Source organism: Lathamus discolor, chromosome 3 (genome assembly GCF_037157495.1).
Source record: "Lathamus discolor isolate bLatDis1 chromosome 3, bLatDis1.hap1, whole genome shotgun sequence".
Classification (NCBI taxonomy): domain Eukaryota; kingdom Metazoa; phylum Chordata; class Aves; order Psittaciformes; family Psittacidae; genus Lathamus; species Lathamus discolor.
This window is the reverse complement of record NC_088886.1, coordinates 104,508,741-104,765,597: the sequence shown is the minus strand read 5'-3', so window position 1 is coordinate 104,765,597 and position 256,857 is coordinate 104,508,741. Positions and strand designations below refer to the sequence as shown.

Sequence of the window (256,857 nt, the reverse complement as noted above, 5' to 3'; positions counted from 1 at the left end):
TGTTTAAGGCCAGGTTGGACAGAGCCTTGGGTTACATGGTCTAGTGTGAGGCATCCTTGCCCATGGCAGGGGGATTGGAACTAGGTGACCTTAAGGTCCTTTCCAACCTTAACCATTCTATGATTCTATGTTCAGAACAAGCAAGCAATGTATGAAAATATGAATGACACATTTTACTTATTAAGTTAATCACCACTTCAATTTTCCATTTATACAGTGGAAGCACTTTAACCACGATCTATCCAGTATACAGCCTCATTTATTCCCCCCTCCTCATCCCTGCAGCATACTATTATTTCCTAGCTGACTTTTCCAGTGAACTGTCTACCATCCATTAAAGAATCACAATCTGTTCCTCCTGGAATTATACTTGAATCCAAATACCGTAACTTGTAGGAGTTGCACCTCTTTAAGGTATTGCTTGTATCTTGAGCGTGCAGCCATCTTACCACCATCTCTTTTGGGCTGGAATCAGTGCCTTCATTCCCATAAAATTTGAGAAAATTCCCCTAAATGATGTTAAATTATCCAGAATTTGCTTCCCTGAACTTCCACTCAGGGCCTCCTCCAATTACAAATCTTGTTTTCCCTGAGAGGCAAGACTCCCTGCTTTCAAAAACCCTTCTCCATTGCAGAGCTATAGCATATGGTCCATGAACCTTTACTTCCCCCACCAGAAGAAGTAGCTACAGCAGACAGAGGTGAGTCTGATCAGCCAATCAACTCCCTTAAAGCTTCCATGCAGCTGCACATAAAATTCTTTATTGTTAATTCTGCAGAGAATGCCTGTTCTACTTCAAAGCAAAATCTGAAAAGGCTAATGTTGGACCTGACGCTGACAGAAGCTACAGCTGAAGTACTGTATTTGAATCCCATATAAGGAGAGGATTCCTCATATGTACTTATCCATAAGTTAGGGAGGGAATCCTAGCAATGCGCTTCCACTGTCAGTTACACTGTCCAAGAACTAAAGTAATACATTGATCACAAAGCATTTTTTTTATGCCTGGATGTGACTTTAAAAAGATTTTATACTGTCATCAAAGAATAAAGCAATCTTCTGGCTCCACCATGCCCCAAGCTCTACTTTCAAAAGCAGTAACTTTTGGGAAAAGCAATCAAATAAATTTCTCTCATGCCGGAATAGCCTTGTATCTAGCCTAATTACCTACTCCAACAGCAATAGTTCTAAAACATACAGAGTTGTATGGTGTCACCCATGGCCCTAGCAAAAGTGATTTTGTATATGCAACACCAATGTAACACCTGAGAACCACAGCCCACCTCTCTTTTACTGACAGTTTTTTTGTAGTCCTTCCCCTGGCTGACAGAACACTACTTTAAAACATAATCCACAATAAGAAAAGTTATTGAAGAAGGTCAAGAAAGTTCTTCTGAAAGTTCCGCTGAAAGAAGTGATAGTAACAAGAGCAGCTATTTTGTATACATTTTCTTGATGTGACTGAATCTAACAATATTTCACTTCAAAGAGTTTGGGCTTTTTTTAAGGAAAGTAAGTCTAAAATCTTGCAAGCCTAAAGAGAAAGAAAAAATCCAACTGCATCTAGAATATGAAAAGTTTCTAAAATATTCCTGACTGACAGACCTATGAAAGAAAACAGTCAGAAACGCTTGTTGGTAACAAAGTATTTTTGCATATTCATTTGCACTCATTTAGGGTCAGCTTGACATATCCCTATGCAAAATTAAATTGGTGTTATTCTTAAAAGCAGTAGTGTGGGAGTCAAAGAATCACTTTTTATCAGCTTGGTAACTACCTTTAATTTTTAAAGCCCAAAATATCTTATGAACCTTTAATATTATAGGGGTAATGCCGAGTCCATTCACCAGCTTGGCATATTCCAGAGAAAGAATCTGGATAAAATCTTCAGCTGGCACATGTACAGTGAAACCCACAAAGCCTCATGGATTTGCAACAAAGGAGAGTTTGATTCAGAGACAGTTAAATGATTTGCCTACAGGTGTAAAGTGAGTCATCAGTGGAGATGGTACAGATCACAACAACTCCCTGGCTGAGCCCATTTTGTCTACAGTGAGGTTTTGGTGAGCACACTGGCAGAAGCTTAGGTTCAGCAGAGCAAAAATTTTCTTCTTTTTGTAGCCATTGTTTCATTCCTCATTGTCTTAAGTGAGAAAGTGGTGCGCAGCCCTTAATGGTAGAACATTACATCTCTGTTTAACAAAGTTGCTTTTGACTTCAGCCAAAAGTACCTGACATTTTGTAACATTTAAATTAACACAGAAAACACCTGAAATGCTGAAAAGCCAGAGTCTAAGGTTTAAGACAATTACAAAGAATAATATGAAAATGCAAGAAAAAGAGGGATTGAGCCAGCTACACTCCTGCTATGGCTGCCACAGATGTTAGCTGAACCTGCTATTAATAATAATTCTCCAAGACAATGTGTTTATCTGCAATCAGAGATAACCAGGGCATTATTTCATGGTTAACAGATTGTACTGACTAACCGACTGAGCTCTGGAATTTGTATCTTGCAGGCAGTGTAAAAAAAACCAAACATTGTCAGGATGAAACAAATCACTTTCAAAATACCCCATTAAAAGAGGAACTGGAGGGGTTAACGGATAGTTTTAGGATATTTATAATTAGGAAAGAGTTTGAAATTTCATTATTAGAGGAAAATTTTGTGGCAAATTTATATTTCAGGTTTGGCAGAGGTTTAATGATACATGACTACTAGTACTACAATTCTTTATTGATATAATAAAATGAAAAAAAAAATTCTATTTAATGTTTTGTTTTTAAAAGAATAGATAGCGTTAGCTACTTTCTGGTCCTGGCTGAACCTTTCTTCATCACAATACCTCCTGTTGTAACGAAACAGTCTGCCATTTTGAACAAGCAAAGACGGTAAGTACTCAGTGTGCTAGTTAGGGGAGCAGATGTTTTCAATAAATTTGTGTTGGCCTGGAATAATTTTTTTAGAGATATGAATGTGCACTTCACTATTTGGCCAATCCATAAAAGTTTGATTTCTATAGGCTTTTTTTCATGACTAATGACTTAGTGTCCTCAAGATTCACTTTGTGCTATTTTATTTTTTTCTTTTAAAGTGAAAGACTACTTCCTTCCCTGGATAAAATAAGTCTGGCGTAATGCTTCTTGTTATGAACTCATATCTAGCTATTTATTACCACAACTATATCCCTCACCTGAATTTCATGGGGGATTTAAAAAAAAGTTTTAGTCAGTTTCAAGTATAAAATCAAGAAAAAAAAAATTTTTAAAGAATGTAACTGCTGTAATTATTGATATCGTCATGTGACACTCAAATATCACTATAATCTAGAAAAAAAAAAAGCTTGAAACATGGCAAGCCACATACTTTTTTCTCTTTTTTTTTAAGGAATTTGTTATCCAAACTCCCTACAGATTCCATCTGCCATGAACATGCTTCAGCATCAAGTTACGAAACCTAATGTGGAATGTTTCCGCATATAGGGAGAGTACCACACACGGCTAGAGAGGCTGAATCTGAGCACTTAGGGCTGCTCCCGTATCGGCCCCAGCGCTGAGAGAGGACTGAGAGCCAGCAGGATGCCTCCCACTGGTGCAGAAAAAACCACATGCAGCTGCTCTGAAGGTAAGAGGCAAATCAGGGACCCGAGGGGAGCAGATGGAACAGAAGAGGAACTTAGCCCTGGAAAACATCCTGCTGCTGGCAATCGGATGAGGTGAGTTAAGTAGTGACTGCTCCAGTCCTTGTTCCCCTATCAGCTACAAAAGTTGTCACTCTGGCTTCAAAACTTTTTACAATGGCAAAACCATTACTTAAGGATTACTCAATTGCTGCTTCTTGGAGGCTACTGTCAGAGGGAGCTTGATTGTTTTCAGCTTGAGTCACCTCTAAGAGGAAGTGTGGCTCCAGCCTTGCTTGTATAGGCAAAAGTAGATATCAGTTATTTTTCACAACATGCCAGGGTTGAATGGCATAGGAAAGTAGAGAAATGCTAAAGGAGAGCATTTGCAAATTTATAGGAGAATCGTGCAGCCACAATACCGCCACAGAAAAGCCCTTTCTATCTTTAGTGGTACATGGAAGGCCTTACATTTGGGCTGCTTCAGTAACTATCCATTTTTCTGTATTGCACAGGAAGGTCTGCTTGAAGCTGTCTAAGCACTGCAAGTCTCCACTGAGGTGACAATGATAGGGGTAAGGAGTCTTCCTTGCTGTTAAACTGTGATCCTAGCTTGAAATTGGATGACCACATAAAAATGTGAGATTAGTGAGGTGAAAATAAAGATGAAATTCTGACTCGGCTAACACTATTGTCTGTTTTGGAATGAGTAATAGACAGAACTTAGCTGTAGCCCACTAAATTACACATACACCTAACCTTGTAACAAGCAAATTGCCAGAGAGAAAAGGCATGGATGCTTGCTCCACTGTCAGACACAAAAATCCAGTACAAATATTTTCCCACATAAAAGTTTTCTACCCCTGGTAAACTTAAGTAACATCTAACATCAACCTTTTACTTCCCAATTTCCCCTGGATTTTATACCCCAAATTTGGTGTACAACATTTGGCACAAAAACAACATTGAAAGAAAATTTATTTTGTTCTTACCTCAGAGGAAGCTCATGATTTAGTTTCATTTAAGTTTCTCTGAAGTGGGTCCAATATGAAAGCAGAAATTGGTGCACTTTAGAACAGCATCCCAGAACACCTTCTGCAGCTCTGAAGTAAAATCACTTCCACAGGAACTTATGAAATTTTAAAGGAGTAACTCAGACAGAAGAATAATATTTGCATGATTTAACACATCTGCTAGTGAAATAAAACATATTTAATTTGCCTCTCATTCAAGTCTATTTTCTATGTGGTGGATAGCACTGTATAAAGTAGAAACTTTCAGACCAAGACAGAAATGGACAATAGACCACTTGAGAGTTTCACTGCGCAACAGCAATGTGCAGATCTTTACATCTCAGCATTCTCTCCTCTTTAGTCTAGAGAAGACCTCAACTATCTTCTACTACTTAACACAGCAACTGCAGCAACTTCCATGCTCTACACTAAGCCAAGCTATGCTCTGCGCTCATCAACACCAATGAAACTGTCGTGGTTATTTCGGAAATGAGTCCCATTGTCTGACTCAATTCTCTCTGCAGTGCCGTGTCGCCACAAAATCTGTTTCTCAAGGCCCAGGGTAGTGTTCCGGGCAGCAGCGTGGGGCACAGTGTATGTTTCAAGCCATCCGGTGGTTGCTTCCACCATAGTAAACACATGGCACTTGCCTTGGTGGGTTGGTGGGCGTGTAATAGAGTCAATCTGCCAGGCCTCCCCATATTTGTACTTCAGCCATCATCCTCCATACCAGAGAGACTTTAACCGTTTGGCTTAATTGCAGCACATGTTTCACACTCATGAATAACCTGGGCAAGAGTGTCCATTGTTAAGTCCACCCCTCGGTCACAGGCCCATCTGTATGTTGCATCTCTGCCCTGATGGCCTGAAGTGTCATGGGCCCACCGGGCCAAAAATAATTCACCTTTATGTTGCCAGTCTAAGTCCATCTGAGCCACTTCAATCTTAGCAGCTTTATCCTTCTTGCCTCCAAAGACTGAGGGACTTTTTCTCTCTTGCAACTGCTTTGTCAATTCCCCCTTCTCTAGCAAGTGATCGCAGCTGCTCAATTTCCTCAGTCTCCAAAGCAGCAATACCAAAAGCCCATCGGTACCCTTTCGGGTCTTTGAAGTACCCTCTCCTGAGGTAGTCTATGCTGAGGATGCATGGAGCCTCTGGACCAGTCACAATGGGGTGTTTTTGCCATTTCCTCCCAGTTAGGCTGATTTCAGCCTCCAGTACAGTCAACTCTTGGGATCCTCCTGTCACTCCAGAAATATAGATGGGTTCTACCCCTTGACAGCTTGACGGCATCAGGGTACACTGTGCACCGGTATCCACTAAAGCCTTATACTTCTGTGGGACTGATGTGCCAGGCCATTTGACCCACACAGTCTAGTAAATCCGATTTCCACTCCCGGAGGGATAGGGAGGAGAATCAGGAGAATGTAACTCCCATGGGTTGAGATAAGAACAGCCCAGTAACTAAGGTATAACACAAATCACTGCTGCTACCACCAACGATAATATTGATAAGAGAAAATAACAAGAGAATACGATACCACTGCCGAACGAGTTTGACCCCCCCAAAGAGAGAGAGTGCCCTTCCGGGTAACTCCCAGTTACCTCCCTGGGCATGACGTGCTGTGGTATGGAATACCTCTTTGGCTAGCTTGGGTCAGGTGTCCTGTCTCTGCTTCCTCCCGGCCTCCCCTCGTCCCCAGCAGAGCATGAGACTCACAAAGTCCTTGGCCAGAATAAACATTACTTAACAACAACTAAAAACAATCGGTGTTATCAGCTCTCTGCCCAGGCTGGAAGTCAAAACACAGAGCTTGCACCAGTTACTATGGAGCAAAATGGCTCCTGGTAAACCCAGGACAGAAACACACACAAAATAAAGCAGAAAAGAAGAAAATAATAAAAAAAATAGGGGACCCCCCCCCCCCAGATGTCTTTCAAAATTGCTGAAACTTCTGATTAGGTTATGTTGCTTTTGTTTTTTTTTCATGTGTTGCCTTATTTTTAGAAAACACTTGCACATCTGCTACGCAAGAGAAATTAATACTGATGTGAAATTAGTAATTTTGCTGTTTGAGGTAATGAAAACTTGAAAAATAAAAACATGTTCTATGTTTAATTTATGTTGAATACTAGTTTGTTATAAGAATTTTGACTAAATACAGACCAGTTTTTCTTGAAAAGTTTACCCTTATTTTGACTAAAATATACATAGCAAAATAATACATTAATAGAATATAAACAAAATCAAGTCAATCTTGTATTAACTCAGGGGATGGAGGGTGTAGAAATGAAAACTAGCAGTTGAGAAGGCCCAAAATTGAGATTGCCAACTACGTTCTGTAAGAATATGCAGAGTTCTGGTCCTCACATTCAAGGTAAATAGATTTAAGCATTAGTGTGCAGTGGAAGACAGCTGGAGAAGAGGAAGACAGTGGTAACTGTGGAGTATAGCTACTGCGCATTGCCAGTTTTACAAGACTTACAAAGTTAGGAGAGGAAAATATTGCTGCCTGTAAATACACTGCGATAAGCATGAGGGAGGGAGAAGCACTGCTTTTTCAAGACCAGAGAACAAATAATTCCAAGGACAAACTTATGTGAACGGATCATGCATGTATTAAGGCTATATAAGGAAAAATGTGTTTAGCTATTCCACCATCACATTCCTGGGGCATGTTATCAAGTGAGAGGTGGAACGAGAAATTTAAAGTCATGTATAATAAGTTCCATAAAAGTGACTGCATGATGTTGTCATAATGAAGTGGGGGATCACAATTAATGACACCGTATCTTTCAGTCACATATTCTTACTTTCTCTTATGGCAGTGAAAGAATTTATTTATCCTGTATACATGGAGATTTGTGTGCCTGCAGACTACATAAGGGTCAGAGGGGTCATAAAAAAAGCAAAGAAGATACAGAGATCCTCATGTTCACCACCAAAGTCCAATTGTTGTTCAGAATATCATACAAACAAAATCTTCCATTCCATTCTAATCATATGCTGTATCAGCAACAATATAATACAGTTTCAAACCTTCCTAAAACTGCCTAGACAATAAAAGATTTTGAACTAGAGACTTAACACCAATAACCTTTCAGCTAATTTGAAACTGCCAAAGAATGAAACAAATCTATCAGTACAGCCTGAATCCTTTGTGTGCTCAGCATTTGTTACAAGGCAGCATATTAATTTCCAGTAAGTCTCAGCTTTTATACAGGCCTTAGTGTCCCTGTGTGAAACCAGAACACAACTGGAAAGGAGGCGGTGAGATGTGACACATTCTTTTTCACGATGCACATTTGATGCAGTAACCTGTATAACTTATTTGACGCTGCAGCTTAAAAATCTGCAACCATAGATACATTCCATGACATGTCTAATAAAAACTACTATAGTTTTAAAAGAAAAAGACATTTTGGAATTAATATTAATATATAAAGGTGAGCAGATATATAAATTTTATACTAAAACCTTTTTGAAAAGGAATACCTTAAATACATATGCCTTAAAAAGTAGCTGATTCTACAGCATCCAGCTAGCATTTATGAAAGATGAATGAAATTCTTCTATTTTTCAAACATTTGAAGATAGATGGCTAGCTAAAACAATATTTCAAAAGCAAAAACCTGATCAAAGATAACATCTTAAAACAATGTGGACTTTCAGGTGTTTATTCAATATGCACAGCCAGTCTTAACTAAAATTTCCTGCAGAAGTTCTCTGTCCCTTTGCAGTGGCATATTTTTCACATTTTCCAGAAGACAAAAATATTTTGCCAAGGAAATTTCAACACTTCCATTGTGAGTTATAGAGATTTAAAGTTTCTCTCGGTCTCAGAAGCAGCACTGACACAAGGGTATTTCTCTCGGAAACAACTGAGAAGCTGTAGCTTTTACACCATTTACAGTGACCATTGTTGTGGTTTTAGCCTCTGCTAAAAACATTGAATCTGCTATTGAAATTTTGTCTACATTAAGTAGCCCTTTGTTTGCAATAAGATAAGAATCCTATGTGTTGAATGGTAAATGGGTATATAAAAATGATCCAACAAAACTCTTCGCTTTGAAGGGTTTACTCCTACATACCTGGCTGTTTAGACAAAACCAGTCGATATTGCAATTTCCATGGAAGTCATTAGTAACACTCTTGTACTTCAAAACCTTTGGACTCTAAACAGCATTCCAAGAAACTTCTCTTAATCCAAAATCATGGAAACCCTGCTGCAGCTCTAGTTGATACTGAAGAAGTCTAAAGTTATGAGGGGCTTTCTAATTGCCAGGACTTCATCAGCTCTGCCCCTGGCAGTGCATGGGAGCTGGGTTCACTGCACCACTGATCTTTCCATGACATTAGAAAACCAAATCTCCCACATCCAAGGAGAGTTTGTTACCTGGCAAGTGCTGAGTTGCTCTGGAGATGAGTATGGCATAGCCATTCCAACTTTTTTTACTAAACCTGCGTCACTGTGAATTGAAGACAAGAGACAGGGGCCATAAATACATCATTTAAGGAGAGAAGGTCTGTAGCCTTTGCCTTTCTAGCCTTGTGTAGTTGTCAAGCTGCTGCAGGGCAAGATTTTGCATATAAATCAATGCCACAGGGTGATTTTCCCTGAATAATTATGGCTTGTATCCAAATCTCATTTACCTCCTCCCCTAAGAGACAAGAACTAATGACAGTCTGTGGATATAGGTGAAAATAAAGAGAATAAAGTTTGGGATTTAAATAAATTAAGATATTGCTGCTAATTGTAAGATTTCCAGAGTACATTAACCTGCATGCAACCACCATGTCACCAGGACTATACTGCTACCAATAGAATCTGGGGAATCCCCCTGGTAATGGAGTCTCTGCAGTTTGCTTCAGGTGATTTTTCACACAGACATAATTTGCTAGTTGCTCTGAGCAACTGGGCATAGAGTTCACTTCTTTGTCCTAATTTGATGATGTGGATTTCTTAAGGAGGACAAAGATTTTTTCACATTTTGTCACTATTTTTATTGCCCATTTTTCTAATAAATCACAAAGATCAAGAACTATGCTGAAAGCCAAAACTCAAGTAGAAAGGGTGAGAAAGAAAAGCTCAGTAAAATTTTATTTTCCTCATCATTGGCTCTTTCATAGTCCAATAATCCATTTCCGAGACAGATTCTAATCTCAGATGCAGTGTGGGCATCTCAGCATACCTAAGAAAAATCTGTTACTGTGCATCTTACGTGATATTAGAATCTGGCCCTTCCATTGTAGATGGAACATTTGCATAAAGCTCTTATGACTTTTTATAATGGTCGCATTTTCTAATATTTGCAACTGTGCACATTTTTGCCTGAATTGGCTGTCATTTCACAGATGTCAATTATGAAAAGCCCTCACATATGGCGACTACAAAAAAAAAAAAAATGTCTAAGGCTGTGAACAGACAAATTTACCCCTAAACTCCTTTTCTAAGAGCTTGGGTCATGCATGCTTAGTCCCTGTTCCTGTACTGATCAACAGGCAATGTCAGAAAGTAAGCTGCACCTAAGAGCTATTAGTTACTATGATTTTACCCTGATTTATTTCTCAAGTTTGAGAGTGAATGAACTTTCTGAATATATGCAGGAAACCCTCTAGACATACTTTTAACTTTATAGAAAGAATTAACCCTACAGAGATCAGTCACATCTCTAATTACCTGGACAGACCATCGCCATTTTTTCAGGTTTTTCTTCTTTTTTTCCCCACAATCAAGTCAGTATGTGAGCACATAAGGCATAATATGGTCTGCAGAAGGTGGCCTTTTTGATCCATGGCTTTCAGGTGCTCTTCCATAATTGCTGAGGATAAACCTAAGCTTTGACCCACCTCTGCCTACCGAGTGCCTGGCTGGCAAGCCTGCCCTGGGTCGCACAGCTCTCCTACCCTGTCACAGGGCAGGAGGGTGCTGGGGCTGTCATTGGGGTCTCTGGCAGGAAGGAGCTGGTATCCAATCACACACTGGGCATCCTAGAATGATGGCTGCTCTTTACCAGTGCATTTCCTTAAAACATTTTTTAATAGCACAGTTAAGTTTTTCCTTCAGAAAGACAGAACCTGTTGTTTGCCAATTTGTTCCTTAAACACTCCAGTTTATACCATTTCAGCCTCAAAGACCAATTACTTTGTTTTCCAAGGGCTGCTTAATCTAACCTCTATGTATACCTTTTATTAAATCCAGATAGAAAGCACTCATTCCCTCTTACTTAAGTTACCTATAATTCTTTAGTCACAGTGTCTCTCTAATGTAGGCCTCCAGCCTAATATCAGCTTGCTCATAGCTATTGAGTTTCAAGAAATACAGCATGTCCTCTATTTCTTTCCATGCATCGAAGATCAATGCAACTTTCCACATTATTTAATGGTCATACAATTGGGAAATGTTAAGTGCTAGATAAATGTATATTATAATTTTGCCTCACTGTGATGTTCACAGCACTTTCATTTTGATTTTTCACCTCCTATTGACTAAACTGTCATCCTATACTGGCCTTAAGATTTACACTTATGTTTACATAGCAGTTTGCACTGCTTCAGATACAGCTCCAAAACACCTTTGATTTTCAACAGGTATCTAACTCCAGGTTTTGGGGTGGTTGTTTTTTATTAATATAGTAATTACTTTACTTTTGTAATTTGCTACATTTTTCTCCAAAATTTCTCTGAGAGGCAAAATAGAAATCATCCTTACAAGGGCATTAATATTCTGGTCTGTTTTTCTGATTTACCTTTCATGTCTGTTTTCTAACTACATTCTGTTTATTTGAGAAAAACATACAGAGAAAAGGCCAAGTCCCAAACCTGCACTGGCATAAATCTGCACAACTAACCTGGAAGCAGTGACATTCTGTTGATCTCAATTAAATCTACAACAGGTGATGATTTGGCCTAAATGTGTTAACCCTTCTACTTGTCTTCAGCACACACCTATTAAAAAAATGCTAACATATTTTCTAGTTTATCAGTAGCTACTTTATTACTCAAAATAACTATCAGCAAATTGTAACCTCATGTTGCTGGCTACTATTCTAATGAGTCTTGACTTTAGGAATGCTTCATTTGCCTTCCTCCAGCCACTGGAAAAGGGTCTCAACACTGAGCTTTTTGTACTGTGGTATTTCGATCCTACTAACACAGCATCCCTTTGCACCTTCAAACCATCTCTATCTTCACTTGAGGCTATCAGCCCCCTTTTTCTTATTGCTGTTCTCACCAAGTACAGTAAAAGCCTTCAAGTCTCTAACCCAACTAACCTGTCTCAATAAGATGAGGAGGTGCTATTTGATCTAATTTACATCCCATGAAATCCTAGTGACTTCAGGAAGTTGCACAGCACATGAAAAAAAAACACAGTGTAGCTTACAAGCAAGATTCTCATTACATGCCAATATAGATGGCTTTTTCCCATTAACTAAATGCTGTAACTCTTTCTGATAATATCTGTCTTGAAGAATATTCCTCAGATGTTCAGTTCTCCTAGCTGCTTAGCATTTTTCCTCCGATAATACACCTTTCTATTCTTTACAGTGATGCTGCAATTCACTGTTTCCCAACACCCCTCTCCATTTCTTTCCCCTTATCTCCACAATAATTTTCATGCTGTTGAAAAGCTAACAGCTTTGTTCGCCATCCTGTCTTCTCATGCTATTACACATCAGAGCTTTCTCAACAGCTGCTTTGATATGCTGTATATCTAAACCACTTTGCTTGCATTACCCTCATTAAGAAAACAATAATTAAGAGCAGTTTGTTTGTTTTCAAGTAAACAGAAAAATTCAACACTATAAAATTCAACAGACTCTCATCTGACTATATCCATCCATCTCACTTAGCTTCCTTGAAACAAAATCATCCGTATAATGAAGATGTTCCCAAAAGATAGACCTATTTTATAAACCAGTCACAAAATACAATTTTGCAATGGTTGTGGTTCTGTTTTAAGTATTTGCATGAGTTATCATGAGAGAGTGATCAAAATCAGAGTGGCACTCACTGTATCAATGTGGTTTTCCATGCATCCAAGCCACAGTTCTCAGCTTGCAGGCACTGGGGAGAATTTAAATCAGGAGCCTTTGAAGACATGTCTATGCACAGTGGCAGCAGCCTAAGGCTGTAGAGGGAAAGATGCATTCTACAACATTACCTTGAACAACATTTTAAATCAGACTATTAGCACTCATGGGTAGGGACCATATTTCACTCTGGTTCTTACTGAAGGGTGAGGAACAAGAGTTTTGATTGTGCCTAGACAGGGTGTGTAGTGTGAACAACATTGATAAATGTTGTTCTAACACTGTGCTTTAAATAACTGTCTTCAGAAAGAGTAGAGATCTCCTGTCTAGACAAAAACTCTAATTTTTCTGTCCAGGCAGAAAAACAATTCAAATTGCAGTGAAGACTATGAAACAGAAAAGAGGAGAAAGGGAAATGAGCAAAGAGGGGTAGCATATTTGCTTTTCCTGATTTTGGAGAAAAATAAAAAATAAAAAGCTTCTTAGGCATATTTGGAGTGTTGGAAGCACAGAAAAATCTGATCCTGTTGTAGCCATGAGGCAATATCCCTGTTTGTGATCATCACTACTGCACATTTGAACCAAAATTGCATCGTCTGCTGGAGTATCCAGCCTTCCTCCCATGATCCAAAATAAAGCAGCTATATCAGGATAAATACAGTTCACTGCATTCCTGCAAAATATAAGTCCATTAATTTATTACTCTGAGAGCAACATTTTATTCAATATTCTATATTTCATTCATCTATTTGTAATGAGATGTAAGCTCATTTATATTAATGAAATATTAATGACTGATGAAAGATACACATGCTTTTCTGGTCAAAAGATCTCTTGCAATTGTTCCAGGACTGCTGGTAATGTTGTGTTTGCACAACTTCCTTTGGTGACAAATTACCAGGGGTCTGACGGGTAGGATGCTGTCTGAAGTTCTTCACATCACAGGCAGTTTGATTAGGATACCTCATCAGATTCTTATGGTTGCAATATCTTTTGGGAATATTTAAAATAAAGTTTCCTAAAAAGGTCCTGTCATTGCACATGGATCGGCAGAAGTTGCCAGGACTATGCATAGATATGGCACAATCCTAATTCTTCCATAAGGATATGGACTGTGTATGCGGCTTGCTGCTCATTTCCTCTAACGGCAAAATGACTACAGTATTACTGACCAACATAGTTTAAATAAGGTCAGGAGGTCAGCTTTCTCCAGGATGCTGTAGGGAAATGGAATGTAAAAAGCTCCTGCTGCCTGTGGGAGAAGAAAGGATATTATAATAGCCATACTCAATACAAGGTAGAACTAGAATTTTAAAAATAGGTTGATGATGCAATTTCTCCACTGGAATATAACTCCGATTTAACATGTGAGGCAGAACAATTGATAGAGCTTTTTTTCCTATCCTGTAAAGAGCAAGTAGGTTTTTAAGAAGTCTCACTCCAGAAGACGATACGATAAAGAAGTATAATAAGATAAGATAAAGATGTATAAACATAGCAGTCTCGTTCTCACAGTGAAGGTGGCGGCAGTCCAAGTCCTAGCATCACCATTTCTCTATTCTACATTTATGTGATGCCCTATTAGTGAAATAACTGTTCATCCCAGAGTAGGTATCAGACACCTTCCGCTAGTGCAGTCCTACATTTTATTACTAGCTAGGTATTAACAAGGGAAATCTCCCACTTTCCTGTGTCTCCACTAGCACACAACTATCTCATTTGCTTCCTCCATGAAGATTTCAGTGTTTGTGCAAAAGCGACAACAACAAAGAATAATATATAACACCTAGGGCAGTAGCTGGGATGTTGGAGACAAGGACCAAGGACATTCTTCTGACTAATTCAGATAACAGATTTCAATCCTCTGCTTCCTTGAAGGATGGTCTCACACCAACTAACTCCTCTGTTCTTAAGGAGCTCAGGGAAAGGTCATCTGCATCCAACTCTCATATAGCCCTTAAATTCCATGTCAGAAGCTTTGTCCCCTTCAAACTCTTAAAGAAATACTTGATCCTGAAAAAAAAAAATAAAAAATAGTTTCAACAGGTTGGATGATATTTTTTTGTGCTAAAAACAGATTTGGAAAAGTTCCCAAAGTACTTCAGACTATTTATGAATTTTAACAGACTGGTGGCATGGAAGTCATTACATACCAGAAGGCATTACAGATGATGTGTTTTAAAGCAGAGGTAGAAGAGCAGCCTCTTGCCTATTAGCTAAGCTCTTATTAGAGTTAAGATATTTCTGTATACAGTGTAACAGAATTCTTCACACCCCTTCCAAGATACATCAGTGTCTAACAGAGACGGTTTGATACACAGCAATACCTGGTCAATGGCTTAAACTTACTCATTTGTCTTGTAGTAATTTTTTCTACAAAACTGGAATATTTGTTTCCTTATTGGGTGGGAGGGGCATGATAGCAGACTTCCAGGCAAACATAAAGCATTTGCTCAAAACTTAGGTGTTTGTTCTCTCTCCACTACAGCCTATGCTCTCTCCTGGCTCTCCCTGAGACCTCTCTGGCTGGCTGTGCTGGCAGGAGCCCAGTTACTGTATCGTAACATTGAAAAGGTAGTAATGATGGTAGTTAGAAAAGAAGGAGTGCTTCAAAAGCACTTCCATGACATCTCCATCTGTCTAGGACACCTGCAAGATGATAAGGATGAGTTGTAGTTTTGCACTCCAGCTGGAGTCTTTGAGGCTACTGGACGTCAAAACAGGAAGATATGTACAAACAAAAAATCCACTCAACACCTCGATAGCCATGCTTGCCTAGACCACCTGGTCATGGTAAACTATCTCTTTCAAAGTTCCAGCCTCAAAGCTGGTGGATTAATACTTGGGAACAAAGCCGCAGTTGACTGAAATAGTTCAATTAGTATGAGAAGCAGCAGCCCATCTGCTCAGTAACAGGGGCCATGGAAACATATCACTTTTGCATACCTCACTGCCTTCCTGGGAAATCAATATCTCTGTCCTAATAGTCAGAGCACTGCAATCTGCTACAGTGTTTGTGAAAGAAAAGACCATAAGCAATGGCAGAAGCTCATTGCAGTATTTCCACAAAACTAAAATGTGCTCCATGGAGAAGTATAATCTTTCCATTTCCATTATAGACAGCAGCATCTCTGCTTGAGCACCACAGTTCCAAACAGAGATGGAGGAGCTTGAGTGAGGGCATCAGCTGTTTAACCATATTGTAGAGACTGCCAAATACAGGTCATTCAGATTTCCATAGCCAGAATACTCTCTAGATGAAAGACAGAAAGAGTATAGTTATTCTATAGAGAAGGCCTTCAAACTCCAGGTCTCCTGGGGAACGTACACTGTAACCAGGTTCACAGACCACTGGTCTTCACAGAAAGGGAATGCAATAATTTTATACCTTAAAATTAAAAAAGAAATATGGCCATAAAAAGAGTCAGGGTAACCCAGAACAGCACTGCTTCTCTTGTGGGCTACTTGGCCAAATTCTACAGTTATATCAATGGCTATAGCACACTTACAATTCCTATTTTAATCTGTATAGAGTAGTAGGGTTTGGAGGTTTTCAGCCACTGCTGTAACGTGTTGATGTTTTACTGATGACATGACCCTTCTGTCCTTGCTCAGACCAAAGGTCCATACAGCACTTTATCTCTGACAGTGACGGTTTAGGGGAAGAATATAAAACCACAGCAAGCTTATTTTATCTTTTATCTCACAAACCCTTCAAACTACCTGAGCAGAATGTTGTATCTTCGTATTTTACAGCATCTTCCAGTATTTTCTTTCATGAACGTGCCTTTATAATACTGTATTTAATCCAGCTAAAATTTCGGTATCCACAACATTTTTGAGCAGCAAGTCACACAGATTAATTATAGGACTGAAAAAAAAAAGACTATTTCCTTTTTGTTTTAAATCCACTTCCAAATACTGTCACCACTGGGAAAACATTTACTAATCCTTCCCTACTCACCGTCTGTTTTCTACTTACTGTTTTGCAGACTTCACTAGTTCAGTTATCTTTCCTTCCAGATGAAGACTTCTTGTTTACCTTGTCCTTTCTTGTATGGAACAGCTTCAAAAACACCATAAGCTTTCTTGGGCTCCTCCTTTATCTGTTTAAGAGGGGAGAGGTGGCAGAACTGTATTTAACAGTCAAGATGAAGACACTGAGCACCACACTGATAGAGTCATAGAATTATCCAAAGCAAGAAATACTAGCTCAGTGCTGAGCTATTTTGTACAGAATAAGACTGGTTTCTCCAAATGTCCAGTGCTTTGCAGTTATCAACCCTGGGCTTAATTTATCACTTGGTCCCTTAGTCACTTGTTATTTTGAAATCCCAGTACACCTCTTCATAGTTGGTTTAATTTTTACTATTGCAAATAATGTCATATTCAGCTTATGCTTCACTCTACTGCTACCCTTTTCTGAGTAGGTGATGAGATTTCTTTGGGACATGCTAGTAAGTGTCCCTGCTCAGTGCAAATTAACTCTTTACTCTTTTTTTGTCTTTTATCAATCTACAAGTCATGTTTTCTTTTTATCCTTTGGCTTTTTAGCTCTTCTAAAAGCTTTCAGTGAGAGACCTCATTTGAACTTTTTGGAAATCCAAATACAGTTCTATACCTCAAGGCATTTTCTATTTGTGCATTTAGCCACCACATTTTCTCTTAATAATCACACATAAGACATATAAGCTGAAGTCTGCAAACCCCAACTGGGGACACATTTTAAGGAAAGAAGAGGTACTGTACCTAATTTTCATCCACTACAACACTATAGTATCATGATACATCTACACAAGGCAGAGAGAAACATAAAAAGTTGCTCATTTGGTCACCTTAGAGAAAAAAAAAACAGCTATCTGTATTGAAAAATTATGTTGCACCTTAATAATGTTAGGGATTAGAAACACTTTTTCAAAGAAGAGCATGATTAAGCTTCCTCAGCATGAGATGTAATTACCTACAGCGTCAATTAGGACCTGGTGGGATGCTTGAACAGAAAACAATTTATTTCCTCATGGAGAAACCCTCCCCAAATACGATCAGATTTCCTTCATTCTTTTCCCTCCCTCCCAGTAAATACCCCTTGAAACCTCCCACAACAGGAAAGACAACAATAAAGAATTTTAATGGTAGCCATAACTTCTGGGAACTATCCGAGCAATACCTCTTTTCACAAAGAAGGAAAATTACACACTAATACAGAAAAATGTGAGAAAGAAATATCCTCAAGCTCTCTGGAAAAAAAAAAAAAAAAGCACAAACAAACCCAACCAACCAACCAACCAAAAAAACCCCCAAAACCCCCAACAAAGTATTTCCCACTTAAAAAGCAAAGAAGACAAACTGTGCACAGCCCAGGGAGACAGCAAAATCCTGCAGGAGCAAAATATATAAGATTTGGCAGTCTGCCAGGGAATCAGGACTGGGCAATAACATGATGGAAATACTATCTAAAACACTCCCATGGCCAATATGAACCAGATTCTAGACACAGATAAGAGAGTCAGAGTATCAACTCCAGCAACACTTCCCTGCTTTGTCATGCCAACAGTATAATGGAAAATGAAATGCTGATTGATTGAACTGCATGTGACTTTCCATAAGATACAAACTCTGTTACTTATAGAATCTTGAATGGATTCTCAGTAGCTCTTCTTTGTAACTAGTTAGTGTTTTATTTTTAACCAATTCAGAATTGTAATGTGCAAATGGAGTTGGATTTTATAGCCCTGCTTTGCTTTTTTGCAATTTTGTATTTCAGACACTGCTGTGCCATGGCACAATGTGTATCTAGGGGACTGCAAACGAATCAGTGAGATCCCCATGAAATAAAGTTTATCTTTGGCTTTTAACTGCGTAAATGCTGACAGCAGTCTGAATACACATCCTAGTCTACACAGCAATCCTACAGGGCAGGCAGATCTTATTAAGCTGGGCTGTAAATGGGTTCACACTCCAGGCCCAGTAAAACACTGGTTTCCCCATGTGTTCCTTGGAAATACAGGACAGGACTTTCCCTTGACAAAAATCACGGTTGCCCTGACACTTGTTGCTAAGGTTGTGAAAGGCAGCAAGTAATTGCTTCTAAAACACAAAAAAACCCTAAAAAGTACGCTGAGTAACAACGTGCAGCTTCTCTGGTATTATCCAAGATTACCAAGTAAGCTGGCAGATCGCAACACATTTTTGATATTAAAATGCTGGGAAACTACTCATATATCAATGCATTCACTGTGAAAACATCTTTTTGCCATTTGCTTCAATTAATGCTTGTGCTTTAGCACAATCAGTTTTCCACATTATATTCAAATATGATGGCTGTGTGAATGACCAAATATAATTATGGTAATGTTGGCTCATATTCCCTGATATGGGTATTTGTAAAGAGGCTGTCAATTGGAAATACTTGGAAATCTATCAGGAGTTCAAGCACATTCTAAAAGGACATCTGTGTACAAGAAGCAATCAAAATCAACAGTATCATCATACAGGCACATTGGATAATGCACAAGAGATGCGGCTGATGAGCATTATGTTGCATTAACAATATACAGTTCAGCTGTACAAATCCACTGCCAGTCCTAGCTGCATGGTTATGAAAGGAATAGCTATCAAATAACAAATACTAACTTCAAGCTAAACCATGAGGTTGCATCACAATCAGATGGATATCAAAAAGGGAATAATTTGTTTTCAAAAGCCAAAAGGCTAAACACAAGATCTGTTATTAAAGAGTGTTTGCAGTACAAAAACAAAGGCTTTCCTGGGACAGACACAACAGAAATCGCACCCATGTCTATCATCCAAGTGGTTTGGTTTAGAAATGAATTCCGTAAATTTTCAAACAGCTGCACAGGACTCAGCTTTGCAAATCTATTAAAGTAAACAAATCATGAACACTGCCCATCTTCTCATCTAGCTGGACTTTACTTTTTAACTTGTTTGCTGGATTTATTCATATCGCTGCATTTGACTCTGAGGTAATTGTTCTCATTAAATGGGTGGATTACAAGTATTTCATTCTGAAAGGACACAAGGCTCTGTTCAATCTTTCTAATACATTTTAGCCAGCATACCATAATTGGCAACATCCTTTAAATTGCAATCACAGCTAATTTACACATGCAGAGCTGCTCACTGTAACTAGAGATTCAGCAGAAGAGTATATTTTGCCTTAACTAGCTCCCTGATATACTCCAACACATGGGCAGAAACAGCCTACCTTAGCCCGTGTAACATGACAGGATATTTGTTCTTCTATTGCAACATGATCGGTTTCCCCAATATGCTGCTGTTGACCTCAGTGAAAATTCTTTGCTACTGAGGCTACAGTAAATTCATCTATGTAATTAAGTAACATGTTGGGACTCTTGAAGTAATCCCTCTTCCATGCTTAGTTCGCTGCTAGTAGGGTGACCCTCAATACAAATGTACTCAAATGCAAGCAACAACCATCATTCAACACATCCAGGAGCTGTCCCCTCTCATCAGGTAGTTACACCCAGAACCACACGGCTTACGCAATCAGAAGAGTTTCAGAAATAAGCTGATCAGCACCACAACATACTGAAGAGTCGACATAGGAGAGACACCGGCTGAGGTGCTCGTCTAGGTAAAAGGCAGATTACTGGACACACTTTCAATGCCAAGATGTATCAAACACATCAGGTTTTGTGGAGAGGTCTGCTTGAGATTCTTCAGCCCAGATTCTGCCACGAGAAGTCGCAATGTTTTGTGGAAACTGAATCTAGCAGATACAGATTTTTTTGCCTGCGAGAGAACTGCTAGGAAAGAAAAAAAAAGAAAAAAAAAAGTGCTGTCATGGTGTATCTGAGCTGCAAGGAAACAAGGGGCAGCCAATTAGCTAGGACTGACAGGGTGAACTGAGAAAGGCAGCCCATCCAACTAGAAAGCAAAAGACTCTGAAGGTCCAAAGAACATGCCACACTGCACAACAGACATAGCAATCAGGAGCTCCTCAGGAGGGTAGTGTTCCTAGCAGTGAATATTTGCAGGCTAGCAGCCCCCACTGTGTGGAAGGAGGGTCCTGAACCCCAGTTAGAAATCATGTTCATGACAAATCCTCCTTACAAGAGGTAAATACACTCTTGTCATAAACCTTAGTTAAAAGTTGCAGGCTACAGGGTTGGGTAATTCACCTCCCAGGGACAGAACTGGGTTTGTGTAAAGCTGCTGAAACCGAAAAGTGGATGAACGCTGATGGGTACAGAAAAACTGACCGTGAAAGTTAAAAGAATTTATATAAAGGATGTAAGCTAGAAATAATAAACTAGGAGATAGCAAAGAATAGCAACAGTTCTACATAAAAAAAAAAAAAAATAGTTCTATAGAGAAATGTAGTAAAAACAACTTATACATGTTTTTCTGCACCTGTCTAAACAATACAATGGGGAACTAGACTGCCTCCCAGACCACCTTGCCTACACACTTTTCACTGATGGTATCAATATCAAATATGGACATAATAAGCATACAGAACACCTAGTGAAAACAAAACAATCAGAGCCACTGAAAAAAACTCAGAGCGTATATAAAAGATGGAGTAAGCTGCAGTGAGCAGTAAGTAGCATCATACGTTAAAGAGTAATTTAAAAATCAGCTAAGCCCTCTAAGTCAGGTTAATATGATGTGAGCCTACGGAACTGGTATTCTGGGCAAAGAAGAGAAATATGCTATTAGCATTACATTATCAACTATGAAACAAGACAGTAAGCAGAAAACTTCACTTACACCCAGTAGACAGTGGTAAACGTACAGGGACACGTTGCCAGGAATCATTATTTCATGACCAGTCAGGAAACTCGGAGAAGAGGAAGCAGCTCTTGTTTTCGCTGGAAGCACTGCACTGGACCAGTCCTGCTTTTTCTTTAAAATGACAACAAGAATTCTTAAAGACAGTATAAAGAGTATTCAAAGACAAATAAAATGTGCCTACTAAAAACTTAAAAGAGAAACCAAAAGAACCTGGTGCTGCTAAACAGCAAAGTAAGAAGTTTCATGTCCAGATGAAGGAACCAGACAGGATCATAAACTCTGACAGGTGTAATATATATGACACACCCAAAAAGTGTTTGAGGAACAACTTTAAAAAGACATCAAAACCACAGAAGAACAAATCCTGTTGAGAATCTGTAGGGTCAAAAAATAATGAGGATATAGAGTAAGTGCTTACAGAAGATAAAGCCACTTCAGAATAAATAAATAAATAAATAAATAAATAAATAAATAAATAAATAAATGCATTTCTTGCATGTGTTTTTGGTGGAGGAGATTGGAAAGACTCCTATGTTGGAACATCTCTTTACAGTGGTATATTAGAGAGCCTATCTCAGATCAAATTTAATGACAGAAGACATTCAAAACAGTTTTATTAGCAGTAAGAAAACCCCAGAATCACATGATAACTGCCAATAGGATTAAGAAACTCAAGACTTAACCACCAAAATGCTAATCAACTTCTGGCCTAAATTTGCTTTGATACCAAAGGAGAACTAGGCAATCATAGACCAGTAAAACCAGGCAAATTAGTGGAAACTTTTATAAAAACAGAATGAGTGCCTTATAGACAAATACATTTATTGGCAATGATAGAAACAGATTTTGTGAAGGAAGTTAAGCCTCATTATTTATCAAAATACTTTCTAAAGGCATCAGTAGGCATATTGACAATAGAAATCCAGGCTATATACTCAGAGGCATTTGTCAAGTCCTTAGCCAAAAGATGCTTACAAAAATAGCTGGCATAGAGCAAGAAATTCTTCAAATGGATAAACAAATGGTTAAAACACAGTAAAGGGAAGTAAACTTTTAGAGCACGAGGAAGTGATGAGGTGACAAATGTGATTTAATAGGCAAAAAGGATTAGCAGGGAAACAGAGACAGAGGTAACATGGTTCATTTTTATCACCCTCAGGCTCCCAGATACACTGACCTCTGTACTTAGCTGTCCAGTGTCTTTGCACAGGGCATGCTCTCAGGAGGGAGTAGACACATCTGTAGAGATAGTTCCGTTTCATTTCCAAAGGCAGAATTTATGTATATGGAGTTGGCATTTAGCAAATTACTTTTTTGACTAAAGGTAAAGATTTAAATACCTTATGACTAATGACAAAACAAACTTTGGAAATATATATTCCTGCCATAAAAATAGGTCAGATATTTTCTGTTTAAAAGATTTGGTTTAAGAAACCTGAAATATTAAAGAAAGAGTGGGTTTATACTTCAGTTCAATTGTGATCTTATTTTACCCCATGCACTTTTATTAAAATCCGGATGAGAGAACAAGATTATGTTCTCCCTGCTTCACTCTCAAAATGGCAAAATTCAGTTTAACCCCTGTTGCTGAAAAGTCTCAAGCTGCCTTTTCTGAAAATTTTTTAGGTTGCCATAGGGTCAAATATAGTAGGAAGAATGGAGAAGAATGTAGTGGAAGAATGGTGCTTCCTAACTGTAAAAACAGTAACTGATTCCACCTTCTCCTGCAGATCAGTATTAACCTGGCTCAAGTCAGTATTTAACTGTTCCTACTATGTATAGTACCCGCAACAGAGAAGAGCATTAAGAACTGGGGCAGAGTACTGTTTTTTTCCACTGAAATTTCATGAGAAATTATCTGAAACAACAGGGTGGGTTCCTCACATAAAGTAACAGATATTCTGTTATGAAAGTAGCAGGAGAACCCCCTGAAATCTCTACATAAAAACCACTGGAAGATATGAAGTATTGAATATGGAATATTAAAATTGGGTTCTGTTCTTTTTCGGAAAAACTACTCATCCTGCTTCAAGAAGACATACCCCACCCTGCCCTGACTTTTCCTTGAAACACTCTCTATATGCAAGGACTTTAAAAAAAAAGCATATTTTCATACATACTGAGGAACAGTACAGTGGAATCTCTCCAATGACATTTCTAAAAGTATCCTAAGTAATCACATAATTTATTTTTACAATGTTTTTTGATCAACAAATACTATTCATTTTTGAGAAAATATGCTTTCTGAGAAATAAAACCGGATGTATTTTAGTCAATATTTCACATACCTTACAGAATTTGCTTGCCTGAAACTTTACTCATATGAGTCCATTGGTTGGCCCATTCCACTCATCAAACATGAAGCTGTAGAAAAACAAACAGAAGTGCTTGTGAACTGCTACCAAGGAATCTGCTTTCTAAGACTACACAGAAAATACTGATGAATAAATTAAATTACATCTATTCTAAAGAGATTTTCATGCAGTTATGCCAGTACAAACAGTTCTATATCTGCATGAAATGACAACAAAATTAAAAAAAGGAGAAAATTAAAAATAAAGAACTTCTGTATTAGTATAAGGAAAATAGGTAAGTGTCTAGCCTACACACTAAGACAAGAAACTGAATTTACAATATGCATTTTTCTCTATATATACTTCAGGCCTATCAATATTGTTTCACATTAACAAACTAGATGTAACACATTCACATTTAAAATAGCATAAAACCATGTGTCTGCTCCTTCTTGCTATTCATCTGTCATCTAAGTTTTTATTGATGTACAATAAAAATAAATATTCTAGTTTGGAAGTGGCTGAGAAGTTTACCGATCATATCAACAAGACCAATAAAATAAAAATCAGAAATAACTTGAAGAAATACAAAATATGCTCCTCAGATTAATATAGTGGTATGTTCTATCTCATTTCTTTAAGTTTTAAACACAGCAAAATTAATTATGAGAATTATTATAATGAAATAATTATATTATCATGTAATTATTTTTAGGGAAACAAATATTTACAAAAATCCTGGAGGCTATAGAAAGACTCCCAGAAGATGTGAGTGGAGCTGCTAGGAGGTATGGACTATGATGTCAATTTATTTGAGTCCAGCTGTGTTTTATTAACAATGACTAAAGAAAGAAAAATGCCTACAAGGTACTTACTTGGTATGTAAATCAATACTCTTCACTACTAGAAAGCTAGCAGTGTGTTGACCATACACCAGCAGATTCAAGGCATCCTGAACACAGCAGTGACAGGAAGAGAGGGTTGCTTTGTTTTAACAAGCTATACTTGCACCCTGAGAAGTACTTTTATAACAGTCATGGAAATTATTAATGGGCAGAGGGGAGATAAGCACTTCAGTGTACATCTGCTGGGAAGAAATGAATAATTCTCTAGTCTTGGCAATGAGAAAGTCTAAAGGCACTGCCATGGAAAGGGGATGAAGGAATGGTCCTACTAGGCTTTCACTTATTCAACTGACTGCAGCTGCTGTTTAGTGATAACATTAGAATCTAATTTCAGCCCTAAGGCAACTGGATCTGTGCCATTTAAAGAACCTGTACTTATATCATTGTCTTTGTAAAAGATTTAATTCAGTATCATTTGTGCTCAAGTGATCACCGATTTTTGAAATGTTTTGGTTTTCAAATAATCCTTATTTCAAATAATCCTTATTTCTGATATCCCATTTGGAACTGGAGTTCGGAGCAGAGTCTGCCCTGCTGTGGAATTTCTACAGTTTTGTAAAAGTCTGTATAAATTAAAGCTGGCCATAGGTTTAATTCACATGTGATTTATACAAATAGTAATTCTCCAACAGGACAAAACTATTCAAACCACTCCTGTGGTTACAGTAGCAAGGATGACAACACTACTCCTAGGCTACTTACTACAGCCGTGGAAACAGCTCCATCTGCTCTACTAGCTCACATAACAGCCTCACAATACATGGTCTTCAATGTGTTCTTGTAATAGGTACCTGGAGTAACACATCTCTAGCTGCATTATCAGCTGTTCAGGAGCCTGGCTGCTGTAATTCCTTCCAAGGTTGTTTTATCATGGGGAAAACAGTCTTTATTTGCAATATACTATTGTCATACAGCTATCTACAGCACTACTTAGAGTGACAGAATTGTAAGGACAATTGTTTCTCACTGAAATACTGTGTTCCATTTGGTTTAAAATATTTCATATGACAACCCAGTCTGACTGGAGAGGGTAATTAAAATTAAGCTACTGAATTTGAGCCCCCATTGCAGGACTTTAAATCTGTCTCTTATGTTTGTCCAGATCTGAAGCACCTTTTCAAGGCACCCATGTTTTTGAAGAGTTTATTTCACAGTTCTGCGTGATATGTGTGGACGGTTAATTCAGTGACAGCAATGAAGTTCTCTGTGAGAGTTCTTAAGCATTAGACTTAAAAAAAAAATATAAAATTATTCTCTTCTGTAGTATTTTGGAGGAAATCATCTGAAGATCCTCCCTAACTGCTACAGTAAAGCTTAATTCAATCCAATGCTGTTAACACTACTGGCATTAATGAAGAAAAACACATCACTGCAGCTAGATATGCCACTCGGGAGCTGTTTGCTGTAAAAGAAAAGTTTCTGTCTAGTAAAACAGAAAGGCTCATCTCAGAGGCCCTAAAAGAAATAGAGACACACTCCAGAGAGAGTTATGATTTAATGACAGTTCTGACATTTTCTGTGAGAATGCCTGAAATATCAGAATTTTCTCAAATAGTTCTCTGTGGCCAACCATATCCTACTGGATGAATTTACTAAAGCTTATGAATTTCTCTAAAGAATTACCAAGAAATAATGACAACTGGGATAGCACCTCAACCTGGGCTTTTCCAGAATGAAAGAAATGAGCATGAGGAAATATATTTGACAGGTGAGGCTATAAAAGGTAGTGGAAAATCCAAATCTAGAGGGATTTAAAAACTGGTAATGGATGGTAGTGATCATATCCACTTATGTGAAAAACAAGTCATGATATTAACAGATCGTTATTACACCATCTTAAACAACAAGAGGGACGTGTGCAAAGTAGGTATGCTTTTATTTGAAGAGTAAGGGAGGGAGTTTATAGCTATGGAAATCGAACTACAATACAGAAGTAACACGATTTATGCATTCTATAACAACATTATGTATTACCATTGCCATACAGCTGTATCAATGACTGATTTTTAGTTACTGCATCAAAACTACTTCCATCAGTCCTCAGGAAAATCCTGTAAACACCCGACCATTAATCCTGCTTCCACTGCTGTGTTATAGCATCAGAAATAACATCACTGAGCAGAACTTTTTCACCCAAAGTTTTTACTACTCCTGTGTATTTTCCATTTTACAGGGTTTATAACAAAGCATTATAAAGGATGAAGGTTAGCACATGGTAAAGCCTTAGAGAGCTAGTTCCTCTGAGAGAAGAAAGCAACCATCAGCTTAGTAGATTTCACTATGCTAATCTTGTGAGTACTTTTACTTGACAGGTCTGCTTATGGATTAAGAAGAAATGACCCTATACTGCTCTTTCTAATAATCATAATTCCACTGCTATTCTTAGATAACCTAGACAATCTTTAAAATCTCTATTAAAAAAAGACAAGTTCATTATTAATTCCTTCACATTTGAGCCTGGTAAATTATCTAGATGACATTCAAGCTTGGACTGTTTTTTTAACTGAGTCTGATGCTCTCACTCACCTGCATGTTCACATAAATTTAATTTTACTGGATAATTGAATGAGTAAGTTCTAATACATATGGGATGCACCACTGTCCTTATCATGCTGAGAGACAGACAAAGAACAATGTTGAGCATAATACATGCTACTTTGTAAAAGACAGAGTCATTTGCACACAAAGAATTAGATTTAGAAAAGATACATTAAAAGCGCTAGAGAAAGTAGGCAGTTTTCCCTGTACACTATTTTGATACCTCTAGGAGTGGCTAATACTAAGCAATATACTTGGCAGCTGTTATGTCTTGAGGTCATTATGTGATTTCTTGGCACAACTAGATTATTTATTTGATAAAATTTCACTAAGATATTTTTTTCTCCAGAATTCATCATCATGTCACTCAGGAAAATATGCTGACGTTAAGTGGTGTTTAGATAATGTTCAACAATTCAGCACTTCAGTGGCAAATGTATTCCTTGCAGAGACATGAAAAACAGAGAAACAACAATCTTGTTCAATCTCTGACTTCCTGACATGAATATTCTACACACAGGGAAGGCAAACTAAAAAAAAACCCAAGCAACCAGTGGATAAATTCTAATCATATAAATAAGGCTAATTATACAGATGGGAAATCTTTTCCGTTCAGTAAAATCAGATGCTAAACATTCCTCCCATTCATAGAAAAAGCCTTCATATCATGCAAACAAACAAGCACATGAAAACGAGTGAGCTAATCAGGCTGATTCATCGATAATGAACCTCCCTGCTCCGTAAAGGAAGAAAAAACCTGTTAATTATGTTTTTGTGTACTGGAGACCCACATGGATGCTACTATAGCTAGTGCCTGTGCTTTGTAATAAAGGACATGGGAGAAGCAGAAGAGAGAGTAATTGATGTTGCAGTCTAGATGCAGCAGGCAAAGGCAGCAAAAGCAACTGGCACGCTGTTTCAGAGCTGTGCTAGCTGCATAGAACAGGGTATTTCAGGAAGACTGGAAGCAAGTGTACTCTCCATTTACTTCTGCTTAAGGCATGAATATAGAACCATATGTTCCTTTATATACAGAATGTGGATTACAGGTAGGTTCAGCCCTGCACTCTCCACCGGCTGATTGCTCTCAAAAAACAATTCCTCACAGCATGCCACCACCATCAAGCAGCCAGCCTGCGTGTTGAGAACTGTACCTTCATCATACAGCTAAGAGAAAAAACGGGTATCATATAGCAATCATCTCCCTGCACCCATTGGTGCAATCCCAAGCACTCCCAGAAAGAGGCACCATACAAGTTTAGTATTTGCAATACTACCATTAACAGATGTAATACAAACTTCTGTGTAAGAGGCCAAAGGATTAATGGACTAAAATTAAACAGTATTTACTGTGGCAGCACATATATACATATGTATGACCACTTAATTGATAAACTGACCATTAAATTACAAGATTTGTTACAGTGCTTTTACATTGTCATATTTTTTTCATTTGTCAACTTACTCTCTGTGTGTGCATACATATATTTTAACATTACCTGTATTTCATTAATTTTTTTTTGACTGTGACACCATAGCTGCATGAGTACAGAACTATTGGGTAATTAGAGTGAAAGTGAAAATTGACTTTTAGAATATTATTCCAACAATTAAATTCTGATTCTACAAATTCTGCAAGACAGTATTTCATACTATTTAAAACCTCTTCCATATAAAACTTGCAGTCTAAGTGCAAATGCAGAGTACTGCCAGTATTTCTGTTATGTAGCTTCTATATAATAAAACAGAAATGTTTGTAACTTTCTCATTAAGGCAGTCAAAAAAATTTTGATGACTTGAATGCTTACTACATTTCTAGTATCTATATTTAATGAGAAAGAAGACCACTCCCACATAAAACCACCTTAATACTGAGGGAACCTCCTAGCTTTGAAAAGTCCCAATTTTTGCCTCCACCAGGTTTCTAGACTTCTTTGGTCTGGTATCTCCCAAATTTGGCAAAAGTTCTGTAAAGCAGTATAAATGGCATTGGATTTCTAGAGAGGAGTGCCAGCTGGTGGAGTTATCAAGAGCTATTACTGAGCTGTGAAAAGCAGTACCTGCCAGAGGAGGTTTTGCAGAGGCACACTGGAAGTTACACCACACAGCATGGAAAACAGTAAGAGCTCTCATAAAAAAAAGGACATGCACGGTCCAGGCGGTGGTAAAAACGTATTTTCATCAGGTTGTCAAATGAGAAGAGTACATACTTACTACCCAGATTCTCTAAATTTCACCAGCACATTGTCCCAACTAGTCTACCTGGATCAAGTGCTCCTATGCATTTGATGCTTCACCAGGTGGACTGACACAGGCAACAACCGATATGCTTATTTGCCATAATGCTTTCTCTTGCCTATAGCCTGACTGATGGACCAGACAGATTCCACAGGATGTAACAAGCCTTGAAAACTGCTCTCAAAATGGACAGCTATTCCTGGATTCTTGTCTGACAACTTAAATTCATGCCTGGGATGACATGTTACTGGCTATACAAGCATCTCTGAGAATTTGAAAACAACAACATCTGTTTTTTTTTTACATTGGTGAGTGCTACTGCTCTTAATATGCCATCTTTGGCAAATCATCCATTCCTACTATACCACATGCAGTGCATGATGAAGAAACCAGAACTAACATCATCCACTCTGGTCCCTTCTCATGACTAATTTCATATCGCCTTTTAATTCTTCAAGAAATTACAGTACATTCCTGGCAGTGTTCAAAGCCAGGTTGGATGGGGCTTTGAGCAACCTGGTCTAGTAGAAGATGTCCCTGCCTGTGGCAGCGGTTTGAAACTGGATGATCTTCCTTGATGCCTTCCAACCCAAACCAGTCTACGATAACATTAAAACTTGACTGTCGGGCTTCAGTCAGATCTTGGTAACTCACAACAAAGAACAAAATATTGCTTGCAGATGTAAAAAACGCCTTTTCCCTCCCAGCATGAAACATGCCAGTGAGATACACTGAGGCTGCCCTTCAGAGACTGTCACAGTTTAACCTCAGCTGGCATCATAGAATTATAGAATAGTTAGGGTTGGAAAGTACCTTTAGATCATGTAGTTCCAACACCCCTGCCATGGGCAGGGACATCTCCCACTAAACCATGTCACTCAAGGCTCTGTCCAACCTGGCCTTGAACACTGCCAGGGATAAAGCATTTACAACTTCCTTGAGGAACCCATTCCAGTGTCTCACCACCCTAACAGGAAAGAACTTCTTCCTTATATCTAACCTGAACTTCCCCTTTTTAAGTTTGAACTTGTTACCCCTTGTTCTGTCACTACAGTCCCTAATGAAAAGTCCCTCCCCAGCATCCCAATAGCTCCCCTTCAGATACTGGAAAGTTGCCATGAGGTCTCCACACAGCCTTCTCTTCTCCAGGCTGAACAGCCCCAACTTTCTCAGCCTATCTTCATATGGGAGGTGCTCCAGTCCCCTGATGATCCTCGTGGCCCTCCTCTGGACTTGTTCCAGCAGTTCCATGTCCTTTTTATGTTGAGGACACCAGAACTGCACACAATACTCCAGGTGAGGTCTCACAAGAGCAGAGTAGAGGGGCAGGATCACCAACTTCGACCTGCTGGTCATGCTCCTTTTGATGCAGCCCAGGATATGGTTGGCTTTCTGGGCTGTGAGTGCACACTGCTGGCCCACGTTAAGTTTTTCATCAACCAACACCCCCAAGTCCTTCTCCGCAGGGCTGCTCTGAATCTCTTCTCTGCCCAACCTGTAGCTGTGCCTGGGATTGCTCCAACCCAGGTGTAGGACCTTGCACTTGTCATGGTTGAACTTCATAAGGTTGGCATCAGCCCACCTCACAAGCGTGTCGAGGTCCCTCTGGATGGCATTCCTTTCCTCCAGCGTATCAACTGAACCACACAGTCTGGTGTCATCGGCAAACATGCTGAGGGCGCACTCAATCCCACTGTCCATGTCACTGACAAAGCTGTTGAACAAGACCGGTCCCAACACCGATCCCTGAGAGACACCACTCATTACTGGTCTCCAGCTGGACAACAACTCTGTGCAGCCACCCAGCCAGTTCTTTATCCACTGAGTGGTCCACCTATCAAATTGATGTCTCTCTAATTTAGAGACAAGGATGTCGTGTGGGGCAGTGTCAAACGCTTTGCACAAGTGCAGGTAGATGACATCAACTGCTCTACCCCTGTCCATCAGTTCCATAGGCCCATCATAGAAGGCCACCAAATTGGTCAGGCAGGATTTCCCCTTAGTGAAGCCATGCTGGCTGTCACCAAGCACCTTGTTGTTTTTCATGTGCCTTAGCATGCCTTCCAGGAGAATCTGCTCCAAGATTTTGCCAGGCACAGAGATGAGACTGACTGGTCTGTAATTCCCCGGGTCATCCATTTTCCCCTTCCTGAAAATAGGGTTATATTTCCCTTTTTCCAGTCATCGGGAGCTTCACCTGACTGCCATGATTTTTCAAATATGATGGCCAGTGGCTTAGCAACTTCATTTGCCAGCTCCTTCAGGACCCATGGAAGGTACCCCATAGCTGATTGCTCATTCCTCCCTGGTGGGATAGGCAGTTTAGTAGGTAAAGCAAAAGCCATGCATGCAAGCAAAGTAAAACAAGGAATTCATTCACTACTTCCCATCAACACGCAGGTGTTCAGCCATCTCCAGGAAAGTAGGGCTCCATCACATGTAATGGAAAGAAGCGTAATTTTGTCTTGGGAGAACAAAATGTCAGAACCCTGAACGACCCATCATTTTTTTCTTCTTTCCCCAGCTTTATATGCTGAGCATAATATCATATGATATGGGATATCTCTTTGGTCAGTTGGGGTCAGCTGTCTCAGCTGTCTCCCCTCCCATGTTCTTGTGTACCCCCACGCTCCTTGCTGTCGGGGTGAGGAGCAGAAAAGGCCTTGACTCTGTGTAAGGACCCCTCAGCAAGAAGGAAAACATTCCTGTTTTATCAGTGCTGTTTTCAGCACAGACAACATAGGCCCTGCTCTGCCCCAAGTAGCTAGTATGATGCAAATTAACTCTATCCCAGCCAAAACCAGCACAGAGACACAGCTTGAACATCAATAGCAGAACAGTGCAGATATTCATCTACTGCCTGTCTGAAGATAATCAGATTTCTTCACTGTGGATGAAGTCTGCTAGAAATTACTACCTTACCCTTCAGGGCAGATTCCAGTTTCCAGGGAAATCCATATGGTGTCAGGCACAGCTCAGTGTGAGCAAAGGTGACAAAAGTGTTATTTCTATCTCTGTAGGGATTCATTGACTGCTTATTGGGCTGAAAAGAGTAACAATAAAAGGTTTATCTAGCATACAATGGTCAAGACTAATTCATTCTTTCCACTTGACACAGCATCACTTTTTCAATCTACTTTACCCAAGTAATTACTCAAAGTATAAACGAACCCGCTTTAGATCATCCCACATTGTGAAAATATGCAATCCAATGCCTAAGTCAAAATACTGATGAAATGTAAATTCACATTGTGATTAGGTGGTGTGTTGACCCTGGCTGTACACCAGGTGCCCTCCAAAGCCACTCTATCACTCCCCCTCAGCTGGACAGGGAGAGAAAATGTAACAAATGGTTTGTGGGTTGAGATAGGGACAGGGATAGGGACATTCACCAATGACTGTCACAGGCAAAACAGACTTGACTTGGCCAAATTAGTGTAATTTACTACCAATCAAATCAGAGTAAAATAATGAGAAATAAAATCAAATCTTAGAAACAGCTCATCCATTCCTCCAACCCCTCCCTTCTTCCAGGACTCAGCTTTCCTCCTGAATTGTCTACCTCCTCCCGCACAGCAGTGCAGGGGAATGTGGAATGGGGGTTGTGCTCAGTTCATCATATGTTGTTTCTGATGCTACTTCCTCCTCAGAGGAGGACTCCTCTCCCTCCTGCCCTGCACCAGTGTCAGGTCTCTCTCATGGGAGATGGTCCTCCATGAACCTCCAACAGGAGTCTTTCCCACCAGCTGTATTTCTTAACAAACTGCTCCAGCATGGCTCCCTTCCACAGAGTTCCTTTGGGAACAGACTGCTCCAGCATGGGTCACAAGTCCTGCCAGCAAATCTGTACCCCTGCAGGCTTTCCATGCAGTCATAGGCTCCTTCAGGCATCCTCCTGCTCTGGGGTGGGGTCCACCCAGGCTGCAGGTGGATCTGTTCCTCCATGGACCGCAGGGGCACAGCCTGCCTCACCATGGTCTTCACCATGGGCTGCAAGGGAATCTCTGCTCCAGCCCCTGGAGCACCTCCTGCTCTCCTTCTTCACTGACCATGGTGTCTGCAGAGCTGTTTCTCTCACATATTTTCACTCCTTTCTCCAGCTGCAACTGTTCCTGCACAATAACTTTTTCCCCTTCTTAAACATGTTATCCCAGAGACACCACCACTGTCACCGACTGGCTTGGCTTGAGACAGTGGCAGGTCCAACTTGGAGCCAGCTGGCATTGGTTCTATCGCACACAGGGGAAGCTTCTCACAGAAGCCACCCCTGCTAATAAAACCTTGCCACACAAACCGAATACAGGTTCCTTTTCTTTTTCCTCCCCTGAAGAGTTAGCTTTGTACCATAGAATTTCTCCCAGATAGTGCCTCATCCAACCTTGCCATTATGCTTCACCTGCTATCATTTTCTGTTGATGTGAAAACTTAAAACCTATTTAGACTTCATACAGCAGATAGTGGGTGATTTGAAAGAGCTGGATTGTGTGCTGCACACCAGATCAGTTTGGTCTGTTATGCTGTGGGTGCCTAGTAAAATAACAGAAGCTGAGCCTGCTTCCAGGCACTCTTGCAACTCTTCTGCATTAACTTGGTTCTGGAAGAGATGGTTGCTTTCTAAGTACAGGCACACAGCTGCTGATTATGTACACAGCCTTGAACCTGTCTATAGACTACAAAACTGTACTGAAACAGCTTTGCTTAGATGTACTAATAATGTACCAGGTGTATTGCAGAGGTGACTAATGATTTCTTGCAGCCTGCTGATGCTTCTTTAGCTACACAATTAGCTCACCCAGATGCTTTTATAGAAAATGATGGGATCCTGCTGGGTACTAGCAAAGAGCTGGCAGAATGTCTGTTTTGCTACGCCCTGTTCTTGAGCAGCTTAATTTATGGGGCTGTTTAGGTCAGTGCTGCTTGGAGACACAAAGGAATGTCAACAGCTTTTACCTGGGATTTTGCAAGAACCTGCTTCCAGCCTTAGGAGATTTGTCATCTATTGGTTCTAATAACATCTTCCCCTACCCTCTCACTCAACCCAGCCTCTATCTGCTACTTGCTTATAATGATAAATATTCACAAACCTAGGAACATGAAGTGACTGATTTTTTATTAGATTGCAACCTCCATACATAAACTATATCCTTATGCATAAATTTCTGTTGGCACATCTGACTGCACTTAGTTTAACAGGAATGTAAATGCCTTTTTGATGACCACAGGGAGGTATACAACACATTATGCAAAATAAAGAAAACAAAACCAAAACCAAAACAAAGCCAAACCCATCAAACAAAAAACTCTGCACATTTTCAGAGTCTGGTGTAAGCAGACTGCTGTAGCTGGGTTTTAACTGAACGTTTTTAAAAGGTTAACTGTCAGTCCAGGTTGCAAATAACAGGAACAAAACAAGATGTTCATGTAGCCAACATCTGATTTATTTACAACAAATAAACTACTACAGCCAGCCAAAATCATCTTTCCTTTGCTCATCCTGGTAAACATGTTTTCAAGAATTTATTTTTTCTTGGAATGGAAGCATCTGAAAATTGCTTTGAAAAAGAGATACTAGCACCCAGCTGGTAGGGTGTTACAGCAAAGGTGGTAAGACTGCATCTGAGAGAACAGCCTAAGAGGAAATTGATTTTGCCCCTCTTTTTTTCCTGGAAGAATCCTGTAGCCTTTAAGCTTAACCAGCTGGTATAGGTTTTCAATTGCATAAACACAGACATTGTCCACTCTACTACCTAAGTAAATATTGTATGGTACACTAGAGCAAACTTCTAAATCCTAAATCTAATTATGCCACAGCACTTGTCCCAGAAAGGGAAGGACAAGAAGGGAAGAAATAAAGAAGTGTTTTCAATGCTCTTTAGTGAGGGGGAAGTAGGGGAAATCTTAGCAGTACACACAGGGTTGTAGTCACAATGAACTGCTGCGCTAAACACTTCCTTATAAATGTGTATCTGGGGTTAAGCCCTACATATCAATGCAAAACCATTTATATCCTCTTGCAAGGCAATTAGGAAGGCGAATTCTGTCCTGAGAACCTCAGGAATAAAAATGGAAATAACTATATCCTAATAGTCCATTTTCCCTCCTTTATTCCTCAGAAGTGCCCTCACAAGCTGAATCCCAACACAATAACATTGGTAGAACATGATTCTTAGGTCTTGTGCAGTCTAGCAAAGGAGAAGGAGAATAATTGATCTCTGCATCCAAAACAACAGGCCAGGTACTTCTGGCAGAGACAGACATGCAGTGCCCAGGCAGTCAGAGACTGCTATGAATATCCCCATCAGTAATCTGACTGAAATGAGAATGCTGTGAAAAGAAGAAGAGAGAAAACTGTTGTGTGCTATACAGCATAGAGCTGAATGAGAACTGGCCATCTGTTTGTACTGGATATTTCCCACTGGTTTAGAGACAAGCTACTCACTGGCAATATGTTCAACAATTCGAGAGGTCCCTAAGTGTTCTTCCTTTATTCTTTATGACTCCAATGAAGAAAGCAAGTAGCACCATTTTATACCCCTAGAACGGTGCTGGGATGCTGATGGCAATGGTCAAACATTTCAGGACTGAAGACTTCTACAGAAGCTTTGCCATTCCTCAGTGTAAGCAAGAAAACATGGGATGGTTCGCCTGGGAATTCCTAGGGTCCCTACAAGCTGCAACTCCAATACATAAACACAAAAATAAAGGTATTGCATCTAGCACAGCACTTGTGAAGAAGGAAAATTATGCTTAGTTGATCTAAAATTGTTTCAGCTGTTTATGAATCATCCAACCTCTTGTACCTCTTGTCCTACTGCTAAAAACCAGTGGTGGGACGAGAATAAATTGTGCTTTGCACAGTATCTATTCAACACAGCGACTTGGTGCCTCTATCTCTAGAATACATATTTATAAACTACAGGGATTATCTGGCAGCAGTCTGGCTTGAATTTTGCTTATTCTATTGGACATGTTGCACTTCTTTCTGTTTTAAAATACTGTTTTGTAATTTGCATAGAAATTTTATAGTCTTAAGGTCTGAAAATTAATTTTTCATCTGGACCTGGATGGCATCTACAACAGCAACCTGATCAGAAGCATAAATAGTAAGGTAACAATAACACTAGCCTCCATTTTCTGACAGCAAATATGCGAGCACTGCCTACAAGACAAGATTTCTCAGTGGGTTTTCATTTTGATTTGTACGTCAAAAGAGAGGAAAGCTGCCTGGATTTCAGGCCCATCCTGATGCTATGATCAAAAAGGGTGCAGAAGGGATAGCATATTTAAGGTTCTGCACATTTAGTGAAACTGAATGGAGCATACTGACTTAAGAATTGCAGTCACCCAACAGTTCCTTTTTCTTCTTATACATCAGTGTCTTCAGCAGAAATAAGATCTTAAAAGAGGTCAGTGAAAGCACCACTTGAAAGTTTTCACTGGAGAAAATAATAAAATAGAAAAGTCATAGCAAAGACTTGCGTTTTTTATTTCTGGTGTTGCTTTATAAAGATTGTTTTTTCTGTAGTCATGCAGTGCAAAAGTTTCCAAAAGAACTTCCATCCTCCTGCTCTTTTGAAGCAGCCTCTGATACAATAGTTGAGATGTGGATGAGGATGTAAAAAGTGCATTTGATCAGCACTGTAACTGCTGGTGTGACCTTATTTGATCAGAGTATCTTTAGGGGTTTAAAATTCCTCACAACCACCACAGAGATCTGTGTGACTCCTCTAGAACAGCAGTTATATACTGCATATCATAGCAAATGTATCAAAAGAATCTGAGAGAAAAGAAAATAATTAAAAATAGAGATGAAGTCACAGTATTGCTAAACCAGTTAAGCGTATTTCAAAGCAATTTGCTAAAGGCAGACAGAGACATGATATACTCTTTTTTGGGGGGTATAGTTTATCTGGGGAAATAAGGGCAACTTCAAATTTCTTTTGGGAGAACAGCTGATGTTGGCATTATAAATACCCCAAGTACTTGTTTTTACTGAAGATAAAGAGCTTTTTAGATGCTCTATCATTACTCTATCTAGAAAAGCTAACTACAAGTAGGAAGACAGACCTTCAACAGCATTACAGTATTTCTTTTTCTATAGTTTTGCTTAAAGAAGATCCATGAACCTCCTTTTTTAAACTAAATACCTGAAGACTTTATAGTCCTCATCAAGATGAGGCTTAAGAGTTTGCCTTGATTTCCCAAAATTTTAATTTCTCAAACTTCCTTTTACCTTTTTTTTTTTTCTTTCACAAACACACTGTACATGTGGAGATAGCTGGAAATATATGTAAACATTGGTTGTTCTGATTTTCAGGGATACAATTCCAGAAAAAAGGCTCAGTTGGAAGCTTTTTCCTGGGCTTCCCATATAGTACCTCAGGATTCATGCTCTCCAGGAACAGCATGATGAAGTGAAATAGCAGACTAAGTACTCTTCTATAAACCAGCTTCTTGGTCTCCATTAGAATCTCTATGTTGCTGAAGGAAACCATTTACACTCGTAAGAGTTATTTCGTACTGCCAGGAGACTGACTACCCACACAGCCCGTTTTGCATCTTATTATGGAAACACATATGTATGGGAGAGTTTGGTTCTGCCAGAGACCAGAGCTTTGCAACAACCAATTCAGAATCTGTCCATGAAAGTAAAACGACTTTCAAACCCCTGGCAAAAAGAGCTCAGAATATTATTGTTACAAGTATGACTATACATTGATGCCTCTCTGCAAATCCACATAAGGGACAGATCCACAATCAAAACCTGACAAAATAAGTAGGCTATTAAAGTAATTTCTATCTGAAGGCATTTTAACCTGAATCAAATGCTTTTGCACTTTGGAGTGCCAAATGACCATGAGAAGAGTGTCATTAGAAAGATGTTTTTTCTTTTCTTATCATTTGTACAATTCAGAAATGTACATGAGTTATTTCAGTAAACCTCTCTTCCAAATTGTGTATCAAGAATAAGTGCATGCTCATTTGTGAGCTCTGCACAGTTTGTCTGGAATACTAGAGATACTCAGGTCAATCTAACTGCCTTATATTTGATGGGCATATTTTCTCCAAAACTTTAGAACACTAATTTGCAGACAGGAATCTAAGATCCTCATAATTTCCTTTTTTTTTTTTTCCTGATAAGCTGGACAGAGTTGCAGGTTTTTCACTTATCTGTGATAATTTTAAGCTTACCAAACAGTTAATAGAACATTTTTACATCAGAAGTAGAGACTGTTTAAAAGCAATAATTCCCAGAAGTTTGAGAAGCTCTTTAATAGCATATTTATTTTTCAGATTTGTTTGGTTTTGTTGTTTGGGTTTTCTTTTTTTTCTTTTTTACTGAACCTATCCCCGACCAAAACAGCCTTCAGTGATTTTTATTTTTTTAATTCTCTTTTATTATTGTGCAAGGATTCCCTTTCAATGTATTTATTTAACATTCAAATGTATGCAGTAATGACCTATACTTGGTCACCTCTACGCCATCTCATGGTCCGCTTCTGACATTCTGTTCTTCCTCATGTATTTTTCACCCTGCATACCCAGTATGCTTCAAATTCAAACATTACAACTTTTTTCAGCTTCATCATGGGCTCAGAGTTTTATATACTTTATGATCTGTGCTTGTTATATTGTTGTCTCGTATTTTGATGTCTTGAAGCTTTATTTGGAAAAAAAACCTTTATCTCAATAGTTATTTGATGATTACTATGTATGTCTCTATGTCTTAAGTGATTCCATTATATCTGAAAACAATTTACAGTACTATAAAACTTTTGCATTTAACAATTCTTATATATTTCATTCTACCTCTGTATTTTTGTATTTTTTTAACATTTACCTATAATACAGACTTTTCATGCTGTAATAGCTGGTTCTTCTAACACCTTTATACCTATGTTTAGCCTTTGTGCTGTTGTTCCTTAGTAACACACTACTAAAACATAGACATAGGCTATTTACATACAGGAGAAGATGATATTGGTGCTACAACTCTGCATTTCTACTACTGTGCAGAGATTCCATAGTTTATTCTGCACATTTATCAACAGCTCTCTAACTGTCATTACTTGGAAGGTACGTATGGGGATGACTGGTTATATACAATATTTTATGATTACAAACTATTTTTCTAAGTTATGGTTTAAAAGTCATATTCCTTTAACAAGCAGTTAAATGATACATGAATTTGATACTGCACTTCTATAACTACACCATTGCTGTTGACTCCACTCAGTAAAATCTAAGACTCTAGGGAGAAGGATTTCTGCTTATGAGCACTTCAAAGCATAGGTATCACTCTTCAGTGTTTTTTCTTCAATACAGAAGCATAAAAGTGGATCATATTACATACAGGTGGTAACAATTACTGTCCCTAGTGTGTGTTTTTAAAAACATGTATAGAAGTCTCCTCAGCTCCCATTTTCAACAACATTTACAGGTTTACAGTTAAATGCTTTTTACTCCTACTTGAGCGTAAATTTTCATCAACAAAATTTGAAAAATGCTGGCTAGTTAAGTTAGCTCAATCACAACCGCAAATTTTGTCTTGGCTTTCTTTTTAGGTGTTTTTTTCTTTGCCAATCCTGCTCAGGAAACAAACACACACACACACACAAAAAAAAAAAAACACCCAAAACAAAAACACCCCCCCCCCCAAAAAAAAAAATCAAAAAAAAACCCAAACCCCCCCAAAACACCCCAAAACTATAACCACAGAAAAAACATTAAAAAACAGTGTTCAGCTGGGAGAACAGAAGGCTGAGTGAAGACCGCATAACAGCCTTCCAGTACCTGAAGGGGGCCTACAGGGATGCTGGAGAGGTTCTCTTCCTCAGGGACTGTAGCGATAGGACAAGGAGTAATGGGGTAATCTAAACTTAAAAAGGGGAAGTTCAGGTTAGATATAAGGAAGAACTTCTTTACTGTTAGGGTGGTGAGGCACTGGAATGGGTTCCTCAAGGAAGTTGTGAATGCTCCATCCCTGGCAGTGTTCAAGTCCAGGTTAGACAGAGCCTTGGGTGAGATGGTTTAGTGGGAGCTGTCCCTGCCCATGGTAGGGGGGTTGGAACTAGATGATCTTAAGGTCCTTTCCAACCCTAACTATTCCACGTTTCTATAATTCTATGATCTGCCAATCTAGCAATCAAGTCTCTCTCTTCATCCCTGGCAGTCCGTACACTGTATTCACAAAGATTCACAAAGATCTGCTCTGTATCAAAAAGCTGAAACTCTGGGAGCAAATGTAAAGATACTGAATGCAGTGAGAAAATAAACATTGGATGGAAGTAGCAAGGACATACTTCCATATCATAACCAACACATTAGAGACAGACATGCCTCTTAATTTCAGTTGAAAAGCTGCACAGTATTCATCTGTTGCAGATTTCAAGAACTTCATCTTATTACAGATTAGCTATGACACTACTGCCATTAATAACTCGCAACTGGCTATAGTCAGTAGAGGAGTACAGAGTCTAAACCTCCTTTGTTATTGTGAAAATATCAGAAATACTATTTCCAGCTCTAAATATCCCAGACACAATAAGAAGCAACTGAATGCAATTAGTATTTAATTATGAAATAAGCATACAAAAGCATAATTGTTCTCTACTGGATACTATCAGAAATACAAATCTGTAATACTGTGCAAAAATGATTGTCAGTAGTTCCTTGTTTTTAGAAAGCAGCAGGATAGCATGTATGTCTCTTCTCTACAGCACACAGCCTCTTTTGTATTCAGAACTGAAAACATGTCTTTGACTATGAGGTGCCAGTCTGCATCCACCAAGTTAAATCCACATATAAAGGGAAAGAATAAACAACAGCCTGAGCCATAACCTGATGGCTGCAATGAACATGGAAACCTAGCTGATCTTCACAATTCACATGTAGTCTCTCCTCTCCTAGAGACATATTTAAAACTATATGGGTAACATTCACACTTACTGTTTTTATTATTCCTGAAATCCAGAAGTGTGCATGATAAAGTATGAATAGACAGTTACAGCACTTTGGCTCGAAAATAAATTAATGGCTCTGTACCCTTGATTTTCTGTCTCCATGGTTACCACTTGTGTTTTTCATGAATGCGACTGTTTACTTCCTTCATTTCCTTCTTGTTTACTTGTTTTGCATATATAAAAATAGAGATATTAAAAAAAAATGCATTACAAATAGTTGCCATTTACAAATGAGGCCAGAAGGTTAGGTACCAGTGACAAATTTGCCAAGTATCTTTCTTCTCAGCACAATCCGTGAAAAGGACTCAGAAAGCTACATGCACATGGCAGCTGATGTTTATGGCTCTAATTAAAATCCTGGATCACAAAATTCTGCCAATGCTGTTTTTTCACACACAAACTGGAGCAACAAAAGTGGCAAGAAATGTTTGGGGAAAACAAGAAGGCAAAGAAGATTCCCATGATTAGAAACATAAAATCCACAAATAAAGCTGCCACAAATAACAACATTAAACATGAAATGACCTGTACGGTAGCCCCTAATTTTGGAAGCTCTGTGGGGCCAAGACTATCTTTCTGGTAGGCTTGCAGAGTGTCTTGCAGAAAGGATCTTAGTCTGAGGACTGAAGCTATTTTGGGCCATCAAAAAGAGGTATGAGTATCTATAAGAATTTGGAACATGATAAAAGAAAGTTTGTACTTACACTGATAGTATTAAATGAGGCTTCCAAAACTCTGTTATCTTCCTTCTAAATGGAGAAAATACCCACTTTGGTAATATAAATCCATTAAATCCCTAGAGATCTTTTGCAATAATGGCTTTCACATCTTTGAAGCAGACAGATGTGTGTTTACTCTGATTGTGTTTTGTGCCAAAGCTACAACTAATGATACCTGTAATCCCACCGATTTCAACTGAACTACAGTTTTTTCACCATACGTGCTGAGAATCTAGCCATCTGGCATGTGGAACAAAGACCACACAAAGGATACACATCTCCATGTTCAAGATACACACATGTATTCTAGAGTGCATCCTGCTGGACGGCATAAGCATTTGATATTGTAGATGATAGACTCAAAAGAGGATGCTTTGCAAAAACACTATAAATATCAAGTCTGCTGTCTACATTAATAGTTTCTTATCTATCAGAACTGTGGAGAAACTGAGCAGGTATTTCAATGGATAAGTACAAACATATTTTTATAACATATGACTCATAAAGTGGCATAAATACTCTTAAAAACATTGTGATTTGAAGGGAGAACACTTAAGAAAGAAGAAAGGTATTAGTTAAGGAACAAAATATGACTCAGAGGAGCCTGGTGTGAAGAGAGAGTGAAGGAAAAGGCAAGACTACTACCATCAGTTTCCCAAGTGCACTGAGAAACAGATGAGGTATCTAAAGAGAAATTTTGTGCTAAACAGAACTTGGTTTATTTTTTTTTTTCCAAATATAGAACCTAGCTCATTGCTTTGCTGGAATATTTGGTCTCATCTTTGGCAGTGCTCCCAGGTGATGTTAAGGAGTCATTAAAACACAGGAGTAAATAAACCAACAAAAGAAAAAAAGAGAGAATGTACACATACTCTTCAATTACATGATGCTTTGGCCATGCTAACTAGTCCTGGGAATTTGGATGTTTTCCACCAAACTGAAGTGCTATGAGGACTAGCACACCCTAGGTCACCAGATGAGCTGTTTCTCATCCTTCTGACAGGAAAAAGCCAGCAGTGGAACAGCTTGTCAGCACCAGTGACTGAATCATCATACCCTGTAGTTGCATGTCTCTGAAATCCCTAACTGATCTCCCATTTTTTCAAAGAAAGGAAGGGTGTTACCAGGCTGAAAGTTCACATTCATCATAATCCTCACTCTGAAGCTAACCAGGTAAATATTGTGGAAACTTCCCTTTACCTACTGGAGAATATTTTTCAGAATCCAACACCATAAATTCTATATATGTGATCAATTACATCAAACACCAGAAAAAAAAAAGTTTTGGACAAAGGTGTACTGTAGGTTACCCTGCTCTTGCAGGGGGGTTGGACTAGATGATCTTTTGAGGTCCCTTCCAACCCTTGGGATTCTGTGATTCTGTGCAGGAGAGAGGAAATCTGACATGGCTATTCTTTGGGAAAAAAAGAGAAATGGCACATGAAGATGAAGAATTCTGGAGAGACATGACCGAGGCATTCCATTTTTCTGAAAGTACAAGGAAAGTCTCTGGGTGTAGTATATTTCTCAGCACTAAAAAATAAGCCTGAAGACATATGTAGAAGACATTATATCCATAGTCTATATATAGAAAACAGATGAACAATGATAGTGGTAAGGCCTCATCTTAAAGTAGTCTATCCACAGTATTTAAGCTAAGCAGATTTTCTTCATAATTCTTCGATTCCTACCATGTACATTACTTATTATGAATATTTGTTACCAGAGTAATAAAACAAGCTGTAGAAGTACAAATAAAATGCTTTCAAACAGTACTCTAAATAAAAAAAACCCAGAAATTCTAGTAGTTATTTTTTGTTGAGCATTTACTAACTTTGATGATTTTTAAAGTATTTTATTCACAAGCATATTTGGGAAAACCAAAGGTTTTTCAACTCAACATGCATGAATACAAACCAAGTGTAATAGAAGGATCATTTTTAAAATGCTTGGGTCTGTCTCAGAAAGGCAATAAAATGTGCTCCTCTAAGCACCCCTAAGTGGTTTTAACTCAAACATGTGTAAGAAATATATATATATTCACATACTTCACTGACTGGGAATCAGGGGTAACACTGATTTCAAAGGGAAGGGAAAGAATTTATCTTCCCAGTCTGGAGGAAAGATTTAGTATTTTAAGTTTGGTAGAAAAGGCTTTTTTTTTTTTTTTTCTTTTTTAATAATAATTTGTGGTACCATCTTGAATATAAAAGTAATCTGGTTTTTATAGGCCTGGAATGCACCTTCATTTGTCTTCAACTTCTTTCACAACAATTGTGCTTTGTACTAAGCTTTATTTTTTTCCCTTCCTTTTCTGAAGTCTCATAGTGTATACATTGAGGGCTGCTAAAGTGCTCATCAATACCCAGAGGACATATGGGCAGGTATAACAGCAGCCTCTACTTCGTACAAAAATTTCAGTTCTGGAAAACTAAAGAAAACCAAGCAGATGACCAGTGTCCCTGAGAGGACAAGAGATGCACTGAATTTGTTCAACATTGCTTCTCACCAACATGATGGTATATATTTCACCTATAAGAAATTCTCCTAATTGTCTCCTCATGGACTTCTCCTCCTCCAAGGACAACCTCAATAATCCATGGCTGATTCGCCAAGATACACAAGCTCACCATAACTCTTGGTATTTCTATGCTTACCAGAGGCTAAAATAATAAGCTACAATGGAATGGCACTGTCAAGCAGAATCTATATTTTATGCTGTTGGCATGCTTAAAATTTAGCAGGACATATATAATTTTTTCTATTTATTCACTTATTCTGAGTTCATGTAGTATAGAATGTATTTTCTATTTCTCATCATTTGCATTCACTTAATATCGCACTGTCTTATTTGAAATTACATATAGATGAGTACGTAAGACAGGTTACACACAAACACACTCTTAAATTTCATAGTCATAGAATAGTTAGGGTTAGAAAGGACCTCAAGATCATCTAGTTCCAACCCCCCTGCCATGGGCAGGGACACCTCACTCTAAACCATGCCACCCAAGGCTTCGTCCAAACTGGCCTTGAACACTGCCAGGGATGGAGCATTCACAGCTTCCCTGGGCAACCCATTCCAGTGCCTCACCACCCTAACAGGAAAGAATTTCTTCCTAATGTCCTATCTAAACTTCCCCTGTTTAAGTTTTAACCCATTACCCCTTGTTCTGTTACTACAGTCCCTAATGAAGAGTCCCTCCCCAGCATCCCTACAGCTCCCCTTCACATACTGGAAAGTTGCCATGAGGTCTCCATGCAGCCTTCTCTTCTCCAGGCTGAACAGCCCCAACTTTCTCAACCTATCTTCATACAGGAGGTGTTTCAGTCCCCTGATCATCCTCGTGGCCCTCCTCTGGACTTGTTCCAACAGTTCCATGCCCTTTTTATGTTGAGGACACCAGAACTGCACACAATACTCCAGGTGAGGTCTCACAAGAGCAGAGGGGCAGGATCACCTCCTTCAACCTGCTGGTCATGCTCCTTTTGATGCAGCCCAGGATACAGTCAGTTTTCTGGGCTGCGAGTGCACACTGCTGGCTCATGTTAATTTTCTCACAGACCAGCACCCCCAAGTCATTCTCTGCAGGGCTGCTCTGAAACTCTTCTCGGCCCAACCTGTAGCTGTGCCTGGGATTGCTCCGACCCAGGTTCAGGACCTTGCACTTGGCATGGTTAAACTTCATAAGGTTGGCATCAGCCCACCTCACAAACGTGTCGAGGTCCCTCTGAATGGCATTCCTTCCCTCCAGTGTATCAACCAGACCACACAGCTTAGTGTCATCAGCAAACTTGCTGGGGGTGCACTCAATCCCACTGTCCATGTCACCAATTATCCAAATTAATACTTTACACAAAGTATACTCTCAAAACTATAGGGACAGATTTTTCACTCTTAGGAAAGCAAATTCCAAATGAAAAATCACAAATATAGGACGAAGAAGTTCAAATAGCAACATCTTTCTCTATACAAAGCAATGTTACTTCACAATGTTCTTATTCTGTTTAGATACCTAGAGATACTCATTTTGCTTTATGATTACTTCCTCAAAAATGTTCATTGTGCATGAGACTGACTTTAGCAAGATGGGTTCACATGTACAATAAGCAACTGCTTGTGTAACTGACTTATCTTTGTATAGCTATTTAACAACTTAAGTCTTTCACAGTCACACAGCTTATAATTCACTCAAAAGTTTTACGCAGCAAAAATTTCTTCTTGTCCCTTGCTTAGCTCAAGAATAATGTCCTTGCATGATAGGACAGAGTGCTTTCCTACATCGCTTTGGGGATACATGTATAACTGGGCAAAATCAGTCTTCCAATGCAGAGAATATATCACTGTCATCACTTCTACTAGAGATGATGAGCATAGATTTTAAAATGCAATGACTAAGACATTTTCCCAAACTCATTGTGCCAAGCTTTAGTCCCCCTCAAACACAAAAAACTATTGTTCTCTCCCTGTCGGGTTTTGGTTTTTTTTTTTTAATCCATGAAATTACAGCCATAGATATTAGTTTTTCCTTCAGGTATTTGTTACTTCCTACAGCATGTTAGGAAAGAATTGCACTGAACTATATAAAAAGTGAGTAAAAAAGGTGAAAAAGAAACTGGAACAACTATTTTCATTACATATAGAATTAATTTTAAAAACCATGGAAAGAACCTTATTAAAACTGTAACTAGCATAAGGAATATAATTTTTCTTCTGCTTTCATAATGCTTATCATAAATCTATCAAAACCCCCAAAATTATGCCAATGAACTGTTAATGCTATTGAACTAAATGTCAAGAAAGAAAGTAAAATTGCAAGCAAACATCAAACTAACTATGCAAATAATATATCCATGCAAATAATAGATGCTTTAGGGCTTTGCCCAAAATAAAAAGTTTACAATAATGTAAAAGCTTTTGTTATCTGTTCTACTGAGAAAAACAAAAACTATTATACTCCTCCTGACTATTTTACTCTTCCTGAGTCATATAAAACATCTTTAATGAAAGAGACTGGAATCAGAGGGCTAACCTTGGCTAAAGGCAACGACAGGGTTTCAAGGCATGCATCCAAGAAACAGTTTACAGAGCTTAGGTGTCCCTTTGCTGCCCAGAAGCCTTCAAATTCCTGGTTGCCCTGCCCTCGGGCATGGGCTGGTTGTATGATGTCAAGGAGATCTCAAGATAATTGCAGTCATAGAAACACACTGTCTCTCTTAACAGCATCCTCCCCATCCCCAGCCTTCAAAGCTGTTCTTTATCCATTTATTCATTAAATTATTGCTTCAGTAAATGCATGTATTGTTACAGAAAAATGCCTGTGGCTACAGCACCATTTCTGTTGCAGGGCCAAATAGTATGTTCTCTCGTGTTTTGCAAGAAGAATGTCATTCACTTATGCAAGACAAACACTATCCAGATCCATAGAGCATTCAGCCACACATTTATGAGGCCTTTGCTAGACACAGCTAGATGCTGAACTGGTCCCATATTTCATAGAAACTAACATGGTTACAGTACATTATTAACTAACACAATTCTAATTCATTACAAAGGCACATTATTTTTCATATTTGTAAAGCTCTCAAGTTTTCCAGTCTTTGTACTGATGGCTAAAATTCTAATATATGTAAAATGTAACTTTTTTTCTGAAGTCAGGAAACTGTTGACCTTTACAGTTAAAAGTTGACCTGATGCAGTTATCAAAACTGGATTCAGCCAAGTAAATGGGTTAATTCTACACAGATCTATTTCTAATTAGACGAGTGCCTCACCTCCACCCAGTACGTATACTTAAGATGGTCAGACTCCCAGTAAGTTCATCAGAAAGTGAGTGGCATCCCCCTGGCAGGCAGGCCAGAAATCAGGCTGCACTTTACCTTCACTATTCGTAACCTGAATAGTGAAGACAATAACCAAGTGATGAGAAATTTCTCAGGATACACTAAACCCTCTTCAGGCTAGAGAGGAAGGCAAAAGGCCAAAACCTATTTGGACATCACACAAAGCTACTTATTGGTCATCTAAGGAAGGAAAAAAGGCACTAAGTTTACAAGCTCCGTCCTTCAGTCTCACTGCTCTAATTACAACACAGTGCTTCTTGCACACCAATTTCTTTGTGCAAAAGCCAGCATCCTATCCAAATGTCTGGGCATTTACAGGAACCCATGACTGCTTGACATGAGCAGGCTAGATCAGATCAAAGGTCTGTACAGGCTTTACCAGCCTTTGATGTTGACTGCATGCTAGAAGATAAAAACAGAATTTTCATGCATAGGCTCAGCTGAGCCACACGTCCTACTGCTCCATTAACAACAAAAGGCTGAACAAAGCAAATGTGGGCCTGCTGATGAATGAGGATGGTGATTTAGCAGACACAGATGAAGCTGAGCTTTTGAACACCACCTTTGCTGTAGTCTTCTCCACAAATGGCCTCTGTATTTGGTCAAAGAGTTCAAAGAGAAGATGAACTATAAGTAGCATATGAGGATTGAAGCAGAAATTACTTGGAATAGATTGATCTGTACAAGGCATTGAGATCCAACAAATTGCATCTGAGGTTGTTGAGAAAATGGGGTGTGCCCTTGAAAGGCTGCTCTCTGTCATGATTAGAAAACTTCATGGAGACCAGAAGAGATACCCAACAACTGGAGAAAGCATCTTCAAAAAAAGTGAAAAGGTCAATGTGGGGAACTACAGGACAGACAACCTCCCTAAGTTACTCAGGAAATCATGGAGTAAGTCCTTTGAACACATTTTTGGGTACATAAAGGAGAATAAGGTGGAAGAGTCAGGAAAGATTTACTGAGGATAAATCATGCCTAACCAACCTGATTACCTTCTATGATAAAATCACTACATTTGTGGATGAGGGATCAGCAATAAATAAAATTTACCTTGACAAGGCTTTCAACACCATCACCCTTATTATTCTTGTTAGCTCATTACCGTCTAGAAAGATGGATTGAAAAAATGGCTGGGTGATCAGCTTCAAAGGGTAGTGGTAAATAGGTTGCACTCCATCTGGAAGCCTATGACAAGTAAAGCACTGCAGGGATCAAAATCCTGAGACATGTCCTGTTTCAAATCTTAATCAAAGCCATGAAAGAGATGACAGAATACACACATGTCAAATTTGCAAATAACACCAAAATGAGGGCAACACTTAAGGGCAAGGCTGCCATCAAAAAGAATCCATATAAGCTGGAGAAAGGGGTTGTCAAGACCTTTCTTCCACCATGAGGAAAGTCCAGCAGTACACCAGGTTGCCCAGAGAAGTAGTGCTATATCCATCCTTGAAGGTTTCTGTCACTGAATGAATAAACTGATGTCACTGAATAAAAAAAAGCTTTGAGCAACCTGGGCTGACCCCAGTGCTGGCTTCTTTAAGCAGGAGGTTAGGCCAGAGCCCTCCTGAGGCTCCTTCAAGCCTGAGCCATGCTGTGATCCTATCCTGTCTGCAACCTCTTGCAAACTGACACCGTAGAAGTATTTTATTAGGTGACTGAGGTCATGACAACAAAAGCATATTCAGCTGCCTTCACACACAGAGGACAAAAACATCAAGCTAGATTTTGAGCAAGCAGAGCTAACCTGTCTTCGCTTCTGATAATGGTTCTACATGTCAAAATTAAAGGTGTCCAAGACACTTCTACCTTCTTGTACTTCTGACAAATGTTTGAGATTTGGTAGACAACTGCATGAGGTACTTGTCTTTGGCCAATGTTCCCAGGTTTGTCTGCTACCTAGAAAAACTGTTCTGTAGAGAAATCTCAAACAGACACAATTTGCTTTAGAAAAAAAAAAACAACAACAAAAACTCAAATCAAAACCATGTGTTATCAAGAAACTTGGCGTTGACCACAATTCTAAATACAGTAACAATGAATATCTCAGTACACAGGTGTCAAAAAACATCACCTCTTTATACTGTCATTACAGTATAAAGCTTTAGTCTAGGAAAATAAACAAACAACCCCTAAACAAAACACTAAATGGGAGCTATATGGAATTGGGAAATGGCATCTTTTTAAATTTTCATAATAAATACCATTCCCTCCCTCCCTCCCTCCACCCCCACCCACCAAATGTTGTCTCCCAGTTAGCACCTCATTCATTAAATTTGCATCCATTAAAAAGAGTCTATAGAGTCACACGGTGGAAGTTCAACAAATAAAAAGCAAACACTTTTTTCTTCTCCTACTCCATGGCAGTATTCTCTGTTACTTAATCCTCCTTTACTCTAATAGTCTTCTTTCTTCACTCTTGATCTCCTGTTTCATTCCCCTTCCTCAAACCTTTTATTGTACATATGAGAAGAAACCTATTCCTGCCAAACTCACTTTTCTATTTTTTTAATAGTACAACGTGCCAAGAGAGTCTTAATGTCACGCAGCTTTCACATAACTATAATGTTTTACATCTTTCCCCCTCCTCATTAGCATTTCCTGTGTAGAAAAACATTAACTTAAAGTCTGGTCCAAGTCTTTTTGGATTTGTCAGAATTATATAAGATGGAAGGGAAAAAACCCAAATACCTTATATGGGGTGAGAAAAAAAAAAAAACTTTTTTTTTTTTTTTTCTGAAAAGAGTTGACTTTTGCCCTTTCATCTGACAAGTAAAAAGACCTTTCAATATATCTTTGTTATTACCTGTGGGAAAGAAGGCAGTAAATTGACAGTCACATCTAACAAGTGTCATTGAAAATGTAAGTATATGGCAATCAAACTGATCTTGAAATAACTGAGGGCTTTCAATAATTTTCTGGTAAATTATGAATATGTAATATAAACTTGCAAATGCCTTCTGACAATTAAATTTATTTTCTAGCACTTAGGACATGGAGGAAAATGTTACAAAGGGAAAATAAGCATTTTTAGTAAAAACAGGTCAGCCAAGAAAAAAAGAATCAATGTTGATTTTTGAGGGGATTTGCCTGAATTTAAATACTAGTTTGAATAAAACCAGAAAAACGCTGATAACTGCAGATTTATGGTCTGTAATATAACTACCTACAAATCAGTTAGTCTACTGAAACTGTCTACCTAAGAATCATGTTTATTTATGTTTGAAAAGAGAGTATCAAACTTGAAATCAAGCAATTTTAAAATTGAGAAAATTATAGCTACATGACAATTTTATGCAAACAAACAAGTAATTCCATATTTCTACCCCATTTCCAAATCCAGCCAGAAATAAAGCCAGCTGTCTGAACAGCAAATGTTCAGTTGCAAGCAATTTGAATGTTTAAAATATTTCACCATAATTGAGTCTTCTTAGTCCACTATTATAATTTACTCCTTTATCATCATCTAAATGGCTCCCTGCAAGGTTAGAAATGAAGGGTCCTTCTTGCTAACGGGTGACAGTGGCCTGAAGGATTCTGGCTCTTAGTACTAATGATGGCAACAGAGTCTCTGGCAGCAAGAGCTTTGTGTTCATGTGGATAGTTTTCAGTCCTAATTTGAATCTTTCTTCTGGCCTGGTGAAGATGAATCAGCTACTGTTGATTACCAGTCACTTGTTCTTTATGCAGGCCTACATACGTAGAGACTGAATAAAAGGACAAAAATTTACTATGCTCAACGTTTAACAATGCCTCAGCACTATTTTAGCCAATCCTTAAAATATCAGAAAGATTTCTGAATTAAAATTTTGAAGTATCATTCATTTTATTGATTTAATAAATTTTTTTGAACTAGTGTTAACAACACAGCCAGCGTTGTAACATCAGGAATGTAATTCCCTTATAGATCCCAAATCAGCAAAGTGTTTAAGAACGTACTTAACTTAGAGTCAAAAATAAATAACAAACCAAACAACCAAACAACAAACCAAAATTACTACTGAATCAGCTGTTGCCAGTTTAAATGAAAAACTGAAAGTTGGACTGTAATAATTATACACCATTTTTTGACTGATAGGTTTTCAGCTCCATCCCCAGATATTGAGCTTTATGTTAGAAACATCAGCAGCTCTGACTTTGTATTACAAACCAGCAAGTATCAAATTAGTCAGAAGAAAATTTAGCAATGGATTAGGTGGCTGTTTAGGTGTTTGTTCAACAGGTTTGGAAGCCAGTAATAAACAAACAAGCTCATACATTTTAAGAAGTAAAACTCACCTGGAAAGTACCAAGAGGGGGGCAGCCTATGCTCTTATACAGCTAAATTATTTGTTCTCTCACTGTAAATTCCTTTACAGGAATACTGCATTGAAAAATACAAACTAACTCAATGCCAGGGGGAGCTAAGGCTCTCTAGAAAAGGGCAAATGAAAAGAGATTAGAAGAAATGGAACCGTCTCTTTCCAAGAGGGATATAAAAAAAAAGTAACAATTTTTTTGAATTATGACATCTTTATAAAAAGCTCATTTTTGAGCCCTACTGCATTTTAAAGTCTTTTATACATACATAAGCATCCGAATAAAGAAAATACAAAGTACGTATTTTATAATTCCTAATTATATTTTAAATGCTTTTTTATAATTTAGGTTTAATCTGATATGGAATGTGCTCTAAATATTTTAATTCCAATTTAGTGCAATTTTTTCTGCACCTGGCATGATGGATTTTTATCAACGATATGAATCATCATTATTACTTTAAAATAATCCCAGAACAAAAACACCACCCCCCCAAAAAAAAAAAAACCCAAACAAAAAACCTATAACACCACAAGGCACGAATACAAAGAAGAAAAAAAACAACTCAACCCAACAAAGTGGAAAAACCAAAACATCCCCCCCCGCCAATAACCACAACAACAACAACAACAAAAAAAAAATGCCTACATGATGTTTGGAAGAATGAGAAAAGTATCTTTGTCTTGCACTATAAAACTCCAAATTTTGAAGAAGAAATTAATCTCATTCTCTCCCTTTTTGCTATGTAAAATTCCTATTTTGACACCTTATATATTTCTACTATATGGAACTGATTTAAATGAACACGAATTACATGAAGGAAAACTGAAACCTCTCTGAAGTTGAATGCAACTTACATGACAGACAGAAAATGAGCAGAGACAACTGAATCATGCAATTATTAAAGTCATCACCAGCAGTACTGGATTGTCCAATAAAAAGATCTGTAAAGATACTGATTACATCTGGGACTGGAATATCTCCTTGGTGCAGTTCACTGTAAAAATAACATACCACAATGAACGCCTGGGCCTGAGGATCTACTGAACTGTCGAAGACTATGAAATTCCCTACTTGCTTAGATCTGTGGAACTTTCAGATTTCTATTTTCATCAAAATATTAGCAGCGAATGAGCACATTTGCCTTTCCTCATTGATTCAGACATGCCTACTTCTTACAAGTGAGTTATTTCATCAGTCTGAAGGAAATACTCCAATTCAGAGCCTTTTATACACAACAACAACAAAAAGAAGATTTTAATGTCAGACCTTCAGGACAGATATTCAACTCTAAGGCAATTCATGAAAGCAAAAGTAACACTTGTCCCTCACTGAGAGCAAGATGCTTATCATCAAAAGAACTGCTCCTAACTACCTGCTGTAAAAACTGATATTATTCAAATCTCCATAAACACCAAGTGAAATGGAAAAAAAAAACAGTATTCAGCATTGAAAGATTCCACAGAAAAATATTATTTTAAATACAACTCAGAATTTGGTCTTCAAGTTATGAGTTTGCTAAAATATTGAAAACATTAAGATCTCACAGTTTCAGATTTTTGTGTGACAGCATTTTATGATTGGAAATAGACAACCTGATAAATTAACCTATTCTAAGTATCACTGAGATGTCAATTACTAAAAATATTATTACTGTTCACTAAAGCAGGAACTACCTACGCAAAGCAAGCTGAAGATTTTTAAGATTCTTCCTAAAAACAAGAAATGGATTGAATTCTGGAATTCTTACCTGGCAGATTAACTGTTGATTCAGTGCCGCCCGTGGCAGTCACAGCCTGGCTCTAGCTCATCATTCACAAGGTAGCAAAGTTTAATTGCATCTGCAGTACCTAGAAATTTACCCATGCCTTCCTGAATTGTCATCTAGTGAGACTATGCTCTTTTCTGAAGAGACCAACATCCCCAGGTGATACCAAGACACTCAGGTTAGTTTTGCAGCTATTCAGCTGATTTGGACATGAAGCAAGATGCCTATGATTAAATAGTAGAATACTTCACATTGCATTTAGTCTTCACATAAAATCAACAGAGATCATAATTGTCTTGCTGAGCATGGAGTATGAAGCTACAAATACATAGTGTATCAGCATATACTGTTGAATATTTGTGTACATCTAAGAAAAGGGAAAAGATAGTTTAAGATTTATAAAAATGTTTTCTACTCGTGAATGAGTATTAAAGTGGACAGTAATTCCCTGCCTTAGTTTGTTCTATACTATTCAACATGCTTCCTAAAAACTTCAGAATACTTTGCATCACCTATTTGGGGTGTGCTGCATATTTTTACTTACAGAAATATTCCATCTGTGAGTGAATGTCACATATATTCAAACACCATCATTAAAATTTTTATTTTGGAGTGGTAACTTAGCACTAGTCATACTAAAGCAATAAAACTGCAATTAGTCTTAACACTCTGCTGTGGGTATTGTATTTTCTAGCGTATTCTCCCTGCCTAATCGTATACTGGATTGTTATATATTACTTACCTTTGACAACCTTTCTGTGATCTATATCTATGGTAATAAAGAGAGCTAACTTAGAAATCATCCTCAAGTCCCAAAAGGCCAAACGTTCCCACTTCAAAGCCTTTTCGAGAGGATTCTAAGGTTATTCTAAGCCTCTGAACTTGCTGACCTTATAGATAGGAATTCAAAATTATTCTTTCCAACTTCCTTCCTCTCAACAATTTATTTTATTGAAGTTCTACCAAACCAGATCATCAAACGGTACTTAGAAAATCATAACATGATTATTGTACTCTTGACTTTTATACATATAGTTACTGTAACAACCCTCAGCTAAGCACATGTACATGGATGACCTTGGTCTGTAACTATCAGTCTTGAAATAGTCATTGAGACATATGCTTATAGATATGCAAGCCTTCCATGTTACTATAAGTATTATGAAGAGGAGCTTTAAAGGATTTGTTTTATTTTTTGTTTGATTGGGTTTTTTCTCTCTTTAACAGTGGTTAGCTAATTTCAAGTGTAGCATTTTGGGTTTTTACTTTTTATTCTGATTTTTTCTTTAGAATCTCTAGATTAAGTTGAATTCTGATATTAATAAGTATGCTTATTTTCACTGAATTTGCACTAATTTATACAATGCTATTTCCCTAAATGTGGTTACTAAATGTTGCCAGTGATCTTGATTATTAACCTCAGTTCAACACAACCACTCTTAGGACATTCTAGAATTTTAAATTGCTGCTCTCTTTCCATTCCTTGTGAAGAAACTTTCATGCTACATGCCCTTTCAAGGTACTTTATCTAACCATGTTATCATTTTATAAACCTTGGCACATCAGTGTGATGTTCTTCAAATATTAACGTATTTCATTACTTGTTTACTTGATTTCCTTTACAGAGGATACACTACTAATAAAACATTCTCTTTATTTCAAAATAAATTTCAATTGCAAGTTTTGCTAGTGAACCCTCCTACATATGCAGAACTTGCACTGAACAACATTGCCAGAATGTTGCTCTGAACTCCTTTCATAAATCATTACAGAGAATTATCATAACATCAAATTTCTAAATCTAAAGTGAATTTTTAATTTGTTTTAAAATCTAACAAAATTTGAGATTTGTATTTCCCTGAATTAGTCACTTGGTTAACCACTGAAAAATACTTTAATCTAGTTGCCTTTATCAGAACAATTTTAATAATTGGCTTGTGTTTCTTTAAAGAATTTTTGTTTTGTACCAAGAATAACAATTTTGAGAACAAACCTTTCTGTCTCACAGTTCTAAATGATCTGGTAGGGGGCAATAATAAAACTAGGAGGTTGGGAGGGAAGAGAAGTGACCAAACCAGCTATTAGGTGGATTAAATGCAACCTGTACACTCCACTGAAAGCAGAGACACTTCAGACTAAAGAATGACTTTGTTTGATGCACTGTTGAAATAGAAACTTGCAGTTGTGAATCATTTATAGTTCTTTCTTGAGAACATCTGAACTGAAGAAAGGCCTTTTTCTCTTTACCAGCAGGGACTCTGCTGCTTGGTAGTAAAGACTCCACAGCATATCTAGTTGTCTCTCAGAAAATTCAAAAGTCCAGCTCAAGCAGAGAAGCTCCCGATGCTCTCTGCACATCCATGAGGGTTATGACACTATTATAATAATAATAATGCTATATTTTTGTTCCTGTATTTCATTGTTAGTCCGGTCATGAGCTTCTTGGGATAGTCAATACAGTTCACAAGAAAGCCATTCCATTAAAGATCAGGAAAAATCCATATCAGAGATTTTAAAACCTTCTAACAACCAGCATTTGAAAAAGCACTCCCATTTTACACATGGTTATCTCCTGGACAATGAAGATGAAAAGTTATTCCCCTATCTCCAAGGTTGAACTGTTTCACTGGGTTACAAACCACAATGACACAGCAACTGCTATCTTAAATGATGACTCAACCATGCACTGGTTGGTACTAACAGTCTTCACACACACAAACACACACACACACACACACACTTTCTGTACTCCAAAGCTATTTAAGTTCAGCAAGAATTAATAATTTTATGCCATTCAACATTTCATCAGGTAGTTTACAAATAGCATCTAGTATAATGATCAGCCTTTACTGATCTCAGGAATCTCAGGAAACCATCTGATGTGGCAGAAGAGCAAACATGATGACATCTATGCACAGAATGACAGATGCTCTGCTTCCTACTGTCCTCCTCCAGACAACAGTATGCCCAGACTGACATGGGCATGAGTCTGTCAGAATATATCCTAGATCATTACATCTTGCCAGATTTTGAAGATAAACATCTTGGTAAATAGCGTAGATCATACCCAATCCTCCTGGCATTTTCTATACATTTTTTAACAAGATTCATGGGGGTAACAAGGCTAGCTCAATGTAAATAATACCAAAATGCAAAACCCAATGTCATTTTAATATAGTTTCCCTAATAATAGCTTGGCAAAAACATCTAATGTCATGCTTCCCAGATGGCATTTTCGTAGCATCTCACTAGCCAAAAAAACCCCACACTACACTTTACCCAGTGGCAGATGCCTGTTTCACACAGTGATAAAACATCGCAGCAGACAACAGTTTCTGATTCAGAAAACTAGTGACAGTATGTTTGAGTTACATGAGGTTTCACTACTTGCTATTACACAGTTCTGATGCATTTCTGTGTTTGCGTCTGTGCTGAGCCCATGTCAGACTGCCTGATGCAGTCTGCTTCCATGCAGGCTGGAGGGTCATTTTTCCCCAACCCTTTTTAAGTTTCTTTCTGGGGACAGTTTGTTACCCATTTCAATTCTATTTAAGCATTTACCTCATTACTTCTTTTAACAAGTTAAATGTAAGTAAGTACAATTAAAAACAAGAAAGCACTGTTAGTTACATGCCTAAATCTCCATGCAACATTCCCAGTGAGGTCCACGGGACTTGGGCTGTGCTATGACCATTACAATATGATTCTAATTAGCACCCTGCACTGTAGCATTATGTGCTATGCAAACAAAGACTAAAGCTCCCTTTGAAAATCCAATCTTTGCTCAAGAAAAGGCATAAAATATGAAACAACAGATAGAAACAGACCAACAGGCAAGTACTATGCAACATTCTACTGATGCTCAGTGCTGCAGCCAACAAACCCAGAGCCACAGCAACCTCATCATGGTCGAGTTGTTTTATAACATTATCAAGGAGGGAAGCATAAAGAACAGCTCCTCCTAAGAGTGAGGAGTTACAGGTCAAAAGGGACGAAATAAAACATGTAGGTGGGGACCTGCTATGAAAGGTTTAGCCCACTTAAGAATCACCATTTTATATGTCAAAGAATGGTATCATTTTAATTAGGCAAAAACTGTTAACTTAGGCTGACAAAATAAAAACACCAAGAAAAGTGGTGTGACCAAAGTACTGATAGAAAAAAAACCAAAGTAAGCAGCAGTACCCTACACGGGCCTTAGAAAAACAAACCCAAATTTGTTGAAAAATTACACACATAGTCTAAGAAATTCTTTCACTTACAGTAACAGGAATTCAGCTGTGAAAACTCTGTCTATATAAACTCCCAGCTACCATTTCTACATGCTGAGACTGTGCTTTGGTTCAAGGACATAAAAAGAATGACAAACAGATGATACCTTTGTTTCTTTCCCATGCTGGAATCATAAACTCGTAGGTTCAGTACATCTCAGCTGCAGCCATGTTCTTCACTATTCCTCTTCAAGGAGAAATCAAACAACACAAAATGCACCTGTGCACCCCAAAGCACAAAAAGGCCATTGCCTATTTTAAATCAGACAGAAAGTCAGGCTTGAACTACTATTATGAAAGGGGGAAAAAAATAAATCTTCATGCTGAGGAAGGAAAAGTAATACATCTTCTCCCTAAACACCATTTGCAACATTCATAGGCACAGGAAAGTACAGCACAAAACCATCTTACTTAGCAATGTTGTTACTCAGCTGAACCTTTCTTTCCACTAAGTAAAAAAGCAGCAGAATCAGAGATACACTGATGCTCATGCTCCGAAAAGGAAACCTACCTCTTCCCACTCTGAGGATTTCAAAACAAGACTGCATGTGATCAGGAATACTCCTGGGGAAGCAGATGTGGCTTTGCTTGTGCAAATCAAATTTATCATGTCTTCAGAGCCCTCTAATTGTAATTCCTAGAACAATTTGAGAAGAATATGCACGGCTCCCCCAGGCTGCCACTTCCTTAAACCCACATTGCTACCTAGCACCTTGCAGCACTCACCTGGGGCAGCATTAGGAAACAAAGAACTCGTCCCAAGAACCCGAAGCAGACTGAATTAATCTTATTTGCATTTCTAAAGATGAGCACATTTTGCAAGTGCCCCAGGCATACAGATGCAACACATTCATCCCTGCTGATCATTTCAAACAACGAAAGAACTTGGCCATGAAAGTCTGAGATATTTTTCATTCATTTAATCCTCTTACACTACTACTCCCATCTTCCCACTCCTAACAATTCTCTACATCCCCTCAGCCTATAACATCACTTTGCAAAGAGCTAACTCAGGGGTAATACTGATCAGCGTGTGCAGGTTTTCTACTATCCCCTTTTTCCTTCAGTCTGATTTTGTGGGTACACCATCATGAACAGGTTCAAGAATCACCTGAGGGTCAGGTTTTCTCTACCTTGTCTCAATCCACCTCTCAGCTACAGAATGTAAATCTATTTTCTAGGCTTAAGAGTCAATTTAGTAATTTTCCATATGGAGTATACTCAATCTGTGATCGTGTTTGCTACCTCCATCTCTACCACTTCTAGTTTTACTACATCTTTCTGATGTAGTTTCACCAGAACTGTGCATGTTAATCAATGGATGTGTATCATGGGTAAATGTAGCAACATGATGACATTTTTTCATTTCTTTTTCTATTTGCACCATAATAATCTCTCATATTCCTATTTACTGTGATTGTTACTGGGCACAATTCTAGCATTTTCTCTGAATTATCAATTATAAACTTACTTGTTAATGCTTATGTTCAAACTGGAAACAAGCACTACTAAGGTATTATCCTTTCTAATGTGTATTATTCTACATTTTATTTACATTCAATTTCCTTTGGCATTTTACCACCCAGTCACTCAGTATCATGAGATATTTCATCTCACATTCACATTCCAGTCCTCCTCATTATTATGTTGAATAACTTGATATCATAAGCAATCTTTGCCATCAGTCATCACACTGTTTTTTATTCCTTCAATGAATACACAATAGCTAGGTTTCTTAAAGCATAAAATACTGGTAAGGGACCTTCACAAATGCCTTTTTGAAAGTCCAAACTGATTATGTATCTGCAGTCTTTATCTTATCCACCTGCTTAGAGAACTGTAATAGACTTGTGGGGCTGTGCTGACTTCTTCCCAAAATATCTTATTCATCCATATGTCCATTCATTCTATTTCTTAGAATGGTTTCCTTCTCCACACCCCACCCCCACAGCCCCCAACAGACATTAGACCTCATGCCATTAGTACTCTGGCTTTGGCTTTCGTATGCAGTCCTTTCAAAAAGGAAACACAACCCTTATTGTCAGGTCCAGAGGCAGCAAGGTCACTGGAGAAATACATCAGAAGTTTCGGGTGATTACACCTGCTCCTAGCAATTTCTGATCATATAACTCCATCATTTGTTTGACAACCTCGTTGACAAGAATTTCTCTTCAAGGACTATCAACTCGCATGATGCCTTTAAACACACTTCCAGCACAGGTATCTCCCCCAGTCTTCCCCCAAAAGATAATGTATTAAAGAAGTTTCTCTCCCATGTCATTACATTACACTTCATAATCCTGTTGTGCTTAAAGAAAACAAAACAAAAAAAAAAATCACAGATTTTTTTTTCATGCCATTTCCAAGTTTTAGGGTGTTTTTTATTGTGGTGCTGGTGTTGGTTAGTTGGGTTTTTTGTCTGCTACATTGTACTTATGTGTCACAGAAGTGAATAAAACTTTGGATAAGAATTGAGTGAACAATGCAGATCAGCTAGTTCAACCTTCTCTCAAAGCATGAACTTAGGTTAATTTATCAGCCTTTCTGGTTTCTGGTACTTCAGTTTTTTAAAGGTACTGCCTTATTTCTAACATCCTCACTCACCCTGTCACTTGGCTAGGCTGATTTTCTTTGGATTTTCCTGAAGTCTTTTTTGATTGGTAGTAGACATTTGCTCTGAGCCACCAATATGATGACTACAAGAGACAACATACATGATACATCAGCTCATCCTGACAGCATGATGTCATGGAGACCATCTGTCTCAACCTGCTGCAGTCACTCCTGCGATTTTTCTTGGTGGAACTCCATGTACTACATGTCTCTGATCAGTCCTTTTTGGAAAATGATGGCATCATTAGTCTTTGTTACTGTGTGTTCATCTGGTTAAGTCAACTTTGTAAACCTGCAGGGCCATTTATGGGGACTTAATTATTGAGTTTTGCAGCAACAGACTATCATACAGGCAGACAATACAACTCCTGTGACCTCAAGTCTCATATGCAATATTTTATTTTGTACAACTTTTCTACTGTGGAACTCAAGCATAAATTTCTAGACCTATAGGTGTTCCAGTTCTCAGTTTTCTGCTAAATGAAATTTATCTGATGAAAGCCTGTATTTCCCTGCTGCTATCCTGTAATTTAAAAAGTTAAACATAGATCAGATACTGTTTGTCATGGTTTTTTGTTCATTAGATGTTTTATTATTCTGACCTCGTTTTCAATTAACATATTGAACAGAATAATGGATACGTATTGCCACCTATTTAAAGCCAAACTATATTGCAATCGGCTTTAACTCAAGTTAATAACTAAGTAATTTCTTCTGGATTTTTAATCAATTTTCAAGTCAATTTGTTACTGAAAAAGTAACTTTTCTTGAAGGATGGCTGTATTTCTAGTTAGCTTAGCATTTGTTCTGTATTTCAAGCAAGGGAATCCCCAGCAGACAGAGACATGGAATAAATCCTTGAAACTAGTAGGAAAAAAAACTTCTAGTAGTTCAGGATATTGGTGCTTAGCTTTTAAGAGAGGCTGTAACTTTTTAAGTCAGTTTATAACATACCTGTGAGCAGGCTGTGGCAATGCCATTATGATGGCCTGTCTAAACATTTCCATTTGATGATAATTACCTTGGTGTAAGGACTTAAACCATATATCATCCACTATCCTACATACAATGCACAACTTTTGTAAGTGGGCACCTGGCTTGTGATATACATTTCTTTATACTACACCATTATGAAGAATTTGTACCCTTCCTTCTCATATATACTTGTAATTAAAGCATTTTACAACACAATGATAACAATCTTTAAATGGTTTGACCTGCTGATTAAATAACAGCCACAAACAAAATTTTTCATTCCAGTACTGTGACCAAAGCTTATGCAAAAATTTCAGAGTATTACATAATTTCCCTTGTTCCTGCTCTCTTTAATATATTTCAATATGTTTCATACCACCGAGGAAGCCTTTCAATGTAACTGTTACTACAGCTGCTGAACAGTTTGCAGCTAACATCATGGATGATTTTCTGTTTGCACTTTGAAAACACATGATGGAAACCTTCATACAATCATCAAGCAATTATGCAGTTATGCAAATAATGGCTGCTCTGTGCCATCTCTGATACGAGCAATTATGAAAACTGCAACAAGTCAGGTGCAGTGCAGTGAGAGTACAGTAACTCCTCACCCATCCTGTCAAGCCTCAGGAGTGCTCTGCCCCATGCCTCTGTGCAAGGCACCCACACCACCCTGCCTGGGGGGATGATCAAGGCCAGGTTGGACAGAGCCTTGGGTGACATAGTTTAGTGCTCGGTGTCCCTGCCCATGGCAGGGGGGTTGGAACGAGGTGATCTTAAGGTCCTTTCCAACCCTAACTATTCTATGATTCTATGACACAAAGACTTTTCATAAACAGCCTGTGGTTTGATGCAACAGCACCAAAGTGTAGGATAAAACTCCACAAGAAGATTATGGAGACTTTTGTGAGCCTCCACATAGAGCTTGAAGCATTTTAAAGAGTACAATGAGCCTGGTGTGGGCACAAAGACTAGATCTGAATAATGGTTTGGAGCTTTCTAATTAGTCTCCAAATCCTACAGTGTATGTTAATTCTGGTGGACATTTCAGTACCCCAAAACAGAGGGGGAGAAAAATATGAAACGATGAAAATATTGTGATTATTCAAAACCCGAATATTTCTTTAGGAAAAACTAACTTATTTTCTTGAGGGAAAACAGAAACAGAGCTCAAAAAAAGCAAAATTATTACAAAGTTTACGTTATTCCTCTTTTCTCCTTTACATCATTCCTTTACAAACATTCCTTTACAAACATTCCTCTTTCCCCCTATTCCAGCACTGCAATTCTCATGTTATCTTGACTTCACCTCAATCACCCCCTTTCTTCTCAATCTCAACAGACCTTTCCCCCAGCCCAGCTTTTAGGTTTTCCAGTGAGGCAAAATACCCATTATTCAGGCAGCCTGAGAGAGAGAATCTTACCAAAGTCACTGCCTTTCCATTCAATGTTTTTTAATCAATTACATTTTTAAAGAAATTGACGAGTACAACCAGCAAGCCAAATGCAATTTAATTTCATTTGGGGATTTTACTCTATGAATCATCTCAAAGCTCACAAACTCTGTTTTGTTTCCTTCAACCAAACAGCAAACTTGTCTATTATGCATAATTTCCTATTGCAGACATGCTTTTTTTGCCTTTCAGAGATGTATTTCTATTGGCAATGTTTCTTGGTGAAGTGGTGAAGAAAGGAAGTTTCTAAATTGAAATGTACTCATGGGTGTTACAGCATGACACTGCCTTTCCAAAAGAAACCCAAAAATACACCCAAACCACCACCACAAAAACAACAACCAAAAAATAACAACAAAAACCCCAAAACCCAGGTAAACAACAACAACAAAAAAAAAAAACAACCCCAAGAAAACACAAACAAACAACATCACAAAAAAATCCCACCCTAGCCTCATGAAAAACTTTATTGTGATACTGCATTTCCCAATAAAAGTCATTGCACAGACTCTACGGCCTTTAGCGATGTGAGTAAATGGATGTAATTCCAAGGTTATGTCCTGCACCCTTGCAGTAACTGGAAGATATGTACCTGTCCTCCTTTGGCATCTTCCATGGTGTTGATTTTCACTGGTGGTTACAATACCCCTACTGTGTTAGTTCAGTATGCCTCACACGTCTCTATGGTTACAACTCCTTAGCTCAGCAGGCTACAATTCACAATATACTGTAATTTTATCTTACTGCAACACTAATTCCCATTTCAGACCTGATGGGACTCTCTCAGCCTTCCTTTCCACTCACGTACTCAGCAGGTCCCTGTTGAGCAGGCACTTTGAGCTTTTCTGTAAAGCCCTACCTGTGCAGCACAGCAGACATGTGGTAATGGGATAGGAAAGGAAATCCTCTGCCAGAGCTTCTTTTAGTAACAGAAAAACTCTAAAATCCCACATCCTCACAAGGAAGGTAACATGTAGGTCTGATGAGTCCAACCTCAAACTTGAGATCTGGCACTGGGTCATTCAGTATGTCAGGGAATACAGGAATTTCTCCCTGGCTGTGCCTGCTCTCTAGCACACAGCAGCACCAGTATGTTTCTTGTATGGCTTCCCCCTGTAGCAGCGACTGGACACTGTTTGAACAGAGATTTCCTCAAAGCAGCACCCACATCTCCCTGAGAACCAGGCCCTTCAGATGGACCAGAAACCACAAAATAACCAAGAAAGCATTTTGAGATACTCAGGCAAGTTCTTAAAGAGATGGCAAGCTAGCCACATGAAGACTGAACACAGCATGAGTGTCACACTCCAGAGAGATTACAAAGCACACGGGGCTCACACACAGAAATACACGCGCACACACACACACACAAATAAATGTGCGCATAAAAATTTTTTAAGAAGTGCTTGCAAACCAATATGGTAAAGACATTCTCCTCCATGCAAAAGCAGTGAAGAATGGGGTTGACTGAAGAATGGGGTTGAAAATAAGTAACTTCCAGGATGCCTGGTGGTTGCTGACATGACAACAATCCTAAAACAAAGTGATGAAGAGGAAGATGATGAAGAAATAACCACTGGGGGTCCCAAAGCCCACTACCACATTTTAGTGCACACGTGGGAGGGATTCTCTAGAAGTATGATGTAATGTATAAGTAACTCAATGATTGTGTATGTAATCTAATGAATATGTATGTTTAAGGACAATATAATCACAGCCTAGTTGATTCTCAGACGAGACATGCTTGGAGGAGTGATCCCCTGTGTCCCCCAGCACTGCAAAAAAGAATACCTGCTTGTCCACCTAAACTTTGTTCGCAAGTTCCTGGAGGTTTCTCCAAATCAGTCTTGGCACCCCAGATAGGACCTGCTCTGCACAGCTGCAGGAAACACTGACTACAGGGCTCCCTAGGGCCCTCAGGAACTTTTCTCAGAGGGACCTGAGACAAGCGGGCACAAATTTACAAAATGCGTAATCCATACACAACCTCATGAATATGTATGTGTGCCCAGGGACTATATAAGGATGGCTTGTGTAGCAATACGGGGACACACGTTAGGAGGAGCTATCCCCCGTGTCTCCCGGTGCTGCAATAAAGAATACCTGCTTGTCAGCTTGAAAACTTTGTTAGCAAGTTTGTTCCTGGAGTTTTCTCTGAATCAGACCCCTCGGCTCGTTCAGATCGCTGAGAGAGCGGACAAGGACCATCTTTACAAAAGGTGTTCTTTTCTTTCATATAGTCTGTAAGATTCAGGGGGCATCTTACATAAAGACTAAATCGGGTTGGTAAGCATAGGCAAAGTTTGGAAGCCTTCTGTAAATTGAGATAGGAAATCTCATAGGTAAAGGCGTATACCTGGCTGCTAGTGTCCATTTGGTATACACTTGCAAGACGCAGGGGGCGTCTTGTGGTTCAGGTCCTGCAAGATGCAGGGGACTTCTTGCGGAAATGGTTTTTGATTTTACTGGTATTTGACTTGTGTTGTGGCTCATTACAGTAACAACTTTTGTATTGACGACAGGATGTTGTAACCACGTTATTAACTGCTGCTTGTTTAATTGAATTTAGTCTCCGTCTCAAGTATTGTAACAATGGAGTGTGTCTGTGGGATCCCTAGTGTGTGTGAATGTGAAATTAATAATGGGAAATCAACAGAGTGGAGAAGTCTTGAAAAAGAGTCCTTTAGGATGTATTTTAACACATTGGAAAGAACTGGGAGTGTCTCCTGGGGGCTCGGCCAATAAGAAAACATTGATAAAATATCATAACCAATGGTGGCTTTTATATACTCTGGAAGATCAGGAAAAATGGCCTAAAAATTGAACTTTAAATTATAATACATTGCTGTAATTAATGTTATTTTTATGACGGCAAGGAAAGTGGGATGAAGTAATGCATGCAGATACTGTATTGCTAGACGGGGTGGATGAGGAAAAAAACCCACAAAACAAACCGAAAAAACCCAAAACATACTACTACCAGAACAAGGAAACCCCATTGAACAAGTGATTGAAAACCTAGGGCAGTTAAGGGATTTACCAGGACTGGGCTTGGACAAAGCAGCTCAGGACCGGGGGGAGCAGGAAAGGGGGAGATGCTAGAACGGCAAGCTGTCCTATTCCCGCAATGTGGGTAATTAAAGAAGAAGTGCTGATAAGGCACGTGGGTCTGGAGCAGGCCAGGGAATGTTTGTGCGCACGGGTACAAGGCCAGGCTGGGAAGCAGCCTGAGGAGTGATTGTTTATAGAATGGCAGCCATTGTGGTTGATGTGGTTTCTGTCTGGCTTCATAGCTCAGATCTAAACCCTCTGGCATTCCAGCAGGCCGCCCATGTAGCTCTTCAGGCCTGGAGGTGAGTGCCTGGATCGGTGGGGGAGACTACTTCCTTCACAGGTGTTTGGCCTTGGGGGGTGTGGGGTGTGTGTGTGCCTCAGGAACCCTATGTGTCTTTTATAGACAGATTGGACAATGCTATACAAAGGCAGATTAATGGTCACGGGGCTGCTCGTGCACTTTTATTTCAGCTAGCATACAACGGTGCAGGTGGGGACTGCAGGGCTCTGTTAGCCCCCGTCAGAGGAAAATTTACAGACATTGCCAAGTTGGCTGGGGCATGTCGGGATATCAGAGCAGAGGCTTGTAGGGCCCCTGTACTGGCTGCTGCATTAGTTTTATTCTCAAGCAAACCAAATTGTCAGGTCTTGCCTTGACTGTCAGTCAACAGCTCAACCCTCATTTGCAATGGGTGTAAATCCTTGAGGCTTAAAGGTGAATGTGGTACTGTGATCCTTTGGGCCCACAAAAAATGGGAAGGGCCACTGGAACTGATAACCTGGGGGAGGGGGTATGTTTGTGTTCTCCTACCTACAGGTCCGTGGTGGACTCCTGCAAAGTTTGCCAAGCCATACCATGAGCTGGACAGACAAGTTGAAGAACCCAATGACTCAGCTGCAGGAGCTGACCTTGAAGACCCCAAGGGCAATGAGACAGAGGAAGAGAAAAAAGAATGATTTGCAAAACATCACTAGGGGGCAACTGAAAAATAACAATTTGAATATGTGTACTTGCAACGTAGCTATTATTAGAGGCTGTGATTTTGTGTATAAACCACCTATATTTACTAGCCAGTTGCTAATAAGAAACTACACTTTATATCATATGGACTTGTCACTTACAAAAGAGATGTTAGAGCATGCAAATTTACAGCAGCTGCTAGAAAATGCTAAGGCAGAAGCCAGAAAGATTCTAACACAATGGTAGTGTTATAAAGCAGGTAATGGAACAACTTAAGAGGGTGGGAGAACCCCACTGGTGGGAAATTTTCTTTGGCTGGTCCCCCACTGCCACAAGCATCTTCAACATGCTGCTGCAACCTGTAGTAGTTATCCTGCTAACATAAATGTGTGTGTATTTTGCCATAGTAGTGACCTGTTACTGGATGAGGCAGGTGAAACTCTGCATTGTGATTCGAAGAAAACTCCAGGAACAAGCTTGCCAACAAAGTTTTCAAGCTGACAAGCAGCTATTCTTTATTGTGGCGCCAGGAGACACGGGGGATAGCTCCTCATAACGTGTGTCCCTGTATTGCTACACAAGCCGTCCTTATATAGCCACTGGGCATACTTACATATTCATGAGGCTAGGCATGGCTCACATCACTTTCCAGAAAGTTTCCCACATGCATACAAAAATGTGGTGGTGGTCTCTGAGGGTTGTTTACTTCTTCCAACAATCTTCATCACTTCTGGCAGCCTTTGAAGCACACACAGTAGATATTTATACCAGCTTAGTTGATTCATTAACACCACAGATAACAATCATCCTGTCCCTACTTATCAGTTAGTTTAACTGCAGCCCATCCTTGGACACCTGCCATTCCCAGATACTCCTTACCCTTATGTCCTGTTCTTCTAGACTGTTTTTCTTATACTCATTTTGTACTAAGGTCATAGGGCCTAAAACTATGTCAATTACAATGGTTTATCTTGTAGAAGAATTCTCAGTACGTTCTCTAGCTGTACTCTGTTTTTTTCTGTGTATCATGCACCTCAGTAATTTTCCTTTGCTGCTGTTACAAAGCCATCAAACTTAACATTACTTAAAACTGATTCTAAAGGTTTATATATTCCATTTTGTAAATTTGTGCCCCATTTGTATCATCACCAAATACGAAAATGGAAGAACTATTAGCTGTCTGGTGAGTGGGCATGTGCATATACATATATATATACATATACACACAGAGCAGAATAATTCTGTCATGAAGGGAAGACTGTATCTACATTATGAAATACAGGATCACACATGTCCTAGCATTAGACCTATAGAAAACATCCTTCACAAAAATAAGGAAATTAAGAACTTTCTTTCATTGCAGGCATTTTTTGCTGAGCAACTACTTGATGCGTTTTATTTGACTTCTATAAACATCAGGAATGGTAACTTTTTTCTTCCCCACTAGGTACCTTAATAAATTGCTCCAAGATTTACTGAAGCTCTGAACTGAATTAGCATGGCTAAACAGTTAACACTTACAGCATCTGTACCACAGAGTACAAATATAAATCTGCTGACGACTGCCTCACTCTATAAATTCTATAATCTATCTATATTCCATTTTTACTCAGCTTTTTATGAAGACAAAAGAAATTCCATCATTTAAAGTAAATCTGATTAAGACCTATGATTCTGACTTTCTATTAATACAGTAACTTTTCATATTCAGTGGCTTCATAATCATTCATTCAGTAAGATTGGAAGGTCAGTAGTGAGAAGATAGGCATTTCTTCCTAGGAACAGCAGTAAGGCCAGCAAGGAACAAAGGAAAGACAGAATTTTAGCATACCTAATGGGGGTAATACAAATTCCAGTTTCTTCTCAAGTACCCTGGGTCACGTACAGCCACTTTCAGTTATGTTGCTGAGTGCAGCAGCTTAGCTGTTTATCATAGCAACTTAATGTCATCTTTTAAAAAAGGCAGAACATATGTTATGCTTGAAAGCACCCATAAGGAAGCTTTGGTGGCTAATACTGTACTGCCAACCAATCTTGTGGAATCATTTCTGAACCTTAACTTCCCAGTGCTGTGGAGGATAAGGAGGTGATAAAAAAAGACTATAAACCAGAGCCCTTCTCCTATTGACTTCTGTTTGTTTTAAACATATATTTTATGTACACTGTCATTACACTCATTTTCTAAAGGGCAATTATAAAAATCCTTTTAAAGAAAGTCAGTTTCTTGGACTCTCATATGACTTCTCCTGACATCCGATGTGATTTAATATTTTCTGTGTCACAAGGTCTAATGTCTTACATTAGGCCCTTCAATAAATTTCTTGGGGATGCCTTCAAAGTCCAATTCATATATTTATACCTCGATCATGAGCTCCTATTTCTATAAAAAAGCCTAGTAGGAAGCATTATGAAATGTATTTGTAATCATTCAGTGCCCCATGCAGAAATTCAATTGAGTAATCTGAATAGACTGCTAGAGTGCATACCTCTAGCTTATGTTTTCATTATATAAAATCAGCTTTTAAACTAATTTAAAAATCTTCCATCCACACATCTCATGTGTGCTAAAGTGTGTATAAACCTACTACACTGCATTTTTGTCTGAAGTCACATGAGTTACCAACTGACTTGATGGGACATTCTAGACTAATGGACTATTACAGCAATCAATAACTTCATCAATTATTGAGCTGCTGTATCCATTCTATGCATACAAGGGACACAAACCCACAGGCACATGTTTTTGTCAAATAATCCTTAAATAATTGAACCTACTTCTATCTTGAGTTTATACAGAAACAGTAAGAACTGCTTTAACATGACACACCTGGTTGTACACATACAGCTGGTGGAAAAAAAAACAAACCCAAAACAACTATTTATCCCTGCAGAGTAACCAATATCTCAGGTTTTTGGCTATGTCCATTTCTGTGTAACTTGATCACAGGCCATGGCACACACAGACAATGCCCACCCGCCCATCCCCTCACCCCCAGCAAGGGAAACATTAGGGCAGCAGTTGCTGCCAGACCCTTCCTGCAAAATATAAGGCGACAAAACGATCCTTTCACTATTCAGAGACAGGCAAATAAGAATTAAGTCCTCCTTTATTTCTCACCCAGCAAACCGACTGCTAGAGTGTAACCTGCTTCAAAGGAAACGCCTAGGTATTGCACAGCAACATAAGCATTTATAGATAATTTCCATTCAGGCAAATTCTAGTTTCTAAATAATTTTTAACTTGAACATAGAATCACAGAATTGTTGGGGTTGGAAGGGACCTTGCAGATCATCTAGTTTTAACCCCCTGCCATGAGCAGGGACACCCTCCACTAGACCTGGGTTGCTCAAAGCCGCATATTGTTGGCACACAGAGAGCGAGCTTTTTCCTAGCACTTCTGACTAAGGTCCTCAAAACCAGAAAAATGATGGCCTCATATCACATCCAGATGGCAGTTATATGCCTGAGTATGACCTAAAGAAAGATGACCCTGAGAAACTAATTGCTTAAGATCCCCTGGAAACTGCTAGTGGGGGAGAGGAATATTACAGCACCTCTAACACAGTCTAGATTCAAGTAAAATTGCTTGATCCTTAGAGATGTAGTGGTTTTGTGTTAGCTCTTGATCTCAAAATGTTTTCCTTCCTTCCTCTGGTGATATGCAAATTACACGCAAGAATAACATTCTGCATTAGGCTCCTGTGACTGACTCTTACAAGGCTATTTTATTTATAAAAAAAGGGTGGTCCCCAAAGCCCAAACCTTTCTTTGTCAAGAATTTATGAACTACCTTTAAGCACCATTGACAGCCTGCTACACAGGTCACTTGCAAATCAGTTTTTCTTGCTGAATTATGACACACTTAGCTTTACAGCTTTCTCAGCTTTACAAAGTGCACCACTGCAGCATGTGTGAAGGATGAATAGCCTCAATAAATTCCATTATACAAAGGAACAATGAGGATAGCATATTGCTGACTTTAGGATAATGAAAGCAACCCTGGATTTCAGATTTTTTTAATATGATTAGCATTATGTTCTCATTTCTCTAGGTGAATGATTTTTAAGGCTTTCATTTTCTAGAAGGATGCATAAGAAGTGGATTCAGGAGATGAACATGGGTTTTTTTAAATTTTTATGGTATTGTTACAGTATTATTGGTCCATATGAACCATATGATAAAAGGTCTCATCATGCTTTACGTTTGATAAGCATATAACAACATGCAAGACACCCCCAGCCTCTGAAAGCTTACTTAAACCACACAAAGATCAGGCAGAAGAAAGCTACAGAGCCCCATTTAGTACACTGGAACTGAGTGACAGATCCTGTCTTTGCCAAACTTTAACCACTTTACTGCTCGCAAAGATAATTAAGCTACAGTCATGGAAATCTTTTAATAGACATAAGCTGCTCCTACTCTTTGATCAACTGAGATTCTTTATTTTAACAACTACTGTAATTGCCTCAGACATATATGCCCTCAGCAACATGCAGGAACAAAACTCTACATAGATAAGCAAGGTTGTTTTTTCCTACAGGCTGGAAATTAAGAAACTGAGAATGTGATACTTGGAAAACCTCAGGAACTATGTAACGAGGTTCACACAGTAAAGTTAAAAAGCTGGGAAAAGTGAAGTCCCCATGGGAAAAATCCTGAAACATAGAAGGCGCTTTCCTGTAAACCTCTTTTCTTAAGTTATGTTACATGACTAACTGGCTATAATTATCATATAGACATCTATATGCTGAATAAGAAAGCAAGTGCATAGCTGCTCATAATAAAACTTAAGTTTTCCCATAAGATACTTAGTATGCAAGTTTCTGACAGAAAAATGAAGAAAACCGGTATCTTTACACTTATCCCTGCTAATGGCCAAATCAGCTGCTCATGCAGAGAGGGTAATGCTGAAAGTCAGATTGTGGAGTTGCAGTTACACACTATTCGGTTTTCTCCTTAACTGCTGTATTCTCTGTCTAACATGCAGAGTAAAAGCTGTACACTGACAACTTTTAAGGAGAAACAAGTGATTTTAAAAGAAGAACAGGTGCAGATGTAATATTCAGGTACCATGAAGTATCAATTAATTTCAGATTTATTTTTTTTCCCCCTAGGAAAATAATTGATGCAAATATTCCATTTCTAACCATCTCATTTTGGATGAGAATAATTCATTTTATTACATCTGCCTGTAATTCACTCAGAATTACGTAAAGAAAGTTCTAAATCTGTATTTCCCAAGTATATTGCCCTATGGCAACTATATTTAAGACTTACACTTTCTCTTTCTGTTTTGGCTCCCTGTTGCAATGCCTCTCCCACAGGACTCTGTAACTCTTCAGCCCAACAAGTCCTTCCAGCTGGGAGGAGTTATCTCATGTTCATGTAATTCCTTGGCACAAAGTACGTACACAGAATGCGTGCTCAAAGATTAACATGTTTGGGAGGCATTTCTTTTGCTCAGTATTTTGCACAGTGTTTAGCACCAAAGGGAACTGATCTCAGCAGGGGTTTCTAGATGTTACTGTAGCATAGATGAAGAATAATAATGATGCTTATAAAAGCAATGAGGCTTTCAGATGAAATGCACTACATCAGTGTAATCTATTATAAAAAATTATTCTTTTCTATGGGAAAACTTCTAAGCCTCTACTCAAGAAGTCTGAAAAATGACGCATCTCCCTTTACCACAAAAGCCTCCTATTATTTGAGGATGCTAACAAACAAATTATAATTGGACTCTAACAACTATTTTTCATAACAAAGATTCTTAATCCATTTGTCATATGAATAGAAAATAAAATTAGTTTTGCAATACTTATGATAATCCTTAAAATGTGCACAAATAGCATAGAAATGTTTAATTTTTAAGACAACATAAAATCAGGAGAAAGCACCAAAATGCTTAGTAAAATATGCAGTCAAATATTTTATGCTAAATTAACACAGCTGCACATGGCATACAACTTCAATACAACTGAAAACATTATGATGACCTCTTGGTCATCATGTTGTGTGGAGATATTTGTATTTTTGCACTCAAAGCAAAGCAGGGTGGGTTTTTTTATTGTTTGATTTGTGTTTTGTTTATTTTGAGGGTTTTTTTGGTTTTGTTTCTTTTTTTTTTGGGGGGGGGGGCAGGGGAGCAGTTGGGTTTGGGGTTGTTTCGTTCCCTTCCACAACTTTCACCACAAAAGTAAAGAAAAAAAAAAAAAAAAACACTTTTATGGGGCTGATTACATAAATAATAGTAAAGTAACATCTCTAGTGCTTCCTGAACTTAAGCAAAAGCATCTTATGGAGAAATTCAATCCATCTTCCATTCCCAAAACATTTCAAGCTCATTTGCTGCAGAATGCTGATACCCACCATTACCTGACCTAATTGAGAATCATTATGTGCAGCTTTAACAAACCATCCCCTGTGATCTTTAAACTTCTTCTAAGGTGTTCATGAGGAGCAGCACCCAGAGAGAGCAATAGTTGTACAGACCTGACTACTAAAATGTAGGCCCAGGAGATATTTCAATTTATTGTTTTGAAACAATGTGAGTGGACATTTAATAGACTTTTCTTTAAAAGTATATAGGGACTACAGAAACAGAAGTGGTTAAGAATTTTTTTTTCCCTATGAATACTTACAGTTTACATTTGAATACCTGGAAATGCTTTGCCTTCAAAAAAGAGGAGAAAATGGCTCTAATTTAAAATAATAAACTCAACATACATTGTATATTGTAAGTAGTGTTTTCAAAATACTTAGATTAGGAAGGCATTTTTAATAACATTTTTAGAGACAGAAAAACTTTTTTCTTTTTGACAAATTGGCTTTTGACAGAATTAGATATTTGAGTTCAGATACTAATAAAAACAAAGATCAAGATATTGAACACAGACAGAGATAACGGAATTAAGGCCTTTAAAAGACAATAAAGATATTTAAATAATTCATCTGTTTAAAAGGCAGCCAACACTGGAATTTAGGTTCCCCATAATGCACCCGTTTCAAAACCCACTAATAGCAGATGAAAGACTCCCACTGACAAAAGAGCTGAAATCAGTCAGCAGCCATGCTGCTTCACCCAGAGTAAGCAGCAAATGATGAAGTAGCCCAACTGAGATAAAGACCTGACAACTAAAAATTCAATTTGCAACCAAGTCTAACACACTCAAAAAAAGCAAACAATCATATATTGCAAAGAGAAGCAATCCACATCAGTAATGATGTCACATTAACAGATGGTATTCCTTATATTCTTTGGGTTTTTTCACAGTACATTAGAGTCCTAGCCCTCCACCTCTGTTGTTAATACTGTAAAAAGACAGTAGAATCAGCACATAAATGGTAAGCCTCTGACAACACAGAAACACACAAGTATTGGAAATAAAATCTTTTCAAACCAAAAGAGCACAGAACACCTGCATAGAACATCACAGGTTTAGCACTGCCACTAGCTGCCTAAGTCATTCAGCATCTATACAAAGGTGTGACTGATATAAAAATAGAAAAAATTTACTCACTTTTGCCCTATTACTGAAAAAATGATAGAAGGACAAATGAGGCAGTAAATTCTGCATCCCAATGAAGACCACTGAATTCATTACACCAACCAAGTAAATTCCCTCAAGCTTTACATAAGCATTATGGTCGAGGAGCATCTTCACCAATGATAAGAAGAAGAACAGAGGGAAACTGTAGTAATGATTTTTGGAACCCTACCTGGTCATACTGGCATCAGCTACAGTGGAAGAAATACAAAGATATTATTGTGGACAAACAGTATCTTGAGCAGTTAGGCAGTAGGGATCACATTTATTCTGTATAACAGAAGATCGGTCTTAGGAACAGAAAAGGAATTTTTCTTGAGCAGAGCCCGTAAGCTTTGTTTAATGTCAGATGGGAGAGAACAGACTTGGAAAGAATAAACTTACAAAATTGCTCTGAATATAAAACTAGAAACTAGAGATGGCTTGTGACAAACAAGAGCTACAGAGTATCTTGTTACTAGTCACTGACAGGGCAAATGCAAAGCTGAAGACACAAATCTGATACTAAGTCTTTAATCATTCCACATTTACACTGAAATAGAAGTGATCACATGTGAAGTTCAAGTATTCAAACTCTCTGCAGGTATACTTGTGAAGAGTTAAAAAGTTAAATTTATTCACTGGCTGACAGCAGCAGGGCATGTTGCACTGCAATCACCAACCTTCTTCTGATGTTTGTGGACCTCAGAAGCAGAAACACAATTCCCTTTGTGGCGCAGTTTACTGAATGCTTCCTGAAAGGATGGTGTAGTGAGGTGAGTGTTGGCCTCTTTTCCCATGTCATCAGTAAAAGGATGAGAACAGCCTCAAATCGTGCCAGGGAGGTTTAGTAAAAACTTCTTTATAAAGGATTGTCAAGCACTGGGGCAGGCTGCCCAGGAAGCGGTGAGCCACCATTCCTGGAGGTATTTAAAAGATGTGTAGATTACTTAGGGACATGGTTTAGTGGTGAACTGGGCAGTGCTAGGTTAACGGTTGGACTTGATGATCTTAAAAGTCTTTTCCAACCTAAATGATTCTAAGTTCAAGCCTTAACAATTTTTTCCTGCATTAGATCTCAATACAGAGTTAAAAAGCAAAACACCTCTGTGCAGCACAAGAAAAATTATAATGCTCTTCCACCTGAGCCCAGAGAAGCATCTACAAAGGCAAAGAAAGTATCCAGCGTTTTCCCACAGGTATCATGCACCATGGGTAAAATCTACACTAAGTAACTCTACTTGTAAGTAGTGATTTGAATGCAGCAAGGCACAAGGTTAAAGTATATTACTTTTTCTTCTTTCTTAAAAGAGAAAAAAAAACCCACCCAAACAAAAACCCCTCCTGCCCCCCACCCCACGCCATAAAAATGATGCTTGGGAAAAAGATGTTTACTTTTCCTATAGGGTTTTGACCACCACTATTTTCAGCTTGGTTATAATCTGCTCTTACAAAGTTCTTCCTACTTTCATGAAAGCAAAGCCATGTGATTCAGCATGTTACATTTTTCTCTGACCTTTGGTTTACCTACTCTCCTGGGACACAATTTACAGTTCTGCTAGATGAAAGTGGAGTTCAGAAGAAAAATAATGGAGTTGTTAGCAAAAATTGCTAAGCTAATTTTTGCCTGCAGCAACATTCATAAATCTACTGCAGGCAGTCTTAACTCTTTCACCTGTAAAACTAAGAGAAGGAAACTGCTTTCCAATCGCCTTCAAAACAAATGAACCATTTTCCCTTTCAAGTTTCATAGAAACACCATTTATGAGAAATAAGTGCTGCAACAGCAAATGAAATTTACCAAAGGTCTTAGATAAATACACGTCTTTATACTTGCATGTAACATGAGTATGTTTCTGCAAAATGGAAGTAGCTGTTAAAATGTAAAGTAACTACCAATCTACTTCTTTCTTCACTACAGTGATAATACTATATTTAATAATTAGGAAAATGTTGAGTGAAAAATAATTTGTTAGAAATTTTGGTCTTTACTGATAGCCACGCAGCTTGTGGGTTGTTTGATTGAGTCCTTTTCATCCCCTACTGAATCATACCGAGGCATAGATGTTTTTCTAATGCTCATTCATCCCTAAAATCTGTTGTTTTGTTTTACTGTTCTTTTGACTAATACAGAGTATTAGTCACACATTCTAAAATAGTTTGTGAGGCTTTCAGCATTGATATATTGGTTTGCCTTTTAAGAGAGGCCCAGGTTTGGTTCTTAGCTCAAGTAGTAAGTAGTCATTACACACAAGAACCTGTTCAGTAGTACCATCAGGCAGGATAGCATTGCTCTCAGAGAAAACTGTTAACTGGGGCTTTGAACAACCTGGTCTAGTGGAAGGTGTCCCTACCCATAGCAGGTAGGTTGGAATGATGATCTCTATGATTATCTTTATGATTTAGATGATCTTTAAGGTCTCTTCCAACCCAAACCATTCTACAAGTCCAGGTATTGTATAGATTTGACTGTGGTCAAAGCCTGAACAAAGGATCTCATGGCTTTGGTAAAAAGTTGATATGCTGGGGATGTTCTAGTTTAATAGGGTAATATTTTAATAATGCATATCCTCTGTGAATGTGAAACCCTGACAAGGCAACCAGGCTGTTAGATAATAAAGACTTCACTGTGGAGGCACTCAGAGGAAATCACTGCATCCCTATTACATCTTTCTGACAGTACTGGAAACTCACAGGCTTCTATGCAATTGTTCCTAACACCATGAAAGAGTGAAAGCCAAAGAGGAAAAGAACTTTAGAAGAATAGGAATTTGACTACAGATTTTCAGCTTGGATCTATTTCTGAGTTACCTGCATTATCTGCAGGAAAAAAGAAAATAAGAGAAACAAAAGATTTTATCCAAACAGCAACTTCACAGCTGCTTCTGTTAACATGATCATATCATGGAGGGAAATAACCCACTTCCTCCTCTTTTCCGCCTTCAGCTGCTAAGCATTGGAAGAAACAACCCAAGGGTGGCTATGCTTTTACTGTTAATACTGACTCAATAAGCTACCTGAAAACAGCATTGTCTGATCAGGTTTCAGTGACAACCTATATGCATTTCTCTCTTTTGTTTCTTGGAATCTTTAATTTCCAGAGTAAAACTATCAAAATTCAGCAAGAGCAGATAAATATTTCCTTCTTGGGAAGAGCAGCACAGCTCAATAGGAGGCACTGGAAGCCAGCACACCCTACCGGACATGACAAAACTTGTGTTTCTGTTCCCTAGTTATAACAGCAGATGAATGTTTAAGTCTTATTGGCACTCACTACTAAGACTAAGCTCTTTGCTGATTCTCAGTGCTTGTAAAGTGATTCTGAGAATAGATGGCAGAACCATAACTAAGGCAGACTGCTAAAAATTACTACAACAGAAAGCGGCGGTAGAAATAGCACTAATTTTTCCATCTCTTCTGCTAGTTTTTACCATACTAAGCGACAGATGTCTCTGTAGAAGCAGCACTCAGCTGTCAACTGCCTGGCTGCAGGGCTGTCTCATCAAAATTACAGGACTCATCTTTTCTCCCTAATTTTAGGTACATTTTCCAAGAAACATGACCTATGTGCGTAGTCCCTTCAGGTTCCGGAAAAAGCAACTCAAACTGTAGGAATAGCAAATCTTCAATGCAAACAGGAAGAAAACTGAAGAGATGGAGAAAAAAAGTGTTTAAGATAGAAGCAGCATTAAAATATAACTTGAACTCTTTTGCTTCAAGTACATGGGAAATTATTCAGGTTACAGAAAACTGAAATTTCACTTTTTTTCCCCACTAACCTTTCTCTACCATCTGTTTCTTGATTCTTCCTGTGCTTTATAGGTCACCAGTATACCAGTTACTGCCTTCAGCGTCAGACTACTCTAAACTGATTGCCTGTCAGAATCACCTAGGTTATCCAAAACAAGGCCTTTTTTGAGGTATTTTTGAGTATTTTTTCCCTCTAATTCCTTCTCTCAATGGCACTTCTTTCTATACTCTCACCTGTATCACCCCAGTTGCTAACACAGATATATTTTAAACAGGCTACAAAGAGCCCACACAATAGCACAGGATTTAATATATACCAAAGCAAATTAAGAGCCAGTCAAAAGGAAGACTGACATTTTAAGGTTAACTTCACTAATTCTTTCTCAGTACACTTTATCCTTCTGTGACAAACTTTCTTCTTATACCCCCTCCTTGCCAAGTATGAAAATCTCTTTGGTCAGGCTGCCTTTTATCACTGAATTGTCCTTTATTATCATCTATTCAGAAACAAACTCAAGCTAAGATACAGTTTGGAGTCCTACATTTTCTTTTGATTCCTCTAGTAGGGCAGAATGATTCACGGAACCATTTTTATAGATTTATACAGAAAAACAAATGCTTTTTCTGTGACCTCCAAGGCAGCCTGGGACATGGAAACTGACCTTGATTCTCCTCCTATTTTCTTCAAAGTGAGAAGCACTTCTAAAAATTCTGGTAGTGTGGGTTTTTTGAAGGAGTGTGTTGTATAGTCAATGATAAACCAGATACTAATACTTACACTGAGCTTGAGGAAGTGGTGCAGGCAAAAGCACACTTGCCAGAAGCAAACTGTAGTGACATGACAGAGCAGTGCTACTTTTGTACAATGTTGTCATGCAGATATGTATGTAACAGAAAAAGCCAAATTTAGAAATCTACTATCACCCTCAGATAGACATTATCCACACCATTGAACGGCCTTTGATTTGTCCTTTCACTGAAAGGAAGAGAACTTTACTGCATTGGCTTTCCTGGCATTGAGCTACTTTGTCAGAGAAGGAAAACTTTACTGCTTGTTCTGGTTGGCAAACACAAAAATCCCTGAAAGACTTAAACCTATTGTTTGAAGAGCAGGAACAAAATACATGTTATCAGTGTTTGCAGACTAAGTGTTTTGTAAGATTTTGATCTGTAGGTTAATTTTAATTAATTTCTTTATCTACCTGAAAGCTATCCAGGTAGCACAATTTTGAGGTTGGTTGGCTGGTTAGCAGGGACTGTAACCACTAAAAATATAAAGATTTTGATCCATTCTATTTCCAGTTGAATTTTGATTCTCTAACTATAAATGAGGAGTGTGCAAACAAATTGTTTGAATCTACAGTTGGCTTTAATGCCTGCAGGCCAGAGGCACTGAAATAAGAAATGGAACTAATTCCACTAATCTCAAAGGAAAGACCCTTGTCAACCTTCACGTGCTTTCATCAGCCTTTGAAACAGCTGTATTTGGGTGAATTGGGCAATGGTTTCCTTTTTATTCTCATCTAAATCAAGTTTTTCAGAAGTTATATATATATATATGTATATATATATATATATATAGTGCTCAAAAATAAGACAAGGCTGAAGGATAGGACAGTTTTACTGGAATGTCTAAAACAGGCTTAGCCAGCTGTATCTTTGAAACTACTCTTGTGTGATTGCAGGTAACCAACTATTATTACCCAATGAAGATATATCATTCAAGTCAATTTCTATCTAGCTACCAAATTCAAGATTCTGCACAAATAGCTTGTAGGTATTTCTCCTTTTTTACTGAAATAAATTTGTACTGACACACAAGAAAAACTTTCCGTCTGTTGGGAGTCGGTGAACCCTTATTATTCCTTCCCTGAGAAGAGCAGGCATTTAAATTCCATTTTCCCCTGAATGTTTTTCAGGTTCCTTTGGTTAGATAGGTAAGCAAAGCCCATGTTAGTGAGAAGATCAAGAACAGTCAAGTGAATACTCTTAATATTAGCAGAATAACTTGGCCTACAATACAACAAAAAAGGCTGGTAAAAATAATAATAAAAAAGAAAAAGAGCCAAGAAAATGTCATTCTATTATCTTTTATTTTAGTAACATTCAGTTTTGATTGCACTGGTTTCAGCTGTGCTAGTTAAGAAACTGTCTATAGCTCCAGCCTTAGCAAACAATCAAGTAGATGTTCTGTATTATTCTACCCTTTTGTTTGCTTATTCTGAATATCCTCAGTTCCCATTAATAATGCAGTTCCATCTGTTTTCAATTGCTCTGCCTTTACTGAGGAGGGTGTCATTATTATTGTCTTACACAAATTTTATTCTAAGGGATTTCAGTTTGTCAACAATATAAATAAATAAATAAAAAAGTTGACCCTTTATCAGAAACATCTCTAAAACTACACTGAGCTGTGCAGCATGTGGGTAAGCGACTAGGAGATACAGAGCACCGTGTAAACATTCTCTTGCAATAGTACTGACACAAGGAGGCAAAGCACCCTTGGCAGTGAGCAATGAACTTAAAGGTGAAGCACCACCAAGAGGTAGCTGGGAGAGCCGCAGAACTGTCTTCTCACATTTAGGAAACAGTGGGACACGGAACCTTTCTTACAGGTTGCATGAAGGAGCTGTATCAGCATATTTCTGCGAAGGGTTTATTCCCTTCTGAAGTCAATATTGTAAGCTAAAGGGTAGAGTATGCATCAAGAAGTTTAATAACATTCTGTGTTGCCAAGACCTCTAAATCTTACCAGTTCCCTTAAAACTTAGGGACCCCGGCCAATCAAAAATAAATGGGCAACTCTTCCCATTTAGACAACCTGAATCAATCTTGCAGTTGTTAAGATCTGTCCCATGTTCTATTAATGCAGGTAATGTTTCTTAATTATTCTTGCTGATCTGAATAATTAGGACTTCATTCTTTTTATGAAAAGTTCCCTACTATGAGTGAGCAAAGGAAGTTTATGCCAATTAACCTACCCTTGAAGTGTCTTATTTTAAAAGCATGTTGTCAACGTACTTTGAGATGCAGCCTCTGACTTCATACATTTATTGACTTACATTCCATGGAAAGGCTACATTCCACAAGAAGGAGGCTCAGACAGTATTAGCTGGCAGCATTCAGTGAATGATGATGTTCTGAATTGTATTTGTTTTTACTTATCTGTTAGTGGTTTGTAATCCTCTCAACTACGTTCTGAGTTGATCTTTCTCCTTAATGTAAATGGTTCACTGAGTCTCAGGTCCCTACTACATTCCAGCAACGTGGGTTAGGTAACACTTCCTATTGCAGCAGAGCTGGGCAAGAGCAACAGTTATTAGGCACAGGGCAGCTCACCAGGGAGCACAGCTGAGCTTGATTATCAAATGGAAATTTGTCCCAGATGACCATGATTTAGCAATCCACACTGAAACAACATGGTAGCCTTTCATTTTTCGTGAATATATTTCTTCATTTTCATTTTAATTATACAAATTACATCTCAACCAAAGGTGAGAAAACATTTAACTCTCACAGCCCATACTGAACTTGCTTCAGTTAACAAACATGAGCCTGTTCTTCACACTAAGATACGAAGCACTCTACATGCAAATATGTTCCAGTCTCTGCCTTCCTCCCTGCCCAGGAACTGTCTGGGCAACAGCTGAAACAGGAGCTACCTGAGAACAAAGCCAGCTTGTGTTACGCAGGTGACACGCACACCACTTTACTCTCATCCCTCCAACAAACATTGTTGATGTCCCAAGGTGTGCTAAAAACACTGAAATTTAGTTGCTTGGTATGGAAAAGTTATACAAGTAGTTTTCAAGATAGAAACATCAGTCAGATTTTTACTATGTGGATTTTCTGATAAAGAAAATATTTGCAAAATAATGCAGAAAACTCTTTAAGGAAGACTTAAATTGTTCATTACACTGACAAGAGAATGATTACTCCCACCGCACAGTTTCACTGTTTTTTCTGGGTGAATGTTGCTGCTTTTGACAGTTGCGTAGTAACAACACTGTACGAGCAGGACCTGTTTAAGCTTTGGCATTATACAGTACCACTGTGTAGAAATTAAACGCAGTGAATTTCTACCATAACACGGTAGTAAAGATCAGCTGGATCAGAGAACACAGAGAGGGCCCAGAAAAGTACCACCAGTACCTAGGGTCTATAATAGAAAGCCAGATTCAGAGTTAGGCAGAAAAATAGTTAGAAGATTTTTGTATACACCTATTTGTTCCACTAACTTCATACACAAGATCTATTTAGTTGCAAGTATCAGGCTGTGATTATCGCTGAATCCACAAACTCATTTGGGCTCATAATTGCAGTGGTTTTACTATGCTGGCCGGTGACAACACGTAATACTTATTGAAAGTACTTAAAATTAAAATATTTAATTTTCAGATATTTCTTTCACTACACAGCAACTATTTTCCATAACACAGACTTACTGAAATGAAAGGGAATGTCTTTTCATACATTGAACTTAAACGAGCCAAACCCCTCACTTTTTCTTCCAGTTGGAATTTCCTTTTCCCCTCCCCTTCCCCCCCTTCCCCCTCCCCAAACTAATAAATAAATAAATAAGTCTCAGCAAGCTGGTGCTCTCAGAATGTTTCAAAAGAGACAAGATAAATGTTTGTGCCATTCTGAGTCCCCTGAGCAGGATGCTGGCTGCAGATGACACTACCAGGTGCTGACAATGCTCTGCCAGTTTCTAGAGTTGTTTCAAGACCTGCTCTGTATCATGTGCCATGTGTTGTGTTAAGAATGAATCCCCATTTTGATTTCCTGACTAACTGCTCAATTCAGCATTTATTTGCTAGTGGAGTCTGCTAGTGCCAGGCTACCATGTGTTTATTCATCATTCTGCTTCACCGTCAGGACCTGCTGAACAAACAAGATTTCCACATCTGAAAATGCCAAGTTAGGTCTGAGGTCATATATAAACATCCTAATAACACTAATTATTTATAAGTATTCGTATTACAGATCGGTAGAAATATACACCAACTAAAACCATACTGGTTGTTATCTGCTATTCAGTATCTTGCATCTTCCATTCTGTTAACCACAGAGTACAGACCTTTATGGGCAATTGTACAACAAACAATGCAGCTGACAGTCTACCCGCTGAAACAGTGTCCTTCAAAGAAATGATACATACTCTTAGAGTATCCCATCTTCTTCTGGGCACTTCTTTGAAAAGGTCCTTAATTACTTTAATGATCTCTGGTGTTCCTATCCACACCAAATATGCAATAATGTGCATTAGAAGTTATGTTTGAGGCTGCTGTGAACATGAAATTCCCATTCATTTCAAGTGGAAAGATGCACTTCTCTTGAGAAAGAATGATTAGCTCATCAAGTTGAAGCCCTGGTGCCTGAAATCAGATAACTTACAAAAAGCCTCAGGTAAATACAGAACAGGAGCTCCCATTTGTAATCTTCTCTAGCTAATACGTTAAGACACAGCAGTTTCAGAATGAGTTGCAGAGAAAGTAATCATTTATTTTTCTTAGACTGAACCACAGTGCCACAGACAGCAGCAATCTACAGTTCAGATCACAGAATTAAACTTCCTGCCCCAAAATTCTAGGTTCCTTCCAAAACAAAACCTGGTTTGTGCAAATGGTGAAAGTCACATCAGAAGTGCCTGCATATCAAGGACAATTGAGGCACCAGGACTGCAGGGTGCCACATTGAATGTTCCTTCCCAGTTAGGTTTCCATGAACCTATAAACAACTTGTTCTACAGTTTTATTCATTATCTCAACCTTGAACCAAACCTCCTAAATCTATCTTTCTCAGGATTTCTGACCTTAGAGACATTGCACTGAATAAAGGTGCATGCATTTGATCATCTTGTACTAGAAATCAGGCAGAAAATTGTTAGAAAGCTAGTGCAAACTGATATATCTCAATTAACCCTGAGAATAATCTGTCTCAATGAGTTTGCATATGTTCAGCCCTTCTCTTGGTAACTGAATTTATGTAATTAATGTAACTTTTTCCTACATACAGATTAAAGACAGGAAGAATTTTTACCCAGCCAGACAGATACCACATACTTCTCCGAACACCTTTGTGCATAAAATGCTATCTATTGTGCTTAAAAAAAAAAAAAAAAAACAAATTTACTTTTAGAACATTTATTTGCTATCTCACTATCAAAATCCCACCCCATTCACTTTACTGCTGTTTCCTCTATCCCCTTATTCAATAGTGTTGTGGGAACTAGCTAATGTAATTGTAAGGCATCTTCATCACCTTTAAGAAAGATCATGGTCACTGGGAAAAGCCTGGAAGAAAATAAATGTCACTCCTTTCTGCAAGAAGGGCAAGGAGAAAGATCTGGGAACTACAGGCTGGCCAGCCTGACCTCAATCCCAGAGATACTGGTGTAGCAAATAATCCTGGAAGCCATTGCCAAACATCAGGAGGACAAGGCAGGAGTTTTACAGTAGTTAGCATGGATTTACAAAGGTGAAATTATGCTTGAACAACATGATGGCCTTCTGTGATGGGAAGAGTGGCTCAGAGGAAGAGGGGAAAGCAGCAGATATTGTCTATTTTGATGCTGGTAAGGCTTTCAGCACTGTCCCCCAGGACATCCTCACTGACAAACTGATAACTACTGACAAGGTAAGTGGAGAGTGTGGCACACTGGCTGAAGTGTCAGGCTCAAAGGGCTGTGATTAGTGACAGAAAGTCTAGCTGGAGACAGTTCACTAGCAGACTACCGCAGGGGTTGATATTAGGACCAATTCAATTTAATGCCCTGGGACAGAGGGCAGCCAAAAGCAAGCCTGCAGATGATACAGAATGGGAAGGAATAGCTGATGCACCAGACGGCTGTGCTGTCTTTCAGACAGACTGACAGAATGGAGAAATGAGCTGATGGAAACACCATGAAGCTCAAGATTCCCTGTGCTGGAGGAGAAATAATCTCAAGCACTAGTACAAGCTGGGGTCCAACATCTGGAAAGCATCTTTGTAAAAATATGGGCATAGTGGGGACTATCCAGCAAACCACCATGAAGATAATTAAGGATTTGGAGCATCGACCGTATGAAGAGAGGCTATGAAAGCTGGGATTGTTCAATCCTGAGAAGAGGAGGCTGCAGGGGAATCTTATTAACACCTGAGGGGGGAAAGAAGATGAAGATAAATAGATAGATCAATCAACAGATCAATCAGAAGTCAATTTCCATTTGAGTTTTCATTTAAAACACAGGAAAGAGATGTTTTATTGTAAGGTTGATTGGACACTAGAACAGGCTGCCTAGAGACAGTTGTGGGGTCCCTATCCTTGGAGATAATAAAAATGTGAGTGCACATAGCCCTGAGTAACATGCTGTAATTGACCCTGCTAGATCTCCAAAGGTCCCTTCCAGCCCCACAGTGATTCTGTGAAAAACAAGGTAATGGGATAGCCCGTTCAGCTTTGTCCAGCCTGAGAATGTCTGGTAAAAGATAACAGACCTGAACACACTAACAGGAAAGTAATTTACAAAATAACACTTGTTCTGGCTAACACTTTAAGCCTGCCATAGCTGCACTGCAGCCTGACAGTATGTACACCAGCCGAACCTTCATCTGTTTCCGGCCACTCTCTCAAAAGCAGAAAAGCTTCCAACTGATTGAAAATCCAACAGTGAACTGAATTTCTTGCCTTCCAAACAAGGAAGGCTGCTGTACAGACAAGGAAGTGTATCAAGATCCTCCATCAGCTTTTAGTGAAATCCCCAAGAATTTTTAAAATATTTATATTTTAGCTGTCACCCTTTTTCCCACAGGCATCCTAAACCATCAAACAAACAAACAAACAAAACCCAGCCTCTGGCATGAAACTTCCATTGTGTCTTCGTGGTCAACTGGACAGTACTGGAAGTTTGATACCATACATAATCTCTAGCGCTATTTATTGAAAGGATCATATTGATTCTTCAACTGTTCCTTAAATGTTTGAATACACATATTCATGAGAAACAAACACAACTGCCCTACCACAAACTACAGCTAAAAAACTGCTCCAGAGGAGCAGGTGGTCTGATCCCTCTCAGAATGCACTATCAAGAGCACAATTTAAAGCTCTGAACAGGGGCTACAGAGAGGGAAAACTTCAAAGCAACATTTTAAATTTTCCTATCAAATGTTAAAACTGTCTAAAATCAGAAGTCTTATCACAGGATGTAACATCAAATACTCAACTGACTGCACTGTTACACAAAAAAGATGAGAGTGGTACAAAAAAAATTAATATTTTGTCATCTGAATCGAAATTTGAAGAGGTTGGGACTTTTCTTCTATTTTACAGATCAGCTAAAAGCCTGCCAGGAAGGCCAGGAGAAAAAGAACAACGTAAGGAGCAAAGAAATTGAAAAAACACTAGAAATACATCTGATTTTTTTTCTTATGATTTCTATTAAGTTAACTTATTCTGTTGTTTCATTGGTTGCTGGATTTTTTATTGTTGGGAGGGTATTTGTTTTTCTTTTTAATTCACTGCTTTTAAATAATAACCTGTTTCTTTAGATAAATTATTATGTAATAATAGATGTAGATACACATATGTATGTATATAATTGTGAAATCTCCAGATTTTACACACACACATATATATACATACATATATATATATATGCACACACACACACTTAGAATTTACTAAAACATTCATGGAGTAGTGGACAGACAAAATTACTGTGAATTACATACCATGCAATTTGGGAGATTATCCTTCAATGAGATTGTCCTCCTAAATTCCACAAGCAGATTTTAATATCCCTTGCTTTGTAGTATTTAGACCTTCCTGCATATTTTGCTTACAGGTATAGATCTAGATAAATCCATAAAATTAGCGATATGGAAAAAAATATTCTTAAACGTCTTCCATCACCAGAAATCAATTTACAACAGCTATATTAGATACAGATACCGTGTAAAATCTTAACTTTGAACTATGGAATAGGTTGAACTTCAGCTAGACTTAAAGAAAATAATACTCTCAACTGAGAATCTGAGAGGGCAGAGATTACTTTTCACCTGTGGTAGTTAATTCTGATATGCTGGGAGCAGAGAGGTAGCAATGACAGCTGCCAGGTAGGGCCAATCTTGTGTTGCAATTCTGTCCTTTCCCTTCCTGCCCACTGCTGCATTTCTCTACATCTCTCCATAGGCATATCTCACCTTAAGCACCAATTCTTTCTCTCTTTCAACACATCAGTTTTGAATTCCCTAAAAACCAAACAAAACCAAAACCCCAACACCAACAAAAACAACCTCCAAAACAAAACAAAAAAATACCACACAAATAAAAAAAAACACACTTGGAACTTTGAAACAAGTACCAGCATACTAGATCTAAAAATCTGAGCTTATGCTGTAGATTATTCGGATACTCTCCTTTCCCACAAAAATCAGTTTGGGTGGACAGCCTTTAGCAAAACAGGCATCTTTTCAGAAGTCATCATAGGAATCCATTAAATTTTCTGCTAGCCCTAACTTAATCTTGACCTGTGTTTGAATACATTGTTAGCATGTCAATAAAATGGGTAAACCTATCTACATATGGAGATTAATTCCTACAGGTAAGAGTAAATTACAAAATTGATTACAGAGATTGATTATGACAGCAACTGGCAGTATGTTGGCATAAAACTCATGATGTATTTGGAGACAAAAAGCTGGCATACCCATCTGCGATGGTTAACCGCGGCAGGGGGAACACATCCAATACACAAGCACAGAGAGGTTTCAAAAGCCTGATGGAGGTGTGCAGCATTGCATACCAAAAGCTTGCTGGATGAGACACAGCATGTTCTTAGACCTTAAGCCTCCTCCAGAGAGGACTCTGAAGTAACACTCATAAAACACTCTCTGTTTTGTCCTACTCTCTCCTACTTACTCCTGACTCTTTAGCTGAAAGAAGCACTGCTTGTTCACAGACACCAGATTCCCATATAATGTCAGCAGTCCATTTTTTGGTGGTATATACAGGCACAGCCTGAGAACCCAGAAGCTATAAGAAAGACAGGACATTTTGCAGAGCACAGTGCAGCCATATGTTGGGGTAGGCAGTACCCTTGTCAATAAGAACTTACATGACCTATGAACAAATATTTGGAAACCCTGTACTATTTTGGGCTTTTTCTGTTCAGGCTCACCATCAAAATTTCCACATCTCCCCACAGTCACACAACAGAGCACCTCTAAAACCCAGAGGACAAAGTGAATTTGTGCTAGGACATGCACAACTCCGCACAAGTGCCTAATTTCCCATGCAATCAATACCAAGCTAGACCTAAAAAATTCACCTGGACTTCAGCTACCATTGTAAATATGTTAAACTAACATGGTATAGTTCTTTCCGTTCCTGGAAAATAGTAATGGCACTGGAAAACTTTGCTAGAAATCTATTTCATTCTGGCAGACTTATTAGAGCAGTCTGTAACCCATGCTAAAATAAGTTAATTGCTTTCACACTGGCAGTCACTGTTCCTATGCTGCAGTGCATCTGAGTCACCAGTACCCACCCCACCGAACTTGGCATTGCAGGGAGCTACCCGAATCTTGCACCTACAACATGGAAAACTCACAGTCCAGATAGACTATTCATGAATAATTGAATGTTGATTACACTGTCCAGAAGTATGGGGTACATCATCAGGATGAATACATGGAGACTTTTGCGCTGCCCCAGCTGAATCCTGACAAGGGAAGTTTCCTGTTTTTCTGTAGCACAACCTAGAAACACCTGTGCAATTTTCACAGCTGTAAACCCCCTTCCACTCAGAATGCAACTTTACTGTCACTCCTGAATACTGTTAGAGTGTTCTTCTACATATGCAACGTATTACTGTGCTAAAGCTACAGAAGTGCGCATTTGCAAACAAAATGATACACAAACTTACATACATCATTATGCTATTTTGTCTTTGTCTGCCCACTCTTTTACTCTTTTTATTCCCTCCGGACCATACAATTACAGACAAAGTGACAAGCATAATAAGTTAATGTTCTGCACACACTACTGGCTCCTTCCATACCTACTGTTCATGAACTTCAGCATGCCTTAGTAGGGTTAGTGCTGTTATTCTAAGGGTGGTTGACTTCCATCGGAGTTAACTGAATTTAACGCAGGGAAACCACCTATATTTCTGTCAAACAGCTATATTTAGGATTTGCATTAATAAGTGTAATAAAACATTTGCTTGAGGCTATTTATTAGGTAAAAAAATATAAGAAACGTTTAAAAAAAAAGTTATAAACACCCCAGAAAAAAAAAAAAAAAAACAGATTTTGGTATTTTGGCAGTTGTTTAACCTACAAAAAATGCTTCAGTAGAGACAATTCTCATTGTCTACTCAGTGAAGCATACATGAATCCTTCTTTTCTGAACAGCTTGACAAAAATAGGATATGGAGTTCATTATTTACATCAGGAGGCCTGCTGCCTTACGCTTCATTAAATTTGAAGACTGAATTACCACTTTGATGATCTCTAGTAAAGAAAAATCACTAAAATCCTTTCCAGTAGATTAATAATTCTTAAAAACTTTGTTAATTTCACGGCAATATTAAAGAAAAAAGTATCTATCAGATGCAAACCAGAGACTGCAAAAGCCAATACTGACACGAGGGGGAAGGGGGGCAGAAAGGAGGAGAAGCACATCTGTAAAATTCAAACATGCAATCACAAGACTAATTTTGCTCCGCATAACATAGGTGATAGAGAAGTTTCAAAAGGTCCCCAGCTAAGACAGGTGCCTTACAAACCAAAAAGCTGTCAATCCTGGGATGTAATTTCTGTGAACTGCTGGAGAATACAATATAGTGAATACGCCTGGACACGTTCATGCTTCTGTAATCTCTCTAAAAAATAAATAAGAATCTACCATCTTTAACAAACCATACAATAAAATTGAGCTCAAGCTTAACACAGGACTTAAAATATTATGTTGATCTTGAGCCTACTCAAAAGCAGAAAGACATCACGCTCAGCCATCCTCAGTAGCTGTGCCATCCTATCAGTCATGAGTCCATTAAAACCACAATTCATGTGTGATATGCTGATCTTATAAGGAAACCAAAATATAGTATATATATTTTAAATTCAGTTAAATTTAAGTCAGGAAATTTAGATGTAAAATACAGATATGACAACAGGTCACATTCTAAAACATGCATTTTAATTATTTGGAGCTTACCTTACCGCCAGTGGCACACATACCATTCGTGTGCAACAAACTAGGATCCACATACTGCAAATCCTGCCCCTGCTTTGATCAAGCAGCTGATCTTTTTGCTCCTCTCCCCAACCCTCTTCATTTTCTGCATCCTAAAACAACTTTGATACATACCTCACCCTTATTTTCCTGGTTGAATGGTTTAAAAGTGGGTTATCTCCTCAAATAGCTGAGTTGCTATAATGAACAGCTGCTAATCTTACCACTTGCATGCAAACAGGAATGGGCTCAGACATCTGAGAATTGTCTCTCTTGGGAGAAGAAGGAAATTAGCTGAGATCTTGACTCATGCAGAACAGGGACTCAACTTACCCAGAAGAAAGGGTTTGTTTAGGTTCCACGCATTAGCCTCATGCTCATTAAAGGCAAATAACTATCATATTTTGATGCAGTGTATGTTGAATATGAGAACTTGGATATCCTGAATAAGAGATAATGGAGATAATTTGGGGCTGACTGAATCAGATGAAAGACTTCAGAGACCAGGGAGCATAAGTGACTCTGGAATGCAACAACCTCAGGAAATCCCATTTTGTTGTTTTTTTTGCCTTCAAGAGGGCGGGTACTGGCTTTATTCCAGAAATATCCATTTGGAATTATACGGGCAGAAGTGCCTTTAAGTCAGCAATAATCGCCTGATGGAGCAGGAAACATCTATCTTCTTTAACTGAGATGACATTTTGTTGAAAAGACTCTGCTGCATGTTTATAAACTCCCCATGTGTAGCCAATTTCCCTGCCCCCTGAAAGGTGTACTTTAAACAAAAAGAAAATTTTACTGTGATTTTTATTGTTTACATTCCCATTATCATCAACTTTATTAGATTTTCTAGACTAGCATTTATTGCCACGGGCAAGGAGGTAATCCAGTTCACATTACTGTGCATTTCAGTCTTCTGTTAGGAAAACACAAGGTTTCTGAGAAAAATATTGCAATTATTTATGCAGAAAATTGACATTCTGGGTGGGGCCTTCTTGGCATGGTAACAGTTACAGGCTTTGGAAAAATTCATTTCCATAGAAAGTTATTTCATACTTTAGAAAAAAAAAAAATCTTTTTGTTGCAATTGTACATTGCTGCTCATCACAAACATAGGAAAATCAGTAAATGCTCTGATTATAGCATTATTTCTATGAATAGCCCTATTTAGATGATGTATTGTGATTTCTCTTTAAAGCCATCTCCAAGTCATTACTATTTTTAAACACTGATATAACAAAAGTTACAATAAAAAGTTATGAGATTGGTATAAATGAGCCAGAGAAGATATGCGATAGAACACCTATAAAACCAACTTTTAGAGCTGAAACTCAAAAGAATGATATGATCTTCTTTGCCACATGAGATTTAAAATACATTGCATCGAGAAATGCCTTTTAAACCTTTGGTGATTTTCTCTTTTTCTTCCCCCCCCCCCCCCCCCCCTTTATTTTTTTTTAGTATTTCTAAAAATGGAATTGGGTCAAAATAATAGTTGTGATTAGTAGCTTCATTTTCTAAAAGGGCAACATTTGCAGATTAAGCGTCATTATAAATTCAATGCTAAAGTAAAATTCTGAATCTTTCGTTCAAATACTCTATAGCACTGTGAACCTACACAGCCAACAACGGTTACGTTGTTTTGAAACCTGTGACCTCCTTTCTCCCTCCAGCCTAAGTCAAGGAAGGATACTGTCCTAATTCAAAGGCAAGGCTAGCTGCAGAGCTAGAATTCTTGAAAGTAACGCTCCTGTTAGATTTTTACTTCCTTTGCTTCACTCCCAGTTCCCCTAGACTGCATGGTACTTTCCTTGATTGTCAGTGTGGGCAATTAGAACAATCTTAATTCATTGAGTGGTTTAGATTCCTATCCCAGTCCACTGTAGATAAAATACTTCCTGCCCTACCAGTTGCCCCTTTCAAGCACAAATGTTTAATATACTTTGGATATATGGAGCATAATTCCAAGTCAGTACTATGAACTCTACAGAGAATCTTCAGTGCCAAGTACCTCAGGCTCATAAAAGGGACTGGTAGATCTCTGGTCAAACTGGCTGGCCTCCAACCACTTCAATTAACTGTAAAAGTGAAACAGAGTAGGGCTATACTCTGGGAAATTACTGCAAGGAAATAGAGCCAAAAGAGTTCTTTCAGGAAACCTGAAAGAATCACAAAAGGCTGAGTACAGTTCACACCAGTAAAAAAGCCAATGTTGAACAACCTGATTTTTTGAGGTATGCTTTTTGGATACTGCCTGCAGTGCTAAAATCCTTTTTAAATGTCTATATGAAGACCAAACTAATCAGCAACCCACAGATAACTCCGATACAGTATCTTATTAACCAGCCTTACTGTAAATGCAAACACCAACACAAATTCTTGACATCCAGAAAGAACTCCAGCCACCATCTGGGAGGATTTCCATATTCTATGCAGCAGACACTGTCAGCTAGTAGGATAACATGCTTACTTTGCCTGTGTAGATCATTATCAGAGAGGCTGCAGTCCTTCACATTACATGCGACAATCCCAAAACATATGTGCGCCTGAATGATATGTTAGTTTGGATTTTTAAGTACATTAAAGGCTTAAAGAGCAAATGTAAACTGTGAGGACATTACAACTGATAATATGCTAATGGCAGACAGTCAATGCAAAGATTATCAAGGGTCAGATTATAACAGTAAATCACAAAAGAACATTCAGAAGAAAGAATCACTTCCCAAGAATTATTTAAGTGCTGGGAACTTCTCATACTACCGTGAGCACAGCTCCTGTAATATTCTTTGCAATGTGAGCCACAAGTCCATCTGTCTTATGCTAGCTATAGCATTTTTAAAGCCCACCCATGGGCAAGCTTTCAAATACATGATATCTAGGGTGCCTAAGGAGGCAAGCTGGGTGATTCTTAAAATATTTGGCAGAATAAATTCAAGTTTTCTTCAAAAAAGCCATGGGGAAACCTAGAGACAGCATATATACTACTTGACATATATACGTATATACTACATCTGAAGGCTTCACAAGGATAAGTCCATTATATCATAACAGGGACCATACCCTCAATTGGACCTAGCATGTGGGGTGTGAGGGTGGGGAAAGTCAGTAGCTAAATTTTGCTGGGTTTTAGATACACCTGAATGCCAGAAATTGACCTTCGATTGCCCTATGATCACATTTCCAGCATATGGACAAAAAGATACCATTATAGTGATGTGAAAGCCATGCTCTACTGCTAACATAGTGCACCTTTGTGAACTGAAGGCCCTATCCACTGACTCAATTAAGTTAGTTTTGAAGAGCTTTACAGAATCAAGCATGTAGTTTTTGAGTATTAGTAGTTCTCATATACTAGTTCACAAGCAATTCTCTTGCAGAAACCCCCTGGGCTATATATATAATTCCACGTGTCTCATGAAAATATATATATATGTATATATTTTCATGACTCAACATTTTCAGCACTTGGGTTGCCTCACTCTTTCTTGGGTTGTCTCACTCTTACATCAATAACTATGAAGTAAGAGCTTCAGATTATGGTAAATTACTAGGCTGCCCAGCTCAAGTTTGCCTTTTATTTAAAACTGACCTGAGTCAAAGAATATTCTGAGAAGTAAATAAAGCAGTGGCACTGCGCCTGTTGGGAGACTAAGGAAGGCAAATTGCAGAATCCATCTCTGTGGTCCACAAGGTACAAGCAAGGCTGATAGAGCTCTACAAATTCCACGTGGTACATGCGGCACTCAGATATTTGTGTGCAGTCTGTTGCACTGATGAATTAGACTTTCTTCAGCCCATAATACTTCAGATACATAGAATCATAGAGTCATAGAATAGTTAGGGTTGGAAAGGACTTCAAGATCATCTAGTTCCAAGCCCCTGTCACGGGCAGGGACACCTCCCACTAAACCATCCCACCCAAGGCTTCATCCAACCTGGCCTTGAACACTGCCAGGGATGGAGCACTCACAACCCCCCTGGGCAACCCATTCCAGTGCCTCACCACCCTAACAGGAAAGAATTTCCTCCTTATATCCAATCTAAACTTCCCCTGTTTAAGTTTTAACCCATTACCCTTTGTCCTGTCACTACAGTCCACATAATACCTATACATCTAATATATGTAACATATGAAAACTCTGTTGAGTCTCTCAATTTTAATTTTCACATACATTTAATTTTCCAGAAATGTAGGGAGTGATGAGATGCTACCAAATGTGAAGAGCAATTCAATTACTGCAGTATTCGCCAATGTTTCTCTTCAAAAAGAATAAACAGATGCTTAAATTCTCATCCTTAACCTCAATGTAAATAAATAACACAATATACAGTTTGAAACACAGTTTCAAAACGTATTTGGGGACACGCCCAATATATTTATAACACCAATTCAATCCACCACACCAAAAAGCTCTTTAATTTTGTCTGCTGAATGAGTTCTGTATCAGAAAAGCTCTCACATTTTGATTTGCTAACATGTATGGATTTTCACTATCAAGATTGCTCTTAGTCAACAAAGAAGTAATTACTTTAATGATTATTCTACTAATTGCTCAACTACTCAATAGTAAGGGAAGTAATTACTAAACTAATTCAACCATCACCAAAGAAATTATAGGCATAGGTTGGAAATATAAAATATAATTTGTAAAATTTACATGCTTATTTAAATAAATAATGAATATTTAAGAATGTGTTTCAAATTCCATGGTATTTAGTTCCATCTAGAAAGACTGCTCTTGAAAATGCAACAGTTCAGGCAAAAGAAAACACAATAAGCACAACTTAACAGTGGGCCCTGATATTTATTCTCGCTATAGAAAGTACTAACAATTGCACACCAAAATGAAATTTGAACAGAAAAGCACAATATCCTGCGGCATTCTGCACATCAGTGTATAGCATCCAATCCAGGAAAATATAAATGGCCAAGGAAAAAGAAAAAAAAAAAAATCCAAGATCACAAAAAGAAAAAACAAACAAAAAAACCCAACCCCATCAAAACAAAACAACCAACCAAACCCACAACAAAAAAGAAATCCACACTCCCAACTCCCCCAAAAACCCAAAATAAACAAAACCAAAAAAAAACCCACCCAAAAACCCACTCAAATAAACCCCTAGCTTTTTCTTGGGTGTCATCAGTAGAGGTTTTTTTTCTCTCATTGTATACAATGGAGCTTAAAAGAAAGAATTAAAAAAAAAAAATCATGGGGAACAATCGTAATCACTGATTTGCAGTAGTTTAAGTATTGATTTTGTTTAGGATTTTTTTGCCAAGTTGCTATAGCAGTACTCTCTCAACATTTCAATCATGTATTTTAAATGAGGTGGATAAATCTTAAGATACCAATAACCCTGACCATAATCACACCGGATTTCTGACCGCTAGAGAAACACTCACAAGGCAGATATACTTATTAACATGAAGTTTTCTTTAAACTTCCCTTAATCTGACAGAATACGTATATTACTGGCAAATAAACCCACAAACATTCAAAGAATGTGTAATAAAGCAGGTAAACAAACCTATCTGAAATGTCATGTATTACACCTCCCTGCAGAAACCATTTATGATAAAAAACAATCCAAGAATTTTAGATTAGAAAAATAGAAACACTTTCACTTTCAAGTTGAAATAGGACCTAAAAGGAACACCAATTTTTCTTTTTCTAAAAGCTTGTTAGAACTGATCAGGTATATGTCAGATAGAAAAAGCCCAGTGCCGGACCCTGTTTCACTTTGTGATCCCAAGGGTGAAATTAAGACACAAACATCTTAGGGGTCTAGGTGGATTTCCACCTCCGCTTCTCAGACCAACCTTTGAGACAATGGACACTGGGGTCTGATTTCAGATCAGTCTTTCACACCACCCAGTGTCTCAAAAATTGTTGTAGATCCAGGTGGTTTTAGGAAAGAGAGTAAAAGAGGCCAAGAAATTAAAAGAGCAGTGGTTTATTTCTACAACCAATGGTTTATGTGGAAATATTAATCTAATTTGCCTACTTCTGTCAGCAGATGCAGTAGTTAAAAACTGCACATTTGTTACAACACTCCAAATTAACTGAATGAGACAAGGAATAATACAAAATAAAAAACATTGAAAAAGTCAAATAACTAACAGAGTAAAATTTGTTTAACCCATAGGCCTCCAGAAAGGCAGGAAAAAGGGTTAAAATCCCATCCTTTCCAGGTTTGGACAGGAACATGAGCCAATTTTTTTAATTCCAGATGTGACTTGTTTTGCTACTTTACCATTATCAATTTTCAAACAACAGTTAGCATCATTTAATTTGTCACAAACCCCTCCTTCCACGGCTAGCAGGTAGTAGAGAACCATGCAATGCTGAAATATCGGTGTCTGCATTTTCTTGGCCTGATCTGCTAACAGATCAAGGGCACTGTTCATTCACAACCAAATAATGCAATTTAAGTTATAAATACATTCTCGAGCGCTGCTCACCAACTCATTAGGGTTGGTGAGCAGCATTAGTCGGTCTGCAATGCTTTATAATTTGTTACAATATTTTATTAAAGCCTCCCAAGTGACTGAGCCACCTGGGGGCCCAACAATTTGTTTACAAATATTCACTAGATTTGCTAGAATGACAATATTTGCATTTTAATCACACATGTGCTTCTTTGCTTGGGGGTGGTCTTAAGGGGTCTCTGGTGGTCATCTATAGTCTTCCTGTGGCCGCTGATTAACCTCTGTGCTTGATCACATACAAAAGACTTTTGTGAATTACTTAACTGTGTCCAAAGTTTAGGTCAGTTTGTTCTGATTTATTCATTACCTTGAAGAACCAGCCCCATCTTGCTCTCAAAAGAGGGATCCCAATTTACAGCTTACAATTAACAGTGTGGTTTTAATTTACAATTTAGCATTTCAGCTTACAATTCCTCACTTTGAGGCTTATAGGATGCACATATATCCTATAAAACTCATATTATTTTCCTATACTTAATTCTGAAACACCATAGTGAACAGCAACATTGAATCATGCCTGGTAGGGTACAAACACAAATAATTATTATTAAAATTATTACAAACAAATTTTTTAAGCATGTCCAATTTGGTAGCCAAGGGGTAAGTTTGTACCATAACTCTTCAAAATATCATGAGTTATCGTCAGACAGCAGAGTCTGATTTCAGATCAGTCTCTTGCAGTATAGAGACTGTGTAGTAAGTAAGAGACTGTGTCATAGATTAAGCTCAGCCACGCAGCTCTCTCTCTTACTCCCCACCTTCCTCAACTCCCACTCCCAGAGGGATGAGGAAGAGAATCAAAGGAATGTAACTCCCACGGGTTGAGATAAGAACAGTCCAGTAACTAAGGTATAACACAAACCACTGCTGCTACCACCAATAATAATAATGATAAGGGAAATAACAAGGGAAGAGAATACAACCACTCACCACCTGCTGACTGATACCCAGCCCAACCAAGCAAGGATCTAACCCTTCCGTGTAGCTGTCCCCAGTTCTACATCCTGAGCATGACGTGCTGTGGTATGGAATACTCCTTTGGCTAGTTTGGGTCAGGTGTCCTGTCTCTGCTTCCTCAGGGCTTCCCCTCCTCCCTGGCAGAGCATGTGACTCACAAAGTCCTTGGTCAGAGTAAACATTACTTACCAACAACTAAAAGCATCAGTGTTATCAGCGTTGTTCCCAGGCTGAAAGTCAAAACCACAGCACTGCACCAGCTACTAAGAAGGAGAAAAATGACTGCTACTGCTGAACCCAGGACAGACTGAGAAATTATGATTTCTGAAGAGCTCTGGGGGCTTCTTGGTTTTGTACAGGTTTCTAATATAAGGATTTGCAGACAATTCTAAGGAAAGGGGGTTTTACCAGTAGATACTTGTAATTCTTTGATCAATAAAAACTGCACAAATGTTGAAAAAAAAAAATAATTCCCAGATGAAAAAGAAAAAACAATTAAAGACTACATAGACAAAAATACAGCAGTACAGAAGATGGAATGTAAGCATACACAGAGAGTCTGGAAATCAATGTAGCTTTTTTTATTTTCAATAACTTTTCCAAGACTCATTTCTTCAAATTAAAAACAAATAAATAAATCAATAAAAATCCTCAAATAGCCCACATTGATTTAAGATGTGACTTTAACCTCTCTAGAGTCTTATATCCTTTCTGCTGTTCAAGATAGTCATGAAAAAAAAAAAAAGACAAAACAATTGTTTCTCCCAATTATACCCGTCAATAAAGCCAGTCTAATTGATTAGTTAATGCGTACACAACATCTGCATTTGACTAGGCTTTCTGAAATCACTGTAATACTAGAAACTTTCGCCTCTGAGAAATGCAATTCCATTTCCAGGGATGTCTCAACACTTAGTAGTTCATATGGTCCATGGTTTACTACCAAAAATTTGAGTTGTTAGTAAGAACAATATGGTATAAAATAGTCTCACACCAGACCATCAGTTATAGAGCTGCCAAGCTGTTTTATTCATTGGGCGGCAGGGGAGGATAACAGTGTTGGTAAAACCTTGGTAGAACACTCCTGTAGAATTGTGTGGCCTTCTCATTTAATACATGACATTGACTATCAAATTTTCAGATCCCAGGATTATCACAACCTCACCATCACAACCAAATCTCACCAAACAGGAGTTCTTTCAAAAGGCAGTTCTTTGCACTGTAGGGTCTCTGCTATAACACAACCTGAACACATGGGGAAAGGGAAACTTTATCTTGTCTATGCCTGTATATAGAACAGGTAAGAACAATTAAATAGTAATTGCTGTTTTGGTAAGCTGCAAAAGTCAAATAATTAAGCTTCTCTGTCTTTTGCCAATTCAAGCTGGCAGGAGACACAAACACACACTAATGAGGTATTAATACACTCCCTAATTTCTTTCTGGACCCTCTTATTCTCTCTTTCCCTTACACAATCATTTAATATCATTAAAACTGTGAATCTTTACATTTTATATCTTATCTAATGAGGTTTTTTGTCTCTTGCTATGTGCTAGGTTCCAGTTTGAGTGCAGGGGGTTTTTGAAGCAATTTTGGACTCTTACTCTATGACTTCTCCATATCCATTAGAAAAAGGAAAAGACGAGTAACTTTACCAAGGATCTCCTCATTTTCATTCAGTGCAAAGCTGAGCAAAATATCTTCCAGGAAAACAGAACATCACTATTTGGAGAGTTGCTCTGGGCTAATTATTTTGAAGAGCTCCCTTCCTCGTCTTGACTTTCCTTTCTCTTTTTAATATATTAGGTCAGATTTAGAGTCCTAACTAGAACAGCCTGCACTTGTACAGCTGCCCCTCTCACTGTTAGGCCTCCGATGCATTTGTCTGCTGTACAGAAGTGGCAACCTTGACATCTAGCTAAGATTTCCATGTAGGAATTCCTCAAAAATCAAAGCTTGATGGATTTTGTCCTATGAGATGCAATTGAGGGCATCAACATAGAAGTCTGAAATGCATTCACAGTATTAGTGTCTGTGAAGACAGCATGCTAACTAAAAGCCTAGTTCTATGAGCCAGCAATGTGCTCTTGTGGCCAAGAAGGCAAATGGCATCTTAGGGTGCATTAGAAAGGGAGTGGTTAGTAGGTCAAGAGAGGTTCTCCTCCCCCTCTACTCAGCCTTGGTGAGGCCGCATCTGGAATATTGTGTCCAGTTCTGGGCCCCTCAATTCAAGAAGGACAGGGAATTGCTTGAAGGAGTCCAGCGCAGAGCCACAAAGATGATTAAGGGAGTGGAACATCTCCCTTATGAGGAGAGGCTGAGGGAGCTGGGTCTCTTTAGCTTGCAAAAGAGGAGACTGAGGGGTGACCTCATCAATGTTTACAAATATGTAAAGGGTAGGTGTCGGGATGATGGAGCTAGGCTTTTTTCAGTGATATCCAGTGATAGGACAAGGGGCAATGGGTGTAAACTGGAGCATAGGAAGTTCCACGTTAACATCAGGAAGAACTTCTTTACTGTAAGAGTGACAGAGCACTGGAACAGGTTGCCCAGGGGGGTTGTGGAGTCTCCTACACTGGAGATATTCAAGGCCCGCCTGGACAAGTTCCTGTGTGATGTACTGTAGGTTACCCTGCTCTTGCAGGGGGGTTGGACTAGATGATCTTTTTAGGTCCCTTCCAACCCTTGGGATTCTGTGATTCTGTGATTCTGTGATTAGCTGCAAATCCTTGTCCCCTCCGTGACATTTTCCTGAAAAAAGAAAAGCCACTAAATCCAGAGTTCCACTAGCTGCAAGTTGGTGTGTTAGATTTCTGCTCACATGTGCAAGTCAAGGAATCAAAACAGGTTACAGAAAAGAAGATGAGTAACTAGAACCAGTTCTTTATAATTGGTAAGTTTTTAAGTTCTAACATTACAAAATAAATAAAAGCATATCTCTATATCTTACAGAGGCAAGCATACAACTATCAGGCAGGAGATTTTAATTTTCTGATCTGCACATTTAAAATTATTTATGTGAAAGTTAGATGAGACTCTCTCAGTTTCCCATATCTGGGAACAGGATACTGTAAAACTGGGATGCTCACAAGCTTCCAAATGTTTCCCTATTTAAATTATTCTTTGAAGATTTCTTTTTTCTCATTCCCCTTCCAGCCAGGTGCTGCCCCTTGCTCCTCCCTTTCTCCTCTCTTTATACCTGTATCTCTAAACACTTATAGAATCACAGAATCATAGAATAGTTAGGGTTGGAAAGGACCTCAAGATCATCTAGTTCCAAGCCCCCTGCCACGGGCAGGGACACCTCACACTAAACCATCTCACCCAAGGCTTCGTCCAACCTGGCCTTGAACACTGCCAGGGATGGAGCATTCACAACCTCCCTGGGCAACCGATTCCAGTGCCTCACCACCCTAACAGGAAAGAACTTCCTCCGTATATCCAGTCAGAGGTGCTGAGCTGGAATCTCTGTCCTTTGGCAATCTCCCATTCTTCTGTCTGAATTGAAGTTCCAGTGCATCTCCTTGGTATCTACGTGAGGACATCTGTATGCCCCCCTTTGTTTAATGTGGCAAACCCACAACTCAATCTCTCTCAGTGCAAGGCTGTCCCACTGCCTCTAACATGTCTGAAAACAAGACCAGCTTTCCTGCCGTTGCAGCCTATAAGTGGCAAAAGTGTTTCAGTACATAACCACACATGTAAACATAATAGTACAAGTGTCATTATTACCCTCCAACAGAGGTTTTAACAACACAAACAAGGAAGTTCTGTTTTATACATAGTCATTATTCTGAACACAGGAAACTTTTTTTTCATCTTTTGTTTTTCAAGATGGCAATTTCAGATTATATGACATTTCAGAAATCCTATCAGTTCACAGCAATGAATGATTCATTAATGGATTCATCTCTGTCTGTAAAATGTGATGGCAATTAAATAGGAATTTGTGTTTCTCCAGCGAGGCTTATCTAGCTACAAATAAAATAGAAGTTAGACAGTGATTGGCATTATTTATATCAACAATTCTATTGGAATGACAATTCAGCAGCTTTCACATGCAAATATATATATATTTAAATGATTTAGGATGGATGAAAGTAAGAAGCTTAATACATTTCTTTACTTGGGCTCAATCTTTTTATTTGCTTAATCTTATGAAAGATGCGTCTCAAGGCAATTCTTTTGGACTGTGAAGAAATGTCAGTACACTACACTGAAAATATTCCTTGCCACATCTGAAAGAAATAGCAAATGGTAATAAAGATATATAAATAGCTTGTTATAAAAAAGTGTAAAAATTAGCATTCACAAACAAACTAAATATGAAGAAGTAAGAAATATTTTTAAATGTGCAAATGTCACTAAGATACTAAAACCTTCAACAGGGGAAAGGCTCATTTCCACAAGATTTATCATTAAAAGATTAACCTCACACACAGATTTGAATCTGCAGCAACAATGCCTCTTAGCACACTTTAAATAACAAAGTGCCAGCATATTGGGCTGGGTCCCACTGTTGGTGCTCCCAGCAGATGCAATAATGGTTCCTTTCCAGGGTTAAACAAACAAAAATAAGGCAATATCTGTACCATTAAGATGTACCATTCACAAACAGTGAAACTGAGTTCAGATGCTAATATTTCATTATGTGAAAAACAATACCTTGCTTGCAAAGCACTACAATACAGAGAATAGCATACCATAATGTATCACTACGAGTGACACATAGATCTGAGGTTTCCTCTCCTTACTTACGCTATTACTTTCAGTTATCTCAGCACTGTCAATAACTGAAAAATTGCACAGTAGTTCAAATATTTCTTTTAGAATTTTTGATCCTCAGATTCCTATGGACCATGACAGGGGGGTTGGAACTAGATGATCTTAAGGCCCTTTCCAACACTAACTATTCTGTGATTCTATGATTCATGAGATTAATACTCAATTACCATAGGCACTATGAGGCTAGACAATAAAACTTGAGTGAACTCTAGAATGCCTACATACATACAGCAAACAAAACAGATGCTAGTTTAAAAATAGAAAAACCTTATCACTTTAAGCCAGTAATGATTTTTAACACTTCAGACTGGCAACAGTGTGATCCAAAGTGTGATTTTTAGTTGTATCTGCAATGTTAACATGTAATTAATTAGCATTCTTCTTGAGATCAAAATTTTGTCTGTCGTTCTGTGGTGTCCATATGTTTGGATAGGCTTTTTTCATAAAATTCTATGTTGTTCAGAATGTTTGGGAGGGCTGAGAGGGTAAGAGCATTTGTGCCATCAAATATATAAGAGTATTTTTCTTTAAAATCTCATATTTAATGACTTGTAAGTTTATAGACATAAAAATGTACCAAACAGTTATCCAACTGAATAGCATTTAAAAGCCCCATGAGATTTTTTAATTCTATTTCAAAAGGCTTACATGAAAACAGGCTTCTGTTCTGGAGCAAAACTACAAATCTTTAAAACTTTGACTTCTCCCTGACCTGCTTATCAGATTCTTCCTATGTTCTCATGAGTAATAACTCTCCTTCCTACATTTAAGCTCCACCTAGCATTACAAAACATGGTTATAAAGTCACTCCCACTGTTTCTTGGCCTTCCCAATGGACAAGGTCAGTGTTTCTAAACTGGAGCTGGCCTCAAAATTTCAATCTGCCAGAGCATGGAGGAGCTGAAGCTTTCCAGTGGAGCCAACAAGACAATGAAGGCTGGATCTGCAGGAAACTCCATTAGGTGAGGAGTGGTTCTTCAAAATAATATATTCTGCTGTTCAGTAGTCAGGGCTGCTTGCTGGCTGCCACAGCACACTTCAGAACTGTGAGGTTATATGCATATGCCGCCAATAGCAATAGACAATTTCCAGAGTAGCACAAAAGTGGCTTTTCTCATTCTTACAAAAGCTACAGAAGAGACAAAGGACAAGGGCTAGAGTAACTAATTAATTAGCAAAGATATCCTACTTGTAACTCCGATATATCATGGAACAGGAATCAGCAAACACCGCCAAGCTAGCCACTTCATCTCCCTGGTCTCTTTGAAAAAATGAGTATAATCTCTTGTCCCTTATACTTGAAGAACAATAAAATGTGGTGACGGGAGTCAGAATCCACATCTGTTCTTTAAAAGGAAATAGAAGTAGAAGGGAATTCAATCTGCACGTTACCTCTTCCATCCAAGATATTAGCATTATGCATTAAATATATTAACCTGACCCCTTTATTGTTTTTTTTTTTTTTTTTCTAGGTTCACTCCCACACACTCTCAGGATAGATTACAATGCCCTCTTTGTGTCTAAATGCACTTGATGCTCCCAAGCCAACAGCAAAATGCTGAAATACAGAGAGGGGTAAACTCTAAAAGTTTTCTTCCAAAAACTACTCCTGATAGTTTATGACATTATCTGTAAATTACAGAGATACTACGCATGCTTTTCAGTAAAACAGAGCATCATGATTTGGGGGCTTTACTAGCAATGAAGAAATACGATCTGGATTGATTTTTAAGTGTTTCCTGACATTTAACAAATGCAGTCAAACAGACCAGGATATTAACTGGCCTCTAAACCAGAAAACATAGGCAGTGGTTCTCCCTGATTATTCAAGGTGTTCTATTTGAGATCTTTATTAAAAATCTGCAGAGTCCAATCAGATCTATTTTATTATTGTCCAAAAATAGGTACCATATTATGTATATCAGTTATAAGAAAAACTGACAGACCTTTGCAAATCAGTATCTCAAGGCAGATGTACTAATTGATTTCATTTACATTAAGGGCACCTTATTCTGGGTGATGGGTACTTGAAAGAGAGAAATAAATTTGACTATGGTCATCAGGGTTTTTTTATACCATCTTAGACTACAGTTTTCAGTGGGTGTAACTGAATTCAGTTCTATTATATCAGTTATAGTCACATGGACTAAACATACATTTCATCACATTTCATAAGATTATACTTTTACAGAAATGTTGAATATGATTCTACCTTTACAACCAATACTTCCTGGAAGTTTTCCAGAATGAAAAGTTAATATTTGGTTAATTTTCAAAATATAAAATAAATATCTAAACATGATGAGTGTGTGTTATGAGCTTATTTGCTCATCCAGTTACATGCAGGATTTCCAGCATCAGTCCTGAAATCTAAATGTACCTGTAGGTGAAATTCAGAAAAATAACCTGGGCTTATTATTTTAGATTGGAAACCTCCCGCATATAGATATATTTCATTACTTTCATATGTCTGTGCTGAATGAGTACAGAACACATGACAGTAAGAGACAGAGCCACCTCCATATTATGCTGATAACATAACCTATTATGATGATACATCATGGCAGTCATGATGACATGATGATGCCAGAACAAGAAGACACAATAGTTTTGCACAGGGATGCAATGATTTGACACAGACAGAAATGCTTTCATGCATCACAACTTGCCTGCTTTGGCCTGAAGGATAAAGAGGAAACCCAGCATCACCTGTCATCAAGGTTTCTATTCAAAGTCTGAAGATTCTGCCATAGCTTTGAAGGTATTTCTGGAAGGTCACAATACATTGTAAGTTTTACAGGAAGAAAATAAAATTAAAAACTAAAATATAAATATTCAAATATAGGCACATTACAAATATTTCTACCACAACCAGTTTTGAAGCACCTAGTATCTTAGCCATATTTAGACACAATTCCTAATCTGAATACTCTATATAACTATAATAAGTTTCCGATCATTTAAATGAGGATACCATTTTGCTGAAGGGGGGGCAGGGAGAAGTCAGCTATTTCTAAAACACTCAGTCCACTTAAACCTTTGAGGCCTCACCCACCCGACTCAGGGCTGTGCAAGCGAGAAGCCTGAAGGCTGAGTGCTGCAGTGCCCACAGGCTAGGTCCAAAGGATGTCAACAAATGCATGTAAGTGAAAAATAAGACACTAACAAAATTCAGGTTTTATCAATTAAACTCAGGATTAATTTTTAAATTTTATTTGCTATGTTGTATTGTTGATTTCAAATTATCAATGCAAAATACAATAGTGCTTTGTCTAGGGAGTCTTTAAGTACAATATTAGAAAAATCCACTGTCAAGTGGGACCATACATACCATTCCCAATATTTATTTAAAAATCTTAAGTGGTATCAGCCTTCATCTCCTCCCTGACTAAAAGGACAAAATGTTTGCTCAGTCTACATTTACACACACAGAAATACTGAAATATTAGCATTTTCCTATGCAGCAAGTGTTTTATTTTCAGGGGGTTTAATTGTATTTTTAATTGGGACTACAGTGTAGTCAAATACCAATTTTAAGTTGCTGGGATTTCTTAAATTTGTTTGGTTTACTTTAAGTCATAAACACAATAATGTCAAGTGATAAATTAAAGTGTTCCTGGGAGACCAATATGAGTCCTGCTCATTTTTTTTTCACCTTTATTTAAATTGTGAATGTTGTGCTACCCACAATAAAGAGAGGGCCCTTGGCCAAAGGAGTTTATGATGCTTCTTGGATATTTTTTTCCCTTGTTAAAAGAAAAGACTAATGGTGCTGGTTCATGCTTGTATTTTATTTGTTTTACTCATCCACCTCAATTCTATCAATGTTTTAATCTTTCACAGTCTCTCCACAGCAAGTTTGAAGTACACCTTATCTCAGATATTTTTACTTACTGAACCATTTCCTGTTTCATTTCTAATTTCTAATAATTTCTAATAAAAGGTTATGCTTACCTTGAATCATAAAATGCAAAAAACCAATTACTTAAGGCACAAAAGATCTCAGTTTCAACATAAAAGAGAAGGTCAGTATACATCCCAGATGGAACCATACCTACAAAGCCATGCCCAAGCCATCAGTAGAGCACAGGCGGGCTGCTACCTAGTGTGAACATACAGTCTTTGCACCTACGCTGGCGGGTCTGCCAGTAGCCGAGTGTGTCATGGAGGTTGTAGCAACTTATGTCAGCAAAATTTCTATGTGCATCACCCTTCCCTGCTTGGTCTAGATACAGCTGACTCATAACTTCATTATTACTTATTATATTCAGCTTGTCCTGGTCACAACATTTCACATTAAATGTATTTTCTAATTAAGAGACCTAAAGTTACCTCTGCCAGCACTGTCTTCCTCTTGGGATTTGTGTATCTTTTTCCCCCCTGAAGTATTCTTCACTTACTATCTACTGAAATCTGCTCTAAGTGAATCCCTGAATACACTCCCCAAAAGGTGCTATTTTTAGAAGATTCCCTTTCATCACTAAAGTAAAGCCAGAACTTGAACAGACTTCTGTAGCCCACTTTTCATTTCACCTTCCAGGATTTCCAAAGGAAAAGGCATGAATCTGTGAAACAGATGGTGAGGACTGAGTCCCTAAACTAACACATATTTGTATTTGTTTTAAAAAGTAAACATGAAGAACAGACCAGAAAATAGCTTATTCCAGACTAAGTAACACCAGGTATGTGTATCTTTTTAGCCTCTTGGACAAGGTTAATGCTAGTACTTAATATCAGCAGTACTTAGCATGCTGGCGTTTCTTTCTCCCTCTGGCTACAATCTGTCCTGGACCTAGTAAACTATTGTTTCATTTGTGTTGAAACCACTAGATTTTGTACAAAATTTATCTCCTCCTTCTCCCCCAGCTCTGTTTAAAAAAAAAAAAAAATCCCCAAATTATATTAACAGAAAAGACACAATTAGCTGTCTAATGAAACAGTTCTTTTCACCAGAAGTGTAAAAGTGTTTCAAATTCTCAATTATTTCCCAGGTCATGTTTGAAAACACTTAGAAATATCATACACGTTTTCCCCAATTTCCATATGAGTATAAATATGACTTAAGAAAGCAACAAAGCATTTTATTTAGGGGGTAAGGTTTGTCTGGTTTTCTTTTTACTGGCCCTCAGAACCAGCAGTAAAGGTAAACTGCTTATATTTTAAAATCCCATGATAATTAAAAGGGAAAAAAAGCATCCTTGGTTGCTTTTGTTACTGGAGCAACTACCTCAGGAATCATTTGAGGTTGCAAATAAATGTTCTTGCTGCCAAATTGTTACATGGAAATTCCTGGTGGTGCTCCTTTAGACATACAGCCAAGCCTTTAAGCTGTCTGCAAGTAAAAAAAGATGCAGTATTGATATTTGAGTGTTCGCTGGTTATTTTCACAAAACAAGAACAAATCCCTCATCGGGGATTATCTGTGTGATTTTATATGATTATTAGTGAGCTTCTAATTGCATAATCAATCTGCAGGGGGAGGAGAAGCCAAAGGGAGACAATACATTTGTTATGTAAACCCAGCTCTTTGTTAAAAACACCAGCCATAGGAGTACATGCATCTTAACAGTAAGTTTCCAGGGTCAGTCTATTTGCAGATAATTGATCCAAGACCAAGCTAACCTCTGCAAATATCTATCCTTTCTTTGCATTACTGTATGTCAAAAAAGCCATAGTGCTAAGTCAAGACACTCCCCCATCCTAAACACTGTTCAAACCCAGTTTGTTTCCAAATAAAGAACAGAAGAGAACAAGTCTGAAAGGAAAGGAGACAGGCTGGGAGCCAGGAGACCAGTTGAGTTGTGTCACAGAGGAAGGAGATAGTAGCCAGAGACACAGAGAATAAGAAGGATGGTCTGGACATGAGAAGAATAAATTGACTCTACAAATTAGTAATAAAGGGGCAACATATGCAGGAGACTAATTTTCACTTGGGTCATTACAGCAACCTTTACAAGCATCTGAAATAAATAGTGTAAAACTTGGTACCTAATATAAATACTTACTAACAAGATTGTGTAAAGTCAACAGAGGTCTTTTCTGGGGTTTTATTGCTGTTAAAAATCCTGCCAAATTCTACTTAATTCATTTTTTACTCATGGGAAAAATGATCTGTTGAGCTTTCAAGGACGATGCGAGTGTTTGCTGTGTCTGCGTCTAGTTTTAACTTTTCTAGTCAATCCTACTCCTGAATTCACAAGGCTTCCAGCTGACAGTTCTATTAGACAAAGAAGAGAAACATCAGCTGTAGGTGACTTTGAATGACGCTGCTGTTCAGTGCCCTCAACAAATCACATGTGTAAGACTCAGGTGGCCAGATTTGTAATGTAAATGGAGTCAGGTGTCAAGCTGCTCTTTTCATTAATGAGACACTCATTTATTCTCAAAAAACCTGGAAAAACTCAATAGATACAAACCCAAATTCAGTGCCAAGATCACAGACTCCCAGTTATTTTGAGTTGACAGGAGAGCTAGTATCTTCAAAACCTCTAACAGTTGCATCTTGAATTTGCCAACAATTTTGAGACAGATAATTTAAATGGTGATAGGCTGACCTCAGCTTAATGAAACAGTGGATGAAATAATCCTTACATATAACCTTAGAAAGCTCTTGTAAAGCTTGTTACCTAACATGGATGACACTTCGCACAACTTAAACTACATAGGCTATAGAACGGCAACGTATAAAATGAGTGTAAATTCCGCAGAACTGTACATCAAGCACAATAATTGCAAGTAATTTTTTCTATGTATTAAAAAAAATTCAGATGCCTTTAACAAAAACATGGGGGGAAACAGTTACTCTAATTATTGCTCTCAAGAAAGGTAAAAACCTGTGGGTAATTTAGACACTTGGTACAATATGCTGAAGGCCAAGAATTAACCCAGCCTGGGCCTCCTTTCTTAGCAGAGGGAATGTGTCCACAAACCAACACAGACTTTATTTTGAAGTAGCCTTGTACTAAAAAAAAAGCACTTCAGAAGTCTCTGAAACCACTCATTAGTACAACACTTGAGTAAAAATGCAAGAGCAGCAAACTTGAACAAAGCTCTTAGGCACAGAGGGAAGGCAGAGTTGAACAAAAGACCACATTTAATGCAATGTGTGCTTCCAGTGTGGATCCTCCCATTTTTCTTCAAAAACTGCAACCTGCAGAGCCTGAGTTCAGGCAAACCCCCTGCACTGTCCCCTCTCTTGCTTCACCTTCCTGCCCCAGCAGAACCTCTTCCACTTTCCAAGCCTTGAATTTTGGTACTGTTTACAGCACAGTTACTGTTCTTGCCTTTTTCAGGCATTTGCCAGTAAAGCTGCAAGCTTCCTTTCAGCCTGCGCATTCCACCTCCTAGACACATGTAGATGCTCCAAAACCCAGAACACAAGAGCCAAGATCAGGCAAAAAGGAACCTTCCTTTCTGGTGCTCATCCACTCAATCTCTTACTTAGAGCATACAAAAAATAGCACTCAGATGTTAAACTTTCATATAAATTCAGTTAGCCTACCATCTGTTGCACATGTACTTCAGGTGCGATGCAGAGGACTGAAGACAGGAGCATAAGAATACATTTTTTCCATGATCACCTCATGCAACTACATCTGCCTGCGGAACAGGCCAGTTCTGCTCCCTTACACAACCTCACCCACCTGCAGCTGAGGGCTGCCCTGCTCCCTGCCATACATCCAATCTAAAGATCAGGTGGCTGCAAGGCAAGTTGAATTACTCAGGTGAGCTGCAAGAAAATGTTTGGGTTTTTTGAGGGGGTAAGGGATTGATCAGTGAAATGATCTGACTCAAACTGTCACTATGCATTGGTGAGAAGATAAAGCACAGGGTTAGGACTACATATTTCTGCAACAGCCCTAAGTCAGGCTATAGTTGATGTGAAAACAAGTGCAGAGATTCCTTATGTAGTAAAGAGAAATAAGCATTTTCCCACTCAGAGAATTTCAGAAGTAAGCTGACTACACCTATAGACCTTAGCTATTCAGAATAGTCTGCCAGAAGGAAACCCCCTGTCAGGATTGTGATTCATACCATTTTGATCAAATACACAGCCCTCAGGAAATGGCCATTTCTCTTCATTGACCAGAAACGAAGTATAAGATGATTAGCTCCTATCCTCACATACTTATATTCTGAATGTCTAAAGACAGGTAACACAGATCTCTCACCTACGGTGTTTAACTCAGTTCAGACAGGCTGACCAAGTGCAACTGTTTACAGTATAGAGACCTAGCTGAACAGGAAGATGGACAGAAGCAATAGAGTGCTCCCAGCTCCATCTTCACTAGGCTGAAAAATTAGTTACTTAGCTGTCAACTATCTCCTTCTACTTGTGTAATGCTTCATGTCTAAACAGTATCCTCTAACGCTACAGCAACAGGACTACTTCATAAAAATATACAGCATTAGTTCAGTATCTATTCTCAATTAAACAAACATTAAAACCAACTGTCCTAAAAAAAAAAAAAAAAAAAAAAAAGTTCTCTTATGTTCCCTAATTCTTAAAATGCTTTCTTGGGCCTGTGCTAAATGATATATACTAAATGATACATACTAATGATACATACTAAATGATATATACTAAATGATACACCCGCCAGAACTTCCAGGAAATGAAAAGAATGTTCACTACTGCACTACTGACAAAAAATATGCAAGAAATACCTGTATGTAATGAAGAGGTATTAACCATTTATTATATCAAAGTTTGGCTTATCTTTCTTTCTATTTCGCAGAAAGTCAACAACCATTATTACTGTGTGAAACACAGATACTGCTTAGGGAACTGTAAAGGACCTTTTTTTTTTATATATATATATATAATTAAGATTTTTATTAAAAGGACGTTTTTACTTGGGTAGTGCTGCCTATAAATATTGCTAAGCTGCCATGAGCCAGCTCTAAGTAAAAACCTGAAAACAGGCCTAATTTAGAGATAACTATCCATACTGTCTTTTTATTCAAACATTCCCTACTGCAACATTGCTGATCCCAATCAGGATGGGCATGGAACCAAATTACTAAGATTTTGATTTAGCAAGCTTCATCAGCCCAATTGGAGTGCTTGTTTTATTAGATGAGTGCCTAAGGATTATAGCTATGTGTAATAGGTGCTGCTAAAGTGCAATACATTGCGAAGTGAAGCCTAAGCCACTACTATAAGGCAGAGCGAGTGTTATGAGGAATCTACAGGTTGTATGACAGTCTGGCAAGCTTCAAATATTTAAAAACTAAAGTCAGTGAGTTAATTTTTAATATTTTACTGTATTGAACAAGCATTTAGATGCAATGTATTACACTAGTTTTATAATTCCTGAACTGCAATAAATAGACCCAACAGTATTGTTAAAAGTACTGAACTAGTATACTGACCACACCACTAGCTCTGTTAATGTATTAAGATAAACTTTTGGAGTTTTGTTAGGTTTTTGGTGGGCTGTCTGTTTTGGGGTTTGGGGGTGATGGTGTTTTTTGTTTGTTTGGTTGTTTGGTTTGGGGTTTGTTGTTGTTTTTTTGTTGATTTTGGTTGTTTTTTTTTTTAACAGCCTAACTAGTCTACATTAAACTTTCAATATACAAGGCAGATTCTCTGCAAGAGCGAGCTGACTCATTAGACAAGATAGAATGCTGAAATGTAGGCCATTAGGAACCTTCCCAACCACAAAATTGGGTTAATCATACGGGGTTTTCTAATTGGAAACAGAAAGCAGTAAACTTTCTACAGGGCTATAAATTCTGTCCATATACTTTCTTCAACCACTGAAGTTTCCAACAAAGTGCTATTTGAAAGCTAAAGTTCATTTTGATATTTGAAGTAATATAAATGAATACTCATCAGATAAATCAGCAAAGTAAAATAAAAACCACTTTGAAACAAGAGTTATTTAAAAAAAATAAATTATAAACTAAAACATACGTGGTTTCCATTACAAATGTCAAATACTGTTTCAGGAGGGCCTTAGACTGGAAGGAAAGTTGAACTGTTTGCACGGTAGGCCAAATGTGCCACTTATAGGCTGAGGGATAACAAAAGAAACTATGGTTACCAATAATTCAAGTGAGCAACAAATCTTTTGCTTGTGTCTGTTTACACCCAGAAGCTGCTAGTACCACCAGCTAAAACCTGATCTGCAGTGCTATTCAGCAGTTTGAAAACTTTTGCTTTATAACTTTAATTTAGCTGTGTTCAGGAACTCCAGCTGTCCACGTAAAAATATTTTCTACAATATATCATGTTAAACACTGTTTGAAATATAGAAAGGTAGTATGTAATTAAAGCATAACAGATACTGAAATGCTTCTTTGCAAAAGAGCTTGAATAATCAAGCATATATGGCAACAAATTGTATTCCTGTATTTGAAAATCACATAGAATTCATATGGGAGAGAAAGGTGGGATTGATTACTTTCCCTGCTGAATAATGAACTGTTATATCTTGGATACGCACAGCCTTAATAAGAAACGTGTAACTGATTAATTTTTTAACCAACCCAGCAGAAGTTTACAGTAGCTCTTTGATGGCTCTAAGACACGGATGTCATAAACCACAATACCACATACACAGCTACATGCTTTTCTTTCCCCACCCATGCTGCAATTCAGCACGGGACAATCAAATTGGCAGGATCCTGTGAACAAAGATTTCTGCAGTCCTCTAACAACATGATACCTCTCTCTCTGCCAGAGAAATAAGTTTCAGATAACATCTGAATAAGCAAAAAGCAGCTGCTAGAGAAAAATCCTTAACATTGGTCCTTTGCTGTGTGACCTGTAAAGTACACTCAGATTAAAACATGAATGCTGCTTACAGAAAATTCATCAGCAGTTTTTAGTTGTTACTTTTATTAATTAATAAGGCTCATTACTGTCTTAGGACAGACTGTTACATCTGCAGCTGCCCTCCACAACGAGAAGCTGTGATTCACAGAAGGGATGCAAAATCTGCACACAATCTGCATTAGCTCCTCTGGTCTGTCCAACTAGGGCTGGGCTGCAAAGAAAGTTCTCAGAATCAACACTAACCAAGATGCCTTAACTATCTGCTTCAGCCCTCAAACGCTTCATAGCTGCTAAAAATCTTGTTTGATTCTAGAACTACTTAAGAACTGTAAACTTCAGGATTTTATAGACATGAAAAATTATGTCTGATAAGGAAATCAGCTTAGTCATTAAAAGGTGCAAATGAGAAGTCAGTGACTGAGGCTTCTGTTGATATCCCATGCAAATGAATTTATTTTAGTTCATAAAAGACAACCGAGAGCCCGGAGCAGGGGTGAAAAATCTTTTTATGGCAAGAGATTAATATTGAACTATTTGACCATAAATCATACCATTAGAGGAAATAATAAGCCACTTGACATGGAAAAGACAAGCTACACATCAAATAGAAGCATATGAACTACTTTAAAACATTTTGTTTCAATGAATGGGATGTACCAGAATAAAGACAAGGATCATAGAATCATAGAACACCAGGTTGGAAGGGAACTCAAGGACCATCTGCTCCAACCTTTCTCAGCAAAAGCACAGTCTAGATGACATGGCCCAGCATCTTTCTGTTGATCTACAGACTGACACCCCACAACTACAGATACTAGAAAAAAAAACAACCCATGAAAATAGTAATTCTCTGTACAATACAGTGGATAGAGAATCATGCTGCAGTTGATTATGTTTCTGAAAGTCATGCAATGTGGTGAAACGGAAACCTCAATTTCTTATGGCCAAAACAAAGTGTAACTATAGTATAACGATTTTTTCATCATACTAAGGCAGGTATTTGTGGGGAAAAAACCCCAAACCAATCCAACAAAAACCCAAACCCAGAGCAAACCAAACCCCTCACATTTAGAGGTTTAAAAGATACATTCTCAGCCAATTAGAACCATGGTTTACTGCCCTCCCAGAGCTCCCTCCTCCATCAAGGAAAAAAACCCACTTTGTTCTCTATATGAAAACAAATCACATTTTATTTCCATGCTTAAGACAAGTTTAAAAGAACCATCAAATAAAGCTTCATTGGGGACCTACTTAGTTTTCAAGAGGTGATTTATCTTTGCTTAATTCAGTAAAAAGTCTATTCAGTGTCACTGATAAATGTGGTCTTCTGGAAAGGCTGGAGGGATCAACCAGTGGACACAATCTATTGTTTTGTATGTGGATTATTTTTCAGCTACACAAATTTAGTTCTAAATAGTCTACATAAACGAACATTCACACAGAGATACAATCATACAAAGCAAGTGGGGGGTGAGGGGGAGCAGAGATAATCACATGACAACACTTTGTGTAGAGAAAGGTAACATTTAAGCAGATGAGGGCAATATTCTGACATATGTGAGTAGAGCATGAGGTAGTGTATATTCTTGCTTGACATGTTGTTATACGAGGGAAAACAAAGTCTCCTTTCTCACACTACCAACTTTAAATGCATTTGTTACACGAGTCCTACATGTCACAATAGGGATCAAATGTCCATAGTGGTATACCATGTAAAGTCACAAAATATATTGTAGTACAACATAACAATGTCTTTTCACATATACACCAAAATAGCCAGACAATTCATACCTAGAAATAATGTCTAGGTTGTGACACATTTCAATATCCAACTCAGTAGAACCAATTCTTACTGTAAATCAACACAAAAGTAATACCTACCTTTAAGAACAGGGGAAACTCAATTTTAAAAAAAGAAACTGAGGCTTGAAATAGTAAAACATTTTTTCTCAGTATTTCTAAACAATACAGAAGGGCAATGCAACTTCCCTCTAAAATTTACTCACCTTCCCTCTAAAACTTACTTGCCTTAATTGCAATACCTTTCATTTATATTTTTAGTTAATTTTGTGCACTATAAAATCCTGTACCTTAGGTTCTCATAAAGTATTAGTCACAATTCTTTGTTGCCACACACCTAGAATCATCATGCCTACCATTTTGTTAAGCTCAAAAAACAGGCCAGCTTGTAGGAAGTCATTCATCTTTATCCCTAAAATTGTATTTGGCTGTCATCTCCAAAAATTTCTGTGCAACATTAAAGATAATGCAATAGCACAGTAACAGTGAAATTACTCTTCTTTTTAATACCTCATTACTGATATTGCTAGTATAGTATATCTGCATCTGATACAAAAGGTAACTCAAGGGCAGTTTTAGGAACACAAATGATAAATAATTTTGCCCTCCTCTGCCTAACAAGAAACGCATACAGATTTCCTTATTCATAAGCCATTAAATGTATTACCAAATGCCATATTCTTTGATTGCCTCATGATAACACAGAAGCCATCATTATAGCTGTCCAGAAACTTATCAACATTATCAACAGCAGTAAGAATTTGCTCCCCATCCCTCATCAACTACCTTAAGTGTTGCAAGAATTAGGTTGTTTATTGCGAGGCAAGGACTACAAAAGATGAAGAAAAAAGAAGAAAAAAAAAAAAAATCACTTGAGTGTCATTAAATGCTCCATTTAATAATACTTCCTAAAAAAATTAAAAGAAATAGTAGATCCTTTGAAACTAATTGTGTATTAGTAGAAACAATGCTCTCAATGACAAGATTTGAGATTTAATCTTGAATTTCATAACATACTTTCTTGGTTTCAGAATGAGAACCAAATCTGCCAATACGCTGCTTCTTAGCATGTAAAGTCGACAAGCAGAACAAAATCAGAATGCTTACTCTGTTCTACTACTTTTACATCCTATTTCATCAAATGCATATGTAAGAGAAACAGTCTTCAGTCTGCATCTAAGCAGTACAGCTTTGAGAGAGGAGTTACAGTGCATAGGGTGATACTAGAATTTTTCTTTTATGACTGCTATGCAATGCTCTGGCAATAAAAAGATGATGATACTAACATCTATCTTCTGTACTTCAACCTGTTGCTCTTTGTAGATTTTCCTGAACTCATGTCTTCACCAAGCGTTAGCAGCAGAACACAATACTGTTGAGAGAAAAATTTCAAGCAAGATTCCTCATCTTGTTGTTAAAAATAAGACATGTTTTAAGAAGAAGGGAAGTTAAGATTAAAATATTGATTAAAATAAAATCAGGTCCAAATGGTTTTGAAGTTGAACAGGACAATGTTCTGAACTAAAACATTTGCTTTTTTATTTCTCCTGGCACTAGCAGGAAACTGTCAATACCACTCCTAAATTAAACAACTCCACTAGCTGACTAAAATGATGTGGGTTCAGTCTGGAACTCCCCACTCGGTAATGAGTTATGGTTTGTGCTGTTAGTAGAAAGGAGACAGAAACATTTAAAAAATAATGTAAGCAAAAAAACTGCTTATACTATATACTAGACTTTGTGTAGTCGTTTAGGGTCTCTATGGAATTTCCTATATTGGAAACTGCAACAGAAAGTCCCAGCCTTATGTTTGCATTGGTTATAGAAGATACAAGAAGATATGCACTGCACAAAGTTGAAACTTTAGCTTCAGTTTAGGGATAGAAGAGTAACTGCTCTCTCTCCTCTCATTTAGCAAAAATGATTCATTTACTTAGGGATTTATTTATTGACAAAAATAGAGTAATTATTATGTACAGTTAGTATTCTCATCTGGATGCAGTATACCACTCTATTCACGTAAACACAAGCTGCAGTATTCCACAGTATATAGCAACGAGTGCATAGAAGCATTATCGCACTGTAATCTGTAGTGCTACAGAGATGCTAAAAGGTCTTATGTTCCAGCAGAACACAGAATACTCCCCAAAGCAAAGATACATATATTAACATAAACCACATTTTTGCCAAGTCAAAATTACAATAAATATTTAGGGAAAAACAGAAAAAATATACTACAGCTACTTATTTCTTGTACTCTGCCTGGTCTTTTGACATCTGTTGAGGTGTGAGGTAGCCAGTTGAAGCTCCAACCTATTTCATTTCTTTAAGATGAACAAAGCTGTGCAAACACCCAGACAAGCATATCTTAATGAGTTAGCTACTTCAAAAACTATACAGGAAAATATTACTGGAAAAGAACATTATGTAATTTGAGGTGCAAACTCTTTCCCTGCCTCAGGAAAAACATATTTTTGTGGAATGTCATATACCAAGACCTTTCTATCATTTGGAGATTATTTTTTTTCCCATTTTGTATTAATGCCAGAAGTGTACTCCAGCTTGTGAAGGACACAGAAATGTGCAGAATGCTAGAAAAGTTCCTATGAAGAACCTGCCAAAGATTAAAACCTTGGTTTAAATCCCACAAAGGGACCAGTATTCAGAGTCCTCATGTGGGGCAACTTCAGAGAGCAATCACCGAAGCTTTGAAGCAACAACAAAGGTGGAGCAAGGCTAAGGGAAAATAGAACAAAGCCCTAAAGCAACAGGCTTGTGAAAGTCTATTAGAAGCCCATGCTACACCTCTGTTTTGACAGTTTCGTTCACATCACTGCTATGTTTTTTTTACATTCTACACTAGAAACAAACTTTTTACTTGATAATTCATTTCATACCTCACAGGTTATGCTCTGTCAATAAATGGCCTTATAATTCTAAATTCATACAGTAAAATTCATAGTTCAATGTAAACTGTTAAAAAATAAGTTACAACTAAAATTAGGCTAGGAAATCCACAGACAGCTCTCAGTGGAGAACATACGCTGACTTCCTAATTTGGAAGGGGCTCTACTGGGTGCTGTCAGTGGCAACATTATTTCTCAAAACACCCATTCAGGGTATCTAAAGAAGCTCCTAGAGATAAGACCTTTCAGATGCATTCCAAATTGCATGCCTTTTCTCACTTCCACGTTAGCTACTTTACAATTTAACCACATAGTTCCATAAGTAGAGTGAGTTTCTAGAGGCACTTTCTTTTCTCACTCCATTCAAATAATAGGAGTCTGCCATCTCCCTGCCATAAGATGTTTGCCCTGTAAAAATTTTCATTTCTCCCTCCTAAGTCTTAAAGCACTAGCATACACTAAAGCAATTTGTGATGAGAATCCAAGCTATTGAAATTTCCAAGTTCAAATTACAATGGCCTAATTTCTTCTCCTTTATTCATTCAGACATATTCTGACATATCAGAAGTCATTAAGTGATGATCACACAAAAAAAAACACCACAGACCTAAACATTTTTCCAGGCCCAATTCTCAAGACAAAAACCAATAATATAAGGTCAGATTCAAAACATCCATGATGAGTAGGGTTTAACAATACGGGGGATTTTGACATTTAATTTGGTACCATTATTCTGTCTATGTACGTAAAAAATTTACAGTATATTTGGAACTGCCTAAGAAGTTATATTATCATGGAATCATAGTATCATAGAATAGTTAGGGTTGGAAAGGAGCTTCCAGTTCCAACCTTCTAAGCTTCTAAGATCCCCTAGTTCCAACCCCCTGCCATGGGCAGGGACACCTGGCACTAAACCATGTCACCCAAGACTCCATCCAATCTGGCCTTGAACACCACCAGGGATGGAGCATTCACAACTTCCTTGAGCAACTCATTGCAGTGCCTCACCACCCTCACAATAAAGAACTTCTTCCTTATATCCATTCTAAACTTCCCCTGTTTAAGTTTGAACCCGTTACCCCTTGTCCTACCACTCTCATTTAAAAAAGTATTTTATTATTACTGACTCACCCAGCTCACAGAAGCACTGCATTACTGGAGTGACAGTGCTTTTCAGACATTCACTGAATTAAAGGTAACTAAGCTTCCTGGAAATATTTTCATATTTCCTTCATGCCTAGGGGGACAAAAGAGCACATTGCTGGGCAGGCACAGTGATAATATGAGGAATACGAAAGACAAGGAGCTAGCCAACATACTTTCTCCATTTTAATCTGTTTACTTGCCTTTGTTACCAGATCAGCAAGGCCCCATCATAAGTTAGAGTTGTTTTCTGTTTTTTCTTCATTAAGCTCTACAGCTAAACATCACACAACAACAAGCCACCTTTCCATAGACTTAATAAAAAATACATGGGATAATTTTGCTATATCAGTTTTCTGACTTTTCTTGATGTATGTTACAAATGTCATCTTCACGATTTCTTAGACAGATGGACGTACAGGAACTTAGAGAAGCCAAGTTGCACACATATTCCTACTTTGACGGCTGTTACTCAACACATCTAACCCATATCCATTTTACTTCAAGATCATCTATTTTTAACTGCCTACAAAGGTATTCAATGCACTTCAAATTTCAACTTCTTTCAGTTTTTATGAAAGAGGGAGGAGAAGGAATATTTTCATTAGGAAAAATATTAACATTGTACCTCACAAACAATGCTGCAGTGTGTAATCTTTCCACTATGCTCTTGGAGCAGAGTTCTTTTCAAAAATCTTTGCTCCCACGATGAAAAACATTGTACATACTTGGTATGTAACAATCCAGCCACTGACTTGAATGACTCAATAATTATAACCACCCTTTTCTCATCTTCCTTACCCCAAGTATGTGGCTATACATCAACCCTGCAATAAGACCATTTATTTGGAACTTTTACATTGTGTTTACACTATCCATCCCTTCAAATATATATGTGCATGTGTGCATACTGCTACAATACATAGTTAAACCAGAGCACTATAACCATCACAGCTAAAGCTCTTAGAGAAATAGGGAACTTTTGGAGTGGGATTTTTGTTGAGAGAGCAAATTAACTGACCTCATTTCTCATACAAGAAGTAGAGGAAAAACAGCCTTAGAATTTTATGTATATCCATCAACAAAGCTATAACCACCTTCATGAAACACATTCTGTCAAACTGGCTTCCTTTGAAGTAATCACTATTCTGAAAACATTGCACTGGGATCCGCCAGTGTGAAACTATAGAGCGCTGTTGAAGTGAGTTTTATGCCTGAGTATTGACGTACATTAAGGAACCATCTGGCTGTTTTTGGAGTGTGTGGAAAGAAGCAGGTTAAGCTATTGGACAGAAACATCAATGCAGTATGCTGGAATGGTTTGCAGCTAAAAGCATTTGGTAATGGAACCACTTGATATTCAGGAGACTGAGCTCACATACAGGTGGAACAGAATAAAACAAATACGAATCAAGCTGTTAAGCTTTGAATTTGTTTCCCTTAAGGTAGAACAATATCAAAACTTTCTACTGGCAATTATAAATGTTTATCCTGAACCATATTATTTAATATTTCAAGCATATATTTTTAAAATATTTTAACAATTAAACTACACCAGATTCCTGCAATGCCAGTTCAGTTTTAGCAACAATTAGATCCCATAGACAGCACTGCCAGAGGCATGCACTCGGAAACCAGAGGTACAAGATCCTATGATGCCCAGTGCTGCTAGATTTTTCCAAAGATAACTTGGAAAGGTGCATATTGGTTTATACTGGATATTTAAACTAAGTATACTGTAATATTTTAAGAGGCAGAAGTTTGAAGATCAGCATCTCTAAACACACTAACACAGCAGGTTTTCATCAGCATGCAATTTCAGTTCAATAGCCTTCCTTTTCCAAGACAGACTGGTATATATCACTCTTATATGTTGAACCAAATTATTGCAATTAGACATTTCCATTGTCTCTGTGGTCTTCAGTGTACCTCTATATTCTCATACAAGACTCTTTATTACAAGATCCCATAAGGCAGTTCTTTTTTGCTACATATTCAATTTTTTCTAATACTTGTATTTTTATTTATTTTTGTTCTTCTATAACTTTTTGAAAGCATGTTCATGGTTCCTATTTGGAAAGTACCAGCATATAGCTGATGCAGCCAATTCTCTTCTTTGTTTCTCCACTCCTCCAGCCTATAACTACCCAAATGCCTTTCCTAGAAAAAGCAGTAAGTATACCTGACTACTGTGTGAGCTCACCTCGAATTTTTATGGAAATTGTACTTGCTGCCTTTTTGATTTATCAAGAAAAATCACTTAACATCTTCTCCTTCACCCTCAGCTACTGTGACAGAAGGCAGTGGTCATATTCTGTTGGTCATGTTCTATTCACTCACTTAAGGACATTGCTTGAGAGACACACATTGAGATGTCTACAGACACTCATTGAAATATGGCTTCTTTATATACAGGCAAAATCAGAAACTGCAGAGTTATCCTTCATCTTAAATAGGTTTAAAGATGAACAGATATGGAACTTTTACACATTCTCTCAGTATCCTCATCCACAATTTCCACAGCAGCTATTATTCCCTCACCCACCAGCTAAGATGGAGTGGGATAAAATATTACGTGTGTAGGTAGAGTAATGTAAAAGTATGCTTCTTTTCTAACCATTATGAAGCAAATACCTTAGGACTTACTCTTCTTGTCTTTGCTAGCACAATTTTCCAAAAATTAGGGCCAACAGATTCTATTTGTTTTTAATAAGCAGATTCAGTTAAATATTTTCCCCAGTCCTGTGCATTAGCGTGCTATGACAGGACAACATTCAAAACCAGCATAATATCAGTTTTGTAGTGGAAACAAAGCTTTATCATAGGACTATAGACTGTTTTCTTTCAGGGAAACGATTGGCTGAAGATGTCTTATTTCCTCAGGATACCACAGACATGTCAGAAAATGCCCGTAGTCTACTGTAATTTACACATCTGGGAGAAACTCCTCAAAGCTTTTTGGTTTGCCGTATCTTTGGGCATTTTCTTGAATTGGTACTGTCTATTAACAACACTCAAATACTTACTAGACAGCAGCTTACACTGATCATTATTTCCACCCACCTTATTTGGCACCTAATTGCCAACTAGTAAAACTAATACTCATTAAGTAAACTAGGACAGTACAGAATTTTCTTAAATTATAAAACAGCTCCCAATACTTCAGTATATTTTGGAGGTCTTCTACTGAGCAGGGTATTCAATAAAAAACAGATGCATACACAGATCTAGTGGTTTAAGCCCAGCCCGTAACTCACAACCATGAAGCTGCTCGCTGCATAAACCCCATGGATTGAGATAAGAACAGTCCAATAACTAAAGAATAATACAAAACTACTACTAGTAGTAATAATGATAAGAGAAATAACAAGGGGAAGGAATATAAAACTAAAAGGGGAAAGGGAAAAAAACCCAATAAACACAAGTGATGCACAATACAATTGCTCACCACCTGCTGACCGATACCCAGCCTGACCCAAGCAGTGATCTGGGCCTTCCAGGGGACTTCCCCCAGTTTATATACTGGGCATGACGTGCTGTGGTATGGAATACCCCTTTGGCTAGTTTGGGTCAGGTGTCCTGTCTCTGATTCTTCCATCAACTATTACAGCTGAACCCAGGACAGCAGATTAAGTTGGTGTACCACAGAAACATTTCAGTAACTGACAAATACCACAGTGAATAAACATGCATGTTTTAAAAAATGTTTCACACTGCATTATTTCCCTAAGATAACTATTGTGTTACAGAAATCAGAGTCTTCAGAGCATTCACATGACAAGTACACTGAGAGGCCTCTGATACCATAGGAAGTGATCAGGTTTTGTAATATTTAGCGTAGCAAGGACTACAAACTTCTGTACTTGTGCTCAAAGTTAATTCGCTGTGGAACTGGAGTTCGAGAGGAAAAGGAGAAGCTAATTAATATAAATTACAGAAGCAAGCGACAGGACTGTTGGATTCTTACCCCTGCAAGGTGAAACAGACATCCCGAACCAGAGAAAGTCAATTAAGAATGAAAGACAACTTGAATTAATAGATTCCCCTGATGCAAATGCTTACCAAGTTAAAAAAAAAAAAAAAAAAAGACAATCTGATAAACTTCATTATTGAGGGATGCTCTCAGTTTGTGCTTTGCAAGCAGATACAAGTAAACTTTGTCAACACTCCAGGACACGAAAAAGCCATACATGACCAAGCAACAGTAAGAGTCTAGCCCAATGGACCATGTCTCATAATCCTGCCTCCTGCCCTGTGCTGGGTATATTCATTCAGTTACAAACAACTCGTCTTCTGCTCAGACCAGGTGGAGAATGAGCTTTTATTTGTCCACAGTGTACTATCTACACATATGCACATGACAGAACTGCACAGGTAGTGGGTAATAGCCAGGAAGGATGAACTGCTTATTGACTCCATGTTGATTTTCTCTGTATTTCTTACTGCCCTAAATAAATACCACATCTTGTGAAAGGTGGCTGGTTAACTTTGTCATTATCACCAAATGACACCAGAACTTCAGATACTAACTAAAGCTATTACTTCACTGCAAAAGGACATAAACAGTCACAGTGGGAAAGCAGAGGGATATAGGCTATTGCCCCAGAAGAGGGAAGTCCCTTAAGCCTTTAGCCAGCTCCTAAGGGTGGCACCATTACAATGCTGTTCACAGTAAAAGAGCCCATTCACGCACTTCTGTAGTTCCACTGATAAACTTAACTTCCATGATTAATCGAAATTAATTTAAAATTAAAATGTTAACACTTGAGAAGTAAAGGAGCGATTTGCCTGCAGCAAGATCACTTCTCTCTAACAACCCAGGTCTCAACACAACCATTCTGACGTTTCTTTACTAGATGTTTGCATTATATGCAACTATAAAAATATTTTTTTCTCACAAGTTCAATTAGAAAATAAAAGATAACTCAAAAGGGTAGGAAAATTCTATAAATTAGTAATGCCAAAGGTAAACCTGAAGTTCTCAGTTATTTTTCTGTTCCTTTAAAATTTCGATAAAATGAAAGTAATCATTGCTTTTCTTTTAACTCATGCTATTGAATTAATACAATCTTAAAACAGTAGTACTTGAATTTGCATTAGCACTCAAATTATTCTTATTAAATACTTAAACCACACACTGATATTATTATCACTAAAGATATTTTTATATATCCACAAAAAAGTTCTGTTTGACAAGATACCGACAGTATGTAAGGATGCATCCAAATCCTACCAAGAAGCAGCTAATCCTGAAGATCTCAGAAAATGACCAGTCTGGAGGCAGCAGATACTGGTTCTGAACAACAAAATGCATGCTCTTTATTCTAATAGCTCCCTTCTACTGGAGACAGCCCTGCAAAAACACTATTCACATTCATGTTCATGTTTGGTTGTGCCTTTCTAAGCACAGACAGCACATGGAATTTGGACCCAGAAAGCCTTCAGAGCAGACTCAAGTGTTGGAAAGCTCAGAAATATTTTGCCAACTTCACTCCTTGAATCATTACAAGAGCTTTGGGCACAGCCTGTATTTACCCTAACTACCCTTCTACCCTTCCACACCTGTAGCCCAATTCCAGCTTGGCAGTAGCATGTGCTTGCCAGCTCCTCTTGTGGGCGCACATCCCTTCTTTGCCCAGTCATAAAGAAAAAGGAGTAGGGAAACCCTCAAAGGGCAAGCCAGGACATTCACTAGGTATGTACCTTCAGAGACAATCTGCTTTCTCAGCAAGAGTAGCAGACATATTTCTTCTTCCTGTTGTTGTGCTGACTAATAAAAGCACTCTGAACTCTTTATTTCAACTCATGCAGAGGTTGTCAGGCAAATTATATCAAGACAGCACAGGTGAGCTTCACTTGAAAAAAAGCAAAGCTGTTATGAGAACCCTAAGGACTGCAAGGACAGGAAATTAGAAAGAGAAAAGAAACCACCTACCACACACACACAGGAAAAAAAAAACAACACCCAAACCCACACCCAAACAAAATAAACAGATGAAGTAGTTAAAAATCAGGTGAACTAATCACTAGTTTTGTGTCAGTCACACCTCTAACAACCAGAAGTACAGGTAAATCCAAAGGTTGAACTAATAGGCTGTGTCAAATGTATTCAAGCCTAGTGTATTGATGGGATGCCTTATTAATCTAAAACTGTAACAGCACTAACTCAGAAAATCTCTATGCTTTCATTTGATAATGGTCAATACATTGCCAATTCACACTACCACACATTTTAATTAAATTATGGTAAATGTACTAAAACCTCCATTACTTGATGGCATTTTAATTTTAGCTTTTAAATTCTCAGACTTATGAAAAGTAAGCTTGGAAAACAGTGCCATCTAATGCTAAAGAGCACAAAAGTAGATTACTGTAATAACTTTAAAACACAAAGAACGAAATATTTTTACACTGATTTTCCGGACAATTTTGTAATATTCAACAGCAGTTTAAACAAAAGTTTAAAATGCATTTATCAAGTGACATAACTGATATGGAAAACAACATTGCTAGTTCAAAAATGTATTTTATTAGAATAATAAAATCTAATTCAGGTGATTGAGAAGTACTTGAATTGCAAATTCCTAAACTACTGCATTACCTTCATATTGTTTGAGAGCACTAGGGAACCTGAGGATCTGTTTCCAATTAGACCTATTCTTAATCAGTAAAGTAAGATGACAAATAACATTACCTACAACTCATGATATCAAACTCTAAAGATGCAGAATATTGCCGTCATTAGACAATTAATTAAAAAAAAAAGAAAGAAAGAAAAAAAATTTACAGTGTGAAGACTATTCCACAGTGTTCTGGTCAGCTTTGCACAGTATCTGCTTTTACATGCTCTTCTGCCAAACTTCCTGATGCAGGAAAAGCAAAATGAGCAAGATCCTCATCTACGGAGAAACAAACATAAGGAACACGCATTTTCTAGACATCTATCAGCTTCAAGTAGTCTGGAGTGAGAGCTTTCCTCTTAAGACATTTTGCCAAACAGCTTCATGAAGATGTTTCTTACAGAACAATGTAAAAGACTCTAAAGACTGAATGAAGCAAAGGTAGTACAGCAGTGACAAAACTGGAAAGTTCTTTGCAAATTTAATGAGTATGAGAAACCAAGTAAAGATTCCCCTTTCTAATTTCAAGTAGTCCACATACTAAAATCCAGCTGAGAACATTAGAGAAATTCAGTGAATTAATGTATTAATGTTGCAATGTATTTATTTAAATTACATGCACAGAGCATTTGCATGAATTTTCAGCCACTGAACTTTTAACTCATTGTCCCATTTCAGATACTGAGAAAAAAACACATTTCACTTAAAAAACAAGAACTTTTCAAAAATATGTTCAAATCATGAACTTCTGCTAGCTGACTTTCCTGCCCAGTCATGAAAACATCTAGGGTTCTCTCCATTGATACCACAACCTTTTGCTTTTAATCTTTTGATTTGTTATTGTATACGACAATATTCTTTTCCAAGCTGATCTGGTGAGATTTTTTTTCTTTTTTTTTTCAGACATCTTTCATTAAAATCCCCCAAATGTCACCTCTGCCTTTTTCAGTATTTACTACAGGACTAACCCAAACAATAAATAAATAAATAAATAAATAAATAAATAAGTAGGAGATATCCTCCTATGACTACAGCCATTGCTCCATAACCCTGTTATGCTCTGTGCTATTACATTAAAATGCTAATAGCTTCACACAACATTAATTTTATCTTACTTGAGAATTAGTCCTATAATTTTCAGCAGGCCTGCTAAGCAGAACAAGAATGCATGTGGATCAGGAAGTTTCATTCTTTGTTTCTTTCAACTGCCATGGAATGCAGTGTTACATTAATTAACTGTGTGGGGCTTGAATGATATACATTTTTTTATTGAAGTGAACACCATCCTGGATTTAATCCTTTTATTTCTTTTCTTTCTTCCCTTCTTTTTTTTTTTTTTTTTTTTTTTTTATATATGTACTCTAAATATCACACTGCATTAGAGTGTCATTATCACAACATCAAGGCCTTTGGGTTTGGTTCTAACTTAATTTTAGTTAAATTCTCTCACACACACAAACCCACAAAGCACTTTTCTCCACACAGATTATAAGGAAAGACAGTTTTGGAGGCTCAATGCAGGTGCTGGCCCTCGAAATCAAACAGCTGTTAGAAGCATCATGCAAAAGCAGACATGGCTTAACAGTGGCTCAAAAGCAAGAAGATATTCTTCAGAAAACTGAAGGTTTGTCCAGAGGAAACAGAAAGGATCATAAATTCTGGCAGACTAGATGGAAGAACACAAGCAAGGAAAAAGGACACAGGAATTGTTTTAGGATCAGCTTATAAGAGTCATAAACTCTAGTAACATATAGTTTTTCAAAGATCAGGAACAGAATACCTGTCTAGGAACCTGCAGAAGCAATTACTGTTCAAGGTATAAAAGGAGTGCTCAAAGAAGATAAGGTTATTGCATTACTGTTTTTTTTTTTAATTATTATTATTAATTTTTACTGTAGGGCACCTTAAAGAGATTCCATTACTGGATTCCCCTGCACTGTAAGGCATACGAAAGCGTTCCCCTGCCCATCCCCCCCCGCAAATCAAAGGGCTGCTGGAAGACACTGTAGTAAGACAAAATAACTTCTACTCAGAACACTCTAAACAATAACAAGTCACTGGGTCAAGACTGTGTTCACCCATGATCTTCTGGACAAAACCTATAATGATGTAACTGAGCAGTTAACTGTACTGTGAATTCTCTTGTTTAAAAGTGCCTGACTACCAGAAGTCTAGAAGGTCACACATAGACACCTCTTTTGAGAAACTGCTCCAGGAGAAAAAGTGGGAAGTACAAACCAGTAGATCTGATGTCTGCAGATGGAGAACTAGTAGAAGCTATAATAAAGAGAATTTGTGATCATGTGGATGAGTGTGATATACTGGGAAAGGGTCAACATGGATTGTGTAAAAGGAAGTGACACTTCACAAATCTATGGGAATTCTCTGAAGGAGTCAGCAATCACATAGTTAAAGACTCAACTGACAATCTTCCAAAGTAAGTTGTCTTAGTAGGAAGAAGACTAGAAGGAGCCATTTTCATAACTAGATAACCAATTGCTATTTGTAAGCAGTTATAAGTAAAAAAAAAAAAAAAAAAAAAAACCAAACAAACCAAAATCCAGAACCCCACAAACAGTAAATTGCAGTGGAAGAAAAAGGTTCTTCTAAGTTTTTCTTCTTTCTTTTAATTGTAGGCCAGTAATTTAACAGTGATTCTGACGGAGTTCTTACGATTCCAAATACTAATTTTTAGCAATGGTCCTTTTTACTGATACTTCAGGGTCCTTCAAAGTGAACTTCCTTCACCTTTTTTCATGTATTCAAAAGAACTTGGTTTATTTGTGGGGAAAGATCTACCTTTCTCCTAACAGTTCAGAACAAAGCTGTCCAAATGTAAGAGCAAACATTCTTACTCTATTTTCCCAAACAGGATTATTAACAGAAGCAACTAAGAAAGATGCAATTCTGCTTTAAACTTCCTCGCTAATCTGTGTGTGGATGGATAAAGAAATGTCTGCCTCCATGAGCCAGCAGACTGTATGCAGCTTTCTCCTTGCAAGATAATGAACTGGTCACAGGACAGGGATTTTCACCAATGTCACCACAGAAAAACACAAGTAGGGGAGAGAGAAATATTTTGGTTTCTCTCTCAAATATTCTGTGATGGCTTGCCTGAACAAATTAGTAATGGTGTTAATCAACATATGTTTATTTTGCTCCCTATCATATAAATTGAATAACCATAGATATAATGTTTGGTTTAGTTCCCATGAAGCATCTACGTAATGATGAATGTAATGGTTTTAACAGTTCTGCAGCAAAGGCAGCTTTACTTTACTCACTGCTTATACAATGTGTACTTAATAAATGAATAGATTTTGCAATATAAAAAAAATACATTAACATTGTGAACTTCAGTATAAGTTCAATACATAAGAAAATGTATGCAGGTTTGCTTTTCTTTCCGTAAGAAAAAACTAGTATAAATTATTCTGGTGACTCCCGGCAATTTTAAAATGTATTACCTCTAATACAGCAGGCTCCATTACGAGTCAGTAGAGCAAGAGTGTTTTGGTGATGTATGTCACAATATACCGGCTTTCTGATGAGGCAGATAGTACACTAATGTAATGCATTCCAGGGATTTAGCAGGAAAAAAAAAAATCCACTTCTGTTCTCTTTAAATTAATAAACATGGGTATATTCTATGCTTGATTCACCCCTGCTGACATCAGAATTTATAAACCCACTTGTCCAACATTGTCATGGTAGCAGAAAACGATAAGGACCATGTCTAGCAAACACATAACCAGCATGTTTCTTTTTCAATGGTACGATTATTACAGCTCAACACATGTAATGCAAGTACATATTACATTCCCAAACCTATTCACATATGCATGCTACAGGCACTTGAAAGAAAAACCAAGAGGTTAAAGCATTCTAATAATGCATACTGAAAAAAAAAAGGAAAGATACCAGAAGGTCTTTATCAGCTTGCATCTCTAATGCTTCCTTTAAGATCTATTCTGAATATATTATTTAACTTCAGGAACAAGGAATAAGGGAAAGTTGAAGAGAATGGAATTTCAGACTCTGCTCTGTTGTTTTCTCAGATAAAAGGAAAAGGAAGCCCTGACTTTTACTACAGTACAAATTTCTTTCATAAGCCTTTCACAACCTGGTAATAGTCAAATAAAAGATGTTCGGGGTTAGTGTAATTGATACCGTCCTCCGCAGTCAAAAGCAAGATTACAAGTCCTCAGAACACAAAGCACTCTGTAAATAATTAGCATCCTGATATACCTCTGCTTGATGCAGTCACATGATATTCAAGATATTTGGTCATCTGTATACAATTCTTTGCAGTATTATTCCTTTGCTGTATCTTAATGTCCCATTCTAGACCAACATTGTTTGTTTCACCCACTGAATGGCTGTCCCACAGCTGCTCTAGATTCAGAACAGGCTCAGTATGCTTTAGTGTTTCATTTGGTTTTGAGTGTCATACTATGATTCCTGATGGCTTTAAAGCATTAGGGAAGATGCATCTTATTTGTGAAGCAGAAGCTTCCAAATATCCTGCTAGTGCCGCTGGTGTAACCAAGCAAAATTAGATGCAGATTAAAAGTGAGAGGCACATGGGATTAGGATCATTAGCCAGCATCTCCCACTGTGCCTCAGCACTAACTCATTCATTCCTAAAAGCAGTTTTCCTCCAATTCCGTAACACAATATATGGGATGCAGATGTTAGTCTTGCCCATCAGGTCCCACCGCAGATGAGAAGCTGAAGCACTGCTTGTAGCTGAGAAATGCGTACCTCTCCTCAGTAAAACACTAAACTGTGGATCTGCCCTTATCACATCTGCCTGCACGAGCACAACACACCCCGTCACATGACACAGACAGCATCCCCTCATTCATGTCGCAGCAGCCTGTCTCCAACTATCCCCCAAAGCCATCAGATTCATTTCTATAATTATATGAACATGACCGAAGTATAATCCTATATAAATTACAGTAAATTTGCTCATCCTGTTTGGAAGTCCCTATGGTCAGCTAAGGCACAAGTATTGACACATCTGATACCATAGGACATTAAAAATTGATACTTTTTGATTATTACACTTTATCTGTCAAATTTACATTATTAAGCAAGTGTAACACAACTGTCTTCTAGATCCTCATCTAGTACATTGTTCTCACTATCTGATGCAGCTATTAGTATAAACTAAAAATGGTCATTGTAAATCAGTCATGGAGCATTCACATGTCACACTGCGCTGATTTCCTACCCACAATAGGCAGCTTTTTCAGAAGCTAATTCTAATTTAAATCATGACAAGATTGCACTGTCTTGGAGAATTGTAATGAAAAGCAGTTCCTGTGCTCCATTTTCTGCATGGAAGTAACAAGAGAACAAGTAACAAGAGAACAGCACAGCTGATGTAGATAACTAAGGAGAACGTTGACTCTCAAGCTAAAATGAAAAGTGTTTATGACTTTTTAGGGATTAAGACATCCAAAGAGGAAAACAAAATAAAAGTAATTCATGCGTAACAAGAAGATGATCCTATACTGTTGTTGTGGTTTAAGCCCAGCCAGCAACCCAGAATGCTGCAGCCGCTCGCTCACTCCCTCTCTTCCTCCCCCCACTCCCAGAGGGATGGGGAAGAGAATCAAAAGAATGTAACACCCACGAGTTGAGATAAGAACAGTCCAGTAACTAAGGTATAACACAAACCACTGCTGCTACCACCAATAATAATAATGATAAGGGAAATAACAAGGGAAGAGAATACAACTGCTCACCACCTGCCGACCGATACCCAGCTCAACCCAAGCAGCAATCTATCCCTTCTGGGTAACTGCCCCTAGTTTATATACTGGGCATGACGTGCTGTGGTATGGAATACCCCTTTGGCCAGTTTGGGTCAGGTGTCCTGTCTCTGCTTCCTCACAGCTTCCCCTCCTCCCTGGCAGAGCATGAGACTCAAAGTCCTTGGTCAGAGTAAACATTACTGAGGAACAACTAAAAACATCGGTGTTATCAACACTGTTCCCAGTCTGAAAGTCAAAACACAGCACTGCGCCAGCTACTAAGAAGGAGAAAAAATGACTGCTACTGCTGAACCCAGGACAACTGTTCAGCTGAAACACTAGCATTAGAGCACCTGGTGTTCACTCTAGTAAAACTATTTCCATGCCATTCTTCCTCTTGCATTTCAGGTGAAGTGAACAGAGATTATTCTATTTCAGTAATGCACTGGGACTCATTGAATGATCCTATGGCAGCACATACCAATATTAAATCAACACCAAGATGCTTTCCTTTCTCAGATTAAGTATTCCCAGTAATTCAGAATGCCATTATCCAGGCAGTACTGTGAGTGTTCAGCATCTCCTCTGCCCTACGTTGCCAGTTATCTGTCCTCCTTGCCATTTTGTGAGAAAGACATTTATTTCTACTCCATTTCACAAACCACATATCCTCAACTGTAACAGTCATTGCTTTGCAAATGATTTGTAGGATCAACATGTCATCTTAATATAACTACCAATCAGAAAGTGAAACACATTCTTACTAGTTTTACATACTGCTGAAGTGACTAGGTCATATCTCAGACCATGGTATCAGTAATGATTCACTTCCAGTCAGAAAAGCACCTAACGCTTTCAACAGGAATTCTGCTCAGTAGTAACAGAATGAAGTTTGAACCTAGTCTGAAGCTTTTCATGCTTTGGGCCCCGACTTAAACATTGGTAGGTCTCATACAGAAATACTGAGAGGGAGTAGACAGAGATCATTAATTCAGCTTCACAATACTACCTCCTATTTCTTTGTTCTCCTCATCAGGATCTATAAAAGGAACTTGATCCAAGAATTAAATTTGTTCCATGATAACAGATAAGTATCTGCAAACAAAACTGAGGGTTATGTTGGTGCTGTCTCCACAACAATCTTGGAGAATAAACTGCTCAATGTGGTCATGAAAACACCAGTGTCACTTCCTTCTTCAAAGGATGCAGTTATTCCTAAAATGTCTGTCAGTCAAAAGTGGCCAGCCAGACAGCCTGAGCTGTTCTAAGAGAATTGCTGCACTCAGACATAGTTTTATCTTATGAATTACACTTCTGCAAAAGCTTTTGCTTTCTTTAGACTCTTTACAGATCTGCAGCCTGCAGCTAGAGTTCCTTCTATCCCTTTACTGAAAAAGCCAGTTCAGAGTTCCTCTTCTCTGTGCCTGCATCCTCACGCTGTTAGCCACAGAACAAACTGATCATAGTGAAATACTTGCTTATTTTTGAACTGGATCAGTTCACTGATATAATTTATCAGGCACACTTATAAATTATGTGATATTTACACAAGCAAACGAGGACAACCACCGTAACACCAAAATCTTTTCAACAGCCTTCTACTTCATCGCAGCAAGAACCAACTTCAAACTGTAAATGAACCCACCTTATACTGTGAATACGTCCTGACCCATGCAGCAGTAACAAATACAGCATTACGTTTCCATTTCATATCCCCACCATTTTTTACTGTCAAAAGTAAGCATTAAGCTTAATGAAAAGGTAATGTATTACATAACACAGTGCAACAAAGTTGGAACAGAAGAGGTTCAAACTCTGCACTCTCCCAAGGATGGTCAGGCACTGCAACAGGTTACCCAGAGAGGTTCTGCAGTCTTCATCCTATTTTTAGTACTAAGTTGGACTAGAGCCCTCTCGAAGTCCCTTAAAACCAGAGTTACCCTATGATCTTATGATGCAACAAAACCAAATGTATTTATTTAACCAAATTATTCGGTCATAATCATTGATGCTTTGATTGTGTTGAATTTAAAACAAGTATTTGCAGAAAACCAAATGAATTCACAGAATGGTTGGATTACAGCTTCTGGGGACAAACATGTCATCTACAATAAGGAGGAAGAAAATGAGAAACAGTCTGGACTAGCAATTTATTCAGAGAAATATATTAGAAATTTAAATATCTATGCCCACTTGTCATGCATCATTTACACAGTGGCAGGAAAAACAGCAGTCTTGATTTTCCACCAAAGCATTTTCTACATTGCCAGTTAACCGGGGGGGGGGTGTTGGTGAGGGAAGAGAGGAAGAAAGAAAGATTTCAGATAAATCTGATGGAAATAAATCTGCAGACTTCATACTGAACTGAGTAATATTTTTTCTGTAAACAACATCAGTAAAAGTGAAGAAAAGAGCAAGAGAATATTTGGTTTTCATTATTATTTAGACTGAAGCAGTTAAGAGAGAGAAGAAAGGGAGACAGGTCTTTACTTAATATTTCCTCTCTCAATTGCAAGTGGAATTAATAAATTACAACCCTCTCAGCAGCCTCCTGTTTTCCCTCATCAATACACCACTCAAAGTTTAAAGGTCTTTCTACAGACTGGTATGCTGTCCTTGCCATTTTCGGGGCATGTTTTGTAAGAAACCATTGCTTACTCAGCTGAATAAAAGCCTCACTATGTTCATTGACTGGACATGGACAAATCTTAAACTACGGGACCAGCTATCCCGAAGAAGTACCATGAATACACATTCAGCAAAGCTGGGGTGTGACAAGTAGCACACATCACATAACATCTCCTTTCAGATGCCAAGAAGAAAAAGAACTAGTAGTAAGTCTTACTTTAGATGCACCTTTTGCTACTGAGTGCTCTACAAACATAGCTGGTTCTACCATCTCAGGATGCAAAGAGGCAAAAATGAATCAACATTTCAAGCAAATGGTTGTGGCATATCCTTGACATTTGAGGTCCTAAACCAGCAGTTTACTTAATTACTTTTGTTGCAGAGGGACATTGTTTGTCTAGAATTAAACACAGAGTGGGAATATTGCCTTGTTCCCTGATAGTTTTCCCTCAATTCTATGATTAAGGTGAGGTATTTCACTCATCTAGATCTCTCACTTTAAAAGCAAGGGGGGAGGGGAGAAGGGGAGAAGCAGATGGGAAAAAAAATTATATCCATCTTCGAATTTGAGAAGTCAGGCACATTTTTACAGCTATCTTGCATATTCTGGACAGGAACTGTCTGAGACTGTGACAGCTCAAAAGAAACATCATCATATAACACTTAGTGGAGGCCCACTGACCTCTTCGTTTCACTAGTATCACCACCTGAAGTACCTGAGCATGCCCCTAGATCCTCTTTAAAAAGACTGCTAGCCTCAGGCAGAAAGGCATTTGTTGTTCCTCCTGCTTTTGCTGCATTCAACCCTACATAGATAAACTAGCACCAAGGTCTGCAGGGTCAAGGAAAAAAAAAAAAAAAAACTAACTGTGCTATTATTCTGGAAATACCCACTTCAAAAGTTGTTTCTTACATTTATTTCAAAGACACGACTTTGCTCCAGGGCTGTAAGTAGTCACAGTGTCAGGCAGATGCTCACAAAGAAAGACAGACCTGAAGGATGATGCCAGGAAACTACCAATAAACCAAAAGGATGCTCAATAAATGAGTATGGCTCAAAATGCTCCCCGGTGGACTTGAAAATATTCTTTCAGTGACTCAGTAAATCTAACATAGCTTCATCATTCATGATCCTAATTCAGGTTTATCACATGGCAGATCATTTTAGCAAAAGAGATTCACTGCAAAAAACAACGACCAATTATGCAGCTGGTTTGCAAACTGATTCTAGTAGCAACAGCAAAATATTTTGCTGCAACGCATTTCACACTAACTATAACAGAGCATACACATAGGCAGAAAAAGCATCTTGGGTAGAAGTAGTATCTTTCATTAGACCAACTGGTACTCATGGAAAAGCCAGACAACATTCCAGATAAAAAGCCCTTCTTCATACCAGAAACAGAAGCAGCAGTTCCAAAGGTACACATGCACTTAGCAGAACTGATCAAAGTTTAAGTATAGATCAAGGAGACCATCTTCTAAAGAGGGGAGAATTTAAAACAAACAAACAAACAAGCAAAAATCCTAGCAACAATATAACCTAAAACCATTGAAAACAGAAGTCTAATCACGCTGAATAAGTATTTCTTTCAAGTGAAAAATACCAGTACCATTACTGATTTATGAGCTATGTCTGAGAGCATATAGTGTCCCTCCAATTCTTCTTCCTTTTCTCCTCATCTACATAAACTGCCTGTATACCTTCTAGTCTTCACAGACCCATCCTTTTACAAAGGATTCAATGAATTTGATACATAAACTCACTACTGCAAACTAAAATATCACTGCTTTATATAGGAGAATATATTTATAGAATAGAAAGTAAGATATATGCAGATTTTTAGTTCCATTATATAAAAATTGGGGTGACTCGGCTGCACCAATATCCATACTTTTCTATCATTTTAATGACTGTCCTGGGTTTACCAGGAGCCGTTTTGCTCCTTCTTAGTAACTGGTGCAAGCTCCGTGTTTTGACTTCCAGCCTGGGCAGAGAGCTGATAACACCGATTGTTTTTAATTGTTGCTAAGTAATGTTTATTCTGGCCAAGGACTTTGTGAGTCTCATGCTCTGCTGGGGACGAGGGGAGGCCGGGAGGAAGCAGAGACAGGACACCTGACCCAAACTAGCCAAAGAGGTATTCCATACCACAGCACATCATGCCCAGGAAGGTAACTGGGAGTTACCCGGAAGGACACTCTCTCTCTTCGGGGGGGGTCGAACTCGTTCGGCGGTGGTATCGTATTGTCTTGTTATTTTCTCTTATCAATATTATCATTGGTGGTAGCAGTAGTGATCTGTGTTGTACCTTGCTTGCTGGGCTGTTCTTATCTCAACCCGTGGGAGTTACATTCTCCTGATTCTCCTCCCCATCCCTCTGGGAGTGGGGAGGGTCGGCAGGGGGGGGAGGGGGGTGTGAGTGGATGAGCTGTGTGGATTGGTTTAAACCACAACAATGACGTTGCAGGGTCAGCTGAACTTAATGGAGTTGCATCATGGATTAATTCAGACTAATCAAGGCATCAAACTAATTGAAAGCTTCCCACTACTTCCACACACAAAACCAAACAACTTACAGAAGCTTCAACGGCTGTCTGTTCCACTTCTTTATCAGGAACTGTAGTCCCATACCAGTGCCGGTTGAAGAAAACACACACATGTGCCTGAGTTACTGCTGAAGCGGCCAAGACTTTTCATGGGATCCTGAGATAATTCAGGTTGGAATGCAACTCAGATTTCCCGTCACTCCAGGGGAACCAGCAACTCTAAACAAATGGATGTAATAGTACAGTAATTATCAGAAGCAACAGTCTAAGCCATAATTACTAAATCCATTAGGCCTACCTGTTGACAACACCAGAAGGGTCACAAAAATAATATACACAGATCATATAACCAATTAGGTTCAACTAGGTTAGAAAAGATCTTTAAGATCATCAAGTCCAACCCTTACCCCAGGATAGCTAAGTCCACCACTAAACCATGTCCCTAAGAGCCTCATCTACATGGGTTTTGAACACTTCCAGGGACTGTGATTCCACCATTTCCTGGGAAACCTGTTCCAATGCCTGATCACCCTCTCTGTGAAGAAATTTTTTCTAATAACCAATCTAAACCTCCCCTGGTGCAGCTTGAGGCCATTTCCTCTTGTCCTATCACTTGTTACTAGGGAAAAGAAACCAGTCACCTCTGTCCATCCTCCTTTCCAGTAGTTGTAGAGAGCAATAAGGTCCTCCCCTGAGCTTTTGGTTCTCCAGACTAAACAACCTCAGTTCCTTCAGCCGCTCCTGATAAGATCTGTGCTCCAGACCTTTCACCAGCTTTGTTGCCTTTCTCTGGACCTGCTCCAGCAACTCAGTATCTCTCTTGTAGTGAGGGGTGCAGAACTGAACTCAGTATTCAAGGTGTGGCCTCAACAGTACTCTTCAGAGAGCTGCTGTCTAACAACACGCGTTCCTTTACCATCCTTTTATATTAGCTTTCACCCAGCTGAGCTCTCATCTCATTTATGTCAACGAGACTTTTGACAAATGCTTATGGACTTTCACCCTATTACCAGTAACACATCCAGGATTTCATATAATTCATTTGAGGCGCTACCATACTCTCTAAAACCTGGAGCACTGCAGAGTGTATTCCCCTGCAGTGTTTGGTTCTCCTTGCACTCCATATTTATACAAAGATATGCAACATGGTGGCCACAGCCCTGTCATGTCTGCTCTACTTAAAATACCCTTCACACATCGATATGAAGCATCACTGCCTCTGCACTGGCACAAACCCACCAATCTAGACATCATGACCTGCAGAACACTTTTTAATTCATGTATATTTTGGTTGATCAATCTTTTCATGTCTTTCAGCAAGAGACAATTAAATCTTCCAGGGAGACAAGAAGCCACAAAGTGGATTCAGAATATGAAAATGGGCATAACTTTAAAGGATTAATTTTGAGAAGTTGCATTATACCCTGAGCCTCCATAAAAACTGCTTTTCATTGAAATGTTTCAAGTAGATTTTCACTGAATTCTAATTTTCATTACCAAATGTTTATCATACAGGGTGTTCTGTAATTAGGTGAGGGCTGTTTTGTTTTTTTCTTCTTTTCTTGCTGATGGACATTGCCATGAGAACTACAGTGAAATGCATTCTTCCTACTCTAGAAATAAGGTAAAAGTCTGATTTAAAATTATAAAAAGCAATACTTCATTGGTGTTTTTACTTTTAGTAACACAGATCAGGCCAGCGGGAGATGTTGTTTCTACCCTGGAGAATCTTGTGCAATGTTTTAAATTGTAAAGGGAAAAAAAGTGATTCCAGCTTTTATGATGACACAATTCACAGTGACTTCTCTTGGTATTATTTTTCTGGGAATTGCTTCACACTGCAAACTAACGTAAACTTCTACGAGCACCTTGAGAAAAATATGCATTTAAAAGTTTATTTAGGCAAGGTAAAAGATTACACTGAGAAGAATGCATTAGCATATGCTAAGCAGAATAGAGCCAGATCATCACCATGGCTTCATTTTGCTCATGTGTATGAGGACATATAAGTTTTAAATTCCTACTTCAAATTCGATGCAAAGTCCTAATCTTCACATTCCAATCAAGTCCAACAGACAGAAACACAAAGTCCTTTGTCAGAACAACTGAAAACAGCTCTCCCTGGGCAACATGAGTGACAACCTGAGGGACATAACTGTAACTCCTTTTCTATAAAAAGCTTCTAAAAGTAGTTTAACAGTATTGATCCTGAAAAATTAATTTGATTTTGCAAAGGCACTCAGTGTGGTAGCTCAACACAAAAACATATCCTATTGCAGCCTCAATATTGTAATTGAGCTATCTTTTTCAAAATCACTTTCAGCCCATGATACATCTGTAAAAGACTAAAGCTCAAATAAGGTTTTTAATAATATATTATATTTCTAAAAGGTTCTAAGTCTTCTCCCCCCATACACAACTTTTTTTTTTTTTTTTTTAAGTATAAAGATTGGTTTGAATAAACATGTTTAAGCAAATGCAATTTCAGGTCAGTTGTATTGCACAATAGAAATTATATAAATCGACCCTTTTCTACCTGCTCTTTTTGCTTACCTAGTTATATTTTCCAAACATTAAAAATAATATTAGCTGCATGGACAGACAGTTAAGATAAGTCTATCCTCTGGCACAGCTGGCAAGGAGCAATGTAAGAAAAGAATGCAGTAAGAGTTCATTCTGCAGTAGGAATTGGTATGAACTGTATAAGAAGGAATTGCATCAGTGAATTTTCTTCACTCAAGAGATACAGCAACCTAGTAGCTCTGTAGAAATGGCAGAAAACAGCTGTAGAAGAAATTCCTTTCTCAGGAAATATGGAATAAAGTGGACAAGTGTACTGTAGACTCTTGAATTTATCCCTGTATCTAATTTGAATGCTATATATTCAAATGTTTCTGTAGATAAAAAGTTAGTCTTCTCCCCAGTATATTCCTACCTCCACACACATATAGCTACTCCATTAAAGGACTTCAGCTAACTGGCTTGACTGAAAGCGAGGATATTCTTTTTAGCAAAATGGCAGAGATTCCTCACAAAAACATACAAACTAGATTTCCAGTTTGCTGGTTTTGTTACTGACTCCAGCTCTAAGAAAAGTATGCTTTCACACACACACACACACACACACTCACTCTACCCTGAAGTGATGAATATTCATCCCATTTTTCCCTTGAAGAAAGTTCAGAATAATCAATTCTTATGAGTTCCTGTATATTAAAGTTTGCACAAATAAAAGCAATAATAGAAACACAGTAAGAGTAAAGGAGTATAGGACAAACACATGCTTGCTGTGCTTTGTAACCCTTCTAACAGAACGTGAGAATAAGCCTACACCCAAATTGCTTATAGCTTATAGACAAGGAGTAAAGGTTACAGTACCTGTTAAAAAGCAATTCTCTACACAGAAGACAGATATGGTTAAAGTATTTTGGTTAGTTTTGTTTTTTGTTTAGTTGGGGTTTTTAATATATGACACAGATTACAATTGGTTCTGAAGGGCTCTTGCTGGGAAAAAAGTTCCTATTCTTCAAGAATGTAACATATGTAACATATGTAGGCTGTTTTCCTGAGTGGACGTCCAAGTTTGTATATGTAAAAGTTTATTCCCAACACCTGTTAAACGGCTGCATTCCTATGAAGCGCTGCAACACAGAGAAGAAACCTGGTAGAAATTAGGAGAGCTGTCCTACGCAAAGCAGTCAATGGAGAAGAATAACAACATATCTGTGTGTGGGAGCTGGGCAAGCGGGAAGACAAAGCTCAAACTTTTAATGGGACAAAAGAGAGGGAATGTGAAAATATGACATAAAACCTAGATAGCAAGAAGAGAATGGTGAAAACCTTCAAAGTCAGCAACAAGCTTGGAAACAGTAGCCTCTCACAGCCCTGTTCTGTCTCTCTGCAAGTTCAATTCCTTAATTTATTCTAGTCTGACACATTTGCAACTTTAGTCTTCTCAATGCAATCAACAAGTCTATTGCTCAGGATGAAGATCAAACTGACTGTTAGAGCTAAATGGTGGTTTGTCAGACTGCCAGAATGACTCTTTAAAACAAATATATTACTACAATTTTAGCAAGTCCATTAATGTCACAGTCTAAAGCAGGTACAACAAGCATTCATTTCCTGTGTCAATGTCGTGCAATGAATACACGCTCCAGGGATGAAGGATAAGTCACTGCTGTAACCATTCTATTTTACTTCTCTCATCTTCCAGACTTCCTCAAATGAGATTCACACAAACTGTGTTAATTATTTCCTGTTTTGCAGCCATATGCACAAGCCTCAACTAAGATTAGGGCCCCTGTGTGCTGTACATCAGTAGCAAGACACAATCCTTGCCTCAGAGAGTTCACAAGTTAAACAGCCAAGACAGGAAAATGATAGGAGAAATATCGGAGAAAGCTGGAGATAGTTATTTGCCCAAGGTCACAGAGCAGGCCAGGAACAGAACCCTTATCTCCTCTTCCCTTCCTAATAAATCACATTTTATCTCACCTTTGGCTGAACTTTATTCTCTGCCTTTTCTCCTCAATTATGAATAATTCATTCTCCAGCTCTCAAGTTAAGATTGCTGTTCACAGATCATAACATTAAACAGATATTAAGTCTTATGCTATCATGTTAAAAATACCAAGTGTGGTAAAATGAATACTTTTCATCCAAGAATCTGGTTTCCTTACCCATATGCATTTGAAATTGTTTCTTTTTTACTGGTACTGGTATAATTAATTCTGCCTCTGCCTGCCTGCCCGCCCATGGCAATGACTAAATTTCTAGAATTTATAGTTTAAAACATGAAGCGAAGACTCTGAGGGGACATTACAGCAGCCTTCCAGTACCTAAAGAAAGCCTACAGGAAAGATAGAGAGACTTTTGCAAGTGCAGGTAGTGACAGGGTAAGGAGGAATGGCTTTAAACTCATTTTAACCGGTTTTAAAGGTAAGATTAGATTAGATTAGGTTAGATATTAGGAATAGTTCATTGTGAAGGTGGTGAGGCACTGGCTTGTGAGGGTAAGGTGTCCAGAGAAGTTATTGATGCCCCATCACAGGGCTGATTAAGGCTAGGTTGGATGGCATTTTGATCAACCTGGTCTAGTGGAAGGTGTCCCTGCCCATGGCAGGGGGGCTGGAACTAGATGATCTTTAAGGTCCCTTCTAGACCAAATCATTCTATGATTCTATGATTCAGATTAGCTGCAACATTTACTTTGCCCTATAAGTATTTTGACTTTGTAGAGATTACTGCAAATGTGGTGACAAAATTCAGTAGTGTAAAGAACTGTGATCTGTGTTACTAATAAGAGTTCATTAATTTTACAAAGACTGATCACCCACCAAAATGACTTGGAGCCTGAAAGAAATTCTAAGTATTGACTTGCTCTAGATAAACTAAATTGTTCTCTTGATTCTAACTAGACTAAGTTACCTCATTGGATAAAGCTCACTGACCTGATTTCTGAAAGCACCAGATACAGCTCCTATTGACAGCAACTGTGTTAATAAATTGGCATTTTTTAAATGGAGGTTGATGACTGCTCAATTACCCTAACTCAGTTTGTCAAAGAGAGTGCCCATTGGTTACCTTCTATTAATTACAGTATAACATCCAAAGTAGTTGTAAATAACATTCCTTAAGCCTTTATTAGAAATGCTGATCACATCATCTTCTGCCACTATCTCAATGAACTCCACACCAAGATTCTGTAATTTTCTGGTTACATTTTCTTAGCTTGAGGAGTATAATACACTGCACAGCAAACTGCTATAGATTTCTAAATCACCCATTTGAGAAAAGAAAAAAAAAAAATAAGCCTATGCAATGAGAAATGAGAAGGGTGTATTACACAGTGAGGAAGGCTAAACAGCAACAGTAGATTTCTTTCAATTGTCCAAACTGATGGCACACATCTCACACAGCATTATTGTACCCCTTGGAACTTATGGACAGAATGGCCCCACTTACCCAGCCATCAGCCTCTGGTGAAAACTGCAAGCTTTTGGGACTCCTTTGTTTAAACATCCTGATATACAGTATGAATAGAGGATAGACAGAGTAAAGAAGATAATATATAGCTACTCTTTTAACACTCATGTAAATTACATGACCTAACTTGAGATGCTGCAATATACCATATCAAATATTTGTTATTAGTATACTCTATTATATAAAATTTCAATTCAGCATAAGGGTGCAGACCAGTGAGGAACAAATAAGTGGACTGCTAGAGCAAGTGTATGAAACAGCTCCTAGTGAGCCTAACGGGGCGGGGGGGGGGGGGGGGGGGAGGCAGGCAGGAGGGGAAAAGGCACCAGGGACATCTCTCAGTGAGAACTTTGGACCCTGATGTCCAACTGCAATGCACCAACTTCAAGACTGCTCATCAGCCTTAGGACTCTATGGCTGATGAAAGGGAAGAGAAACACCAAACAAAGAGGTGACTGTACCTTGGTCAGTATGGCAGATGAGATGGCACAACTCTGTTAAGTTGCCAAGTATTGTGACTAGCTGAGTGATGAATAAATCCATGGGTTTCAAAAAGCCGGCAAATTTCTCTGACTAAGTATAATTCTTTCTCCCAAACAGTTTTGCTTACAACAAATCCCATGACAAAAAAAATAAAGAGAAATACAGAAACAAGGCTATAAAACCAAAGAATCATGAATCTTCAAGCTGAAAAGTGACTTTACTGAGCAACGTTTCAAATTGATTCGCATGTGAGTGCAGAATTGGACACAATGACATTTAGAGATATTTTAGTCTCTATCATTCTGTAATTCTATATAAGCTGCATGTTTGGCCTATCATTTCAAAGCTTTGGTGCCCTTATTCAGGCTCACAATACCAAAAAGATTTTACAGGCAGAACACTCTCACTGTTTTCTCATGTTTAAACTAAGTGCATTTTAGAATAGAAAGTAGAAGTAGGATGCAACAGACTTCTCTGAAAGAGTCTATTTGTAGAAAACTTCCTGGCATCTTTTTTGAAAATGCCTGTAAATTCATAATGGCTGTTTCAGTTCCAAGCAAACACAGGGCTGACACCTCAGTATTAAAAGCACTAAAACAAAGGTGCTTCTACAGGGGGATGAGGGGAGGAAGTCTTGTGGTTAACTTAATCGCTGTTCACAGATACTGAATTTGGAACTTAAAATAAGAAAAACAACAAATCCATGCAACCTTAATTACTTACCCTCAGCCTAAAAGCAGCACAATTTCTACCATTTTCCTTTAATTAAAAACATAAATACTTTATTTTTGTAATAATTTTCCTTGTTGCATTGTCTTCTGAAATCAAATAGCAGTGCAAGCAAACAGTAAATTAGTCTGTAGTCATTAAAAAGACAGGCTGAAAGATGGACTAGCAATAAAATCCAAATATATTACTATATGAGAAGTATTTGAGCTCTCTGATGCTATATATAACTGAACTGCTAATGACAGTTTAAGCTTTTAGAATCTCGTGTGCCTAGTGTCAACATAAAACAAGAAACATCAAGAATTTGATAATAAAGAATAGGTGCTACATGCGACTTTTAACCTCTTGGAGACAGAGGTTGTGGAAAAACCCCCCCATAGGCAGAAACTGCATGTTATGCACTGTACTACAACTAGTCCCTCACCAGTTTCAGCACTGTGCTGTAATACATGGTAGGATATGCAACACCCCTTTGCTGTGAGATGTTCCTTAGTTTTAAGTGAGGTTTAACAAATGTATCCCAAGTGAAACAGATCCTCTCCAGCTGGAGGTGGGGAGGAGAGATCTCAGAATGTCCCCTACCGCTACTGGACTTTAGCCTGAGTGGTCAAAGTTACAAGCAACACTTCCCACAAATTAACTCCACAGAGGTGAAGAGAAACAACCATTACACACAGGAAATACTATTTAAGTACAATATTAAGGACATATGAAAGTACAATACAAAATTAAGTACATATACTAAATTTCTCATTGAAAGCAAGACGTTCACATCACTTTGCTGGCAAAGTACTAATCATGTACCTAGAATGTACAGGATTCACCTTCCATTTTAATGCACATAAATGCACAGTAACATAACATCTTTACATTAAAAATTTTAGCAAGAAACTAATGTGAAAATGATCTAACATGAAACAGATCCAAGAGCCTCTAAAATGCAGTGTTTCCTGAAAGTGTGTTAAAAAGCAGCCAGAGTCTCCTTCCACTAACTTCTTTTATGCCAGTCAAGAAGACTTCAGACTTCTGTTTGCCTAAGCACCTTCAAAATCTGCTTGCTGCTTTAAGTAGTCAATCACTTTTCTCTGTGATTCTCTAATTACTTTCTGATCCAAGTAGTGGTTACTCTAATAAAAACCTCAATACAGCCTCAACACACTGATAAATGTAAAAAATTGTTATACCAGAGATGTACATAAAACAATTTCTTCCTTACAAGGGAGGAGGCAAGGGTCACATGACAAGAGACATGACAAATTTTGGATAACCAGAGGCTATTTGCAAGTTCTTATTTTAATTTATTCAGTGCTATAGACAAGGATAAATATTGAGGAATGCAGTTTATCTGTTTCAAACCTCCGGTCACAGAACTTGGAAAAAAGAAAACATCTCTCAGTTTAGTACTACCATAAGGAAATCACACATTAATTTTTGACTAAACAAACATTTCACATCTAGAATAACAAAACAGATGGAAAGAAAGCCTCTTACCTCAGCTTAGGTGCTGGGAGTTCTGACAGTGGCTTTCAACTCCTGTGAACACATCTCCACCACCTGTAAAAATAACAAAAATATTTACTGAGGTAGCAAGAGACTAATTTTACACTGTTTACCAAGGGCATACACCAAAAATAAAATAAATAAAATAAAATCCAAACAAACCTCACATTCCTGCCTCTCACCAATCCCAGTTAAAACTAAATCCTTCCTTTCAAGTGCAACAGCACTAGCACCCTTCAACATCAGGACATTTGATCCCGTGACAAAAGATGCTAAAAAAAAAAAAAAAAAAACCCACCAAACATACCCCAAATCTGATTCACTTTGAAAACAGAGTAAAATGGACTTATTTCCAGAAACCTCACCTTTTTTAATATTTCTCCAGTCTATAATAATTTACACAAATAAACTACAATCCAGTTATATATTCATAAACAAATAATTAAAGGATGCTAATCTAATTAATGCCAACTAGGATATGTTTACAGAAAACGCATCTCAACTAACGTGATAAGATTAAAAGTTTGTATTAAAAAGAAAATTGTTTGATGTAGTCAGAATTTTTTGTGGATAAATTAGACCTGTTACTTCCTGAGTTGTTGACTGAAAACCTCGAATGAAACAAAGTCAATATATGTCATGTGAAATCAGATTAAAAGCTGATTAACTGACATATCTCGGTTGAAAGTCGAAGCAGAAAATCATCATCAGGAGAGCAGAGTTTTTAATGGGTTCCTGCAGGCTCTACAGGCTTTTAATAATTAGTTTTTCACAATTAGCCACCTGATGGGAAGAAATGACTAGTAAAATATAAAGATGAGACCAGGAAAACAGCAAGCAAGAAACAGGGTGTGCCATGGATGCACAAGGACAAATACCAGGGGAATCCAGCATAACACGCACTTTAACAGCACCAAATGCTTTGGCACGCAGAATGCAAAGAGGATTCTTTTTGAATTAGTGCATCACAGGGCACCAGCGTGAACTCTGTCAAATTTAGGTCTTGGGTGTTTTCTGTATTTTGTCTTCTTACAGAAAATCAACTTCAGCTCTTTAACACATTTAATTTTAAATGGTTACTGTATATGTGTGCACTCGTCTAAATGCACATACGCGCATACAGAAAAGGATGTCTTCCTCACAGTAACGAATATGAAAGGAGAAAGCATGCTGTTTACACAAAAGGATTAACACATTGCCATGGAGATTTTATTATTTCTATTTTATTTTTTTATGAACCAGAATTCCTCACCTTAGTGAGGAATGAAATGTAACACCCCTGTGTCGTGACACTCCAATCGATGTGCTAGAATCAGTGACAACCAGCAACTCATTCTCTTCAACAGGTATGTTCCAGGGGGATGGAAATTTTATTTACAAAAATATACAACATAAAATCAGTTGAAGATAACTAAAAACTCCCATAAGTCAAAATTCTGTTACTTAATTCCCAAGCTACTACTGTCATTCCAATATTATTCCTTCTCCCTTGTTATGATACTTTTCTTTAAAATATCTAGCTTGAAGAGTCAGCATTTTAAGCATCTACAAAACAATCATCTACAAAACTAACAACTACCAAGCAAAAACACAACCTATGCGTAACTGAATAAGAAGCCATGTGAATGCACACCAATTTCCTTCACCAGGTTCACGAATAACACAAGCAAGTTGTTCTTCACATACCTTGTTTTCAGCATCATACCTATTTTTTTTTACGTTTCATTCATGTCATGTGATATACAGGATAGGAAAAACTTGTTAGCAGAGGAAGTACTAAATATATAGAACTAAAAATTATTTTTTGCTTGTTAGTCAATAGTCTGGCAGAAGAACTTTTCTGAAAGGGAATGACCATCCTTTCTTCAAACAGGATAGTTTCATGTATAATAAATCATATTATCAGAATAGTCTTAGAGCACAACCTACTATTTGCTTCACAAGCACAGTTTCCAGCAATTAGTTTAATCCTCTATATAGGTTAAATAAATAGGCATGGAGGCAGGGGCAGTGTCTTAGAAGTTAATTAGGAGTATAAATTAATTTTCAGAAGTGTGGTACAATTTCATGTGGGATATAAACCACTGCCTTTGCTAACTGTTATCAAAAAGTGGACTCTCATTCTCAGCTTCTGCCATCCACCACTTGTTTAGAGCCTCCTCTTGCCTTGGGCCTAGTGAGCATGCAAACAAAACCAAATATCAAAACAACCCCTATCACCATCCTATTTAAGGTTTGAAGTGGTATTTCTCAAGTTTAGGGACCCAAAGACTGTGTGTAACTAACTACCTTTCCAAACCCAACTCTTGCTTGTCAAGAATCTACAATGTTCAAACAAATTATGAGATTCACACTTGCTATTAAATGGCACATATGCCTTATGTATGACTACAACTATTATCATTTGTATCTGATATTGCAGCATCTCCTATGGTAAATTATTCCCTGTAACTGAGAAGTAATTACCACAAAGTTATTGGGTTATCAGACTTCTAATGATGTTATAATCACTTTCATTATACAATTGATTTGTCACAAATGCTCATATTACAAATATTATTGACCTCCTGCCACTTCTATAATGTAATTAAAGTTGCAGTTCAGCTTAACATACTGCCCTCCTGTGCTGCTGAAGAGACATCACACAGAAGCCACAAAAGTATCCAGTCACTTTTTGGCTCAGCAGCAATATGAGACCTAGGGCAGACATTTTGCCACCTGTCCTCCAAAAACTTACTTTTACAATACCTTGTCTTGGTGTTTTCAAGACCCTACTCTGCTTTTTTTTTTTATGTAGCCACACTTCATCTACCCCAAACTGTATCATATTTCTCTTGAAGTAAAAAATGTGTTTCCTATCCTGCAGTTTTGCTTTGTATGCTTTCTACACTTGGACCAAACCCAAATTATTTTCTTCTTTTCTTTGCCTGGTATTTTCTTCCTGATGAAGTAACAGTCCAATTAGCCCACTTTCTCATTTTTTTCCGATCGTTCCACTTATGATTTTTAGCACAATTATTTTTCCCCATTCATTTCTCTCTGTAGATTTTTCTGAATCAGCCTGAAAATTCCAAAAAAAAAAAAAAAAAAACAGACAAAAGGAAATGCAAGTATGTCATTAATCATATTTTAGTACACCTCCCATCCAAACCTATTAAGCTAGGTATGGCATTCTTATCTTCAACAAGCTACCATTTTGAAATAACTTAAGAGCTTTGTTGAGTAACCTTCTGAAAATGAGAGCCCTAAACCTCTAGTATTTTTACTGCATTTATGCAAAGCTGCTACTTTAATACAAATCTACCCAAGTCACATCTTGTAAAATTATAATAATTTCTTAATGTCCTTCTCCTTCCTAGAATACTAAAGTATTTCAACCTTTGAAACTCAGTTGAACAAATACATCCATCCTAAACTCTGTCATATTTACAGGACTTATCCCCCCTAACCTCACCTAAGTAAGAAACAACCGAATTCAGTGAAACCATAGTTTTAACTTACAAAGGGCAAGATTTTAAACTAACCAGTTATCATTAGAGATACCTCCCTCTGTTTTAGTCAGCTGTCTGTTAGTAAAAAAATAAATTCTATGGTTAGTTAACCAGGCTTTAAGTAAATCTAAAAAAATTAAAAAAAAAATTATAATTGCAGATTATTATGCTACTGCCGTCATTTTCTTGGTACTTTAAACTTAATTAATGTCTTTTGAGAATACAGTTATTTATTCCATGGAGAATGATGCGACTAACTCTCACCAGCATGATTAAGTAATTCTTAGTTATATAATCACATCACTTCACAAGGTTTTCACACCACATTCACATACATGCACCCTTTTCCATTTCCACATGTAACGCTAATGAACACTGTAAAATACTGTGGATACTGTAGATCCATCATCTCAAAGAGGGTGTATGGAGAAACTGACAGAGGATTATTAGCAGATAGAATTAATCACTCTGCTGACTACATTTCCTTATTCCTGTGCTAAATTCAGGCTCAACTGGCAATAAACACTCTTGACCAGACTCCAGCCTCTCTAGTACGTGCTACTGGGCCATCCATCAATTTGTTATATATATAATGTAAATATGTATATGAAATTGTGTTGAAATGCACGCCTCATACTAAGCAATCCCCTAATATAGCTAAAGAATGATACAGCAAATGACAACAGTGACAGCAGAAACTCTGATCTACAGTTCACATGTGATTTCCCATTACATTTTAAGTAAAACAGGTTCTGTAAAGTTCAACAAGGGATTACAATCATTATTAGTAGCCTAAAGATAGCATATTGGAAGGTGTTAATGGCTGCCATCAAGGGAGCCCAGTATCCAAAGGCAATCCTAAAGCTTCAATAAAGCCAGTGTTTGTGCCAGTTAGTCTTCTTTCACCTCATCAAGAATAACAAAGTCCCTCAGTGCAGCACAGACAGCTAGGGCAGAAGTGAATCTCTGCAAGGAGTATTTGTTGGAAGAAGAATGCTGCCAGCATTAAGAATATGGTCTTGACAGGAAACTAGTATTAGATTTTTATAGCATACAGCTGAGAGGCCCAGAAGTTTCTGAGCAAGAAAACAGTTGATAATCATTTCAGGAAAAGATTTTATTTACTTTCTCTTACTCTCTACCCCCTTGCCCCCTTCATGTGTGCATGAATCATGCTAAGGTGCAAACCACAACCTGAAGTGCATGACACACAGCATAACCAGCCAGTCAAAAGGGTCATTTATCCCACCATATTCAAATCTTGGTGTGGCCCCACCTTGAATACTGGGTACAGTTCTGGGCGCCACAATTTAAGAAATGAGTGGAGGCCCTGAACACATCCAGAGGAGGTCAACAAAGTTGGTGAAAGGGCTGAAAGGAATGCCTTATGAGGAACTGTTAAGGACTTCAGACTTGTCTGCTTTAGAGAAAGGGAGGCCAGATGATGACCAAAGGTATATTGGCCAAATACTGTTTTTCAGATGCCTCCAGAGGTGAAGGCACAAGGGAAGTTATCACCACACTGTAGAAGATGTTAATTTCCACTGTTTCTATTTTCCTGCTTTTCTTTGTACACACATTCCTCTGTGTAAGCCCCAGTGGGAAGGAGCCCCACAACTATTTATACTATTATAATAGAGCTCCATTGCAAAGTCAAATGAATTTTCACTCAATCCACAATTAAGAAGCTGCTCAGATCACTATGAAGAACCACGCAGTGCTGGATATCTACTGCATAACACTGGCATTGCCCAGACTACTGCATGGCTTTTAGATCACTAAGTGCTAGCTCAAGTATTTCTAAGTACTTTGTTTGTGCCAACCAAAACCACCCTTAACTTTCTGACATAAATAATGCAGGTTTGGCTACCTTCTTGGAAAATCTGACTCAAAACACAAAATATACTACATTAGAACTTTTTCAAAACCTTACTATGAAGGAGAAACAATAAGGTGGAATAAAAAAAAAAATGCTATAACTATCTCTGGAAAGAAATTAAAGCAAACCAGAGGAAATACATGCCTTCCCATACTGTCAGTATTAATTCCAAAGCAACTGTTTATAATTTTTTACTTTGTCTTTGAAGAAGAATTTCCAAAAGCACAAACAGAAATTACACCAGCCTTAATCACTCTTCAAAATATGGTTTGTTTTCTTTCTCCTCAGATTTCATATTTTTAATGTTTTTTAAAACTCTAAATGCAGTATACAGCTATGCTATCTTATATCTTACAAAATAAAGGGATGACTGACTATATCTGTCCCTACAAATGCAGAAGTTATTTAGAAGTCCTTTCTTTGTTCTCTCTCCGACTTAGTAACTACTACCATTGCATTTTATTTCCTTCCTATTTTGAGACTGAATCCTGTAAGGTATAAGACTACTTTTAACTCTCATCTTCTTACTAATTAGCAGATTTATAATGATGCTTACAGCCACAATACAGACACAGGACCTGTGTTTACACCTCCCTATAACTCTTTTCATAAAGAAAAAAGAAAACAAACCCACACCTCTCAGCTCTTTTTGGTCTAAAGGCTTACTGTTCAAGATACAAATTGTACGGATTTTCAGGGGGGTCGATAGTATACCATCACACAACTAAGAGCCTTCTGCTGAACTCTCCATTCAAACTAACGTGTCCATGTTAGTTGTACCTCATAGTACACACACTGGAGTTTCTGTATAGCTCCACATTTATTTATTCTTTAATATAAAACAATACTACCTCAAGTGAATACTCTATAATGCCTTTAAAATCATAAATACAAGCAATTACCTGCAGGATATAAATCTTCCACTACTGAAAAAAGTGAATAACTCATCTTCTAACTAATGGACTGCAAATGCAAGAAAAACATCAGGGTTATAGGAGTGCTCTCCTTCCTACTCCCCAGTGCCTTCCAGATAAATATCTAATGATTTGAAAATATAATTTTAATACATTAATAATATCAGCAGATTGCTCTAAGTAGATAGGATGCATACCTACAAATATGTTTTCAATGTCTGTTACACTTTTTACACTTTTAATGTATTTAAGAAGTGCATTTTTAAAGTCTGTGATCAAAAATCAACACATTTTAATATGTCATTTTAAACTGCCACAGTTTAAATAATTTAGAAGTTACTCTGTAATTGACAAAAGGTCAGTAGAAGCTACGAGCACCTGGTTTAGATATAGCAAAACAATCATAAACCTCATCTGGAAGCTCAGTAAAATACTTCCAGATACAGCAGCATTTTAACTAGTCTAGTAAATAAGATACAGTACTTATAAGAAGAGTTTATACTTAGCATTTATACTACTGAAAAAAAAAAAAAAGACAAAACTAAATTCAAGCAATTCAAGAAGAGGTAACAGTGTAGAACAATCCTAAAATGAAAGATTAGTTATTAATTTCTATATTGTTCATCCTCCCAACTTCTGTTTATTACACACACCTTAATAAGGAAGACACACTGCTGACCTCACTGATGTTTTTCAGCTCTGGAAAGAAAAAAAGCTAAGCCTAAAAAAGAAGTTGCATTCCAAGTCTGTTGACATATTGAATCTATTGCCCCCAAAAGGCTACGGTAGCCTTTTTGGTTAAAAATCAATATATGCTTTTGTGTAAGACAGACCACCTGGACTGCTGAAGTGTATTTCATATACAAAGAGCTAACCAATGAAAGTTTGAGTAGAATGTATTTAGGCAAATATCTAACAAAAGCATTCCAAGCAAAAAAGCTTTTCTGTTGCTACATCAGCAATGTATATATATATATAGATAGATAGATACAGTATATAAAGTACAGATTTTATATATATATATATCAAATACAGTGTCTCAAGAATGCTTACACGAACAAGAGATTCCCTTGTTTGTCCCTGCCTCCCTGCTGCCTGCGCCAATCTTCTGTTACAACCAGCAAGTGATAAGCTTCTGCTGAAATGAACCTCTGGATTTCTCTAACGGTTTTATGGTGACATGTGAGAAGAAAAATCAGCAAAAGGGAAAGAAAATTTGGCACTCTGGTTCTAGTCTAGTCTGACAGATGCTCAAAACTTACCAGGTTTTGTATATAGTATATTGTGAACTTCAAAAAAACAGCATTTGGTTGACTGCTGGAATTGTGCACCATTCCTCCAGACTGTGGTTGTTACGGCTTTTCACAAGATCTGATATGAAGTACCTCTGAATTCATTTTACTAATGAAGGAAACTACTCACTGAATGCAATGAAGAGGGACAAAATAGAGTATTCATGGCAGAAAGCAGTTCTAAGAGAAGGACTTAGTGGATTTAAAACTGACACCAACATCCCAAAGTTTGAGCTACAAACAGGTGACAGTATGACACTTGATTGCTGGGCAAAAGCAGAATTAACTGCTGACCAGTGTATAACTGAATGTGATACATTGTGACACAAGAAATACTTAGTAATAAAGATGGGCTGCTCAGTCCCTGGAATAGATTTTTAAGAGGGTTGTCATCCTGAGCCCATAGCTAGAAACCAGTACATCTTCCCTTTCCATTTACAATAATTCCAGTTTCAAAGTTAAAAGCAGCACTTAAGCTTACTGTGTTAAAAACCAATAAAAATATTGTTGGCAAAACCACATAGGATTGCAATCTGTATTTACAGATGCGATTTGATAAGCAGTATTTTGCTAAAGAAAGTACTTTGTTAATGAGATCATTAATGAGAAATAACAGTATACTGATTCACACTTTGGTTTCTTTTAAGAGACTGATCAGGTATCCAAGAACACCTGAAATGGACAGAAAGAGGGAACAATGATTTTGTATGGCTGACATCACATTGACCCCCCTTCCAAAAGCATGTAGTACAGGTTTTCATCTCGCAATACTTAAATGCATTTGTAAATAAATGCTTTGCATACACAGTGGAGCGAGTTTAAAATCCCAGCTTATTTTGCTTTTGCAAGGAAACATGATCATCATCATAAGTATTTTACCAGTTACAACTCATAGGAAGTCTGACTGCCTGACTCAGTGCTATGGCTCTTTCCAAGCTAATTAAAGACATGTTACGACACTCTTGAGAAACGCAATTTGTAGTTTCCTGAGTTTTAGCAAATTAATCATGTCATTTTATTCAGTGCTTTCTTTCCCTATTGCTTGCTTTCTATGACACGTATTGCATCAATTATTGTTTTTAAAACTACATCTGTTAGATGTCAAAATAAAGCCAAATAAAATTAATGTATTTTTCACTATAACATATCTTAGTTTATAATAAATTTCTTTTTACTTCATGCCAACCTGTGAGATCAAATAATACTTTCTGAAATTCATTAAAGTGTAGGTATGAGAACAGAATACTTTTGAAAACTGATACTCAAATTTGACTATTATGCAATTCTTGCATTAAGCAAAGCTCCTAACTAGCCAATAAAATTATGAGAAAGTGAATGCTTGCTTTTCTCGACTAATACTAGAAAGGGTGGTGCTTATAATCTACAGCTGACTGAAGTAAGTAGTTTCCTAATGATTTCTTTCATTCTCATTTAACCTAATTATATTGCTTTCTGCATAGATAACTCAGTTAAAAAAAAACCCAAACAAATGACAAAAACACAGGAACTCAAGAAATCTGATGCAAAAGACAACACAAATATGATGAACTAAACAGCTTCAGGAGCACATGGGAAGACTACTTCAAAAAAAGACTTCATCTCCAACTACACAGAAGTAGAATATCTTGGCACCAAATGCTGGAAGATGGGGGCTATTCTACTTCAAACCTAGGTCAAAATGAGGAACTGGTGAACACATGCACAAAAAGACTCTAAGCCCTCTGCCTTACTTTACACGACTCCCACCATACAGCCTAATCCTCAGCTGTTTATCATGAGGGATTGTATTTATTTACTACCTTAAGTTGAAGTCCATATCAATGCAGAGAGAGTATTCACATTAGACACAATCATATTCTGATTCTGTCCCACATATAGTTTAGGTTTTCAAGTTTGGGTTTAGGCGTTTGTGTTTGTTTTGGGGTTTTCTTTTGCTTTTGGGTTTGTTTTAGGGTTTTCTGGCTGCTTTTGGTGGTGGGCTGTGTGTAGAATATGCCTTATTACTTGAAGATCACAGAGAATAAGAGAAAGAGTTTAGAGTTCTTCCAAAAGGGTTGCAAAAAGCTGAGAAGAGGATTCTGCAGATTTGGGGCTAATGAGATTTGCTGGATTGTATCTCACACAGTGTTTTACAATTGCTCACTAGAATAAATAAATAAACAAACAAACAAACAAACACACACACACACATACATACATAAGAAAGACCTTTTGTTGGTAAAATGAACCATAACTGGTAGAGGACCCAAACCACCTAAAAATCAACTTTTTTGGCACTGACCCCTAAAATGTCAGTATTTCAGGTATAACAAACTGATACCCAACCATAATGTTTGCTCCAAAGTATTTTTATAGACTCTGGCTGCAAAATTATAAAGCTGAAATAGAGCACTTCTAAGATCATGTCCGTAAATAAGAGAGATAAGGGAAGAGAAATCAACTGATCAAAATTATTTTCTCCAATGTATTTATAGCAATTCCATTTTTTTTAATGTAAACTATACTAACTTTTTAAGGTACACTACTCTTAACAGTATTAAGTCATGAAGTATGTCCTCCAATTTAAAGAAAGCCTTGAAGATTGTGTGGGAAGTCATCTGCGTATCTGTCACAACAAACACCTTTCTGAAAGATCACAAAAGAAGTCAGTTTGCCCAGTAACTTGAAACTTTGCTAGGCAAACAAGTTGCAACAGTTTTCCAGGAAAAACTGAAGTGAACATGAGCGGTAAGCCAGTTTCTCAAGATCACTTATTCTCTTCACAACCACATCTCTTAGGCAGTTGTAGCCTTCCCTATTGCACTTGCAACCCTCACAGAAAAGTATGCTTCACAGAGGCAGGCGTTTTGCTCCTTGAAAATTGAGACTAAAGTTACTGGACACAAAATAGTACAAAACTAAACATGTGCCTACTACCTGAACCAGCTCCAGCATGAAATGTAGCAAAATCCAAGGGATAGAATAAGATAGTGTGAGATACTCAGAAGGACTCAGCTTCAGACGGAAACAAGCATGTATTCTTGTATGCTTCATAGAAGCTGAAGGAAGGCCCACGGTTTTCCTAGAAAATCAGTTCCATGTTCTTCCAGGTCAAGGGAAAGGATCCAGGGTTTAAGTATTAAGGAACACTATGCCACTGCAGAGACTTTGAAAGACAAGGTATAAGCTCCAGTGCCAGCCACAAGCTAGAAAAGATTAAAAACAGGCCTCAGTAACCTGCTGTTCCCTTTGGCTATCTAGGGATGCACCAGCTGAAAGGATGGCATGTCCTTTATGTTTCTGCAGCAAGATCTCCTTCTGCAATAGGAAAGGGCTGCTCACCATACTGCTGCACGAGAGAAACTGCAGTGCTGGGAGGGAATATTGCTTCATGCTTTTGCTGCTGAATGTGAGGATGAATGACCAAAAAAGTGTAATAGCAGGGACTTGCTCAAGTGCCAACATTGGAATGCTGCCACTACCGTCCCTGAAGCCTGCAAATGGTTCCAGGAATAATGACAAAAGCCAGTTGATGCTGCTCAGTCTCATAGAAAACCAAACTTGCAGTATTTGCCAACAGCAGTCCACAGCCATAGATGACTGCTTTAGCAAGAAGAATGTCACTTACCTGACAGGACCCCCCAGTAACTCCAGTCACTATGAGATCTTCATCACAGTCATAAGGAAGCTTAGTACAACACACTTGCACGACGACAAAAAAGGACAGTGGCCTCCTTGCCTGACTCAAAAGATTTGAACTAGAATTTTCTGGGGCTGCCAGAGTTGAGACTGAATGGTCAAAACTGGACATGTCACATTCCTGAAGGGGCAGTTGTGAAGACTGAGCTCTACACACACTTTATCCAAGACCTGAATGGCTTGCACACGTATCATTTTTCTTATGGACAAAGTGTTACAGACTGGGGGAAAGCAGATGACCAAGCAGAACCACTGCAAGCAGCAGACAATCAAGAGGAAGCCTAGGGTCAAGGTAGGTATACGGCAAACAACCCAAAACATTTGCTGCTCTACTGGAAAGGTGCTTCAGAAGCAATGCACTCCATTTCAGATGGGCAGCGGAAAGAAACTGAAATCACATCCTCCACATCTTACATGTATATGCAGTAGGCAGAAAAAAAGGGAACAAAGACACACCGGTGCAGGGAAAGGATGTGACACAACACACTCACATGAAAAGGGGAAGGGGGAGAGTAATTGGGCACAAATATGTTCATCATTAGAATGAACACGTGAACACAAAGAAAAGTTGTACCCCTTAAAACAGCATGCAAGCACATAAAATGGATTCACCACTCAAAAAAAACATTGCCACAGCCCCCTGGTTTACAAATGCTTACTACTGCTGAGAGGTATCATTTAGCTATCTTTTTAAGCTGTGCTACCTTGGGTGGTTAATTGGGTAGTGCCACAGCTTAATTGCACACAACTGTTCAATGTAAATTCCTCAGTTACTGGAATGAAAAAGTTTTAGAAAAGTAAAGAAAAACTCTGGTAAGTGTTTTCAAGGAAGGTGACTAGGTGATTTTGTTTCCACTCCACTGAGCTGATTTCTGCATTGTCTGCTGTAAAATGCTACCCAACATGTCAGTTTTGTGTATATGACAGCCAGTCTTTTCATTGACAGAAGACAACCTTAGCAATGCAAGACAACAATAGATTATAGTTCTTAAGTTTTAAAAAGTTTATTTACTGAGACACAGTTGCTGCTTCCCATATTTATTTTAATAACCCACAATTGCCTACCCAGTTTCAGATTTTGAACTTTAAATTAGTCTAGTAGCTTTCACGTGCTTTTGAGGGATGGTTTCAGTGCACCAACACCTAATATGAAGAAAAATATTCAAAACATACATGCACTAAGTAATGAAAGCAGATCTAAAGCTATGGGTGCTGCACGTGTTGTTACACTGTAAAGATGAACAAGTAGACAGAATTACTCACCAGGGGATCATGTTTAAACAATTGTTTTTTGCTAGCTAGCAGTGTGAGAAGCATACCAGAACAGCAGCACTCCAGTTCAGTCATCAGATCTATCTCCTAGATCTGTGCACACTCTTAGTTTGAATTATGTTTCAGAAACTCAGATACACAGAAAGCTACAGAAGTTGACAAAAAATTGGAGCAACTGTTCAGCATATTAGCTACATGACATACAATCCCTTTGTTACCAGAGTGCACATTTAGTTCATCTCAGTCAGGTCATTTCAAAAACAGTTGATGTCAGAACTGTCACTAATTCTGAGCTTTATTTTGGCTTGCTTTCTTGTTGGGAATCTCCATTCCTACTAGGATGAGCTTAGTGAACTATAAATGAGAAGATACACATACTGACCATTGCCAATTGAAATTGCTACATGATTAAAAAGCAGTAAGGCATATGTAGTTTCTTATCTGTATTTCAGTCCTTATTGTTGGTCTGTGTTTGCTAAAATCAAGTGCAAAGATAAATAAGTGATTTTTGGTACAGATTTCCTCCCCACCAAAAAAAAAATACAAAAAAAATTGCTACATCATCTAATTTTATAGTAGAATAGTTGGCAGCTACTTGCAATTAAAGCATATATTAGTTATATGTATCACAATGCTGTTACACAGTTTTTCTTCATTAACTAATTTATACATCAATTAGGGCTCTTTTATTATGCTATTATACATTTTATACATGTAAAAATATATTCAATCTGAAAGAAGACAGCTTGCAGTTAGAAGCAAAAAAAGTGTCCAAGGCCAGGCTGGATGGGGCTTTGAACAACCTGGTCTAGTGGAAGGTGTCCCTGCCCACGGCAGGGGGGTTGGAACTGAATGATCTTTAAGGTCGCTTCCAACCCAAATGAGTCTGTGATTTTATGATTTTTTGTTTGTTTGTTCTGTGCACAGTCTGCAATGCATCTTGCTGTTTTAAGTTACTACGTTACAATTCTAGAGACAGCTTCTGGTACATGTTAATGTATTCTAGAAAAAAAGTGTTTAACCTGGGCACTGACTTTGGAAAATATCCCTTCTGTTGCATGATGCATGGTCATGTAAACTACCCATCCCACATGTCTTCCACGGGACATCCACCTTGTTTGGTGAAAAAAGGGAAGAATTTTAATTTTCATCAAAATTAATTTTGCTAACGAGAGTCAGGTCTCAGACCGCTGTGAGCTCAGGGAGGGCTGCCACCTCAGGCTCTCATTCACCCTCCATACACCATCACTCCCACAGCCTCCTCCCTGCACAGACCAACCTTTCCCCTGCCATGACCCTTCCTCCTCCTGCTCTAGTGCTTCCTGCCAAAAATCTGCTCTCCTTGCTGCCTCAGCAAAGCCCACTCACCCTTTCTCTCATCTCCTGTTTCTGCCATGCCAAAGTGACTTTCCACAGAGCATGTCCTAACAGCACCCTGCCCTCTGTTTTGGTACTGGTCAGCTCAGTACCCGAGGTAAATTGGATGTTCTGGCCAAATCCGCCCCAAACCATAAACAACCAAACACCAAAAATAAATGAATAAATAAAATCCCTGAGGACGGAGAGGCCCAGAGGCACTGCCAGACCCTCACCAAGGAATACCCTGCCCTTAGGTGTCCCTCCAGAGCACCCCTCTTCTGCAGGGAACCCCACCCCCAAAACCTTCCAGGTCCCACCACCCTCTGGACTCATATAACAGGCAAGGTACAAGGTGTGTGAGGGAGAAGTCTGGGGAATGATGATAAAGTCACATCAAAGGGACTAGCTCATCCCCAAAATGGTATTTTTGCAAACCACTGATGCGAAGAGTTAACCGGTGTACAGGGGGTTAGGGTTAAGCCACTCACTTAATGTTACTGCTTACTCAACAAATGTGTGCTCAACACTTGTCGCGCTTGCCGGAACAGGGTGGGAAGACCAAGGCTATTGATAAGAGGAAGGAACAGTAACTCAGTTCCTGCTCTCCGGACCCCTAAACCGGCTGAAATCAGCTTTGCGTTTTGGACAGTGACTAAATCACCAGGGAACATGGGCAACGACTAGAGATGAAAAGTTCAAGGAAGACTCTTTTACTTCATCCTGAGACCCTCGCCCATGACCACCAGGAGACACTAACCAAGCAAGGACCTTTTACTTCATTATAATACGAAGTGGGGATAGGTCATGAATATGTATAGGCATGTTGCATAACCTCATGAATATGTAATAGCTTAGAGGATAAATACGAAGGAGAACAACGCTGAGGCGCGCATTCATTTGGAGGAGCAATCCCCCATGCGCTTCAGCATTGAATACAGCACACCTACTCTACCACTTTAACGAGTTGTGGAGTCTACCTGGGTATCACCACCATGCAAACCTTCCACTTCTTCTCCACACACTACAGAAGCCCTTTGGCACACATTGCAGTATGCCCAGATAACAGCTCTAAGTTTACAAAAACCCACAACTTTCACACAAAATCATGTTTGAAGTCTGAGGCAGGGAATGGGACAGATAGGACACAGATGCATGGGGGTAACAGGACAAAGACAACCAAACAAGACTGTGCATGGGTCAGGTGGACTGCTATAAATAACCTGCCAGTACCACAGGAGGATCCATAACCTACTTGTACCACATGCGCACCAGGAAAATCCTCATCTGACAACCCCAACCTTCACAGGAAAGGGAACTTCATTTTGACTTGGCTCTGAAGACTCACCATGCCTAACAAAGAGGAACTATTACATATCAAATATACAGTATCAAATGCACAGTATACTACTAATAAGAACTTAATAGAAGTTCTCTTTTTCAGGTTTTCCCTTTGCTGGCAGCTATTTTGTTAAATGGGGCCTCTCCAGCCTTTCCTGAAACTTTTTTCCTTTAGGGATCACCTTCCCAGACATGGAGATTTTCACAAGATTCTGCTTTCAACAGCAGAAACAGAAAGCCAGCCCCTAAGCCCAGCCACAACTGCATCACCCCTAACCCCAAACACCTGACTGAAGCTCTTGATCATTCAGAAGAGTAGGGAATTGTGAGCGTAACACCAGGAAAAGGGATTGAAACTAGTAAGTATGTTTTACCTGTATTGTTTATTACTGGGATAAATTTCTGTACGGAGCATTGATTTGTTTTATTTTTCCTGTAGTAAATGGATGTGGACAAATAATGATTCTCCAATTAGACTGTGAAGGTTTCTATTATACTAGCAATAAATTTTTGGCTTTATATAAGGTGGATTTCCTTTTTGCTGACAAGAGGATTTTGAGCATTTTTGGACACTTACCATTAAACTGAATCATATGTTCTACTTGAGACTTCTACCTCATCCCTTGCTCACAGCCGGACCAAGACACAAGAACCTCCAAAAGAATAAGCTTTCATATTTGTTCAAACTGTCAGGTCAGTTTTCCAATACTGGAGGAAGGACTATTGGACAGAGTCAAAATAAACTTTTACACTTTGATTTGTTTCTTTAATCACCATGGAGAAGCTGATTGCAATGAACCAGAGACATTGCTGGAATATACTATATTTCTCTGGGTGTTTACAAAGTGGTTGCTCTCTTACATAAGAAATTTCAATCATGAAACAAAACTGCAGGAATCTTTGAAAACAGATTTTTCTCCCTTAAGATTTTCCCCTCTAGGGCATACATTACCAGTAATATCAGCCAAAAATATATACAAGAAAATTGTTCAGTGAACTTTTTCACCCTAATTATTTGAAATGGTTAATCACGTGCTAGTAAAATCAATACACATATGGCAGTATATCTATATTCCATTAATGACATAATTATCACTGTGAACAGAACTTCTCCCAATTTTCCTGCCCTATAGAATAAAATATGCCATTTTTTCAGAAACTAAGCAAAAACATTTGTCTGGTCTGTGAAAAAAGGAGAAAGTGAAAAAAAAGGCAGCAATTTGCCCCATCTAGCAAATGATACCTGAAACCTATGGTTAAATACCACTTTGTTATCCTGTATCTTTGGAAGCATGTGAAAGCTGAATGTTTTAAAGATGAATGTAACGGAGTATACAATGTAAGGCATAGCTTGCTACGTTTATACTATTACAATGGGATCTGATTTTAAGCGTGATCTGAATAACTCCTGCCTGAAATGCCCAAGACAGTGAGCTCTGCTGTATATCTTTCCCTACTGATGATACTTAATGGAATAATAGTGAGAATTGGGCAGATCACAAGATGAAACTGAGAGCTCACCTACTAATTAGGTCTCCTGGAACTACTTAATGCTTTATCTTAGTAAGTTACAGGTCATCACCATCTCTTTTATCCACCTTTTACTTGTTTGAGCAAACATGTCTTTCTGCCTATTTGCAAGCATCCCAATTCCCCTAGTTGCAGTTGTCTGTAAATGTAATGGCTAAAAATCAATAGTCACTATGATTCTTTCAAAGTTCTCTATAAATTTCAGAGTAACCCAAACTAGTTAAGATCCCCTGGCTGCAACAACTCAAACACATTAATAGATCTACACAAATGAATGACTATTTTGAGATCAATGCAACTTTTCAGTGTGAAGAAAATTTCAAAGAATATTTTATAAACCAAAGAATGAAGCAATTTTCTTTCCTAGGAAAATTAACACTTAAGTATGTTCACTGCTGTAAGTTTTGTTCTGACCTGGTTTTTAGTAACAGATGTTTAATTTTTCCTAAATTTCTATGTTCCTAATATCCCCCACTCCACCTCCATCCTCAAGAATGCCTCCTATAAAGAATATCCAGCACTTCTTAATTTGAAATCCAGCACTCAACACTGGAATATTACCTCTCCAGCTTCACTAAGGAGCCTCAGTTAACCCATTATACTGTAGGAATAGCATGCATGTATGTTACCTGAAAACATAAAACATTAAACTAAATGAAGTTATTTTCCTTGTCTCTAAGTCTGTATTTTCAAACAGCAGGAAAGCAGGGGGTAGGGGGGAGCCCATCCTCCTGCTTTCCACCAGGAGATGGGAAGCAGAAGACACCGACTTCTGCAGCACAAATTCCAAATTTTTCTTAAAGCTCATGCCATTCTTTATAGCTCTAAATAAAATCTCCCAAAAATGCAGTACAGAATCACTGGTGAAAACAAACATGGAGCACATACTAACACAATGGCTTGTGTTTCTGCAGCCCTTTAAAGATTTGCTGAATGGAAATTGGCAGCAGAATGGAATTGGCGGCACTAATCAGGTCCTTTTGGAGCCCAGCAGGCAGCAGGGCAACAGAAGAATTGTGTCAGTAGTGTCTCCAGAAACCACCAGGTAATTCTACTCAATGAGTTTGTGCATGCCATCTTTTTTTCCCTGGCAAAGTCATCCATTTGCATGAGTTTGCCAATGAAATTAAGGGTTTGTGGGAAAGCTGAAATGACAAGGCAAATATTTTAGCAATGCTAAAGGCTTCTGAGATCAGTGGATGCCCTATGCATATGCTGTTGTCTCCCAAAACTGTATGTCTTCGATCTGGCTGGGAATTCGGTTCTCCAAGAACCTCTTCAAAGCAGCACAATTGCCATTACCAATTTTGCAATACAAAAATACACGTTTTCCATGTTTTTCATCTCCTTGGTAAGTGTCAAGGTGTATTCATTACACTCTAAGTTTCTTTTAAATGCCTTCTCAAACTCTGAGCTTATAGCTACCACTTTTTGTCTCTTATTTTATTACATACTCTTTTTCTTTTACAATTCACAAGGACAGAGTGGGAAACATTAGATGTGTTACTTCTGTTATGGCTATTTCCTTTATTATCCTTTTAGTTTAGACACCAGCATATCACCTTAAAGGTCCAGACTGTCATCAGTCCAGACAAAAACTCAGCTGGGTAACTCAAGCTATCAGACCTTTGTAAGGTTCCACAAAACAAGAGATCTTTCATAAGGCAGAGAAAAGCATCCAAAGTTACAACAGGAAATAACTTTTAAATCATCTACGGTGGAAAAGGTATAATTTCAAACATTCTAGGTTTTAAGGCAGCCTCAGTTTAACAAGAGTCAGAATGGAAGCTCTCCTTTCGCAAAGGTTTTCCATAATTCTCAATTTAATGATGTTGGCTTCTCTGAAGGTGAAGTCCTCTGCACAAAACACACCAAACTGCCTGGACCTCTAGCCCAAGTTCTGTCAGCCACACACTACTCAGCTCCAAGCAAACAATAAAACAATAATTAAAAAAGCTCCGCAAAAAAGTCAGCTGTCAGGTAGGACTGTTTTTCTTCCCCCTCCAGCACGGCAGCACTGATCAAGTTTTCCCTGAATAGGCTGGCACGGTATAAAGCCCGCTTACATATCCTACTGGAATTTACATGTACTGGAAAGCCATATAACTGACTGAATAGGGCTTTTGAGTGACGGGAATATTCTGTGAAGGCAGTGTAAACAAAGTACTTCATAATATCTTGATCCTTTCTTACTGCTTTGTAGTTGCATATAATCAATATACCACTAACACAAGGACTCAAAATGTGACTGTAAATATTTTACTGGTGTCATATAGCATTCTGCAAGTGCCATTACACACCTAAGGTTTTACAATGCCTCAGAATATTGTTATAAAGTTATTTTTCTAAGTATATTAAAGAACATAATGTACAAAGAGCTTTAAAATTGAAGAACTAAAATATTATGTTTCTGAACTAAAATAAGAATAAAAAGCTCTTAATGCTGAAAGAACAAAATTACAAAAAGCAATTCCAGAGCCAAAGTTTCCATTTCAAAAAAAAAAAAAAAAAAAGCAATAAGCATTTAATAACCATGCCCCTACTGCTTCAAAGGAAACTTAGCTCTAAACTGCTTGTCAGTTTTGAGACAGGAACTCTGGATTATAATTTTCAAAATTACCAGTCAACCCACTGATTTACGTCCGTAACTTCTACTACCGGGAGCAATTTAATACTATTCCACTTGGCAGTGTCTGAAGATCCTCTGAATTTTACCAAAAATCAGATATTTACTCTACGACACAGTGAAGATCAAGAGAATATGCTTCTTTTCCCTCTCAGTATTTCATGAGATTTACTACAGATGAACTACTGTTACAGAACTATCAATAAATTCAGTCAGAATTTAACAATGAATCCAGTCACTGCTTAAAACTCAGTTTTACAATGACTGCTACTATGATACTGTCCTGGGTTCAGCAGTAGCAGTCATTCTTCTGCTTCTCAGTAGCTGGTGCAGTGCTGTGGTTTTGACTTTCAGCCTGGGAACAACACTGATAACACCGATGTTTTTCATTATTGCTAAGTAATGTTTACTCTGACCAAGGACTTTCTGAGTCTCATGCTCTGCCAGGGAGGAGGGGAAGCCAGGAGGAAGCAGAGACAGGACACCTGACCCAAACTGACCAAAGGAGTATTCCATACCACAGCACGTCATGCTCAGTACATAAACTGGGGGCAGTTACACTGAAGGGCTAGATCACTGCCGGGGTCGAGCTGGGTATTAGTCGGCAAGTGGTGAGCGGTTGTATTCTCTACCCTTGTTATTTCCCTTATCATTATTATTATTGGTGGTAGCAGCAGTGATTTGTGTTATACCTTAGTTACTGGACTGTTCTTATCTCAACTCGTGGGAGTTACATTCTTTTGATTCTCCTCCCCATCCCTCTGGGAGTGGGGGGAGAAAAGGGCAGGGGGATGTGAGCAAGCAGCTGCGTGGTTCTGCGTTACCAGCTGGGCTTAAACCATGACTGATACTTTCTGTATATCTCAGAAAATACTACAAATAAAGACAGGCTCGCTCTTATTACCATGACAATGAAAAAACCTGTTCTTACAAATGACTGAAAGAATAATGGGAAAAAATTAACCCTACACAAAACTGAAGTTAACTTCATAGCATGATATATACACAGTGTCACTGACTATATGTTAATTTATGCTGCATCTTCTTATCTTATATTCACTTGAAAGTACTTGATGTCAGTCTTTGACATATTTTGTCTTCATAAACTCTTTCTTTTAATAATCTAGTTTCATTCTCATTTTCCTGGATGCAATCCAAAATTATTTAGGAATCTAATAACAGAAACTGTAATTTGTACCACAGTGCTTTCCTTATAATTAACTGTGCTATACATTTTGACAGGTATTCTGTAAAATCAAAACTATGAAATTTAATACAATTTTTAAATTATGCTTACTCTTACTGATGAAAAATGGCTCCTTAATGCATATCTGTTAGTTCTCACTGTCAATAAAAATACTGTCTTGCATGCAAAATACAGTTCTTGCATGGTCTTCTCTCAGAAACCTATCCTATGGATAGGGTTAAGGACAGTAAAGGACATGCAGACAGATGCTAGAAAAGGCATTTAGTCACCCATGAACACCCCTTAAGAAATATGAAACTTGTATTTAGGCTTCCATGCGCAAGTCTAAATTGCACTAGCTTGTCTGGGCTGCTTGCAGGACACTCACTGGTCATCCAAGTGCCTGGACATTATTCCCTCTCCAGGTCTCTGTGACTCAGCTCACAAGGAGTTGGGCTTTCACACCCACCAGAGCTCCACACATACGTACACTTCTCAGACCTTCTCCAGCCTGTCCGCATTTTTTAATATAGTGGGAACCAAACCTGAACATGGTATTCCAAGTGTGGCCTGACAAGCGCCAAGTATAATGGGATAATGACATCTTTATCTCTGCTTCTGATGCTCTTGAGAATGTAACCCAGCATCCTATTTGCTTTCTTTGCTGCAGTAGCACACTGTTCACTCATACTGAGCTTATCACCAGGACCTCCAGGTACCTTTGCACAGAGCTGCTCCACAGCCAGGTAGATCCCAGCCTGTGCTGCACTCCTGGATTGTGCTACCCAGGTGCAAGACCTTGCACTTGTCCTTGTTGAACTTCCTAAGGTTATTGTTAGCCCACTCTTTCAGCCTATCCAGGTCTTCCTTCAGGGTAGCTCTCCTTTCCAAAACGTCCACATCCCCACTAAGTTAGGTGTCACTGACAAACTTTATCAGGGTACAGCTGGTCCCATCTTCCATATCACTTATGAAGGTATTAAACAGCTTTGAACCCAGTATGGATCCCTGGAGACTCCACTAGTGACAGGTCACTAGTTTGAAAAGGAGCTATTTACCATCTCTTTCTGGGTGCAGCCTGTCAGCCAGTTCCCCCTGCCACCGCACAGACAATAGACCATAACACATCTCTTGGCTACATTAGCCAATGTGTGAAAAGTTTACAATGCACAACGATTTAGATGCCACTCAGACGCAAGTACTTTGGTGAATCTTCTCTGTTAAATCATTTTGCTTTAACACTGCTCCGATCAAGTATAAATCTGGCTGAGCTGCTTTTGAAAGTAGTTATCTTACAGCTAGCAGTAGGAGCTCATAGATATTTTCATAAAGGTACTTCACTTGAATTTTAAACTAAGGTGCCATAACAAAAATCAAATATGAAAAAGCAAGCTGCAATATGTCTGTTTACATCTGCAAACTAGACTAAATGAAATATGAAGCATTTCTAGTCCCTGGTATACCCAACTATTTCATATATTTTAACAAAGATACAAGATCACACAAGGAATTGCCGCTAGATAACATGGGAAAAATGGAAAGTAAAATGCATGCCATTTTAAACAAATGAAAAATGCATTGACATTTTATTCAAAGCTCTGTCAAAAATACCCAAAATAATTGGCAATTTTAGAGGTGTATTATATTAAAAAAAAAAATCAAATAAAAAAAAGGCAAGTCTTTGGTTTAGACCATAGTTGTGGATTAAGCCCAGCTGGTAATGAAGAACCACACAGCCATTTGCTCACACACACCTCCCTTTCCTCTCACTCCAGGCGGGATGGGGAAGAGAACTGAAAGGATGTAAAAACCATGGGTTGAGATAAGAACAGTCAAGTAACTAAGATATAACACAAAACTGCTACTACTACTAATAATAATGATAATAAGGGAAGTAACAAGGGGAGGGAATATAAAACTAAAAAAGAAAAGGAAAAAAAAAGAAACCAACAATAAATAGCAGTGATGCACAGTACAATTGCTCACTACCTCTTGACCAATACTCAGCCTGACCCAAGCAGCAATGGATCCCTTCCAAGTAACACTCCCAAATTTATATACTGGGCATGACATGCTGTGGTATGAAGCACCGCTTTGGCTAGTTTGGGTCAGGTGTCCTGCCTCTGCTTTCTCCCGGCTTCCTGTGCCCCTCCTCACTGGCAGAACATGAGAGACTGATAAGTCCTTGATAGGGTAAGTATTACCTAGCAACATCTAAAACACCGGTGTGTTATCAGTATTGTTCTCAGACTAAAGCTGAAATACAGCACTGCACCAGCTGCTAGGAACGAGAAAATAACTGTTACAGCTTAACCCAGGACAACCATATCAACTGTACATAAAGAAGGCCCCACACAGGATGTTTTATACTGAGGCTAGCTTAACATCCATTTGTAAAACATGATAAAGGAGCCCTTACAGAGAGTTATACCAAGGTGCTGGCATGTTTGCCTTTCTCTTTTCCTGCCTGCCTTCTCTAAGCACATCATGTGAATAATTCCCCAAGTACAAATTACCTCTACCAGCTTCACTATGTACAAGCTGCTGCATGAAAATTCTAATATTGGTGGTCACTAGACAGCAAAATGTTTCTTCATGTCACACTGTTGGTGTTCTATCACAAAACATTTTCTTCTAAAAATGTATATTTTTAATAATACTATGTAGAACTACCCATTAACAACATTAGAATTACTTGCAGAAAGAGGTAATATTGCTGCGTATTTAAGACTTTTTTTAAATACAAACTAGATTTTTAAATACAAACTAGACAAAATGAGACTCAGATTACTGTCCAAGACATTTCTTCTTTCCAGCTGTTTCTGACCAATTCTATCTCTATATATTATGGTTGATAAGCCCTCACCTTACCTGGTTCCCCTAAACCTTAACGTTGAGTCCCCGACATAAGCTCCTTCAAACACCAGGAGCATGTTTTCAGCCTGCTTCTTAAGGGGAAAATCTATTTTCCTTCCTCAGCAACTCTTTCATACATACGGAGCTGAAAGAGAGCTCTGCCAAGCAGCTGACTCTATGCCCCTAGCATCATCAATACCTGGATACATCCTGCAAGAAGAGATACTTATGTCATGTTGTATGACACTTCTGGCACGTCAGCTCACGCTGTGCTTCATGTTGCTGTAGAGAGATTTCAATTAGTTCCAACTGGGGTATCTTTGTATTATACCACAGTTACCGTTAGAAGCCATAAGATCACTTGGATAGGACACAGAATCAAGCTAAAACATGGAACAGGCAGCGGGTCTGTACCCTGTTTGCCACCATGATTAAAAAAAAAAAAAGACCAATTCAGAAAATTGTCATCAGTGAAACTGCACCCATGTCATTCACTTCCTGCTAGAGTTCTGCACTTCTTTCCTAAAAATCTCAGGTACCCATGATTTCAAAATTCTTATTACATTGAAATGTTAGTAAAAGTGTGTAACAGAACACAAAACAGCCACACCTTTCCTCATACACCTAATAAAGCAAGATTAAGATACATAAACATGTAACATCCATTAACTTGCTTCTCTCTTGGATTTGGACTGTCCGATGACAATTGCATCTCCTGGTGTAAACCAGCAACTTCCTACAGTGACTGACAGAATGTTTTTACCCCTATCCTCATACTGCTCTGCAGGGCACAGCAATGACGGAGACAAGCAGATGGATTTGGACATCTTCAGTTTGCAAGCAAAGATATCTTGCTGTATACCTAACAAAGGCATCACCATGTTTCCATAAGTACATCTTTCAGTCTTCATCACAACAATCTCCTGTCAACTTCAATATCACTGTACAATAAGCTGCAACAGTGAAGATTAAGCAGTTAAAATAACAGCGGATTAGTGTATTCAAAACACTTTGACAATCATGCTATCTGGGGAGAATAAGCACTCTGCTTATCCTAACAGGCAAATCATTATCAAGTTATCAAGCAACTTTGTTCAGGAACTTGTCTTTAGCCCAAGTTCACACAGAAAATGAAGAGCACCTCTTGCTACCGATACATTTCTATTCTCATTCTGGCTACCATCTGAGTGCCTGAAGTTGGTCCCACAAGAATTTGGAAAACTGACTCCCTTAAAGCCTATTATAATTTTGGCCTATTAGCAGTTTGGCAGCTGAGAATGAACTATGGTATCAATTGCCTCACAAACCTGCAGATTTCATTTGGCCGAAATCAGCCTGGCTAAGGATTATGTTGCCTCACATAGCTGCTGAAGCATATTATAAGCAAGTTTCTGCACAACTATTGGATCCCTTAGCAAGGTACCCCGGCAGAAGGGAACCAAAGACAAACCCTTTCGGAATACAGCATCATATCCAAGACCAGCCACGTCTTGCTCATCTCCCTGTCGACTTGCAAAACCAGATTTTCACTGGGACCAGAAGAGGCACAAGCAGGAGAACTCAGTACCAGAAACACTTTATGAAAAATCACCCATATCTAAGGAAATGAGGACTGAACAAGCACTTGTCTGACACCAAGATGAAGTGCCCTTCAGCCATACATACTTTTAAATACTTTAGTCTCTTATCCTAGGCATGGTATAAAACAGCAATTGTGGTGGATTCTCAAAAATCTAGAGAATCAACATATTCTATGTGCACGCTGCTGATCTCTCCAGAGGAAGTCCTTTGCCTGACAAAAAAAAAAAAATCACCCAGCATTCAATGGCTACTGTCATCATTCTTCCCTTAGATATCCTTAGCACTCCACAACAGTGCAAGAAACAGCAAGAGAAAAGACTTAAAACAGCAAGTATTTGCAATGGCAACAGTCATGGTCGAAGCTTCAGTAAAGTCTGATTTGTTTGAAAGACACAGCTTTTTTAGCACTCAAAAATAGTTGAGCAATATAACCCAATCTTAAAATCTTATCTTGTACATAGGTAATCTCTAACCATTCTCTTCATTTTAATGCATTAACAATGCCTGATTTCACTGGATTATTTAATTTTTTCTCTAACATAGTAAACCATAAACCCTCCAGTAAATTAAAACAGTTAAAAATTTAAGCAAGCACTAAGCCATCCATTGGGTGATACAATCAGGACTTTCAGTTTGATATTCACAGTCTGGAAGTGAGTTTATTTAGGCCAATGTATCAGCATCATCAACAAAAATATTAATCATGATTGCCACTTTCAACTGGCAGAAATTAGTAGCAGATGTTATGGAACTTTTCCATGTTTATATTCATAGATGCTTGACATTCCCCCACTGAGTTCAGAATAACAAAACACGATGAATAATAATCCCATGTTCACAGAACACTATCTTAAATTGTAATCTGCGCCTACCTTCAAGTCACATCTCAGACTGAGACAGCCATTGCTTTTCACACTTGGTCTTCAGCAACACAATTTGCTCCACATAAAGGATGTAAACCACCAAAATAGTGTATTGGCTTGCAGTTCAATTACTGCCCAATCACTATAATTATTCCTTGGCAATTCTGATTTGCATAAACATCATACACTTACTCCACACCACAAATAAGAAATGTCAGTCTTCTACTCTGTAGTCCACCAGTAACCAGCAGTATCAGATTTACTTGTATAGTAAGACAGACCTTTGAATTATCAACAGCAAACTCTTCTACATAAAAGAATATTTTCACATTTCCAACTGCAATCATTTATCCAATAATATTTTTTTAATAAAAGTTATTTAGAATTAAACAGACCAAAACCAACCAAAACAAACTCAAAACCCAATACACAATAAACATTACCTCGTCAGCTGCTCAATCAAAGTTCTATCTGATCTTTCTGCTATTTAGCAATTACAAAGAACAGACTGTTGACAAAGTTTGGGATGGGGAGGGAGGCAGCTTCTCATATGTACCTGCATAGGAAACAGGGAAATCTAGTGATTTCAAGAATCAGATGGTGAAACTGTTAAACTTAACACACCTACACACTTTTTTTGCTTTCACATAACTGTATTGTCCAGGAACTAAGCCCACTGAAAGTGGCTTAGTTCCTCTTTTCTTCTTCAAAGAATTAGTTTTTCAGTAAATCAATTTATTGCACAGGAACATGAGTACTAAGACAATGGAATTAGCAGTGACCTGTGGCAAGGAGTACAGGGAAAGGAAGGAGAAGCTGCCTCTTTTGTGGAGGCACTGTTTCCACTGTCTCTTGAGATACAGCAATCAGAGATTAAAATGCAAAGGACCCACACTATAAAGACATAACAGGAATAGATATTTATTTCCACAAGTTTTTAAACACCTTGCTCTTCAAGATGATATGATATGAATTCTCCAAGACTATACTTATGTTTTTCTAGTTTACCGTTTTACAGTCTGCCAGTCTAGCTCCATAGACTGGGCAGTATGAGGAGTTCCAGCACGTCCACAAAAGAGGCAGGGAATGCTATAGTGGGAAGGGGAAACGAGTGGTGTGAATGAAAGCCAACCCCAAACCATAATTTTTATTCTCTCTCAAATCAAGCATGTACATCTATCAGTATCCTAAAAGATACCATACTCCATAGAGACAGAACTAGAGAAGCTACCAGGGAAGTCAATGGGAATTACAAAATCAACAGTGTGTCGCTCTAGCAAGGAGATAAAAAGAAAGATGTGGTGCCTTCAATAAAATACTACCAGCTCTAGCCCATAGCTAACTAGGTACTGAAAAACTCCTGATATGCCCTTAACTCCTATTTTACAGCAGACAATACAAGCAGGGAATCAGATCAAAAGGCAGCATCGTACAAAAAAAAATATACAGACAACATAAACTGGTAATAAAACTGAAATGTTCATGCACTGTCAGTCAAAGCATCTATTTGGTCTACCAGCTAAAGCACTAACAAGAAAAAAAAACCCACAGCACTGCAGTACTCCCACATATGACTGAAAAAAATAGTAATACATTTACTTTCATCTTACTGAAATCCTGCATTTCCTTTAAATTGCAGATTACACTTTCAACTAAATGCTATAAGGGAATTATTTGAATTTATGTATGGTAATTAGAAATAATTATAAATCTGTACTGGGGCTTAAATCTTCCTGCAAATGGATGTAAAATGTCACATCTACTGAACTAGACAAAGAGTAACTTATTTCATATAACAGAAACTGGGTAAGTATCAACACAGAAACTGGAAAATACCAGGTGTATGTTTATGTTAAAGTATGTTTGATATTTAAAATGTAGCTACATATGTAATCTTGAATTAATGGTGAGTATGTTTTTAATCCAACATAAATTGTTACAGAGAACTGGGAACACATAGAGCATTGTTTTGTTGGTTGGTTTGTTGTGACGTTTCATTTGTTTATGTTAAAATAAAACAAGCAAAACCACCACTGAAATACAGCCCTCCTTTCAAGCAGCACTTTATTTACTCTACAAAGCAAATTAAGAGATTCTGCTCCTATCCCGTATTTACAGCTGAAGCACTTTGAAGGTGGCTCATTAGGAGATTAGCAGAAAGAAGTACCTGCTGCCAGTGTTTGAGTCACTGCTACACTTCCCAGGCTGGCAGTCTGCTCTCTCACACATTAACATTTACACGTTATTTTGTGAACAAACCAACCCCCACAAACACAGCCCACAAGCAAAGACCAAACTGAAGGCACCATTTCATAGGTGGAATGATCAACTCCTGCTACTGTAAGGTACAAATGTAACAAAAGCTTTTAAAAAATGCATAGCCATAGGCTTTTATCATAGTTCTTGAAGGTCTTCTGGTTAATGAAATACCAGCAGAGATATTTATATGAGATAATTATAAACAGTAACCTGGAGGGTATGAGAGCAGGAACCAGTTGCATTGTTCCCAAAGCGAGCTCAGACATCTAACAAAGATAAACCTGACAGGGAGTGAGCATTGTACTATTTATTATTAATGTATTTTAATCAATGTCCTCTAGATCATTCTGTGAAATTGTAATTTAGAAGGGGAAGGCAGCAATACGCTCACATACCCATTGTGCTCTCAACTTCTCTTTTTATACAATATTCCTGAACATTTCTCTATAAACAGTTTTTACAAGCTTCTCATGTCTAAGAGCAGAAGTAACCATGAGATAGCTCTGCTCCCTCTTGAGCTCATTCCTGATTCACACGACAAGAATCTTTTCATTCCTCAGCTACATGCCATTTTTCCTTTAGTATTCTTGATATTTTCAAACCCTTAAGCTGCCCCCAGATAAACATACCCAGTAGAATGCAGGAAGATCCACAAGTTTTTAAATAACTCATCTCTCTGACAATCTTATTTTCAACCAAACAGTTTTCTTTTGTAACCAAATAGTTTCTTTTCCTACTAAGTAATTTTTGGCTAAGTCTTCTCCTACGAAAGCCTGACACAAAAGAGACATGGAAATTGCCTAGCTTTTGTGAAGGCAGCAGAAATATTACTTCAAGACATATATACCAATAAGATGATATAATGAATATGAAGAACTAACTACCACATTAATGGAAAAAAAACCACCACCAAAAAAAACCCAAAACAACCCAACCCAAAACAAACAAACAAACAAAAAAAAAACCAACACCGCACACCCCCCACCCCACTTCCAAACCAAACCTCCTCTCGTTTTAGCTTACTGCCACTGAATTACATGTCTACCTCATTTTTTTTTTACAGCAGCTCCCTCTTGGAAGCAAGTAATTGCATTTCTAACTGGTTCTGTCTTTTCCAGGGCAGATATTTAGCCAATATTAATCAGGTTGATAATTTGCATAGCTCCATCTGTCTAAACCATAGCTGTTCCAGCTTGCACAGGTACCTCCCAATGCAAGCTGAACAGGCAGAGTGTGGCTGAGTGGCTCTGAAAACACAAGAAATAGTCCATATTCCTCAGAAAATCAAACAGCTAGGGCCAATGTACTTGGTGAACATACCATACATCTCAAAACTCAGTCATGAATGTTGTTAAGTCTGACTCTTCTGATTGTACACAGACAGTGCTGATGTTAGCAAGAGTTCAGAGATCTACTTGCTTTCATCTCCTTGCTCAGAGCTCCACATAATCCCTTAAAGAGGCATTTTTTCTGTTTCAGGCCTCCATAATGAGTCTTTCCATATCCGAGTTTTCCCTTCACTGCTTGCAGACTGATACTGTTTTGAAGTCAGTGAAGCAGAGAATGTAAAATACTGAAGTAAATATAGCTAGAGCAAATGAGTACTAGACTGCCTTATTTGGCTTTACAAAGGCTGGTGGAGAGACAAAGTGAGCTGTGAAAATTATACATATGACAATGCTAATTAAACATTGTCTCTTCAATCTCACTTGATTATTTCAAGTTTTCTATAAACTGCAGCTCATACTAACTTCAGAGTGATCTTCAACTTCCAAGAAAGTCAGAGACAGCTTCTTAGAGTACCCAAATATAGATTTAGTCACCTGGTTTGAAAAATGTTTATCCTGCAAGAGACTGGGGGAAGCTTCTCAATGGTAAATACTGGGTGCAGATTCAAATAAAGAACACAATTCAGCAGCAGAGCTCATTTATTTAAAAATGTCTCTTACATCAGACTGCTGCTGTCAGTCACACTCTCCCACATATTTAAAAAATAAGATTAAGATTCAGGGTAGGAAACGTAGAGTTACACTGCACCAGTTGCCAGTCAAACGCTGCATTTTGGAGAGCTTTTCACACACAAGAATAAAAAGATTGTACTGTATGGTGTTGAAATTCTAGTAAGAAGGCACATCAAGTCCCACAGGCAGTAGTTATCCTTAATTAAGCAGTACAAACCATGAGTTCTGACCTGGTTGATAGTCACAGCAGAGTGACTATAACTACATCAGCAGGGGGGGGAAAAACCAAACCAAAAAACAAAACCAATCTTAAATTGTTGGATGTATTTGATGATAGAAAAGAGCATCTCACACATGGGAAGCAAAAGAGAATTTACTCAGTTTTGCTGCTCTTTAGGAAGAGTGGCTCCACATAGCTGACAGCTGATCAGAAAGCCCCAACTGTGCTATAAGTACACATTAAAAACAATTCATGCAATGTGCGTGTCATGTATTAATGAATACTGAAAGCCTACATCGTAACTTATAACTATCCTGGAGACAATCATGAGAAACTATGCATGGACAGAGGCCAGAAAAGATTGGGTTGCAAAGGAAATTCTATATATCCCTAAACTGTAACTGGAACATACTAAAGAGAGCTCTGATTAATGAAGCTGAGAAAACAAAACAAATATCTTTAAAGTTATCTTATATTTTTTCTTTAGTTGTATAAGATACTTAATCTCTGGCAGCATACCTTTTGCTAAGACTAATTGCTGATTTCTTGAAGAACTCTAAAAAAGAGCAAAACGTGAGATCAAACCTCAGGAAGAGGTGAGAGTCGCCTGGTAAACCAGCTTCTATATTTAGACACCCAAATGAAATTCTCACTCCCATTCACTGACTTTGACAGTGAACATAAACTATGCTGAATGTTTGTACAGCAGGCGAGAATCTAAAACTTGGGTTGTTTATAAAAACATACCATATCTACAAACATTCAGACTCAGGAGGAGTCAGTTGATGTGGCTTTAGGAAACAACATTACATTTTCAAACTGGTTTATTATTTTAAAAATAATAAAAGTTTAGGACATTTTAAAACTTGGAAGATGTGTAGGAGTTACAAACTGAACATTACGCATTTCAAATATTTTTCTTATTTTCAAAGAGAACAATTAGCACCTACAGAACAGTTTCTCTTAACGCACTGCTTACAGTCATATTTCATACATCGTGAAAAGCTGCCAGTTCCTGACCTCACAGATCAGACATCAGGATGGCTAAGGCTTTTGCCTGTAATGAACTGCAGGAGACAGATTTAAGACCAAAATGTTTCAGGCCCTGCCTTAAAAGTAACTGAACTATGGTTTAATATGTGTTATAAAATGCGAATCTAATTATTTTATAGGGTTCACAGTTTGTTTCAATACTCTTTAATCATAGTATGTTCAAACTTTTTTAATCAACAGCTTTATGAAAGCTAATGTTCCTTCTTGCTGCCACATCTTAATGACTCTGCAATGGGGAATACAGCAGAAGTAGAATTTAGGGCTGTTATGATGGAAAGAATAGCAAAACCTAGCTTCCAAATTTCAAAGTGACATTGAATCATAGAATAGTTGGTGTTGGAAAGGACCTTAAGATCATCTAGTTCCAACCCTCCTGCCATGGGCAGGGACACCTTGTACTAAAACGTGTCACCCAAGGCTCTCTCCAGCCTGGCCTTGAACACCTCCAGGAATGGAGCATTCAAAACTCCTCTGGGCGACATATTCCAGTGCCTCATCACCCTTACAATAAAGAACTTCCGCCTTACATCCAAACTTCCCCTGTTTAAGTTTGAACCCGTTACCCCTTGTCCTAGCACTACAGTCCCTAATAAAGAGTTCCTCCCCAATTCCGAAGCATTGGCTCTGCAAAAACCCCAAACAAACCAGGTTTCAGGGCCTGTGCCCTCAATCTTATCCATGCAAACGGAGTCTTGGGTACATGTGGAATCTTGTTCAGCTCTAAGGCACTACTGGTGTACAGTGGTGTCTGTCCTCTAAGATACACACTGGGTCATCAAAAGTCCACATTTGTAAGTTGAGTTGAGAAAGGCACAGTTTTTACAACTGTTTCTTCAGACGAAAGTCAAAGAATCAGTTTTAAGAGTCTGGGGGAATAGCAAGGGATTGCTACAGCTAGAAGAGCAGCCAGCTGGAAGAAATTAGGAAAAAAAAAATACAAATCTCCTAGAGATGTAAAGAGAAGGCTTAATTTAGTTCTGTACTGAAGTTAAAGTCTCTTCCTCCCAACCCCATCAAATCCGTGCGAATAATAAACAGGAGCACAGACTGGGGCAGACGTGAAGCTACAGCCAGTGCCTGCATTCACACCATGCAGTGACACAATGCTCTCCCACACCCACCCTCCACCAAAAAAGAGAGGACACACGGTGAAAACATACATGCAACGAATATGAAGAGACTGCATTTATCCCTTTTCTTCAGGAGAAATGATGTACTTAATGTAGACCAGGATATCATTTAGATGATAACACAGGGCTAGCATCAATCCTGTTCCTAATGGTTACCTACTTGTTTAAATTGGGTAGCAAGATGCTGATTTACAGGAACCAATGACCTCTTATTGACCTTGTAATAGAAAAAAACCCACAAGACAGATCCCTCGATAATCTCCTTGCCGGGTTTATAATTACTAAATTACAGTAAGATACTCATGTGAATATACGGACAGTGTATTCAATATTAGAATAAGAACACTCTCAGCTTGATGCTTCATACTTCGCCGGAAGTTAAAGAGATCTTTGTGATTGCAGACATAAGCACACTTGCTTAGACCTTCAACTGGCCTGATAAATGGTATGGTGGTTTTCCAAATCAACTGGGACAAGTCAGGTGACAAATGATTTCCATTAGCTTCAGCAGAATGGAAACAAAACAGATCAATACAAATGATTTGCAGCAAGTTCAGATCATAAATTTCCTTTTGCCCAGTTTCATCATTTTAAAACAGAAGCATTCTCTCCGCACAATATAAAAAAAGGTGGTAGCGATCCAGAGATTGGATCATTGCAGTTACAAAAAACTGCTCATGGTTTCAGCTTGGAAAGCTTTTTAATCAAGCATTAATTTTACTCGGTGATACATAATTATATTATTTTAAAAGACTGCAAACAATAAAAGTGACAATGACAATATTTTTGGAAAATTAATTAGGTCCTACAGCAATGTAAAAGCTACAGCAGGCCTAGATTCTACTTCTGCTCTATCAAAATTACCTGTTATTTTGGTTTTGCCTTTTCTCATTTGCCTACAACTGTTTCTAAACCCTGTTTGTGAAGGATATTTTGATGTCATCAATTTTTATATCTTTGAGATCAAACAAGAAGAGGTTTTGAACATGCACCAAAAAGAACAGCTTGCACATAGTTCCATGCTCTTTGTAGCTGGCTAAGTTAAATAGTTAACAAACTTGAGTCCCAAAATATACTCTTCTGCTGTAATGCTGAGAGGAGACACAGTTTATGAATACACTCCTACCAGTAAGTCTTCTATATACTAACGAAAAAGACATTCATAAACAAACTTCAGTGAAGCAGGAAAACCATTCATTCCCTCAGAGAAGGCTCAGAACACCCCTCTTTCAGAGGTATGCGATACATTTCCCACAAGGAAAGTGTTTTCAGAAAAATCCCTTTGTAAAGCAAGTCAACCTCTTCATTTTTGTACTTGACAACATAAACCAAAACAGCTTCTATTACAAGTTCTGTTTGAGCTAGGATACTATTTCCAGAAACAAAGCTTAACAAAAACAGTTAATTGAATCAAACCAGCATCATTAGACTATACAGCAAGTACTGCAGTCTATTTATGCATACTAAATACTTCTTGAGAAAGGGAGGTGGACCCAAACAAAAAAGCCCCACCAAAACATGGTTTTAGAGTTTAAATAAACTAGAGCTGTCTGGAAACTAATTAGAATGAAACTGCCTATCTTCAAAGGGTAGAAAAAAAACTAAGAAGATACATATGTTACTTTACTCAAGACAGGATAGAATTTCACCAACACTGCCGGATGCTGTGTGCTGCTAACTATTTCAAATACAGAACATCATTTCTCCATAAATGCTAAAGAAGAAGAAAAAAACCCAAACCAACAAACCACCACAACAACAGCAAAACTCCCAACAATTTCACAGACACAGCATCTGATCAATGTAAAACAGCTGTTGCTCTTAAAAATAGGACATGAAATGCATTAGCATAATTTTCTTTAGTTTGGAGAAAGTAGGATGGGAATGGATTTCAGTACATATTTCTGGTATAATTGCAACGCTTACTGTTGCACTAGGATTTTACTCCCTCTCTCCCTGGCCTCCCCCACCCAAGGTTTCTTAACAAAGCATCCTTTTTTTGCATATACAGCTTTTTTAATGTCACAACTGAATACAGCAGGGCAGGTTCAGAATGGTTGATAAACACACCTATGCCATAGCTTGTCAAACGTTCAGTCACATCACTGACTGTGACTCAGTTACTGCACTGATAAATCCTGTTACAGCTTTGGTCTGCTCTGCAGGACACGTTAAGTCATTTGTGGATAAGCTCCATGTAAGAGTCAGCTTGTGGGCACTACCCCATCTACTACCTGCTAAAAAGATCAAGCAAGAGGTAGATTTACATGTCTGCAACCTGTGCAGACAAGTAGATTTAATTTCAGTTTTCCAGTCTGTCAGAAAGTATGAAATGCATTGGAGGGTGGGAAGAAATTATCTCCTGTTCATCAGTATTATTTTTGATCTCCCTTTTCCACCCATATTCATCCCCCAGTGCACTACTTTACTGAATCCAGTTCTGGTAATTTTGTACTACTTTAAGTCAAAAGCTCAGCATTTTTTTTTTTTTTTTTTTTTTAAATCCTAAACCAATCCAGATCACAGAAATTACCCTTTTTTCCCTCAGCAGACATATACGAAAACAGCAAGCTAACTCATTTCACAGTATATTTCATCAGTTGGTTTAACATCCAGAAAGAAGACTTTTTAAATCAGTTTTGCAAATGTCAGCTCACTGTAAAGCACTACATCAAGACAATCAAGTAAAATCCAGCCATATTAAAGCATTTGAGAGGTAGTGATTGCACTTACTTAGCACTTACAGCATTGTAATAGATCAAGAACAGAATAATGAATTATATTGTGTATTATTATGCCTATATGGAAATATATGCAATATCTATACCAGTAATGTTATGATACTTTACAACTGGACTGCAGAATTTTTCTGCTGAGGGATGGGGAGAGAGACTGACAAAACTATCAATAGAAAGGACTGCAAGAAGCTGTCTGACAGCTTTCCTAAAAGCTTCCATTAAGCTTCAGCTTCTCAGGAGGAAAATAAAGAGAAAAAGAGACAGAAAGAAGAGTTGTAGCCTCTAAAATGGTGAGCAAATGGTCACTTTAGGACTGCAGATGCTTCTCTCTGCAGGAGGCACAGACAAGATATCAGAAGAGTATTTGCCAAAGATGTTCAATATGGAGAGAAATACATAATGCGTTATCTATGGTGCTATGCTTTCCCCTTGAACAAATCCCATTCCCAGATGGCCTGTGAGATATTAAACTATTGCTTATGTTTGCAGTTCCAGCTGGAGACAGTATATAAACAAAACCACTTCTGTAAGCCTCTTCACAGTTCAGTAGAATGTTTATTTTTACTTTTAAATAAATCTCTTCAACAATATTAAATACAAAATACATACAATAAAAATAACATCTCCCCACTGCAGTTACTAAAAAAAAAAAAAAAATAATAAAAACTTCTCTCACTAAAAAGGTATTGCAATTGAGAACTGAAAACAGGAACAAAAAGCCAATGAACCCAGGGAACTCCTAATTTTGAAGCAATTTATTAAGTATTTGCTCTAACTCTGCTATGTCGTGAAAGGAAGACTTGGACGACTCAATATGAGTTAACAGCAAGCTTCGTTTATTGGGCTTCTACCTTCGGTTAATATAACAGTGAATATGCAAATACTAGGCACTTGATTGGTTCCGGCACAAATAAGGTATTGTGTAAGCTCTATATTTTTGCAGCTACACAGTGCACCCCCCCACCATCCTCCTTCTCATGCACTTATCGCTTAGTGTCCTTGGCTGTGATTGGTCATAGTATGTTGCTGTTTGCCGGTGTCCTTCATTTCCTCATTATCTGGCGTGAGAGGTTTGCACCATGTTCTACACAGATGTCTTGTTTCAGCTCGTTGATGGGAACGTGACCTTTTGACCTTTTTCGACAAGCCAATCCTCCACACTGCTAAATATACTATGAAACACAGAAGCCTTGTTAACCAGTTTTTTCTTGCTTAATGTTTCATCAAATAGTTGCACCTACAAAAAAGAGGTGTGAGAAAAACATGCCCCATAAGAGGAATCCCCTGGGTATGACATGTATTTGCAATTGTTGGGCTCCAGATTAAGTTTCCATTTGCGTACACAAGGGAAAAAAAAAAAGTGATGCCAGAAGACAATACTGAGACCACAGGATAGATCTAGAGACAGCCAAGTTTTTTAAAGGCATTAAAAGACAGACGAATGCTAAAAATATGCTCAGGATACTAAACCCTAAATCTGAGTGAATACGAAAAGCAATTAGTTCTCCCTGCTGACCTTGCTTTGCTGTCACTGGCATAGCAGTACATAGTGAGAGGCAGCTGACCAAGCATTTGACAGCTGTCCATGTTGTGGGGAGCATAGGAGAGCAGAAAAACCGTAAGACTATGAAACGAAAAAGCTCTGGAAAAGTTATTAATGGTCTAAATACTACTGCATGACTGACCTGAGGTACAAGATTAATATTAGTCAAGCTGGTTTACTTTTTAAAAAATCTAAGCCAACATATTACAATTACTACTGGTATTAAAGTGCACAGGAACAAGCAAAATTTTAACTTCTATGTTCATCTATAGGCCTGTTTGTACAATTTTCAACTGAAAGTTTATTTGCTCACAAACCGTTTTGTTAAATGAGAACAAGAATGTCTGTACTTTGAAATGTATTTGCACAAGGCTTTGTAAAATCCTCTCCTCCAAGCAGGAGAGTCCCTGTCAGCAAGTACACATATAATGCTAGGTCTACAGCTAAAGTCAGAGGTCAACAGAAGTCATTCCCAATGGCTTTGTTTAGGGTTGAGACCAGATTCAAGATTCTTCCTTCGCATTTGGAATGGCAAGTCAGTCTTATTAAGCATAGCCCTGCTTCTCCATTACAGAGTGCATTATGAAACTATCAGCTGCATCCCTCAGGCCTTCCAGAGAGCACAATTAACATTTCTATATTGCCGTCTTTGAAGTTCTTTTCCTTCCTGTAAACACCTCTGATCCTGCCTTTATTTTCTGTCTTTCTGAATTCTGGTAATCCGTCTCCTCTCTGCTGCTTTCCTTCATCTCTCCTCAAAGCTCTCCAACCTGAAGACTAATTCAAGGCATAAAATTTCACACATACAGTATTTCTCTATGCTCGCCCATTTACTGACAAAATTAAAGGCTATTTCAGAATTTGGTTTTGGTTTTTTAATAATACAAACATGTGCAAACGAGAAGATGCACAGGGAAGGCTATACAGTTGTACTGTAGTTTAAGGTAGCCAGCAACTAAGTACCACACAGCCGTTTACTCATTCCCCTCACCTCACCAAGATGGGGAGGAGAATCAGAAAAAAAGGCAAAACGAGTGGGCTGAAATAAGAAGAGCTTCATAACTGAAATGAATTAAAATATAACAATGGGAAATACAAAGACAGGAAAGAATAAAACCTAAGACAGACAAGTGATGCACAATACAGTTACTCACCAGCCACTGACCAATAGCCAGCTGGTCCCTCAGCAGCGATCAGTCCCTTCCTGGTAATTCCCCCATAGTTTGTACACCAGGCATGACATGCTGTGATGTGGAATATCCCTTTGGCTAGTCTGCATCAGGTGCCCTGTCTCTGCTCCCTCCCAGCTTCTTGCACCCCTCCTCACTGGCAGAGGATTAGAGACTGAAAAGTCCTTGATCAGAGTAAGCACTGAAGGTTTAGCAACAACTAAAACATCAGTGTGTTATCAGCATTGTTCTCAGACTAAAGCCAAAGCACAGCACTGTGCCAGCTACTAGGAAGAAAAATAACTTTATCCCAGCCAAAACCAGCATGAGTTGCCATGCTAAGCATAAGATGCATCCTATCCAATTGGCTTGGTGTTAGGGAAGCACAAAAGCCAATGACTTGGCAAGGGAGTAAGTTCAGTACTGTGCTAAATTGTTCCCCTATTTCTTCCCATCCTTTTCTGGTGCTTCCTCTCCCTCCCCTCTAGTTTCTGAATGTTAGCATGTAACAGTCATTCCTATAGCTCTACAGCTGATGCAGCCTCAAGAGCTAGTTTTGGCTTTGTGGCTGGGCACTTTTTTTTTAATGGTAGCCTCTCTTTCTCATTTTATTTATGTTTCTGTATGTTTGGAACAGCAGCTGCTCAACATGCTCCTAAAACAAATCAGAACAGCCAGGTTAAATGGGTAACAAAGCTCAAAAGAATATAGGGATTATTCTGCAGGTGGTTTTCTTAAAGCAGTAAGTCAAAGGAAGACTCCCGTCAACAGAGAAAACTGAACACTATGAACTGCACTCCATTTAGCAGTACAGGTGGTGTCCATCCACCGCTTCTATTTCTTTTTTTTTTTTTTTTTAAGGCAGAAGACAATTTACATGCATGAAAGGCATTAACACAATGATACAGGCCATGCTTCCATCTGTCTAAATCCAGTTCTACAATGTATTTACTGCCTGCTGAATCTAAGGACCATTCCATGCCACTGACTGTCTCCATTTTACTTAGACCTATAATATGATACTTCTTTAGCATTTGCTGCACTGCTAAGATGATTGACATCAAACACTCTAAAAGCTATGACTGATTTTGTAAGAGCACATTTACTCGCTATTTAAAGTGTTCTCATAATGTTATTGCACTCAACGATACATTCTGAGTTCACTTTTTCTTTGTCTGAATCTTTATAGCTCTCCTGTAAGGCAGGATTTGAACTGCATACAGTCTAAGTATACCAAGACTCTGAGAAGTGTGGAGCTTCATGCCTCGCCCTGTCTTGTATCTCCCGTGCAAGACACAATTTCAAATTAACACTTGAGAAAAACAAAACAAAACCCAAACCACACAAACCCCCACACCTGCAAAGCCCACAATAAACAGCCTTACTTCAGGCTTTTCAAATTCTTGTTCTGTAGTTTATGTCAACCTTAAAAGTGCAGTTTCTTTATACCAGATTTCATACACAGACAGAGCAAGTTTCAGTGGGTATTTTGACACATATTTCACTACTGCAGCATAATAAATAATCCCTGGAAAGCAGTGCAGGAGGAGTTACTGAACATGCCAGGACTCCTTGGTTACCATTTCCTTTAGGTTAGTCCCAGTCACTGCTATTGCAGTCACCTACCTCCTGGGACTCCAGTATCTGTCGGTCCCATCCACACCATATAGTCTCTCGGCGGGATCAGAGAGCAGAAGCCCTGAACCTATTCTCTCTCTCCCCTACTGTTTCTTTAGGCAAAACCACTGCAGCAGACCACTTCAAGTGTAACTGAAACATGGGCCTCCCTGTGAAGCAAGGAGCTGCACCTGGCACTTGCCAGCAGCTAAAATGAAACACATCCCCTGCTCCATCCCAGTAGACTCCAAAGTAAAAAGAGACCAAAAAAAAAAAAAAAAACCCCAAAAAAAACAAACACCCCAAAAAAACCAAACTCATAGAAACCCAACAGAATTGTGGAAGAGACCAACCTCAAAGCATAAAAACCCATAATTCTATGTCAAGTCCCAGGACAGTAACATTCCTAGCAGACCACGCAACCCTCTCTTTAATGAGCCCCAGAGGTGAAACTGCCATAAAGGTGGGATTCCAAAGGTGGGAGGACTGAAGTCCTGCACTACCACTTGCAGATATGGAAGCTAACACCCTGCCAAACCCTGCCACATTCCCCACCAGCTTTGCTTGCAGAGCAGTCCCTCTCTGAGCCCAACAGCTGAATTTCAGATATGGCATTCAAAACCCTGTCTGATGAAGTTCACTTACTTAGACCTCAGTGACCTGAACATTTCACAGCTGCTGTTCTTCTGCCCTCTCTCCCCTCTAGCTTTACTGAAAAAACACTTTTTGATTCACTTATTTTAGCTGTACTGCCACTATCTATTTCTCAGAAAGTCACTACCTTTTTTGACCGTCCGCCTTAAAATAAAACAAACTCCCCAAACAAACCAACCTACACCCAGGACAGTAAGTGTTGTAATCTTTGCCTCTAAACTAAGAATGTGCAACACTAAAGTAACACAAAAGCACTCTTTTTTATTAACTATACAAACATTTCAGTTTAAGCTATCCCAGGCGTCTAGAAGGAGGCCATATTAGTATAATTATGTCACAGAAAGTGGCAGAATTAGTGGCTGATGATTTGCCAAACTGGAAAACACAGCCAGTCCAACTGCAATGAGCACAGAATGCTCCCCCCACAGAGAATACGAAGGTCATCTCCCTGGCAAAGACCTGCAGCAATTCTTTCCTTGTCTCACACTGTATCAGCAGATCATACAGCTACACAAGAAGCACAGACCTTTTGTTTCTGACGCTGCTCTGTGCATAAGAAGGAACCATTGCTGAGCATCTCTACCACACAACTAAGGTACTTTTGCTGTGTATGTCACACTACTGTTTCGGACGCACAACATGTAGGTGATGTTTTTCCCTTGTCTCTACCTTTGCACTAGCAGCTAGGAAGGTCAAGAGAGCCCATCTTATCCCATGTTGTTCATATTTACTGGTAACAATGCTTTCTGGCTATTTGCTTTCTGGCTGCTTTATTTTCTACACATTCAGTTCCATAAGCGCAGCAACACTCAGTCAGCTTTCACACCAATAAGTACCATATTTGGTCACTCCAGACATCTCCATCTTGCCACAAATATGTTAAATATTCATGTTCATGGAAGGTTCCCAAAATTTAGCCCATATTATCCCACCTTTCGTTTCAAGTTTGCCGTTATGAGACATTAAAGCCTGTTTAGAATGACAGTGAAGCTGTTTTTTTTTAATGCCTATTGAGGGTAGAACAGCTAGTACATGTAAACAAAGCTAAATATACACTCATCCTTATTATAAATGGATGTGGAGTTTGAGTGCAAAGGAAAACAACTATATTCCCCTCAACAAATAGACTTGGTTAACTCCTTGCAAGCCCTAATCTGCACATCAACTCCCAGAGCTCCACAGAAGAAACTGTTTAAGGCAAAAAGATGCAAACCCCACAGATTCCTTGCATTTTCTCCCATATAAAAAGGGAAAACAAGATGCTCACTGCATCACATTATCCCATCTTTTTTGTAAAGTGATCTGAAATTAAAAATATACAAGTCTACATCCTGGGAAGAACAGAGAGGATCATATTTGAACATCTGTGTTATCTTATTAGGTAAGAAATGTGAGAAACCTATTTGGCTTTTTTGACTGATGATTCCTCAATGGAAGAACTGCAGTTCAGCTCTGGGTCTTCTGCCACCCTCAGTCACAACCTGCAAAACAGTGAGTCTTCTACTGCAGGAAAACATCATTTCAGTCGCCATACGTTTGAACTAGCTACTCTAAGACAAACATTCTCAATGCAAACATATCATGCTCAAGCACACCAGCATTTTCCAGAGCACTCAAACACCACAGATGCTGTTCTTAGGACTTCCGTTTTTAAAAGTGACAGATGTAAACAGCAGGTCTCAGTTGCTTTGGTATTTCACATTAGATAAATATCAGTCAGAAGAAAATTCTTGCACTTAAAACACACTGAATGTTTCTTCTGTTTGCACAGTGTATTAATGTTTAGAAATATACAGTGTTTCAAATGACCAATAAAGATGCATTAAAACAGAGCCAAGTGCTTTGAGGAAAGAAGTCTTTAAGTTTACACAAGACTTATAGATGAGAAATCAGTCTTGCAGACATCATTTGATGTCCTGAAATGGAAGTTAACGTCTCATTTTAATAACAGAAGAAGAAGAGCAAAAACCATCAGAGTAAGGTCTACTGAAACTCCCAAGTAGGTCTTATATAAACACCCAAGAGTCCACTGGATCCTACTGTTTCTTCTAAAGACTATAAAAGTATAATAAACCATGAATTATATCTGCTCATATTGACATTTCTTCATCATGTCAGGGAAAATATTATTCCATATTCAACCTGAAGAGCAGAGGGCAAGAAGTATGGTCAAATCAATGCCTATGCAAAGGTGTCTTTGAAAATAGTTTTTAAAAACAGTATGTAGACAAGATCCTCTGAGCAACCCAGAGCTGATGACCCAGGTTGAGCCTGAAGAGATAGCTTCCAGCCATGATCATGTTCCATAGCAAAGGGCCATGCACCCACCCATTAATGACATGATAGCAAAAGCCATCTTTCCCAGCAATCCCACCCTGTAGAATAGCAGCTGTACACCAAAAAGTGACTTAAAGCACCTGAGATAAAAAACCAAAACAAACCTACTCTATTAATATTCACAGAACCAGAATACAGTTCACAACATACATGTTCAAGCCTAGGTCTGCAGACTGTTAAACTTGATGTAATTTGAGCTGCAACAGTTAAGTTCTTGTAGAACTGCTATAGATGATTGAAGGTTAAACCAATAGAATTATATTTTGCAATTTTTAGCACATAACTACCACCTGATTGCTGCAGAAATTTGATAAGGTGCTTATCTTTCAAACCAACCACACTACATGATGTAGCACCACCAGCTATTACCCTTAGTTCCCTCTTCCTCCAGGAGAAAGGCCAGAGTGCCCATGTTCAATACAGATGAAGGCAGTTCCATATGTTATTACCATTTCAAATTCCAGCTGCAGCTCATTTTGTATGTTAAAATTAAAGAGTTTGAGCTTTCTTCTTTGGGATTTTTATTTATTTTATTGTAAACATACTGCGTCCTACTGTAGACAAACTGCCTATTTTTCAGGAGGCAGAAAGATAGGGGACACATAAGAGCAAACCTCCCCACTCAGTGCCAACACTCCCTGCCACCTCTCCTCAAGGTGACCTGTTGAAACTCACCGAAGAACATCCTAAGCCAGAAGAGGTGTTTCATGTCATATTTCAAGTCATGTTGACTCTTTCCTGGCAAAAATTTCAATAGCAAAATCCCTCCTGCCTACCCTCCTCCCCTACATGCATCTCTTCATACTCTGGTGGGCACATTTCAGTCATTGAAGCTGTGGGACTGCACAGCTTCTCCTACATACAGCAGCTCTGCACTGAAAGAGGGACCCCGCTTCAATACATTCAAAATATTCCCCTCAGTTGACTCCATTAGTCCATTACAAAGCAGTTGAATTTGTTTCACTCCTGCCTAACGTTAATTTATCTAGTATCTTTAATAATATTTAGTACCTTCACTATTTCATAAAATGGGCTAGAAACCATTTCCTCAGTTCTTAACACACTGGTCTTCATTCATTTCTACTGAAGAATAAACCAAACACAACATGATTTGAATATTTCACATTGTAGTGAGACAAATAACTAAACATGCAGAGCAAGAAATGCAATTGTAACATGCTTAGTTCACTTCTCTCTTTTATTTTTAAGCGTATCTCCTGTGGTATACGCTAAGCAGAAATCAGAACTGTATTAGAAAAGGGATTTTTATTACCCACCAAAACAAAGTACTGAGCAGGAATGTAAAGATACTCAAACAAGAATCTCATACTCTAAACTAGCTCTAGTGACCCAAGTATAAAAAACAATTTCCCTTTAGCTTTCTATGGAAATTTAATTTGCCTCAGTAGCCATCTGCACCCAAAATATTAATATTCTCCAATATATTTTCTCTTTTCCTTCTCCATCTATTTACATAGCATCTGCACATGAAATGCTCCCATACACATTAGACAGCATTAATCATGGCTACATTTCAGTAATGGATACACCATGTCCTTACCAGTTCAACAGCAGACAGCAACCATGCGAGTGCCACTTAAGCCAATGAAGACAAGTGACATGTAAAGATGCATATTTTACTTAATCCAAAAAAGTGTTTCTGTGCATATATAACACACGCACAGACAGAGCTCCCAAACAGATTTTCAGTGTTGTCTTTAAGTGTTTCTTTTATTTGTGCCTTACATGACTAATAGTTCTTCATGATAAACATAAAAGACAAAGGAGGGAGGTGTTGTCATATTGTAATATTAACATGATAAGACTGTGCTGCCGTAGAAAAACTGCTTTAGTACTGTGCCTCTCTTCCTGCACCTGAAATCTTTGCATTATGGGAGCATCTACCTGTTCATTCTTGGTGTGAATTTCACCCTTCCCTAATCTTTTTCAGTTCAGGGCTTCCTTTCTTTTATCTTTGTTATGAGGACACGAAGCTGACAAACCAAACCCACAATTCACAGTGTATGTCAGATGACAGGGCAACCAGTCCTGGGTTGCCAGCACATACCCAAGGACACGATACAGTCCATGCACTCCAGATCAGTCATGAAATCAGAAGAGCGGCTTCTCCACAGACTCGTGCCAAAACTACACAGCTGTACTTTGCCAGGTGCATTAGCTCAAATGCAATAGCACACTGACATTATTATATTGCTTTCCACTTTGCAGATTGCCTGGTGTCTGCCAACTTTTATGTCTTTGTTCAATACTCCTGTGCATAATAAAAATACACACACTATTTGCTTAAATTTCACAGTTTATGCTAGATGTTGACTTGTGAAAGCATCTGGAAGACAAGTAGTAGTGTGATTGAGTCAGAGTGGTATGAAAAAATAATTTGTACAGCTCTACCACTAATGCCAGAGAGTATTTCCGCCTGCAACTCACCACCATCTCTCTTCTTCTCAACAGCCTATCACCAACACTAAGACTACTCTTATAGAAGTACTTTATCATGTTTGCTTTAGAGTTTTTTCCCCTCATGAAAAATCTCAGTGTAATAGAGCATTCCATCAGGAGTCACATGGCACACAGCCAGACCTCTGAAAAGGAGTTTGGTGATAGATAAAGGTAATTACAGTGTAACATTTGCCATACAACAAATTTAAGGCTATGTCAGCACTTTCCCTCCTTTAAGAGGCTTACGACTCTATGAGAGCCTCTGGCCTGAAATTTGATAAAATCATTCAGTGAAAAATAATCTGAAATGTGGAGTCAATGAGATGACTTGAACTTAAAAAACAGTAATGCCAAAAGTAGTCTTTGAGTGACAGTGAATGCAAGATTACATATCAGTTGAGAAGAAATCTGATGGAAACAAATATAAAAAATAAATCACTTTTCTACTCATGTATTTTGAAGAACTGATAATGGACAAAGTTTTTTAGAATATAAGCAGCAAGTTTCTTGGTAAATTTAAAATCATGAATGAAAAGTATGTCTGAACACATGTTCCAGAACTCCGCAACTGCTGAGTAGTATCTACCAAAACCAACAAAATACATCCCTTCCTTAGGGTAGTTCTGCAATTGCATGTGCTGCTGTGCTTCCCCCATCCAAGTGTTTTATAATTTTACAACTCTAATTTTTCCATGAAAAAAAACCTGTACATACACCGAAATCACAACTGCACTTTACAGATCACACTCAAAGCATGTCTGTATAGTTAGGTATAGGCTACATGAATACAGACTGAAGTCCCTCTGGCCCTGTATGCAGTACTAGCCCCAAGCCAGCTCTAGTTCAGGAGTCCTACAGACACATCAATTGGATGATGAGGCAGCATCTCACAAGTGAAAAACCTCAGGGGGGAAAGAAAAATACCAGTCAGTGAAGTCATAGTTGCCTGCAGTTGCCAGAGTCAAAGGATTCCCATAAACAAGCCCAGGTAGCTGAATGTAAACATCCTGAATCAGAACTTTGACAAGCTCCAACTCATCTGCTTAAGCAGCTTAACCAGTGTAAAGATGCTGGTATGATCCAGCTTACATTAAAGAAAGGGAAGTGCGATGGCTGGCACTGGCCAGGACTTTGCTAGGGAAAAAAAGAGACTACTTCAGCAATAAAAGGTCTCAACAAAAGCATCACAGACATTTCTGATCATAACTTACAAAGCTGTCACAATAGGCTGCACTACATTTTTGAAGTCCCCAGATCCATCTGTTTTACCATCAAGCCTCTACCAATTCTACAGCACCCTCTGGAACAGGACCAGAAACAGGAACCGTGACAACCCCTCCACCCTCCCAGGCTGTAATTTCTGTATTGTGCCTTTTACAAGAACAGCATAAAATGACAGCAGTTGTATTTTCAAATAAAATGAGAGGAAATCCATATATTCATAAAACTCAGTCTTCAACTAGAATCTGCCCTTGCTAGTACAAAACAGATCCTCTCCTTTTCAGAGAAGTCTCTCATACGTTAGGAAAAATACCACTTGAGTCAGTAAAATTACGCTATTGTGGAATTTTAAAAATTAAAAACCACCTCAGCATTTAACATTTCTACTTAAAAGTCATCACAAACAGCAGAAAGAACCCTACCTCCCAACCTACTCCATAACACAAAATGTAAAGTCACATTCTGATAAATCCCATCACCACTTCACAGACAGACATCCTGGAAGAAGTAGCGACCTGTCTGTTGTTTAGCAGACACGGTAAAAATGCAAGCTGGTATTGGTCTTGTTCATAAAAATCATGTCAGTGGGTAAAAATTTCTCCTCAGTGGAAACCTACAGGATATAGACAGAGCAATAATACCACATTGTCCTTCTTGCAGTAAACTTTTGGGGACTGGTCATCTCAGATGAGATCTGGTTCCTTGTGTGCAGGCAGAGGAAAGAATAAAGATATCAACTGTGAACTGGTGGTGAGGGTTATGAATCTAAGAACAGCTAAAGTGGAGGTTGGGACCTTTGGCAGGAGAGAGTAAATGGTCCTCCTGAAGTTTTATATGCTGTCAAAAGTCTTCCTCCCATTAACACTCAGACGTTGCCAGAAGACAGAACTGCTTCACCAAGAGGATTTCAGAAAAGCATAGGGCAATATACAAATTACATTATACTGAACCTGACACAGAGGGATTGTGAAGAAGAAACCACAGTAGCAGTGATCCCAGTGAGACTCCTGGGGGAAAGAGAGACTTATCTGGATCTGCACATTTATAGAGGATGAAACCAAAAGGACACGTGAATGTTACCAAGAGCATTTCAAAAGAGTTTTTTATATGGGTGGCTGAAAAAAGAAGCATAAACAAACTAATTTTGGCCACCATCATTTGCAATCACAGAGTAAGAAAAGGTTAATGAAACTGAAAAAAGACTGTTTCTTTACGTGTGTAAAGGGTAGGGAGGATGTAGGAAAACTTACCTGGACTGGAAACAAGGACAATGTGAAAAAATAAAATGACAGTAAAAAAAAAAAAGGAATATATTAACCAAGCTTAACTTTCCATTATTTTGGTTTACTGTTCGTTTTAAATGAAATTATATGACAATGGTAAGAATCACATCACTTTTCAATTCCCTTCTTTCCACATTCCATTTGACATAGTCCACAAGTGGCTCCAATAGGACTGAAGGATAGAGAAGTCACTAGTCAACAAATGGTCTTATATTTTACTCTTACAGGGTTAAAAGCAGACAGCACTAAGCTAGTAGTAAAAGAAGGTCCAATTAAAATTCACAGAGCTATTGATCTTAGCCCTGCTCCAGCAAACCCTCTTTCTGTTTCTACCTCATAAACAAGATGACATCGAAAAGAACTATTGATTTTCATAGGCTATCTTTTCGGAGACATTTTCTTAGAATCTTAAAATTACATCAAGTGTTCATAAAACAAATAGACTTAATGTGGTCATGTCTAGCCGACAGCACAACCCATTTGCCAAGTGGGAGGTAAACTAAGCAGATCAGTTCACCTTAATGCAAACTCAAGCTTCCCCCTGGAAACTAAAACACATCATCCTACATCCTCTTGCCTTCTTGTCATAGGACAGAGCAACAGCATCTTACTCCAAATTAAGCATCTGTCAATCAAAATGGTCCCAGTTGACACTTCTTGCAATAATAAATGAGACTGAAACTCACTGGACATATCCACTGGCCCTGCAGTGAAACGCTTCCTGTAGACCTGAGCTCTTGTCCCCAGGGATGCCTGCAAGATTGCTCAACTCCTTGACCACCTCCTGGTATTGACAACAGGCCCCAACTGCAGTACTTTTAGGCAGCAATTCATTAAATGGTTGAGGTACAGTTCAACATTTGAGTCAAAAAAGAAGTTAGAGCACAAGCACCAGAGAAACCAGAAATGCCATGGTGCCTGTGCTTAAAAACTTACACAACTGATTATACCCAGACTCTTCTGGATGGTCTGGAGGTCAAAGCACAGCCTGACATCTTCTCCCAAGAAGTTTCAGGTCACATTGCCCACAGTGGTAATATTATAAATTATATTTGTCCCTATTAGAAGGGGTAGAAACACTCTCCCCTCCCTATCAGCCTTCCAGTATTTTCTGTCAGTCTGAATCACAATGACACACTGACTTGCTTGCCCTTTTTAAACTATAACTAAAGTAATGAAGCATACCTGTGCAGGGTAAACAAGCATTCACCAGTGAAAATGCAAGAGTTGAGGTTATTCAGACTGTAGGCATTAAAACAGCTATTTTTACTACTGCCCTCTCATCTGAGTAACTCTTTGCAGAAACTGGGCAACCAAATATCAGTAATTGCGCAAGAAATGCTGGCTTTCTGATCTACTTACTTACAACCTGATACAAAATTGATCATGCCTAGAGCTCACACAAGTGAGTCACCATATATGCAAGAATTTAAAAAATAGGACATATTATAAGCTCAAGTATTACCTGCCTTTCCTTGGACTAAATTTTTAATAAGGGCAACATACTGGTAATATTAAGTGTTGCTGAGAGAGCAAATAGAACCACAAGCACCTTACAGGGAATATAACTACTGTCAGGCTTGCATGACTAAAAAGTAAAAAAATGTCTTATTTAAGGAATCCTTTTATCTGCAAATTATTTCTTGTAAAAAGTAAAAAAAAAAAAAAAAAAAAACCAACAAAAAACATAACAAAACCCACACAGGTAATGACAGAATACTGCGGCAGAACTATTTTTTGATCTCTTGTATTTTAGCAAAGACCACTTTGAAACATTAATTTGCTTCAGGGATTTGTTTAAAGCAGAGCAGGTTCACAGGCTAATTTGTGGGCTGTTTTGATACCTCTTTCACAGGCATCTTACTCTGTATTACCTCAATAACTACAGAATTTTCCTTAAAAAAAAAAAAAAAAGAAAAAAAGACAGAGAAAGCCTCCTAAATCTGTTTTTTGCTGCACTAGTGATTTCCCTAGAAGCCAGTATTACAGCCTCTGTGTCCTGACAGCTTTTATTTAGCCTTGATTTCTGACAGCGGGAAGCCTAAACCTTCACAGGCATTGTTCCTTGTGCTGTCTTACTGCTAAGGAAGTTCTCAACTCCTACCTTGCACCTTTCTTGCTGAAATCTGGCTTTTTAGCTTTTTGTTCTAACCACTGCAGATAGCTAGAACAAATAAGACTGTTCTGCTTTCAAAATCCATTTTGGGCATCCTCTCCCCACCCAATCACTCTACCACCTTCTGTCTTTATTTCTCTGGACAGTTTTTCTCATCAGTCACACTCTTAATCCATCTGTTCTACTACTCTACAGACTTACCAGCTGGGTCATATACCAAAACATTTAGCAATCTTCAGCCAAAGCTGTATCTAGCTGTAGTCACTTCATGAGTATTTCCAATTTACCACTGCTGTTTTAGAGAACCTTACATGGGATGTCAAAAGCTTCACTAAACTTACCACGCCTGCCTCCTATAATGAAGTCCTATTTTTACTACTTAGAAGGAAGTCAGATGAGTTTACCAACCACAAATTGTGTCAGTGTGGGCTACAACTTATCTCCACATTTTATCGGTACTGACAAAGATAAATTCTTCCAGTTTAAGCATGTAACATTCAACATTCCAGGGTTCTCCCCTCCTCATTTTGAAAGAATGATGTTATGCTTGCTTTTCCCTGCACCACACCTGACCACCTGTGTCTCCAAAGTAACCGCTAACAGTCTGAATCAACAATTGAGAATGAGAGCAGTAACTCTAATTTTATCCAAGTAGTAAGCCACAACCTAAGTTCCTTGGTTTCATTTATACTCATTTTGATCCTTACGTATCCTACTCAAGAGCAATAAGATGATGCAATACCTGTGCATTGAAAAAACAGTTCAAATACTTTAGCTAAGATGAAAAACAGCAACCATAGGTCTTACTTTTACAAGTTTCTGGTTATAAAAGCGCTCTAACTGAAATCAGAAGGGCAGCTCCTAGCACATGATCAGCTTAGGAGCTGACATAAAATGCAGGCTGCATTTCCCTGCAAGAAAAAACAAACCAAACAACTAAAGAATTGTATGTAATTAAATATTACTTCAGGCCAAAGACTTCAATTCGTTACTGATACAACTTTTATTGCAAACCAGTGCCATTTGTCAGGACCCCAGCTTGCAACAAGCCATATAACATTCCTTCTCCTAATTGCTCACAGCCGAGGTCACGTGAAGGGACAAAAGGAAAGTAAATTGTAAAAATATAGTAGAAGTGGAAAAAGTATTTTTCAAGTGTTTGATAAAGGCTTGACTCTACAGAAATGTCAGGTGCTGCTAAGAAAGCAGAAAATGTGTAATAGCTGCTATTAAATTCTGTCACTTGAAAAGCACACACTATTTACACAGACATCCTATAATTTCACACTGCTACTTTCAGGCTCTATTTTGATCCATGGTCTATACTTCCTTCAGACTGAAACTTTGAAACATATTTAATTAAAAAGCCACCAACCTTTCTTAGCACACAATCAACAGCCAACTTTCCCACTGAATAACAACATACTCATTGGTCATTACATCAATTCACTTTTTGCCGGTTTCTCTTACAGTCGTCAATACATAAGTAACAACTGTGCCTTATGCGACAAGTGGGAACTTTTCTCACTTTTTCAAGACTAGAAAATGTAGCTTGACTTAATACCAAAGAAAAGGCAAAATCTCAATCCAGTAATTCAAAGAAAAACTTTCAATTTCAGAGTAAGGGTTAAAGCTTTATTGTAAAACTGAACTATGCACTAGAGCTATGACAGTACAGATGTGGACAAAACCTTGCATAGGAAGGAACCCTAAATCTCCTGAAGATATGTGAAGACAGTGCATGCTATGTGAAGTCAACTGCCTTTCAACTTCTTAGTTTTTCTTTCGGTAACCATGGAATGCACTACATACAGAGACTATCGAGATTTGAAAACATTCGCTATCATTTTATTCAAGACATATTTAAAATTAAGAAACACCCTGAAACAATGGCCACAGGTGGCTTTGGAAGCCAGTTAACTCGTCATCAAATCAAACAGGGCACTATGTCTGAACCTCTCCAATTCACCTTACTTTTAGTAAGGTCACCAGGATTTTAACTGCCTCAAGACTAATGTGTTGACAGCATCATTAAGAAAGACACCTTACGGGTTCAGAGTTCACTTTCTGTCATGCATGAAACTCAAGGCTGCAGGTCCAATCTCCTGCCTCTTTTGCAGTGTTGGGACATTTCTGCATGTGAAGGTTTGCTCTGCAGATTACAGAGGAGCACAGATGGTCAGCAAATTTTCTGTTCTCCTGTTCGCATGTAGCACAGGCCAATGCTGTGTGAGCCTCAGGGTTGCAACAGGTGATATTCTCAGACTCAGAATCTAAAGTACCTGTCTGATTTTAAGACTCACAACTACAACTTCTTCTAGTATAAGCCGGCACAGCTCAGCTGGCATCCAAACTACATTTCAACTGAAATGTAATGAAATCTAATGGCATGATACAAACACAGAAAGTAACAGTATTACTAATGCTCAGAGATTGCCATGCTTATCCTTTCTACTCCCTTAGGTACTCATCTCACTTTCTTTAGGCACTCTCTAAAGATAAGCATAAAAATATGTCATCCTCCTCATTCCAGCTGTGCAGCTTAAACCAGAAAAAATTAGGATGGCATGCAGCACAACTTGCATAAAGCTTCTTATGTTTCACTGCATGACCCAGACTTGTCAGATGTGAAAGACCAGTGCCACCATCTGGTATCTTCTAACTCTTGGATCTTTCTTTTAGTCAGAAAAGAATTCATAGTTTGTCTAATTCAATACATAAAAAAAGGGGGAGAGGAAGAGAAGCAGTTCTGAACAGTACAGCAGAAAGCTTAAAAAACCTCTCAATGCAGAGGCTGCAAAAGGAGTCCAATACGTTAAACCTGGCAAAACACAAATATCAGAAGCTGAGAGGCATTAAGTAAAATAAGCAAGCAAGAACTTCTCAAAGAAAAAAGAAAATGGGTAAGTCATAGAAAAAACTCAGACCAATTCAAGTCATACCTGCCAATGCAGCCCTCATAAGTTATGAATGTTTAAAAGTATTTTTTAAATACTGCTCACAAGGAGGTTGGGAATCATCCAAGCAAAACATTAACTATTTCTACAGGCTTCACACAGGGAAGGTGGGAGTGGGGAGGATCACAGTTCAGAATTTATTATTTTTCTTCAGTTATTACACCAAGAAAGTTCCTAGTACCAACTCAATTTTAGAATTATTCCTAAGACTCAGATAAGCATCTTGACTTAAAAACCTATTTGTATGTCTTTTATTTGATTTTACCTTGTTTTTAAGGGATGTGTGGGAACCCTCTGAAACAATCTCAACTGTACCATTCTTGAGCCCAGGGAATATGGCAGCCACATTCATTAGTATTTCCTCCCTCACTATGAAGGGATTCTCAAAATGGGAGCTACTTAATTTCTGTGCTTTTATGGGGGTCAGGTTAGCATTCTTAATGGCATTGGCAGTAAAAATTCACAACAGCCCGGCACTGACAGATAATTCTCCCCTGTGCACCTCTGTGAGGGAGCTCTGCTGACACGAAAACATCAAGAACAGTCTGTGACCTACCCATACGTACTGGTAAAAAGCAGTTTGTGACAAATGGGAAACTAAAAGGCAAAAAGGAGAGGAAAGTAGTCAGCACCACAGCACTGACCTGTGTGCAGTGTAACCAAGGTAGGTCCTGGGTGCGAAGTGCCTGGAAAGCAAGGGAAGTGCACAGTGAGGGCTTGTTGGACTCAGTCTTGGCCTCTGCTTCATCAAGGTCTGACACCACACTCCAAAACTTACTGATTTTTACTGAAGTGCTAGTCTGGTTCATAACATCTGGACATAACAAAAAAACAGCAATAGAAACAAAGGTAAACAGTAAAGCTCTCCAAGACAGCAGCATACAGGGAGCATTATGCTGCATGGCTTAGTGGAATCCTGAGCTCTGGTTCAGCAACTACACAGTCATGCTGCGGCAGCACACAAAACATCACTAATCCCAGTGCAGAGACACACTAGGGCATTTCAGACTCTTTCACTGTTTCCAGACAGACTCTCACTGCCCAGAGCAAACCAGCCCCCAAGACACACTTCTTGAAATAGCACAGAGATGGCCCAACTCCTTCATAATACAGATCCCTCATTTCCATCACTAACTTGCCCTTCTCCTCTTTTGCCTGCTGTGGCTCACCCTGCCACATTTTGTAAAGAATACAGCAAGCACCTGAGGTTTTGCTCAGTTAACAGCAGAACAGCTTTGCAAGTGGTTAATGGAAGTTGTGAACCTGAATATTAAACACAAGGCAGCAATGAGGTAAAACTGTGAAGATGTATATACATGGTCAGTTACATTTAACATAGATCAGAATGAAACTTTAGGCACCTTAACTTTCAAAGCACAGACACATTCACTTTTCCATCTTCCCTTGAAGTGATAACTACTCAAGATCCTGTATAAAAAAGCCTCCAGCTTCCACAGATGCATCCACTGTCCAATCAACCAACAGCTTGTTTGCAAGCCCATCAATCCATAGGATCCCCTTATGGTCATGGGTTTCATTCTGACTCTACTCTTCAAATTCCCTCCCAGAGGCAGCCTGAAGCATTCTGTCACAAATAAGGATGAATCGCTGGGTAGATGTTGCCAGTACAGCTTTGCATTAATTATGGAACTGGAAAGCAGCCTTCCAGTATCTGAAGGAGGCCTATAAGGATGCTGGGGAGGGACTCTTCATTAGGGACTGTAGTGGTACTACAAGGGGTAACAGGTTCAAACTTAAACAGGGGAAGTTCAGGTTAGGTATAAGGAGGAAGTTCTTTACTGTGAAGGTGGTGAGGCACTGGAATGGGTTGCCCAGGGAAGTTGTGAATGCTCCATCCCTGGCAGTGTTCAAGGCCAGGTTGGACAGAGCCTTGGGTGACATGGTTTAGTGGGAGGTGTCCCTGCCTATGGCAGGGGGGTTGGAACTAGATGATATTAAGGTCCTTTCCAACACTAACTATTCTATGATTCATAATCATAGCAAAAATATTTCTCATATGCATAAATTGTGAAATTACTTAGGTAAATATTAGTCTGAAGATAATTCACTTAGCAGCCTGCATGCTGTGGCACTTAAGCACTCCTTGAAAGTTAAGCCACTGGTCCCATAAAGATCAGAAGAGCAACATCTAAACTGCAGTAAGTTTACAGCTAAATGGCATTAATCAGTATTTTTCTTAGAACAGTTCGATACATCTTTGTCACCTCTGCCTAACAGTATCATTTAACTGCTTTTCACCATTAGCTTCTCATTGGGCCAGCTTCATTAAAAGAATGGTTTGTGTAAGCAGCTTTCTAAAACATTAATTTTTTTACAAATCCTAAAGTTGGACAATAATAAATGAAGATTCACATGTACATGCTGTAATTGCTATGTTGGAAGAACAAAGTATAATTTTAATCTAGGGGAACACAGTACTTATTAATATAGAGACTTGAAAGGTAGAAGTAAGCAGTATTTATTTATATCTGGTAGCAGGTACTGGTATTCTCAAAATATACCTGCTGAAAGTCTAAACTACTGCTAAAGTACATGGAAACATTCAGGGTCTACCATAGTTATATCTGAAGCCTAACACGGCAACATGTGGATGCTTTCCCTTTCAATACCATGTAAGGGCTTTGCCACGTATTAGCTGGCAGAAAATTTTGTTCCTTAAGACAGCAGCGAAAAGCAAACAATTCTAAGTCTCTACTACACAAAATGATCCTACCCCCCCCAACCCAGAAAATACCATCTCCTTTATACAAATGAAGACGTTGAGGTTTTTCCAACCCTTCCTCTTTTTTTATATTCAAAACAATCATTGGCTGGAACAACCTCCCCAGACAGGGAGCTAGAAAAATCTCATCTAGGCTTCCTTTCCCATAAAAGCTTGGAGCAGATTACCTTTCAAGCTCCCTTCCAACCTGGGTTGTTTTGGATGATTCTGTTATTTCTGGCCCAGTGTCCATTGCATGAACCAAAAGCCTTTATTAAAAAATAAAAAAAAAAAAAAAAATAAGTCAACTATTTTATCACTAGGATGTTTCCTCTGGCCACATCTTTCCTGCAGTAACTCTAGTGCATTGCTTCCTGTTCCTAGAGAAGGGAGACAGGGCAGATCATTACCTGGTGCTCCACAGGTCTCTCTTGCACCTGAAAGTTAACATCACCTCCAAATCTCCCTCTTTAATTTTATATTTTTAGGCCTATGTGAACACAGTTCTTTCAGGCTCTCCAAGACTGTATTTCATCTCCCTCTGATCACTCTTTGCTTCTCTCCCAGCTGCTTTTGCCTGGTTTGCAACCTGCTGTAAGACTGAAGCCTCAGCTAGCTGCAATACACCAGGCTGCACTTGGCAGCATAACAAGCACAGTGGGGGGATGACTCCTCCTGTCTTGCAGACAAATCTTCCTCATATATCCTAGCAGAGCTGATATTTTTTCACAAAAGCTTGATGTGGCTAGCACTGAGGTTCAAGTGAACACAGCATAGTAACTCCCAGCATTCTCTTCTGAAGAGCTATTCTGTACCCCATGTCTGCATAGATTCTGCTTTTTGCACTTCTGTCTGTTAAATCTGGTGTACCAGTAAAACTGGATGTTTGGGAGGGGCACGGGGGAAGCTTTCTGCAATTCATAATGTTTCTTTGGAATTCTATTTCCTCGAGTTTGGTATTACATGCTATTTTAAGTACATTCTCTATTCCTTCATTCAGGTCATCCACATACACCCCCACCCCCCCAACACACACCCCTGAAAAAAAAAAAAAAAAAAAACAAAAACACCACAAAACCAGACAAACAAACCCCCAAGAAAAAACAAAAACAAAAAACCCCAAAGCACTGAGGAGTACCAGACCAGGACAGACTGCTGAGGAACATTAAATCAGTATCCGTTCTCTTTCACACTTGGCCACTTACAACTATTTACCATTTTCCAGCCAGTCATGCATCACCTGTTCTTACTAACAAAGTCCCCTCACAAAACAAGGAATACAGGAGGGATTTTATCCTTATGTACAACGGCAGATCTGCTGGAGCTGCTTTATTAGTACCAGTTTAAGTCCGTGCCAGTAGCCCGTGGTGTAGTTTACCTGCACAATGTTAAGGCATGGAAGAAATGCAGCAGACTGCTAGGAGCACACTCCATCTCTACAAGGGAGAACACTTTTACAGCTTCAGTAATTGATTGCCTTTGCAACAATCGCACACCGCCAGTTTCATTTTTCAGAAAAAACCATCAGATTGGAGCAGATGGGGGCAGATCAAAACAGATTGCACAGAGCAGCCTCAGTCTAATGGTGAATTGGGAATACTGAGCAAATATAAGAAGCCTGTGTGCCTCATGTCTGAATTGGAAACCGAGCTCTTTCATCGTAGCTTTGAAGTGCTGGTGTAAATGGTCTTGTATCTGTTTTGACCGCTAACGGCAAACTACCACCTATGCAACAGCTTCACTTGCGGGGTGAATGCTTCAGCTACAACCAGGCAGGGGAGGTTGCACAAAGATGTGTGCAGACTTCTTTGCTCACAGAAAGTGAGGAGATGCAAACATAGAGGGTCTACTCAAGCCACAGCTGCTCCAGCAGACCACAGCTCATCCCCCACATGGTCATCGACACTGCACCCCCCTAAAGTCGACTATGCCCAGCAATGCCATTCCATTCATAACCATTTTTTGATGAACATGAGATGAATTTTCCACTTGGGAGCAGATGATAGAGAAAGCAGCTTTGGTAAAGAAAAAATGAACATTTTTAATGAAGCTTTCCATGTAGATAAATCAAAATATTTTCTGGTACAGCAAGGCAAACTAGGAATCAAGAAAAAGCTGTTAAGTAGCCAGTCCATTCGGAATTGATTCATTTCTGTTCTTTCCACTTCCTCGTTGTCAGATGCTTGCTCTACGCCCTTTGCCTTGTATTTCTAAGGACTGATGAAAATTTTCATCTTAAATCTTCAGTTTTAGCTTATTCATATTGATAGAGTATCACAGTGAAAATAGTATTGAGTATCCATCAAACTGTCCTGTATTTTCACTCTGAATTATCTTTTTTAGGGTTGGGGTTACACTCATAGCACTGTCTTTTTCTTTAGTAATTAAATCTAACCTATCAATTATTTCTTTACATGGCAGGCTAAACATACTGTTTTCATCTCTAATTTTATACAGCTGAAACAAATGAATAGTTCTTTGCCACAAAATTTTTTCAGTTGTAGCATTTGGACCCACCCTTTTTGAAAAGGAATGCAGTAAAGAACTGCAATTTCATCACTAGAAATTATTTATTTCCTGGGAAAAAGAAATAAAATCATTCCAGAAATTCGGGAGGAGGAGAAGGGGAGGGAATTATCACAACAGCAGGTTAACACTGAATGTATCAAGCAGAAATAATAAACATTTTTTTCCTCTTTGTGAATAATGCATAGCTGTAATAACTGTTATGCTTTTGAACAATCACAATGCCATGTAGCGGGGAGATACATGCACAAAGTAAAGCACATTACAGAAGTCATCCCTAGCCCTCATGCTCTTCCCAAAAGGATTGATTTAGGCACTCAAGCAAATACAAGCCTAAGAGGGAGGACAACCTCTCCTCAGTCCTTTCCCTTAGATTTCTCATGGCTTTTTCAAGCCAGTGCACACAAATCCCACATTTCATTATGAAAAGAAAGCTTCCACTCATATGAAATCCATTGTTATTGTTCTACTTACACCAACTTGTTTTTAGATGCTTTTCATTGCACTCTGAATGCCTCTGCCAAGTACACAATATAGCTTGTTAATAGAAATCTTGAGGCTAAACAAAGCTCCACTGAACTGTTTTTCCTCACGCTGTTGCTGTTTCTAATCTCATTCCTTTGTCATGGTTCCAGACACCATGACCACCTAGCGGCAACTAAGAGGAGTACGAAATAACATTTGGGACTGGTGACCGTTACAAAAGATCAGAAAGTAGTTCTTGGCCTCAGTGCATACATCAGGATTTACTACTTCTATTCGAATTATTTATTTGGACCAACTGGATTTATACAAGAAGTCTGCCAGCCAAATAAACCTGGGACACTACTGATGCTCTGACACATTACTTGTCCTCTCACAATGACCAGTGAAAATTCCCGCAATATGTTGAAGGCATGAGAGAACTACCTACAGACCTATCAATCCAAAACCACAGGTGCTGCCAACTTTCACATGCTGCAGCAACAGAGACCTCCCAGGCCTGTGCCAACACTTCCAAGTAAGCTCTAGCACCATCCTCTCTGCCACAGAGACAGATGGGAGCCCAGGATACACCCCTCCTGTCTTCAGAGGATTTTCAGCAGCAGGAAACCATAAGGTTTTCTTCCAGGAACACCTCTCTCTATGAGCACAGACGAGAGAGGCAGCTGCCACAGCTGCACATCCATCCTGGTGGGCATAGTGTGGATACAGGCAGAGCCACCTCTGCCTCTGGGCAAAGGAGCAGAGCAGGCTCCTGTGGCAGTATTGCTGCTACAGCAGAGAGCAGCAGAGACTATGCTGATGTAGCAAGACCATGCAACTGTGCACAACAAGCATTACCTGTCCCTCAGATAGTTTTGTCTTTGAAGAAGAGAACCTCCATATAAAAAGGTAAAAGAAAACCCTTAAAATTTGTTTTGTTTCAAGGGCATGTTATTAAAAAGGGGGGGGGGGGGGGGGGGAAGTACAGCAATACCTCAAACTGAATGTTTGAATCCAAACATCTTCAAAGAACTAGGCTAACAGCACTCCTTTCATTCTTTTCATTTAAATTGAACAAAATGGTTTGCTGCATACATGCTGTTCACTTCAAAAGACCATTCTTAATCCATTAATAAATAGCATCCTAGAAGGAATCATACAGAGGTAAATATTTAATGCATTAGCCAAAACAGGAACCAGCAGATGGGCAGGACTGAATTAACTGTGTATCCTCCTGGTATCTTTGCAAAGGATGAAAATTTATAGCAGAAAAGTACTACTAGAAAACAAATTTTTGGGGGATTTTGTTTTGTTTTGCTTTGAATTAATGAAATCAGTTTTGCTTCACTCCAGGTTAGGTGTTACATAATATGAATCTCTTTGTAATTACCCACAAACCCTTATCCTGAAGGAAAGAAGGTTTGAGATGTGAACCCTCACCCTCTGAATTTTGAGAGCTATGGTGACCTTCATCAAGTTTGGTGTTTCTAACAAAAACAAATAATTCCATTAAGCCTTGCTTCTGTTATGGAACTATCACTGACTGGCAATACCCTATCCCACATTCCATGCTCTGACGAAAGAAGTCACCCTGACTAGGTATATAATCCACCGAGTCAATACCATGCATGCTCAATAGCTGCCAATATCAGTTCAACTCTCGCTTTTGGTCAAAAGAGCAATTAATAGAAGAAAAAGAAAAAAAAAAGTGAAGCCTCTGAGTTAGAAGAGAAACAGAAAACAAATCAGCAAGTCACCAGTCAGCTCAACCCTCCTCTCAAATACTGCGCATAGACGCAGCCTCTCTTCCTGCACTGTATGTTTAGGAAAGTAGAAAGGCAGAGTGGGTGATCTGAAGTACTTCAGTGAAAAGAACAGGCAGGTTAAACCTGTCATCTGGAAGAATCGGGACAAAGCAGCACTGTAACAAGGTCTGTCAACTCAGTAGTGATATGGGAAAAATGGATAAAGAATGAGTATTAAATGTCTCACCTGTAAGAAATAGGGGACACTAAGGGAAGTTTGACTGATACAGAGTGAAAGATACATTGAAAGATGTCACGAAGTGACTGGACTGGCTTAATTGCTCTGGTTCCTGCAGATGTTACATTTAAATACAGCCAGTAAGCCATCAGCTAATAGACTGACCCACTAACCCGACCCCCCCCCCCCAAAAAAAAATAAAAACAAACAACAAAACAAAACACCAAACCAAACCAAAACCCATCCATTTAGCCGTAAGTGCAAAGACATCTGCCTGAAGACATCTCTGGTCTATTCCAGGAAACTGGTAGCTTTCAGAAGCATCATTCCTACTCATTTTCTGTTTTCCCAGGCACCTGCTAGCAGCCACTGCCAGATACAACCACTTTTCAGTCCTGGGACAGATGTTCTTACAACAGTATGTAACCAAACCTGAAGAGTGAACTGATGCAATGGCACTGATGCCCATATGCCTGGTGCAATCCATATACCAGAAAGATTCCTGCTTTGTGTTAGGGTATTTTCTTTCCACACTAAAACAGGAATTATTTCCCCGCTTCCTTTTTCCTATACCACAGTGCCAAGACCCCCCTTTTCCTTAAGGTCTTGAAACACAAAGGGGTTTCTCATTTACACTAAGTCATCTGCATTACACTCCAAGGTATGAGGATCCAAGGTAAGGGCCACAACAAGGTGAGATGTCTCAGTGGCAACAGATGTCCTCCCACCAGAGGCAGCTGCCCCACACCATCCTGCTGCTAGCAAGGGGAAACCACAACCACCTCACAAGTAGCTTCAAAAGGGCACAGCCAGTGTTTTTATTTACCAAATTATTTAATTATCAAAGTTGGGCATTTTTTTTTCCTTCAAGCAGACACACAGGGTCTGACATAAAACTACAGTGCACCCTGTTCCTTCAGGCAAAGCCTTTAGTGGACTCTTGTTTGTTCTCAGGTCTTTGATGCAAAACTGTCACCTTCATGATTTTGCCATGCTCAAGCCTAGTCACTCCCACCCCAGGTCCGACACAGACAACCTGCATCACTTCCCTGCACCAAGGCAGAAGCTGCCAGCACCCTACAAGGCTCTGTAGGAACCCTCTTTTTTGCCATTCTGCATGACTTGGTTTTGCTTCAGGCAGGCAACTTCTTTGGATATATTTTTTTCTTCACAGAATAACTAAAATGTTCATCTAGCTTAAAATCTTACTGTACATACAAAAGCTGTTTGACTGTCACCAATTGTATTTATTTCTCCTCCAACCCAGTAAGCAAAGTACCTACCCTCCTTTCTCTGTGATTGTTTTTGAGCCACATTCAGTTTCAATATAGCTTGAATTTAATTTAGAATTTGCTTAACTGATTTTTATTCTATTATCTTTTGTTCTCTGGGCAAGTACATATTTAATCTTGAAAGTAAAATCATTATAATCAAATCTGTGCTTTTAAAGGTAATATGAATTAGACAGTAGAGCTGAAATAATATGTAGCAACTTGCATGGAATTAACAGACGGAATATCTCACCTGTACAAGCAGCACACTATGACAGGGATTAGTTGTTACCAAAAAGAACTCGTATGTGTTATTCAGATTTTAGTACCCATTGAAGTACTACATGGTGCTTACATAATTACAAAAGTCTCTACAGAAATACAAGTCTGTTAAAGACTCATTCAGAAATGTCAGTTTTTCAACTCAAACTGAAGCTTTGAACACTCATCTCCTTTCCTAAATCCCCAAGGTGATGCCTATCACATGAAAGCAGAGAAAATTATTTAGCCTCTTTTTACCTAACTGTGACACACGAACAAGTTTGATAAACAAAAGAGATGGGTTCAGGGAGGGAGAACAGAAATCTCAGCAAGATTACCATGGCCCAAAATTTCCTGCATGTCTTTTTTTGGGGGCATCAGGTCTTAATAACCTTAAATTTGGTCTGGAACCCAATAGGCTACATTCTACTTTGAAAATCTGCACCTATTTATCTGTTAGGTATAATTATGTAAAGATCTTTGCAGCATAACATGAACAAATGCCCAACAGATTCATTTTCCCTTTTTAATACAAATGGTGTCTACATTATTAATTACTTTTTGCATCCTTAACAAGCCAATGAGAACAAGGCAAGTGCACAGGGGGGCTGGAGTATGATGACAGGCAATTTAACTGCTGAAATGCATAAATCATATGATATTCATACATGTTTTTCTATATACAGCACAAGTGAAATCTAAAAATCACACAAAATTCACAAGTTAATTATATCTCTAATTGATACTTCATAATACAATGCCTGAAGGAGAGCAGACTCATCTGATATGTAAGCAATTTTAGATTTAAATTAAGTTAGGGATTGATTTCCATTTCAAAAGTGGTTTTAAAATGCAACAAGTGAAATAAAGAGCTGTTTTCAAAAAGGGACACAAAAGATGGGAATGCAAAGAATTACGTATATGAAAATATTTTTCACTCTTTTATTGTCCACTTAATTTAAGAGAAAAGAGTAGATGGACATTTTAAACAGCTCTGCTATACGAATACCTCAGACCCACACCCACAAAAGGAAAACTGGTCTATAAAAAAAAACACCAAACCAAGAAACCAAACCAAAGTACTCATTTTACTAAGAATTTTTCTGCAGGGCACTGGAATAAGACCCCACGTCATTTTTCTTCAAGTGATAATTGTAATGTCCACTTCTTATTTCTTTGGCTACTGTAAACTGGAGTTTGACTGGATGGAGTTTGATTTTATGCTTTTTTATTTAGCTCTGATACTTCTTAATTTATAACCTCAAGTTCTATTCTAAAAACTTGTAAAATAAAGTTCATTAGGTGGAGTTTTGCAATTGCAACATATTGTAAATAATCAAGAGACTGAGAAATAATGTTTCTCCAAAATAATGGAAGACACTGTTTTCCTTTGAAGGCTGTTGTCATCAGGCAGGGCAGTCTCCCTTTTAATGATTGATCCTTATATAAATTTGCTGCCCTAGGAAGCAAAAGTACACAGTCATAAAACATCAGTATTAGAGAGGAGTGATAGGTACTCGGGGAGTCTGCTAAAGAGGAAACCAGAGCACAATTACTCTGTTTCCAAATAAAGAACATTTTAGACCCACAAACTCAGCACAAGAATCAAGCTGGGTTTTATTTTATTTTCAATCTCAAGTAGCTCCTGAAAATAATGAAGAAATTTTAAAGCATCTTACATTTAATGCTGCTGAAAATGAAAAGGTTTAAAAAAAATGGAAGAGTGAAAAAGGATTTGGCTTATCTTGTTCCACTGTGGAAGAATAATAAGAAAAAAGTTTAAAAAGTTAACTTTTTGAAGAAGTTTTATTGGTAAATAAACCACCTGCCTTCAGATTCTGCCTGCTACAGGAAGGCTGCAGTGGCCATTTCTTCCAAGGCCCCTTCCAAGATAGAAGTTAACAATTGCTGATCTTTTCTGGCCCCTCCATTCTTCTTAGGAAGATCTCATTTCTTTTCATGTATACAACTTTGCTCTTAGCTGCTGCTGCTTCCACCACTATCTCTAACCTAAGCTCAAGAATTTTCCACTCTGTAAAGCACCTCTGATGAAAGCTACAAAAAGGCACAAATGTGTTTGCCAGGGAAATACCACAAAGTCGTGGATGTCTGATCTCCACTTAGAATAGCTGTATAAAAGCAATGCCTCTCATCCGAGAGATATCTGGATTAAAAAGATAAGGGAGCAAAGGGGTAGAAAGGAAGGAGGGAGGGACAGACCTGTCTAGGATAAGATTCACAGAGATTAAAGTATCTGTGGTATAATACAAAGCAAACAAATTCAATTTAATAAAACATCCTGAATACAAGGTATCACCTAGCACTTTACAGAGAGATAAAAGACCAAGATAATGCTTTAGAGAATTGGATACTGTGACTCAGAAAAGCAAAACAGAAAATACACAAATAAAGTTGAAGTAGCTCAGATAAAGGAAAACTGCTGAATTTAAAAGCATCTAGAGTACAAGCATATGTTCTTATAGAACAGCCACAATTAGAGAAAAAAAGCAAACCTCAAACAATTAAAGGCTTCTTTAAGAATCTAAAGCCCTAGAATTATTATTAAAGCATCTCTGTACTAGAAGTCTTAGGTGATAGAAGCTAATTTTAACCTGGTGGAATTGGAAGCGCAGAAAAACCTCAATTTTTTAAGGCTCTTCCCCTTCCCAAAAGTGCCTCTTTTCTGCTCTCAGGAAAACTTTAAATAGAGATTAAAAAGACATGGACAAGCTTCCATCCATTTGCTTCCCTGAGTTTGAAGCAATTCAGTATTGTATTAGGTCTCTTCTCATTTATAGACAATTATGTCAATTCTATGTTAAAATAAGGGAGGAAAAAAAAAACCAAAAAGCATGAATCAAAAAAGAACAAACATAAAGAGAGCTCTGAAGGCACAACTCATGATTTCTGGATGCATGAAAGTAATAGCTCCATCTACCTGCAAGATTTAAGTGGACAGCTGTGATCACAGCAGTTTTAGTAACAACTTCTGGTTACTAGGAACCAAAGTAGTGGAGGGGACAGGAACAAGCTCAGGAACAGAGTAGAGGAGTAAGCAGGCAGCAGAGTTGAACACCATGTAGCTAAACAGCTTGAGAGGACCCCATGCAGAGTCTGCCTGGGTGCCTTAAAAGCCTGAGAAAAAGCTGAGTTGCCAGTACCACAAAGCTGCCCTAGGAAGCAAAAGTACACAGTCATAAAACATCAGTACTGGAGAGCAGTGAGAATGTACTTAGGGAGTCTGTTGGAAAGAAAACCAGAGGCCATGAACATTGGGAATCACAAAGGTACTAGCAGAAAGAAGCTGAAGGATGCCTTTGCTCACCACTCGAAAGGGCAGATGAGCAATGCTTCAAAGCAGGGGAATGTAGGAGAAACAACTGACGCAAGCTTGGCTACCTGTTCTTTCTGTTGGTGATGGTGAAGAGCTGAGGGACGGCAGCAGGATCATAAATACAGGATAAATGATAGATCCTTTCTTCCAGATAGATTTTATCCTAGAAACAGAAAGTGTGTGGGAGTCATGGAGCTGACAGAGAGAAACTGGATGGACAGATCAGTGACTACAAGGCAGTTAAGCCAGTGACTGATGGCAGTACAGCAGGGTATCACCTGAACAAGCTCTATTATCACTTTTAAAAATAAACCTGTGGGAAATGCCAGGAGAGACACAAGCGTGGCACAAGCCACTGCAGTTCTGGAAACTCAGCTAGAAACTAGGGCTCCCAAAACGTGAAGATGGGGCTGCTCATGTGCCAAAGCAACAATGGTTATTAGCCTGCCATATCCACACCCCCTCCTCCTCGGCCTGGAAGGCCCAGCTATACTGCACCTTGTGAAAGGTCGCGCAATCCCCTCTCTTGACCTACATCATGCGTGTGGCAGCCACTGCTCAGATTGTCATCTTGGCCTTGCATAAGACTTCTCAGTCACCCCTTTTCTCTCCCCAGCATACACTTATGTCAAAAACCAATCCAAAGACTTCCTTCAGAGGTCAGAGTGTCCATGGATTTATTTTCCTGTGATGCTCATCTTACCCTAATTCACATCAACACAGTGCAGTAATGAGTTCTGAGTTTCTTCAGAATACAATTTCTACATCAACATAAAGTACATCTGACAGAAAAGACCATCCTCTCATTCTGGACCCACTCCCCTTTCTAGAGAAACTGCCAGGAACCCTCCCCTTTATGTCAAAGTCCCTTGGCCTGCTTACTTGAAGCAACAAGAGGTGCAGTTGCATGAACCACAACACCCAAGCAATCTATTGCCATGGGTTTTTTAACTTATTTCATCCAAAAAAAATCAATTTGAAGGTTAGAAATAGATTTAAGGATCTTTCCAGGATCCTTTTCCATGTGAGCATTCCACTTCAACATTGATCTCATAGATCAAAGGTCAAGATTCATTAGATGCCTGATGGAGTAACATTACAGATGCTCCTTGCAAAAATCCCACAATATATAGCAACTGTCTCTATCAAAAAAGAAAACAACAAGAAAATTAAGGTGCTTCAGTTTTTACAGAACTGCTACAGATTAACCCTTCTATAAGCACCTTCAAGATGATTTGTTATTATTGAATCTTATAAAAAAGAACTCAGGAGAAAATATACGCATTGGATCTATTTTTCTTGCAAGCAGGACAAAAAATTTCTAAGACTTTCTGAGCACAGTAGCTTCATGAAACTAAACACACTTTGCATCAGCTCAAGCTGTTGTGTATAGTAAAATGATCAATTTTGAAAGCTTCCAAAATTATTACCACAGCTGGATACCACATGACTTTTTTTAAGGCTTAAAACAATTTCCTCTTACACTTTCATAGACTGGGAATCATCCATTAAGATCAATATGTTCAAAATATTAAGCATTTTTCTGGCATTTTCATTTCTAGAGTATACACCAATATTCTGAACATGCCAGAATTCACAACTGCAATTAATTCACAGGCCTAATTAGCTCAAATATACAGGAAAGTCCCTAAGACATTGCCCAATAAGAATTTTAAACATTGGAGAAGTTAGATTGCAGATCCAATTAATTTGGAATCCCATGAAAAAACATGAGAACATTGAGCAACAGCTCCAGCTGTCAAAAAATTGTATCTGAATAAAATAGCTGCTGTAGATACTAAACATGCAGTAAAGGGCTAACAGCCGTAATACAGCTGAGCAAACATTTAAATAATGGGAAATCATAGCATCAAAGGACATTAAAATAGTTTAGCGTGAAAGGGGACAAAAGGAAAAAAAAAAAAGGAAGGTGAATATTAAAGGAAGGTGAATATTTACAAGAGGTACAAACCAGAAAAAGTCGCAATTTATTGATTCCAGATGGAGATCACTGAAAAGTGGTTTCTCTCGGGGGCCTTGCTGGGACAAGTACTGTATAATAACTTCATCAGCAGTATCAATGGTGAGCTCCAGTGCACCCTCAGCAAGTTTTCACACAACCAAACTGAGTAGTGCAGTTGACAAGGCCTGAAGGACAGAATGCAATCCAAAGGGTGCTGGACAAACTCAAGAAGTGGGTCCATGTTAATCTCATGAGGTTCAACAAGGCCAAATTCAAGGTCCTGAACCCAGGTCAGGGCAACCCACGGTACCAATACAGGCTGGGGGACAAACAGACTGAGAGCAGCCCTTCTGCTACCCCTAGACTTCGGGATGCTAGTGATGAAAAGCTGGACATGACCTGTCAATGTATGCTCGCAGCCCAGAAGGCCAAGTGTTTGATGGGCTTGATAGGCTGCATCAAAAGAAGTGTGACCAGCAGACCAAGGGAGGAAATTCTTCCCCTCTACTCTGCTCTGGTGAGAGCCCACTTGGAGCACTGCATCCATCTCTTGAGCCCTCAGCAGGGCAGACATGGACCTGTTGGAGCAGGTCTAGAGGAGAGCTACAAAATGGTCAGAGGCCTGGAGCACCTCTCCTATGAGGAACAGCTGAGAGAGTTGAGGTTGCTCAGCCTGGAGAAGAGAAGGCTCTGGGGAGGCCTTAGAGCAGCTTCCTGTACCTAAAGGGGACTACAAGAAACCTGGAGAGAGGCTTTTACAAAGAGCATATCATGACAGGACAAGGAGGAATGGTTTTAAAGCAAAGGGTATAGATTTAGACTAGATATAATGAAGAACTTTATTTCTAAGAAGGTGAGGAAACACTGGAACATGTTGCCCAGAGAGGTCGTAGGTGCCCCACATCCCTAGAAACATTCAGGGCAAGGCTGAATGAGGCTGTCAACAGCATGATCTAGTTGAAGATCCCATTGCAGCAGGCTTGGACTAGGCGACCTTTAAAGTTCTCTTCCAACGCAAACCATTCTATGATTAACTTTGAAGAAGGTAAGCCTAATTCAGATAGAAAAACACACAGCTGGCCCACAGATAACAAGAACCAGTAGCTGTAATGCTGCAGTACCTGATCTGAAAGATTAACAGCTTGAAAACCAGCTTGCTTTTACAACATTTTTTCCTATTCAAGAAACAGAGAATTTCCCAGGACAATTATTAATTCCAATAGATAAGTCTTGAAAACAAAAGAACAGTCATTACTTTCTACATAAAAATGTTTCAGAGCTCCAAATTTCAGTTATAAAGATGTCAAATTAGCTATGTTGAAATATTTTTTCTCAAAAGCTAGTGCTATACTCTTATGTTTTTACTGACCTAGTTTGCTCACTTGTGCATGTGCGTATATATAAAATTGCACACTAATGTAAATACTTTGATCTATGCCCCAGAAGTGTGGTATGCTTTCCCAGCACGGTTTGACAAGCCACATGTCCCAGGAAACTCCCACCACAGGAGGAAGAGATTGCATCCATCTATGGTGAGACCATACAGGGGGCAGAGGGGCTGAAATCAGGTGGCCTGAGCACACATCTCAGTGCTCTTTGTTGTCACTAGGGCGATTCCCCCCTTCCTCCTAAAGGATACTTCCATCACCACCAGCTACTTGGTATAACCCAGCCCTGAGACTCCTCAACAGAAGATCATGGGGACTCAGGGATGACAAACACGTGACAGCTAACGTTTTAGCTGACAAAAGCAGAAGTCCAAACATCATTTGCAAATTCAGGCCAAGCTGTTATAACCCACTTACAGAAGGATGATCAGTGAGTTTTCTGATAGGATGAGACATTGGAGGTGATAATGAAAAGAATCAAGCAAAACAAGATTACCTGAAATAGGTCAAGGGGGGTCAAAACTATGTCAACACAACTAGATTTCAGAAGTACTACACATACTTATCTAGGTGCAAAGCAGCAAGAAAAATCCAAATCAAATGAGTGAGGAAATTTAGAGTTAATCTGGGGCTGCTGAACACTTTCCTGATGTGCAGTAATAGCTCACGCAAGACTTATTTCTGGTGCAAGATTTAACTGCACTTCTATTAACCTTCTGCAGCCATTAGAGTTTTATTCCATTAATTCACAGTAACTGATGTTGTCTTGATTACTAATTGAAAATATTTTTTAAAGGCAGAAGCTATGCTGCAGAACTCAGTTTTCCAACAGCAAGGTAAATGGGTTATTCCAATTTTGTATATGGAGCAAAAGATAATCAGTCAATACTCAAGAATGGACTACTTAAATGTCTTCAAAATTAAATTACATTGCAGCTCAATGCAATTTAAAACATCAAAGAAATCACAGGCTCTCCCAGATTTTAATTAAAGCAATCTCCTCTATATTCAGTCCTTCCTTTTTTCTTATCCTGCTGCTACTTATTTCTTTTAATGTTTATTCACTGCTCTGCATAAAACAAAAAAACAACCAAATTTAGTTCTTATTATTTACAGTAGCATAGTTCTTGAGTACACAAGCACAGCTTTCCCATCCTAAATAAATTACTGATTGGACAACGATATTTCAGAAACCCAAGCATGCCCATAGTGTAATTTTATGAATAAATCATACAGAAATAACCAGCCGAAATGCGTGCAAAATCTCAGTCACAGAATAAAAAGTAGTCCAATATTCTTTAACCAGTCTCAGAGGAAAAAGAAAAAAAAGCCAATGGCCAAAGGAGCAGATAAAAGTCACCTAAAAGAAAGGCTTTCCACTACAGACTTCCATGCCAGCCTCTTTGCTTTTTCAAGTACTCTGACAGTTTAAATCACTATAGCCAAGGAAAGTACAGAATTTCTGTCTCACAAGGCAATACCAAATTTTTTCCTTCCCCCAGTAAAAGTAGCAGCATATTAGAGATAACCCCAGCTGATGTGGCTTTGAAAAATTCAAGCTCTTGCTCCCAACCTCTGGGGGCAGAGAGTCCTCAAAGCACACCACCAGGAGCTTCAAGCTAACTTAGCTACAAGACTATTTCAGCATAAGACAGACAGCACATGGTGCCAAACATCCCAGGAGAAATGGTTTCCCCATCTGACCCCTCACAGTGGGTACAAGGAACCAGAAAGTCTCAACAGAGTTGTGCTGCACCCTAGAGCAGAACAAAGAGAAACCCCTGCAATTACCCAATGGTCACAAGGCTAGAAGCAGCAGCCTGGGTACCTTAGTCAGGATTTATACAACTAGCTTGCTTAAACAGAGACAAGATTTTGCTTTATTTCCATACCAGCTTTTCTCTTCCAGCAAGAATATCTGTCTATTGCTATTCCACCATGATCCTACCAGCATGAGGGAAAAAAAAAAACCAAAAATTTAAAGAGAAAAAAAAAAATCCCCTTTTAAGCCTTCCCCTTACCTTATATCCTAGGACACATTGCAGTGTGGGGCTAACTGAACCACCAAGCAGCTCAGAGTGAATAGGACAAAGAGCCCTACACACACTTACATGGGTCTCCTGGCCCCTGGGCAGGGACAGGTGTGGGCCCAGGTGAGGCTCATCAGGGCAATTAGGTACAACCAAGGCCGAGCCAGGAGTTTCCAGGATTTTCTTTTCAGCTAACATCGGATTCTCCTGTTGGAAACGTGCCAGCAGAGTATCATTTAGCTAGTACTGCCAAAATCTACCTGAGGCCAGATCAGTCAGAAGTAATGTGTTTTCTAGGACAAATTTCATATCTTGCTCTATTTACAGACTGTTATTTTTAACATATTAAAAAAATTAATTCATTATTCAGAATTATTCTTCTGACCATTTCTAAGTTGTGTTTTTTCCAACTTGTTCTAATTCCTCAGCTGAAAGTCATGATTGTAAACTTTGCATCTGCACTCTGCAAATACATTGAAATATGTTTTAACAGCTGTTCAACAGTCATTGGATAACAAGGAGGTCTATCACCAGGAGCCTTATGGACATCAAATTTAGCTCACCACCAACAAATTATAATACACTGAATCAGAAATTAAATATTTTCATAGTCTGCAGGCCACTTTATGATACATGTAGCCTGCACTATTAACATATATTTGCAGAATGTGCCTACTTACATTGCTTCCTTAGCAAGTACTCAGATTTCTGCTACTGTGTATTTACCTTTTTTATGTTGACTGACACATTCTGAATCCTTTAAAGTGCAAACTAATCTTTTCTCCTCTGGTCTGGGAGGTTTTGCTGGTTACTGCTGGTTGAATGATAAGCATTTATTGCTGCAGTAAAAATTCTTGGGTTTTCAGTTTCTGCTTGAGTTATCTAATCAGGAGCTATCATGTGCCATAGCTTAATCAACTTCTCATCAATATTCTTATCATCATAATTTCACAAAAAGAGCTCTTTTTTGCACAGAATAATCTGAGGAAAAAAGATCAGCTGCAAGACTGCATTGCAGTACTCTCCTCTTTTCACCCAGCATGTCAAGAGTAAGCATTACTAACTGTCATATTAGCAAAATAACTGTACTAGCGTTATTTACAGTATTGAGCAGGATGCATCACTGAAATTATAACCACCTTTAAAACCTTTGATAATTTTTAGTTTCATTCTGAGTGACTCCAGTCACAATAAGAGGAATACACTAACTGAATAGACTCTTCCCCATTCATAAAGCTCTTTTTATTCTTTTGGGGCTATGGAGAGCCTAATAGAAAGAGGAGTTCCTGTCGTTGTTGCTCTAGGGTACTCCCTTACTTATCTCCATAGCAATACTTTTGCAGCAGAAAGAGCTAGCAGACAGAAAAGGTGTCTGATAACAGCTTAATATCCCTTCACATACAGTCCCACTGCTATGAAATATCCCCAAACAGCTTCACCAGCCCCAGAAGCCTGGGAACCAGTCCCTGACTAACAATAATGATAACAGTGACCTCCCCTATTGCTTGTTTCAGCAATACACTGGAGGCAGGCTTGACTGGTAGGTTCAGATTCAGCCTAGATTGCTCCCTCCTTTTCCAGTCCCTTTCCCTCTCCAGCTTCTCCTACTGCCTCCAGCCCCTGCCGCCTCCAGCCCCTGCCGCCTCCAGCCCTTGCCATTTGGCAGAGTTCTTTTCTGTCCCCAGCACCTTTCCTGCTCAAACTAGAGGCTCACTTATGCAGAGTCCTGAAGTGGACTAAAACTGAAGGAGTTTGGATAAGCCCCCAACCCACTCACACATTTCAGTCTTTAAAATGATGGGCAGGACTCCAGGGCAAGGAGACAATCCCTTCTCCTATTGCAGAAGCTGCACCAGGGAAACCATCTCAAAACAAAAAAGAAAGGAGGAAACAAGGTCCTCTGAGTCCTTCCTACAAATATCTGATGTCCCCTCTAACATAAAAAACAATCTTGAGACCCAGGACAAATATCTTCACACTGCATAATTGCTTCTGTTAGTGATCCTCAGCTATCAGTTTGGGGATTTTAGTGAGTGCAACAGGAAACAAGTTCTTTAAGGCAACATATAAACAGAGCAAGGCATTTATTCACTCATAGCAGCATTCTGGGTAATGGGAGAAAAGGAAGAAAAACCCCTGAACCCTCGTAAGGATTTATACATGTGGCATGTTGCCCCCAAACTTCCAAGGAATCTAATTTTTTGTTGTTGTTGTCCTGAAATACATCAGCTGATATTTCCTGCTATTACGGACTTTAGTTTAGACCTATGTCTTTATTTAAGCAGTGGATCAGCCAGACACCTGCATGCTGGAAAATCATATGCCAGTATTGATTTTCTTAGTAGTAATAATTCATCAGCAGCAGCAACAATGCTTTGAAAGCTGGTTCCACAATGGAATTTTAATGTTTTGGGACATTTTGTGCAATTAAAAATACAAAAGCCACAGCCATACATTTACCGGTTTAAATAGAAGATTTGTCTAATTTAGGTTTAGTAGCAAGGATACTATGCTGGTACTTCAACTCAGAAGTTGCTCTTCCAGATACAGAAGGGAAAAATCCAAATTTGAACAAAATCAGCAAAAAAGCTATGGGGAAGGCAAACTTCTAATTTAATGTATGAGTTCATGGCTTATGTGAAAATACAGCTTGTGTAAACTTCACAACACAGCCTGCTTTCTTCAAACACCTCCACCAAGACAGCTTAAAACAGAAAGGTTGATCTAGCATAGCTTCAAGCATGAGGCAGAATCAGGGCTGGAGTTCACGTCTGGACTTGGCTCTACTGCAGAAGACAGCAAATACCTGGCAAATTTCACTGGTTCTGCTTGATTTTGAGCACTTGCAGCACTTGCAGTGAGAGCAGTACTCTAAGAGCATCTGAACTGCTGTGCAGCTTGGCAGCGAGTCATGCAGAAGTACATCCCAGTCCAGGGACTTGGACCCCAATGTTTCCTCTCAGTACAAAGCTAGGCATTGTCTCAGAACTTCTTCTAATCAAAAGCATTAAGGAAAAGTCAGGGATGTGGAAAATAAGTTGTGGTCATTGTCTTTAATAGGTGCCGGTGCCTATTATAGTTTTAGAATACAGGTTTATATTTTAGTCCTAACAAAAGATCAGTTTAAATATTTCATATAAATTGCCAATTAGTTTTTCTTTTTAAAGTTTTCCCAGCTGTCTCAGGTAGATAAAAATTCCTTAGCTCCTATCTTCAAATATTATTTTCAATTATGCACCAACAATTAGTGTATATTTTTATGAAATATATTCATGTCAGAGCTGTGTGCACCAATCTCTGGTAAACGGGAGTACTGAATATTAAGACAAGTCTATGAAGCTCTAGGGAAGAAACTTTAACACAGAACTCCATATAAAGAGATGTTTTCATTAGTATAATAGTAAACTTACCGTTTATATTAAAATCTAATACACAGAAAATCTAAGGATAATGAAGAATTTGTGCAGAACTTGAAGATTCTTAACAATGTAAGACCTTTTAAAAACAGCTAGTATTATTCTTACTCATGTATTTAATTAAGTGCTTACATTGTAATTAATAAAGTTATTAATGAGAACTGTGTGTTAATTACCATAATTATTCACTTAATAAAGAGCAGGAAGAACTTTAAATTCAGCACAGGCAGTCATACAATGGAAACCAGCAGCCATTTTGAACAAGGAGAATGTACAAAGTTCTGTAAAGCTGACATCTATATGCATTAACTCCTGCAAACAGACAACACTGCAATTTCACCATAGAAGGACAAAACCATGCATACTAGTCGAACATATTAATTTTCAAAACTTACTTATTCCTTTACATCTCAGTAGTAAAGACAGTATGTAAAAAGCAGAGCTCTGAAAACAAGCCTGGCAGTGAAAATAGCATAGCTGTGATGGAAGGTACATGAGCTGCAGGGAAGACACGCAGAACATCATTCGTATTTGTGTGAGGCAAACACAAAGGATGAAGGAATAGGGAAACATGGAAAGGTGAGAAATGTAAAGACAGTAGGTAGGGAAATGGAGAGAAAAAGCCCTCAAGTTCCTTTTGCAGTTCTGGATATTTCAAACATTATTTAAGCCATTTTAAATATGATCAAGAGGTTTTATACTTCTCCCAAATAAACAGAGCATCCAGAATCAACTGATGAGGACCAGAAAAGTCAAAATAAAAACCAACTGTTATTTAATAATACTATGTGCTAATGCTTGCTTATTTTTCATTAAAATATTCTTATCTGACACTAAACAAAGCCAGATCATGGAAGTTTCCTGGCAGAAGCTGGCTGACTACAGGGGTCTGGTTTGGAATTGCAAAGTTAGTGTGCCACAAAGCTCCTTGCCTAACTGTTGCAATTACACCAAATTCAAATAATTGTCACACTAAAACAAAATGGTAGATATTAAAAGTGGAAAAGCACAGTTAGGATGTGCATATATCCTTAATTATGGAATAAAGTGGCACAATGAAGAGGAAGATTAAATTATCGTCCAAGGCATATCTGTTTCCTTTTTTCTAGTATGCAAACACTAATACTAAGATGCCTTAATTAGAGCCATATGGCCAGTGTACAGAGTCACTGCAGGGTATTGTTACTGCAGTTTCAGTGCCCAAACTATGCTCATTCATATGTTTTTTAATTACTCTGAATAGTTATAGATAATAGTAATCAACTCTGAAAATACTAGTTTTAAAGATCATTGGCTTTTGATAATGATAACACACTCTTCTACTGTGTCTAACCACAAATTACAAGCATACCACCTCTATATTAATGCAGACTTGCATTCACAGAGCGGCTCTGATCTGGTTACCTTCATGTCATTTTGGAGAGAAGCCCGGGCTGGGGTGGTTGGGGGAGAAGTATAGGTTAAATTACTGATCCAAATCTATGTTGTTATGCCATAGTACTATTTGGAGATAGTGCACAAGGCCCCTCAGCATCTTATAAAATTAGTCCCTTATATATTTTAGAATAGTCACAAGTCAACAAATAATGATGGTAAGCAGTACAATATACCCCAAAACAAATTAGAAAACTGGTGGTGAAACTCTCAGCGGATAGCCAATGTATGTAAACATTGATTTCAGATGCCAGGACAAATGAAAACAGTTTAGAGATAGCAGAACTTAATTTACCGAAAATATTCTATTGGAAATCTTAAAATACATAATTCAAATGTACTGAGTTCTCTTTTGATTGTATATTACCTCATCACTTGACACAAAGGAGGTGATGGATGTTTCCTTAGTTTGCCAGTAATGAGGACAACAGGCAAACTTATCAAGGTGCTAAAGTGAAGGTAGGAAAAGTTCTGTGCATATATGCTTAAAAATAAATGGTGGTATTAGCAAATAACAGGCAAATAAAACCAGACAGTAATGTAGTTGTTGACTATTAAGCTATTGGTCATCTTGCCTCTTTCAACTTTTTTCTGCCTCAGTTGCCATATCCATAACCAGGATCTTACTGACACAAACATTCCCACTCATTGTCACTTTAACCACTTACAAGTGGGGTCATTTACACGACCCCATGAGCTGGCATGTAAATCACGTCTCTGAATTCCTTGAGTATACTAAACATCAGTAATTGTTAATAAGAGATTTGGGGTGCGGTGATGGGGGAGAGCACACCTGGGAGCATTTTACAGTATTTAAAAAGTAAAAAAAAAAAATAAATAAAAGAAAATAAAAAAAAGAAAAAGGGAACTCTTCTATCACTGAAAATAACAGAAATAACAGAGAACCATTTCTTTACAAAATGAAAATGTTTATAAAGGCCAAAGTGGTATCACAATCAAAGAATTACGCAGTCAGGCTCCTAATTCCGTCATCTAGGATGTTAAAATACGGGGATAACATTGCAGATAGCAGAATTTTCTTGCTGCCCATTAGCTTTCATTCAAGTTTTAAATTAAGATAGAAAAAAACCTCAAGAGCAGTATTTTGTTTCTGTGTTTACTACAAGACACCACAATGAATCAAACACACTGCTGTATCTTCAGTGTCCTATTATTATCAAGAATTGTCTGATATTTCTATCACAGTCTTTTTTATTTCCCTTGTATGTTTCAGACATATCTCCCATTAACTACAGTGAGTAAAAAGCTGAGAAGAGACACAGCAGAAATAATGAAAAGAATGTTTTCTGTTCTATGGCTGCCTGTAGATTCTGGTTAACTGGCCCTCCTCCCTGCTCATATCCCTGCTGTCACTGCACCCGCTGTTCAAATTCACTAGGCAGTATATTAAGGAAAAACTAATTTCCAAAGAAATACCCAAAACAAAACAAACAAACAAACAAACAAAAACACACACACAAAAAAAAAAAAAACAAAACAAAAAAACCTCAAAAGAAACAACCCAAACTCATACACACACACACAAAAAACAGAGAAACTGAAAACTCATCAAAAGATTCTGCTCAACAGAATTTTCCCAGTTTTACTGTTTTCTTATCCCTGTGTATAAATTCTGCAAACCAAAAGATTAACACACTAAAACATGCAATAAAACAGTAAATAAAACACTGATTAAGTGATCTTACCTTTACTTTCCTACTTCCTTATTCAGCAACGAGCAATAATGCAGATGGCAGCGGAAAGAGCAGGAAAGAAGCAGGTGTGGAGGAAGCATAATACTGCCCATAAAAAAAAGACTAACATCTTGATTAGATTAACAGTTTTTGTTGCAGATCTGGTATCTCAGAAATCTTATGAACCAACTGACATTAAGACAGACATATGACTCACCTGCACCAAGTAGAACCAAGTTCAGTCAAGCATCTTCTCTCAAGCAGTAGCCAACAGCAATTGCCCAGGAAAGATTAGAAGATGGAGGCACAAACCTACCCCCCACAAACCTCTGCTGGACTTCAAAAACTAAGAAGCTCAGAGCCCTCCTGGCTGAGAGGAGATGTCTATGCTTCAACAGCCATTGATGGGGTTTTCTTTCATTAACTGTTCCAATGTTTTTTTTTATTTTCTGTTTTGATCTTAAAGCAAAATCCTGAACTATTTATTCAGGCAATTTCCCATTCACTGACTGACGAAACAATAATAAATGGGAGTGTATTTGAGGAAGAGATTAAAAAGGAAAGAAAATACGGAATAAAATCCTCATTCCTAAGAAAAGGGACTAATAGTTTATGAAGAAATAGTATTTTTGAAACCTACTCCAAATCTCAAATATATTTGTAAAATAAATAAATAAATAAATAAATCACAGATTTAATACAATTCTCCGTTAATTCTACATCCATGAAGCAATGTTTTTCCTATACAGAATTTCTCCCTATACATATTTTTATTATTATTTTTCTATATGTGTGAAATACACTGTTAAAAATAGCATTTGTTTAAAATTCAATTTTAAAACAATATTAAAGCTGTTTCACAATTTTTCCAATTACTTAAGTTCATGTTTCTCAATACCACTTGTACTGTAATTAATACAAAACTTCAGCCTCAGTAGCAAGCTTTTACTAGCACAGGTATTTGAGAACATTTGATCTTAAAAGAATAAAAAGATCTTAAAGAGCAAAGGTAGACAGGGCTTTGACTCCTTAATAGTGTTTCAGATATGCATGCTGAACAAAGTTGGGCTATTTTACTTATTTTTCATTCAGACTAGGTACCTCCAGAAATCTTCAAAAGAGTGATAAAAGTGTTCCATAAAACCTCACTGATGCAATTCAAGACTGCTGACTAGCGAAACTGATTAACTAATTAGTTGGTGGAAGGCAGTATGTAATGACAAAGCAGAATTGCTGGGCTTAAAGACAGAAGTGAGACTCCAATCAATTCCATCTCCAGCAAATCTGCAGAAAAGTTTAAAAAATATATTATCATTGTGATATGCTCAAGTGCAAAGCCCAGTAGGGATAGTACGTTTCATAAAAAAATGGGCTTCTCCCAGATCTAAGGTCACATCTGGCACAGCCAGGATGACCACCTAGTTATACAGTTTGAAGGGACCTAACCCGATATTTGAGAAGGCCTCTCAAAAATTATTACTTGTCATGGAAGACAGTGGGAAACGTGCAGTGTGTTGTTGATATCTAGAGTCTTGGCAATATCAGGTAACGTTAAGTTAAAATGTTGTGCATAGGAAGTGAACCCTCCACTGTGCTTTGCAGAAGAACGCCCCTGTTGACAGCAGCTTCGCCCCTCAAAGTCAAAACCTAGCTGAATAAAAGCTGATGATAAGTAATATAATGCCTCTGCTGGACAGTCAAACAAAACAACCTATCTGCTTACTGAAGTGGTTCTGCAAAGTTATAAAGAATTTTCAAAGCATTATTTCTTCTAAATATCCAACATATTTTATTGAGTCACTTATAATTAAAACATTATAACAAAATATAAACCCAGTCTTTCTGTTCAGGCTATCAGAATTCAGTATGTAGGAAATGGGCTTTGGTGGGAAAATCACCAAACTTTCCTTGAACTCCTACATCCATTAGGAGCAGTGTAACAAATAATAAACATCACCAGAGATAATTAATAGGCAGAAAGAGATCGAAACCCAGGCTACTTTAAACAATGTGTTAGAGAGACAACACAACAATCAAGAAAACACTTAAACATGCAGGTCTAAATATTCTTTTGAGTTATTGTAAATGCTGTTGAAGAAAATAATGGAACACGCATTCAACAGAAGTTCATTATAGCTACAAACGAAACAAAGATGCAAATTCCTCCCAAACTCATCTTTAAATCAGTTTTAAAAATCAGAGTGGGTTTTTTTGTTTTGTTTTTAGACTACAGCTGGCCTCAAAAAATGTGCCACTTTCCCTTGAGAATGCTTCTTTGATAGTGTCCTGGGTTCAGCAGTAGCAGTCATTTTTCTCAGTCTCAGCAGCTGGTGCAGTGCTGTGGTTTTGACTTACAGCCTGGGAACAACACTGATAACACCAATGTTTTTAGTTGTTGCTAAGTAATGTTTACTCCGACCAAGGACTTTCTGAGTCTCATGCTCTGCCAGGGAGGAGGGGAAGCCGGGAGGAAGCAGAGACAGGACACCTGACGCAAACTAGCCAAAGAGATATTCCATAACACAGCACATCATGCCCAGTATATAAACTGGGGGCAGTTACCCGGAAGTGTTAGATCACTGCTCAGGTTGGGCTGGGTATGGGTCAGCAGGTGGTGAGCGGTTGTGTTCTCTTCCCTTGTTATTTCCCTTATCAGTATTATTATTGGTGGTAGCAACAGTGATTTGTGTTATACCTTAGTTACTGGACCGTTCTTATCTCAACTCACGGGAGTTACATTCTTTTGATTTTCCTCCCCATCCCTCTGGGAGCAGGGGGAGGAAGGGCAAGGAGTGAGCGAGAGGCTGTGTAGTTTCTGGGTTGCTGCTGGCTGGGCTTAAACTATGACAGAAAGACTAGCAAAAAGTTAAACAGTATTGCATAGGAAGTTAGGCAGAGAAAAAACTCATAATAACAAAATCATAATAATTAAATCTCTCTAGAGTGCTGTAAGCACATTAAAGAAATTACATCAAGCTGTGATTAACATTACATATACAGAATCACAAGTAGGTCTTCTATGCAAGTATGGATATGAGAGTACATTACCTATGACCTGCTTCTATATCCAAGAATGTATTACCAAAAACTTGAACAAGATACACGTAATAAGGGTACAGCATTGTTTCCTTGGCTTTGGAATGCTGCCTTTGTACTTCTCGAGAGCACACACTGGATACCAGATGAAGTACAGCTGTGGTTTTCATGGCATTCTGTGATGGGAAACAGAACATTCCCTAATCTATCTCCACATAAGCACATCTGCCGTGTAAGTTTAATGGACATACCACACACACCAGAAAACACCTCAGAAACCAGAAGAGCTGGAACTGTGGTGTGGAGCAGAATTGCCCTGGCTTGGGGAAGAATGCAGAAGGACAGCCTGAGTCCTGGCATAGCTTGCCTGGGCCCACCCAGCCCAGCTGGGCCAGCTTGAGGTTCATCCCTGGATAACATAATGTTAGTGATGACAGGGTGAAAAGAGAAGCTGCATAATTAATTTGGCAGAAAAATAAATGCCATGCGGTTTGTTGGATGTATTTAAGAAAAGCAGAGAGTTTTTCTGGTAGAGAAACACAACTGCTGTCAGAGCAAATTGATGTTCTTGTGAATCTTCTGAGAATGTGCCATGCCATCCTGCACTGTGTAGTTCACTATGCAACAAAAATGTCTAATTTGGAAAGTTAACATAAAACCTCTATAGATTACATATTAACAATGTACAGACCTGATATCACACCTTGAAGTGTAATATTAGTCTTCCAGCAAAAGTTCTAGACGTCCTGCACTCCTCACTGTTAGGACAGCCTGGATGACAGAAATTCCCTTCTCCTGATCACATCATCATTTTGCTACCAAAATAAGTTTATTATCAATAATGCCACCGTTAAGAATTGCCAAAGTGGGGATAGGCCTTGATATTTCAAAACCATTATGACTTTTGTTAATTGAACAGGAGTATCTACCTTTTGCTGCATCTGTTGAGTTCTCCCACCTGCACAGGGCACATAGCTTTCACCAAGTTCAGTGACCCAGCCTCACAACCATGACTCAATAAAATATTCACTTACCCAAACCCCAGAACATCAGCCAGAAACTGAATGTCCAGACTGTTTCCCTCTGGCAGCAGGAAGTCTTCTGGCAGTTGTGGATTTTCAGGTGGCTCCATTCAGTGACTCTGGTTATGTTAATTTAACCACGCTCCTTCTCTCTGCTCTCCAAATTGCAGGTCTTAGGTTATCAATATCTGAAAACAAAGAAGAAAACAATAACAAGTCCAAAAATCAGGGGAAGCATTGGCAGTACTTCTGTGTCCCTGTTCAGTAGCTGGCCTTCATGTTAATTGGGTTTGGGTTGGGTTTCTTTTAACCTATTTTCAAGATACATAGAATGTAGTTATTCTCTCTTTGTATTACAGATTTAAAGGATACAAACTGCGGGATATTCCAATGATTAAAGTTGATCTACCACACTTTGCCAGGCTGGCAAAATTTAAGATGTGAAAGAAGTCAGTAAGTACAAAGTTTGTTAGCAAGAACACTTCAGATTTCACAGTTTCATCAGCTTTTGTAATTCTAACAGTTTCATTTAACACAACTTACAGATTCCACTAAAAATCTTCTAGGAGATGTCTTTGTTTAGATCGTTATTACGTTTATTTTGTAAATACACAACCATCAGTATTTAAAGGCCTAACTCATACCTATTTTCACTGGATCAGGCTTATGAATTTGCTGTATATGGGGAATATTGACACAAATGTTTAAGTTTAGCATTGTTTAGTGTCTGCAGGAGTATCTACTTCAGTTAGCCAGGGAACAACATGACCTCTAAGACAGCTTCTGTTTCTTGGTAATGCATATTCCTTAATGAAAAGAACTGTATTGTTAGCACAATAATATATAAAAACCACAAAATGCAATTCAAGCACACAAAAATATAAACCGTTTTCTTTCATTTAGGTCCCTCAAATAGGCTTATTTCTCTTTTTTTTTTTTCTAGGTATGTAAGTAGGGAACAGCAAAAGTGTCCCCTTATACAAAGACATGGATGAGATTTACAGACACATAGTGTTTAACTTCTTGATCTCAATGAACCAGCTGAAGAATGCAAGACTGTACGGTTAGCATTACTGTTCTGCATTGCAGAGCAATATGTAAAGGACAGGTCTTTCCGAAATGTATGCCCTGGGGTCTGAAACTCAAAGACCACAGAGATCCTCTGGCAGAAATGGGAAAAGTGGCTTTTTAATAAATTTTCCCAGTTACAGAACTCTTAATTTTATTCTCTTGGAAGTTTGGGAGCTGAAATTATTAGCTTTGTTAAGTTTTTGAAACTGGGAGTGGAGAGGGAAGAGGAAGAAACATAAAATCAGCATGTGATTCAGCAAATGAATGAATAACAAAATACCGTATCCTTGTGACAGATGAGGCAACCAGACCACAACAGGAAAATTATGTCCTAGTTAAACTCAAGCTGGAAGACATTGCTCAAGACTGGGACAGAATGATACTGGACCATATCGATCGTGATGTTCACTGCTGTTCAAGAAAGAAAAGTTGGAGGTATTTTAAGAGTTTCAATAACACTCATTTCTAATACCCAAGCATGAAACATTTGTGCAAAAAAGGCTAACTCCCTTGGGGACTGTAGGGAATATTCCACTTCTCTTTCCTTAACAAGAAACACCTCTGTTTGAAAAAAACTTTATCAAACAACACTGACATCCTTGAGAGCAGCTCAGAACAAGGACAGATTTAGATCATTCACAAAACATTCAAATGTTGGCTTTCCTCTGCTGTAGGAAGACAAGAACGTTTTTATGAACCTTCTAATGAGGAACAGATACAGATGCCACACTCCTCTCTTGGGGTCCCTTGCTGCTTTCTGTTATGATGGAAGCAATTTTTTGTGAAGTGGTGAAATTAAGATCCTGCCCTATCAATCTAAAGAACAAAGGGGGCATTAAGGTACTCTATAATCTCAAGCAAATATATACACTTCTTACAGTTTGCAGATGAACTCAGTTCGAAAGAACTAAATACCCATCAAATGTTTAAAAAAAAGTTGCACAGCTTCAAAAGAACTGTTGCCCTGTAACACCAATATATGGATTATAATGAAGGGAGAGGGGGAAAAAAAGCTATTTTCAGCAATTACTACCAGCATGTTAACATGACCAGTGTTTAATTAGGTTGTGTCATGGTTCTAATCCGATACTTCATTAACTAAAAATGTTACCTGGTTTTCTATTGGAAAGATCAAAGAGCATTCATTTCTGAAAAAAAGAACTTCATTATTCTATAGTTTATTTGTACTCTTATTCAGCTCTGTTCCTTGGTAGCCTGACTCAGTGTCAGCAACCCCAAGCATATCTGTGCGTATTTCTCCTTTACACTTTTTTGTCTATGGCTGGTAATTATGGAACTCAAATTTTCTTTTCGCAATGAAAATCCCAGGCACGCTCATGCCCTGGAATTGTACCTACATGCACTGACAGATGAGGGCTGGCCCTTGATGAATGGTCAGTTCAGTGATCCACATACAGTGAACTTCATGTGTCCTGACTCTGAGGGTCTTTAATATTTCATCATAGTTTTCCATTAGCATAGAATTCGGACTGCAAGAGCTGCCCAAGGGAAACAAACACCCACAATTCATGTTTTCAGGGCACTTTAAATCCTTCTGGTAGCTTTGAAAACCTTGGTCTTTGTAGTTACAGTGTCTCTGTACTTACCACAAATGAGAGAAAATCTTGCTTTGAGTAAAAAGTCAGTGGAAGTTTTGCTACTGATTTCAGTGGCATCAAGATTTCACTCAAGAAATTCAACAGATGAGTTTAATGAAACGCTGGATGACTTTGACCCCAGGTTTCTAACTGTGGTGCAGCATTTTCTACAGAGGCACAAGCCACTCAAGGCAGTAATGCCTTTTTCAGGGGGTTCTTTGAGCTGTACTGTGACAGCTGCCCTTGTTGTCTGAGTGCTTCTGCCATGCTCAAGATGATCTTTATCTGCTTTTCAGACAGGGTTCTGAATTAAGCATGTCACATGGACAGAAATACTTTCCATAGATGTGGAAATGGACTAATACACTGTCTAGTCTGCCCATTACTTAACCACAGATTACTTTGTTTTCAGTGTTGCTTGTTCTGAAACCCCTTTGCAGGTTTCCCCTGCCCTGTGCTATCTATGGCATGCATACACAGCATTCTGGATCCCCCTCCAGAGTTGGGTGCCTTCTTCCATAAATAAGCAAAAGGCACCAAAATTTGCAAATATTTGCATACATATCTTCATGCATATACTTTTAAGAGATATGAAATACAGAAAACACTGCAAATGTTAAAATAACTCATTATGGTTTATAGAGCCTTAGAATTATGCAGTTCATTGTGACAAACTCTGAACTGCAGAACTTTTGGCAAAACCCTGTTATTTTGGTTGCTAAATGCTTAAAACATGCTGCCACCACTAATACACATCCATGCTAGAGTAAGAAGTACTGTGTGCTTTGCTGCACATGTGTCCTCAATGACTGGCAGTGACTATGACTGCTGGTCACTAGCAGGAAATGTTCTTGAATATCAGACACACTGTACATTTGCTCTGCATCCCTAAAATGGCAGATACTTTCTGCCCTAAAGCCTTGGTTAGAAGAGATGATAAACCACATATGGACTCTGAATTACCCCCCGCATCCATAATGATATAATGTGGTCAGACTTGGACACCCAGTGTAAACAGGCTGGCCAGCACACTTCATAGCACAAGTGCTCCTTCAAAAACCAGAAACTGAAATATAGTTTGCTGCAGGATAATTCAGTCTTCTGACCTAACTATCTAGCAACACCAGACAGGGTTTCATGCACTGCCTGTTGGTGTTCTAGACAGACAATCTGACAATTATCAGTTTCGCACTGAGACCAATGTTAATTGAGAACAATGGCAGAAGACAGCTCACTGGATCTCTTCCTTACAGTTACTACCAAGCTATGCTTTTTTCCTTCTAACAAACTAGGAGACAAAACCACAGACTGAAATTTAGCACAATAACAAAACAAATGTCAACTTGATTTTCCTGCTTCTAAAAGATACCATCAATTGTAAATAATCTTAGTGTACTTTAGAAATGGTCAATTTATTTAGTATTTATTAATAGAAATACTAACATGAGATAGACAAGGTTTTGAATTGACACTTGAAAAGGTACCAGGCCAACAGCTTCTGGAATTATGAGAAATTACTGAACCACCTTAAACAAAATAAGCACACCCTTGAGAAAGTCCAGCTAAAACTTTCCATTAAAATGTCTGGGAGTGCTCAGTACCCAGCAATTTCCACTCAAATTGCCAGAACAAATCAGCACCTGTGCTTTCACTGTGCATCTCAAACCCATAAAATCCATCCAAAAATGGGCACTAAGACAACGAGTGAAAACAACATTAAGAATTGCAAAGAAGGAGGCAAAGAATCCCTTTAGACTAAAGCAGTTGTGCTATTTTGAGTAGTATTCAGAAAAGCAGAGGTTTCGACAAACTGAATGTGATGCACTGGAAAAACGATCAGGTAAAGCAATATAGGGAAAATGCTTAGTATAGTCATCTTTCACTTTCTGCCTTCCTGTATGAAGAACGAGAATGGGAAAAGAGGGCTCTGGAAGATAATGCATCAACCATTTGGAGATAAAAGAGACCCACAGCAACAGCCTTTATGTCAATTGATCAGAAGTGTCTTGCACAAACTATAAAACACAGAGGCAAACAATTCTTGTGGTGGAATTGTCAAAGCCAAAAAAGTACCAGCACCAAAGCTCACTGAGTCTAAGACAAATGAGGCTTTAGGCTAAGCAAGGATTGAATCACTGTAAGAAATATCCCATCTTGAACAAAATTCATAGTTTAGGGTTTGAATGGGTAAGAGAGATGCCATTAATCTACTTCCACAATTAGGTGAGATAGTTTTATCCCTAGTTTCCTGTTTCAAAAAGTGCCCATTCCCCATCCTTCTGTTGGCATTAAATGAGTAAGTTTATGGTCTGCCATGTTAAACCTATTCCCATTGCAGCTTCCTTTAATCCTGCCTATCCAGATCACCATACATAATTAATTGCACATGATATTTTATCAATTTCAGTATTGTTTTTTATGGCCTAGCTAACATTTAACAAAGTCAGCTGCAATTTAAAACGTATGAAGATGTCATTATTCATCAGAAACCTGTTTAGCCTTTACATTAAAGAAGAGGCTGAGTAAACTACAAATCTGTTTTCTATCATATAATCTGTGACAATTGCAGTTCACCGCTTTTACCTTTCTGAATTGCCTAACATATTCTTAGATGCATTTTATAGCATAGGGAAAATTTCACAGCCGTTAATATACTTAAATATTTCTTCAGGTCACACATCATTCTGCCATTCATTGAAAAGTAAGCAGCAATAAAACACACTGCTTACATTATTCATTATATGTAAAAAGAGGAGTGGAGCTCATGAAACATACCATTTTGTGCTAATCTCTGGCACAGGGAGTTATCAAGCTACTCTCAGTTAAGCAGGATTTTCCACTAACAGGTGGTTGTATATCAGATAAATGTGTGCTGGTTTCAGCTGGGATAGAATCAATTTTCTTCCTAGTAGCTGGTATGGTGCTTTGTTTTGGCTTCAGTCTGAGAACAATGCTGGTAACACACCAATGCTTTACTTGTTGCTAAGTAGCACTTACCCTGATCAAGGACTTTTTAGTCTCTCATGCTCTGCCAGTGAAGAAGCCAGGAGGAAGCAGAGACAGGACACCTGACCCAAACTAGTCAAACAGGTATTCCATCCACAGCAAGTCACTCTCAGCGTATAAACTAGGGGGGAGATGGCCAGGCGCCACTGATCATCATCTGGGGATAGGCTGGGTATCAGTCAGCAGGTGATGAGCAATTGTATTGTGCATCACTTGTTTTTTAGTTGGGTTTTATTCCTCCTTTTCTGTTGTCTCTCTTTTCAATAAGATTGTATTATTATTATATGATATTTTAATTATTAAACTGTTTTTATCTCAGCCATGGGATTTACCTTTTTTCAGATTCTCCTCTCTATCCTACCAGGCGGTGGAGGTGAGTGAGCAGCTGTGTGGTAAGTAGGTGCCAGCTGGGGTTAAATCGCAACAAAATGTAATTCCAGAATGTACACCAACATCTTGGAGGAGAGCCCTATTTTGCACAAGCAGTATTTCAAGCTTCCTCAGATTCAGAACTTGATTGTTTTATGCTACTTTTGTCTCAGTCTTGGGGTTAAATAGAAATTTATTCAAAAGGTTAAAAGACTCTTCTTACAATGGCTGAGATCACTTGTCCACCCCTCTCCCATGCCACACCTATGCTATATTTTTCCCTGAAAACATGTGAGAGTTAACACCACTCAACTTTGTTATGCAGGTGCTAGGCCCAAAGCACTGCTTTTGTTCTTTGTACTGAGGATCCACAGAGTGTGTAAAGATCTTATTCTTACCCTTTAGGAGTGGAAATTATGAGAGAGGTACCTCTCTAGGAAGTCTTATTAGAAATAATGTGTAGGAAACAAAATGGCAAGGTAATGCCTCTAATAAAGCACTGCGATGCATGACTAACTTGCGGTTTAATGAAGAAACTAAGTCCCTCAAAAGTTGACCCCCTCAAACTCCTAAGAAAGTTTTCTACTGCAGCAGAGACATGAAATACTTTTCCTCCATTATGTTTAGCACCATGGGTACAGTATTTGCACAGCAAATGCAGGAAAGTGAAGGAGGTGGTTTGAACGTAAATGCAAGGGAAGTGTACTAGAAAACCATCCCCAAACAAGTTTGGCTCATGTTCTAACACCACCATAACATTGATAAAAACCCATGATTATAAAAATTAACCTATTTCCTGAACAGTTACAAAAGCCAGACCCAGTTGCCCTGAAAGACAACTGATTAATAGATTAATAATTAGACACCTGATTAACAGATTAATTATCTAATAGATTAGTGATTAATAGAACAATGTTCTTCAGCATTTGAAAGCTTAAAACAACAACTTAGGCAATCACAAGCTAATTGTCTTGGTGGAAGGAGGGTTAGAGTTTTTTTAAATCTCTGTAGAGAAGAATTTCAAACTTCTATCATATTTTTCTTCATTAGCCTCCCAGCTTCTTCCTTAAAATGCTGATAATAAATTACGGTACTCAAGGCTTCCAGAAGGATGAGGTGGAAAATAAATTGTAATGTATCATTTGCCTTTTCTGGAGCATCATCTTACAGAGACATAGTAATCCATCTGCAGGATCAAATAAACTTGAGTGAAGTCCCACCATGCAGAAGTAGCTGTTGCTCTGCACCAGGGCTGTGCATATCATTCTTGGAAAGCAAATTTGTCTCCTTGTATTTGCTTTTAAAAATGGTTCCAGTCAAAGGCTCTCATGCTGTGAGCTGCCGAGGTGTTTACTAGCAAGGGAGAAGGAAGGCACACTGATACTACATTGCTCTTCAAACAAACAAACAAGCAAAAGCTGAAACCACTGCTGGCTGCCATAAGGCTGGCCAATACCAATGTTCCACCTGTGATTACATTTTACCCTCACTCTTCCTGGACTTTGGAATGTCATTCTGCTCCACAAATGATGCCATTGAAGCCAGAGAAGACCAGACAATAAGGTACGAATCAACAAGAGCAAAAAGATTTGAATCTAATCCAACAGATCCACAAACCATTTTCAAAGTTCTGGCAGAGCTTTGGTAGATGGATTTTTCATTTGGTTTTCTTAGCTTGGCTAAAGAAGTGACAAATTAATTATTTGCATAACTATTCCCATATAGTAGGCATGGCATTTTAGTTAGCCTGACAAAAGGCACCATCTGGCCTGGAGGAATGATTTGTTTCATCACAAGCATTATGAGAACAGTTGAGAGCAAATCATCATTAATACACAATGCAAGTCCAATTTAAGAACCACTTCTCAAGACTTCAATCAGATACTAATTTAAAGTAAGGGTGGCACACTCAGGGCACTCACTTGAATACCAATAACCAAAGTTAGTATTAATTGAAATTTAGGAATAAGTTCTACTAAAATTTTCAGATAAGGTTATTTCCTGTGGGATTTTAACATAATCTAATAGAAGATACTACAAAAGGAATCCTATCTTAATGCATTATCTGTTACGTTACCTTTGTTTCAAATGAACAAACTTTTTAGATCTCAAAATGAAAGGCTCACTGAACATTTCAAAGGTAGATACCAGTGGAGAATTTCTCCACATGCAGGTCCTGATACAGAGCCTTGGAGTGACACCACTGTTGTGGGCAAAAGCATTGTAACTTCAGAAATGTTTACTTGAATGTATTCCTTGCTGATTAACACAAGCACCTAATCACTGACTCTGGTATTGAGACAAAAGAAAATGTAAACAATTTCAATTATGGCATATAAATGACTGGAAAGGGATGTCAGGAGAACTCTGGTCCTATCTCAGGCCAGATATGGGGCTGACCATGTTGCACAGATCACACTAGGCTCCTACTCATCCTTCCCCTCCCTCAGCCTGCTATGACATTGTACTACTACAGAGGAGCATTTGGAAAATACCATGTACAGTGTGGTTAAGGAGAGATGGTTGGCATCATCTGATGGTTCCCTTGCATGGGCACATGAAGCCTTATTTGAAACCAGAGGAAAATAAAAATGTTAGTAAAAGCATGCACAAGGAGATAAAGGCTTGTCCTGGGTTCAGCAGTAGCAGCCATTTTTCTCAGTCTTAGCAGCTGGTGCAGTGCTGTGGTTTTGACTTTCAGCCTGGGAATAACACTGATAGCACCAATGTTTTCAGTTGTTGCTAAGTAATGTTTACTCTGACCAAGGACTTTCTGAGTCTCATGCTCTGCCAGGGAGGAGGGGAAGCTGGGAGGAAGCAGGGACAGGACACCTGACCCAAACTAGCCAAAGAGGTATTCCATACCACAGCACGTCACGCCCAGTATATAAACTGGGGGCAGTTACCCGGAAGGATGAGATCACTCCTCGGGTTGGGTTGGGTATTGGTCAGCGGGTGGTGAGCAGTTGTGTTCTCTTCCCTTGTTATTTCCCTTATCATTATTATTATTGGTGGTAGCAGCAGTGATTTGTGTTATACCTTAGTTACTGGACTGCTCTTATCTCAGCCCGTGGGAGTTACATTCTTTTGATTCTCCTCCCAGTCCCTCCAGGAGCAGGGGGATGAAGGGGGCAGGGGGAGTGAGCAAGCAGCTGTGTGGTTTCTGGGTTGCTGCTAGGCTTAAACCATGACAAGGCTGAAGCCTCATTCTCCCCCGAAAAATGGCTTTCCTCTAGAGCATCCTTAAAGAAGAAATATTTATACCCTCAATGATTTGTTACCTATGCTCAAGAAGTCCGAAAGAACTGTATTACCCCATACACAAAACTGTGTGTACACAAGTACTCCATACTGTTCTGCAATGAGCCACTGTCATGACGTAATACACATATACGTATTCTGCCTCCTATTTCAATAGGAGACGTATTTCATGACAGTTTATTTTCTGATTTATCTATAAGAGAGCTGTTGTGAAAATGTCCTTCTTCCCCATTGCTCTTCTTGGGAGGAAGTGACTCATAGCACAACATTATCTCATTGGAATAACCTTGTTATCAAGAGGTAGCTGCTGATATAGATACTCCTTTAGAGAGTAATAAAATTTATCTTTCAGCGATCTAAAGAATGGGGATGCCTACCCTCTGCTTCTCTGAAAATGTTATTCCTCTGTGATTTTCTGTCTCTGCTGTGTTTGGTATCAGTATATTTCCCCCTCCACCCCCCACCTTGAAAGAAATGCAGGTCATCAAAACGATGTGAGAATAAAATAAAAAGCTGAGTCACGAAGACTTGTGCGCACAGTCCTCAAAGTTTAGGGCCGTAGCTGTCACATGCAATAGAGAACAGTGAAGTGAAAGAAAGTGCAATGCCAGAAAATAAAGACCTAACTTTGGCTTTAGCTTCAATTTATGCTTTGAAAATGGAAACCACAGAAGTGCTCCAACTGAGAAAGCAATCATGCTGTAACCTTCCTGCTGACCTCTGCATGGAGGTGCTGAGAAATTCCATGTTAGAAAAGGATGTAATTAGTAATAATGATTAAGAATCATACAATAATTAGTAATTAAGAAAACCACTTGTCCTTGAGAGCTTTCAGTTAAAGACTAGAAAGAAATTACAGTATAAATGATCCAAATCAGTAACACGATACTTGGGAACAGAAAGAGGATCCAGTTTACATATGGAAAGAGTCAGGCATGTGCTAGGCTTTAACTGTAATTCTACTGCTGGAAAAGACAAGAGCAAAAGATAAGAGCAACGCTGTAGAATATCCCGAGCCAAAAAATAAATGAGCAAGTATCAATTGATACGCAACTTTTTGAGGAGGAAACATACATACAGTATTTGGAAAAAAGGCATAATATACTGTTAGTTCTAACAGAACTCACCACTGCAAGGTTATTCAAGTGAGGATTAGCACCTTGTTCTTACGATAAATTTTATTATTATGATTGCAGCTGAAAACAGGTGATCTCATTTTCCCATGAGAACCCTCATACCCAAAAGCCTCACTTACCTGTTTGACTCTTGCACTCGCAGGCACTGCTACAACTCTGGATCAGTAAACACAATCTCCAACAGTGACCTTAATCTGTTTTTCATAACTAATCTCTCTCTTCTGGTCCTTATACTGACTTCTTATAGCTTGAGTTACTGACTTATCTGCAATTTCTCTGTGCCACTATTTAACTTCAGTGAATCTCAAGCCTTTCTGGAACTGCTCTTTATGGCTTTATACCATATGCTGTTACTCCTTACAAAATATCTTCTGAGCAGGTAATAAAGGCATAAGGCTGTCCATCATCATATGCCCACCTTCTCAAGATGTCTTTTAATACAAAACTATAAGGTAAAAACTAGAGCAGCGCAAAAAGCGCATCATAAGCACAGACAGGGGTATGAATCCACACTATTTTATTTCACAAGCATATTGTGAAAGCACAGGCTATCAAGCCCACTGTTTTTTGGTGCACTTTCTCTACAAAGTTTTTGTTTGTGTAGCCCTCTTATCAGTTAACACACTCTGCAGGCCAAGGCCCAGGTGCTCACCCAAAGTGACACACGCAGCTCTGCCTGGGCACATTGAAAAGTCACAAGCTGGTGAGAGTCTGGGACATTTCTTGCCTGAAGTGATTTCTGGAGTGTTTCATGAATTGGGCTGAAACTTCTTAAAACAAAAGTAAGAGTATTCACGTAATTAAGCCTGATGTCACTTCCACAAGGTTTCAAAGTCAGAGAGATTGGTTTCATAGCAGGCACTCACGCACTGTTCCCAACCTCATTCTCTCTTGTTCACGATGTATGTCCACACCTGTCCAGAAATTCACTGCTTGCCTTTAACCTAAATGCATTTTTCTTCTTCACCATTTTACAAGCCTGTGAATCTGTTCATTACTTTATACAATTTACTGCCTTCTTTGAATACTGCATTGTCTAGCAGTCCTCAGTACTATTGCTAGTTTCAGGCCTCATTTTAACACTTTATCTACTTGGAGCTTCAGGATCACTGCAGCCGAAACACAGAAGCTCTCCTCCTTTGTCCTGCCCTTATTTGCTTCCACCTCTGCCATTGCCTGCCAACAGTGACTTGGTAGTGCCTTTTCTGCCTCAGTTAGGCAAGGTGCCATCCTTACATGGGGCACACGTGTAGACCAGATTCAGCACAAGACTGCAACTGAGCAAGATAGAAGTTATGTTAAAGTGCTCACCTGCTTGTGTGTGTGTTCGGTTGATTGATACAAGGCTTCATTTGCCATTGGAAGCGTGAAATCAATTTCATGTAAATTGGAACATACACACAAAAATCTTATCACTGCCTAAAGATATATTTCCATTAGTATGCTCTCTGTTTTCTTCTATCAGCTTAGTATTTATGGGTTGGCTGAAAAAGAGTGCTACACATTATTTATTAACATTGATTTTAAACAAGTCATTCAATTCATAATCTTGAATTACCTAAGAAAATAGTGTTTATCTTATTTTTTTCTCTCTAAAGAAAATTAAGTATTAAATAATTAATAGGATTTTACTGTTGAATTCAGTAAACAGGTCCTTAAAAATAACAAAAGGGGGATAGAGGTAACCCAAAGTACAGTTACACAATGTCATTAATAATTCCAGTGTTTACTGCATTTCTTCATTTAGGGAAGTACAGGTGCTGATTTAGAAAGAAAGCTATATCTAATAAAAATAAATAAATAAAGTGCCCTGTGTTCCAGTATTTTCTCAATTTCCATTTGAAAAAGGCTGATTTTCACCAGAGGCCTTTATCCTCCATCTAGACCAGTTCTGCTCTGCTGACCACTCATTACAATAACAAGCCACTATTATAAAACCCATAGAAAACACAGACTAATTACTCAATGACATTCATTTACCAATATTGATTAGGTTGTGTGTTGTTTGACTTCCCATTTGATTCCTTCTGTCATGAGGAATCAAATGTTACACACCTCCTGTAGGACAGAGGAAAATGGAATCCATGAAAACAAAATGACTGAGGCTTATAAAAATCCTATCTAACTTGAATGGAAAATGGCCAATTAAATACATTAAAGAGTAAAACCCAATAAAACAGCACAGGCTCAGATCTTTGCTCTGACCATGTAACCCTGTGGTGTGATTTTGCATAGTATCATACAAGATAATGACCAGGTCAAGAGTTCCAGGAATGCAACTCTGCCAAAGTACTAGCTTTCAAGCATTTTTTAGATACTTTTATCCTCCAATCTCAATCTCTTACAAATTCACATACCTCAATTTCAATTCCCTGAATTTTTAGTTACCCCCAATTTTTGGTTATCCTGATCCTGTAACTCTTGCTATCTTGTGATAATAGGTCTTTTACACATAGCCAAGAATACTCATAGCTTTTCTGCTGACACATTCTTCTGATTAATCTGTTGCTTTATCAGCCCTTAAAACATCAGCTTTTTCATTACTGTGATGGTTTTTATTCCATTAAAACTCTTACAACTAACTATTAATTTTTTATGGATTATCAGTTACAATCCATTTATACTCAGGCAAACTGCAACAGTTTATAAAATTGTGTGTTGTGTGGTATATGACTGATGAGATGCTGTAACTTTTTAAGTAAAAAAAATATTTCCCTTAGTCCGCCCTTCTGAAATTATTCTTACAGCTGTAAAAGTCTTATGATCAGGCCAAAGCCTAAGTGCCTACATTTGAGTTTCTGCTTGTTTTCATTGCTCTGGATAAGGAAGTGATCAACAAGGAGATGCAGCCTGCCAGAAACAGGATAGCTGTAGTCTCAGCACTTCCTGCTGACTGCCCAAGCCAAGGCTACAAGGAGCAATACACAGGGACCAGGTGCACTTGCAAGCCCCCAGGGTGACCGATATGCAGTTTCTCTCATATTGTACATCACTAGTTCACAAACAGTACTGGAGCCAAAAGGAATTTTTAGATGTAGCCCTACTCTGTTGTAATTTTTACCTTAGAAGCTCTTTCACATGCCTGCAAATTTGTCTTTCAATAGCCATTTTTTGCAGCCTAATTTACTCAGAAAATGTAGTATCATCACTGCAGTTATCTGCTTAGGTCTGCCTGAGCCTGCTCTGTTTCCCTGAACTGCCCTTTTTCAGACCACATTTTCTACCATGGATCCTCAAGCTCTACTGAGCACACAGCACACTTTCCACCAGCACCCACCTCTCATGAATGGTCGTAATCTCTGCCAGCTTTCCCCCAAAGCCACTTCATGACACCCCTCTGCCTGTTATCCAGGCTCTATGTCTTCCCAGTGCTGCTTTTCCTTCCTGTCTCCCTTTCAGGAGAAAGACATCCTACTAGGTGCCACCTAGGTCACACTCTTTCTGTGACTGAGAATCCTCTCAATATTTGAGCATCCCTGCAGAACACAAAGCCAGTGGCTATCCTTTGAACATTTCACTTACTTTCTTCTCTTCTCTTGACTGTATCTCCTCCGTTTTCTTTCTTATCCTTTGCCATATCAAGGAAGCTACAACTTCATGTTCTGCAACAAAAAATGCATTTCTCTAAACTATGTGTTTGTCATCTGGCCACATAGCTGTTAGGAACTGGCAAGATCATTTTAGTACAGGTAATTTCTCTGGAAAGGAAGTATATATCCCAGTTTTGGAATGACAGGTATGCATGAGGGAAATGACAACTAAACTCCAAAGGCGCAAAAGGATTACTTCAAGGTACTTTCTAATCCAGTGCTGTGGTGCTTCTAATTTGGGTCAGGGTGTTTTTAGAAGGACACTGTGTAGATCTGATTCCTTAGTTAAGGGAGCACTGAGACAGAAGATGCACACTCATTTATCTTAGGCACCTATGGATGCTTCTGGATTTAGTCCAGAAATTGAAAATACCAAGAAATTTACCAACCTATTTAGGGTGGTCAAAAGCACACCACACTGGCTGACGTCTGCTCCAAATTCTTCCCTGCTCCATTTCATATTTTTGGCCCATCTGTGTCTTCACAGATTTCTAATTGGAAAAGTAAGGCTGATTTTTCTATTGTATGGGAAAAGATTCACACAGAAATCTTTGTCCTGGAAAACTTTGTCTGAAGCAAGCCCAGAACAATTCTAGGGCCATTAGGTAAAGAAGCCTGTCCTTGCCGTTTCTGCCAGTGAAATGCAAAACCCAACAAACAGGTGCTTCCAGACCCTTGCATCAGTAATGAAATTTCTAAATTATTTTCCTTTCTATTAATATGTTGTTAGCTACCACATGTTGTCATTGCTTCTGAAAGCTACTGCACAGCAAATAATCCAAACCATTCTTACCTGGTTATTAACTAAATAAGAAAAAAAGAGACATGGACAGCAAATTCATTTCATTTGCTTTGCTTCCCACCCAGTTTCACCAATCAATACTACATATTTCCTGCAATTCTGTTGCACTCATAAAAACCTTTCCTTCATTACTTGGGGATATATTTTAGAAAATAAGTTTCAAAAACGACAGACTGTCCATATAATTTTCTAACTTGTCAGTAATTCTCGTTTGCTCACACAGAGGAAAAAAAGTAAAAAAATATAGCAGGTGTGTAACTGAACTCGAAAAGTAATAGGCTGCAGGTTGAGCAACATTTTAATTTGCAGTGACTATACTCATCATTCTAAACAAGTAATCTGCAGTCCAACCACACCTCCTGCTGGCCTGGGCAACATGTACCACAGATATTCTGGCATACAATGTCCTAATCAGTCTTCCCCACCCCCCACCCCCCTCCTTTCCCCACAGAGTAACAAGCGCTCTCTGCCCAGTGAAAAGCAGCAGCAAGCTCTGCCCTCCTTCCTACACATAGCCATGCTCTGCCCATCTTTAAGGAACAGCTTTCTCCACTGGAGAAATGCTCATGTCTTTGCTTTTGAAAGCATCTCTTCTCTTGCTCTTTCCCCTGTCCACATCATCTCACGTGCAGGGAGACCGTGTGTGACACTTTCTGGACCTGAGAAAGCTTGCCAAAAGGAAAGCAAGTCCTCCTTCTCCTCCCTAGCACCCATGGCAAGTCTCTCACAAAAGCAGGCCAGCAGCCCTTTGAGCTTCATGAGGTGACCATATGCCCCACGCAGCAACTGGGATAGGATGTTGATTTAAAAAACACAGGATAACCTCACAGAGAGGTAAACCTGTTCCTTACCCTTCTCGTTACACATTTGCATTTAGGTGCAACCACCTTGATTTGTGGCACGAAATATATCTCAACATGTGTATTAATTAGTTTTCCGTAATTTTATTTTTTTTATAAAACTTTAGAGCGTAGATGTTCTCTTCCAGCTAAATACAAAGACACATATAAGTATTTTCATACAACACAGATAGATTTACTTAACAGCACTATAGATACGGATTATGACATACCTTAAATGTTACTAAAAATAGAATACAACAGTACAGAAGTTGTACTGCTCAAGTGGTGCAAGAGTCCCCTGGGAACACTTGAAAGGAGAAAGAAGTACAATATTCTCACTTGGTATTCACGGCGTGTTGATTACACATTTCTAGAAATGTGTCCCCTCCCCTTAATTAAAAAGAAAGCTGAAAGAGTAGGAGGAACAAAAATGTTCTCAACTTCAATGACACTATCGGAAAATAATTATTTCAAAACTGCTTATCTGTTAAAAAGATGGCAAGCTACCAGGATCTTGATTGCTGTAAGCAATTTTATAACTGCTCTACACAGATAAATTTTACAAAGAAATTAATTTCAGTCTCATAATAAGTCTCATCTCATTACCAAAACGATGTCTGTTCTGCAACACAGCCTTGTGCAAAGTACTGCTGGCAGAGGACTGGTGCAAACATTTAACAACCGCTTAGGAAAGGTCCACATCAAAACTCTGAATGCTATTTAGCACTTCTTTCTAAGCATAATTCTCCCTAATTGTGAAATAGGAAGTGAAATCTTGTGAAATACAGTTAAATTTTTCTGAGTTTCACTTGTATTTTGCCCTTTAGATTTGAGGAAAGCTCCCTGATGCCATCATTTATTCTTAGTTGGTTAGGAATATGCCCCTGAGAGCAGCAGCAAGAGTATTGACAAACAACCATATCAACTATTCTATCTACTTCACTTTTTGTCGTCCCACCCTCACCACCACCCCCCCCCCCTTTTTTTTTCCTCACCTCAAACATGTTAATTAAATGTCAGGCATCTCTGTCCACAGACATAGTAACAATATGATTGAATGACAAAGATCACCTGTGAGACAGTCTGTAGGTAAAATAAGTGGTCTCCTTCCTTTATGCCACCATGCTGCCCTTTACTGAGACCCATCTTCCCACAGGATGTTCGTACAAGTATTTGAAAACTGGAAAATACAACATGACCAAGATCCAAAATTAAAACTTGACAGCAGATTCAGCGATAAGCTCTGGATGCTTTGCGCCGATTTATGGCCACTGTGCTTTGCAAGGAGACAAAAGGCACAAAACAATAACAGAGTGCATAAGAGCTCATAAATCCCGTCAAGCTAGCACTTGTGCTCGCAGCTCTCAGATGGCGCTGCTTGAGCAACGACATTATGAATAGCCTGATTTGTTTCTTCTACCACTTTTACTGGTGTTCTTGTTATGGCACATCAACCAGGGTACAAAAAAAATGAGCACATGATATATCTTGATGAAAATCCTGATATGGATTTCAGCTTTGCTAATGCATAACTTTGCTCTACAGCATCTCATCTTTGGGAGCCACAATGCCATTTTATGCTACCTGACATCCTATCCAGCAAACTGCAAAAAGCAGATTTACTGGCATGGAAAGCATTTTTTCATGAGGTACTCCTAACACATTCACCAGTGTATTTGACCATGCAAATCAATATCTCTTTACAGAGCACATGCTGTGGGCAGTAAGAAAACAGACCACTTTCTTCAGTCCAGCACATCCTTGCAACTGCAACTTCATTCCATTAATTTTTCTGTATTACAGAATTACTCTGTTTATCAATTTTGCTTCCATGGCAAAAACTCATCTATAAATTTATGCATTTAATACAGCAAATATTTTATTTGTTCTTGAACTTTTCCACAGAAAATTAAGATAAAAATTCTCTCCTAAGATTTCTTTGATTATAATTAAACATATCTCATTTTTTACCTAAATTTCTTGACCTACATCCTCAAAGATATTTTTCATTGTCTGTCCCTTTTCTCGTTTCCACAGCAACCTTTCCATGACTCTCATTCACCTTTTTCCTGTTTTCTTATAAATCTATCAGGAAATAGTGACTTGGGGGAGGGGCTGTTTTGTCTTTTGTTGGTTTTGTTGTGTGTTTGATGGGATATTTTTATTTTTTTTTTAAGAAATGCAGAGATAATTACACATACATCTTTTAAAACAAAACAAGGATTCTGGGACAATGGTCATCACCAGCTCTCTTGCAGTACTTAGATGATTCTGCAAAATTTCATTTAAATCAGCAGTCCTGTTAGTCTCTCATCAAGTTCCACAACATCGTATCACAAGCATATTGCAGTCCAAGGTGGGGAAGGAATCTCCTGTGGAACCTTTTTAAATACTTCATATGGGAGCATCAGTCAACATTAGTGAAGCAAGGCATCCATTCCCTTTAAAACTTTTTAATAAATGCTAAGTAGAGCTAATAGCAGCCTCCAGTGATTAATACAACCCAATTCTCACCCAGGGAGAAACACTGAGTCATCATAGCTGAAAGTTTTGACTGTAATCCACATAAAGATAGCTCACCCACATCCAGGTTGCAGGAGATACTATTTCAAAGGAAAAAAAAAAGACTAAAGCAATGCGCTGGGTCACTTTGTGCTGTTACTGCCATCCCCTTCTTCGCTTTCCTTGTTTTTGCTTCCAGTATATTTTACAAAATGCACTCAAAATTATTTTATGCATACATGCATATATTCCTGTCTATATGCTATAACTGTCAGAAATGCATCAGAAAAATGAAATCTCTCCTTTAACATATAATGGAAAAACCATATCAGGTTTGTGCAGCTGCTTTCAGAAGATGTGAAAATAGACCTTTCCGCCATCTGAGATTCCCAATGAAGTCAAAGTGAAGTTTGTTTAGGAGCTGTTGTAGTTTATAAGCTAATACAGAGGGGTAAGGGTTTATGTTCTTCCTTTAAGGAAAACACAGATGAAGTCCGTATATGCAATATTTTCTGAGGCCAACAGATAACAAACTTGCAGTTCGACTTTATTGCAAGAGCTACTAAATTTAAGAGTAATGTTCCAATTCATATAAATAAATAATAAAGATCAGCAGTTTGTGTCCCAATTGTTTCTGCACAGTGTTTGTACATAATTTTCTTAAATTCCAGTAACAGATTTTGAGTGGAGAAAGGGACCATTCCTGACACTGTGCATTTTATACACCTTGGCTACCGGCTTTCAAAATTCAGCCAAGTAAGAAAACACATCTGATAGGACTAAGTTCCAGTTCCAGCCCAGACCTTTGCTAATAACAGATTTTCTTTCTCTCCTCCACCAAAAGTGAACTCAACATTCAATGTCTCTTTCTAATTTATTGGAAAACATATGCCAGAACCTTTTCGCAAACATACTCTTTACAGCCTGCTTTTTTCTGAACAGGTTGTTAATGGGACCTGTTTGGGATTTTCCTACTGGGTCTGCGACACCTCAAAGTAAAGTAACTTTTCAGTTTCCAGACCTCCTCTTGTTTTATGCCGCTTGCATCAAAGGGTACATTTGCTATAGCAGCTGTTCCTTCCATATTTAATGGATTTCAAGCTTTTAAAATACTTACCTGTAAACATAGAAGAAACCTTAAGGTAGAAGAGTCAAAGGACTATTAATTTCACCAGCTTCTCTTAAAGAAACATCCTCCTACACTATATGAACATAAGTACAGCTGAATGAGAACTTTTCTTTAAACATTTTTCTCTGCAAATTCACTGATATATCTCAGCACTTTTCTGCTGAGGCATCACCTTTTAGGAAAGTTAATGAAAAAAACTTTCACTGACAAAGATTTCTCAGCTCCACGTGAAGTTTTCAGTCCAAAGCAGATAAAAAATTTGGCTGCACCAATTCAGAGCACACACTGACATCCCATTATGTAACTGGACCAGGGAAGTGAGAGCTACAACTTACGCTGGGTGTGATGGTGATCTGACCAGAACAGAGCTTTAGTTATTTGCAGGATGGCCTTATGGGTCCAGGTGGATGTTTAATGAGCTCTGGCTTTCTGGCTTGCACCAAACCATGCATTTTTTTCCTGTGGTCCTTAAGAAGTTTTCCTCTTTAGCACCTCTGAGGTTTGGCTGGGTATGCTCCCTTCTCATTTCAGCAGCTTCTCAGTTTCTCTGCACAAGCTGCAAATCTCAGAAAGTTGCTACAAGTCCTTCCTTCCTGAACCTCATCTGCCTGCTGCTCAATGCACCCTGAAAGCTTCTGTCCATTAGCAAGAGGCTAATTATTACTAATCAGAGGCTGCATCCTTCTCTAAGGGCAGTCCAATCTTCACATGAAGAAAAAGAGGAATATGAGGTTCTATGCAATTTTAAGCACTGGAGCGTGTAAGAAGTACTGTAACACTACCTAGCAAAGCAAGGGAAATAAAATCTGGCAGCATTTCCCACGCAATGGCTATTACACACCTATTACAGTCACACTGACATAAGATCACAGTAGAATAGAAGTTGTCTTCCACACAAGAAGCTTAAAGTACTATGATATGCCAAATCAGCTTTACATCAGCAGATTTAAACTATCCCTGGCTATAATGCCCCTGAGAAGAAAAATGCAAACTTGGTATTCAGCAGTGGATTACTTGTTCATCAAGGAAGTTTCATTCTTTTTTTAGAGATTTAGTATCTCCTACAGTTCAGGAGTTGACTGAGATCTTAAGTTTTCCTCTTTAATGCTACAATCAGTGTTTTGGATTACTGTCTGAACTTCAAAGTCATGGAGAATTTGTGGAACTGGGATTTTTGTTCAGCAATATCTACATGTCAATACACTTGTGCAGCTTTTCAAAATTTTATAGAAATTATCAGTGGAAGAAAAGTTACTTCTGTCTGATACTGTAGTATTTTCTTTATCTTCATAATAGTAATATCTGTTTAAACACCTTTCATTCTAACTTGAAAACCTGCCTGCTCTTGAAAATGGAATTATAATACCTCATCAGAAATAAAGCCTTTGTCCATCGAATATAAGGTACACTCAGACAGTTGAGTTTGAATTGGTCGGTAATATCTTTTTCCATACAAACTAATTTTAAAGAAATCTCTTGACTAAATTTGTATTGCTGCTTTCTTCAGCCCACAGACTAGACTGGAGATATGTAAGCAATTTCTTTCATCTGTAACTTGCAAACTTTGAGATTAATTGTAAAAAACGTAACTAACTTCCCTCAGGAGAGGAAAGCAGAATCACAGGCTGCTAAAGGCAAACGAGATGCTAAACTCTAATACAATAATTTCCTTACAAATTATCAATTTATTCTGAGAAAAATAGTAAATAAGTGCCAATTAACTTATTATAGCCCTGTTTAGCCTTCAGATAAGAATGAGCAACAAGAAAGTCTTTGACCTCTGCTACTCCCCCTGGGGAAGCTGTATCTGAGAATCCACCTCAGCCCCATGAAGCTTTTTGCACGCCTGCAGGCATTCTTCAGCTCAACACTTTGTGCATTTTTTTTTTGTTCTATACTTTTTATTTGGTTACCATGTTATGTCAGGCCCTTAGCAATCTCAGATATAAACACTGCAAAATTACAACTACAGCCAATTCACTGGACTTCTTCAAGGAAATTTTGAGAATAGTTTCGGTGTTGTGTTCCTTTCATGTCAATTTTATTTGTTTCAAATAATTTCCTAGAAAGTCCTTGTTTTCCAGGTTTACTTAAAGCAGTTTTCACAGTATTGTAAGAAGCTTGGTCAAACATTTTCATTCGTCTTGGCCACTGCTGCCTGAGGAGCTGACCCTACAAAAGGCTAAGAAAGAAGATGCTTTTCTCCAGCTGCACTGCAGAATGAGTAGGTTTTTAACTGTGTTCTTTCAGTGCCTTTCAGAAAATGCCTCAGAAAATGGCAGGACAATTTTAATTCTAAATTATAAGCAACTTACCAAGGGCCAGCATAGATTTGCTGCAGCCCATTTAACACTAGGAGACATTTTGAAAGATGTAACACTCATGAAGTGCACTATATAGCAGATCTTAGAAGTTACATGTCCAAATATATGCATGCACATGACCTGGAGATCGAACACAAACAGCTATACATTGTCAACTACCTGCTTCTTCAGTTACACAAATTTACACAAACAGCTAAGTGCTCCTTGATTTTAACTTTTAAAGTCAGGTTTTGAATATACAGATTTTCAGAATAAGTCCTATTCTTACCCTCAACTGCACTGTTAAGGTAAGTTTAAGCAAAACTTATCTGCTTTCTATACTGTTTACACCATAACTCAGATGTCTGTATGAAGGAAACTTCTGCGAGTCTTACATAAGCATGTCTGTCTTATACCTTAAGCTGTTAGTCTTACTTTAGATCAGATCTAGAAATAAGCTTAAGGCTAAATAGATGAGTCTTAAAACCATTACTGTCCTTCGCTGATGCCAGATCACATCAGTACAAGGCAATTAATTTGCTCTGGCTTTTAGTTTTATATCAATCATTCCAAAAGTTCATACACATTATTCTTGTAACATTTTTAGTTAATAATGAAAGACACAATGACAATTACATCTAAAATGAAAAAGCTTAAACATTCTAAAGCCATCTGATTTCATTATGCAAATGAGATAACATGTTAATAACAACACATACCATTTCAGTAATATGACTTGACTTTGTACTTAAGTCATTTCAACTTCATTAATTATGTGGAAAGTGGAAGAGTCAGCTCAGGTCACAGTCAGGTAGCACACACACACAGAAATACACTATAAGGGATACCTGTGATAACAGCATTCAAATAAAATTTTGAATGCATGTGGTAGTTTCCCCCGTAACTTTCAGTGTGAAGTGAAGGACGTACTTGGGAGTTTATCGTCTGTGACACCCAACAACACGTCTTATTTTTTAAGAAAATGAGCCCCTCCCGCTCTGCTGGGGTAGATGAGCTCACTTCCAGCCTGAAGGACAGACGTGGCCCTCCTGCCCCACTGTTAGTTCAACTCTCTGGCTTGTATCAGCCAGGACACAGGAGAGAAACTGATTTCTTAATAAGCACATACAAACAATGCCAGAGGCACCTGTATGCCTGCCCAGAACTTGCTGATGAGACAAACCAGGTTGGGCATTCATGACCAATAATCCCAACAACCCCTTGATTACTGGATTGTTCCTATTGAAGAGACTGCTGGAAAGCAGCTTAACAGCATCTTCAGTTTCTGTGATGCTGCCCTTCTTCCCAGCAATGCCTCCCATTTGCTCAGCATCCTACCTAGTTATTACAGTGTGTGCAGAGAGCACAACATGCTAAATGCATATCGTGAGACTGCTAATTTTCATTCACAAGCAACTCTGCTATCATCATCTCAGGCTTCTGACAAGATGTCTACAGGGTCTATTACTTAGCTTGTTCAGAGAAAACACTACAGCTTACGGCTCTGGGTTACATCCCAAATATCTGACAGCATCACAAGACTCACAGAGTTAGTAATAGGTATCATGCAGGCAAGCTGCACTCTAGTCAAGCACTAGGCCTCTTGCTTAAGATAGTGGCCTTGAAGAGGTGCTGATTTTATAACTTGGCCGAGTAGCTATGGGTAGGCAGAAGAGATATGGTCATGAATCTGTGTTCAAAAAAGGGAGAATCATGTCAGTGCTAAATATGGATCATCAAAGAGCCTGGCATAGTTATACTTTCTCCACACTGAGGGGATATAGCCGAGCAATCATTATTTAGAATAAAGGTGAGCTGGCTAGTAAGTGCTGGGAAGCAACTGAATAAAGACAAACACAAGAATCTTAAAGTTTAGGAATGAAATGAGATATGCTCTCCCTTCAGAGGCAGGTTTGTGCTGTAAGGTTAAGGATGGCATATTACCTATGCACAAGCATTTCTGCTTGGCCATCCCTTCTTGCTTGAGGCAAGATTAAGTTTCTTAGGGAATGTAAAAGCATATGGATCTGATTTCTTAAAGATTAGGCAATTAATCATATAGAAAATCATTGGAAATCCAAAAAAGGAGGGGAAAAATAATCACTAGACACTGAATTTAACTTCATTTGATTCCATTGTAATGGTCTCAGAAAAATAAACAATCAAAACAAGAATGTTGATGCAAGTTTTCTAAAGGCTTCCTTGAAAGAAGAATGTTCTCAGATGAAAAACACATTTTGATTTAAGGAAAAAGGTTCTCTATTTACTTATGTTTATACAAATACAAAAATAAGCATTCAGATCAAAGTAGCATTTGAACTTTGATTTGAACTAAGCTGCAAAAGCTTTTCATGAGCAAGGGCTGAAACTCAAAAGCGTCAATCATTTTTGCAGCATTATGATAATTTTCTGAGGTGAAATGCACTAATAATCTATTGCACTACAGAAAAATATTTTCCATATAGATATTAGATTAAAATGTAAAAATATGGGGATTAAGTTTGGCTCTTGACTATACACGTGCAGCCTTTCTGAACTGCACAGATGCAAATCAGCTGAATTTTACCTTTGATCTCATTGTTCAGAGATTTCTGCCATATTTTGAAATACAAAAGGTAACGATGGAATTCATGTGGAGTACTCTGCATTCAACACAAAGGCAGTTAAAAGTGAGAAATAAAATCAATGACTTAGAGAATCAAACACTGCACACACTGATCCTGTAACTTCTCTGTCAGTGCAAACAAATATAACCATAAATCCTGCTCTATTACATATGTGTTTCCTGTAAAGTGTATGTTCTGTGTGTGCAAATACATGGAATTATATTCCCCACCAGCCTTTATTCATCCTGCTGGTTACACCAGTGGTGAATTTGGGGTTTAGTCCATTATTTTTCCAAATTTCATCAGAGGGAGAAATTTTGCTTTTAAAGAGGTTGGATCATTCAGTTGGCTTTTCTTTGATCCAGCCCCTCCAGAGCCCCATGTAAAAGCTGCAAGAATGCTTCATCCAGCAGCACTTGCTGGGATTATATGCTGGCCTTTCAAATTTTTGTGATCTTTCTAAAAAAAGATAGCAGAGAGACAATTGCTACTCGAAGGACATGAGAAATGCTGTAACAGTGATTGGTAAACTCCAACAACTTGGAGTAAAGGCATGTTTGAGTGTGGAACCCTATCCAGGATAACAGAAATACTAAATAAATAAATAAATAAACAAATAAATAAATAAATAAATAAATAAATAAAAACCACCCCAACTTCTTTTAACACAAACATTTTCTTTCCTGAATGCATTCCCACAGTGCTCCCATGAAGCAGCTGATTCAGTTCATTAATTTCACAGAAAAATAGTAAAAAGATGGGTATTAGTCCCATTAAGTTGAACACCTGGACAACCTAAAAGCACAGTGGGGTGATGAACAGTGAACATAGCTTAGTTGCCTTACAGATGGTATTGCTCAGTAGAAATAACTGCTTTCCATGCCAGCCTAAGTGTAGCAGTATTAGCCCACTACTCTTTAAATGACACTGGGAAATTACATTTGGATTGACGTCACCAGCAAATCACAAAAGTGACACTGATCAGTCCTAGCTGAAGCTATCAATATAAGATTCACACAAGGCAGAGATGCCAAGGCAAGCAGCAGGTACACTCAACTTCCTTACAGACCTTGAAATGGCAGCCACTGGCAAAGCACTGCTCAGCCCTCTGCAGGAGCTCACATGTGCATGGCTGATGGGTGCATTGACTTCAGGGGTCCTCATTTCAAGGGCACTTGTTCTACAGTGGGATTTTATCTCCAGCTCTGCCTGACAGAGGTGAGATAAAAAGTTGTGGGGTCCTTCTTAAAGTAAGCTGAAAAACATACATCTCACATGAAGAAACTACACACAGAAACTGAAAAACACAGGAGCATGCAGTTTCATGTTGCCTCAGGTTGTAAAAGCCATAAGTTAGTCCTGAAAACAATACCATAACTAGCAGTTACAAGCTGATTGTTCATAGACAACAGCTGCTTCTGGAACTTAATAACTAATTTGTTATGCTGCACCTTTTAGGAGCACAATTAAAAAGTTATGTCAGTTTACTATGAAAAGCTATTTCGCTATTTTCCAGCTTTATTGGTCTTTTCAAAATATTGCAGTTACTACAGAAATTTTGATGTTACCTCAGGAGATTTTGTATTTACTTCCCATCTTATTTAGCATTTGCACTTTGGCAGAACTTAAAAGTCATAGTCAGGATTAGGCCCCATTCCATGAAACACCACATGTGCTAATCCTTTTTTAAAGCTAGTTATTACTCATTCTCTGTGGGATACAGCCCTTGGCAAGCTTTTCAAGGACAAAGTAGTTGCAACACAGAATTTAGAACTGTAACATTGGTATTTCTTTTTCACATTGTAAGACTTACGTGTTATAATTGCATAGTATGCTTAAATTGAATATGCATTCAGTCTTCATGAAACAGTTTCTCTTTTTTATTTTTTGCATTGATTACAGATTTATGCAATGAACCAATTCTGAACAGGTTTAGCTGAGACCAGTGTAAACACCTGTGCCTGCTGAATTTGTCTGTCATCAAAGAGAAAATTAAAGTCGGCAGTAATTTATGGAGTACAATACCTGCTTAACTTCTCAGCACAGATATAATGCAAATAGGGCAAGAACTCCTTTCTGACTGAATAAAAATGCTGAAGAATTACTCTAACTGCTGCTTAGTATAAGCAGTGAACAGGGCACCAGTTTTGCAGGAACAATACGCAGGAGGGGCCCAATAAAGAGATCACGGTAGCCTTCACTTAGCATTTCCAAGTGCATCTTGTTCACCAAGCAAAATCCTGGATTTCACTTTTCCTGAATAATTTTGTTTTCTCAGCAGAAAATAATCAACACATCACACTGACTAATACAAAGCTAACTTGGATTTTTATCATGAGGATAAATAGCATCATCCACTAGGAAGAAAGCTGAGCAAAGAATAAATCAACAAAGCCTATAGTCAGAGCATGCCAACGAACACAGTTGTTGTACCATGGCATAAATACTGCTTGATTTGACCAAAACACTTACATAAAGATATAGATCTGATGAGTCCTAACTCAGAGACTATTAAGAAAATATATTTTATTTGTTATTTTTGTTGCACAATAAAAATCCCTCCCAAATGCCAGCATCTTGGTTACCTGGCTTAGCACTTCTGATAAAACTCCGCATGTTCAAAGTGAGCCCAGGTTTACAGTATCACAAATGTTCTAACAAATAAAACCATCTTAAATACTGGTATAAAAAAACTACTCTTAGGTTTCCAAGAGAAGACAGTCTCTTTCTTCATTATTGATTGCGAAAGAAAAACAAGTAGGACATGTTGTCAGTAAAATCTTCCATGAGCTGTACAATTTCTTAATGTGACAGATTTGCAAAGAAAAAGCATTATGAAACTGATGAAGTGTCCATAAACTCCTGTCTGCTAAACTGTTGAGCAAACACATGGTTTAGTCATGCCACTTGAAATTCTTCATCTTCCTTCTCTCTTACTCTATATCCCAGAGCCTGAGCTAGCATTAACAAGTTCTCCACAAAGCCAAAGAAACTGCAGATATGGATTTAGCATTAAAATGATACAAAGATAGCATCATTAAAGGTTTTGGCATTTTGAGAAGGCAAACTGGCTCAGGCAACTCTCAACAGCTTTCAAGTTTCTGTGCAAGTCACCTTTTAAAGTCTATAACTGCTATTTGTGTAAGTTACATCCATTCTGCTCCATGTTGTTCATGCTACAAAGCAACTCTGCTATCCCAGTAGAGCTGTATTTTGAGAAATCTTTGCTTGAGCCAGTGGAATGAATAGCCAAAGGGACAAGAGAACAATTTCACATAAATTGTTAATAGGAGAAAAGTGATATTCAAGCAGTTGTATCAACTGTTGGCAAATTTTACATGGAAAATTCAACCAGATTCATAGCCCTTCATTTCTGAGAATATGCATAACAGCCTCATGCCTTGTGGCCCTTTCCAAATCCATGCCTTTAATAATGCCTACCCTGCAATGTGTGTAACAATAACACACGTGTAAACACACTATAAATACATAGAGAACACACGTCAGCTACATCTGCTTTTACACTCCATGATCAATACCCCAAATCACTACCTGGAGTATACAACGGAGAAGACTAGATTTCTACTCCCATTCTGGTCCACTATGATCTCCTTTCTCCCATCTCATGTATAGGGCTGCATGGCTTCTTGCTGCCTGCCTGCATTCCCTTGCTGCTCAGTGCTGCACTGAAGTGCTACACTTGGCATCATTGCTCTGATCCATTAGGATTCCCTTTGGTGCTTTGGAGTTTGCAAGCTCCAGCAATAGCCCGGGGAAACACTTAATAGCATTTGAAAATAAACCAAACCCTTTTGGGAAGGAGTTTTCAGGCTTCGTCAGAGAGGAATCCCTCCTGCTAACAGGTGCTCCTGATTGGGCCCAGCAAGCATACAATTTTTCTGACTATGAACTGCAATCAAACTGTTATGTGTTTGCTCCTGTCCTTGATAAAAGCTCATTTAGCCGCAATATTAGGCTGATTGTTGTGGTTTTTTTTCCTGCTACCTTCTTACATATAGTTTTAAGTTATACATTAAGACTTCCCCACCCAACAAGATACCTGAAAGAACCACATTTCAGAGCTCCTGGTAAGTTTGATACATTTGTGAAACTGCAGTTCTTAGAGGGGATCTACTTGTTACCCGCTATACTGAAGGTTATAGAGTACAGATAGGCTAATGTAGTGGGAGAGGTGATTATTATTCTACACTGCATATTATACATATTCTATGCCGCATATTCTACATTGCAGTATAGATACCACCTGTAGGGGAACCACCTAAGGAACAGAATGAGGCAGCACTGCCCTTCAACAGCAGGCAGTATTTACCTATCAGCAGGCACGGCACTGGCAGCATATGGCCATTCACAGGACTACTGCCTGTGACTGGCTTTGCAGCCTCTCCAGAAACAGCAGCTACCCCTGAACACGGCACAGCTTCAGCATGCTTCCCGCAGGCCCCTTCCACATGCAGCAAAATGCCCCACCAGAACTGGCCAGGGAAGACACTTGTCCCTTTGGTTTTTTGAACATGCACATTATTTTCAAAGGAGTGCTACTGGGACATTTGTTAGACATTTGGCATCCTCATGAGTTTTCACATCTCATTTGCTATGGGGATGTCAGTCTGCTTGTAGCTAAGTACCCCATAAGAAAACTGTGTCTCATGAGGTCAAACTTCCCCACTTACTTTTCTTCTGCTACCATCTCTCCCTTTATCCTACATTTTCTCCATGTTTCTAAAGCACCGATGCCTTCCCTCCTAGAACCCCTCATGTTTCCCCCACTTCTGAGCTGTCTCTGTTGTCTCTTCTATATAATAAGAACCTGCAATCACCTCCTCTTCCTGTCTGCCTTCCTGCCATCCCTCATTTTGCTGTCATTTAAAACTTTACAGGAAGCACTCAAATGACTCTCTGGTAGTGGCACATAAAATTTATTCAGTGTAGGCAGAAAAAGTGCGCAAAGTACGTTGTAGAGATGCACACAGTAAAAATCACTCTTAGGATGCTAAACCATTATTAAAGCAAAGCAGGTATTTCTAGCAGCTTCTTTACTATTGGCATCTTACAGTGACAGTAAGTACAAAGATTTAAAAAAGAAGCATTATAAAACCTTGCTACAGTGGCACTAAATGGCAGACTTGGAAGGAAATTCGTTCAGGAAAGTATGCAAAAAAAAATATACTTGAAGTCCCAGAGCTAATATGCAAACATCACTCAGCATATACTGAGGGTTATAGTGTTCGAATCTTATTGTTCAGATTATACTGTTCACTATTTTTGCTGCTTCTCTTGCATTACTAGCAAATCATCAGTGATTATTGCAAATTATGGAACCTTACGGCTGGAATAAAAAACAGGACACGAAGTTTATAAGTTTCCCCACGAATCCTATATATTTACACTACTCCTCGAACACAGCTGAGCACTAACGGCATACAGGCAGTGCCCTCTTTAGGGAACCTGTGCTAAACACCACGTAAAAAGCCCTAAACTCATGCTACTTTTAAGAGATACTCCAAAACGAATCAAAGTCAAA

The 256,857-nt window shown here is 38.4% G+C and overlaps 1 long non-coding RNA gene across 2 annotated transcripts; it reads right to left on the bottom strand.

The window, feature by feature from the left end:
• Positions 1-13,296: 13,296 nt before the first annotated feature.
• On the bottom strand, positions 13,297-216,610 carry LOC136010161 (uncharacterized). 2 transcript variants are annotated; one of them, XR_010610773.1, is made up of 8 exons: positions 216,490-216,610; positions 145,964-146,026; positions 23,735-23,810; positions 22,624-22,685; positions 21,423-21,557; positions 16,651-16,774; positions 15,615-15,921; positions 13,297-14,681 (listed from the first exon to the last, which is right to left on the bottom strand). It is a non-coding gene; the product is annotated as an uncharacterized LOC136010161 (long non-coding RNA). The 2 variants fall into 2 exon arrangements; XR_010610774.1 differs by lacking the exon at positions 15,615-15,921.
• Positions 216,611-256,857: the final 40,247 nt, after the last annotated feature.